The sequence below is a fragment of the Struthio camelus genome, chromosome 2 (genome assembly GCF_040807025.1).
Source record: "Struthio camelus isolate bStrCam1 chromosome 2, bStrCam1.hap1, whole genome shotgun sequence".
NCBI lineage: Eukaryota > Metazoa > Chordata > Aves > Struthioniformes > Struthionidae > Struthio > Struthio camelus.
In genome coordinates, this window is record NC_090943.1 from 84,615,235 (window position 1) to 84,903,592 (window position 288,358).

Sequence of the window (288,358 nt, forward strand, 5' to 3'; positions counted from 1 at the left end):
CTAGGCTCCCACAGGAGAATGCTGAAGGCTTTGCTTCAATGCATTCAAAGCTGTTGCTTAGGTACAGCATGCTACCTGCCTTGTCCTTAGGTCAGAACATCTTTATTTTGTTTCAGAAGGCTATCCTTAGCCCTGACCATTTCCTTGCCCATTCCACTCTCTGCTGTAAGCTAAATTACATCCTCCACATGCAATCAGGCCTTTAATTCATACATTTTCAGTGTTGCTATGTGAGTACCAGCTCCTCTCTAGTGAAAACATAACATCTATTTCTTTTTCTGTATGTTCCCTGGCAAATAAACTAATTTAAGTCTGAGTGCTCCTGCTTGTGTAAATTATTAGATTATATTTTTTCTCCTTCCAGCAACCTTAGTTTCATGAAATAAGGAAAGTACTCTTTACTTTCTATCTCATCTTTATCCCTGTGGTCAGTTCTCTAGAGAATCATGATACACTTTTTTGCCTAAAAGCATGTTGGAAGCTATCTCAGTACAAATGCCTGCTGCATGCTGCCTTTTTGCTTTAAGTGATGCTTGATCTTCTGTCAGTTATACTTTTTTCTTGTTGGAGGTCTCAGTAGACTGCTCTTTGCTATCTTACATGTTCTGGGCAAGGAAAGTACTCAGTCACATTAATTTTGAAAGCAATTTATACAGATGTTGCAAATTCAAATAGCATTCTAGCATGTGCATATACTGATGTAGGTACCTGCCCTAATCCCCTTGCAACATACGTGCTTACATTCTCTTCAGGTCACAAGAAGTACATGAATTATTGAAGATGCAAGGTTCAAGTCAAGGAAAAATAGAGCCAAAAGGTCAAAGCAGTGACAGTTCAGAGAATAACAGAGGAAGTTAAAGTGGAGAGGAAGTTTCTCATACTATAGCAGATAAATCTGAGAAAAACTGAGTGCCCTGAAAAGAAATCATATTTTACTGCACAAAGACCTGAGGTTGTATGTTACAAGCTTCATTCTGTTGGGAAATGGTTTGGCAGTTAATTGAAAGACACTAATATTTACGCTCTATTTAAATTCCTATTCAAACAGAAGTTGTGCTAGCACACTGAGCACTGCCTCCTTCCCAGGCTGGACCCCTGTAGCTCCTGACTGAGCTCTGGGGCAGGGTCCAGCTGTCTCCCATCTTCCTGCTCTGGGAACCTGCATGATGATTGGGTCTCCTTCCTGCAGGACGTAACTCTAGATCCTCTTCACCACCTGTTGGCACAGTTAGAGCAGACAAAGCAAGGAAGAGACTGAGGCAGGAGAGCCTGAGTCCTAGCAGGGCTGTGAATTACAGAATCACAGAATGGATTGGTTGAAAGGGACCTCTGGAGATCATCTAGTCCAACCTCCCTGCTCAAGCAGGGTCACCTAGAGCATATTGCCCAGGATCACATCCAGACGGCTTTTGAATATCTCCAGCGAAGGAGACTCCACTACCTGCTCTGGGCAACCTGTTCCAATGCTCTGTCACCCTCACAGTGAAGAAGTTTTTCCTCAGGTTCAGATGGAACTTCCTGTGCTTCAGTTTCTGCCCATTGCCTCTTGTCCTGTTGCTGGGCACCATGGAGAATAGTCTAGCCTCATCCTCTTGACTCCCTCCTTTCAGATACTTGTATGCATTGATCAGATCCCCTCTCAGTCTTCTCTTCTCTAGGCTGAACAGGCCCAGCTCTCGCAGCCTTTCTTCAGAGGGGAGATGCTCCAGTCCCCTCATCCTCTTTGTAGCCCTCCGCTGGACTCTCTCTCTCTCTTTGTAGCTCCCTGTCTCTCTTGTACTGGGGAGCCCAGAACTGGACACAGTACTCCAGGGGAGGCCTCCCCAGGGCTGAGGAGAGGGCGAGGATCACCTCCCTCCACCTGCTGGCAACACTCTGCCTCATGCACCCCAGGATCCCAGTGGCCTTCTTGGCCACAAGGGCACACTGCTGGCTCATGGTCAGCTTGTCCACCAGCAGTTCCAGGTCCTTCTCGGCAGAGCTGCTTTCCAGCAGGTCAGCCCCCAGCCTGTCCTGGTGCCTGGGGTTCTTCCTGCCTAGCTGCAGGACCCTGCACTTGCCTTTGTTGAACTTCAGGAGGTTCCTCTCCGCCCAGCTCTCCAGCCTGTCCAGGTCCCTCTGAAGGGCAGCACAGTCTTCTGGTGCGTCAGCCACTCCCACCAGCTTAGTATCATCAGCAAACTTGCTGAGGGTGCACTCTGTCCCTTCCTCCAGGTCATTGATGAATACATTGAACAAGGCTGGACCCAGGACTGACCCCTGGGGGACACTGCTAGCTACAGGCCTCCAACTTGACTCCGCACCACTGACCACAACCCTCTGAGCTTGGCCATCCAGCCAGTTCTCAAGCCACCTCACCGTCCACTCATCTACCCACACTTCCTGAGCTTACCTAGGAGGATGTGATGGGAGACAGTGTCAAAAGCCTTGCTGAAGTCCAGGTAGACAACATCCACTGCTCTGCCCTCATCTACCCAGCCAGTCATTCCGTCATAGAAGGCTATCAGATTGGTCAAGCATGATTTCCCTTTGGTGAATCCATGCTGACTACTCCTGATCACCTTCTTGTCCTCCAGGTGCTTAGTGAGGACCTCCAGGATGAGCTGTTCCATCACCTTTGCAGGGATGGAGGGGAGGCTGACAGGCCTGTAGCTTCCTGGCTCCTCCTTCTTGCCCTTTTGGAAGACTGGCGTGACATTGGCTTTCTGCCAGTCCTCAGGCATCTCTCCTGATCTCCAGGACCTTTCCAAGATGATGGAGAGTGGCCTAGCGATAACATCCGCCAGCTCCCTCAGCACTTGTGGATGTATCCCATCAGGGCCCATGGATTTATGGATGTCAAGTTTGGACAAAAGATCTCTAACCTGATCCTCCTTGACCAAGGGAGAGTCTTCCTTTCTCCAGCCTTCCTCTCTTGCCTCCAAGGTCTGCAATTCCTGAGGACTGGCCTTAGCGGTGAAGACTGAAGCAAAGGCAGCATTCAATAACTCTGCCTTCTCTAGATCCTTTGTCACCAGGGCACCCGCCCCATTCAGCAGCGGGCCCACGTTTTCCCTAGTCTTTCTTTTGCTATTGATGTATTTGAAGAAGGCCTTCTTGTTGTCCTTTACATCCCTTGCCAGATTTAATTCCAACTGGGCCTTAGCCTTCCTTGTTGCATCCCTGCACACTCTGACAACGTCTCTATATTCCTCCCAAGTGGCCTGTCCCCTTTTCCACATTCTGTGTACTTCCTTCTTCTGCTGGAGTTTTGCCAGCAGTTCCTTGCTCATCCATGCAGGTCTCCTGCCCCCTTTGCTCGACTTCCCTCTTACTCAGAGGGATGCACCGATCTTGAGCCTGGAGGAGGTGATGCTTGAATATTAACCAGCTTTCTTGGACCCCTCTTCCTCCTAGGGCCCTACCCCATGAGATTCCTCCAAGTAGGTCCCTGAAGAGGCCAAAGTCAGCTCTCCTGAAGTCCAGCGTTGCAATCCTACTCACTGCCCTGCTCCCTCCTCGTAGGACCCTGCAGTCCACCATCTCATGGTCCCTGCAGCCAAGGCTGCCTCCAACCTTCCCATCTCCAACTAGACCTTCTTTGTTTGTTAGTACAAGGTCTAGCACTGCACCTCTCCTCGTTGGCGTCTCCACCACCTGGGTCAAGAAATTATCCTCAATCCTCTGCAGGAACCTCTTGGACTGTTTGTGCCGAGCTGTGCTGTCTTCCCAGCAGATGTCAGGGTGGTTGAAGTCTCCCATGAGAACCAGGGCCTGTGATTGTGAGGCTACTTCCAGCTGTCTGTAGAAGGCCTCATCGATGACTTCCTCCTAATCAGGTGGCCTGTAGTAGACCCCCACAACAGTGTCACCCATGTTAGCCTGCCCTTGAATCCTTACGCATAGGCTCTCAACTTGCTCTTCATCCACCCCGAGGCAGAGCTCCATACATTCTAGTTGCTCCCTCCCATAAAGGGCAACTCCACCACCTCGCCTTCCTGGCCTGTCTTTCCTAAAAAGCACGTAGCCATCCATGACAGCGTTCCAGTCGTGTGAGCTATCCCACCATGTCTCTGTAACTGCAATGAGATCATGGCCCTGACACACAGATCTCTAACTCTTCCTGTTTATTCCCCATGCTGCATGCATTGGTATACAGGCATTTCAGAGAGCCAGTCAAGCATGCAAGCTTCCCAGGAGAGGTGCAAGAGGATCCTCCATAGCCATGTCCCATGCTGTCTCCCCTGGCTGAACAGTAGCTCCTAATGGCCCCAGGGCTGAGAGGCAAGGCAAGGAAGAAATATCGGGGAGGAATACATTCAAGAATAAATTTATATGTGTCTGAAATAATATTATTTGCAGCTTTGTCTATTGCCAGACCAAGGGATAATTTTGAGAGAGATTCCATTAAGCTAGTGGTGGTAAGAGCGTAGGTTATTAAATGAAAGAATAGAGCTTAAGGTAGCTATGTCCTCCTGTTCTTGCTGAGAATGAAATTGGATCATTTACTAAATGGAAGTCATAAAAAGGAAGTGTTTAAAAGAATGAAAGGTCCTCCTGTTTGTGGTGAAGTAAAAATCAAAATCCCCAAGAGCAGGTGTAACCCATGTGTCATCACTGACAAATCAGTATTGTCAGAGCTATGAGTGCATGACAATGTTTAAGTAAGGTAGATCCCAGTATATGTTTTATTAAGGAATAACTGAAGATACTCTATGTGAATGCTAACAATTTCTCCGTTAGTCATATATAGTTTGCTACCATGCATTTTCTCCGCAGATGAATTCAGGGCTTTTCAGCTGTATCACAGACCTTGTTCTGATGTCCAACAGAGTCTCTGCAGAGTGGAATTTGGCTGGCCAATTTGACTAAACATGGGACTGGCCAATTAAACTTGACTGCAGCTTAAAAAGCTCTTGTGCCCCTCACAAGTAAGTGAACTAGGCAGTTTTATTGTTTCACAGAGAGACACCAGTGTGGATGAGTGCTCACCTCCCTCTTTTCCTTAGGCAGTTATACTACGGGACAGGGCATGCTCTCCATAGCTTAGGGTCTGTTCTGCCTAGCATTTAGCTTCTATGTTGCAGTAGTACTGGATGCCTGATTGTGCTGACCGAGAGTCTTTGGGGAGGCTCTGCTGTTGCAGGGAGAGGTTTTAGCACATTTACAATCTGTTCATTGAGAAGCTTTCTAGGAAATATGTTTTTTCTGTATCATTTTGAAGATAACAGCACACCACATCTGTGATAGAACAGTTGGATTTTTCTTTATCTCCTAAGATTAAGTAACCACCTTGTCTCAGGCACTCTAAGTTAGTAGAACAGTGTTACATTTCTGTTATATTTGCAGCCTTTATAGGAAGGTTGTCTAGAACATGTACTCCAATGAATTTGCTACTTATTAGGAGGATATCTCCAGGTTGTGCAGCCTAAAAAGAAAAAAAAAACAGTTCCTTTTATAAGAAAAAGAATATCTGGGATTAGAGGTTATTTAGTATAACTGTGAATTCGTATTTGACCTAACTAGCGGTACATACAGTAAGCAGACACCATACAGGAAATACCATGCTCCTCAGTATCATCTAATAGAGAGAGATGAGCTTAGGACCTCACAATTAACTGTGCATGATTAATATGCATTCATTTCTTAATTGATCGTGTTTCATCTAAACAAATTACAGTGTTCACAAGAAAATTGTCTGCATGTGTTCAAACTTGGGTACACATTCCTAGGAAGGCGTAATCTCATGTTTGACAGTGAGACTGGTGTACAAACACAGATCAACTCATTTAAAGGACGGGTGGGTTTTTTTTTTTTGTTTTTTTCTTTTTTTTAAAGGACAGTTCAGAAATATTCTTACCACTTCTTAGTTTAAGCCTGTAGTTTGTTGTGTTAGCATATCTGGGGCACTGGTGCAGAGATAGGGTTTATACGTAGATAAATACTCAGTGTTGTAAAGTGGTCCTCGTAGAAATGGAGTGGTAACTCCATTAAGCATTTAGGATCACTCTTAAGCATTTAGGGCAGAGGTACATAAAGGCACCTGGTAAAGCCTAGAAATGTCTGCGGAGAAGGAGATTAAACATAACATCTGCTATGTAGAGGATGAAAAGGAATACGTGACACAGTTGACATCCTTAGGAGATAAATAATTTGTGAGTGAAAACAGCGAATCCAGAAGGTTAGTATGAAAAGCAATTAGTGTACCATTATGAGCAGGAAGTATAATCTACACTTCATTCGTATATTGTAGAGTATTTAGCTATAGTATGAAGCAGCTTTTCAGACTTGAAGGGCAAGATTTTGTACTTTGTAACTATATGTATACTACAGGTTGCTTAAATGCCTCTGAGTGGCAGTTTTTTTTTATATTTTGTAATGTATCTCCACTTCAAAGGATTTTTTCCAATTGAAAAGAATAAGCTATTTAGTCTCACTAATTAGATTTTAATTTGGAGTGTCCATTTCAGCTGAAGGAACAAATTTTCTTATGTGAATTATTTCGGAGAAAAAACAGTCAGGGCACTTCACTGTTCCTTCAACACTTTCGAGCGTGAAGTGAGTGAGTCTTTTGCAGTTTTAGATTAGGTAAAATCTGTATCTGCATATCCCTCTAAGAGAGAGTGTGGCCTAAACTTTCACGCTTCCTAAGCTGAGGAAGTCCGCATCTCAGATGACATCCTCCTTCTTCCTCTCTGTGCAGTCTTGCTGTATCTCTCTCCCCATGTACCCCAAATGCCGCAGGCAGCTAAGATCTTTGGCCTTGCACCACAGCTGAGGGAAGACTGCTTTAAGAATACCGGAGAAGCACAAGCAGAGTATTTGGCATAAAACCTATCTCCTTTTTAGGGCCTCACTCAGCATTAAATTCACTTGCAGTGGACGTTTTAAAATGTAGTTAAACATGTTTTGCAAGCTTCCTGTTCTAGGCTTACCACAGAGCTAATGCTTTCTAAATCACAAAGACAAAAAACAGAAGCACATTTATTTTGCTCACCCTTTCAAAGACCCTTTCTTCGGGTCATCAGGTCACATCTTTAGTTCCCATGCACCAGATTTCCCAGCCTATGAGTAATTACACTGTGCAGCCTCTTCCACAAGGAATCTCTGGCCATCTTCAATAATTGTTCAGCAAGTTTATTTCCAAATAAATGAACAGTCTGGGTTTTTTTACAATATTTTAAAAGCAGCTTTCTGAATTCAGGCCCCGTGGCATATCACAGCCCAACTGCCCAGCCTCTTGCCAGAAATGTTTTTCTGTATAGTTTTCCAAAGGTGGGGCTAGCAGTCAGCCAGTTCTACTTAAAAGGCCCTTAGCTATTATGCAACATTTCTTATTCCACACCACTATTAATTTGTCTAAAAGATGTAGATGTAGTTTTGTAGAACTCTGGTGTTTGTATTTTGTCTGTGTGATTATATTCTGTCAGGATGCCATCCTGAATTTGAGAGCTGTCACTGCTAGTTAGCAACTCTTCTGCTTTGAGGAAAAATTGGAATATACTGCAGAAAATTCTCTTTTTATCATTTCCATGGTTCTAAATCTAAGCATCATTAAATTCAAAGCTCTTATTCAATATACAGATGAATTAGTTTGAAACACTTAGTTTGATATGAACAAAGAAAGGAAGATTAAAAGAGAAAGATCCACAAGCAGGATTAAAGTTCACAAACAATTACAGAAAAAATCTGAGTACCAACACAGACAGATATCCCTGAAGAGAAACTAAATAGAATTACTTTTCTTAACTATTTTGGCAGAATTAGAACAGGTTGGTTAAAGTTCATCATGCTTTTTCTATCTTTCACTGCCTCCCTCTCTATCAAGTGATAACGTTGTAAGGTTCATAGTTCAAGCTAAAGTGAATATTTATTCATTTTGAGTTTACTTGTTTTGCTCAACGTTTTTCTTTCAGTGGAGAAGTGCATGATTGTGACAGAGGTTAATTTAGGTTACTAAACTATGGCTATTGTGCTAAGCGCCTGTCTTGTTCCAAATTTCATTAAACAAATTTCTTGCACTGACTTAACTCAGCAAAAACAACATATCAGCACACTAGGTAAAATAATTTTTTTTTCCACTAACACAGACACTGCTTTAGTCAAGCTCAGTTTGATATTTAAAATTTGGCCTGGAAATTAGAGGCATTCAAATTTCTCCTTGTTTTCTAACAAAGGTGAATTAGAGCACTAGTTGTGGTCTTTAAGGTACATACAGATAGATATCTGGCTAGGGAATATCGTACCTTTCTAGCATTACTCACTGTCTTCAGGTTCTGTGGCTGTACTTTGGAAGTCTTCAAGGAGATAGTATTTTCCTATTGTGAAATGCACCTCCTAACTTTACTGTTCAATGCCTTTACTGGAAATTATATTTGAGCCATTTGTTCATTTTTCTGTTAAGGGTAGCTATGGCCAGAGTTCTGCTATGTTAGGATACTTGTGTTTTTTAGCAGGGAGTAAGATCAGATCCCAGTAATTATGCTGTTTATGAACCTTCCCAGTTTATATATTTATATGTGTAAATACATAAATAAAGGCATACATAAATATAGGTAGCTATATTACCCATGTGAATCTTAATAGCTCGAGTGTAACAGCCTGTAGCTTTAGCAAGCTATGCACACTTTTCCATAACATGCTGTAGATGGAATGATGGTAATAAAATGCTATTTTTTGTCAGTATGTCTCACACCAGGACAAACTCTGAAATGTATGTATGTCACAATTTTGAGTTTTGGGGCAGTACTCCTAAAAGCACTGTAAAGGATTTCTTCGGGCTGACCCTGGATCCTAAATCCATCTATATTCTTAAACAAAACATTAAGGTATACTCCAAACACACTTCATATGACTGATGCACTTTAATAGATCACTGTCTCGGATGTGTATTTACATACTTAATTTGGCACACAGCTCCAGTTAAGAAAATGGGAATGTTCTTTCTACTTCAGAGTTTTAGCTCTTAGAGTTTTTGCTTACTTAATTTTATAACCCAAGTCTATTCTGCGAGGCAAGCTGCATAGAAAATGTCTTTCACTGTGCCAAGCGAAATGAAGGGATTTGGGCCAGAATACAGAAGTTGCTGAACAGAGATACATTCCTAGTTGATGTGCAAAGGTGGTCTCCTGCCTGAGCCAAGGAGGAACTCTACTTAGTAAGTCTTTCTACAAATCCCTGACACGTTTCTGGTCAGAAAAACAGTAGCTCTGTTGTGGAGCTGAATGCAATTTTCAGTACAAAAGCAATTCTGAGAAGAGAGGACCCTATGAGATTCAATATATATCAAAGACTATCTTGTGAACTTTGAGAGTTCAGTTCTGAGCATAAGAAATCATATTTGACATCAGTAAAGACAGGAATCTCTCCTGAAGTAATTGATATAATTTATTACAGACTGTCTTCATTTAAGTTGCATCACAGAAATAGGAGAGTTTGCTAACAAAAGGCATATCAAATTACTTCTAAACTATACTGCAGTTCCAGTTTCCTTGTAGTTAAAGGATATAGGTCTACATAAGTGGAGAATGATTCATGACTTAAAGTTTTAGTTTATATTCTTGAGGAAAAGAAAATGAACCTTCTCAGTTTTCAAATACTAACTATGGAAGAATTTTAAATAATCTATTAAATCAAAAACAAGCAGCTTTAAGACTTTAAAAGAATGTTAGGAAAGTAGTTTCATTGTCTTCATTGTCCAGCCTTCCTTATACTAGAATTATGTACTTGAGAATGTTGTACCCGTTTAGGTATTTCCAGGATCAATACCTAAATTTAAATTTTCCTTTTCATTTTGCTATATTGCGAGTCTTGCAAAACTGCACTAGTACAGGTATTTATAAGCTTACCTGTTGTAGTGTCTCAACCTGATTTAAAATTGCATTTAGAGTATTAAATATATTCAGAGTAGACTGTATTATAAAATTATCACAAATCACCAAATATTCTCATTATTGCACTGCTCATCTTTAAAAATTTAAGAATAGTGCTAAGGATTCTGGGTATTCAGATATTTGTAAACTGCTATTTATGTCAAGACTTCCTCCAGTAATAGCTGAATATCCTTTGAGGAATACAAATGTTGTCTAAAGAAATACGTGGATGCATTCTATGTGTTCATATACAACTCATATTAAACAACAGTAGATTTGTCATTATCAAATTTGTAAGCCATTTGCCCTATGTGGTAGTTTATTAAATGCAGAGAACGCTGTCTATATGACAATTTCTGCTTCCAACAATGATGCATTCTAAATGTGAAATTTAGACTATAATCTTTTTTGGTACAGGCAACACTACATTATTAATAAAACACAGGTATATGTTCTGTCTGCATCCCTACAGTCAGAGCAGTCCATCTTTGCCTAATGTAACTAAATCAAGCTTAAAGTCTTCTCAAGCAGTGGTGATACAAATAGCAAAAAGTTTCAAAAGTTTCAGTAGGACACAGTGCAGGCTGTTGTGCCTGCATCTGATTTCAGAATGCTTTGTATGTGTAGTTGCTATCTATGAGTTGTGCTCATGCAGGTGCACAAAACAGCAAGAAGATGCAGGCTACAAAACTTTTCAGAAGCAAAGCGTACGGTACAGAGGCTGGGAAGCAAATAGTTTTCAAAACTGGGCCATCCCATTACTGATACCTTTTGAAAAATATTTAGTAGAAGGACTTGTAATGTTTTGTAAGAGATGATTGAATTTAAGGGCTGGATATATATATTACAAGTTTTGGAAACCTATTAGATTTACCAGTTCATAATGAGGTGTAGCACATGGAAAAAATACCATTTTGTAAAGCTGAATACAAATGAATATTATCACCTAAGCCAGGCATGCAGTACATCAGGTATGCTGTTCTTTTTAACTAGGTTAAAAAGAAGTGCATGGACTGTTTCACCTATCCTCTTCTCATATTAACCATGGTAGCAATGGTTTCAGTAGCAATTGTATAGAATTTCTTCAAGTGTTGAAATATCTATCAAAAGGAATTGAAAGCTGTATTATCTGTCTTTCTTAGCATGTTAAGTCTTTTAGATGGTCCAGTTAATGCAACCTAATGTAGATGACAGAGTATGTGTGTAGCTCTGACTTCAGTTTTTAATTGTGGTAATTTTATATGCTGAGTGCACATCATACCCTTCTCACCAAGTGTTTCATTTGACTTCTTAAGAAATCTATTTCATCTGCTTTCCAGTTCTTAGCTGCGCTAGAAAATGTGTATTCTTAAGGAAAGACTTAAAAATAATGAATGTTGAATGGTGTTAGTGACAGGAAGCGAATGAAAATGCGTTAGTTGTAGTCTCTGTGTGCCATATAAAGAATTCAAAGGCTAGCTGTGTCCATCGATAATTCTGCCTCATGATGGTACCTTTACTATGCTATCCAAGTCCCTTATATAAAGGATTTATCTTCACATCACCCCATTTAATAGGTGGTCAGCTACAGCACAGAGACTGTTGGTAGAATAAAGTAGGAATCAAACTGAATTTGCTGTGTGGCAGCCTGTTCTCAGTAGCTCACCAAAGAGCCATAGAAGTTTCTACTATTTGGATCAAGAGGATGTTAACATTGTACATTGTAGTTAGAAAATTGGGTTTAAGAGTTAGTCCTGCTTGCATATAAGCACCAAGCCCTGAAAGTGCTGCTTACAGGCTTTTATATATTCTAGAAACTTCCATGTGTATGCCATGCGAGCTAGTTATGTTTGGACATTTATTTTTGATATAGGAGCTGTCTTAAGTTTTGCTTCATCTCTTAGCTTCCAGCTTGGAAAGCGTAAGAGGCAACTCCTTGGGAGGCATGAGAAGCAACTCACAGAAAGGATCACCTCCCAAGTAAGGTATGGGAAGGCTTATTCAGACAAGCAAACTAGATAAGCAAGTCACTCATTGCTGTTTGAAGAGAGTGATATACTTAGAGGCGTAAAAGTAACATTGAATTGTAGTCAAGAGCTTACTGTTGATTGGAGGAAGCTGATTTTATAGCTGAATATTTTTGCATACAACTGCAGGGAATTTTCAAAGCTCTCTAAATGTAGGTGTACTATTTTTATTTGTTTATTTTATGGAGTATTGAGATGAAAGGAAGCTGCATGATATCAGTACTGTAGAGAAAGAAGTTCTAATCTCAGCTTTCATTTTTTTATTTTATTTTTTTCAAGTGTAATATTAAAAAGTATTAAGTGCTCAAGTACTGAATGGTTCTTTTTAGTTGAGATCTTCCTGAGGTTTATTGGTAAACAGTAAATGTCTTTCCAGCTTGAACCCCCTGATTCATGGGATGGGGAAGAGAGGACAAGTATTCTACTTACAGTTCATTAGAAATTTAGGATTCAGAAAAACAGGAAGTACACTTATCCTGCCTTAAGTATTTGAAGCTGCCTAAGTTTCTGTTACAAATTGGCATGGAAGCAGAAAATATCTAGCTTCTCTTAGAAGTAGAGCAGAGCTGGCTTTTTATGAGGCTCAGCGTAGTATTGCTCTGGATTCACACATAAAATTTCAATGTAAGCATATGACAGATTTACTTATCCTAAATTTACACTTATACAAGCATTATATTTAGATGTTAAGGCCCATAGGGACTGTTAGATTCCTGATTCCTCTTAGGTGCTTATTCCTTCCTGCAATCAGTAAGAGTATGTCTATCATGCAAGCAGAGGAGGGCTCGCTCTGTCTATACTATAAGTTACTTAGAGGCAGAGTAATTGTGTTAGCACAGCAAAGAGCCCAACTTAATATATTCTGCCTACACAGTTCAGAGCTGATCCACATTTAGTTAAATACCGGCAAATGGAGCTTGCAGCTTACTCCAGAAAAATGTTGATGTATCCTGTGGCAAGCACTTAACAACCTCGGAGAGGTGGTTCCCAGATTTTGGTATGTGAACCATTAGCACAAAGGTTACTTCAAAGCAGTCAGCCCATATTTCCTGAGCAACAGAAATCCTTCTGCATATCACCTAGCCTGGAGCTGGAGGGAATTGCTGCTATTGCTGCTAGCATGGGAATCCTTACCTTTGAGAATGTGGATTCTCCTCAGCAGTAGTTTTGAGCTGCACATGGTACTTTTCTAGTGAAGGCATACCATGTGTTCAAGCCAAATCACCTTCATTAATGTAACAGAAAATTAAGGTATTGAAATAAACTTCTAAATCTTTAAGCCAGCTCCGTCAGTAACAGGTTTTGTAATTTGCTAATTTTGGGGGGGAACACCCAGAAACGGACAAATACCGTAATATAAGGCTGATGTATAATGTTGTATTAAACTGCACTGTCACAATTGAAAGCTGACAAATGCTTGATTTGTTATAGAACTGGGTTAATTGCGACTGAGGGTTTATGAAAGAAACTAGCAAAGACAGCTCAAGAAAAGCTTTTTTTTTTGTCTCGCATTTATTTTAGCATCAATTTGAAGCAAAAAATTCCCAAAGCTAAACTAAAATTAGACTTCTCTGCATACCATAAGCCGGTATGAATTTCAAAAGTGGCCTTAATTGTGAGTTCTGTAACAGGGTCTTAACGTAACTTGAGACTTTCTTATTTAAATTAAACATATTCCTGCTCTTTCTCACATCATAGCATTTGAAGTGAGATGTTACTATGAACTGAATGCAGGCAGAAAAGCCACGGAGAAATAGGTTTACAGCACAAGTTATTGTGGGTGCTCAGTATGCTTGTTAACTCTCCACTGTAAATTTATATCTTAGTCCTGTTAATGCAAGACTAACTGCTTTCTTGGCCCATATATGTAATTTAATTCTTTCCAATTACTGAATAATTCAGTTGTTCAGCAGTTACATTTGCTTCTGTTACACAAACTGGTCCCAAATCAAAAATGCTTCACCTACTATTATCTCATTTGAATCAACAATAATCTAGCAAATCTCTGCTTATTTCCATTAAATGGTCACCTGTAAAACAGGCAAGAAAGGAAAATAAATATTCTTAGCAAAAATAAAATGGATGATTCAGACCTTAGGCTTATATAGAGAAAATGCTATATGCATGCATTTGGTCTCAAATAAGTGCCATAATACCTTACAGTTGCTATGGCAACTACAGGGCAGCTGAAGATTGTTTTCTCTATATTTAGACCAAAAAAACATATATATCTAAACCAGTGAAATCTCAGTACCTCTGAGAAAATTTTCCCTAGAAAAGAGCTATCACTTAGGTGATAAAAGCCTCTGATTCACCCTTTTAGGGCCTGTCTATATGGGGGCACACAAGAACAAACCTGCAGACCTGACTGACAGCTTATAGAAGCTGTATAGCCCACACTGGAATCAGTGTTCTTCCTAAATTTTACAGCAGGTCTCCAGCTGAATGCCTGCGCAGCAGATGGCGCAGCTTTGAGCTGCGTAATAGTACCTGAGCCTATCACTAAGGAATTTTGGAAAACATGTTCTTTAGTTAAAAAAATCAGTTTTCACTATTCCCGCCTACCACTCCGTAAAAATCTCAAGTTCATTTAAAGCTCCACCATTTACCTACTTTTCTGACATACCTAAGCCATACTAAAACAGAACTAGTTTTTGCTATTCGCAGTGTGTTCTTCCAGATACAGAACTGGAAAGAAACAATAGAAATTGGATGGAATAACTCCTTCAATTGTAATTATAGTTACAGTGGGACTCAGGGTAGTGCTGAAATATGCAAATCTCATTCTCTGAAGGACAGGGATATTTTCTTCCCACATTTCAAACTCATGAACACTCTGTAAAATAAGAGGAAGTTAGAGTGAATGGGTAGCGTATGCGAATGAACTTGCAAACAAACGTGAACTTGCAAATAAACGTAGTACTAAGTTCTGTTGCAAGGTAGCCCAGTGGAGCTATCAATATTGTAATGCTTTTGCAACTTATTTTAGGGAGCTGCAAGATGTTTTCATGTATAGGGTCACCGAAACAAGCTGAAAGATTATCTGATATCAGGACGTTTCCATCACAGGTCAACGCTGAGTGTGTTCATAACATTTGTATGTTCATTGCTACTCTTTACTGTTTATAGTTGCTCTAGATGATGTGTGTGTCTGACAGCTTTCCCCTTTCGCAACAAGGCTAGTTTCTTGCATAATTATGTAAACTGATTGAGTATTTTAAGAAAATTTTTTATTATTCATTCTACAAGCACTGACCATTGTATTGGAATCAATGAACCATGTATTGATGTGGAAAGTTTCAGCGGTTTGTCAGTGATGACCATATGATACTAAAGAAATATTATATATTTTATTGTGTATGTGGAATTTTTTTATTTGGAATGAAGTTCAAGGACCTAGATGGGTTTCTGGAATAATATCTACCTACCTATGAAACTACAGACCAATGCAGCTTCCGTTTTGCTTATGAACATTCCCTGGCAAATTATGCTTTATACCCTGTGCCCTATAATCTAGTCTAGTTTTTAATAGATTCTTAGTGCAAGTTAAAGTTTTAGAAAAACCTTCCCTTCAAATAGCCTCGTAATTCTCTAGGTACTATAGTCCGAGATCTTGGTTTAAATAAGCCTGGAAAAAAAATTAAATGATGCCTCCAGCTTCAGATTTTGTTCTTTCCTTGTTTTAGCACTTGTCCAGAGTGTTTTCAGAATCTGTGTCCCCATGCTTTCAGTGTAGAGGGAAACTGAGTGGGTAGTGCAGTTGCAGCGGGTGAGAACCTTCATTCTGGTGAACTGTATGTGCCTGGTATTGCTTTACATGAACTCTATCTACATTTTTAAAAGGATTTATGTTGTTCCAGCAGGATGTGACTTGTTTCCTAAGCGTACAACAAATAAAGAAATATTGGAGGCGAGCGGTTTCCAGTGACTATCTCAGCATCTTTAGTCAGTTTGATGTTACGGGTGCCAGCAGTGTTAATCTGGGGCAGATGACAAATCTTTTCTGACCATGCTTCACTGTAAGTGTGGGCTAGAGCCTCTGTGGTAAACTGTATTCCCAAGCTGCGGTAGCCATGCTTCTAGTTGACACAAGTGATCTATACAGATCCTGTGTGCCAGCTACAGTGATCAGGAGATGCCAGTGTATCGGTTCGATCTTTTCAGTTTTTCACTTCCTTCAGTCTCTACCAGTGGTCTCGGTTTCACAGGGTTACCTAGGAAACTAGAAGACTGGGATAGTTTTCTGGTTCTAAGGAAGGAACAGATTTGGAAAGCACAGCTGCTTTCCCTCCATAGCTACTGAACCTGGCTTCTCTGGCTTATATCCTTTTAAATGGAAGCATTTCTCCACCTGCTGGCTCCAAGGACGTTATTGCAGTCTTCCAAGCAGAGAACTGGGCGTAGACAATGTGTATTACATAACGGATTACTAGTATGATCAGGTTGGTTTGGGACTGACAGCAGTTATATGCTGACACTCTAACACTGCTGTATTTTTTTTTGTAAGTAGTTTCTGAGTAGGGTAACCTATTTTTAATTCATTTGCTCTAGGCAACTGGATGTGTATTTCAACAGAAAACATTTCTGCACATATCTCTCTTAAAAGTGAGACAGTACTGTGAAGGCAACCTGTGCAGTTCATGATTACAAACAAAATATGACCGACTCTGTAGATCCTTCCAGTGGTTCAGCTGTCTACCTGCATTGATAACCAATCGTACAATAGGCAGAAACATTTATAGCCCGTAGAGTAATATGTGCCCTCTGATAGCTGGGATCACAGTGTAATGCCTACAGTGGTAAACTGGCTGTGCAGATCACTTGTAGTTCTAGTAGCTGCAAGCAGAAGATCAGGAGATGGAGGTGGCTGCTTACAGTCTTTCTGTGTCTCTGTGCTATTTATTTACATTTTCCAGTCTAAAAGTACCAGACAGAAAACATACTGTCTTGGCGTTGTTGACATGCACTGACTCAGCACTTGAACAAAATCCCTTATCAGTCAGTCTTGTATGATACAGTGCCATGTGATCAGATTACTTGGTCCAAAAATAATAGTGTATAGAAAAATCTAAGTAAAACCTGGATGGTTTTACTAGGTGGATGAGACTTCCTATAGAAGTGGATAGAGCCATGCAAATTCTGTTCTGTAACACAATGACCTGGCTTCTTCTGCTCGTCCTGACTGAACACCTCTCTGCAGTATGTGAAAAACATACTTTTAGAAAGTGCTGCTATCCCAGGAAAAGTGGCATATACTAAAAAATGCCTGTTTTTACATCCTGCACTGTACAGGTAACCAAAATCTACCCATTTTCCTGTTAGTACTTGATTTCTTAACTGGCTTTATGCAATTTCAGTTGTCTTCTGCTGAAAATGATACCTTTAGTGCATATTCCGGGCTAATGCTCATATGCTCTAGTCAGCCAAATCCATAACATGACCTGGCTTAAAACATATTGTGTGGGTGGGTGTTTTTCTTTTTTTTTTTTTCCTCATCGCTCTCTGCCTCTCTCATCATCCTCATATGGCTGGCTGCATGAGCTGGAGCAGCAGCTAAGACTGGCTTTTTGCAAATTAATCGTTCTTTGAAATTTGGTTTTCACAGAGCACATCTAAATGCAGATGTAATTCTTTGAAAACAGCTGTCCTACTTAACTGCCCTTCTTAAAGGGTTCTACTGTTTATACAAGCTGCTTTGCCTCCTTAATTGTGTCCTTCAGGAGGAACAGAGTGGGCAGAAGGTCTTCCGTATAACTATGTATGAAACAGATGAACGACTGAAATTTTATGGAGAATGCTTGTGTCCTTTCTCTACAGAGATATATGACTATCTCATTTCCAGATCTGAAGTAAAGGACCATTATGACCATTATGCCTGTCAGTAATTGATCCCAGATGATCTTACTAACTAGGACAATCTGTGGATTTTGCTAAGAATATAAAGCACCTCTCTTCAAGAAATAGGAAATAAAGTCTCCTTTTGTCCTGGCTCTTTTGAGTTTTTAAGTTGCTTCTGCTGTCTTATTTAATTAGTTTCTGCAAGCCTGAGGTCAAATGAGGTGCAGATCTGGCACATGAAGGGGGGGAAAAAATCCCACCAGGAGTCAATTTACATCATTAAGTCACTATCAAGCTCATCTGGAAAAAATGAAAGGTCCCCCCCCCCCCCCCCCCAGCAAATACTTTTGGGGAATAAGCATATGCTGAAGGGTGGAAATTTTCCTGGACTAGCAAGGGCATAGCTGCTCTAAGTAATGAGTGTGTTTCACGACAAAACACATTATATGTTAATTAAAAGATATAGTAAAAAATCTTTCAAGTATTTTTGTTCTGAGGTTAGGTCTTCTATTTTCGTTTGTTCAGGTATCTACACCTAAAGAAGAGCAGAAGTAGCTGTCTTTAGGGTGACAGTTTGTCATTTTTTCTAAGTGTATCTATCTTTCCCCAAACACAAGTTTGAGTTGTTTTCAATCGTTACCTGTTGCTGTAGCTTTTTAAAATAGGTTGTGCGGGGACCAAGAAGCCCACTCCAACAGTATCTTGTTTCTTTCTAAGTGTCAGTGAAAATGCTATTTGTTCATGTGGTGCCATCTCTAGTATGTATCAGCTATCCATGCTCACCTCATGATAGATGTTTTTGTAGCTTCAAATTCAAAAAAAATTGAGATTTGTCTGATATATCTGTAGGGGTCAACTTTGCTGCTTCAGTATGGCTTTGTTCATCCCCTGAAAAAATGAGTTACTTGATTTGGATTTTCTTACTTGTTTATATGTCTTGGTAAATTTACATGCAGTTACTGTAGGTACACTGTATACATTTGAAGATCATGCAAATTCATAATCCAGAGATTATGTGCAGGAAGATAAACTGTCTTCACATAATCTTTTGCAGTTGTAGCTAATTATGTGATGTGTGTGTATGTGTGAATGAATAAAGGTCCAGAGGAACAAGTAGCAGTAGCTTTAATATTTTTTTAGATTGCTTTATTGGGAGTAATCTATAATACTTATTTTTTGCCTTATTTGTCAGGATGAATCTGGATAAATGGCAGATCATTATCATGAGAAGTTTGGAATAAACTTGAAGGGAAAACTGATGTGCAGAGGATCAAATATTCTTTCTCTATCAGCAGGATTTTAATCTAAGATATGAGCACGGGTGTATTGTATCTCCCGTCAGCTTTAACATTTCTGTTATTTCAAGGTATCTGTTCCAAAAAGTTTTTCACTTTAGGTATTTTGTGGTATAATTTTAAATCATCTTTTCCATAACAGTATGCAAAAATAGGTATTTCCATCACTCTTAGATTAAAGAATATCAGGCAATTATGTGAAGTCCAGACGTGCTGAGGAAGAATTTACACTTTTTATTTTTAAACACTTAAATTACATACAGTATCATCAGACATCATTAGGGATAATTTGTGTGGTGGGAAATGCTGAAATGCTCAGTTAGTCTCATATGAAACTGGGATAGCTTCTGGAATGGTGTTCTGGACTATTCTCATCAAAAATAGCCCCGGACTCTGCTATCACAAGAGAGCCACCCATTGTTAATAGATTTTATGGGCTACTTGAACTACTTGTCATGGTCAAAACACGGAATTTCACTTAATTTATTGCTAGCTAACAGGAACCTTTAATTACAGATTCAGGTATTGAGAAACAAAGATGATATAAACAATTAAGCTAACACTTAGGTAAGCACCTTTCTTCCCTTTCCCCAGGCTCATCTTCAGTTCAAGGCCTCTCCTCCTCCCTCCTGTTCTGGGAAGTCCGAAGTGAATGTTACCATTTATTTATATAAAACTTCTCTGTAGCCATACAGCATTACAAAAATGTTAAAAGAACATTGAAAATACATGAGAAATAGCCCAAAGCCACCACTCTAAAGGCAGGATCTGCTGCTGCCTATGTTTTCCTATTCAGACCTTGAATGAGCATATGGCCAGTAATTTGAGGGAACTTGCACAGGAAAGTTAAGGAATTCACAGTGTTAAAATAATAGGCTTATTTTATTCCAGAAACCCTTTGATTAATTTTTTTTTTTTAATGGACAAATGCCAATGAAAGATTTTTTTTTTTTAACCATCTTCTGACACGTCATACTTTTTGACAAATGGAAACCAAAAACCAACTAAAATCTTGCAATTAATCCCTTCTGCAACAACTTCAATAACTATTGCTGTGTATGTTTTTAATTTAGTAGCCTTGGAAATTTTCCAAATTTTCAAAAAAATCTTCCTTGCACCATTGTTTTTCTTCCAAATTTAAAGATGTATGAAGATTTCTTGGAAAACTTGTTCTGTTGCTGGTGTATGAATTTTAATTGATTTTGAAAAATTAAAAAATGGAATATGGAACTCATTTGCAATACTTCAGTAAAATATTCATGAGCTGTTGCAGTTCTTTTTAGTAAATACTTCTTTCTCAATACTTGATGTAGGACTCTAACGCCTCCTACAGCGCTGAACTAAGTGTCTTTTTCATGTTACAGAAAGCACTTGAAGACAAATGTAGCTTCATCTACTGCATAATTATTTTGGGGTGCAAATATGAATAGCAACAAAAGCTGGTCAAACAACTTTCCATTTTGTAAAAAAAGTGGTGAGAAGAGGAATGAAGGATATTACTGAAAGTACTTACGGCAGTTTAAAACCTGGAAAATTTGAAATGTTTTTAGTATTGTGTTTAGACTCTGTTGTTCAGATTCTTCAACCTTGGAGTCCATTCTTTGCCATGTTTCCTGCCTGAGGTATATTCCAGTGATTCAATATGCTGCTTACTTTTATAAGGGCGAGCTCTGCATCATAAAAGTTATAGTACAGATTGAAGCCTGGCCTAGAGACAAAATGAGATGTTCGAGGCTAGGTATCTTCCATAAGTCACGGTTTAAACATTCTTTTGTGGATTTTGCTTTTCTGCAAAAAAAAAGTTGTATGTTTTTACAAAGTCATATATTACTTAGTTGATACTAGCTTTCTTCTAACAAATTTTAGAAAAGTACTGGTCAGACCTGATGCTATGTTAGATCCCAATACTGAATGTCATTTTTGTTGGTATACATGACTGCAGATGGTGTAATCAATCAGCCCAATTGTACTGATTTAAAAATGTTAAAGGCTTGTTACGATTCCTGTTGTTTTAGAGCCTAATTCTACAAAGATGACTAATTCCTGACTTCTCAGAGATAACACATGAAAAGATGCATGACTGTGTCCCACATTGTGCCTTCTTAGGTTATTACACGTCTGTTTGGCTACGGAAGAATGCCAAGTGCAAAAACCTTACTTCAGTTTGAATGCTGGTTTTGATTTTACAGTATAACTCTGTGCTATGCTAGGCTACCAAATTTACATGTATGCAGTAAATCTTGTTTGTTCAGCTGAGTAGCTAAGAGATCATTAAGCATGCTAAGACTAAGTACTAGTAGAAAGACTTGTAGGAAAATGTAGTATTTTCTTATCTATTTACACAGTTGGACTTGGGACAATGGGAGAACCCACTAGAATTAAACATGTTAATTGTAAACTGATATCAGGAAGGAAAGGATAACAGTTTATCTTTAATTGCAAAAAGGGGGATATTTAATGAGAAACGTGAATTTTGATTTACTGTTATTTCAACGTACAAGTAGATACCTCATTAACTCCAGTGAAAGGATAGAATAAAAAAAGGGTGTGTTCTTGACTCTGGAAAAGAACACTTCTTACAGTACAATCATCTGAGATGAAAGCATTAAACTAAGTAGAATTCAACAGGGACAAGTTCAGTAAACGAAACAGGAACAGATTCAGTTAACGAGAGCTACAGAATGATGAATGCATGCAAGTATTCAGAAGTATTTAAAGACAGCGTGGTACAGACTCCTGCCTATTAGAAGATGAGCACATAACCTTTTTTTGAATGTCAGTGTTTTGGCCACCTGAGCATACCTGGTAATATCCAAGTTCAGACTTAAACAGCGTATTTCTGTTACAAAACGTCAACAAATTCAAATCCTTTTTTTTTTTTAGCCATATACACTTAAGAATTTATTTTTCCTGTTTATGAAAGGTTCATGTGCCAAGCTTTTATGGAAGGAGAGAGATCATGTGCTGCCGTGCATTGATCAGACAGATAACTGGGGATTTAAGTTCCCGAATTGTCTTCTATGCTTCAAACACTGGAGCTGTGTATTCAGGTATATGTAGCTTGATATTCAGGAACTTAGGAAAGGATCTCTTAAAGGCAACAAAGCTATTCTAATGAACTAAAAACAGAATATGATCAGAAAGAGGGAAATAGTGGCTTTAGCACTTGACAGGTCACAAAAAAAATGAATTTCAAAAATATGAACATACACAGAGCAGTAAAAATTCCAAGATGAATCTGTTGTAGCCAACTTACAACATTTTATAAAGAACGCATATATAATTTTGGGGTAGTTGGAGTTCAAATGACGCAATGTTTGAAAATATTTGGCAGTGTGTGCAGACCTCGGGCTTAAAAGAATTAAATGTTTGTTTGGGGGAAAAACTTGCTTTTAAATTTACTATGTGGGGTAGATGCAAGGTAAAGCTAGGCAGCTTCAGTACTGAAGGTTTTAAGAAACAAGTTTTGCTAAAGAAAAATGGAACCATTCTTCCCATCGTGTAGGTATTTATTATTTTAATTCATCAAATAGATTGCAAAAAGAAGCAGAAAGGTTTTATTTTTCTTTATCATGAAACTGCAGACATTCTGAGGTTTCTGTAATTGGAGCAAGATTTTTGCTGAAATCAGATGTGTGTGTCTATAAATTATCCATTTTCTTCTGTTTCCATGCACTTCTGAGACCATAAACTTTAAGGACTAGGGCAGAGGGACATTAATAGCTCCTCCAGGTAACTATTTGCAATATATAAATGGAAAAATTGAGGTTTTTTTCCTTCCGCTGAAAAAAGAGGCATAGAGTTGCTGAGTTGGAGCTCTTTCATCATAGGCAGATACTAGACCAATAATGGAGGAATATTTAAGTGGATGGGTAAATATTAATGATGGGGCTGAATATCCAGAGCTGTTAATTCAAGTGTAGAGACTGAAAGGGCAAGTACTTTTCCTGAAACAAAAGCTTAAGCTGACCACATTTTATGTTAAGGGAATGTTTTGAAGAGAGATGCTAATTGAAAAGTAAATGTCAAGTGAAATTACATTTTGATGATTTACCTGTTTTTCTTATTCTTTTAGAGAATTTCCGAGCTAGGGCGCTCCGACACAGTCATGATAGCTCACTTTTTAATACCATAGGACAGAGGCTTCGATGTATCTGAGCTTTCAGGCTATTATTTCCTACGGATAGGTCTTTAGGCCATTGCATCCTTAGCAGACAAATCAACCAATTGCTGCAGTTCCTTAGGAAATGCTCTGTTTTGGAAACTTATGAGGACCTCCTCCACAGAGATTATGGATTTCCGGGTTTCCACAAAAATCTAACATTTTAAAGTTTTGCCCAAATTTCCTAATCAATGTGTATTTTAATGGAAATGCCTATAAAATGAAGTGAAATAACTGGTGATTCAAAAAATGTTTAAAGGTAAAAAGGCTGAAAGCCAACATTAGATCCCATTCCTTGTTCATCTTTAAGTAAACTATTCTGATTTCCCTGTCATGAAATATATGTAGTGCTATATTATTTTTAATGCTACTAATATCTTATATTTCAAAGTATAAATAGAGTATCTATATGTGTGTATATATGTACACACATAATATATGTAATCTATATTTTAAACAATAAACTAGTTGATTAATTGAAGTTCACCTGACAATAATGTGTGGATCCAGTAGATGGCTACAAGACGGTTAGAGGCCTCGAGCACGTAAGTTTTGAGGAGAGGCTGAGTGGGCTGGGCTTGCTTATGCTGGCAGAGGAGTTTGAGAGAGGGATCTAATAGCAGCCTACAACTACATGAAAGGGACTTGCAAAGATGATGGAACCAAACTCTCCATGGTAGTGTTGGACAACAGCCCCAAATTGTGACCTTAGACTGTTCAGACTGGACACCAGAAAAAATTCTTGAGTAGGGAGGATAGTGCAGCATGGGAACTGGTTTCCCAGTGAAATCTCCATTCTTGAAAGTTTTGAAGACTGATGAAGCTGCAACTGGCTTAATATGGTGTTGGCACTAGCCCTGCTTTGAGTGGGAGAGTTAGACTGTTAGATTGTTGCAGTCAAGGCTTTTCTGACTCTATAGCAGAATTCAAATGTGATTTATTTGCCTGTCACAAATAGCGAAAGTCAATTTAATGTAAATGGTTTGAAAGAAACATGCTTAAACGACAGTTGAGACTGTAGACTAAACTGGTTGCCATAGTAGTGTAAATTGTTTGTGCTTCTGGATTAGGGTAAATCTGGCAAGAAAGTCTTGCATGGTTTAATAGGTTCATATTATATGCCTAGGCTGTAGGCTACATGTGTTTGCTTACTGCCCTGTGCAGTGCAAATGGGAACTGAAAATTCTGCAGTCTGTTTTCTATTTAAAAATAGAGTTTCAGTTGATGCTATCATGAAAACCTGGTTTGTTAAAGATGAGTGTGTTAAGAACTTAACTCACAGTGCATTCTCCTAAGCGTACTTCAGCATATATTTTCAAAAAAAAGTCTAACATCTTCATTTTCCTTAATAAATGTCAATATTAAACAAAGAATTTATACATAATTTATCTGCAAAGGATTAATACTTTAATTAGAAGTTACTGGTGACTTTTTTAATTTGAACTGTTTCATGTATATTATACAGAGTGAAAGCTTTGACATTTTAAAAAATGCTTAATTTTATATTTTTTTCTCAGAGCTCAATAAAAGTCTTTTTAGAATAATAATAGCTGATATTGCCTACCTCTTGTAATGGGCTTTTCATCAGTAGATTTCAATATTCTGTTTGTGGCAAAGTTCGAGCAGGTATGTAGCCCACATTACTTTGAATTTCACTTCTGATGGGAGGACTTGGAATAACTTTTATATTTGCACCTGCGTATCTTTATCAGTTCGCACATTTATAGTCATATGTCCACATTTATGAGATAGGTTTTCTTTTTTAAAGACCTGCCTTGGAGGTTCCCTCCAAGGGAACCTATATAAGTTGACCTTCATCTTCCTCTCATTGTGGGATCACTGTCAAGTTACACGGGGAGGGATTATCCCTCCATTTCACAACACATTGCTTCTTTCCTCTTTGCTATTTATTTCTTCTTTCTCTCTCAGGTAGAGAAAGATCAAAAAGTTTAAATTGAATAATTCTGTATAGACAATGCACATCTATGTTTTATATGGTTACCTATCTAGCTTTTAAAATCTTGGTATAAGAGTCCCAGTATTTACTCAGTCTTATTCTAAATATTGAAAAATGACAAAAAAAAAACAGACTTGTTTTAAAAATGTAATTAAATTTTCATTTCTTCTTGTCTCCTTGCGATGCTGTGGACTTTTATGCTATGGCTTTCAAATGAGCTTACATATTTTTGAGAAAATACTGAGTTTATGTTCACTCTTAAATTTGACCAGACCCCATCTGGTAGTACATTATGGAATTTCCTGGTCTAACTGGATTGGAGTGGATTCTAGCTCCAAAACAATGAAATCTAGCCTCCACCTTGATTTCATGCTACCAGGCTCAAGTCCAGATGGGCTTTGGCTCTGCTAACACTAGGTGCTCAGGCAATGTCTCTATATTGCTCCCAGGTTACCTGATCCTGCTTCCACCTTGTGCTCTTCCTTTTTTCTTTGAGTTTAGTCAGAAGCTCATTATTCATCCGTGCAGGCCTCTTTGCTACCTTTGCTGGTTTTCTGCTCACTGGGATGTGCCCGTCTTGAGCTTGGAGGGGATGATCCTTGAATATCAGCAGTTCTTCTGGACCCCTCTGCCCTCTAGGGCTGTAATCAATGGAATCCTTCTAAGCAGGTCCCTGAACAGGCCAAAGCCTGCTCTCTACAGTTATAATCCTGCTTTTTGCCTTGTTCCCTCCTTGCAAGATCCAGAACTCCACCATCTCACAGTCACTGCGGCCAAGGCTGCCCACAACCCTAATGGAGGGTCTTCCATGTTTGCAAGCATCAGGTCCAGCAGAATGCCGCTCTTCATCAACTCCTCAGTCACCTACGTGAGGAAGTTATCATCAGTGTGCTCTAGAAACTTCCTGCATTGCTTGTGCTCCTGCACTGTGGTATCAGGGTGATTAAAGTGCCCCATGAAGACCAAGACCAGCCAATCTGAGGCTTCCTCCATTTGTCTGTAGAAGGCGTTATCTACCGCTACTTCTTGATTAGGTGGTGTCTAGCAGTCACCCATTGATGAGCTCTCTAATCTTGACCCATAAGCTCTCAGCTGGCTCATCTTCCATGCCTAGGCAGATTGCCACATATTCCTGCTGTTCTCATATAAGGGTGACTCCTCACCTCACCTCACCTTCCCAGCCGGTCTTTCTTATAGTGCCTGTATCCATCCATTGCAGCACTCCAGTTGTGTGAGCTATCCCACCATCCCATAACCTTGCAACTACACACAGTCCTCTAATTCTTCCTATTTCTTCCCCAAGTTGGGTGTATTAGTGTATGGGCATCTCAGAGAGTCCCATCCTACTGATTTCCAGGAAAAGTGTGAGAGCTGTCCCCCTACAGCTGTCCTGTAGGCACATATTTATGTGCGTACGCTTGAGGGTTGTCCGGCTTCAGCCCTGTTTTATTAATTACGAGGTCCCTCTTGTTCATATCAGTCTTCACACTTTGCTTGCCAACCCACTCCACCGCTTCCTTGCTTGATTGTGGGTTATCTCCCTCATCATCTCCCTCCCCTGTCGTTTCTAGTTTAAAGCTCTTCTCCTCAGCAGGCTGGCCAGCCTGTTGGCAAAGATGCTTTTGCCTCACTTCATCATGTGGATCCCACCTCTTCCAAACAGTCCTTGATCCTCAAAGAGGGTCTCATGGTCATAAAACTAAATCCTAGCTGCTGATACCAGCTGCATAGACAGTTGTTGACCTGCAGGGTCTATCCACTTCTCCTTGAGCCTTTCACCCTCACCAGCAGGACTGAGGAGAAGACCACTTGGGTGCCACTGCCTAGGGCCACGTAGTCTCTCTTGGCACATTCTAGGTCTCCCTGGCAGTATTGTTGGTGCCCATGTAGAAGAGTAGCAGGAGGTAATGGTCGGAGGACCAACCGAGCCTCAGCAATTTGTCCTGTGGCATTTGTCCACAGGCTTTGTCCTGTGATCCTGTGAACGTGAGGATTCATGAAGAGAACAGATGATTTCATAGCCCATGAAGCAGAAAACCACCATGGAGAAAAAGCTTATATTCATCGATATCTGTGCCAGCATTTGTGGTAGTAGGAAACCTGCTGAAATATTGTGGGGTGAAAAATTTGAGGTCCTGATGACTTTTTTGCAGAAGGCTGAATGCTCAAAGATGCAAGGTAAAAATAAATGTCACCTGTGTTTGGCATGTGTGGCAGGTAAATAGCAATCTCTCTCAAAATGGCCACTCAAAATTATTAGACCATAAACTGCTGTGGCCTAAAAATCCTGTCTTCAAATGAGATTATGCTGTTCCTTCACTTAGAATGTGTTGTAAAAATATATTAATGGTCAAAGTGTTCAAATGCTGTAACAATGGAGCAGTGAAAAGCCCTAGAGAAATTAAGAATTTAGAAGTTCTTCCTTAAAAAAGTGAAATATTATGTAGCAAATAAGACTTAGGAATGCACATTGAACAGCAGAATAAACTATTTAACAGCTGCTTGTTTAATGAGCAGTGTCCCTTTTGAAAACAAAAGAAAGTGGTAGTCCTCTGCAAGATGCATGCAAACATGTCATTAGAGTGAACTGCATGCACAAAAAGAAATCGGCAATGTTCTTTAATAAAATATTGTGTATGATTAACAAGGCTTTTTGAGGCAAGTAGTCCAGAACATGGAGAAACTGTCAGCTCTACTGATAGCAGCTTATATGAAACAGAATGGCATCCATGAATGGATGATACCAGCTTTGCCATAGGGTGTGAAATATTTGCTGAATAGCAAGATAAGCATTCATTTCAAGCTGAACTTTCCTCTTGTTTTTGATAAACCTGAAACTATTTGCACAGTTTTCCTTAGCCTGCACATTTCTTCACCATTCTTGTTTCTTCACTGCCATTTTATCATTCTCATCTGGCAAAAACTGATCTCTTCTTAGATTTATCTTTACAGCTGTAGTATGCAGAAAATCCTATTCCCACTTAAGGATGTTCCTTTGTCATCAGCCTTTTTGCCAGCCTTCATCTTACCGCCCTGGCTCTGTCATATTTACCTGCTTCTATTCTGTGCTTACTGTCCATGAGCTCCTATACCAAATTTCCTTTCCTAGTTCTTGAGGTCTTCTTTCCTCATTTCTTTTTCCATCTACTGTGATGTTCTCGTAATTTCCTCCAAACCTGCTAACTTGCACAAATCAATTTAGTTTTGTTCAATTATCTATTTCTTCTCACCCTCAAATACTTAGTTCCCTCATTTCCTCTATTTTCCTGCTTGGATCTATTCCTCCACAGCTAGGACTGTCCCATGATGCAGTCTCCTTTCCCACTCCGTAGGGAGCCTAGTCTGTCTGTTCAGAGCCCAGGTACAAGCCCGGCACTGCTCTTGAGGGACCACAGTTGCTGGAAAAAATTTCTGCCAGTGCAGGTCTGAAACATGTCCAGTAAGCATAGCCTCTTGGATAAAGCTTATTTAAAAAAAAAAAAAAAAAGAAAATATTATGATTTGATTAGGTTTAGGCAGGTTTTCATGCAGCCCAGAACTCCACCTGTTGTGTGCACACCCATCTTTCAGTTCTACCCTTCAATCCCTGCTGAGAAGTATGGGAACATCACAGCTTTTCAGTGAATCACTAATATTTTAATGTGGCTGGGAAGCAGCAAAAAGAAGACAATCTCCTTTAAATGCCTTTTCACATGTGTGAAATGTTCACCCTCATTCTATTAGAAAGAAGCTTGGAGTGACAGAAAGCCCATCCATTTAATGTCATGAAAAATAAATTAGACTTTCAGAGTTGCAAGTGCCTGAAAGTAGGCCTAGTAGGAAATGACAGGCAACATTCCAGTAACTAGAGATTACTATAACAAAAAAAAAGGATTATTTTGATATTCTTTTTAATTTTCTCCTTTAGTGGTCATCAGGTTGAAGAACACTGATACATGCATTAGTGTGCTTCCTCCCTATAACCTTCCTAAGATGTCTGGCTAAAAAGTTCTGGCTGTGCACTATAATATTGAATATTACATTCAGTACAGCACTAGCAATCCAAACTGAGAAAAAAAGTGCAAAAACATCAAATTTCTCAGCAATTCAAGATAATGTTCAGTTTCTATTGTTGCATTTAAGTATGTTAGATCACTTAGCTGGAGTACATTGCAATATATTCAACATGAAAGGTCAGGTACTAGAGTGGAGATCAAGTGAAATATTGTCACATAACATGGACAGAAATTCTGATCACATCAAAAAAATTATCATTTATTCTCTTTTTTAAAAAGATGCTTGCTTTCTTTCCTTTCAAACTTTTCACCACTGTTATAATAATTTTCAGAAGAATCTAGTTTGGGAAAGAGGAAGACAAATAACTAAGCCTGCTAAATAACTTAGCCTGCTAAGAAAAATTGTTCCAGAACTTTGGTCATATGCAAGTGAAACTTTGTATAACTTCTATTTTCAGGTTGTCATCCAGAGGAACGACCTCTGAGAAGACTGTAATGAGTATTGATATAAGAGCTGAGCATAATGAAAACTCTCATTATGATTATAAATATTTACTCTTGGAGCTAGTCAAATATCTGGTTTTTGTTCATGAATAATTAATTGTATTGATTAGAATAAATGTAAAATACATTATTCATAAACATATTCTAAATGTAAGCAGCTGATGATATTACGATTTTTTAGTGCTTCTTCTTGGTGAGCAAATTATTGATGAGGAGCAGAACAGCTTCCTTTGAAGAAGGATTGAATAGCATAGAAAATGTATGGCGAAGAACTTGAACTGATCCTTCCTCTGATTTCCTCTTTGATTTTATCTTCCCTTTGTCTCCTTCCCCTGCCATTCTAGCTATATATTCCATCCCAGTCTTGGCAGTCACGTGTATGCGGAAGCAATAAGCTAGATCCCGGATCTTACTTAGCTGAAAGCAGAGTCAGTCAGATAAATTAAATGATCTGAACCCTGTGGCAGGATAGGTCCAAATACTGACACAAAGAAGGCAGGGGACTGGCAGTAGCCCTGGCTGGCTTAGGTTGGTTTAAACTGTGGAACAGCAAGCTTAGTAAAATTAAAACAATAAGACACTGTCGAAGAATAGCAGGGCTAAATAATGTAAGCAGGGTAAGTACCGAGTAAGAAATAATGGCCAGCGTATTTTTCCTACAAAAATGGATTTGGATCACCTGAAATATTTATCAAATTGTCTTTTTTTGCTAAAACCACTTCCTTTGAAATTATTGCAATTTTAATGAATATTTTAGTTAAAATTAAACCAAAGATATTATACATTAAACCTCATACTCCATAAAACGTATTTAAAAAAATCTCAGTTAGTTATTTTTACCTGACAGTGACAAAGCAACTGTTTGCACAGAAGCACCTTAAAAGTCTACCATAAGCCAATCATAAGACCTTTCTAAGCGGGTTGTCCCTTATCTGCCTACTGTGAAGTTTTCTGTGTCACTTTAAAGTTTGTGAGAGTTTGAGAGTGGACACTATTTAAGATGGGATACTGGGTTTGATAATCTGGCAAAAATGGTTTAGTATGTGAAGGTCTGAGAACGTAAGCGTTTATATTCAGACAATCCAGGTAATAGAGCATTAAGTGAGGTGAACATTTAAAATGTGGTGAATTTCCTTTAGATAGCTTTACTGGAAAATTTTAAAGGCTCCTCTGGAAACTTGGCATCATATTCCTTTAGGTTTCTTCTAAATATCACTCCTGAAATCCAATGTGGTGGGTTTTTAATGTTGAACTGATGATACTCTTTGCATTCACCTTAAGAATTACAATAAGTTTTGGAAAAGTTATGCAAAATAATCAAAAGTAGCTTGCCTAACTTGCAGGGTTTTCATTTGCCTACGTCTCTGATTATTGGAACTGTTTGTACTGTCTATATTCGAAGAAACTGAAAATGGAGTATTTGTAGGCTGTATTGATAATAGTAAATCCAATAATACCCAGGAATGTTCCTGTGTATAGGAATTCAAACATTTGTATTGCCAAACTCTTAGAACAATACCTTATACGCTTTTGGTCTGTGCCAAGCACTGCTTCCTCAAGCTATCTCTGTGTGCGGTCTGCGAGATAGCATTTGTTTCTAGGAATCATTCCCAACCAGCAGTTTGTATGCGACCCTGCTTTGAAGGATAAGTGTATTCAACATTACGGATGCAGGCTGTTCAATGACAGCCGGCCTCAGCACTGGAGTATGGTCTCAGGCAGGTTTAATTTACTAACCTAAACACTGTCATAGCATAACAGACCTTGGTTAAATTAGCTTATTTATTTGATACTTAATTTCCTATGTCAGCTTCTAATGAGTATATTATTTTATAATATTATTCTGGATTCTCTAGCTTATATGTCTTCAAACTTCTGCATCAACAAAGGCAAGTATTTTTCTAAAAGTCAATATTATTCAGGTGCTCTTTGCTTATTTCTGTTTGTGCTACACAGCTCTACTGGAGCTGAATAATACCTGAGTCTACCTATATTTTAGAATACAGAAAAGAGAATAATCCTAACCACTTTTCACTTCCTATTAAATTGACCTAAGTGCAGAAGACCAAATTATATATGATATATCCAATTTTTTCACTGAAAATGTCTCATTGGCTTAATCTGCTGACTCATTCATCAGCATTGCAGAAGTTATTACTTCTGAAAAATGACTGAAATGAAGTCCAAGTCAATCTAAGTTTTTGCTGGGGTGGACATAAGCAGCTTGAACAATGATAAATAAGTATTTTTGCTCACATGTAGTCATAATAGTCATACATGCTGTATACTGAACACGTTTTCCAGTTGTGATTTGTTGGCTGCAGTGTTTGGTTCCTCAAAGGCCAAGGAATCCTCACAAGTAGCTTTCACAGGATGAATTGTGGCTGTTGCATAAAACCCTGGCCCTAAGCCTGTAGATACTGTTACGCCATGTCAAAAACAGGTGAGACTGCTGTAAACAATGCCTATTATCAGTTCTTTATGTCACTTTGGGAGACAAAGATGTAGTAAGTTAAGCAATGCGTTCAGCTGTTCAAATGGATGTTAGAGTCCCAGGCTAGAGGCTCATCTAATTCATTCTTCAGCCATAGGCAAGGTCAGCTAGACTAGGGTAACTCCTGATAGTATCTACCAGGATCATTTGTCTTTAAAAAAATGAAAAACAAAAAAAACCATCCACATGAAGAAAAAAGCATTTAGTCTATTAATGGTTTATATTTACATTTTATAAATTACTTACAATAAAAATAAAATATTGCAGCATTCCTCCTATTACAGGAGGAAATATAGCAGGAAACAGAGCATTGTCCGCATTAAGCCTAAGTATCAGTTTTTGGGCTAAGTAGTGTGGTTCTAGAGTAGCTAAAGAGATGGGTTTTTTGCTTCCTATCTTTGCAATAATTCTTTGAATAGTTTTGCAGTAAGATCTCAAAGCCTTTTACTTGTTTATATCCTCCTCAGTGACTATTCACAATTAACCCCTCTCTTCTCCTGTTTGCCCACTCCCCTAGCAGAACCAAGTTATGTGGTTCACAAGGACCAAAACTGCCAATATTAGGTTGTTTAATTCTGTCCCTAGCTGTAGCTCTGCTTTGCATCAACGCTTTTGAAGTCAGGTGGGCAAAATGGAAGTTCAGAACTTGGTTTTAATAGTGCATTCTTTCATCCATGTTTAGAGTAACACCAGCAACTTGGTAGCAGCATTTTTGTTTTAACTCAATATCGAAACAGTTGAAAGGAATTACATAAATCACAAAAAAAACATAGGTGTGGAAAATTCCAGGAGCTATCAACCTGCAGTAATTGTAAGCCTCTTAGAAAGCATTAATTCTAAAAATTCAGTTTCAAAGTTGAATTGTAACTTTTCCTAAAATGCTGCAAAAATAATCTAGAAGTTATTAACTCATACTTAGGTACTCCCTGATGACTGAAAAACACTGTTTTGATGCTAATCTGTAATATATGTTTTGAAATACCTAACCCTACCAAATGTAACCATGTGTGCAAATTTCATATACCTAGTCCTGATCTGCCCATTACCACCAGAACTGCTCTACTTGTTTACTTTTGTATAGAGCCAGTCACAACAGTCACAAATTAGATTATAATATCTTTTGAATGCTGTGCTTCTAATTTATTTTATGAAGATCTTATGAAGTCTGAGATGTGCTAGAGGCACAGAATTACCCAATATCAAATTACATAGTTTACAGCTTAGAGACACTGGGTGTGTAGAAATGAAGTATCCTGCCCCTATAGAGTGGCTGATTTACTTGCAGAGACTTAGGAAGGGTTTCAGTTTCTGGTGATATGATCAGCTCTACCTGTACTTTCAGTTACTTTTTCTTTCACTGAAAAGTAATACTTTTTCAAGCAGAACTGATTCTTGCATATATGTAAAAAATGTAAGTATGGTGAAACAACCTTTTGGGAGGAACATAACTGATCTGATTCACCTACAAAATATAAAGATTATAATTTTTTTTCCCCTATACAAAAATACTTTGCCATCTGGAGCTTTATAATTTCAAATTTAGTGGAGGTAAGACGGTATATAAAATCATTCAGAACCTAAATTTGGTTCCAAATTCCCTGTTCGAAGTAACCTCTGGATAATTAACTGTCTCTCTCTTTGTAGGGCAGCTCAAGTTCTAATCTCCTAAGGTGCCTTAATTAATGACTATGCTTAAAATGGAGAATTGGTATGATTCTCCATGGAGGTTTCTTAGTTTTCTTTTCTTGAAGCTGTAACGCTTGAAGCTTGCCTTCTCTCAGATTGTTTCATTGGTTTGGCTGGAAGAAGGGAATAATGAGTTTCTTACAGCTGGATAAATTAACTAATTTCTATCTGATAGTTGTGGGAAAAGAAATGATCACTGATAAGTGACATTTCCCAGTTTTGGTTTAGAATGCTCTTTTACTTTTCTTTTTCTTGACATACTCATTATCCTAAAAGCATCCTTACTGCATATATAAATAGGGTGAAGACTACATGTTTTAGTTATGGCACATTGAGAGTCTCTAAGATTCAAGACAATAAAACTTCTCTTTACCACCAGCCTTGTGCTAGTGCGTCTGTCTGGGTTTAGTATGTTGCGATAAAAAGATTCCCGAGATGATTATGAAGCACCAGTGGCTTGTCTAATATAGGCTAATGTCTGAATTTCAGTGCTGTAGAACATACTGAACAAATGATAAGATACAGGTGAAGTAATACTACCAAGGCAAATTTATTCTTGTGTTTGTGGAAATAAAAATATCATCATAACTCTTCTTGGAGGGACACAGTGAAAGGACAAGGAACAATGAATACCAGTTGCAGCATTGGGAATTCCAAGGTATTATGGGAAAAAAAATGTCAATGAGTGATCAAAACAGTGGAACAGGTGGTTTGTGAGAGGCTGAGGAATGTCCACCCTTGCATATATTCAGAACTGAATTGGATGTGGCCCTGAGCAACCTGCTCTAACTTTGAAGGTATGTCTGGCTGAGCAGGAAGTTGAACTACATGACATCCACAGGTCCTTTCCATCCTAAATTATTTTATGATTCCATCATGGAATTGTTGAGATGTCAAGCATGATCTGCTAATGTACAGGAAAGGCAAAAGTTGACTGGAGAACTCTGAGAACTGATTTTCTGAAATACATTTTATTTTCCATTAGGTGTAGAAGGAATTTCTTCACAACCGGAATTTGCATGATTCATTCAGGAAAAGGAGAAGATTAAGTATGCTTACATGGATTTTTATTCCTAATTCACCAAAGTTCTTCTAATTTAAAGTATACCTCACCTGTACTTGTATGTATTTGCTTTAAATGGCTCTCTACTTTTTTCCATCACTTCAGAAAATATATTTTATTATAGCTCTGGGTCAAATTCTTTGACTTAGTAGTCAGGCTAGTACTAGTAGGCTATCTAAAATGAGCGTTTGTAGTTGCTGGTTGATTCTAGCTGATATACCATCAATTTCTTGTGTAGCTCCACCTTTTAATAATGTGTTGCAGTCGAGACTCAACCAATCACCATTCAATTTTTATAGGTCATTCCCTTTTATGGGAATGGATGATTCATAGTCAGATCTTAGCAACTTAGGGATACAAAATATCTTGATGTTTCTTGCAAAAGTCCAAAAGAAGCTTGTTTGCATCAAAAAATGTTATGCAGGAGATGCACTTGATCACACAACCCTATGATAGTGCCAGAGTAGCATTCTCATTTAGCTATATGGAAGACACCGAATCATGTGGTAACCTAAAAAGTGAATTTCCTGGTGTAGAAGTCAGATTTTGCATTATGTTTCATTGATCTGAGTACACTAAACTCTCATTTTTCCAAATATGTAAGAAGCCAAGAGAAAGAAGGTGGAGAACTAGACTGGAAGTTCAAGATACGCTGGAAGTGTAAAGGGAGGCAATAAAATTGAAGATAGAATGCAGAGGTAGTCAGACTGTTTACAGCTCAAGTGGTAAGTTTCCTTTCCACTTTCCACGGAATTTAGTTGCTATATCTGGGCACAGTTCTGGCTGTCTGATGTAAGAGCCTTAGTGGAATTTAGCATAACATTGCACGGTTCTAGGATATTTTAGCTTATGCTGTTTCCTTCACTCCTCTGTAGCAGGCTATCAACCTACCAAGGTTACTAAGCACTTCTTGCATCTATATTTGTTCTTATACAGATGAACCACACCGGAGAAGGCAAGAAGCTAAATTGCTTTCTAAAAAAATTCTTATTCAACTGCATTGTTCAACTGGAAATTGCATGTCCTGTGTGGTTAATGTGACTATTCAGCATCTCTGTTTTCACTTTAACACCCATGAGTACCACTGATCACACCCTTCCATGTTCCTTTGGCCTGTTCTGAACTCGAGCGAAGTGTAAAGTTCTCAGACAAATAGTGACATTTTTGTATAACCTGAGTCTAGTACACAGAGACTTCATTTGTTTGAATGAAAATGCCATAGGAGTGATGTCAAAGCACTACCAGTTCCCCTCCAGGTGAACTTACACGTATAAGAACGGGAAACGCAAAAGAAGAGTGTGCAAGAATAAAAATAGAGAATTGCTAATGGAACAGCTCAGGAAATCAAGTCACTTTGTACTGCCAAGATAAGTGACAAAAAATAGGCAAAGCAAAAAAGCGGAAAAAAAAAAAAAGCCTATCTAGCTTGTTCAAGTAATACCCCTTATTTGTTTTAAGCCAATGCTGGCTGGGAAGAATAAATAGTAGAACAGGATTCTAAGTAAGGAGGAGGATAGGAAATAGAATTGAAAGAGAAGTTACTTATTCACAGCTGGAGGATTCAAAAAGGAAGTGTGCAGACAGACACACTACAGATCTTATTTACGAACTGTATGACTGTGTTTCAATGGTGTAGATGTTTTAGGAGATATATCACTCTGTTTTCACTCTGTTTAATATTCCTGTGTCCGTTACATTAAAAAGATGCTTTCATCATAGCAGCTCATGAGATGTCATCTTTTTTGAACTAAGTTTAAATTCCAATTAATATTTCTCCTCTTCTCTTGCTGTTCAGTGTGCATTTCCTGAGGGATTCTACATCATTATTTTAAAAGCAATGTTAGAGAAACATTGATAATTAAGGACAGTTATTCAAATGCCTTTGATAGATGATGTCAGCTGCAGCCTACTTGCAAAGCTGTCTGCTATTATTAACCTGACTGCAAAGCTAACATATACTTTTAAATTATTTTTCTAGGTACTTGTCAAAGGATGCATTTTAAGATAAAGGACTATTGTATCTGAATACCATTAAGAAATGGTTGGTGCAAGAGAGGCAAACCCTGGGTGGTCTACAACCAGTATAGAATTGTTTAAAGATAAAGGAAGAATGAATTTATACAAAAACTAAGTACTCATTTTATTACCAGGTTTGCTCTGTTATATTTTTGAAGGTGGGGAAATATCTGTCCAGAAAAGTCAGTAAGATTTTTGGAGTACAATCCTCTGTACATCCACAGCAAGATTTACTATTTCTGGTGTGGTCAATTTGAGTTACTTGGCCAATCCCCTACAAAAGTTTAAAAAGAATCTCTTAAACTGGAGCAGACTTGTGAAAATGCTAAGAGGACTAGAAAATGTCATAAGCTTCAGGAACCTAATCCATTTTGAGGAGTACTTTAGGTATAGCTATCAGTAATCTCAGGGGACTAAAACTTTGACTACATCTCTTGAACTTGTCAGAGAGATAAAAACAAGATTCAGTGGATGGAAACTGAAATTGGACAAATCCCAAAACATGGCCATACCTGTAAATACTTGTTAGCAGTAATAATCATAAACTCTGGAGAAAGCTAAGCAGAACCTGTTATGGATTCTCTGCCTGTAGAAACTTTGTGTTCAGTGTTGACATTCTTTCCACTAGATGCTACAGTTCAGTGAGAAATGAAATCTTGTAGCTGTGCTATATAGGAGTTCTGCCTGCTTTTATTATACAACAAACACCTGCAAATAGGTATTCACAAGTTGAAAGGTAATTGATTCCACATTTCACAAATCACAGACAAGCTTCCAGCTGCCTGCTGTATTATGCAGCATTAAGATATCATTTTGAATGTCCACAATGCAGTTGTAAAAGACAGATGATATCTTGTGAGGAATAAGTACTAGAATGTTATTTGAAATACTCAGAACATCCTCAAGCAATTTGAGATAAATACTGGCTAGACAATAAGCAATCAACAGAAACGTGGTAACACTTTGTGAACTGGGCCTTTAGATTCTTGACCCTTGATCAATCCCTGAATAGTATCAAAATCTCTAGAAAAATGAAATTACAATGAAGGCATTTTTCATTAACATTAGAGTTTATTGTTTTCCTCCACAATACCACTCAAAGTATTATATGGGATGAAGGCTGTGGATGTCTTTCTGGTATCTGACCTGTGTGGTGAAATCTACCTTTTTATGACATGCAAATGCCAAAAGTATCATGGCCATATTTAAAGCAATTTAATACTACCAGTTTTGATACAGCATGAAGTGAGCAGAGGCATGATAGTGAGTGAGATGATAAAGAAGGAATTTGAACCCAGGGGATGACAGCAAAGATAAAAAGTAGATGTTGGGAGTTATTCTTTTTCCCCCACTTACTGATTAATTATGTATTAGTCTGTTACTCATAAGGAGTCCTAGTCTATTTTCTTAAATCATAGTGTAACAACTGCAACTTACTGGACACTTAAAATTGGATTCCTTGGAACTAGCTCTAAGGAATAATACAAGCAAAGTTTGAGTTTTTCAGATTTAGCTAGTTCTGTATTAAGTTTTGGTATGTGGCTAATTGCCGAGAACAAAGACCAAACAACACAATCACTTTTTTTGAAACATCTTCATTAAAGAAGGAAAAGTCCTAATTCAGTTTAACTTAACATAACCAGAGTTTGGCACACTAAATTTCCTAGGTTAAACTACAACTCCAGGTTGAAATTAAGGCTTTAAGAAATCCATCTAAATTGGTTCCAAATCTTATAATTCAAAGCTTGACAACAAGTAGTACTGCTAGGTTTAGTGCTAGAAACAGGACTGAGAAACAGATCACTGCAGCAGCTGAAGAAGTTCCTGTTAAAACTCCCCTGGGACTCCTAACCAGGGCATAAGTAGCAAGCCCGGGTCACTGGTGGAAACCTGCCTGGGAAGAAGGGCCTTGGGCCTAAAGACAGACCCAAGCACTGCCGCGAAGCCAGGAGTGGGACAATAACATCTTGACTGAGTGCACAAAATGGACAGAGCCCTGGTGAGGCACAGGAGGGTTTAGCAGCAGATGGAAAGAGTGGCGTGGGGTCTGGCCTTGTGCTTGGGAATGGTGACAGCAGGAGAGGAGACTCGCTTTACATATATACACAGGAGCTTATTTAAAGAAACACTTGTATGAATCCAGGCAGAAGGTAGGCATCGCGTTCTGTGTGGTAAGTGTCATAGGTATGAACATCTTCCCTGTGTTTAAAGTAGAGAAGTTTTTTGCAAAGAAACAATCTTTATGACATCTGGGAAGCTTTTAAGAGTGGGGGAAACTTTAATAGTCAAATATCACAAATGAAAAGAAAATAAAAGTTGAAGTCCAGAAATTGTTTTAGGGATGAGTATATGCCATGGAATGACAGTTTTAAAGGAACTGGAGTTTCAGAAATGTCTGAGCACCTGATCTTTGGAAATCACATAATTTTATTTCTACCCTAGAAAGCCTCCCTTTGAAATAGCATAGGCCTGTGAAATATGACTATTCATGTGACTCAGACTACATATACTCATGAAACACTCTGAGAGCTTCATGTGTGATGTACAGTTGAAAGCATTAAGCTCTGCAAGCTTTAGAATTTTATTAAATGTTTAATTATGCTTCTTTCAGAGATACTATTAAAATGTATTGAAGCAATGTATTAACTCTCAATCTAGCAATAAAACTAAGCAGTTCATGTGTATTTTTATAAATTAAATACTTCTTTAGCTGGGTCATACACTTTGAGGGACACATTTTGAAATATTTTGTTCAAAGTAAATAGCACACAAATAGCACACTTTTCCTGGGTTTAGTTCAGCTCCTTGATTTTATTCCTTTGTATTCTTCCTGCCATTTTATATAAATTTATTTCTTATTAGCATCACTTGTTTAAGTTCTAAACAGTTCCTGTTCCTGACAACCAGTTCTTTCTTTCTTCGTATATAGCAATAGGAAGCATGAACATGAACAGTCCTCCATACAAAGGAACGTTTTTTTGGAGAAGGTCTCTATCATTTTTTTCCTCAGCGTTTGATGGCAAGTACATCTTTCTTCTCATTGAACCTTAGCACCTTTCTGTGATTTTTTTTTTCCTAATAAATTCCCTACACAAGTTTTTAAATGATTACTTATGTCATCTGCTATATTTGTGTTGGATTACTATTTCTGAGCAATTAACTGAACATTGTCTTATACAACTGTGTTTGCAGTCTTCTTATTGTCCTTTCAATATAAAAACAAATCCTCAATTGCGAATTTCTACTTTCTTTAAGCACACCTTTGCCTTTCGTTAAATTAATTCTTCTCTCCAATTAACACCTTTCTTTTAAGAAAGCTCTCTGTTTTTTTATGGGAAAAGTTGGGTTGGTGACATGAGCTGCACTATCTGGTTCATGTAGGTGAATTTCTTATAAGCATTCTAATCACGCATTTAAAGTAGCGCACATGGGAATTTCTTGTTTTGCCATTGGCACAAAAAAACCTGCAACAAGAAACAGTGGATATAGAGATACTCCAAGTGTTTCTTCAGAAAAGCTTGGGGTGTTAGCTGAAGTCACTGGGGGTGTTTTTACGTGGGTGTATGAGGATGACCTGAATTGCTCTTAGCAACCGACTACGAGGGAGCATAGTCTGCTCTGGAAGCTACTCAGTTAACTTTGCTGCGGTGCTGTGCCTCCCCTAACAAGGCCATCCTGTCAGCTGCTTCCCCATATTTCCTCTTTCTCTTCTCTGCTCCCCCCCTCACTATAGTGCTGTACTCAACTCCAGATACCATCAGTATCAGCTCAGTTATGTCTCTAACTTCTGCCACTTCACACAGATAAAGTTGTATTCCTGTACCGCCTGGCATGTTCACAGCTCTCCAGACTTTCATGGCAGGTCTTCATCCAATCCTGGCTAATCACGTGAATAAGCTTTGGAAAATACTTATGACTGCCTTGCATTAAGTAATTATGTGCATATTTCTTGGTGCACAGATTCTAAATTTTCAGTTGGCAGAATTTATCTGAAGTTGGCTGAGCCATCCAGCCATCCTTTTTGCTTTCCATATTCCAATTTCAGAATAAGTCCTCTCTCATCTTGCTTTCTCAAAGGTAATTGTATGGATTTTGCAGTATACTGAAGATTGCATTATATGAGGATTTATAGGAAGGGAATGCTAAAATCCTTACACATACTGTAACAGGAAAAATGGTGAACAGAAAGGTCAGAGAGATTATTTCAAAGTACACTATAAATATTACGTGCTTTAGAATAAGTGGCATTTAAGAAAAAGAATACTTTGGGATCTTTATTACAAATGACAAAAGATATAATTTGGGTGGATTTTTTTCTAAATTAGATAAGGAGATAGTAGCCCTTCAAATACACAGGCAATAAGCTGTTACCCAAGACTTCAGTCAGGGATGAGTATATGCTGTGGATCTTATACTTCTAAGTATTTTAGCTTTTTTGAAGGGTCTAAACGGAATGGTTTTTTTTTTTTTTTTTGGCCACAAGTATATCTTGCTCAAGATAACGGGTTTCAGTTTAATGTACAAAAGTGAGCTGATCACAGAGCTGAACCAATGTTCACCTAACCTTGTCTGATTATACTTAAGCTGAACTAGAAGATAATCCTGATGAGGATTATAAATCCTATAGTATTGTATAAATCAGAGAAATACTTTAAAATACTTAAACTGGAGAAGCAAAATGCTAGAACAGATGAAATTCTAGAGGTGATAGTTCCCTCACTGAAAAGGGATGCTATACCTGTCCAAGAAGTTAGGAAAAGTAGAAGTATTAAATACTCTTATAATGGGATATTTTTTTATTCCAGCTGGGGAGGAAGTTAGCTTTAAAACTTTCCGTTTATGACAAGACATGTTAAACTCGAGATCCCTAAGATAAAATTCAAACCATCAACGTTTATAAAAGTTTTAGAATACCTTAAAGATGCCTAGTATCCTGGGCAAGAGAGGGAGTGATGTGCTAATACTTAAATTATTACTATTTTTAGACAACTGAACTAGTAAAGTTGGTATTGATTTTAGATGAAAATCTTAAAGAATTGGATGCATGAAAGTCTCCCACTGAACTTTATATGTCAAGGAACTACCCAGCAATGGAAAACCACGATAATCTTTATTTGGATTTCATGGCTTAGGTTTGGCATTTTCCCAGCAGAAAGTTATATGAGATCAGAATCATGTCTTTTAGTACGTGAGCTGCTTGACCCTAAGAAGGTCAGAAATGCTGTGAGGAGAGAATTTATGAGGTTTAACAGGAATTATTCCTGCATTAGGCAGTTTATCATACTTTTGGTGGTTGTTGTTCTCTTGCAAGGAGTCCTGCCCTTCTGAGGCCCTAACAGAAGTCTTCCTAGGAAAGTGAGACCATGAAAAATGATGATGTAAATGTGATCTTTTCCTAGCATGCACTTTTCTGCTTAAAGAAATTAAGCAAAATATATCCAGAGAAAAAGAAGTTAGGAAGGATGGCTTAAATTAGTAGCAAGAAGGTAACTAAATATAAGTGAAACTGAAGTTATTAAAACCAGTTGAGCTACTCTGCGGCTTAGCTATACAGTTGAAAAATGGTGACACAAATATATGAAGAAAGTGGCACCTTACTAAAACGTCTGTGCAACAGATAGACACCCAAGTAAATCCTAAGTAGAACTAAACTTGCTACTATAAGCCTCTGTATTGACTTCTTGTGATGCTGTGAGTTTGTGTTCTTGGTTTTGTGAGATCAGGAATGCATGGACTTCGGACAGCTAAACATAGTTAAATGTGCAAACTAGCTGTTCTACCATATGTGGAAAAACACCTTCAAAAGGCAAATAATCAGTCAGTTACAGGTTTAGATGTGTACAGGACCTAATTAGATTATCACCCAAATATGCTTTTGAAATCATCGCCTGTTGCTATGAAGAAGGGTAACTGGAGACTCAGGAATGTCACTTGGAGATTTCTTGCACAATAAGTGTAGGTTTAGAAAGGGAGGGGAAAGGGGAAAATGTATTTGTTGTTTTAGATGTCTAATGAGCCAGAAGAAAAATGAAATGAGTGTTTTAATCCCTGTAGGGTGGATTTTTTGTTTATTTTTTCTATTTTTACCATGCTCTATTCCCAGGTAAGATCTGTGCTGTTGCGTAACAGGTGTTCAGTCATATCCCTTTACGAAAAAAGAGCCAGCTGAGACCAAGATAAAGGAAATAAACTTTACAGGGAAAAAGGGAAACATGAGAAAAAGCCCAAAGAAGTATGGTTTATATTAATGGCTCTTATTTCCTGTACATCTGTTCTGATTTGATCCCCAAGCCCCACAGACTCTAGACGTAACCTGTTAGTGTCTTTATGCTTTGAGGTAGACGTATGGGAAAAGACTAACTGGACATTCACATCTGAATAACAGATTTTTTTTTAAAAACAATAAGGGTTTTTTTCAGACAAAAAAAGTTTAATATTTTCTTTGAATTTGCCCAAAGTGTTGAATACGGAAAGCAAGCACTTTTTGTTTCATCTCACTTAAATGGGTTTATTGATTGCACCTCTGTAAAATAGAATAAATATTTTCTATTTAGAAAATAGAATAAATATTTTCTAAACAGGTAATTTTCTGTTGCCTACTTTCTTGATCTCCAAAAAGTTATATACTAACTGTTGCAAGTGATATTAAATATATTAAAAAAAGATAGCTGAGCAGCAAATATTTTTTCTGAAATTTTAAATGGTGATACTAATTATAATTCTCCTGAAAGAGGTTGGATTAGCGTTTTTATTCTGTATGCAGGCATGGTTCAGTATTGCCAGTATCTATTCTTCTTTCTGTAGTTTAGTTCTATTTGCCTTTCTAGTCTCCTGCTCTTTCAAATTTACTTGCACGCTGTTCTCATGTTTAGCACTGCTCCATCTTGCACTGATGACTTTTAATCTTAGTTTTCTTAGAACTAGAGCTTAAACTAGATAAAATAACTACATTTTCTGCTTAGCCAGTATTCCTCCAAACCACCAGTTAGTGTTGGCCCTGTAATCAACTTCTCTTGGAATGCAGGAACAGAAATTACTTTTCCTGTGCTGGATGGAGCCCAGTTTCATGTTAGCTGGGAGCATCTAACTCCTATTATCCACATTTTACCTTTATCTTAAGAGTAGTTAGATGCTGTACATTAATTTTAGAAGCTTTTTTATTCTCTACAAATATTTTTCCACAGCTAATAAAAGTGGAAAGTTTAGTTTGTAGGCTTTATTGGCATTATTGTACTTCTGAGGTAATGAGTTGTTGTTTGTTTGTTTGTTTGTTTTTTAAACACACCACTACTGTGAGTTCTGGAAAGTGATGTTATGGCTGAAGATTATTCCCCTGTAGGGAGCAAAATCCTTTGCAGACCACTACAGTGTTTGCTAATGAGGCTATAAATTCATATGACTTACTAAAATTTGCACTGTACCTTTGAGAAAATTTCTGCATGTTTGTGAAATTGTTTTGTCAGTTGACTGTTGCTTATTTGATCAGGAATTAGCTAGCAAAATCTGTACTCATGCTTGCTATATAAAAAATATTTCTGCTATAATTAATGTAATTTTTGAAATCAGTCTATTCTGATGTGAAAATATGTGGGAATATTCCATTCCATAGAGAGAAATGTCTTGATGACTGACACACATTTGACTGCCAGAATTCCCCTGAAAACTGTTGCATAGGCAGGCATCCCTGTAAAAAAGGGAAGGTACTATGTTTTAACAGTTTAAAGGATGGAATCAAATATAGGACCTGGTAAGAACTTTTATGTTATGTCATTTCTTCACATGTGATTCATGGTCCCTGAGCATAAGAGTTCTCAGATTGAAGACTGGGACTGAGAGATAATGGGGGTATCCCGATGAGTATACTACAAGGGCGAAAGCACGTACACCTGAGAAAGGGCTTGTTCTGGTTGGAAAGGTTTCTCTGCTGCTAGGTCATATGAGTGCTTTTTAAAAAAAAAAAAAAAGGCACAGATTCATTTTTAATTGTCACTGGAATGTAAGAGCTATTTAATAATAACGCGTTAAAGGTATTCTCTGCAAAGTAGCCCCTTATGTAAGAGTTCTGTACTTAAGCAGTTGTGTATGCAAAACCACTTCCTGCATGGACCTCTGCTTAAATTCATGGTCAGGTGAACATGGTTAGGAACAGGTGAGAGAACTAAATTCATATGCTATATGTCATAAAATAGTATGAGATAAAAGAGGAAGATGAGTTTGTTTTCCCTTTCTTCTAACTATACATAACATTTTAAAGACATATTTAATGACTTTAGGGAAATAATTTTCTTCAAATACAATTTCGGACAGCAGTCAGGATACACTGAGGTTTTCTTAGGCATTTAATATGTAGTTTAGTCTATTTGTTCTACTTCTTCACTTTCTTTGGATATTATTTTAATTTTTTTGGTTCTGCTTATAAGTTTTCATAGTATGGTACACAGAAATTAAGTTTCTAGTCTTCCTAATTAACAATACATTTTTGAGAACACGATTTTGAAGCTAGTTTGAGTACTTTCATTATTCTTCCATTTGTGTTTCCACAGATGACATTTGTTGTTGCATGGACACGTTTTCTGTTGTTCTCTGATTTCATGAGTCTTGGCACTGTTAATTGAAATACAGCTAGATTATTTTTCAGTTTAGTTGTAGCTATGATTTTTTTCACTAGCTTAAACAATTTTTTTTTTCCATAAAAGCCTGGGGGAAAGGTGGGACTGTGATGCCTGTGTTTGCTACCACACTTGAGTTAGTTTTTAAAAGGGGATTGCTGAAAAACGTAATTTCTCGAGAGCTTGAAGGGGGAGAGGTTGTTCTGGGTATTTTTGCTTAGTAGACGTTCTACAGAGCTCGAGAAGTTAAACCCCTTCAGCCATGTGAATAAATGTGCAATACCATCATGAGGACTTGCTATGTGATAGAAGTATCTGCACATTAGTTAAGGAGTATGAAAATAATAGGTAAAGTGTGAGTGTGACACTGCAGAAGTTCGCTGATGTCCATTACTATGTGCCTAAAGTCTGCGTATTGAAACCAGAGAGCCCAGTTAGCACTTATATAGTGAAAACTTGAGTACTGCCATTGGCAGCTTCAAAACTGTTGTGGCCTACGCTATAGAGTTCTTTTTTGGCCTTTGTCCTCGGAACACCTACCCATACACGCGTTGTTTAACTTGCTGCACTGGGACCATGAACGGAGTTTGTGATGAAAGTTTGGGTCATTTGTTCAAGGCTGAGATACAGCTACCTCCTCTGAATGGCCTAATCGTAATACTTCTCAGAATTCAAAAAATTTGTTTTTGGTGTGTCTCATGAAATTTCTGGTGCGCATTGCCTGCAGGGCAACTGCTTGAACGATAGCAAACAGCACTTCAGAAATGCCATTTTTAAAAGCTTTAGAATCTCTGCTTAGATAGCATCTGTGGGAGGAGATTTTTTTCCCCTCAGGTACTTTAAGGCTTATTAGTCAGAACACTGATTAGAGCTGATATTTTCCCATATTAAGAAAATGACAATAATTTGTCAAAACCAACCGCCTTTTGTGACTGGGTGTCTATTTTGATAGAAAAGACTGTCAGCCACCCTGGATTAGCCAACTGTAGACTGATGCATGGCATGTGCAAACTTTAAATGGCCTTCAGCCTGGTTAGTGCAGAGCCAGGTATTGAATAGTGTAGCACCTCAAAGGTAGTATCTTCTGCCTGCAATCAAATTCTGAGCTCAGAGAAAGCAGAAGCTCTTGCCTATTTCCTCATTATAGTGGTTGAGGAAGCTGGATTTGTTTAGCCTGAAGAGAAGGCTAAGGAGAGTCCTATTTGCTGTCTTCAAATATGTTAAAGGGGTTTATAGAATATGCTTAATCAGACTATTCTCATAAGCGTACTTGTGGAAGTATGTGAAGCAATGGTCACACGTTGCAGCAAGGAAAATTCTAAACGGATATAAAGAAAAATATTTTGCACTGGAACAGGTGGTGCAAAGACGCCAGGAATTGCTATCGCTTGAGATTTTCAGAATGCGAGTGGGCAAGACCTGGAACAATGTGATCTAACATTGAAGTTCTGCTTGAAGCTGGAGGTTGAACTAGATGACCCCCTATATGACTTCCATGCTTCCTTTCTATGATTGTCTTCTTTCTGAGTGCCTATGCCTTAAAACAACACTCTTTCAGAAATTTCTCAAGTGTAGGACACAAATTACATTATATGGTATTTTTTTAGTGATTTTCCAGCTTTGAAGCAGAAGTCAAGAGCAGTCTTAATTGTGGAGCTGTTACTACACTGTTATTGGGGCATAGTATGGACTGAACACGTTTCTTCAGTGATTCTCAAAATTTCTGTTAGCGTTATTACAGTGAGAGACTGGGTTTAATAACCACAGTGCTCTAAAATCCATATATTCAGTTTTATTTATAGTTTGGCAAACAATACAGACTCAGAAACAATGACACTTTTGTGCATTAACTTCTAAGTTCTGAAATATTTTTTACTCTATTGTATTTTTTACTCTTTGGCTGCATATATGAAAACAGGACCAAATGCGAATGAAGGCTCTGTAGGTAAAGAGATGTCCAACTAGGCAAAATACAAACATAACTTGAAAGATTCTGTGTTGAAGAGCTTAATAACAATATTGAAGATTTTTCTTATTTATTTTGATGTTGATTTTTGCTGTTAGAAGTGCAATGTGAAAAGTTTAGGATTAAATTTGGTGGTGAACACCAATAACTCCACTAGCTTCAGAACAGCTACTCTGAGATTGCAACATTACAAACAGAACTAGCCCATTTTGTTTTCCTGTAACATATGCTGTCTTAGGAAAGCTTGAGAATTTGAAATATTCCTAGCTTTGCTACCATATTTATAGAAGCATTTGTAACATTTCTACTACTCTAAGACAGCAGACAGTGATCAAAACCAAAAGTGTAACTTCTGATTAATTATCTTTTGACCACAAATAGTCAGACATCTGATTACATGTGTTAGCTGTGTACATTGTAGTGGAAATTCAAAAAAGTAATAAATTCTTAGCTGAAACTTACTACAATTATTTTTTTTATTTATTCTGGGAAAAAAATAGATGAGTGAAACAACGCATAAAGCACTGAATCATGTGCTCCCTTTCTAAACACGGATAGAATTCCGTGTTTAGAATATGGAATTGCCCAAGGTGAATGAGTTATCCAAGAAAAAAAACTAGCAGGATACAGGTAACAAAGTAAGCTAAAGGAAAAAGCATGAAATGAATTAAATCAAGCTCAAGAATATTTTTTGATTGTTATTGGTACTAACAATGTTTTGGCTGCTTTTCACAGGCACATGAAAATCTAGATATTCTTCTGACAAATTCACAATCTGAATTACCCTAATGAGACTTTAAAACGGTGGCCTACAGACTGAGTTCCAGACAATATGTTGCTAATGAAATACTTTGGTGTGGTTACAGAAAGACCCCCTACTGCTATGGTCAAGCTTGACAAGGAGACCAAAGTATCGCCATTGCCTTCAGCAATGTATTCGTTTAGTGTTGTTTAACATGGGTTGGAAATGTTGAGGATGGCTGTGTTAAGATGGTCAGGTGTAGTTTTATTTTAAGGAATTGCAGATTGTACAACTTCTCAATTAAACCACCATCAAGTATGAAAAATTAATGTTTTCCTTGTGAATAAGATGGGTTGGTGACAGCTGTGAAGTGACTACTATTGTTGCAGCATTAGAACTGGTAGCATTATCTTCGGAGACGCTATTATAATTTGCAAAATATAGCTTGTTTTGCAAAGTGTTTTTAACAAAGAATCCCCCAAAAAATAAAAAATCAAAAGTGATAGAACGGGAGAACAATAAAACCTGAATGGCAACTCTTTCCAATAACTGTGTGGTTGGCAAGATATTTCATTATGGCTTCAGACCTGCACTTAAAACTCCTAAAATTGTTCAACACTTATGGAAAGAGTTATTGCACGGGATTCTCAACCATTTCATTAAGGTGGAATATATACATCCTGTCAATTTTTTCTGGAAGCTCTAACTGATGGAGTAAGAAAGTAAGACTAACAGGTATGGAAGATGCATAAATGTATACTATTTTTTCCTATTTACATGTGTGGATCTACAGTCTTGACTGGACCTGAGATGTAAAAGAGAAAGCTTTTTGTCAGTGATGGTCTTAATATCTGGATTAGTTCTGGTGTCTGATGACATAGAGCTGCTAATCTCAGGCAATCATGCGTGCATTTACAGTCTGATGCATAATATTGGTCAAATTCATTGGTAATACTTAATGAAGTACTCCCCTTCACTCTCAGATTTCTCTCAAATAAAGCCAATACTATATGGATAAACTGCTGTAGCTGTGGAAAAATGTTGAGATTGCTGAAGATGCATAAAACAGAATGTGACATCCATCTTCAGCTTGTGATCTTACAAGGATTGGAGCAACCAAGTATGACATATACAGCTGTATAAACAATTTTTTTTTTGTCTAGCATATGTTCTTTTGAATATTGCATTATGTTACTTGAAAGAGTCTTGCAAGACTGCTAATTATAGAAAACTCTGAAAGTGTTTAAAAGACTATATTGCAGCGCAATAGAAGCTCCTGCGGATGCAGCAAACGTAATGCTCTGTATCCCCTCTGCTTGCTTTTGCAATACTACCTCATAAGCAATCTCTGAAAGTGTTGGCATGAAGAACGCAGTACGCTGGAGGGCAGGCTATAAGCTGTCATTGTATACTTGTAGTAAAGGTATCTCTCTCACTGTCTTGGCTCTTTGAGCTGGCAGTGTAGATGCAGTCACTCCGCTCTATTTAAAGTGGACAGAGAACAGACTTTGGAGTATGGCATGTTGCTTAATTATGCTTTCAGGAATAGCAGAATGGCTTTAGTCAGCCAATATAGTTGGGGTCATAATACAGTGCAGAAATATATCCTCGCTCTTATATACTAGTTAAGCTGTCTTCTTGCAAAACTACGAACCAAATAAGAACAATTATTTTTGTAATGTCAATGCACATATTCTTTTTTAAAAATGTTTCTATAACTACTTAATCCAAAACTTCTGGTGAAAGATTAGATCCACTTTTCTGTCAGGTCTTAGTCACATACGCTAAGACAGTACTCTGAAAAGTTTACAGTCCAGTCAGAGAAGAGCCAGCTAATAGATACAAGAAAGATGTAGCAACAGAGGAGGGGAAGATTGCCTAACTGGTGATAAGAATGTGGCTGCTTCAGGAAATGGAGCTATAGGGACAACTTCATGTTTTAAATCAATGAGTAACAACCATTAGCTTCACGCTTGTTTTGAGGAATCAGTAAAGGACTGACTGAACAAGGATATGAATATTATTTCTAGGATGATTTTTAGCTTTTGCTGGTAAGGTAATATTAAAGCTTTAAGAAAAATATTTCTTCAAAGCAGAAGCTTAAAATTGTTCTTCTGTCAGCAGCAGAGACAACAACTAGGGACTTGAAGGAACAACAAGGTACAGCAAAAGATTGTTCATCCAGGGTAATTATTATTAAGCTTATTTGTAAATTGGGAATGAGAATTTGTAATGCACATGGTTAAAAGACCCATCCTCGTAAGGCTAATTTTTATTAAGGAAGCATGAGGCTTAAGAAATACTGGGGGATTTCTAATCCGGGTAAGTGGAGTGGGTGCATGTGTACAGGAGGAGTGCAGGAGGCAACTAGGGAAGAAGAGTTGTAATATGATTTGCACATCATATGTATGACCTGGTTTGGGATACTAAACCTTTGATGAGATCATTTATGAATAAATTCTATATTTGGTAAGCTATTAATTCTCTATAGATTTTTTCGACCATAAGTTAAAGGCTACATGACAGTGAAAATAAGCTTTTCCTAGAAACTTTTTATAATGGAAATGCCTGTGAATACATGCAATTTTTCTGTGTACAAATTAGATTTCTTTCCAAGGAAACTAAACTAGAAGCTCCAGTGGGCACTAAATTTGCTTCAAATTCTAGTGGGACATAAAGGTTCAACCCAAAAGCTAGTCCTTCTGGCGGCTTTGAATCATGTTCTTCATGGTCTAGTGGAGCAGACTAAATCTGGTTGAAGGTGAAAACCTTCAAACCTCAAATAGTTAACATAGTGAAATCTCAGCATCAGGTGCTCTGATTTACTGATTAGCTATTACTGTGTCAAATTACCTGCTACTGTAGACATCTCTAGTACACAAAAGTCTTCTGCCTTGTTTTCCTGGACTGAAGAATGATAGGAGCTCTGTAGAGTCATGCTCCTTTTTTCTATTTTTGATATTTGATACCTTTTCTTAGAAAAGATGCATTAAATTTAATGACCTGGAGAGGATATTATAATGCTTCACAGGTAAAATATCTTTCTGGAGATCTAAAGGAACTCTGTAGATTTCCTCCTTAGTTTGTAGCCTTATTTTTCTTACTTTTGTGTTAATTTATTGCATAATTACTTGACATTGTCTATGGATCCCAAGCTACTGATGGCAATATACCTCCAGTGAGGTGCTTAGTTAATTCTTGGTAACATATTTATGGAGTATATTATTTGTTGAAAAGCAGACTTTTTTCACAGAGAAGGGAGCGTTAGTTTTACAAAACTGCTGGAAGAATAAGTGTTCCTACTGATTCCTATAACTCACTGCGTAAATCTTCTGTTTTGCATGTAGGAGACAGCATGTCAAGGGTCACTGCCTTAAGGAGATTTGAATCTACATCTTCTCTGTGCCCAGGAATTTATGATGTGGGAGGGTGTCCTGGGCTGGGGGAAGAGGGGCATGGAGAAAGGTAAAGGCTCCAAGATATTATTTGGTCTGTGTAAACCACCTGAACAGGAATTGGACAAAGGATTTAGCAGGTACCTCTATCTTCTGGGTGACTAAACTCTCTAAACCACGTGGTTAGGGCTTTTTTTGAATCATACTTTTCAATTGCCAAGCCAATTGTTCAAACTGTCCTACAGCTCAGAACCCTCAAGGTTTTTGGAGTACAGGTGTTGGGTCCTTATTCTTCAAAGGAAACCACATCTGACCAGTCACAATTACCTTTGACTACAACATTTCACCTCAGCCTTTTCAGTTGTCTTGTGGTTACCCAGTGAATGTGGTTAATAGTACTAGAGAATTTTTTTTTTTTAATATATGTATAAGTTTTTTTTCCCCTTCTTGTGCCATCCTGTAAATCGCTGTCATGAGGAACTGGATGTTCAGTGACATGACATCTACTAGGAACTGTTTGTCTATGCAGGTTTTGGTATACATCATTATTTTTATCTTTGCCACGTGATAAGATACAGCTGTACATGAAGATTAATAGAAGAACGAGGCAATGCTAGTAGGTTGAGGGAAGTTATTAGTGCTGTTTGCTTGTTGCTTGTCAAACTGCATCTGGAGTACTGTCTCCAGTTTTAGATCCCCCACTGTAAGAAAGTGGTTGATAAACTGGAGCAGGTTCACTGAAGGACTCTCAAACTGGATGGAAGCTGGAGCACTTGCCCTGTGAGGAGAAGCTGAGGGACTGGGGCTTGTTCAGCCTGGAGCTTGTTCAGGGGAGCTTAATAGCAGCCTGCCCATACTTGTGAGGGCATTATCGCAAAGGCAGAACTTGGCTTATGGAGGTTCATGGCGCGAGGACACGAGACAGTAGACATAAGGTGGTTGGGACAAAAGAGGTTCCAACTTGAGATAAGGAAAAGAAATAATTGCTATGAAGATAATTAAGCAGTGGAGCAAGTTGCCCAGATTTGCTGTAGAGTCTCATGTTTCAAGACCCAACTGAATAAAGCTCTGAGCAACCCAGTCTGAATTCAGTGCCAACACTGCTTTAAGCAGGAGTTTGGACTAGATGACATCTCAATGCCCCTTCCATACTGCATTAGTGGTGCTGGAAATGTAGCATAGCCATGTTTTTGTTTTCCTTCTGACTTCCTCAATCAGAATCAATTTGAAATATCTAGGCTTTCTGTTTTTAAACTTTTATGATGTGATCTTCAAGTATTTCATTAACCAGAACTTTTAGTTGACTTGGAGCAAGCCTTTTTCAGCTCTTTTTTTGTTGCTTCTGAGAGTTGACACAGTTTGTTAAAATTTTCAACTTTCCCATGCCAAGCTTTAGTTAAAGAAAAGAGAAGGAAGCAGTTTTTCGAGCTGAGATGGGTATTTTAGACTTTCTGTTCTGTGGTCTCTAGGCAGCACTATTAGTAATAGATGAAGATATTTGAAGGTCTAGTAAAGCGTACTGCAGACAACCTTCTGATGGCCTCATTAAACTGTTGAGTGCCTGTCCTGAACTGCCTTTCTGTGCAGTATCTTTTACCAAACTTCTTTAGAGACTGGCAAATTAAGGCACAGAAGTGATGAGATTTGGAGGCTAGAACTTCAACTTTGCCGAGGGTGTAACTTTTAAACCTGAGACTTGAGTTTTGGAGAAGAGCAATTATCTATAAAAGCAAGATAGGTGAAGTCTGTATAAATAAAATAGAGAAGTTCCCCAGGAGTCTGATTAAAAATCAACTGCTTCCATCTTGTTTCAAAATTAATGGTAGAAAAGAACAATTCTGGAGAGCACTAATTGGACGTGATAATGTTCTATTAGAATAATACCACATAAACCCCCATGTGTGAATTTCCTTAAATTACTTTGTTTTCTATTGGTTGTTCAAAGTGTCAATACGTCAATTTCCATTGTGTTGATAGACGAATTGAAATGCAGGAATTCTTCATGGGTGTTTTGTATATGATGAGACTAGAATAAAGCTTATGGATAAGCTAAGCACTTTCAGAAATCCTTGCATTTAATGTTGGGGCATTTCCTCATCCCTCCCCCCCGTACTTCTTATTGGACCAAATCAGTGGTAGGGTCATTTCTTTTCATTTCTTAGAACATGCACTGAGCTGCACATACAATACAGATCAAGCACAAAAACTGTCTCAAGCCACAGAATTTCTGATCTAAGATGGTACTGCCTCTGGCCGTTCATCAGCTGCAGCTATCTTGTCTTTCCTATGTTGTCTTTCAGTTGTTGAATCTGTGTTTCTTTCCTGCCTCAACTGATTATCTGCTTTCACATAGCTCTTGGAGGCAGTGATAACATCAATTGAATTTCTATCCTTGTTTTGAGCTTCAGTATTGGTGTTTTTCCTGTTTCTCAATTATTTTGCAAAATTATTTGAGCAAGTCATCCATAATACTAAGCAAATAGCAGAAAGTGCATCTTAACATCAAATGAACCAATATTCTAATCCAGAGTACTCAAAAATGGAGTAATGCCATGTCACTTCTCTTAATTCTAGCTGCAACATATGCTTCCAAATGTTAACTTTGTATGGCATAGTGCCCACCTTTGTGCATGTTTATTAAAAAAAAAACTACCAACCCTTTGTGTTTTCCTCATAACCATAAGTTTTCAAAACCACAACTGACTAGGTGCTCTGCTGATTTCTTTAAAGTACTGAAGAAGGACAGTCGTATTGGACCTGTTATTTACACTACGAGAGAAGCTAGACCCTCAGCACACACATTTTGTTTCAACTGAAGGCTGAATTATGCTGAAAGGGCCTTGCCCTTAAATGTCAGTCAGCTCACCCTTGGGAGAAAGCAATTTATATCCATCCAGTATCTTACTAGCCCAAGACAGCAATTTCAGAAAGTGGGAAGAGAGCTCAGGGCACTGAAGTCAGTCAAAGGAAACAGAACCAAAGAGGACTGATAGATGCTATTACTGAGCGCGCTAAAAAGATGCCCCTCAGCCTCCAGGGGTTTCTGCAGGGCTGAACGGGCTTAGTTAAAGATGTGATTAGGGACAATTGTCTCGATGTGATTGGCCTAAAAATCAGTCCTTTCTAGCATCCACAAGATGAAAAACTAGTCGTCGGGTCATGTGGGGAGGGTAATGATTGACCCAGAGTTGAAAGAACTGCTTTTGTTTTGTTTTGTTTTCCAAAATTGGAGATATGTAGTAGATAGGTACTTTAAAATACCTAAATTAAGTTAAATGATTACCTTAAGATCTAATTGCTGAGGAATCAAAACTTTCATCAGCCATAATTTGGCTTTTAAAGGGATTGATCTGGAAAGCTGTTTTTTATGGACAATTCCCAAGTGACTTCATTAAGAATTTGTTCTGGATTAGGGAATGAAGTGATTAGTGTGATCTTTTACTAAAGGTTCCTTTTTCTGCAAAACGAAAGTGGGGAAAGGTGTCCTAGTTTTCACAGGCTTTACCCTACAGAGATTACTAGTTGCATTAAACTTGAAAAGCTAATAATCTGTTTTGCTGCAGTTAGCAAATTATGAAGTCTGAAACCTATGCTTAGGTAATCAGAAAAAATACATAAATGCACTTCCATTTCATTCCAATGCTGATTTTTGCATTTCATTGTTAGTTTTTGTTAATTACAGATAAAGACTCTAAGATTTTGGTATTTCAGTGTACTAGCAACTTTTCTAATGTCATAAATAAGGAGTGTGTTAAACCTGCTCTCTATTGCTTTAATATGTCAGAAAGATAAATTTCTCCCAGAAAGAAAGGTTGCCCTTCCTAAATGGATCAATTTAGAAAAGTCATTTAACACCAAAGTAGGGTCATGAGTAAAACAAAAACCTTCACGGCTAAGGCTTGTGCATCACATGTTAACAGTATTAAAACCATATTTCAAGATCTGACAAAGTGAAACTTGGATACAATTTGGAAAAATTATTTCAGCAGAAGCAAAAAACAGTAGTATAGCTTGTAAACAAGTGTTTTAAAACAAAGAGAAGATTTTCCAAACCAGGAGCGTCTGGAATGTCCAAAAGCAAAACACCAGCAGACAGTGGATTCAGAGAACGTGCTGTTGTTCTGTTTTATACTTCTTCAGTGACTTTGAAGTTCAAATCAATCCTGGCTTAGCTTGGAGGTCAAATGTATCATGATCCAGACAACCACACTGTATTTGCTTTATGAAATGACAGATGAAGGCATGAACTAAAAAAATCAGCTGTATCCCCCTCTCTCTAATCTCCCAGAAATACAGCTACTTCTTATCTGTGTAATTTTCTGAGACAGCTGTTTCTGTAACCTTGCTCTTGGCTTCCACACATGTATTCCATGAAGTGTTTGCAGTTCTGTGGTCTGAAGGTTTCCCTCTTTTCCCATCTCAATAGGTGTAAGGTTCCTGTTCATTTTGCAACTGAGCAGTATAGTATAGGGCTCTGTGAAAACAGCCTTTCATTCCTCTAGGCTCTAAATCTGAGCGTTGAGACTTCTTGCCCTGAAATTCTTCTGTTGTATTTTAGAAATACAAACAACTCATAGCATATTCACCTATTAAGAAGGACACACATCCCACAATCCAGCCTGTCACCCTTTTGGTTTTGCTTTCTCCTGTTACTGAAATGGGCCCATTAAGGCAAGCTTGCTTGCTTTAATCCTGAAGTTTCCTACCAAACATGCTGTACCAGCATGACTTAACGTTGAAAGTTAATAATCAAAATTGGGATTTGATTAGTTTGCACCAAAAAAACAAATCTACTGTTGTTTCAGAAGTCTTGAAACTATTTTATCTAACTGTCTGGAGGCTTTGTTGGAAATAGCATTTTCATTCCCCTCAGTAATAATCAAGACTGAATCAGCTTGGGAACCTTTGGTAAATATCTTAGCAGATTGTAAGAAGGACAGTCCAAACATCACCATTTCTTTTGAAAGCTTTGTATTGTAGCCTGATGCTCACAATTGTCATCATCATGTTCCTACTAAATTTGAAATGGAACACTGTTCTGGAACACCCCTCTGCCCCCTCCAAAATACAAGGCTGGTAATAGTTTGGGTGGTTAGCTTTTTCTATGGGCTCTAGTGAGCATCTGATAGTTCACTTATTTTTAGTAAGTGTTAAAATTGTATTGATCTACAATAAAAACTGTGAGGGAGTGCCATCATAGGCCATAAATATCAGTACTTAAGCTGCTCTTTCAGCTGCTATAGATGTGTCCTCCTGCCTTGCTGTTCCCGTTGAAAATTGAATTTGTCCTACTGACAAATTCAGAATTGGCTTTTTCTGCTTCCTATGATTCTTTTGGTTTTCTTAGTGAATCTATTCTAGGCTCTTTTAGAGAGAGAAAAGAAAAAAAACAGAAGGAGAATCTGAATATCCTTGAGATTTTGGCCCCATCAACTTCTCAACAGATAGTTTTAATAACATTTTAATGACATTGCATAGGGGAAAATTCTCCAAATTCATCTCTAATTCTTTAGTGAGCTATATCAGAAATGACCACTGAACCTGGATTTAAGGGAAGATCCAGTTATGGTCTCTTGCAGATGTTTGGCTTCGAATTAAAAAAAAAAAAAAAAATCGGTACTTTCTTCATTTTTCAACTGAAGTGGTAAGTATCTGACTTCAAGTTGAGCATGATGTGGCTGAGTTACCTATAAATTTCAGGAGTTATAGAAATAAATATTGTGTTTATTGTTTATCTTATATTGAAAACTTTGACCCAAACTCCTCCTCAGAGCGACTTACCACACCTTTGAAAATGCAGTATTTTATTTTATTTTTACTTTTCCACTTTAAGGTGCTTTTGCCTGTAATATTAATTAAATGCAAGTAATACTCATGTTTGTACAATGCACGAATGTGACAGAATCACCTTACATAGAACAACATTGAAATGTTTGCTAAAGACTGCAGTCCAGATAGATGGTGATTGTGATAAATGTTTGTGAACTAGCTCTTGGAAAGTGCAGAATTATAAGTCCTTTTTAACCACAGCATCTCAATATGACTGAATGGCTAAGATTCTTATGTCACAGACCAGGTATAGACCATCAGCAATGCAAAAGTCCTTGTTTGTTCTCTGAAACTTAAATCATTGTTTTGCAGTAGTACTTAGAAATGCTTGAAAACCATTTGAATTTGAGTGTCCGGTGTTGGTAGATTTGAAACAAAATCTGGCAATATTCATCTTGATAATTGTTTGCATAACCTGAATACATGAAAAACCTGACTTGGCCATAAAAGTATAGAAGCTGAGAGATATTCTTTTTGAACAATGAATGATTTGCGTAGAACCCACAGTATAATATGATATGAAGAAACAAGAAAAATGTACATACAGCATTGTGGCTGAAGTCCATAGTAGTTACAGAACAAGATTCGTCAACAGACGCTCGTACCTGCTGATTTAGTCATCTGCATCTCAATGAACTAGAGTTTCAGAGCATTTCTGGGAGAAAACTATTCAGTCTCTTGCCATATGCTAGGCATAAATCATAATCACAGAATGGTCTATCGCCTTTGGCAAAGAAAAGAAACTTTTCTTAGTGCCATTTAGCTGGGAATGAACCAAAGGCTCAGAAAGCTAGCTTAGCTTTGAGAAATCACGAGTCACAATAGAAATCCAAATCTCAGGGATGTATGTTTATTTGGTTTTCGACCAAAAACCACTTTTAGCTGCTCATCTCCCTTTAGGGGGCTAGCTTAGGATACAGATGTAAGGAATTGCTGGACCTAGAGATTGACTCTAAATATTTAATTCAAGTGTATTTTAAAATCTCCCTACCACGTATAAAACTGAGTCATCTAGTGGTCAAAGCCCATGAAGAAGAAATTATCTACTCAACCTAGACAGAATTAACAACTGTTAGAATGAGTTACAGAACTGGAAGACGTATATGGAACTGGAAGACAGTCCTGTATAATTAGGTGCTTGATTTCATTAAGCCTTTGTGAACTTTTCCTGGATTCTTAAGATTGGAGATGCTTAGCAAAATTTAGCGTTGTGGAAACCTAAGTAGTTGATTGGTAAGGATAATCCATCATAGTTATTGTAATCACAAGAAACAATCAGGCCTAGGCCCAAATTATAAGAACGAATCTCCTGAAAGTAGAGAGTTTTATCCTGCTAAAATACAGGTGCCATTTGTAAGCTGTGCTGGCTTTTTGGACTTCTTGAAGTTAGTAATAATATCTGCATTTTCTTCATTTCCTTAGGAATATGTCATATTTTCATGATAAAAACTAAACAGAGATTTAAAGCTCCTATACTCTAATTTTATCTATGCATGAAAAGCTATTTCAGAGAAGTGGGCTAGGAAACTAAAAAGCAATGATGTCACCAAGGAGAGAGCCAAAATCCAAGATAGTCAGGGCAGTATTTTTAAGGCAAGACTACCATCTTGCGGCCTTCATGTACAACTACTAGCTGAAGGCATAGATTTTGCAAAAGGATACCCTCATGAGGAAAATAATGCTCACTTCTGCTTCTGTTTATTGTTAGCAGTATCAGTCATTGCACAGGCAAAGCTCATATATATTTCAGTAGAAGCTGTACTTTTGAATATAATGAAGACTGTTGATTTGACGTTATGTATAAGTGGCATAAAAGATGCAGAATAATCTACAAACCGCAATACAAATATTTTGTGGAAGTCCGTGCTGCTGGAGATGCGTCCACTAAAGGAGCATCACAATTTCACAGCCAGGATCAGATAAAATGTAGAAGGTACTGTATGAGTGTTAAGATTGCCCAGTCTTTAGAAGCTGCAATATACAGAACAGCTGAAAAGTTTATTTTTGTTTCTACGAATGGAAAAGATGAGTCAAATTAAGTGAGTGGCCCAAAGCTGCGCAGTGGTGAGAGAGCGCTAAGCCGGGAACTGACCTTTGATTTCCAGTTCCCAAGGTAGTGGACGAATTATAAGCCCTTGCTCCTCTTTATAGTGCACAAAACTGTGTGTGTGTGTGTGTGTATGTATATGTGTATATATATGTATGTATGCATATAAACATGCATATGTATTCAAAAACTATTGAAAATATGTTAAGAAAGGCAAGTATTGCTTGTGTTTGGTGGTAGCTGTATAGTAGCTGTGGGAATCAGAACTCAATGATGTTTTCAAGGCAAAGGCAAAATATGCCACTGTTAGGGAGGCAAACTAACTACTTTACCTATGTCTGAAGATGATGAACTGCACAGATCCAGCCCATTCAAAGCTGCTATATATGTAGTAGGTTGCTTATGCTGCTACAGCACAGTTTGGAGCACGTACAGAGGACACCAGCAACGTTGCAGAATGATAGCATCTCTGTATAGCAGCAGAAGCTGAAAGACCTGCTTCTTGAGGTTTTCTTCTGGTGCCTTTCTCATCCTCTACAAATCACTTGCTCTGCACCTTTTATCTGCCTCTAACTGCACCTAAGAACCTAGATCATCATGTTGGGACTGGCAGCAGGGGGATTTCTGTGCTTCAGGAGAGGACGAGGCAGGGTGATGGGGTCCACAGGAGGATGAGGAGGTTCTGAATTGTGACAGAACAGGCTGAGAGAGAGAACAGAAAATGCTGCCCACACTGTCCTGAAATCTTGGTGATCTTTCTTGATTTTTCTCTCCTACCTATAGCTCCCTCAGCCAGACCCAGAAAAATCTTTATCACTTTCGAACTACCCTTCTCAAGAAATATTTGTGTGATGTGGCACAAGCATATTTTTCTGATCAGTTTAACTCTTGCTCAGACTGTCGTCTTTTGTTCTGTGATTATTTTTCAGCCTGCTACGAGGGCAGCTATGATCAACAGAAACACACAACTCCAGAACTTCTTGATACTCCTTTTAGAGAGTACCTTTACTTGTGCATTTCCACTTACAGATTATCTCCATCTTCAGCTAGCTGGAAATTCTTCCTTTGGTGAGTGCCACTCACAAACGACCATTTCCTGCTTTGTATGTAACTATACAACATTGTGTTGACCCATTGTTTAGTTTTTACTTTCCCAATTGTGATTTTCTACTCGTACAATTCCTTTGGTAGTAACTTTATTACTAAAATAAATATGTGATAGTACTGTGTATTGTGCCTAGCTTCTTGATAGGAAACTTTTGAAATCATTAATTTTTAATGCTAATCCTGTTTACTGAAATTGAAATATAAATTAGAACCAATCTAACCAAGTATAGATAATAGGATTTGTCATGCTACTGTATGTGTCTTCAACCAAAATCCTAGACTTAGTATGTGCTCTGATGTTTGAGGTTTCCTATGATTTAAAATTTGATTTTGCATCTAGTTGCAAGAATTTATTTTCTTATTTATTATGAAAGAGCCTTTATGTCACATGTAGATATTTAAGTTGAAGTAGGAAGATTATGAAACCCCACTGAACACAGGAAGAAGCACACACACATATATATGGATATGTGTGGTTGACTGCAACAACCAAGGGGAGAATTGTATTTGCTTTTTTTGAACTGAATGAATAGTTCATTTCTAATAATAACTGGATTCTACTGTGTTAAAATCCAAAAGCCTCAGCCAGGTTTGGGATTGTATCATGCTACGAATATAAAGGATCACAAGGTCATTTGAATACCAAGAGTATCGCTCTTAATCATCATACTGTGAAAAGAAAAAGAGATCCTCCTCTTTTATTTTCATGTGTTTATTATATGTGCAAGTTGTCGTGGTCAGTATCAAGCAGTCTGCAAGTTTCTTAACTGAAATTAGTTTTTCTCTTATAGAATTTAGCTTCTATGTTAGCAGCATACTATTTACTACAAGTATTTTTCTTAAGTATTAGTTTTTCTTCATTTGCATTATATTTTGCAATTTGGTTATGGTATGACCTGACAGATTCCCGATTATTTTTTCAAATCTCATTGTAATACTGAGATGTCAGTTTCTATGCAGGCACCCAATTCCTTTACTCTTTAAAGGTAATGGAGTCACATAATGGTAAAGCAAGCTCTTAAAATGAACAGAGGAAGACAGAAGCATCTGCTTAGTGTTTAGGAGACTAAGCTAAAGAATCCTTCTAAATTTTTCTTTGGTTCTTCATCTGGTAGTGCAGTAAGGGAAGAAAAAACAGAGGTCTTTTTGATTACACCAAAGCCAAGACAAGGCAAGTTGCAACTGAAGTCTCCCCTTGATCTTTAACTACGTGAAATAATGTGTAGGGAAGAATTGTGCTCACCATCTGAGAACAAGCCAGTAATAGTGCATGACTCTGCATGCACTATTAGAAAATTTTCTAGACAACTGAAAACAGTGTCCAAAAGTTGTCTTAAGAGGGTTTTTACTAGGAGATAGAAAGGTGCATGCTCACTGTGTAATTTTGATGCAGCGTAATGCTGGTTTCCTCCAGAAAGATCCCAAAGATCATTAAGATTTCTAAAACCATTCCTGGGTTTTGATTTAAGTACTTAATATTAAGTAAACTTGAGAGTTCAATGTAAGGGGGTGGGAAAGCTTACAGTCCTCTACAGAGAAAGACGGATTGTGTCCGAAGTAAGATAATCAGTGAATTCTTGAAAAGATTGACTTATGGCTACAGGAACAAACACTTTTCTTCTTTCAAATGGAATGAAGCAAGCTATATAAAAGGAGAGAAAAGCGAGAAAATACTCCTCATTCTGCTGAATCTTAATGGAGAAGTGTGGGTGGATAGATTTTAGTAATGCAGCAAAATGGTCACTGAGGCCCACCTGAGTGTGGTGTCATGGTCACAGAAACAGAAACGAGAGATTTTCTTTTCAGCAAGATTGTGCTGCCGTCCCTCAATTTGATATGCATGAGATAACTTGGGTGCTGCTATTGTCTGGCAGCAATGCTGCTTGATATAAATAAGAAGCAGGGTTAACTCAGCTAGTTACCTTTGCCAGTGCTGAGCTTTGCCTGGGGTAGACATCTAGGAGTATCTCATGTAAATAGTTTAAATCAGCTACAGCTTGGCTTACTGCATTTAAGTGCACTTAATGTTGTAACGGGATATAGTTTTGATTTAAAGAGAATCTTCAGCCTATGGTATTTCGTCTCTACCAGCCTTGGCAGAACGGCCATCTTAGTACAAATGAGATCAAAATTTATTGTGAGTTTATGAAAGCAGGAATAGCTCCCTGAATCATACATAGAAAAATGCTTAAGGTTCACCCTTTACAAAGTGGCCGTCACTGCATCTAAGTAATTCATTTTCTGTTGCTTCCCACATTAACATTCACTAGAGACTTAAAAATTATATGTATACAACTGATTTAGTTGTACATCGGTATATAGCTCATTAGAAACAGATGCACGTTTTTAAATCTTGGCAACATAAGTGCTGCTCTACTCTCAAAGCCCCTACTGATCTCTCAGCAATGCCTATATGGGACAGTGAGACGCCTAGTAGATTTGCCAAAGCTATTTCTTGTACCCGAAGCAGTATCAGAATTGCTTCTTGTACTGACATAGAACTTGAGAAAGACCTGTAGAGGTTAGGGAGCCCCCAGAAAGACTGTCATGAGAGTGAATGCAGCACTCTTCCAGTACATCAATAAGAGCACTCTTGCATCTGATTCTTCTTTACTTTCTTCAAGACATGAATTAAACCAGTGGGGTAGGATGGAGGTCTATTAAACCAGGGTCAAGTCAGTAACCTTGCATGTACATTCTCTACTTTCCATTACTTTGAAATTTTAAAAGGTAAAAAGACATCCAGAAAAGCAGTATTAGAGGGTGAATCACTCCTCTTTGAAGGAAATTTGGAGCTTTACTTTCTCCACTGAATATAAATATCATAAGGAACAAAGAATCCTCTTCCAGCCTTATCATGATATGAAGAATTGGAGAGTGGGGGAGAGAGAAAAGAATAAATCCATAAATAAATGTGTTATTATCTGGTTTTTTTTTGCTATTACAGTTGGTGAAAATTAGGATGAGAATGATAACAAATATACAGTTGTGATAATTAAACAAAAAGGGAAAATAAATGCAAGTAAAGTTGCTGATATCTTTGTGTATACATAACATCAGATCTTCCAATCTGGAAATTTCTTTCAGAAAGATCTTACCTGTAGGTGTTTTCAAAGATTTTTCTGAGATCTATTGTAAAGACAGAGAACTGTAACGCCAGTTCTTCCTCATGTCATGGTAAGCAAGGATGATTTAAAGCTAAAAATGTAATAAAATCTGCCATTCTAAAGAAAATGTAGGCATTCCTGATCAGCTAAGAATTACAAGCCGAATAGCTAGTAAGCTGAATGACATGAAATGGTTTCAGAAGAACGATTTTGGAAAAAAAAAATTCACACTTGAAAAAGGCATTACTAAAGTTTGATGCTGTCAGATATGTAGTTCTCCAAATAGAAGCAAAGTATTAGATCAACTAACAAGCGCTGAAAACCAAACTCTTAAATGTAGGAAGTGATTCAGCATGACTTATAGCTCATCATAAATGCCATTTTTAAGTAAAAAGGATAAGCATTTGCTTTCACATACAGTTGAAACTCTACAGAATGCAGATAGCATAACTTCCGCTTTGAATGCGGTAACAGTCCTAAAAGAAATTTAGATTTCTTAACTGAACGGAATTAAGATTTCTGATCTTAGCATCCCTCAGTCATGCCTGTTAGAGGAACCTGTCTTGTGCATTCTCTTTGACAGAGAAGATGAACTTTGTAGTGTGTTACATTAAATGATTGAAAGCCTCAGGGGAGAAATATACTCTGTGATGATCAAAGTACTAAATTTTACTTTTGAACTACTGAATATGGCCCAATGCAAGTATTACAAATTTGTTGTCATTTTTATGTACTAAATGTATAGTCACCACTAGACATAGGTCCGAGCCTTGCTTTCTAAAATGAGACCTTGCAGACATTCCTTGACTGTTTACCTTGTTGCAGCTTATGTCTGCTACCTCTTGTCGTATTGCTGTGTGTGCCTGAAAAGCGTCTGGCTCCATCTCTGTACGCTTACCATGAAACAGCTGAAGAGAGCAGGATGCAACCTCTTTGGCCTTTTTTCTTCAGAGTGACCCATGCCAGCTGTGTCAGGCTGTCCTTGTAGGTCCTGTGCTCTGTCTGCCTGCACACCTTGGGGGCGGAGGGGGGAGCCTGCTGGGCACTCACTGTCACCTTGTTGATGCAGAGAGCCCTAAAGGGGACTTGGTCCTCCTGCTGTGGGCGAACAAGTGCTGAGGGGAAGAATGGCTTTCCCCACCTTGCTGGCTCCAGCCCGACCCATAGTCTGGAAGGTAGGAGTAGAGAGATGGGACCAGTTTGTGCAGCTGCCAGAGCACCAAGTGCCTTGAGGAAGGTGGGCCGAGGCTGTAAGGATCCATCAATAGCAATTGGAGACTGTGTCAAAGGTCTTGCTGAAATCTAGATAATGACTATCTGCTGCTTTCTCCTCATGAAATGATTCATTTTGTAGTAGAAAGCTGGCCAGGCAAGATTTTCCTTTACAGTTCTTGCAGACACACTTCACAGTACAACAGAAAACAAGAGTTGGTGGGTTTTAGGTGTAAAGCTATTACACTCAATCTGTATTCTTGTAAGAACAGAAACTATTCACCATTTGGCTGGTGTTTATGCTTTTTCTCTAGTTCTACTGGACCAGAGAAATGAGGGAGAACTGCCTGAAAATACTGATCACCAGGTTGTTGTAGAATTCTGTTCAGTCATGTCTTATTTAAGAACAGAATTATAGTCTTTGGTAAGACTGCATCTTTTCTGACCAAAGATTTTATTGCTGCTCAGTGCTTGATATGACTCATTTAGTAATTATTTATGGAGATCCTGATATATATTTCAGGTGGACGCTCATTATGACTTGGGGTGGGGGGGAATCTGCAATTTTATCAGCCAAAACCAATCCCTAAATTTTTCTCTAGCTTAAAAAATTCTTCACAGAGAACACAAGGGTAAGCAGTGTATGTTGATCAGTGTCAGCAGGGCATACAGGTTAATGAAATATGTAATTACAAAGCTAATAGTCATTCATTCTCCAAGGCAAATGATTTTGAGAGAGATTGTGTTTTTTTTTTTTTTTTAAATTAGCAAAACCGACTACTTACAATAGCTGCAAAACTGACCATCTGATTTTATAATATAGCACAATCTGAGATTTTGTATAGTTATCCATGGAGAACTATAATTACAAGAAACATTTGTTTCTATAAGTAAAATATGATTAGTCATTAGTCTTTTGTTAACTAAATGGCTCCATAGAACAATCATGGGTTTTTGAAATTTTATTCTATCTGGCAGATATTCTTCTCATGAGGATGCATTTTGATAGTTTTTAAGGCAAATCTTATTACTGCAAATATTTTTTTCAAAATGGGCTAAACTAAAAATTAAAGCTAGAATAATCCAAAGCAAAGCAAGCACCATATTTCTCCTTACACCTTGCATTACATTCTTTCCTGTGTGTTTTCTCTGTAGCTTTTGAACAATAGCTATTTTTCTCTGCTGAAATGTGGAGCTGCCCCTGTCCATGTTATTTCATGTTAAACTCAGTAGTACCTATTTAACTCAATTTCCTCTACAGAGACATAAAAAAATCTCCTGTGTTATCAGAAATGCATAACACTCTGGGCTTTTTTAGGGAGATACCATTTCAAAGTATTTAGCTATGTAAAGTAGATTTCAGCTTCTCTGAAGTGCTTTTGATTTTCCCCAGGGACTTTTGTGTCTTGCAGGAACAGTACTGAGCAATACCTTGAGAGTATCTTCTTAGCTCTGTGCCAAACAGATCTGATTAAAATAAATCAGTTACATGTGTTCGCCACTCTTCTGGGAGCATGAGCCCCAACTGAATACCAAAAAAATGCAGATTGAAAACTTATTTAGTACCTCTAGATATCCAGAAAAGCATCTATAAATAATTTCCTCTGAAAGTACAATTGTTGGAAGACACACATAGTTGACTTGATTATTGAATGGAATGTTTTTCAGGTACGCTTCCCAAAGCCAATAAGAAAATGTTACACACTTGGATGGAAATAAATGATGTGATGCAAGTCTTTCTTCAGACTAAAACATGAGCATGTCCACTGAAATTCTGTTTTGAGTCACAGAATCACAGAACAGTTGAGGTTGGAAGGGATCAGGAGAGATCATCTAGTTCAACCTTCTGCATCCCCCACTAGGAGCAACTCATTAGAGAAAAGATAGAGGGGTAGTAAGCAGAACACTTGCTTCACCTAAGGATGGTATAAAATAACATGCTATACAGGAGAGGAAAAAGCGTATGAAGATTTACAAGTACAAGGTCATACCTGAGGTGAGGTGGAAAGTCACAGTTTCTGAAAAACCCCACCTTGAAAGTGTTCAATAGTGAAAAAGTTCAATATTGTTTGCAATTCTTGTGAATTCTGTGATCTTTGTTTTTTTTTCTAATGTCCGTAACACATTGTGATTAAATGGAAATCAGCTTTCTTTTAGAGAAACAGAAATTGTTTGCTATTATATCTTCAAATACATGTGCAGTCAGAACTGAAAACACTTAAAATCCAGAAAGCAAGTAAAAAGTAAATAGAAGTTTATTCTGAATTTTGTATCTTTTAAAATTAATAAGAATAAAAAACCAGCTCCTGGATAGGGACTATATGTTGTCGGCGGGGGGGGGGGGACCAGGAAGGAGATGCACTGAAGTCTGCTTCAGGGTTCTGTCTGTGACGATGAGACTGCTTAACAGGTGTTAAGCACCTGCTCCATCTTGGAGTTACATGCTCCATCTCCATTGCATAGAATAGAAGCATTAGATCCTTGCTAGTTTTTAAAGAAGGCAACTGTTGCAGCCATTACTAATTTGTGCTAGAGCATGTGTTAATGAGTGAGCTCTGTATTATTCTGAATAACAGGACACACATGCCTTTGTTGACCAAGTTATTAACATAGACACAAAGTAAGTAGCATGCATTAATTTCTTCACTTCACCTTCACTCAAAGTGCCTTCATCTTGGCTTGCATTCAGTAAAAATAAACCTGTCATGTCCACAGGTAAGTCTATTGCAAGGGGGTTATTTATTGAGCTACTTTCCCTGTTTTTCCTCTCATCTTTTCTATGACCATTAAATTTTTTTTTCCTTCCCATTTTCTTTTACAAATCCTTGTCCACAGAGAATTAGAACTCTGTTTCTTGATATTGTAAGACTAATGAAATCTAAAACATGAAAAGTGAGCCAAAGGAATTTTATAAGAAAAATGTTAATTTTTTTTTCTTACAGAAGCCTTTTGATAGGTAACGGTCTTTTCTCCTGCACTTGCACTAATCACGTGCAAAGTGGTTATCAGTCCTCATAAAGTATTATACTGACTGTTCACAACTTGATGTTAACAAGAAATCCTCACTGGCTGCTTGTTGTCTAGAGTATTCATGAATCATCTTGCAACCAGCTCTGCTTCTCATCTTTTAATTAATAGTCTAATGACCTTTCTAGTTCTTCCAACTTATATCATACAAATGCATTGCATATGACTAAGTTTTACTCTGTTGATAAAATCTTCAGAGTTAAAATGTCATGTGTGTGGTTCCAGAAATAGCATCAGATCAAATCAGCTTATCAGTACTTGCATGTTATCATTGCCCTAGTCAATAGTGTGGATTATTTTTCTTTATTTGTACATTTTTTTGGTTTTGGAACTGGTCAATTGGAAAGGGAGTCTTGTGGAGTAGATCACGGCATTTCTAGCACCTGTAAGCATCTCTGTGTAAGTCAGTATTGCGCTTCCCTCTTTCAGGGCATGTTTGAGTTTCATGTTTTATGTTTGCTTTGATGTGCTGAAAATATATCTATCCCATAAAATAGCATCCAAGTAGCGTAATCCATTTAGACCAAAAAATAGAACCATATCTTCCTGAGTTGTAATTCATGGTTCTGCTTATCATCATTGAAGCAAGTATTGCAGACTGCAGAATTGCCAGTAAGGTGATGGAATTTTATCTACATGGATGATGTAAAGTTTTGTTGTTTCACAATATATTTTACTGAATCTTTTGCATCCTTACTCAACCTGTCCTTCGTATTAGTTTCTGTGCTCCATCCTGTAAAAAGTTGCACAATATGAGTGACTATTTATGATCAACTTAACATACAGATTTTCCACCAAAAGAAGATTGCTTCAGTGGGTGCCTTCTTTCCCCTGTTCTGCTTATTTCTCAGCTAGATGTACATGAAGTTCCTTTTCTATTGCAGGACTGAGCCTTTCTAGAACTGTTAGTAAAAAGTAGAGGTGGGAAACTACTGCCAAAACTGTTGAATTGACAGGTGAGCTGTTATTTATATTGCTGCCTGATTGATGTGCTCTGTGGTAAATGCTTTCCTTTTTTTGCATTATCATTTAATGCATCAGTTTGTTATTAGTACACTTTTATTTCCTAGTGAAAGCAGGATGAGTAGATGTAACTTCTGCTTTTCATTCCCTGGACTATTTTTTGAACTGTAGATGTCACTCTACAGCTGCCCAATTGTTGTGAGCTTCCTTCTTATCAAAGTAAATTATCAGGTGGAGGAGGAAGATGATCAAGATTTTGTTTACTCCTGAAATATTTATGTTTCTATAGCTTAGCTTGAACGTAGAGGAATTGCAATAAAATTTTCACACTGAATTACAGAGTTTACATCTTGGAAAAAAAACAGTTTTCCAGTATTTTAGCTGATTAAGTAACCTAAGTACTATTCAGGAAACATAGCTCCTGTGAATGCTAATTTTATTGCATTCTGGAGACCTCTGAATGGCAGAGAATTAGAGATTAAAACAGACGTTTTGAGCTAACAAGAGCACAAACTTTGGCTTAGACATTTAGGCACTAATTTTAAGACAGCTACTTTATGGGACATCTAGAAATTAAATGCCGTTTAGGTAACCCGTTAGGCTGGTTGTATCTCATGCTTTATCCACTCATTTTCTAATTCAGTAAGGTTTTTATACTGCATTTAAAAATGAGAGGTCCAAAGGAAATTAGGTTTGTTAAAATCCTGTTGTGGGCAGCACACCTTATATGCGGAGCCAGGAATTTACTGTTACCCTAATTAAAATCTTACTTTAATAGAACTACAACTAGCAGTTATTATTAGTCCAGTTACAATAATAGTACACACTCCAAAATAATACAGTTGGGCAGGTCCTGATCCCTGCGTTGTTAGGGTAATGCAGAGCCTGAGGCCTTTATATTAGCAATGGCAAAACCAGATTTACTGAGCTGTAGACTACATGTATAGAAAGTCATCCATGGAAGCAACAGCCAGTGTCATGCCAGGCACCTAACTGACAGTAATTTAGACAGTAATTTCTGTAGCAGCCTTTACTACATGGAGGAGGAGGTCGCGCTCCAGAAGAGATTTCAAAGCTCTAAATGGGGCTGCTGCTCTGAATCACCTGCTGGAAGAGCCTCTTTCTCAGCTTATTATACGAGCTATCATGTCCCCGGGGGCACCTACAGCCCTACTGGTCCCTGCCCAGCCCCAAGCCCCCATCTCATCACAGCCTGGGGCTATCAGTCCCTACCCTGCGGTGCTGCAATGATGCCAGCTCCAGCCCCACTGCAGCCCTGCCCCTGCCCAGCCTCAGGCCCTCATTTTTTAAATTATTAAAATTGCTGTCAGGGAGCTTCAGGTTGCATTTATTTTTATTCTGATTCTCTAAAATTTTGCCTAGGGAAGAATAATGTACACCAGTTTAAATACCTGTAGAGGATCTGTGTTCCTATAGGTACAATATTCTACACCCCTCCATACTGTTAACTTTCTCATTCCAATACCTATAATTGCTTTCTGAAATCTGCGATAAGTTCAGATGCACTGTTAAATGAATTTCAAGGCATTTGAGAAGATAAGAATTTGTAGACAGTTTTGAGTTCTAGTAAGAGGAAAACAGAATTTGAAGTTTCTCCTTACACTGAAGCAAATGAGAGTTATAAGGGGTAGGTTACATGAATTTAGGAAAAGAGTGTCATTTTTAACTCCATGTTTTTGAATAAGTGGGATCATGAAAGGACACAAAATGTTAGAACTCCATATACTTTTCTTTTGATACTATGTACTGCTTCCTTGGCGTACTTAATGATATCATCCTAGTGATTTGGATTAACCAGGGTAAAATTGAAGTAACTTCTGTGCAGCCAAGTGGATGACTTTTCTAAATGGAAAATTACATGTGATGTGAAGTATTATATTGAGTGAAGGTGCTCTCCCATCTGAGTACATGCATACCTTCAAGCAAATATTTATGGAGATTACGCATTTGAGACATCTAGACTGATTTATAGTGAGGCAGTTCAAAAAAGGGGCTTGACTGAGACTTGTCAGCCTACTTCATCTGCAAGTCTGACAAACAGCCTGACCAGTGCATGCTGAATTGCCATATCAATACAACAACATCATTCAGTTTTGCCTCTAAACCAGGGGATGTGATAGCACGTTGAAAGGTAGGATTTCATTTCTTTGAGAATACTTCTTAAATAAAATCAGTGTCTTCTTTTTAGTTATTTACCTCATATGACCTAAACTGTAGTGTAGTTTTTCTTCTGTTTCCTCCCATACTGGCCATTCTGTCTACATACAGCATGAACTCATTTCCTCTTAGTCCATCTTTAAATATAATCAGATTTTAAAACAATCCAATGAGCCCTTAAAAAACTGGTTCCATAACTCTATATGCTGAATAGTTGCTGCTCTAAAATCTTTTCTGTTTATTATACAAATTGCCCTGGTACTTTCTGAAAGTGAATGTTTTCATACCTGTTTTTCTTCAGTAGGAAAACTGGGGAAAAGGCAGTTGCAGAACAGTGTAATTCTCACTGTTTAGAGGTTGTGAATAGAAGCTCCTTATTCAAGGCCTGAAGTTCCTTCCTTGTTAGGACCCTGAGTGCATTCCCTGCCTTCCCCCACCTGGGTTTTGGCTGCCTGTGCTCCAGCTCAGCTCTGATTCAGTCTAGCTATGGGACCTCGGTTTAACTGGTGGAAAAAGACCTGTGAGAAGCAGGGAACTGGTTCCTCTTTACGTTTAAACTCAGACGTGCCCATTGGTCTTTCCTTGAGCTACATTTCAGCCATACCCATACCTAGCTATGGACCTTGCCATCCCCAGCCTGCTGCCCAGCCTGCCTTAGGACCTGCCTTGTTGCTGTCACCTTGCCAGGCAGTTGCTGACCCTGGCTCTGCTGGTCTGGCGGGCACCTACCACCCTGCTCCGGGCATTCTTAATGTTTTTTTTTTCAAAAAGGTTTTTTTCAATTGCATATAAAGTATTTTAGTTGTAAGAAAATTTTAAGTTAAAAAAAATTACTTTTTTCCCCTACTTGATATCCCAACTGTTTTTAGTTATATTCTACTTTAAATTGCTTTTCAATGGGACTTAAATATATCTCCAATTAAGACTTTTCTGACAGTCCATCAAATCAATGTGTTCAGTAGAATATTTCAGATGTGAATTTTGCAGTGTTACAGCTTGTTACTGTGTACAATGAAGCTCCACATTGACGTGATTCTTTCAGATATTATGCATATGTGCGTATGCATTATGAAACTATTAACAGAGGATGTTTAACTGCTGCTCATTATGTTGAGCTGACATGGCAATGTAAACTAGGAGGAGTCCTTATATCATTTTCCTCTTAAATAATATGTAGAGACTTCTGATTTTTCTGACTGCAGATAAATTAGAATGACATTTAAGTGCAGTGGTTTTCGGGACACAAATACATGATACCTGTGTCCTATAAGTAGTATCTATAAATAAAATAAGCTTAGTTTACCTTAAAGATAGAAACAAAGTATCTTAAAAATGTCAATATATTTTTATTGGAACTGAAAGATAATACCAGTTTATGATCTGCACAATAGGGGTGTTGAATATGCTAAGCAGTTACTTGACAATCAATATTTATTTATTCAACAACATTTTTAAAATCAAGACTAGTTGCTTTTGTGGACTAAGAAAGATGTATACTCTTTCCATGAAGCATTAGCTGATCGTATATGGAATACTGTTCTCAGACTTTTAAATGATGGAAGGTGGACGTCCCTGTTGTCCTCTGAATTTATTTGCAATGTGGTCACATGAGCATAATCTCATGTGAGTGCAAATGCCTCCTTGTGCTCACTCATAAGAATTCTAATTGAAATAAAAATCATGATTTACAGAACTGCAAAATCTAACTTTGCTTAGTGCAGAATTCTCCTTGCTTACTGACATCTTGCTTACTGATGGCTCAATGTGATGTGTGAAACTGTCCCCAAAATATGAGCCTTGAGTGTAAGAAGCTTTATGGCAGGATGCTATTTTAAACAAGCAGAGCAGGTAGAATTCCAACCAAGTGATCCTCATGGGTCTCAAGAACTACTCTGATAAAACAGAAGTAGAAAAGTTATTAATCAGGTTGGGATTTTTTTGAATGACTTTGAACAAACTTAACTAGGCTTTTTGAATAGAAGAATCCTGAAAATCTGAAGAAAATTTACTACTGTTCATAGAACACACTATAACTTTCTGAAGTAAATAGGATACTAGAAAGCAATATTGCTTTGAGGGGTAATAATTTGATGCAGTTTCAGTCTTCTTCCCTTGGAGTGACATTTAAGTCACTTAAACAGTGCTATGTTGTTTAGCTGGAAACAAAGTTGAAGATTTATTACTGTGAATAAACAAAATGAAGGCCTAGCATGCTTAATAGTCAATAATTTAGTGGATATGGTGTCAAGACCACAGTAAATAGAATTAACCTGTGGCATAGTGGCTGTGATAAACAAGCTAGAGTGATCAATAATGAAATTAATCAACTTCAGATAAATGAACAAACAAATATACCTCAGAATTCAAGTCAAGATCCAGTCCAGGGTTTCTTTATCCAGCTGATGGAAAAATGTGCAGGTGTTCAACCAAGTCCTGAATGAGTGACTGATCACACCACTCCATGTGTATTTTAAAACGGGTAGAGCATTCCTCAGGATGGAAAAACGCACCTCATATCTAACTTTGTTTTGCCAGAAGTATGAGATCAAGTCTTGAGCTTATGCCCAGTGCTGGTAAGTCGTATGGCTATAGAAGCCTCTGCAGTTACAGGGGAGAAAGCATTATCTTGTTTGTGTCGATTGTGTTACAGCTGTGCTTCCCTCTTCTCCACATACATCATGCATGGTGTATAGGAATTGGGAAGGCAGTGAAGAAGCCTTGGGCATTGCTTGTTGTCATATCTGTGTAGGCATAAAAATCAATGGGAGTGAAAAGGTAACACTCACCTAACAACTTTGAAATGGTATCTGTAGTGCTTGGGACAGTAGCTGCCCTGCTACCTTGCTGAAACTATCATGTCTATGCCTAGATATAATTTTTAGTAAACATATTTCTTTTCCCTCCCACCCCTTTCTCTTTCTCTAGGGTTGCAGGAGCTTTGGGGAATACTAGTGTGGTATGGGCCTTTGGGCTTGTTTTTGTACTGTGAACGTAGCATATTAGAATTGCTGTACAATTAATATCAGTGGGTTGTCTGTACATAAAGGTGTTTGTTTACTTTTCCAAGACAAAGGGTTTTCTAAATTTACCCTTATTGTTCTGAGAAAGCCACACAGAGGAGTTTTAAGGCCTTCCATCCTGAAGGTGGTAATATTTGTAGTAATGTTGCTTTGGTATTATGACTGAGTCTTAAAAATCTTTCCTGAAAAAAACATTCTCACCATTTATATGTATAGTTACATACAACTTTAGCTTTAAGTAATATTAAAAAAGAAAGCTGTAACCGTAAGTGATGACAACTCAAAACACACGGAAAAATAAACCCTCCTATTTTTTGTTCTCTTAGAAAAAGCTTTCAGAATTTTTCTGACTGCTCTTTTAAGGCTTAGTTGAAGTACTTTTTGAATGCTTTAGGGTAGCCTTGCACGGTAAGTTAGTTGACTGCCTGTTGTCTTCATAGAAAGCAGAATGTGGGCAGGACAAGCCGTTCAAGTGGCCTCGAGTTTGCAATTTGCATAATCACATTGAGGAAAATCATAGTCCTATCCAGTTAAATATTTGGAAAATACAGTCTATAATCATAATCTTGGATGTTACAGGGAATAGAGATGGTCATGAAGATGGATGCCAATGCAAATGCAAGCTTCCTATTTCAGTTAATGGGACTTGCAGATAGCAAATCAAGAAGACGACTAGCGCACAGGATACACTGGGTGTATCAGAATCTGAAAAGAGGGATTTGCTTCAGCTGCCAAATTTGAGCTGCTGTTCTTGATGTAGTTAGTGCAAGGCTTATGCCTCTAGTTCCTCTCAATTCGTGTTTCTGTGAGAAATAGCTGTGGTCTGATTCTGGGATAACATTTAATTCCTCCTTTGAGTAGAAATGCTGCCTCTAACACATCAGCTGAAAGTTTTCTAATAAGTCTTAAACTGATAATTATTTATTTTGTTAAACTATTTCTAAGCCATGAAAAACATGTTAAGATGTCTTGCATAAGTTTTTTGAAGCTCAGTATTTCTCAATAGATGTCAACCTCTGTATTGCGGATGTAGGATTATCTTAGAAAGTGACCTTCAAGAAGAATGCCTTATACTGAAGTTGCTCCATTTTTAGAATTGAGTAAATGGCTGCAGAGTACCAAATACATTTATATATGTATACATACACATAAAATATATAAATATATAAAATATATCATATAATGCATCATAGAATCCATACCCCTCCTTCACTGCTGAGTAGAAAATCTGGCTTCAGCGGGGCAGAATTTCTAGTGAGGGAAATGCTGCATTCCTGGCACAGCGCTCATGTATACAGTGCTGCCAGGAGTAGAGCAGAACTGACATAAGAACATAATGATTGTGCTGCCAGAGACCAAAGATCTGTCTAGCTTACCAGTCTCTGTGACAGTGCCAAAAGCACATGCCTAGACGAAAATGTAAGAACAGAGTAAGCATATGGTGATGCTTCGCCTGATTACTCTCCCAGCAATTTGCTTTTCAGGGACTGCAATAAAACAGAGTATGTATCCTTGTGCTTAGTACCCTTGTGGACAAATGCTTGGAAGAAAAATCCAATTACTTTTGCAACCCTTATAAGCTTTTAGTGTCTTTAGTCTCTTGTGGCTGTTTTCCAGACTACCTGTTCATCATGTGAAGCAAAAAAGCCTTTGTTGGTAACTGCCATCTTCTAGTTTCATTAGATGTCAGCTAATTCTTGTTTTGGAAGACAGAGTGAAAAATTGATTCTTACCTTTTTTTCCTTGTCAGTCGTGAGTGTGTAGGCCTCTCTCGTCTCCTTAGTCATCTGTTCCCCCATCTCCATTGTTCAGTACATGGAAGTTAGCCCAATTTGTTCTTGTCATCCTTTCTCTGTAACTCTTCAGAGACTCCTTCGAATTCTTTTGGGATGGAGGGGATGGGCACCCAGAACAGCGCACACTATTCAGGATGATACTGATCCTTGGATTCATAGAGTGGCTTACAACCACTTGTTTCGTGTTTCTTTTTCAATATTTTTTTAGCTTTCAATTGATTATTTTTGATCACGGCTGAGTTCTGAGCCAACATATTTTATCTATCATTTATTATAATTCCAAGTTTTCATCTAAGAGAGAGATCAGAGCTCGTCATTTCATGGGTAACTGTTGGATTGATTTCTGCCATCCAGCATACAGTATGTTACATTTACGTACACTGAGCTTCATCTGCCAGTCACTTCAGTATTAGAAAGTCTTTCTGCAGTTCTTCTCTTTGGTCCTCATTTACTTTCAGTAATTTTGTGTAAATAGCAGATCTTGTCACCTTATCATTCACTCCTTTTTGAAGATATGTTGAATCACATGAGTTCCCTCAAGATCTCTGAGGGATGCTCTTGGCAAACTCCCTCCACTGAGAAAGTAAATAATTTTCTCCTATCCTGTCTTTTCAATTTTTTGACTAATTATTTATCTATTCTATGCCATGACACTGCCTACAGAGACCTTCTTTACTGAATAGTGGTACTGTGGGCAAGAAAATTTCTACCGTATACAGAGTGGATTAAGTCATGTTATTGCTCTTGTCTTGGATGAGCTAAGAAAAGAGGTATTCCCTGATGCTTAGCAGAGTACAGAGAAAGTATTTTGATTTAAAGAATAGAAACCCATTTTGGCTAAACACTCTTTGGCCTATGCACTGACCGTGATCTGTTAACTACTTGCACTGTTCTATGCTTTCAGGCCTTTAGGAAAATGTTTTTATGTGTCACTAAAAGTATGGGTCTGTTAATCCTTCACTTCTGCAAAAGCAGAAAGGTTTAATGTATTTGGATTAGTGGTATGACTGTTTCTAGAAGATATGCTTTAAAATAAGCATAAGTAAGTTGCTGGAGTTCATGTATTATGTGTCATGACTGGGTGCTTAGGCACATATTAAAATTAATATTGGTACTATTGTACTTTTTCAACAATTTCTAATGTATATGAGGCATCCTTAGTAGCAAGCTAATGTTTCAGTCGTTTTTTAACATGAGAAGATCACTTTTCAATAGATTGCAAAGCACAGTTTGTGAGGGACATCAATACCTCTCTTGCAATGCAACTATATATGTTACAGGAAAAAAGTAAGAACAGGTGCTAGTCCTCTTACATGAAAAGTATATTTCATGTAGAACATGCTTCATGAGAAAGAAGTGAAAGCATATGTCATTATTAACAGAGATATAAATAGCTGTACCTTGGCCTTTTGTGTCACTTGCATTACGTTAAAATGTCAGGTCAAAGGTAATACGCAATCCAGTACTATATTTAAGTGTTGCAACAGCTAAAACGTTCTCCAGTTCAGTAAGCTGAAAGGCAAGACAAACCGGAATTTTCTGTTCTGAAAGTGTAGAACAATGTTGATAGCATTTGATGCTTAGTCCTGTGAGATGCCAACACATATAGGTGTTTGTGCTGGACCTGTAAGAATCTGAAATGGGTGAGTTCAAGCTGGTTGTTCAGTGCCTGGAATTTAACCAGAAATAAATTGTGGGCTAAAAAAAGTTTGTAAAGCAGTCATCTAGCACCATGTCATTGCAAGCAGTTGTCGTACGTGAGTAGCATAACCCTCTAGTGTTGTGCTTGAACATGCACTTTGTTCTTTGGCCCTAAAGAATAGAAGATATTTTATATTTAATTTTTATTAGAGCTATGCTATGTTAAAATGTAATTTCCGAATTTCAAGGTCAAAGTGGATCACTTTTGGATCAGTCTTTCCAAGTGAGTTAATTCTTTAACATAGGCTGTTTTGCATTGCAAGGAAGTGGAGGCACGTCTGGGGCGTGTGTATGGCTTAGGTATACCCTATCTAGAAACTTGCACTGTATTTAAAACAAAAACAAAACAAAACAAAACACTTAGGCAAAGGACATGAGTATTTTAAAGAGGGACTGTTGTGAAGTGGAGATGAAATCAGGAGTGGTATTTTTTCTTTACTTTTATTAAAAAGACATTAACCCTCTAACATCACCTTCTAAGCTTAGGAATCATCTCACCTAATTTTAGCTAGCTAAAATTTGGGCAATTATTCTAAAATTTAGGCATCATTTATTAGAATGCTGAAGGTAAAGGAAAAAACTTCTTCACTGTGAGGGTGACAGAGCATTGGAACAGGTTTCCCAGAGAGGTAGTGGAGTCTCCTTCCCTGGAGATATTCAGAACCCGTCTGGATGTGATCCTGGGCAATATGCTCTAGGTGACCCTGCTTGAGCAGGGAGGTTGGACTAGATGACCCCCAGAGGTCCCTTCCAACCTAAATGATTCTGTGATTCTGTGATTCTGTCTCACTTAATGGAGAGGGAACGGCAACTTCAGACAGAAAATGTTTCTACTTATCTGGGATGCCAACAAGGGATAGGATGAACTGATCTTGGGAAATGCTTGTGTTGGCCATAGAGGGGGGCCTGGAATTGCAAATGGGTTCCTAAATTTTAGATGATTATTCAGGAAAGGTGAAAGTTACTTGAGCTTTGCTGATTTCACAGGCCTAACCACAGTTTAAGTAGATGTGTATTAGAAACTATTTGGGATAGTTCAAAATTATGTTTGAAGAGAGCTAAGTAAAAGTACAGTTGACATATCCTGGGAACTGAATATGACTCTCACTTGAGAATGGCTTGTATTGCAACAGGGATCCTCTTTGCAAAGACGCATTGATTCTTCTTTTGAGGAAAAAAAATGGCAAATAAATAGGAGATTATGAATGTTTATAATCTAAAAGAGATTTCTTTGGGGTTTGTCTATGGTTCAGATAAATACCTTCCAGAGCACTTTTACTTGCTACTTTTTGCACAAGATTTGTGTGAATCTTTTCTACCACATGCTTCAGTGGTTGGACCTTTGGTAGACCCACAAAAATGAGAGCTGTCAGTAGGGAGGGTTCTATAATTAGAAAAGTGCTATTGAATGTTTTACAGACAGAGAAGTTGGATATAATTGAGTAACTGGGTCTTTCTTTGCTCCCCGATAACTAGTCATTTTTGCTGTAATGCTGCATTTTTTCTTCTCCAGTTTAGAAAGTACATATTAAGTCTTACCAAGATATTATTAAACAATTCATTTCACAGTACATCCTTTAATATATGCAGGGCCTTGTTAATTGAATAAGAAATTGTTTTAACATCTTTCTTTTTTTTTTAACTTTAAATGTCAAAACATTTTTATACAATGCTTTTATGTCAGTCATTTTTCTTACAGAGTCTATCAAAACATGAAATGCTGGTGTTTGAATTTAAATGGTTGATAATTTGAAAATTATAAAACTTATAGGTATTCAGTCATTGACTAGAACTGTTTTTAATAGAATTAGATTGTTAAATCTGCAGTCTGTAACGTTATTTTCACGTCCAGTGCTGTTACCTTTCAAATACTAGGTACATCTATTTAAGTATATTTCATCTAAAATTCTATAGCTTTAATTACCTGCCAGAGAGAAATATTTGAGATGAGTTAAAAGTTAATTGAGCAAGGTGTTTTTTAGGATATAGGATTTGTGAAAATATTGTGTTTTTTTCCTTCTTCTTCTGATGTCGTCATATTTATTTTAAAATTATCTCAGTGATACTGTTACTATCTTTCACCTCCAGTCAAAGACCCCTCCTATTCTCACAGTATTCATTGCAGGATTCAGTATATGGTTTGCTATGCTTATTTATTTTATCTAAAAAATAAGTCTTTATTAAAGACAACAGCACAAACATCTTTGAAAAGATTTAGTTTTCTTTTCTGGTCTCGTAAAAAGCATTGCTTAAAGCAGGTTTTCTTTCATTCTTTGTTACCAGTAGTTTAAAGCTGCTGGTTGCTCATGTTAAAATAAACCTATAAGAAGGTTCCTACAACAGAATTGCAGATAATAGAGTAATTATATGTTTACGTAGTTGTTTATCTTGTTGCTCCTGTAAAGCAATTAGTGAGAAATACAACTGCACTGGTTAACTTCGCTTGTGTAAGAATTAGTTGAAAAAGCAGAAGAATGTACTGTTACAGTAAATTGCAGAGTAAAAAGTAAAACTGTCTCATCTAATTAGTAATCTGGAAACTTTCCTAAATGATTTGTGTGTCCAGTTGAGGGAGCTAATTGGCTCAGTGTTTATTTCTTTTGCTGATGACAGGTGATACTGTAACGCGGCTCTGCTTTGTGCTGCGTGTTAAAAACACTACAGCCACCATATTCACATTCTTATGGGATATTCAGTCTTTTGGCATAGCTGAAGAAAGGGCAGTCTCCTGTTAGGAGTTTAATTTTAACACAGTGGGTACATAACATCTCTTCAAGAGCAGTCTGTTTGAAATACCTTCTGAATCTTGGTCTGTAATCACTCCGATCACATGGACGCTCCTATCAGATGTTTGCAGGTAGCCCTGATTGAGCAAGTTCCACATACTTTTTCTGTCTAAGTTAATTTTGTATTTGAGTGTCTGAGAATATATTTTTGAGAGAATCAAGGAATGTAAATATTTGGTATTTAACTTAAGAGGAAACAGCTGCAGGGTCTATTACTCTCTTCTTAGAGAAGCACCGTCAGAAGTGACTAAATCTTTTCCAAATGAGGCAACAAAACTTGGTTTTATTACTAATGGTGTAGTCATCATTTTACAAATTAGTCAATTGGTGCATCATGCTTAAATAACTGAAAGTGCAAAATATTTATACATGAATTGTATAAAGAAATCACCAATAATGCAGAATTTTGTATGTGCTTAAGCATACTAAAATGCCAATATTATGCTACATAGGGTTATAACTGGTGTTTATTAAACAAATAAGTGATCATATTAGAAATTCTCTTAATTTAACCTTGAGGCTACAACTTCTTGTTTGTCTTCTAGAATAACAGGGCATGGCATAACAAGTCAACTAAGAAGTCTGTGCTGTTAGGGAACTACCAAGGAAAAAATAATTTAAGGTGTGTAGAGTGAAAGATGAAGAGAAAAGTTGTGAAACATTGCAGTAGTATAACATTTAACATTTCCCTTCTGCTTAAGAAAATTTTCAATTAACAAACCCTTAAGCCAGAAAAAATAAATTAAAAATCTATCAATTTTCTAATGCTAGTTTTCTCAGTCAAAAATGAGGAAATACAGAACCAAATGGCGTAAAACATAACACTAATACAAAATATGTAAATTCAGATTTTTTTATAAGGTGCTTTCAAGGGTTTGTTACTATTTATTCTGAGAACCCTGTATATGCACTGGAAAATATTTTCAGCTTGTCGTATATCCAGAGATATCAGACTTTCCCCCAGAGCATCCTACTTTCATCAGAGCAAGGTTCAGCTGTTGTTCAGCTGTAAAAAGTTGATGTTATCATATGGCTTTCCACTGCTAAAAGCCTCAGTCTCCAAGTCCATTGCTGAAAGTTGATATTGACAAAACAGATCAAGCACAGGTAAAGCCACAGAATAGAATTACGTGAAGGTACATTTACTAAAGAAGGCAAAACTAGTCTTTAAGCGTACATTTTTTTTCTGCTTGCTGTTTAACATTTTTCTTATGTTTTAGAATTTAAGAATTTGCAGTTATTGCCTTAAAGAAGGGATTAACCAGAAGTTTCAGAGCCTGAAGTTATTTACATTTTCCCATTACAAAGTGATCCCCCATGAGCAGACATGGGTAGGAGAAGGGGGAGAACCAATCACAGTTTTCTGCAAGAGAAAAGTCAAGCTACATTTGTGGATAGGTTGATATGGTGACGCACGTTCTTAATATCAGCTACTGATGCTCTGAATGCCCACTCATATCCATGACAGAACATCCAGCAAAGGTTTCATACGACTTTTCTGTGGTTCAGGTATACCTGAAAGTTTCCCTTACCTGTTATTTATATTATAGAAGCACATAGAAACTCTGAATCTGGGAGGGTCACTGTGCCAGCCTATAGGAAGCTATAGCGATTACCTCGCAGAGGGAAATTCCAGGGGAAGAAGGGAAAAGGTGAGAGAAATGAAAAATCTGTATGCTAGTGGCAATGGTGCTACGACATCTCTGCTTGGTTTTGGCAAACAGAAACCCGGACTCCCTTATATTCTAGGCCTTTGCCCTAATCCTGTGACCATGTTACTATATACTGAAATAGTGCAGTATTCCTGATTTTTCTTCCGCATTAAGAACTATTTATCATTTTCCCCTGTCTAAAATATAACAACCATCAGTAATCTCTATAAATTAAGTCTAGGCTAGTCAGAATTGTTTTGGATTATTACTTGTCTGTAAGAAATGGGTGTTGGTTGTGATTTGGCTTCTAATTTCCCCGTGTTGTACCAGAAAAAAAAGCCGATGTTTAGTACTTGTAACTTTGAGACAAATATTTTTTAATTTCTTGATGCAAATGGAAAATGAATTCCATTAAAATATATTTAATTTCAGTTGTGTGTGATATATCTTTGTGTCTTGGAATGCATTATTGGATAAAATATGAAATGGGAAAATCATGTTTCTTAGAGAAATGTTTTACTCATAGCACTTTTATTTCTCTTTTCTGCATTACCCCATGTTGGTAGGCTGAATTTATGAACTTGCTTTAAAATAGGTTGAATTTTTTGATATTTACTGTACCCAAGAAGTCCAGCCTCAGCAGTTCAGCCATGAATCTTTCACGTTTTGTATAATTTAGTCATCAATGTCTCAATTACTTGATTGATTGTCCAGTATTCTATGATATGTTATATTAAGCTTATAAATGGGATCTTAGATCACTGTGCAGAGTATAATATAAGTTCTTCAATTTTGACTACAACAGTCAGAAAACGTTACGTAAATCATTTACTCAAAAGCTGCAAATCAAATGCTATTTTCCCTTTTGAACTGTAAACAAAAATCTATCGCTATATAAGAGCCACATTCTTTTAGTTACACTGGTGTAAACTGGAGCGTGTCCAAGAATTCTAGACTTTACCAACATTAGCTTATAACTCCATTACCTTATACTTTTTAGAGAAAAATAAAACAGAGAAAACAGTGTTTATGTCTGGAGAAATGATGGGTTTTTTTTCTTTGGTGTGGGAGTGGTATTCCAAATTTGAGAGCCTGGCATTTTTTATGATTTTAGGGGGGGAGAACTGGCTTGGAGAAAGGTTCATAACAAAAGTGTTAAATTTAACTGATTTTAATACATTTCTTGTTTTGTTGATGGACTTTGTAATGCTATTGTTAAGTGAAATTTGCTATTGAGTTCTCCTGAACAATGAATTTCACGTTTGATAGTTTATTATTATTATTATTTTTAGCTAGTTATCACTAAAAACATGTAATTTTAATTCTAGTATTTCTTTTCAGGGCAGAGCAAAAGTAAAGCTCCCAATATCTCTCCAGGTTGCAGTCTTCCCACTTGCACGAAACTTATTTCAGGTATCACCTTCAGTCAGTGCAAGAGCTGACCATATTGTAGGGGAACGTGCATTCTAAGTTGTTTAAGTCTAGGTAATACTTCCATTGAGCCATGGAAATATCATGATATTTATTCTATGGCTTGACTTTAACCATCTTCATTTCACTGAGGTGTTATTCTTTTATTTCATATGACAGCGAACACTTTGGCCACTGCAAAGCAGTTGTGGCTCAAAAGAACCTTGTTGGTATGCAAACACAGCTTAAGACGTGGTATATCACGGGCTAAAAAGGCCAAAACTGGACGACAGTGGAAGATGTGAGGAGCGCAAAGATTTCTCTAGTTGTTGAATGTGCTCTGCATCTATTGATAGCTTGATTTTACCCTGATACAAGGCAAATACGCAATGATAAAGGAAGGGAAGGAGATGATAATACTCTGGAAATAATATACATGTTTCATGGTTAAATAGTGTTCGCTAATATGACATGAAAAATCCCTAAGGGCATGGTAAACAGCAAGGCAGTCTACTACCTTCAGAAAGAAATAGTACCATACTACCTTCAGAAAGAAATAGTACCAATTAGGAGAAAAGAAATAGCCATATCATCTATCTGTTGACATATATCAGGAGATAATTGTATTTAACTCTGCTGTACAGTCAGCGCACTTGATATAGGCTTTTTCAGTGAAAAAGTAAAGCAGATATTTTTGAGTTTAGGCCTTATCAAAATGGACAAATAAATGTTCTTGTGTCAAAAAACGTTAAGAATTTATGTTGTATATCTGAAATATGATAGGCCTAAAGTTTTGCATCTTAAAATTTTGTTCTATATTTTTCCAACAACAAATTCAAAGCCCTTCCTCAGAGGATTATTGCTACTAAATTGGATAGAAACTTTTGTAAACGATTAGACACATAATGAATACAAAAGTCTGGCTAATCTTTGTACTCTGTTATCTGATAATCATTGAGCAAGGGCTGAGATCTGTGGCCTGCTGGGTGTACATCCCTCTCAGTAATTCTGCTTACCTACACAGGAATAAACTCGGCAGCAGCTTCCTGTAAATGGAGAAGTTTTGAAGACATCAGTTACGTGTATTTATGTATAAGTGTAGTAGTTCCTTTTCTTTTGTAAATCAAACTCAATTTCTTTTGATGTCTGCCACAAGTAATGCTTATGACATTTCAGAATGTAGTTCCGAGATCTCTGCAAGACTGAGGTTGTGAGAAGGAGAACTGGAAATTTTATTAGATGATTAAAGTACTAGGGACTATATTAATCTTGAAGTAAGTATATATATATATTTATATAATATAAACAATATATGTATGATATATTATACATATATGTATATGCACATATACACACACATACGTATTTAAAATTTGATATTAAACTTCGGGTTTGTGTTCATAGTTCACTTAGGTCCATGGCCTGTGATTGGCTGGGTGGGTCCTTGATTAGAAAATAAAAATAATAGAAAATCTGAGATAATTTACAAAAGGTAAGGGGCTTAAAATATTTAAATGAAATGTAGATTCATAGAGTAGGTTGGAAGGGAAACTTTGGAAGTCATCTGATCCCTCCTCTTCCTGAAAGCAGGGCTGATTTTGAAGGTGAATGCAACTGGATGTTCAAGCAAGTGGTTCAGGCTGGCTGGACTTTGAATACCTCCAATGCCACAACCTTTCTGGGCAATCTGTTCTCATGATTAACCTCTTGCATTGCGAATAATTTTTTCTTATATCTAATTAGAATTTCCTTTGCTATTCCTTGTGCTTGTTGGCTTTTGTCCTTCCATTTTGCACGTCTGAGAAGAGCCTGACTCTGAGCCTGACTCTGTGTGGGTTTTTTTTTTTTTGTAACTACCTATTAGATAGTTAAAGATAGGGATTACAAATCCCCCAAGCCTTCTCTTCTAAATGCTGAGCAAGCCGAGCTCTTTCAGCATCTCATATATCATTTTCTTCAGCCCCCAACCATTTGATGTCTATCTGCTGGACTTGTTCACTGTCTTTCATGTACTGAAAAGACCAAAACTGGGCATAGTACTCCATACACAGACTCATTTTTACTGAATAGAGGGCAGTATCACTTCCACTGATCTGTTGGCTGCACTCTTGCTAATACAGACCAGTATGGTATTAGGTTTGTTCTGTGCAAGGGCATGCTACTGATTCATGTTCAACTTTTTGTTTACCAGGATCCCAAAGTCCTTCCCTGAAAAACTACTTGGTAAGCTATTGTCATTCAGCTTGTCCTGTTGCATGGGAACTCATCCCAGATGCTGGACTTTACATTTGTTTTTGTTCAACTTTGAGGTTCCTGTCAGCCCATTTCTCCAGCCTACCCTCTGAACAGTATCCCTGCTGTCCAGAGTATTGACCCTTCTCCCCGCTCTGGTACTGCCCATGAACTTGCACATGCATCCTGTCTCGTTGTCCGACTGAAAATGGCAAGCATTATCAGTATTAAGTCCTGAGTAATGACACTTGGAACAGCCTCTAGTTGGACTTTCAACTGGTGTCGATTATTCTTTAAGCTAGGTGGTACAGTCAGTTTTCTCACTCGCTTTGAGTTCACCCATCCAGTCTGTATCTCTCCAGTCTAGTTACGAGGGTAGTGTGAGAGACTGTCAAAATCTTGCTAAAGTCCAAGTACATAATGTTCACTGCTTTCCATTCAGCTGTGAAGCTAGTTATTCCACCATAGAAGGAAATCAGACTTGTCAAACACAACTTGCCATTAGTAAATCTGCCCTAATTATTCCCTCTAGTCTTTTTGTCCTTTCTGTGCCTGGATGTGGTTTCCAAGATCATTTCATCTGTTACCTTCCCAACAGCTGAGGTTGGGCCAACTAACCTGTAGTTTCCCACATCGTCCTTCTTGGAGAGGCATGGCATTTGGCTTGTCCAAGTCCTCAGTGACCCCCTCCAGTCACTCTGAATTTTTGAAGGTGATAGAGCAAGGCCTCCTAATGATATCATCCAACTCCCACCCCAGCCACCTTAGATGCAGCCCATCTGGTCTCATAGACTTGTGCATGTCCAGTTTACTTAAGTGATCCCTGTTACATTCCTCCTGTACTGTGGATCATGTTTTCCTATGCTAGACTCTGCCTCGAGGCTCAAAGACCTGGGAGGCCTGAGGGCAGACCTTACCAGTAAAGACAGAGACACAGAAGCTATGAAGAACCTTTATTCTTTCTCTGTCCTTTGTCATAAAGTCCCCTAGCTGTAGGAATACATTTTCCTTTTCTTTGGTTGCCAGTGTGCATATAGAGGCCCTTCTTTTTGTCCTTCCCTTCCACCGGCAATTTTAACTCCAGCTGAGCTTTAGCTTTCCTGATTCCTTCCTTGCATGCTTGGTTGATGTTTCTATATCCTTCTTGATAGTGCAGCTCAATACAGAACTTACTGGTTTGAACACAACTCCTGCAGTAAGTTAACCAGTTTTAAACAAAATCTTTAAAACACAATATATTTTGGACCTGTCCTTGATAACCATTCTGTTGTTAAATATTGCAAACTGTTGATATTATTTCACAGTGTAATGAATCCAAACAAGAATCTCTTAATTGCGTCAGATAAAACTCAAAGTTTACATGTACAGCGATAGCTATGCTTTGTTAACAGAAAACAAACTGTAAATATACTCACATGTGTGTTTCCCTTCATTGCATCATTTCTCAATGATTTCGGAATTTTTAAGTGGATTTAAGCAGCATACTAATGTGCAACATAAATGAGATGAGTAGGGAGTGAAATAAAGTGTGCAAGGAAGGTTTAAGAGTAGGCAACAAGTAAAGATCAAATATATGCACTGAGATTGGATGTTTAGGATGCCAATATTGGACTTGATTCAGCAAATCTTACTTAAAGAAGTAATTGCACTCCTATTTCTGCCAGTGGGCCTGACTCTACATTCATTAGTGGCTTTTATTACTGTACTTTGCAGTTAGCCTCTCTTGAAGTCAAATCTGTGGAATTATTCACTGTGAGTAAAGGTAACGAATTTCTGTCCAGTGGGATTGTCTTAAGAGGAAATCCATAATTTGTTGATACATTGATATTGCTTACTTTCTTCCACCTGTATCTTAGTTTAACCAAGACTTTGTTTGTAAAGCTTTTACATGTCCCGCTCTGCTCATTTTCTGAAAATCAGAATCAAATGTGGTTGAGTCAAAGAAAAGGGATGACAACATATGAAAGAGGAAGGAGAGAGGAAGTATTTTCATTATGGAGACTTGATGATTACTAAATGTTTCCGTTTTCTTGAATAGTACTAGGAGAACTCATGTTTGTAATTCTTCTTAAAGCTTAGTTCATGAAAGACTGAGTTGAGGTAGCTCAATTTGAGTCTATAATTCTCTCTACACAAGAAAATACTTACCTCTTCAATCTGATAAGCAAAGCTAGTGATCTGCAATTAAATGTACTTAAAGTTCCAGCTGGAAACATATAGTTGGGAATGCAATGTGGATCAGCATATGTGTTTATTTTGGCCTTACCAGTTTTGAACCTACCATGAAGAATGCATTCCTTGTCCCCTATAACCTTCAAATTTTTCTGGATAATTGCTTTTCCTTTTACAAACATATCCCATTATAAAAAGAAATGTTTGTCTGTTAGATGGGTATTGAGGGAAGAGATAGAGGAGGAAGGGAACTGATAATTACAGTATTCTTACCTTTATGCAGCTTTCCTAGAACTGCTGATACCTTTCTAAGTTTTGGACAAACCTTCTCACAGAAAGTGCATCAAGGAAACTATGTTGTAGAAAAAGGTTGAGGTATATATATTCTTAATATAGTAACTATATAATTAGCTACTAAGACAGTAATTATATAATTTGCTACAGGTTGGTTGGCAAGTATGATTTAAAGCATGATTTTTATATACCTTTGGATATATACTTTATGGATGCATCCTAAACTTACAAAATTGTTGGGTTTTTTTAGTATAGGATGTGCTACTTCTTGGTTGTAGGAATGCATATAAATAATTCATATAATGTAAATAAAATATCTTTAAATAATGTTTGCTCAACTTTTGTTTTTTTTTTGTATCTGTGTATTTTTAAAAAATTCTAAACATTATAATAAATGGCAGTAGAGTATATTTTGTAGGATTTGTTCTCCATTGAGAGGTTGAGTGCACATTTTATTAGATGCCTGCTGTGCAAAATACCATGAAAAATATATTTTTTATTTAAAGGTAGGAAAGTCCTGCAATTACACATTTTGAAAGCAAAGTGAACATGAAAATCCGAAAACCTTGCATCAGAAAATATAAATGTTGTCTTTAAAGAGTTTTCTGTGTCACACATTGTTAAAGTTGCTTTTCACCCATGCTCTTGCAGAAGATGCCATTCTCTGTGGAGCAAGATAATCCTACAGGGCCTGGCTTCTCAAATAGCAAACGGTAGGTGTAAACTCATGCATCTAGCCCTTCCCTAGAGATGGCCACCCATGGCTGGGTTTGTCTCCCTCAGCTGTATTTGTGGTAGGTATCAAAGCTGGAAATCAGCTTGGTCACTGCTAATTTGTCTACTGCCAGGACCACAATGAGAAAGTAGAAGATAGCAGAATCTTCTTCTAATGATGTAATGTAATGGGGTGGAGGCACGCTTCCTACTTTTGCACAGTGTAACAGGTTTGCTAAAGTTGCCCCTAATTTCACAGAATTATTCGAGAACAATGCTCATACTTTTTTCCCCTCATTTTTAATAAATAAGAAAAAAACTTTGTAGGAGTGCATTATCGCTACTTTCTCTCCAGCTTGTACCTATTTGGAGAAAAAATACAGCAGTTCTCATCTCTAAAGAATACAATATAGCACTTCAAAAATTATTGAACTCATTATGGGGAAGCAAGCAAAGACTAATGAAACTAATGAACATTTTAATTAATGAAAACAAACTGTTAGGCTACTTTAAGGATCCTGCACTTTGATTTTTTCTTCTATGTGAGTGAGTTTTCGTGTAATTTAATACATTTCTATGTTTCAATTAAGGAGTTTGGAGACAATGCCAGTATGCAATGTTATTTAATTTGAAAATCTGAATAATTGCTGACAGCTGTGGTGTTCAAAAAGGAATCCAATTTGAAATGGATGATGTAATTTTGAGTGCAAAATGAAGCAGTTGTGCCATGGGCAAAAATATAGCAGAGATACATAAACCAAATTGATTGCTAACATATATTGCAGTTCTGTGAAATTTGTGCTCTTGAGACAATTTCAAATGAAAGTAATGTTATGTTAGAGACAAGTACAAAACAGCGGCAATAATACATAGATGGTTATGGACTACTGTAGAAATGAAGTGGGATATGGGAAGACATTACATTGGCATTGACCTGTTGCATCATTTCCTTAAAAAATCCATATAAATTTTAAAAAGTCCAGGATTTCTAATGGGGTGTCAAAAAAAAGTAACAATACAAGTAATTATTCTATCTTTCACTTTTCTCGCTTTTCTGGTGTCTATGTTGCTATCCTTGCTAAGTTAGATGGTAAATAGATAGGAGAGGGTACTGTGGGTTTCACTGAACATAAGAATCAAAAATACCTCTAACCAGTATTAAGTTTAGAAATAATATTCAACTTCAGGTTCAAAGCTTGGCATCACCTTTAATATAGTTACCTGGCTTAAATATGCATGTTGTTAGGGTGACATTCCTGTATACCTATTTCAAGTTCATTTGGTAGGAATGATGTGAAAATAAATAATTTATATGAATCTTTTCCATTGTTGTTGGCCTTAGCAGGATCCTGCCATCCCTCTTTTTGGCAATATGCTTTTATTAATGTCTGTAGAAAAGATGTGACTAATTTCAATGTAAGGTTTGTGAAAACAAAATGCATAAATAGTGGTTAAATGCATTATTGTTATGGCACTGTGGTCATACTTCAAAAAAATACATGGTCAGATTTTCATTCCTCCTAAGGAAACAATTGGTGAAAAGCATATGGGAGAGCACTTTCTTATTCTCATATTTGCATGTATGTTTATCTGTTTACAATGCTATCTAGTGGTTATATACTGTGCCCCATTTAAAATACAGTAGCTAGAGAAAAAGTACTGCACTTTTTTAGCGCTAAACTTCTAGATTTAGCTTCCTTTTGGGCATGAAAATTTGGGTCATGCAAATTTACACCCTTTATATTTGCATGCAAATTATTCCTTTAGTTTTATAATCCGTATTTCTAGTTATAGTTGGTTAAATGAATCACTTCATAGTTTCTACATGATCTGTTTGTTTGTTTCATTACATGAGGTATATGTCACAAAAATACAAAGTCAAAAGAGCTGAGTCCTGCCTGGAACCTGTCACAGTCTAGACAGAGCCTCTGCTTCCTATTATCCTAAAAGGCTTTTTCCCATTTCTTAGCTGACATGTAATGGCAGTTGCAGAATGACAGGTGATTTCTCATTTATGATAACAAAATGTATATATTAGTTTTGATGACTTGGTTCATATTATACTAATTAGAGCTGTTTCAGAACTAGTAGACTTTTCCTAAAAATTGTATTAATACTAGTGTTTCCTCCCTTTGCTAGCCTGTATGGGAAGCCTAATGGACATGAGCAACACCCAGCCAAGTAGTACAATTTAAATAGTTCTAATGCCTCATTCAGCTTTATGATTTATGAGTTTATGGCTTTTATGTACTTGTTCATGGGGCAGGTTGTTGGTGTTTGCTTCCTATGTTAGACATGCAAACTTCCTAGAGCGCAGTCATACTCCCAACACGAGAGTGTTCAGTGAAAGAATGGGGAGAAGCAGAGGCTGCCTTCCTCTCTGTTCTCTGTCTTCATAGAGGTCCCTGTGATGAACAGCTGGGGACTTCTAATGTCATTGAGATTAAGAATTTGGGAGTATAAATTGTGGAGATACGGTTTTTCTCAACGGTACTGACGTAAGGCTCCAAAATGAGGCCTAAAGCTTTCCAGGCTGCAGACTCTTTTCCAGCCAGTAGCCACTTTTCTGCACCTCTCCATGGGTTAAATAAAACGCATTTAATGCAGGATTAAAGGGTATTACTTTGGTCTTGGTGGAATGGATTTGATCTCTTATTTGAAGTTGTCTTTGCAGTAATCTTTACAAGATATTTTTCTATTTCATTTCCTCCCTTGAGTGGATACAAACTTTAAAGTCTGCTTTCAGCCTTTTCTATTAGTCTGTTTCTAGAAGTTCATTTTCCCAAAGAAGTAGAACCAGCTGTAGATAAGCGCATGGACTTTCTTCTGCGTTTTCTCTTTTAGGAAAATAAATTTTTCACAGAATTGATCACATTAAAATATTTCTAATTCAATCTGAATTCACTTTGCTCATTTTTAGTGAGTTGGCCATGGAGAAAGATGTTCCGGTAAGGTTAACCTTAACTATCTGCTTGTACTGGTGGGCTGCTTTGGGAAATAGCACTTAAGGTGTCACATATTCCTGTTCCGTCTGTATATGCCAGAAACATATGGTTGAACAAAGTATCTTAAATGCATCATGGGAATCCCCTGGCCAGAGTGAATCATGATCTGAATAGCACTGCAAAAGGAGATAAATGCTAATTAATGTTCAAATGACCTGAAATAAAAATGTTAATTTTGGGTGAATTTACAGAACATTAAAAACTCTACTAAACAACTTTTCAGTGGAAAAAAAAAATAGGCTTAGTATAAATAATACTTTCTATAAAATTTTTGAAGGAAACCTCGTAGCTTGTTCTAATTATCATATGTAGTTACCTTACCCACTTACTTCTCTGAAACACTGTATTTTCAGAATAATAAAAATAAAATGGCTTTTATGTCCCAATACAAAATGGGAATCAGTGCTTGAGTTAGTATGTAATTTATTAAATAATATGCATTTTTTCACATAAAAGTAAGAGTGATTTTTCCAATAATATTTTACCTGAGATAAAAAACTTCTGTTGTTCTGAGAAAGAAAAAATTCAATGATATAATAGGGTCGTGTTTGGAGAGGGTACAAGTCATCACTGAAATGTTAAGGGAAGGTAATTCATGCTGTAATCTTATAGTATGTTGGAATAATTCATTGTTGCATTAATTTCTGCCAAGTCTTAATTATGTTGTCTTCACAATATGTATTCTCTCAAAAACATGATGAGTTGTAAAGCCCCATCTGCCAATCTTGGCTTTATTATTTCAGAGGGATGCTCTCAGTTCACTTTTCTGGGTCGTGTTCTAATTGCATTGCACGCTGAACTGTCAGTTCCCATCTGAAACTGTGAAGAAAAGTAAACCTATGGGCAGCTTGTGAGAGCTGATAATGTCATCATTTCGTGTTTATGAAGGAGCAAGGCAGTCTGATTTTTTTTCAACTGAGACGAAAGTATGTAGGGTGACTATTTGGTTGATGCTGGCCTGAATAACTGATTTGGGTATTGCCAGACACGAAGGACAGATCTTTCAAGTACTTCTGGAGCATTACAGTAAGAAATCCAGCCCAACGGCCCAACAGGTCTGCACATTTATTCAACATTTCAAAGACCTCAGTTTCACTTCAGCTTCCCTGGCACTTATCCATTTTTATTTACTTATTCTCGCTGACAAATTTTCTGGGAAGAGACTGACTTTCTGTATGGAATACAGGTGTGGTCCAGTCTTGGATATGGGCTTTTAAAGCAGTTTTGAAGGAAAAATATTTGCTCTGCAATGTTTAAATATTCTATTTTTTACTGTGATAAAATATATCTATATATATAGATATAATATATCTCTCTCTATATATATATAAAATATATATCTAATTTTAAGTCTTAAGCTTTGTGCAGGTGAAATTTGCTGATTTGTTAGGAGTTTATTAGTTTCAGCTGGGCAGATCAGTCTTTCAGAGTTTTTATTCCCTAGCTCTGTGAGTGTTTGAATACACAAGACACAAGTACTGCAGTTGTAAAGCTTGCTGTTCTTTTTAAGATTCCATATGCAACTCTGATATGAATTTCTATGAACCTTTGTAGAAGTATCTGTTAGCACTGATACTTTCAGAAAGAAAAAGTGATAAACTTCTAAAATCAATAATTTTAAATTTAAATGAATATCCACCATAATTTGTGTTATTTGCCTAATTCTTAAAATTTCTTTCTATTATTTTGAAAATGCAGCCTTCCTTTTTATGGGTGGGTTTTGGCTGCCAAAAAAAAAAAAAAAGGAAAGAAAAAAAATCGTGAACACTCAAAAAATAAATGAACAGAACTCTGCCAAAAATAAGTAGATTAAATTAGTCTGGTTCACAGTTCACATGACTCTGAGAAACAGACTATGCTAATGGAACAAAATAATAATCCTTGTGTATTTTACTTTTAAAGCCTGTGCCTCTGTTATAGCAATGTGTGGAACTGCGGATGGGTAGATACATCAACAGCTGGTATGCAGTAGCATTCAATAGACACATCTAAGAGACAAAGCTAAAAAATTCTGATTCTATTTTAGCAAAAGATTGGATGACAATCAAAGCAAGTATTACAGAAGGGCAAAGTGTAAGGAAAGCAATCAGCAGGTGAGCAGATAAATGGTGGTGGAACAGTATCACATATCAGATGAGGCTGTGAATTAATGATCAAACAAGGCTAGAGAAAGATAGAACAGATGTGGAGAATGCTTCTGTCGCCAACTCCCCAAAATAACTTGTAGTACTCAATAAAAATCTCCAGAAGAAAAGCAATTTTACTGTGTTGTTAGTGACGTTTGCCACTAACAAAGCTTCAGAAACGTATTATGTTACATTGCAATACACAGTGTCCCTTTTGCCAAAATTGTCTTCGTTAGGTGAACATAACATGTTACTTGAACTATTTGTTAAAGTCTTAGAGGTATGTAATGCCTTACATGGTACATATCATTAGTATGAAGAGAGCATCCCACTCAGAAGAAGCAGTTTTACAAATTTTAAATAAATTGAAAGATAACCTCAGATAGCTTGAATATATTTAAAAATTTATATTGTTTGCTTAGTGAAGTATTTACTGATATCAGATGATTTTGTGATGCCAAGGGAATCATGAATTATTACTACAGATTTATTTTTTACAGTTTGCTACACTCTGCAGTAATGAATGGCTTGAATTTGATTTCTCTTACAGGGATATAAATCCAGAATAATTCCAGTGATTTTTGTTGACTGACTGAATGCAGTGAATAGACAATGAAATGTCACTTATATTTTTCCAAATTAAGGCAAGCAAACAAACTATAATACAATATTCCACTGTTTTTCACATTCTTTTGAATATATCATGCTTTATTTTCTCACTTAAAACAATAGGTTTAAAAATCAGACCTATTGTTCAGTTATTTTCTTATTTCACTGGGAACGTATGGCTGCAATTCTTACAATAGAAGTCCACACGTGGAGTTTTGTACTGAAGTATGTTTCTTCTATTTTGTATATGCATAATACAGTGGTGAGTCTGTGGATACTGTGTGTGTCATAAGGGCGCTCGAAAGAGATATGAACAAAGGCATCAGGCATATAAAGAAATATTTGTTGCAAAAATACACAACTTCACTTCAGCTTCAGGTTGCAAAGTGACAGGTTAGTAACCATTATTTACAGCTTAGATTCTTCAAGAAATTTATGTAGATCATGGTAAGGACTATGTAGTCACAATTCTCAGCGTAACTCAAAATTCCATTTTTCGAGTCAGAGATTTGTAAGAAAAGATTTAGAAAAGTCTTGGAATAAAATTCATTATCCTTGTATTCATTCATTCAGTGCTTAAAGCAGTTATCCAGAATATGAAGAAAGCTGTGTATTTCCCATCTAAGTGGAGAATCTAAATGCACATACTCAGTATGTTGGCAACCATGATGTGGAACATTCTGGGAATAGGAGCTCTGTTAGGAGATATTTTGGAATGCTTAACTACTCAAAAGCTGTCGTAACAGGTCTAATGGAGTAACCCCATAAAAAGTAGTAGAGCCTGAGCCAGATCCCATCTTCCAGTCCGTGAATGGTACTTTTGAACTGCAGTATTGTAACCAAAAGCTGAACAAGATCTTTTTTCCAAATGGTGTCTGAAATTAAAGCGTGACAAAGGAAGGAGAGTCAGTTTGTGGTAAATTAAAAGAAAAGAGAAATCAAAATGAATGAGTGAATCCAACAATATATCTTTTTACAACTTAGAATGTAATACATTGTTTAACACTTTACCTGCATAACTTTCTGGACTATGGGGTCATAGGTTTCAGAAAGATCTACTCTACAAGATTTAAACAAAGGTGTTAATGATAACTTCCCCTAATAGATTTTCATCCTTTGACTGTATAACTCATGCATGCATCCTTTGATAGACCAAGTCATTACAAGCTGCTTTGATTATGATGTAGAAAGTATTTAGTCTTGTTTAAGAACAGGAGACATAAAAGACTCTGGTTTGTGCTGTGGCAACACTGTACTGGTTTGTGGTGAAGCCACATATCTTTGGGAACATTCAGATTGTGAGGCGAACTTGAAAGTGTTGTTCAGCTTAACAGTGCTGTTCAGTGCTGTGTTTAAGTTGTGATCTGAGCTGTGATGTCCTGGCTGTTCATTATCTGGCTCATCCCATCTTGAGCAGATAGTGCTTTGACTCAAAATGAATATTACATTTTTTTTCCTAGTAACGCACCATAAAACTTCAGATAAAAGACTTTTTAAAATAGAAACTTAGTTCTGTTGTTGTTAGCATTTCTTTTGCTGAAATGAATGTGTCAGAGTTGATAGCAATTCCTGTTTAAGAAATGCATATATGTTAGATTTAGTTAACTGCGCTAATAAAATCTTAATGTGTTCTGGTCACAAATTCTGTCTTTGAACTCACAACAAGAAAAACATGAGTATTTAAGACCAAGAACCAAAGAGCAGAAACAGAAAGGGTTGGAACTGAAGGCTAAGAAATTTAGCTTGGGACAAATCCCAATTCATTTATTGTCTTGCACAGCAACTGGGCATGATAGATATTTGGATCAAGTTGATCATAAATACTCAGTGAATTTTCTGGCAATATTATGTTTGGGTTGTTTTCCTTGCTAAGGTCCTTTTGCTTTTCTTTCCTCTTCTTTGGAGTTTTCTACTTATAACAATTTTATATCACGTACACACAAAAAGGAAAAATGTAGATTCCACTCAGCCTGCTTTTTCAGACAGCAGTTATGTCCTTTCAGTAGAGCTCTGTAGCAGTAAGTCTGTACTAGAAGACTAAAAGTTTTTGTACTAAAAGTCAAGTCCTGTGGAAAAAATGGACAAAATCTAGAGCAAATTCTATAAATTCTAGTTTTGCGAAAGATGTGGAAGGATTTGTGCACCATTTATGCAGTGAGTGCAGTTGATATACACAGCAAATGCAATAACTTGCTATGGTTTCTCCTGGTGAGTCCTTCCGTTTACAATGTAGTCACTGTTACTTGTTTTTATTGCACTGGTCATATTAAATGCATTGCAAGGCTGGAAATGATACCTGTAAAGGTTAGATTTTCAAGGTACTTCCTTACAGCCATTAAGCTGTGCTAAGTAACTATTGTTCAGAACAAAGAGATCAGAAGGAATAGGTTAATAGTGTCAGCATGTGCAGCTTGTTAGCAATTAATTAACCCTATTGTTTCCTTGGTGGTGGAACTATTTCGGGAAGAAATATAACACCTGAGCATCTTATTCAAAAGAACACCGATTCAAGTAAAAATATATACGATCTTTTACCTTGTTTAGATTGAGGCTAACTCTATAACTGTTTAATGTCTTGATTCAGCAGAATTCTTTCAGTATAGTGATTTCTATCATTAAGGTTTTGCTCATGTTTTCTGGAATAAAATCCAAGTCCATGAAATTTACCTAACTTCCATCTCAAATCAATCAGGAGTCATCATCTTGATACCCTGAAAAAAAATGCTACTATAGTGGAAATAGGAAAGGATAAAGAGATAGATCAACAGAACTGTTTAGTCATCCAGCACCCTATAAAACTTGATATTTCCTTTACTACTTTATTTCCATCCCTCTTTCCCATTCTAAGAATGTACAGCAGCAGATTTCTTTTAGTTGGAGGTAAATTATAATGTTACTTGTTACGCTCACTTTGATTCTGTTTGTATTTTATATAATGTAATTTTCTGATGGCTTTTCTGGTTCCCTGTTTTGAAACATTCATTCCTTACATTGACAGTCTTATTCCAAGCTTCCCAGAATTTCCCTAGTAACTTTATTTTTGCTTTCATCGTTCTCAATTTTTTGTCTTGTTCATTACGTCTCCTATATTTTTTGCAGATGAGGCTAGATAAGATAGGCTAGATAGGATGTTCAATCCTGTGTTTGTAATACATTAGTCAAAACCATTTTTTTTAGTTCCCTTTGGCATTGGGGAGGTATGATTTTTATTCTTATAGTCCCTCTTAGTTTACCTGCCATAGGCAGATGTAAAACTGTCAGTGAGGATCTTTCTGAGCTTGATGATAAGCTGTGTTTTATGCTGTCCTTTCAAACTCTGTGTCACCTTCCTCAGTACTACTATTCACATATCTTCCACTTTCTTTCTTTCCTTATCCTAGTTAAGTTCTAAGATCAGGAACCCAGTCTTAAGATATGGACTTGTCATTTTGATGTTCATGATCATAGCTGTATGATCATCCATTATTTCTTCCATTTCATTTTTGTTATCCTGATCCTTGACATTTAAGTCTCTGTTTAATAGTCAGACATCTTGCTTGGCAATTTTTTCAGTTTGTGGGTAATTATAGAATGGATCTTTGCTCTCGAACTTCATAGTTGCTTGAGGTGTAACGTTGCACAATTGTCTTACCTATTGTATATCTTGCAATATTAAGTCATAGACATTTGTAAACTCATGACTGATGTTATTTCTCCTGAGTGGTAGTTAACATGTCTATAGAAAAAATGCCTTTCTCGCTTAAACCTGTCTCAATCAGTTTCTCGGTGATAAAATTCATTTCAAAGACCTTAAGATTTATTCATTTGTCGTCACGGGTGCAATTTTTTTTTTCAGTATTGGAATATTTTCTTAATAATCAAGAAACCAACTTCATTTATTTTTCTTTAATAAAAATATTGGTTATACTGCAACAAAATACACTTTATATTATAGTTGAATGTGTTCTGTCAATGAATTACAAAGGAAACAGATACCTTGAACTGTCTGTTGGCAGGAACATATTCATGTTTCCCATACACCTTTGTTTTGAGTTTTCTGCTAGAGAAAGCATCTGGAGTTTCCACAATGTAGAGACTATTTCTGAGCGCGTGCCAAGATAGCTTGCAAATAATGCTGCCCCAGGGGAAAGGACAATATTTTCATCTCTCCTTGCATCTCTCACTGAGGTGATTTTGCCACCAGCCTCCAGATCTACCATCTCTCTCTCATGTCAGACTTTCTGTGAGAGAGAACTAGAGATGTTTATGTGATTTTTAGCCCCCATCTTCTCAACATTCTGAGCAGTGGAAAACGTGGTTTTGAAATTGCTTTCAGCATGCTGTGTGCGTTTGAGTTCTTGGAAGCAAGTTCTCATTTCCTGTTGCATGGGAAAGAATTATCTGTATATTGCAGAAGGTTGACCTTTGAAAACTTCAAATGTATATTACTGTGGTAACGTCCATTGGAGTATTTTAAATAAGTTTCTGTTATTTCTGTTCTATTGTCTCTGAATTTCCTTGTAGAGGCCTGGTGCTTTCTGTAGAAAATAGATGAGACTGGCAGCACTTGTAGTGTTCAGAAAAAATGCACAAGCTGTTCAAGGATGTGTAAAAAATGCAGACTGACATGAGTCAATATTGTGGAAATCATTCATGCAAAACAATCAGTAATGCCATGATAAACAATAGAGTGAACATGGGGGAATGTCTGTTTTATTGACAGTGAGTCACATCACCCTTTTAGCTATTTTAGTGTTAGTGTATACTTTATTAAACATGGGAAGCTTAGACATAATTTTAAAAGGAAAACCAAAGCAAATCAAAAATTAAAACCAAACTTTGTCACTCAGATTGAATGGCTTGAAGTATGACATGGTAGTTACATTATTTTGACCAGTAGAGGAACAGAAATTGATGTGAAGGATCCCAGAACGTCTGATGGTTGATACTGTTTCTCAGGTAGAAAGGAGACAGCCATGAATATAGAGGATAAGAATAGGAGCCCTAATCACAAAATTTACAGCTGATCAAATCTAAGGTATTTCTCAGAAATGTCTTCCTTTGCTGTCTAGCTATTTGAAGTTCTCTAAATGACTTTGTGTTTCTCAGCACTGAATTTTGTTGCTGTTTTTATCTCTGAGTGACTTCTATGGACCCTTTGTGGGCCTCATGGTGCTGTGCTTGCTTCCAGGCTCTTACTAGCCCCTTATACTTCCCACCTGTTCACAATAGTCTAGTGTTTTTCAGTGTTTCTGAAAACAATTTTGAGTGGACTAGTTGTACGCCTGTGTCAGAATCAACGTGATCTTTGTCTAATTTAAAGAGAGCAATATTTTTCTGTCAGTATTCTGATGGAAGTAAGAAAGTCATTTTTTTTTTCTTAGTCTGTATTTTATTCCTTTGTTGCCACCAGTGGGCTCAGTGTCTTCCTGAGTGGTGCTGGTAGCACCCAATAACTCTTCTCAGTCAGTTTAGTTTAGACTGTCTTGAGTAAACCTTGCATTATCAGCACATTTTATTACTTTGCTGTTCTCTCCCTTTTCCATATCACTTCTATACTGAACAACATGCTCTGTTGACATTTCAGTGGCATCAATATTTAACTATACTCTGCTGCAAAACCTGACTTTATTACTGACACTTTATTACAACTATTTCTTATCTTTTAGGTCCTCTTTCAAAGACTCTCTCCTCCTTTGTCATGTTGATTTAGCTTCCTAAGAGTATTTAGTAAAGGATTCTATTAAAATTTCACTTTCTACTCAGCCATTGACCTGATCTTCTGTGATGAAATAACTGAAATAGTTTCTCATTAGTTGGGTCTTTGTATTTTCTACTAGGGGTTTAATAACTTAAGCTACTGATAAATGTCCAGGTTATCAAATAAAATATTGTGATGGAGCCTAGGTTTGTATGGTTAAGTAGGTTTGATTTTTATGGTTATAGTCAAATGATAATTAATGAGAATGACAACATGTTGTTTCCAAGGACTTGGTGTGTTTTCATCACATGAAAAGCCTGTAATCACACTTGACAGCTTCTGATGAGTCGTCAGTAGCCTTTCAGTGTTGAGCTGCCTCCTACCTAAAGTTACCCAGTTAATTTACACACATATTGCATGGGTAAAAATCACTACAAGACAATGATGAATGAGACCTGCATGTCTGATTTGAAATTCCTTCACTTTAGCTGGATCTCAACTTCTATATAATCTCAGTGGACTTTCAAACAAGTTGCATGCTATCCTATATTAGATTTCACACCAGTTAAAAAAAAAAAAAAAGGTAAAATAGGAAGAGAATAGAGGAGATTATTAATCGTAGCTTACAAATGGGAAAACTTAAGTACAAAGATTACCCAGTCCAATGTTGGTAACCGGAGCTATGGCAAATCGAGTACTAGAACTTAGAATTCAACTTCTCAGAGCCCAGTTTTGGCCATTGTATAAATATTGCTTACATCAGTTAGCTCAAAGATGCCAGGTTTATATACCACAGCACATTTCAAAAGTATAATAAGAACAGAAATATTTGTACCACTGATAAAATATTAATGCTGAACTCAGATACTCAGGAAATCATAAAAAAGTAGAGTTACCCTGGAAAACCAGCCCAGCCACATTCCACGTCCTCTCTGTGTTACTGGTTACATTAATAACACATCATCTTTTGCATGAAGCTTTACATTTAACAAAGAGCAGTGGAAATATTACCTCCTTTACAGAATGGCCAAGGCAGTGATGTGAGAGGAGCATTAAATGAGAGAACTTCCTGAATTTCCTGAGTGCCTCCTGCCTCAACTGCGCAATAAAACAGTGTATCTTGCCCTTTGCATACCCAATTAAATGCCTCTCTTTCCTGTGCTGGTAAGAAGGTAAAAGATATTAAAAGTTGAAAAAAATCTCAGCCTATATCAGACTGTTTTGCTTGAGGGGACATACTGTGTGTGACGAGAGGAGCTGGCTTATCTCTTCCTCCTCCCTGTGCTTCTAAACACATATATGGAGGCCTCATATTCGAAGACCACAGAAAGCTCCTAAAAAGAATCAATAATCAGAGAGAGAGTTTCTTATACCTGATCCCTGTAGCTGAAACGGATAGCTGACTGTTCAATGCGTCTTAACGTTAGATTCTGTTTAGTCCTGTTCCTAGAATCCCGTATTTGACTTTCATTGCATAGTTTCACCCATTGATTGAAGTCATTTGTATACAGAATTATGAAATAACCTTAAAATGGCCTTTCAGAGGATATTTAGTATGCCGGTAATGCACATAGCAGTCATCTGTCTTTACAGATGTTATGAAAAATATAGCAGGACGTCAGGCACACACACTCATCAGGTTTAAATTATGTGAAGCAAACAAGTCAGCCATAATTGATCTATAAGCAAATATCAAACTTACTGAGCATGAATTGCCTAAACCATACCAAAAGATGGTGTGTTAGCATCTTTTAACCTTTGCACTGAGAAATCCTGCTGTAGCCCTGCTTCCCTTTATTCTCTATGTAAACCACTGTTTATGTATATGTAGCATCAGACCCATGACAAGAAGACGTTACAGGAAAGCCTGTATATAAAAATGCTGTCATTCATAGCTGTAAAAGATAGCTGGAGCAATCGTGTATTCAGAACAAGTATCTCTATACTCCAGTGTGCAACGTAACAACTGAAGTTAACATTCAGATATATAAAGTTGTAGGTCTTATGATGCTGGGTCAAACTCAAAGTACATTTGTCTAATTTCCTACTGGTAATAAACTTTCCTATGGAAGTAGAAAAGCCTACTGGCAGTCGCAGTGTTTGCTCCAATGCGGCTACACAAGAACAGAATACTTCCTGTTCTGGTTATGTTGTAGCTTGATGCTAGCATGTACACCATCTGCACTTACTGCAGAGGGGAAGTAAGACTCAGAAAGATTTTACAGAGACTTATGAAGTTTTGGTATGACTGGTCCCCACTATCCTCAAGGTAAAAGCTACCCCAAGGCTAACAGAAGTGAGATATTCTCTGTGCTCTGTTTTATCTGTCTTCATTTTATTTCACAACTAGCCATGTTTTTAATTTAAAAGCAGGAATATCTCTTTGTTATTTTTACTGTAACAATTTTGATAGCAATAACTTTTTTAGCTTGTGTCTAGGCTCTGGAGTGTCTTGCTGTCTATGTAAATGCCGTTCTTTACATCACGGCCATTGTACAGCAGAGTTTCCTGGGGTATGTGTAAAAATAATTATCAATTTTAAAATCAAAAAAAGTTCGTGCTATGTATAATAATAATCTAACACATAATTATAATTTAAAAATTATTAAAGTATGTGGGAATGTCCTATATTTGCTTTCATGAATTTTCCTGCTACTGAGCCAATTAATGATCACACACTTTGTGTTTGGTAACAGAAATCATCATAAGAGTGGAATTTGAAGAAATAGAGTACACTGGTACTGACTCATCAGCAGACCAAGGCAGAAGAAAATCTGCCTTTCAGATTCCATACTTGCCTACTTGCCTCCTACTCCTCATATGCACCTCTTGTTTCTCCCCTGCGCTTCACTCAGCCTACCTCGGTGCACCCTTGCACGTCCTCTAGCTGCTCCCAATGTACAGTAGAGGAGTCCTCACTTCCTTCCAGCATCACTTCAATGCAAACTCTCATGTTCTGTATTGCAAATCAATGATTTGCAAAATGATATTTTAAATCAGGTGATTCCGAAATGACTAAATGCTATAGGCTGTTACAAGAGTTAGATTTCTTGGATGCCTGCTTGGGATCAATGCTGTGGGTTAGTCATACCATTTTTTCAGCTTTTTGGGAGCATCAGAATGTGATCCTTGATGAGAGAAATCTGTTCTTTCTCTCCCCTCCCCATTTTTAATATTCTTTAGAAGCAGAAGATGCGTTTCGCAGGGCTTTTTTTTGAATTTTACTTCCTATCATCCTTTCATTGTCTTATTACTTTTATGGATAGTTTTAGTAGCTACTTCAGTTCAAACATTCTAATGCAACAGTTTAAGGATGTATCTCTTAAGGATATAAAAATGGTCAAAACAAAGGCCCATCTAGACCAATATCTTGTCTCATGCCAATAGCAGTCACTTAGGGAAAAATAAGAAAAGTACTTTGTAATACTCTGCCCACCCTCCTTTGCAACTCAAGAATATGTATTGTCTTGGATATTTTTATTCTTGTAAAGGGTACTGGCACAACATCAAGCTCATTTTTAAAGATAATTATTTTTATGAAGCCATAAATTGTTTCAGTTTTCCCATGTGTACAAGAATATGAGAAAGTCTTACAGTGTATCAAAGGCACAGGTTTTAAAGCCCTCTAAAGCTTGCACAGACCTTAAAGTTGTTAACTTAGTCGTCTAAGCAGTTATTTGTTAGACATTTTGGAGAAATGATTCTTGTCTTCATGGAATTGTAGGGAAATTACTGAAATACTATCAAGTTACCTATTAAATTATATATATATTACTATTCATAATGTTTTCTTATGTTACTAAAAAGCCATGATGTTAATGCCTATGTTGTATTTTGGAATAGAATGTCTTTGTGTTTTTAAAAATAGATCTAAGCAGTTAGCAGAAAAGGCTATTTTGATTCTTCTTTTGCTCCATTTAACTTAAAATAGTAGTTTCAAATAAATTTAACCCATCTTTGTTTCAGGCATTTGTTTTATGGCCAGCAATTCACTACTAGTTCTGCTTTCCTTAAAGTTGCATTAAAGATTGGGATTTGGACCAGAAGAATTCTGGAGGGGAATAATAGTGGAGTTCTTTAAGTCCAAACTGAAGTTCTTAATTTTAAGAACAAGAACATCAGGAAATTAGGAACTGAAGAGGTTAGCAATTCAAAAATGCTTGGCTTGACAAATCTCTTTCCGTGTGCCACTTTCATCTTTGAGGTATGTCAGAGAGAAGGGTTTTGGAAAGTAGTGTCCTGTGTGAGGATGTGAAGAGAAATATTAACTAAATACCCTGGAATACTATCTATAATAACTTCTCCCTACTGCTTTTAAACGCCTACCATGTGTACTATATAAAAGAAGAGTAAGAGTAATAATAAAAGTCAGATATCTTTCCCTCTCAGAAACTATATAAGGCATAATGAAAACTATATATTAGCAAATTGCAATCTCTGGAAGTAATATATTCATGCTTATAGGAAAAGAAGGACTATTTTCCTAGGCACTGTTTATACCCATTGCCTGACTCAGAAAGCAGATATTTACCAAGTCTTAATTTGCACCTCATTTGCAAAATGATTGCAGTGTGGAAATGGATTTTCTGTTTTATTAAACATGAAGGAATACTTTCCTCTTTTCCTATTAGCAATAAATTATTGTTATTGTTTATTAATTTAGAAGTGGTTATAAACTAATCGGCTAATTAGACTTAGAAAATACTGCGTTGCCAACATATTTAAATGGCTTGAGAGGAAAAAGCAACGTGCGTGGACTGCTGTCAACACTCAAAATAGCATAAGAGCACTAAAATAGTTTCCACTCCCTGTATCATAAATATTCAGTTCGTATAGATAGATATGCTATGTTTGAGTGCCAAAGAACATGAACACTGTGTCATTAATATGTGGTTCCTATACTTAGGTGCCCTGTAGCTGAGAGTGCGAAAGAATACAAATACCCATTTAACAAGGCAGATCAAAAATTACTATTGCAAATAAAATATTCTTGTTTTGCTACTCAGTCGTTAATCAGTGCTAATCAGTAATTGGTTCATCTGGTGATTGTTGCATGCATACCCCCAATTCTTTGACTACTTTGACTACTGCTAAAACAAGATTTTGTCAAAAAAAAAAAAAAAACTTGAAGCTTTGCCAGTAAAATTGTACATATCGGTCTAAGAGCTTTTTTCTCATCATTCTTTGTAAAAGTGTCCAATAGTGGACGTTCAGCTCGCTCCTCACCCACCCCTCCATGTATTCCTACTTCTCTCTCACATGCACAACCACAGCCCCTTCTTGTCTTCCCAGCCTGTCCTTCATAAAGAGCCTTTATCCATCAACCACAGCACTCCAGTCATGTGAGCTATCCCACCACGTCTCCATGGTTCCAGTGAAATTGTAGCCCTGTAACCGCACATAGACCTCTAATTGCTCCCGTTTGTTCCCCATGCTGTGTGCATTAGTGTGCAGGCACTTCAGAGCGGCACCCAGCCGTGCTGATTTCCCGGTGAGGGCAGGAGAGCTTTCCCCATAATGTGCTCCTATAGGCAGCTCTTTATTTTCCTTTATATATGCTGGGGGTGACGCCACTTCAGCCCTGGTTTGTTGATTACTATGTCCCTTCTGTTCATATCACCCCAGATCCTTTGCTTGCCAGCCTCATCCATGAAGGTATCAATATTGTAATTGCATGTGCAGCTTTGGCTTAAACTCCTTGCATCTGAAGTACATCATTCTTATTGTTTGTCTGCTCCTTAAATATACTCTCATGTAGTCTGCATGGGCGCTGATGTTTTCCCAAAATTCTGTCCTTGTATTAATGTATATGCAATACTTTTTCTCAATTTTTCAATTAGGTATGAAACTAGTTGTCTTTAAATGATCATTTTCCTCCTGCCTTGGTGTATTGCCACTGAAAAACTTGCTGCTATTTATGTGTCTGGCCTTGCAACAAGCCTTAGTTATCTGGTGATCTTTTGTTCTGGCCTGATCTTGTGTAGGTGGAGTTCAGGGACGTATGCAGGGAAAATACTTAAATGATTAAAAAAATCTATTAGTTCCGTTGTGGTTATACAAAGAGGGCGATAGTATGCCATTTTATGAAAGTTCAGTGGCAGTTTTCTGTTGCACTTGAACTGCAGATAAACTAAAATACGAGCGTCCCACAGTTTCTCATATGCTACATTGGGTATCTACTCATTAATCAGACTTAGTTATAAAGCTTAATACATTAAGAAACATGGTATATATATAAGGAAGCGGAGTCTGGTTGTTGATTTGGAGTTCTGGTAGAATGACTTATTTTCATTTCATTACGAGGAATTCCCAAGGCTGCTGTAATTTGCTGCATTTCAACAAAGCAGAAGCCACTCAGGTCCAGCTCTTGTTATGACACTAACTTGTTCTGTGTTTCAGGGCAGTGACTTTGAGGGTTCTGGGATGATTGCGTTTCATGAGAGGGTATGCGCTAATAAAACTGCAGACCATGCAAGGAAGGGTAAATAATATTTTGACTGACCAACTGTACTAGCAAATGAGGAAATAAACTATATAAAACAACTGTGGCTTTAGAAAGTAAGTATGAGGAAATCAAGATGGCTGACCTTTACCCGCACAGTGTCTGGGAAAATGTTTTGACTTGATGTAAATTAGATGAAATTATGGTCACACCAACATTGAAGAAAGAGGGATTTTACTTATTCCCCTGATCTTTTTGCTACCTGTCCTGCCTTAAGGAAGGCTTCCTCCCTCTGCTTTCTCAGAGGGTTCCTTTCGCTCCTGAAACATCAGACTTCTACACTGTTTTTGTAAAAAGGCTTCAATGGGCAGCCTATTACTAAGCAATGTGGCTCATACCTTGCAATTGCTGAGTGAAACAACAATTGTTTTTGTTTCCTCAGAAGTAAAGGCTAAATTATAAAACTTCTGAGAGGAACTTCACTGTGATGTTGTTTACCCTGTTCTCTTTCTAGTTTGGTACATTTAGTAGATTTTTAAATAAATGATTATAAAGATGGTACAATTCAGGAAAGTAATCTTCACAGTGCTTTGCATAGCTTACAAAATTATACGGTTTAGTCAGCTGTATAGCCAAGGTGTAGTATAAAGTGAAATGTGCCCCCCCCCCCCCAAAAAAAAAAAAATCAGAAACAGGTGTGAGGAGAAAAACATTGCAGCTTCTGGGCTCTATAGCCCTTTATGCAGTCACCAATGCATAGTAAGGAAGCCAATTTTTACACCTAATCAATATATTCTTGTAAAAAGATCTGTGTTCACTGCAAGATCAAAGCAAATACCACTTTTATAATTTCTAGTCTATACCTTCCTTTTCATGTCACTGAATTTAATTGCACACAGGGTGGCAGCTATTGGTTGCGGTAGTGAGAGGGAAATGCACCAATTTGGCATGAAAAATTGGTATGGAGAAGGTTACAAGCTTTATCTGATCCTTTACATCCACTATGAGAGATCATCATTGATATTTAATATAAAGACGCTTGAAAATTATCATCATCTTGCTGCTGTGGCTCTTTCTTGTTCTGTAATTTCTGCTCCATGGCACCAAATCAATGGTCTTCTGATAAGGAAGCTCTATGACATGTTTTATTGTAATATTATCTAGTCTGGAAGGGAATGAAGACTCAACCATGGCTCTTTCTCCCTACGGATATTGTTCAGCTTTGAGGAAGGAGCAGAGAAAAATATAATTATATCATTAAAATTCTGTGACGATATTTTAAAAAGCAAACGGCTATCAATGTTTCACAAATCTTTGAGTTTCACTGTCCAAACATTGCATTTGTCCATAACTGATTCCAGTAGAAAGTCTGTGATTTCGTGAAAAGAACTTAACTCATTTATGGGCTTGGGTCGGTTTTCAAACTGTTTCATTTCTGTTATTCAATACAGCTTGTACATTGCAGACTGATAATTCATTTTTAAAAAGCTTCATCTCAACAGAACAGAACATAGTCTTCTCTGAACCTTTGATACCAGCTTAAGCTTTAAAACATCCAATCATTAAATTGTCTGCTCTAAATGAATGAACTGCTTGCAAACATTGCCTAGTTTGAATAATAGGCAGTAGAATTAAATATCAATTTCAAACAGTGTTTCTATGTGTTACATGGCTAACTTGCATTTTTAGATTAGACTGTCAGTAAAGAGTATGGTTGTTACTGACTTCTACCACAAGTTAACTAGCCCTCAAGACAGTGACATTTAACAAGCTTTATTTTTCAGAATGGTGGTTTGACCTCTGAGTTAGCAGAGGATCTTTAAAGTATCTTTATTTCACTCTGGAAAAGAATCAGATTGCTTCTAATTTTGCTTCTTAAATTAAGTAAGTAGATTATAAACTTGATAGCTTAATTAGAGGGGTCAGATACAGCTTTTAGAGAACTTTGCAATGAAGTGGTTTCAATGCAAAATTTTTGAGCAACTAATTATATGCTAATAAGCATTTAAAATAACTCTAAACGTTGGCTCAAAATAACTGCAAACGCTGCCTCCAAGTATCTATGCATTTTTTAAAGCTTACTAAATTTGCATCCAGAAAACAATTTACTGCAAAGAGATTATACCCAAAATCCTAAGATCTGCATTTCCCTGGAAAATCAAATAACTATTTGAATTATGAAATTTGGAGCTATGAAAAAATGCTAGGTTTTCTGTACAGCAACCAGTACTCTTTGAAGGCTCATTCTTCATCTCCATTCATCTCCACCAGTGGAACTCAGGTGGTTCAGATACACAAATAGCTTTACAAATCTGAGGTACTATAAAGCGGTTCAGACTTTGCTATCTGCACATATACGGAACTTGCTGCTACACAGGAACAAAATCAAACTTCAACTTGCTCTAAAGCAAGAAGTAAGAAAGAATTTCTGGTCTCCTACTTTTTTTTTTTTTTTTTTTTTTTACCTGCAAGCTATTTGTAACGATATATTATTTTATGAAATATGTCTGCTGTTAGAAGGATGACATAACATTATTTATTTTTGAGGAAATTCCTACCGAAGCATCATGGAAAGGGCAAATAGTTTTCTCCTTCCCTTCCCTTCCCTCCACCCTTTCTTCCTTCCGTCCTTTCTTCCTCTGTGAGAAAGTTCATATTCTCAGCTCATAGGTAATTCACACATGGTTTTTAAGGCTTGAGGTTTAGTAGTTTAATGTTTTCTGCAGTTAACTTGTTTTAGATTTAAAGAAAACGAGAAATCTTCAGGGAAGCTTATCTCAACACTATCATGTTCCACATTTGGAATCTAGACTATGGAAAAGCAGTCCTCAGAGCTTAGCAATCCTGCAACAATTCACTAATTCAAGTAATTAAAAATAATAAAAAAATTTCATTTTTTTCATTAATTCTGCAGACTTGGAATTGTAATAATTTTACATCTTCTACTTGTAATATTTCCTTTGAAAATGCCAGTGTAGTTTGAAATATTTCTTAAATTCCAAATCTTGATCAAAGGATTGTAGAATTTGTAAAACAGGTGAGATTCCTAGATTAAACTTTTTAGTTGTTGCTTGAAAAATTTGATTTTAAATATACTTACTCTAAAAGTGTATGTTCAGTTTGATTTATTTATTGTGATGAGATAAATATTTATATACATGTACAAAAGAAAAAAAAGCTGGCTTAATATGTCAATTACTAATAAAGAATTTATAAAAAAAATACTATAAATATACTGATAACGTATACAGCTTTAACATGACTGTTAAGAGCTACCTCTGGGTAATAGCAGAAAAGTCTTGATTTTCAGACCTTAGATTGTTGAAGATGTTTGAATTACGAAATGATTCAGAAATGAAGCTATACATAAAATATTTTCCCCCTTAATTCATCTCATTCAACAGTTTTTCAGAGTTCTAGTACAGCAGATTGTTGTTACAGAATGTAATTCCCTTCACTGTTGCTCAGGCTGGCAATTTTACAACAATTAGCAGGCCTTGGGTAAGTTATATTTATTCAGACTCAGTTCCAGCTGGTGCTAGGGTGGACACTTTCCACTGATAGATCTATGAACTTTGTGCACATTTCTTAAAAAAGACTAAATGGAATAAAACACTGACAGAAATGTATTTCTGCTATTCTAGTTTCTCAATAGAGTATTTTTGTGTGTGTAGTACTTAATGAATTAAAATAGAGAGACTATAGGTGATACACCGTAGCATAAATTTTAGCTAGCCTAATTAATATAAAATCGAAGTTCTTATATTAATCTCTCAATTCATGGTACTCACTTTTTATTTAAGCATTTTTCTAAACTCTTAATGTCACCTTGGGAGGCAGGAGAGTAGATAAAATTACATTTTCTAGTGTTTCATTTTTTCCTATACCTTCCGTTAGACAACTTTTGTGTAATAAATTCCAGTGAGACATAGAATATAGACACTATGTCTTGATAAAATTCTGATAAAAATTTACAAATTGCAAAAATTTAAATCAATACAATTTTATAATTATGAACTACTTTTAAGTTTTCCTGCTAATATTCATAATTACACTTTAAGAACTAAGCTAGTTCAGTAGGCATGAAACAGGATTTCTTATGAATGCTTGCGAACTTTACTCCTTTTTCCCTTGAGCAGTCACAAACAAAAAAGTATTCAGAGAATTAAATTTTATGCTCAAAAAACAGAACAAAGAAATAGCCAGTCAGAGTGCCTTAATATCAAATAACTGTAGGACGTTACCATCATAATATTGTACTTTTTTTCTGGAAAAAAAATGGATGCATAATTTCAAGGAATAAACGTAACGGAGGAAATATGCCACTTGCAATGGACAACTCATGGAAAGGAAAAAGGGAGAATTTAAAGTAAATTATTACAGTCTATTAAAATAAGATGACTTGTGTTTCAAGACACTGTGTAAGCAGAATGACTGGTGTGAAAATACCTGAATTTCTCTTAATGTAATGTATGTTGATCTCTAACTTCACGTGACCTTGGGTATACTGCAATGAGATTGAGTGGATGTGTATGAATCAAGATATTAAAAATATTATCAGCTGCTTTTCTCATTTTCAAAGCTTTATGTAATTGTTGCTGTCCTTTATATGTGTTAACTATGACTTCTTTCCCCTCCAATTCATGTAGAATTAACAACCGGTAAGTTAAGTTTAATGTCTTTTTTTTATGTACAGTAAACAGCGTGAAATTGACGTTTTGAACAGCAAAGTCCTCTTAGTGCGTGAGAGAAGCAGGTACTGCGAATTCAAAGTCCTGGCTATTTATGAGGCTAGAATGCAACATGATGGGATGGGTACATATTAGATGCATTTCACGAGGGAGGGTAATCTCTACTCAGTCCACAATGACAAATGCCAAAGAAAGTCCACTAGAACAGGCTCTAGGGAAGAGTTATTCATCAATGAGGACTTCAACTAAAACCCAGTTGAATTCCCAGCCTCCCAAGGACACCATACTCTGACAGGAGAATAATTAGGACAATAATAAAAAATGATAGCATGGCTAAGAAAGCACTCTCATTGTGACAGGTGATTTCTATCCTAAAGATGTGACAATTAAGGTCCAGAAAAACAAATGGGAAAATATTCATTTTATAGTGCTGGATGACAAGTCTAGTTCTTGCAGGTACTGTAGCTTAAGGAAGAGTCACACATAAAAAACAGAATCTTGCCATCATGAAAAAATCATTCCACTTACATGAACAAAAGATTTAAGACATCTACTCAAGATCTGAGGACAAGTTTATGGGAAAAAGAAGGTGATAAAACACAAATGACAACAGTAGAGTAATAGGCAGTGGAAAAAAAAAAATCTGACCTGTTGAGCAGATGGGACTTCTGGTTTGTGAACTATTCCATTAGTACACCTGTAAAAATTGTTGGCTTGGCTTACTGAGAAAAAGTAGAATTAAGTATATTCCTTCCCATTGGAATGCATCAAATAAACTCAGTGCTCTGAGGAAAAAGAAAAGTTTATTTAGAATATGTAAAGGCTAGGGAAAGCATGTAATTTGAGCTATAATGAAGATAAACTAAGCTGTAGAAGTGAATCAACTGTACTTCAGTCAAAATGTAGTACTTTTATAGTATGTCTTTATGGTTATCACACTATAAAGTTGCTTCATTTTAGAGGTCGGTGAGATTTACTGAGGAACATGTGATGATCCTATGGTAGATTGTGAAAGAAAAGGTGAGGATTAAACCAAAGTTATAATGGAAGACTCTAACATTTTACCCCTTGATAACCCAGAAATTTGAGTATTAACAGTAAAAATACATATGTGAAGTACATTATACTTGCTTGGCATTGTAACTATCAGATGACCTGGTAGAAAAATAATTAACCTGACTAACCTGATATTATTCACTAGATCTACTCATTGCATGAAGAAATACTGTTTATTAGCAAAAACAAGAAAAAAATTAGGCATCATGACTAGTTCTGAGAACCTCTGATCTTTTTAATAGTGCTGTACCAAATTCAGAGTTGAAAAATGTGAATTATCACACAAGTTTTTTTGTAACATGTAAAAATACATTTTAGCTTTTGCAGTCATTTTGTTCACAAACATGGCTATGGGGTAAATAAGTAAAATTTAGTATAAGTGAACACATTGCCATTTATTAAATGACAGTGATTCCTCATTAGAACATGGTAGTTTGGTAGCAGCAGTACCCAGAGCGTAAAGCCGGTACTTAAAGAAATATATTTTGCTTCTCTGTGTTCTTGACTTCCTTTCCTATTGTTTCATTCTCTGTTCTGCTGCTTGGGTACAAATCTTTACCAAATTCAGTAAACAAATAAAGTTTTTGAAACCACTTCAAAATCACTAATAATTTAATCTGTAGTCTAAGATCTTTGCTTCAGTGGATCCATTGTGTCAATCAGCGCTAAAGCAATTATTTAATTTGCAGTTATACATGAGATTACATAATATTTACATAATTAGCATTCATAGGCAAGAAAAGATAACTTCATGACAGAAATACTATGATTCTGGCAGTGAAAAGGAGTACAAATACCTTCTTTTGTAAAATACCAAGTATATGAAAGTAGAACCCTTACAGGCATGGAGGTGGAAGGGCTACCTCAGCCTAACTTACTTACCATGGATGCAATCAATACTTTAATTGAATAAAATTAGATAAAATTATGTTAATGTATGATCTTTTCCATGTCTGCCTTCTCTTCTAGCAGTTAATGATGTAATGGCAAGTTAGAATATATATGATGACTATAAAGAACTTTGAGTAGGAATAGTAAGGGCACGAAATATGATTTAAATTCATCCTTACTCTGCTAGTGCAGTTTCATTTGAATTTACTGCAGAGTATTTTAGTACCTAGCAAATGATTTCTAGTGATGGATCCTTAAGGGTGAATATTCAGAACAGCTTCATTTCTATCTTTGTGTGCTTGCAATTTTGCATTCACAAATAGCCTTGAACATGCATATTAAGTTGCTCAGCAGCTCATAGAGCACGCCTATCATATCATATTGATGATCCTTCATTTTCTATGGTTCAATGACTCACTAATAATTCACCCTGTATCAGTTTGTACCCAGGTTCTTTTTTGGAGCTGTGAGAACCTCAGTATCAGGCTTGGGTTCCTGCCCCATATAGAGTTCGACTGCAGACTGGACCTGATCTGATCCCTTAAGCCTCCTCCAAGGCTGCTGTGGGGCTGCACAGGTCAGCAGGACTGACTCCAGTGCCTTTCCATTTCCTTTACATTTGTGCACAACTACCAGCTGCTGTCACAGCACCTGTTGAGAGTTGTTCTTCAAGCAGCGCTCCACAGACACAATCTGGTAAGGAACTGGTCTGGCCTAGGATCCCTGTGTAAGACTTGCCATGAGGATGCATGTGGTTGTGGAGGCTGGGTTTGGGTAGCTGTGCACTGTCATGTAATTCTGCACCATGTACCAGTGCTTGATAGGCTTATTATCTTTGCTCAAGAGATAATTCAGATGAGAAGTATCTGCTGCTGCAAAACCTCCATCAGTGTCTAAGCTAGAATTATCTAATGACAGGCAGTCCAGCCATGGTCTGTACAGGGAATTAGGGAGGAGTTTAGCATGAGCAGCCCAGAGGGCATCGCCTACAGACTGGATTTTCTGCAGGAGCAGGTTGACACATGACTTTTGGAAATGGTTCTGTAGTTCGTGTAGGAGGAGCTTGGAATTAGTCTCTAGCTCTTTGATTTCTTAGTTCCTGTAGTGGCTGTCCCCTTTTCTCTCCTTCTCATATTGCCTCATAAAGTCAGGAAATGGAGCTGGGCAAGAGTCACAGGTGAAAAAAGGAGCAGAAATTCAAAGCTTTGTGTTGTGTGGACCAGCATTGGCAGGACAGTAGGTAGCACACCTACTTGCACAGGGGAAAGGTGGCATGGGAGCACAATGTAAGGACATTTTTTTTCCAATTACAGCATTTAAATCTTCCTGAAGCACTATAAGCCTTTTACCTGGATCTTTATTAAAGTTTCCACAACCTGAGTAGTACAATTTGAGGTTTCATTTAGACCATTTTGGTTTTCAGTTTTCACATATATTAAATACATATTTATTTACTGACTTAAGGGTGGTTGCCCTCTTACCTCTCCCTAGATTTCTAGATGCTTGCTTCTTCCTACCAGGCTCTAGCTGTGTTTAGAGAAAGACAAATACTGTTTGTTTTTGGACAAACAGCGTGCAGATTACACAACGGTATTAGGCAACCAGCTGTGAGAAGAAGCCACCACCTGTGTATGCTGTCATGAAAGGAAAACTGCTTGCAGAGTAGAAAATGCTGTATGCTAAGCACAAAAAAATAGAATAAAATATATGTTATGTATGTTGAAGCTGAAAGGGACAGTGGGGACTGCTGAAATCACTTTGATTTCAGGTTGTGTTCCAAAAGGCCAGAAAGTGTGGATAGCGTGGACCTGTTCACGCTATTCAGCTTGTGACAATGAGGTGTCCTTGGTGTGCATAACAAGCACAGTGTAAATGTGTCCTCAGTGTCTCTTGTTGGATCTCCTTCACTTTAAAAGTAACTATTTGTTATAGTCTCATGTAGACAGAGAAAGGCAAAATAGATGGAGTGATATGATATTCATTCATTCTTGCATATGACTGTTCAAGCCCTCCCCAGTTTAAGTAAGTCCTTCCTCAAGACCTTCCTGATATGAGACATCTTAGTCCACATTTATTGTAAATGTACACACATTCATATAAATGGTGATACTTGCCACTATGGCAAAGTACAACATAGGTCCCTGAAAGTTGACTTAGCTTAGACAATTTGAGATACCGGTCTGTTTTTCAGTGAGCAGCTTTAGAGTAGGAATTCTTTCTGATGCTGCACTATGGAATGACACAGTACTACACAAGGTCTGAACTGACTTACTTTTAATGGGTTTTATTCCATTTGATAGCAGAATTGCCACCCCGCTCAGACAATTGTTTACCTATTAAATATTTTCTTAATTACTATTTTGTAGCCAACCTTGTATTACTATGGAAAAAGTGAAGCATAGAATTACCAGCTACTCACCCTGTGAAATTAGAGTGGGAAATCAGGACAACGCACAACAGTGGCAGAAGATGGCAAAGTCTCAGACAGATAATCCTTGGAACATTTCTTCATGTTATTTGACTGTTGCCCAGTTAATTAAGAAGTGATACGTTGTCTCCAGCTAAGGTATACTGATATCTGTAATTATGTTTTGGCAGATGCTTTAAAGAAGTCAGCAGCTCAGCGTTTCCTGGAGCAGGCTAGATCTCTGATCTGTTGCATTGCTTGCCATGCCAGGTGTATACTCAGAGCACATAGACCACTTGGCAGTTCAAGAGGTACACCAAGCTCATGCCAACATGCTAATCTTTTTCTTACTCAGTGTTTAATAGCAAGTCTTAAGCGTCTAATCTTCAGCAGCTAGTTTAGTAGCTAGCCTTAAGCAGCTCATTGAGGTGGTAGCTCACCGTTATGGGCATGTCTTGTTTCAATGCCAAGTGGACACAGAGCAGCCCTTGTCAGATGCCTAAGATTTCGTGCCTGATAGCAACCTACTGCAGCTGGGAATAGCTGGAGTACAGCAAGAGTGTGAAAATTATTGCATCACTAGCCTGTTGTCTGCTAGTTGCTTGTCTCCTTTATCTGTGCAGGCAGTTCTCCAGCATATTCTCAAAATATATCATTTGCTGAGATACTTGGAAGCCTGGGACTCCGTGTGCTAACCTTGCATGCACATCCAGGTGCAAGCCCATGCTTCATTGTACTGCTGTGCCCTGCAACCAGGTAGTTACAGTTTGAATCACTCTTGCTGTCGCAGCTGTAGCATGCATCGCTTCAATGTACTTTTAATTCTCCCAAATCTTTTTTAATAAACAGTTTATATTTTATTGCTACAAACTCATAAGGATCAGGGATCTAATAGCCAGATGTCTGCTGCTCTGAAAGATTATTACTGAAACAGGCAAATGTTAGAAATAAGTCTCTTTTAATAATGAATTTTGAAGGCCTCATCTATGAATTTATTTTTAAGTTTCAGTAGAAAAATATTAAAAAAAAAAAATTCTGCAGTTCAATACTGAGCAAACACTGGTGCTTAGATATGTGCTATAAATAGAACGTATCCAGTATTTGCCTGTGTATTGAGAACATGTCCAGTAAACTATGTCAGCACTATTAGCACCGCAGCCTCTTAACCTTTTTGTAACTGGAGTGTCATAAGTGACAGACCTGTTATCCCATCATGTGTATTGCTGAGGGACGTCTGCCTTTCTGTGATGTATATTTGTCAAGTATGTCGCTAAAATTTCTTTCTGATTTGTCTGTTTAGGTAGTAGGCTTTTATTAGAAATAAAGTTTTAATTTACTGTCAGCGTATTCAGCTTTCTTTTCAGTACTTTGATTATTTGTAGGACATAAGTTGTTGCTTAGGCCTGTGCAGTTCACAGAATAAGATGTATGGTTCCTCTTCTGAAGAATATGTGGTCTTTTCACCTGAAGAGGTCTTACTCATAACAGGAGATTCAGTAGATTAATATGGATAAACTTTTGAATTGTTGAGAATTTAGTCAGAAAATGGAATGCTTAGTCAATATATAATTTTCATGATAATCTGAACTTCTTAATTAAACAACAACGTTATGACACTTCATGGCCCTCCAAAAAGCATTGAAGATACTCTTTAAGTGCAAACTGATTTTGCTATATGAGTTCTACAGAAGTTTTCTGAGTCCATGTAAGAAATTTCAAGAAAGGATAGAGGCCAGAAAATTAGACTTCTGAGGAGGGACTGACAAAAGTAATACCATCCATTGTAAACAAGTTATGGCACAAAGATGTAAGTGTGGCTATTACCAAGGTGTGAAATGTCCTACTTTAAAGCAAATTAAAACTCTGAAATAAAGTGAAACTTTCATTTCAGTAGTGACTGAAATGTTCTATACTAACACTGGAATCATAATAGCTTGGTTTATGTTTTCTTACAGAATTGCTTTCTCTGCTATCATGCTGTGCCTTTTACGTTGAAAGGTCAGTTCATCTTTTGCTCGTACTGGCTTATTTTTCTTCTCTACTCTATAATGCATTTTTAACCAACATTTGAGTGTTTTTGGATGCAAGCACATGTTCTGAAATGTCACATATCTGAACCATATGCATTGTAGATACTATCTTCAGTAAACGTACATAAGACCTACCAAAGATATGCTTTCTTTTAAGTTTAGAGAGCTGATCTTATAAACAATCTTTTAAATTATTTGAAGTCACCATTTTATATGCTGAGAAAGTAGGGCCAAGGAGTCGTATTACGTGTATGACCGACAATCAGTGGAGAGAAACAGTATCTCCTGATTTTCTTGCCTTACTACCGCTACTATCCTACTGCCTTACAATCCTTCCACCATCCTTCCACAAAATACATTGCCTGCATTTTAGTGATAGAGCTATTACGGCATTACAGCATTTGGGATTAGTGTTTTTTTTTCAGTATTGCTGAAACCACTATTGAATAGTGGTTTTAAAACCTTAGATAAAAATATGATGACATTTAGTTCAACTTTTGGAAGGGAAGGTGATTTATTTGATCATATGAACAAATAAGAGAATGTATAAGTCCAAGGAAATACTATTTAAATGGAATTATTTAAAGCAATTAATGAACTTAATTTTAATTAAAAAGAGGAAAAATAATTTAATAACGTTTTTACTCTTATTTTGCGTTTTTATTTTTTGAAAGAAGGTCGCATACTCATTGTTTACCACGCAAATAATTGCAAATTGTAATTGTAATTGCTAACATACATCTGACAGAAAAAAATGATACTTTTCAGGAAATGTAGTGATCTTGAGAGTGCTATTCTTCTGTGAAATCGGTTGATACTGTTTCAGCAGGGTTCAATATTTATTAGAAGGAGAAACATAGTAAGCCAGACACATACAAGGAAAAGAAGTCTATTAACCTAGCCAGTCAAACATAAAAATAAGGATTGCAACACATAAAGCTTCCATGTAATGTTCTGAAATATGCTTGAGAAATCAATTACTTTTTTCCTTATAGAAGCCAATGAGAGTTTTAATTTTTAACAAAAGAAAAAATAACCAATATTGGACATATATTCTAATTCATCCACCAAGTCTAATAGTTTAATCTTTTCTGAGGTCAATGGGAACAGCCAAATAATAAGTGTATTCTTGTTAACAAATGTCACTGTCTCTTTTATGGCATTTCCCTCAAACTTTAATTAGCAAAAATGTAACTGAACTCCAACAATTATTGCCACATTAATCTGAGTTAATTTCTAAACTGAAATAGCTGTCTGGAGTCTTGTATCAGATTTTGTGCTCTAGTAGTAATCTGCAATACATTTTCTCATGAACAGGCAGCCAGCCAAGACATTAAAAAAAAGGAAAAAAAAGCTCTTACTGCCATGTGAATGTTAAATTCAATATATTGTTCCTATTCAAGCCAGAGTATTTATTTTATTTCCTAAGCTGAATGTTTTTATCATTCCATACCTAATGAAAACTTTTAAGGAGGATTCAATAATCTTTAAGAAACTGGAAATATTAGTCAGTGGTCATTTCTAGGCTGGCAACACAATAAGTAATACATTTCAGATTAAAGTCAAACACGTGTGCACCCTGAAGTGCATATTTATGTTATTTCAAAAGAGATTAAGAAATATTTTCTTTAATGTTTTCTTTAGAAGAAAGAAGTTTTCTTTAGAAGAAAAATAAAGAGTAGTAAAAGAATATTGAGAAGAATTTTATGGACTCCAAACCTGGTTTAAGTGCATTAGAAAAGGAAAATTCTAGTAACTGAGATTATGCCAATAGATAAAAAAGTAACAGTGTTTAAGAAAAGGGACAGGAAGGCAAAAAAGAAAATTAATGAAGACAACAGTATTCATGGAGTGATAAAATAACTAAGATATTTGTGTACTACTGCAAACTTCCTACACAGCATAAACAAAGTGTTTGGACGCATACTAATACACATTCTAGTATATGGAAAGAGAAAGCATATATTACATCGATGGCAAAAGTGTGCTGGAATAGGAATCCTGACTAAAACTGAGGTATGGTTCGTATCCACAGCCCAGAGAGGTTGAAAAAAGAAAGAAAGGTCAAGATGATGGGGTGACATTACACATGAGCAGAGTGATGGAATAGAGAGAAATAAGAGATAATCTGGATAAAGTAGAATCTGGTTTTACCAAGTTTATTTTGGGTCTATATAATTCTACTTACATAGATTCTGGAGTCTTGTGTGGACCTCCATGGTTGTATTAGGATATCATCAGAGGTCTCCGCAGAAAAGTTAGCTTAGCAACCAAAAGGATTGTAAAAGCAAAGAAAAAGACTAATCAGCACAGAGGACTTTTTCTTAGAAACCTACAAATAAGAATTACCAAAAGTCAAGGTGTAAGACCTAGCAAAAAACACATTAAAACAAATACACATAAATAAAATGAGAACATGGAAAGAAGCAAGGCTGTGTTAGTAAAGTTAGAGGAGAGAGAAAACATACAAGTGTGGCTCTAGCATGACATTAACACTTTCCCTCAGTTTTTGTTAAATATAATGTGAAAGGTTAAATAACTTGGAAGGCAAAGCGACATGGCTGATGGAAATGAGCCTGTGGAAAACACAGAACTATAAAAAGAGGAAAAATTCAATAGTCCAGTACCTTCCAGTCAAGGGAGAAAATAAGGGTGAGATACTAAATGAGCTTTTTCTCAGAATTCTATGACAATAAAAAGTTTAGTAGCAAGTCTTGGTGGTACCACAAGACCGGAGAATAATACACATAATAAGTACATTTAAGAAAGAAGTAAAAAAGTCCAAGCCCTTCCCCCAAAGACCCTTTTGCCTACCTCAGTAGTATGCAGGTACTTAGATCACGTTTTGAGTGAGAAAAAGTGTAACTACAGAAATAGATTTGGTCTGGTGCTACAATTTAAATGATAAGTTTAAAAATAAAAAGTGAAAACAGTACAATAACTATAAAAATGATCACATGGCTTGAAATGAAGACAATGTGGCCTGTTAAAAGAGAAAGTACTGGGAAGAGTGGAGATTACTAATGGAGTTCCTAAAAAATTTGTCTTGTAAGTGGATTCTAGCATTCTTTAATGAGTGGAGAGAGCGCTTCCAACCACGGGTAGAAAAAGCAGCCGAAAGAAAGACAACATGAATTCCTGAAATGCCCAGTATTTATTTTCAACCTTTACTCTGTGTGTGTGTGTGTGTGTGCGCGCGCACGCATGTGTGTGCTTGTTTTTTTTTTCTGTGACTACTTATGATCAAGAAAAAAGCAAATTGTGAAATCAGGGACGACAGAAGCAGTTAGGTAACATTGCTAGGTCTGGATTCTCAACAGATTTGTATAGTAGGAGAACCCCCACCATACTTTTTCTCATAGTAGTAATGATAGTAGTCAAGTTTCTATACAGCTTGAGTGCTACTCAACTTAAGCTTGAGTAAGTTAAGTGGTCTGGTTTCCTACACCTAATTTCTACATGCCTTTAGCTTCCTAGATCCATAACCTACTAGCACTTACAGCTGGATCTACAGGGAGAAGATTGGTCCTTTCCTTTTTGGGAAAGGGAAGATTGTGTCCTGACAGTGCCCATCTCTCTTCATCGGTTTCTGAGGGAAGTTAGGCAGCTAGTTTCAAGGAGGTGTCTTGTTAGAAGCGAGCCTATTCTAATTGTTAGGGATGTAATGAGCGATTGTGAGCAGAACCTAGTAACAGGCCAGTGAAACAGGGAAACAGTGGCTGGGCCACATAGGAAAAGTAAATTGTGAGGAAGATGTTACTGAGCCCCTGGTAGAACAAAAATCTTCTCTTGGGCTTTGTACTTAAACCACCTCGCCATTCCTCCCATTAATGCTTTGCTATAAAGCAGATTCTGATTCTGTTTGATGGGCTGATTTATTTTTCTGGCTTCCTGATGTAGCCTTTTTACAAAGAATTTGTCTTAGAATATTTCATATTTGAAACATGCTGTGGATGTTAACAAAGTGTGGTGCTTTAATATGAACCCACATGTCAAATAATCTTTTACACATAGTAAAGAGTATAAGCAGTATCACCAACTATTTTTGACAATGTATGTGTGCAAGAAATTATAAACACTGTTTGCTTTAATCATTGCAGAAAATTTCTATGATAGAACTTGAAAAAAATGACTTTTTGCAGTTTTCATATTACCACCAAAAACTTGCTTTGCTTGAAAAAAATGACTTTTTGCAGTTTTCATATTACCACCAATCCCAAAGAATTTTAGAATCCTATTTTCTCTAGAAATTTCTGTGCATATTGCCTTACTATTATATTTTCCAGTAACTTGGTGTCTGTCCACACAAGTCAATACAGACAGTCACATATCTCCTCTGTCCACTTTCCAACTTAGACTGATGTTCACAGTTTGAACAACTTAAGAAATTGGGCTCTGTGCCATGTTAAGACAACTCCACGTTCCACGCTGTGGTATTGGCAGTGCCGATACATAGATGTCTGATCTTGTTCATTTAATGTGCGCTTTAAGAGCTGCAGAATTGACTTAAAACCTTTGTGGCAGCTAAGTGTGGCAAGCAAATTAGTAACTGCCAGGGAGGAATCTATAGAAAAATTTTCCTCTGTGATTCTGGCAACCGTTATGTGAAGGATTATCATTGCTGAGATGGTGCTTACTCTCAGAACTCAGGCTTGCTATATGGATCATGTTGACAACTTTCTGCAAGGTTGAATCACTGGCTGAATCATTTTCCTTCCGCCTTTCTGTCTTGCCGGCGTATTTTCAGGCTCAGCTTGCAAAAATAGACCATTGTCATATCCGCAGAAATATTTCATTGCTTGAGAAATTATTTTTCATTTCTGCTAATGATCTGAGTTTGCATTGATCTCCTGGAAAGAAAAATGCAGCATGCCCAGTGAGGAAAAGAGAAGTTAGACAATGAAAGACAGCTGAGTACCAGCCAGGTTGCAAATCTCTCTTTTCTTTCACTTACTCAGACTTACTTTGTCATCAGCAGTAACTGCCCCAGGAAGTTTTGTGTGCTGCAGATGACAGCATTGCCCTTTTGTTCCGAAGTTGTTGTCTAATTATGCTCTAGAATCAAACAGTTCAGACTGGTTATGCAAATACCTATTTGCCCAAATGATAAGGCGAACAATATTTGTCATGTGAGCTTAAACAATTTGTCCTTGTTCTGCTAGACCTCCTTCTTGCGAACATCAGAGCTGCATGCTCATTTGCCAGGCAGCCATGCAGAATGGAGCTAATTTTTCTGGCACGAAACAAAAAATAAAAAGAGGAAGTCTTTGTCCAAACAGATGTCTAAAGTTAAAATTGCCCTTACCAGTTATCTAAAAGGAGGCTGAGCAGTGAAAGTACCAACAATCCCAGTACCTCCTGTTGGATCTAAGTACAATTCAAAGTCTCCCAAGTGTCAAATCCTCACCAGCCAAAACTGAAGCTCTCTCTCCACCATTGCTACACTAGTTTAAAGGTTTACAGGCAATATTGGAAATAGGAGGACAGAATAAAATAATTAATTTATTTATTACAATTATTTTTGTAATACCAGTTGACATCCAGAACCCACTGAATTAGCATCTAAACTTAGAATTAAAAGTAAATGCAATGTACTTACTACCAAAAGGCGTGAGCTAGGATTGTCAAAAACTTAGGGATCTTTTTCATGCTTAACTAGAACATCTCAATTGTTATTGCAGTCATGGCTACAAAATAATGCCTTATTTCGCCACTAGATTATTGAAGGTGTTCAGATGTGACGTTGAAGTCTAAATGCAAAGTGACATTATCTCAGCCTCTGGGTTTTTTGAAGCCTCAGTAACAGGTCTTTCTTCTGGAGCTGAAAGAGCTTTTGAGGAGCAGTTTTTAACATTTGTTTCTCATAAAATAATGGAAAACGTACCTTATTTTCTTCATGTAAGGTCTTCATAAGCCTTCAAAATAAAGAATCATTTCCTATTTTACAAACTGGGGTACACAAAAAAATCAAGTGACTTGTCAAACTAAAACTAGGCCAGAGATGAGAGTTAGAGCTCATATTTCCTGACTTTAGTGTAGTGTTTTTTCAGTGGAATCTTCCCACCTCCCAGCTTTTTAAATAATTACACTAAAGATACTAGAATTAAGGGATTGGGGGGGGTCACCATGAGGGTATATGGAGCTAGAGGCTGATGTTTTATCTCAGGAATTTGTTGTGGTTTTTTTTGGTCTTATGTACCTCATTGATCAATGGATAACAGAGCACAGTCAGAGTTCATCTGATGATCAGTGGATAACAGAGCATAATCAGAGTTCATCTGAAACAAACTACTTAAGTGCAGTCTGATTGTATATTGAGTAGTGGCAACTTTTTAATGAGGTATGGTCCAAAGAAAGCAGTGAGAGAGTAATGATGTCCAAATTTTTTTGGCAATTAGATATATATATATGTAAATAAACAAATTAGTGATATGACTTAAGAAAGTATGTATGTGTTCTTTCCTGCCACAAGTGAATCAAGTCTAAAATATTTCATATACAGTATGAAGTGTAGCATGATGTATTTCATTTCATATGTAGTATGAAGTGAAATAAAATGTTAGATCAGCCTGTACTGCCTTACAATTATTTCAAGCAAAGAAAAAACCCTTTAGCTAGATGAAAGTGTGAAAAGAAAGTGTCTATTTTGCCATTTCTTGAATGAAAATATTATTTGCATGAATTTGTTAAAAAAACCTCTGCATAAGTATCATCAGCATGGAGTAACATGGAAACAAACATTTTGAAAGGTTTTACCTTGTCACTTAGGCATTTTCTAAAATATTTTAGTTGAATAGGATAAATATCAGATTATATTTCATAATTATGTTATTTCTCACAAAATACTAGAAAGATACATGAAAAACAATGCATATATTGTTTGATGAAACCTATTTCATTTCAGAAACTCTACTTTCTGTTGCTCCACATTTATGAAATAATACTCACTTCGGGCCTTTAGTTGGAAAAATACACTCTTTAAGAACCTATCAAAAAGACATACATGCATACAGGCCAATTTCTTCTGTAACTATATCTTTCATACTGGCTCCGTAGCCTGAGCTTTAGAATAAATCAATAGGGCTTCAAATCCACTGAGAATCTAGGTAAATATTCTGTCTACTTCAAACAGACCACCAGTAATGTCCTAGCTAGTTACAATGCAAACACAGGTAGGCTTCCATAAGCCACAGTCACTGAAGCATCACATTTCTCCATTACAACGGGCTTTCTTTGTGCCTTCTTTGCCTACTGTGTTTTCACTGAAGATTGTAACTAGAAACACACAGGCAGATGGACGTTGGAGAACACTAATCAAGCCTTATTCTTGCGGATCAGAAAATCTCTGCCTTAAGTGCCTATAATTCTACACTTCCCTTATAAGGGAAGCAAAAATGGAGACAACGTTAGTCTGCATGACAGAAACAGTTACAGCATGCTGGCAATCTAACCCCAGTTAAGTGTATGCTCTGTGGCAAAAGGGATCTTTAAGGAGTGTCTTGAAGATAATGTGGTAACTTTATCAACGCTTTTGAGGAGCTCCTGCCAAATGTAACGGACAGCATGGGAAATATTTGTTTTAAAGGTTGACAATGAACAGATTGTGGTTGTCTTCATGAGCTGAAAGTCTCCAAGAGGGAGATAGAAATAACTTTGGAGGATAGCAGTTCTTTGCATCCACAGGCCTACAGAGTCCACTAAATAACTGAGCAACTGGTCAGTGGCGCAGAGTCTAGTTGGAGGTCTGTAGCTAGTGTGTCCCCCAGGGGTCAGTCCTGGGTCCAGCCTTGTTCAATATATTCATCAATGACCTGGAGGAAGGGACAGAGTGCACCCTCAACAAGTTTGCTGATGATACTAAACTGGGAGGAGAGGCTAACACACCAGAAGACTGTGCTGCCATTCAGAGGGACCTGCACAGGCTGGAGAGCTGGGCGGAGAGGAACCTCATGAAGTTCAACAAAGGCAAGCGCAAGGTCCTGCACCTAGGGAGAAATAATCCCATGCACCAGTACAGGCTGGGGGTTGACCTACTGAAAAGCAGCTCTGCCGAAAAGGACCTGGGACTGCTGGTGGACAAGAAGTTAAGCATGAGCCAGCAGTGTGCCCTTGTGGCCAAGAAGGCCACTGGTCTCCTGGGGTGCATTAGGCAGAGTGTTGCCAGCAGGTGGAGGGAGGTGATCCTGCCCCTCTCCTCAGCCCTGGGGAGGCCTCACCTGGAGTGCTGTGTCCAGTTCTGGGCTCCCCAGTACAAGAGAGACATGGCACTGCTGGAGAGAGTCCAGCGGAGGGCTACAAAGAGGATGAGGGGACTGGAGCATCTCCCCTCTGAAGAAAGGCTGCGAGAGCTGGGCCTGTTCAGCCTAGAGAAGAGAAGACTGAGAGGGGATCTGATCAATGCATACAAGTATCTGAAAGGAGGGTGTCAAGAGATGAGGCTAGACTATTCTCCATGGTGCCCAGCAACAGGACAAGAGGCAATGGGCAGAAACTGAACCACAGGAAGTTCCATCTGAACCTGAGGAAAAACTTCTTCACTGTGAGGGTGACAGAGCATTGGAACAGGTTGCCCAGAGCAGGTAGTGGAGTCTCCTTCCCTGGAGATATTCAAAACCCGCCTGGATGTGATCCTGGGCAATATGCTCTAGGTGACCCTGCTGGAGCAGAGAGGTTGGACTAGATGATCTCCAGAGGTCCCTTCTAACCTTGGCCATTCTGTGATTCAGTGATTCTGTGAAGTTGTGACCTTCAGGGATCCTAACATCGGAGCAGGACTGGTACAGTTGATCTGCTTCTACAGCTCTCAGATAGATCCTGAAATTTACATTTAACTTAATTTGTTTCCACCTTAATTAGTTTCCACTTTGTCTTCCAGTTTCTAGATAGGAGAATAGCGTATGAATCTAGTGGTTCAAAAGCAATGCTGTAATGCAACAAGGTTAGGATTAGGCCAGATGGAGTAGCCAATTGTCAATACAGTGTAGTTCATTATTCTAGTAAAAATTATGTTATATTTAAGAGTTATGTTTAAAAAAGAAATTTTTTCCTTGTCTATGTGGATGTGCTTGTAAGAATTTATGCTTGGGCTTAATCCTCGTAGGGAGCATGTATGCCGGGTTTGTTTTTAAGCTTTTCTTTGCATCTAATATACAGAAAGATAAGCCCTAAAGTCACCTACATCTATACTGATTTCCTTCTAGTTTATTAGCTTGAGAGGTAAGCGAATCATAATTCTTTCAAGTATTATGTTGTAGCTGATTACTGCTGCATGCGGAGAGATAACAAATTAATACTGTGAAGCTGTTACTTATCTTTCTCATCTTTCCTGATCAGAGTTTAGTGCAAAAGAAGCTCTACAGTCTAGTATAATTCATGGATTTTTTTTTTTGCTTTTCTATTCTTAAGGACTAGACCCCAATTGTATTTAGCCCAGACTTACACTCCTCTTCTGAGGGTTAAGCTATAAAAATATGTCAATAAAAATATAAACCTGAGCTGATTTTCTTCTCCCCCTTTCCCCCTCAAAACTGCATGGTTCTTAAATCTGATTCAGAATAAAATACTACCTCTATGTTGCTGTTAAAGCGCAACTGGTACTGACCAGTTTCAAGGTCAAATTAGCCACCTGTCATAGCATTGTTTGCTGCAGTGCACTTGGGGACAGTTCAGGGACACATAGGTGCAGCCTATGTGTGAACTGACATAATAGCATGAAGCCCCTGCTTCAAAGGTGCTGAAAAATTCACGCAGCCTCCAGCTTTCCCCTCTGCCCTTGCCATGATGGTGTTGTGCAGAGGAGATAACTTAAGACACTTTCTGAAAGTGCTGTTTTTGACACCGGCTCTTGCAGAGGCATAAGAAATTTGTGAGGAAGCAGCACACAAGATTAACTCAAGTTGCCAGCAAAGGACACTATGGATGCCACGCACGGTGTCTCAGGGACTGGCTGGACAGTGGAGTGCTTCCTGAACTCTCTCCATCTGCCATGTTAAAGATGCAGATAGCAAACCCTGGGTGATTCAAAGAGCCAGTCAAACCTCTGCAGTTTCAAATGTTTTTAAACATCCCTGCCCCCTCCCCCCCCAAGTTATATTATCAAACATAAGAAGGATCTCATATCATAGACCTTCACATTCACATACGTTCTGTTTCAGCAAAATCTATTAAAAAACCGTTTTCCCCTACTCTGTGTTATGAGTACTGCTGCAAAGTTTTTTCATCAGTTGTACATAAAGCGATGTTAAAACCCTTCCACATGTATAGATATTGCACTTACTTTTATGGATGAAATGGATATTTTTGCAGAAAATATCCATTACGTGATAAATGATATTTTATAAAATATACAAATATGTGTTTATAGAATATGTATATTTTATATACAGCTCTAAATGAACTAAGTAAATAAACACAATTAAAATACTTATGCCTTTCTTAATTTAATTTAAAGCTCATAAAGTAGCACAAAAATGCAGAATATATTTGGATGATATTCAGTGGAGCTGAACGTTGAATTTGAAGGGCTTGTTCAGATTACTGATAAAATGTAATAACCTGTGTTTGTGTTTATAGAGTAACATACCATAGAAATCATGATTTATATCCTTGAAAATGTGCAGAAATAAACAGACTTAAATTGTGCTCCACAGATAGCAGTGTGACACATGCTGTCATGACGCATGAAGATCATGACAGATGTAACCGTTCTTCCTGAGCAGAATGAAACTAGGTCTGTACAAGCGCTGCTGCTGCCCACGATGGGAAGCATGGGTCTTCATAGCATCTGTGAACCTACTGAGTTGTAGAACTCCTTGTCTGCTTCCCCTAAAATCCCAGATTTGCCTAAATTCCCCACTTAAGCTGCAGATGTACACCCTTGCTGAAATAATTTCAACACAAACAGCATTACAGGACATGCAGGACACTCATACTCAGAATTTGCAATGAGTCTAAATTTTTACCAGATTTTTCCTGGATCAGTTATAATTTATTTTGCAAACTAGTTCCCCTACTTCTAAATATAAAATATTTAAATATAAGAATGTGACAATTGAATGCTATGGTCTTATCTTCCTCCAGATGTCTGTTACTTTCCTTCCGCTTTGATTACAATCACATATGCTTATGTAACTACCAGTCAGCACAGGAGGCAATTCCAATTCACTATACATTAGTAGTTATGGCTGCAAGTTCATTCACCTATTTGCATGTTTATACATCTTCAGTGAAGACTCTTAGTTTCATTCACGTCAGGGAGTCTTATTTCATATTGAATGCGGGTAGGAGTTTGACAGTACGATGACAACGTTTAGTTCTGTTTGTGACCTAAATTCATAGGCAAAATATTTTCTTTTGAGGAATTTTTAGGAAGTGTTTTGTCCATTTTAAGGCAAAACTGGATACACAAGGGCAAAAAAACTAACTGAACACTCAGTAACAACTGATATTCCTGGAACGTGATGGAATTTTTGCATTTATTCTTTTGGATGTTAACATTTGGGACTCGGAGTAGCATCTTCTGAAATAACACAGGAATATCCATAAAGTATGTGACAGCTACACACAGCCTCTCCACGTCTCTTATGGTTGTCCGTCAGTTCCAAGTTGAACCCATGCGACTGTGTCTGTGGCTGAGGGGGAAGACAGAGAGCTTAGGGTTAGTACTGCGTAATGGTCTAGGGTTCACAGCTGACTTGTGTCTGGTCAGCTGAGAAACCATGTGGGACAAATCAGTCTGTTCACAAAAGGGGATGTGGAAGTTCCTTAGAAATTTCTCTGAGATATTTGTAACAAGTTGTCGCATCAATCATTGTGTGCTGTATTTATTTAAGTACTTAGGTTAAATTATCTGTAAGTTTTGAATTACTCGTATTTGTTTCAAGGACTAAACTAATATTTTCTAAATGTTTCTGATAGATAATATAACTATGTTCAACCTAGATGTCTCCTTGAACAGAAAACCTTTGAGAATGTGAAATGGAGAGACTCTGAACTGAGAAAGGAGCTTCTTTAATTTTCTTACCATAATAGTACTAAATATTTTTTAAAAGTTAAGAAAAAATTTTCTTCTTGCCATAGAGTATTACTCCCCTGAACCTGCTTAACACAGTTCAGTTTATCTATAAGGAGATTATATAGTATTTCTATTTAATATATTTAACTGCAAAATGTAGGTTGCTTTGCTAACAGTAAATAGCATTATTTAAGCAATAAGAAAGTAGGTCAAATTATCCTTCTAAGAGATAATTACGTATTTACAAAATACACTTCAAGATATTAAATTAAAATCTCTCTCTGCTTTGAGCAGAGCATTTGTGTTAGACCAGATGACCTCCACTGGTCCCTTCCAATCTATATTTTTCTATGATTCTGTAATCACTTAGTTAAAGTGCAGACTAAAGCATAATTTTTTAATCTTTTCCTCGAAGCTTGTTGGGTCAGCTTTGTGCCTTTTGCTTTCAATAATGAGGAATAAGAAATGGTTACAGTAGGTGTAGAGAGCAGAACCTATAAAAATACCTTATATTAACAATGATAATATTGACTCTACAAATTAAAATGAGGCTGCTCTGAGGCTGGAACTGAAATCTGAAGTACCTGGTTGCTGTAGCTTTTGGACTATCCTAACACAAAAAGCGGGAGACTACCATGGTGCTGCTGCTCCTTCACACCAGTTCAATCCCAAACTGGAGCTTGAAGACTGGTGATGAAGACTGCAGTCCTTTGTTTTCACTGTTTTCCAAATAGCTCTCTAGTCCTTTGTGGTAGATTATGTGCTTCTGCTAACTGCCTGCAAGAAAACACGACCAGAATACCTTTCCTTTGTCTCAGGGTAAAATAGAAGGGTTATCTACAGAAATATCCACTAGGTGCTGGGAAAGTAAAACACTACAGTGACATGCTACTAAATGAAGCAAAGATGTTGAAAAATATTTATTGAGATACAGATAGGCATTCTCTGAGAAAGTCTTAATGAAACAAGAGCAGAAGCAGAAAAATATCAATTACTTTTAAAGGCTGATATCTCTTAAATTCACAAAAGGAGGAAGACATGGAACAATATTTTTCTTACAGTTGAAGGTACCATTTTTAGGTCAACTCAGGTTGTCCTGACAGACAGAGCAGCTGGCAAATAATGATTTCTCTTAATATAGCTCAGTTAGCTGCTCAGAAGGGCACCTGTGGCAAAAGGGGGATTCATTTGGCTTCAGTAAGGGTAAAGTGCAGTGTTTTTTGAGTTGCCCGGCTTCTGCAAAATGAGGTAATTATTTTTCTACGTATCCAATTATTTTTATATTTACAAAGAAAGCCTTATTACCAAAATGCTTTTTTTTCTTTTGTGGTATAATTTCAAGAAGGTGATGGTTGGTGGGGAAAGGGGGAATATCGTACACTGAAGTATTAGGAGAAAATTTATTTGAATTACAGGACAGGGCTCTGCATTGCAGCACCGGGTGTTTTCTGCATTTAAGATGCTTTAACGGAACCCAAGTCACAAGATTTTGTCATATATTTCATATTTTTTCAGTGAAAACAAAGGTAAAACTCAGATATTGCAAACTCAGCATCAAAAATTTGTTTTACTGAGGTACCAAATTTCAGCACCAAAATATCAAATTAAAACTCATTGCTAAGAGGTTTCTTTTGAGTGACTGTGTGTATGTGTGTGTACACTCATATCATTACCAGTGTTCATTCACATGTTTACTTTGTAAAAGCAAGGTGCTTGCAAAAGTCATGTTATTTTGAGGGGCCTCTAAAAAGGGCAGCTAGTGGTACGGCTGTAGATAGAAAGAGGAGTCTGCACAGAATCTCTGGAGAAGTGATGATATTCCTGGAAGCACATGGGCTATCTAAGCATGTATCTTAAGGCTGCAAAGCAAAAGAGTCAGCTTCTGCTCTGTAGAAGTGGTTCCATGAAGATCTGATTGTTAAAGTTTCATGGAATTCAATATAATATGAAGGAAAACTCTACTTTTCTGCCAAGGCTTTATTAAATTGTCAATTAGTAATTTTTTATTATTGCTGCATTTTCACTCTGTTCATTTGTGCAGTAGTAAAGATTGAAATCCAAATCAAAATATTTGAGAGAGATACATGTATTCCTTCTTTGGAGGAAGAGGATCTCTCATTTTTCCAAATTCCATCTTATCCATTTTCTAAGAACCTGACTTTCTAGTGTGCTTTCAACCTGTTTAAATAAAATTGATTAAAACTATCCTCAGCAGCTATCTCCTCAGCAGCTTTGGCGGAGGATAATAATGCTTTAAGCAACAAACCATGCTTAATCATGCTACTTGCTGAATTGGAGAGTCAATATTATCATTACAGAAAAATCACATTAATACTTAGGGCCAATGTATTTATTCACTGTACACATCAGTAAAAAATGGAATTTTGATTGTTTTTATCTTTGTATTAGCAATGTTATAGGTTACAGAGAGAGAGAAGGAGAGAGAGGGAAATGTCCCTTCAAGTATAATTGCTCATTCACACCATATCATTGTGTCTATGTATAGGATGAACTGCTTTAGTCATTGCCATACCCAACCATGGAGAGGTGAGAATGTTGTGTTTATTTTTCACTAATATTTTATGTGCTTTATCTGTGTAATATCCTGCCCAGCTGCCTAGAGTTAAATCAAAAGGAGTTGGAAAACCAACAAAATGACAGCAATTAAGCCTTAAAGAGAGTGCAGAGACCAATGAATTGGTGAATGATTGAGGTTTATTCATCATAGAACTGAACCTAGAATTAATCTAAAATCATAAAGATCTAGGACTAGGCGGGAAGGCAGCTGAGTGGACTGTCAGCATCAGTCTAGTTCAGAGGTATGCACACAACTGTGCATCAGCTTTGTCAGTCAGGATGTTTCCCATAGAAGGATGCCTGGGACTGAGTGGAATTAATCCAACGTTTGTGTGGAAAATGTATATATGCATATAAGGACAAGGCATTGTTAGGTTATGCGATGAAAGGCTCATCTCCACGCACAGGAGCACAGAGGCCCAGTGGCAGGCAGGGCAACCCCAGTCACCCAGACGGAGACACCAGCCCTGGCCACAGCCCTCGGGAGGCCATCGCAGGATCCACTAGCCCTATGGGCTGGTGGGGCACCCATCACCACGAGTCAATGGGAGTGGCTCTCTGCAGCACCTTATAGACCGAGGCAGGTACTGCCAAGGGGTGTGGGACGCAGGGGAATAGCATTTTGGGATTGCACAAGACTTACTATGGGATGTCTAGGGGAGGTGTCAAAATCCATTTTAGTCTTCTTCTTTGCTGACTAAGTGCCTTTAGGTAAATAAATGATACTTTTCTAAAAAAAATACACCTTTGGGCAACATAATCCGAGAAGAGGAGGATGCTGCCTAAGTAGAGTCCTTTCTGCTCATTTAGTGAGCAAGCTGGGTGTTCAGCTCACTTCAGGTTAGAAGCTGCAGGTCTGCATTTGCATCATGCTGTGACCACAGGTATGTGCTCTCTTAGGAGGCTACCGTCCTATTGCAGCCACCAGCTGCCTAGAACGGGAGGAAGCTCACATGAGGCATGTCTGGATTTGGACAGGCTGTAGTTTCTCTGTATGTGCCTTTGTAGACATACTTACAGAGTTGTTCTAATTAGCTGCCTTTGCAGAAACCTGGAAGGGAAGATCTTGCTGGTACAAAATACAACGTGAACACAGTTGGTGAACAAATAACTTAACTTAAGAGAAATATTCTTGGGTCAGAGGAAGGAAATCAAGGCTGTGCTTGCTTGTGTGTGCTATTGAGAAGTGCTGAAAAAGGCCTAAATTAGCACATAACAATACAGTGAGATCTTCTTTAATCACAACTTTGAGAGTCCTTTTGATATTTTGTCATTGGATGTTGCCTATAAGTTGTCCATCTGATCATGCATCTTCATAATGAAAAGTGTGCGAAAGCATTCCATCTCCCACTAAGCTCATCAGTCTAGGGCTTATCACCCAACACTTCACTTATAGTTTTCAGTCATCTATTATTTCTGCTGCAGATTAATGGCTTTACTTATTATATTCTTGTTGAAAAGATCAGTTGAACCAGTAATGAAAAAGCACCTTATCTTTGATTGGAATTGGGATGCAAGTTCCCCAGAGATTTATGATTTTGCTGGTTAACTGGTAACACATGGATAGTAGTCTAACACAAGGAGGTAGTTCATTATTGTATTATACCTGCAAAACACTTTTATAAACTGAACAAATCTGAAGCTATCAGTCAAATAAATTCAGCACTCTGATGTGTTTTGCACTTCATTCCTGTGCTGTGAATGATGAAGTAGCTGAATGATGACCTTTCTTGCAAGAAGGCTCACGTGAGGATTCCATGGATAATCTGTGTTTGTTAGTGCCACTTTACATTTTACTGTTGGTTTACAGTAGTGCCGCTTCTCTGCGAGGTTGAACTTAATGCAATAGGCTTTAGTAGGCAAGACGGAGGTTAAAGGATGATTCTCTTGCCATAACAAAACACTTGGAGAGATCTGTTCTTCCTGTGTCATTATGATGTATTGTCACTTAATTTGGCTGAACTTAATGTTTAGTGTAATAGAGGAACTGGTGGCTTTACTCTGAAGGTCTGCTGAGTAGCTTACCTTCCCAGAGCACGCAGTGTTGACTAGTCTTGTACACAACATGTGCGACAACATGGAAGGGAAAGATTCTTCCAAAGTAACCATTATTTTCTGAATGTAAGATATTGATTCTACAGCATGACCCCAAACCTTTATCCTCGCTGATAAAGAGATGGTATCAGAGGCTGCAAATTGCAAGGTCCTCAGAAGTTTACGTTTTTCAGCTGCCATCATAATGTAGTGTTTCTTCTGCTTCACTTTAGGGCCAAGTTCAAAATAATGTGTGAACTGTAGCTCTGAACTTCAGTGTAAGAGCTATGTGTGTGGTAGTTTATCTGGGGTCAGAAGAAGGACTGTGACTGAAGATCAGTGCAATTAGCTTCTATGCAAGAAGTAACTAAGGGTAGAACTCTTCAGCCTGGAAAATAAATAAATAGAAAATAGAAGGAGAAAAGAAATAAGGTCTCTATATATCATGAGAGATGAGGAGAAAAGTGTATAAGGATTCATTGCTTCTTAGGCTTACCCTTGAAGGATCAGGGAGCATTAAATGAAGTTAGCCAGTAGCAAGTTCAAAACAAACTAAAAGAGGTCGTTCCTCCCATGGCTTTTAATTAAGCAAAGAAAGTCCTTGATGCAGGATGTTACCAATGTTGAAAGTTTGCCTGGAGTTTAAAAGGAGCCTGAATAGGTTTGTGAACAAGAAGTCTATTCAGAGTTACTCAATGCTTAGAAGCCATCTCTGTCTTAGGAAGTCTGAGGGGGATGAAGAGCTAGCAGATGGGACAGAACTGGGGAGAAATATCATATATATTCTTATATTCCTTGCTAGGCATATGCTCTTAGTTACAGTCTTTGCCTGATGCACTAAAGATTCTGTTATATTCGTATGTTTTTTTTGACTTATGTGTTCCCACAACGTTTTTGCCTGAAAAATTGGTGTCATACTCTGACAGGGCATGTCTGCCTATTCTCTTAGCTATCAGAGGATAGGGAGAACAAAAGAGATGTTCTCTCCTTCTTTCAGAAGCATCAGTTATGGACTCCTTTTTATATCTAATGGATACAGCTTAGAGCACAATCCAGGCTAGCCATATATTCTTGACAGGAATCACTTATGGAAGCGTTTGAAGGCAGGATTGGACCACAGAGTTCCAACCCTTGTGGACAAGCATAGCTTACAATTCTCTTAATAAGAAAGGTGCCTAAGCAACAGAGTTCTACAGCAGTTCTGCTATATGAGTAATGGAGGCAGAAAGAGCTGTCTAGTGTTAACAGGGTATAATGATTAGGTTATTAAGGTCCTAAATTTATTAAGAGAATTGTTTATTAAGAGTTGCATCTCTTCTTTCTAATGATGGTACTGTTCTTGAGTTTGAATAGTTCACTTCCTTTCTAGGAGTTACCATCTCCTGTGTCTAGGCAGGGAAGTATTCCCTCTTCGCTTTACTATGAATAAAAATGCATCAGTGCTGCACATCTCTATGTGCATGGCCTGGTACCTTTCTCTTAAATGTCATCCTGTCACACTAGCTTTCTCCTTGCTCTATCCAATTCCACCCTCTCTGTTGATGATTCCTCCAACTGTTCTACTGTTTGTTCTCTTCATCAAGTTATGAACACCACAAAATATGCATATAAAGTTAGTTCAAATGTTGTTATGTAAACCTTTTATCATTGGTTTAATTCCTTCCCTATAATGCACTGTATGGACATTGCATAGCTCTTAGTGAATCGAGCAGGGATCCATTCAGCAGTCACTTTGCAGTAGGTAAGGTGAAACGTGTGTGTGTGTGTGTGTAGATACACGTATTCCAGCTTACTGGATCAGGACGCTCCTCCTGTTGAGGGCATACCAATTCATCTCAGTAGAGCTGCATATGATGAAATCTACTCCTGCTGTTTAAGTAAAATCTTTGAAAAGCACTTGACAAACAATATGCTTACAGCAGGATATTATTTGACAATCAAGAGTTTGACAAAATCTTGCTCTGTATAAACAAGCTTTAAAGACTAAAAGTAGAAACAAACATCTTATTCTTTGCAAAAATAGAATGTAGTCATGCAGTGAATCTGGAAAACTCCCATTACTGAGAGTAAATTAATAGCATCTACATTGCTGCTAAAGAATTGTTTAATTTGTTTGAGTTTTTATATTGCTTTTTTCACTTGCCACGTGAAGTAGTAGAAGGGAATGTTGTTTGAGCAAAATTGAATTTCTATTTGCATTGGAAAGAGTTTGGATATGAAAAGAACACACATAATGGAACTAGACATGAAAATATATGTATCTTTCTCTCTAGGGAATACTATTCTGAGTTTTACATAATTGCTTCTAGCTGCTTTTCCTTATTTACTTATATTTCTGTCTAGCTAAGAAAAGGTAGTTTTGCAATCTCAAATGATAGAATATCATGTTATTTTACATCATGTATACTCATAACTCCTTTCGCTTGCTGTAATATAGTAAGACAAAGGAGGAAATAAGATTAATTTTCCACTGTATATGGCTATTCTCAGTGTAAGTTCCAATAACAAATATAAGATCCAGCTGCAATTCCATATCTCCAAATACTATCCAATATAGTTAAGCAATGTTGAGTTGTAGATGGAATTCCTTTGTTGAGGGCAATTGAATTATGTTCCAGATTTTTTTTTAACTCTCTCTCATGCATAACTATGTTATTTTATGTGTTTAATACTAAGAACCTATAATTATAGAAATCATAGCTTTATAGCGTTATAGAAATCATGCTTTACTCTGACTTACTCCAGCAAGACTTGAACATTCTGAAATATTGATCTGTTAGTGCTTTCAAGGTAACAGAATGTGCGTTTGCAATGAGTTTTTTTTTTTTTCCAAACAGATGTTGGACTACACTTTCGTCCGTCTTAAAGAAATTTTAAGCTCAAGTTCCTGTCCTTGTCCTTCCAGCTCCAGTCTCCTCTGCCTAAATGGCAAGAAATCCTAGGAATTTCATCAATCAAATGTCATAATCCATTTCTTCTGGCATGTGAACGTTGTGTTTCAACAGCCATGATTACACAAGAACTGTTCCCTTTGTTGTTTTGGAGGCTATTCACTATGGCTCCAAATGCCTTTTTCCTTACATTGTAGAGATAAGCTATATTACTGTGAACTGTTGCAAAATACCTTTTTAAACTTAAATGGTTTCATATTTACCAGAATCAAAGTTCATAATGGAGTTTTTGAATGCACAAAAATATACTTGAATGTACTAATCAGCTTGTAGTTTTACTAGATGTTTATTACTTAATCATAAGAGAAAAAGAAAGTTACATAATCCACAAAACTAGCAAATTTATGCCTCTTGCTAACCCTTGTTTCGTTTTATGTAGCTAGTTCCTTGTTTAATATGAAGTGGACCAGAAGATAAATATTGCCTGAAGAATAACTTTTTATAAATATAGAAGCTCTCCTAAAATTTTATATCTTTTTCACAGAATGCCCTCTCAAGAAAAAATATGTTTAAAAATGTAAATACAAAGTTCAGGCAAGTTTCATCTATTAGATCATCCAGATCTCACCTTGAAGGTATGCAGCATGGGCAATAAGATAGCCTAACTGGAAAAGATAAAAAGAGAAACTTCCTTCAAAGCCAGTGTAAACTTTTTCTGGAGAATGAGAAAGACTCTAGGTTAAAACGCCAAAGACTTTGGCCATTAAAAAAAAGAAAAGATGACTGCAACAACAAAACTCACTGTAAAAGGTTCACACGTTGTGAGTAATCCTAAAGTAAATGCTTAACCAAACAGATACAGATTTTAAGCCATAGCAGTTCCCAAGGTCTTTTATGAGATTTATTTACTCAAGCTTTATCACGACTTCAAAACTTAAGTTTTCTGGAATATAAAAATTACTCAGTTTTATGGTGGCTTTGTATCTAACAGTGTACTGCTGCCTAACTTCAGGTTTTTAAGGGGATGAAGAGCTTCAGGCTGATGATAAAAAGTAAATGTAGAAGAAAATCCTTATCCACCAGTCGAAAAACAAGGCAGCAAGACTATGATGAGATGCTGAACTTGGATTCTGTATCTGCTTAAGTCAAGAAAATATTCTTGTATTTTAATTGTCAATAGTGTTTACATGAACATTTAAAAATTTAGTTCAGCCCTAGGAAAATGATGCTTTTGACCATATTGGCTGTGGCTCATGTTGCAGTAATCAAAAAGATCTTATCCGCCCGCCATGATATTAACAGGAAATTTAACTTCAAAAAACAAAACAAAAAAACAGAACCAAAAAAACTGATTATAAATTTTACAGTTTCAGTACTGATATTATTTCTTTTTTCCCTATCAGATATTATTTAAGTAGAGCACAATAGTTTAACGTAGTGTACTTAAATACATGCTTTTTACTTTTCTGTGAACAACTCTAATTTTTAATATGAGGTTCCTGTTTCTACCTCTCTACCGATCATGGGAAAAACACCTGTGCAAACACAGCTACAATGAAAATATTGAGAAGTAGATTTGTAGCAGCTATGCTATTGATTCAGTTTTTTGAAATCCTAATCCTGTCCTGCTTGTTATCTAGACCTTCCTGTCTAAAATGTGTAACCGAACTTGTCCAATTATCTTCTTTTAAATATAACTCTGACTGCCAAAGTAATGAAAATCTGTTTCCTTCCAGAATGTCATATTCTGACCCCTTTTTTTTGTTAGAAACATAAAAGTATTATTAGCAGGTATTCTGTTATTTGTTTTTCTGTTCCTGTGGAAAGATAAAATAAAAGCCAGAGGTTGATATTTAGTTCCCACTGCATTTTAATCCTACTCTTTTTCCTCTATGCTTATTTTATATCATTGACAATCAAAAGAATTATTTTTTTTTTATTCTTTTCATCATAGAATCTTCTTTTTTTAAGATACTTTTCAGGATTAATACCAAATAAGAAAAATCCATCCTGATAGGAATCAAATTTCTTTGAGGAATATATGACAAAAAAGAGGACATGTTATTTAAAAAAGTAAACCAGGATACAAAAATATAATGTATATTAAAGAGAAGCCATGAGATCTTTTTAGTAAGAAGATTGGTCTTTATGACATGTAAACACAGAAAAATTAATTTTCTATTATTTTTAATTGTAATGGTACATTATAAGAGGAACAGTATAAATGGGAACTGTATTTAAGGTTGCTGTGACTCTTCTGCTTTCAGCCACCTATTTAATTTGAATGAATGACTCCTGATAATACTATTTGGGCCTAAAAATTTTTGTGTTTAGTTTCAGCCTTTAAATTAATTTAATTTGAACTGTATGTGTTCCCTCAAAATGCATTTACCATTTCTTGAATTTTCAAGGTATCAAAAAAATCATTTATCCACCCTTCTTCCTCCAAGAAAAAATCTTTTTTGAATTCCTTTCTATGTTGAAATATTTTGAAATGTGACTTTGAATAAATTATATGAAAATCATTCACCCTATTCTGAATTCAGAGACATTTGAGCCATTGGCTTTGAAAATTGGCACTGTAGGACAATTGTGGCAGGAAGCCGAGTTGTAGATTTGGCCACATTTGTCAATGTAAAATGCGAGTGATTTATATCTAGCATGAGTAGCAGCCAGGATTAATATCCATTTACATTTGGAAGTAATTCCCAGCTCGTGCTGGTGCTAGATATGCTATAGTTAGAATGGGAGTTATTCAAGTTAGTGGATTATATTTAAATAATCAGGTTTCAAAGTAGAAGGTTATCCTGAACTTGATAAGGTTGATACTAAGCCAAGTTTTAATTCTAGTGGGTCTGAGAGGAGCAACTCTGAACCAATTTTTCTTCTAATGAATTAAAAAGGATATGATTAAGCAGTGTCTGATTGACATAGGCTACTTGGATTTCTGAAAGTCTTTTGATGAGGTCCATCATCAAAGATTTTTAAGGAAGCTGTGAAGTAAAAGCGAAAGCCCCTGCATAAATAAATAAGATGTTAAAAGAGAGAAAATAGAGAGGAGAAGTAAATAGTGAGTTTTTACAGGGTGAAAAGAAATGACCAGCAAAATCCTGAAGTGATCTGCAGTGGGAGCAATGCTATTAATCTATTCAGACACAACATGAAAAAGAGGTTAAGAATGAGATGACAAAGTCTGCTAAGAGTGCTAAATTACTTTGTTCAATAAAGACAGAGGTCAGCAAAAACAACTGCAGAAGGATCTTGCAAGATGGGATGACTAGCTATTGGAGTGATATGAAATTGAATATATAGAAATATAATGTGATACGCTACAATCTATCCTAACTACACCCCGAATGATGTGCTGATCGTTATCTGTCAGTGACATCTGGGGGTTATGATAACTTCATGAAAATATCAGGTCAGTGTTCACTAGCCATCAGGAAAAAGCAACTCACGTTAGCAGTTACTTGGGTGGATTTAAAATTTGGAGAACAACTTCTTGCTATTCTGTCTTCCTAAAGATAATAAGTACAATCAAAGGTTTGAAGAGCTTTCACATAATGACTAAGTAAACAAGGATTCTTCAGCCTGAAAAAGAGATGCCAGATGGAAGCTATAATAAAAATTTGTAAAAAATAGGAGTAGCCTATGAGGGCCAATTGGTCGTTACTGTTCACTGCATGAATTAGGGGCATCAAATCAGGCTGCTTGGAGGCAGGTTCACAACAATCCAGAGGAATATGGTTCTTCTGGCCGAAGGTTTTGGAGCTGTGGCGCTCTTCCCAGCAGATTGATGTGGATGCCTGCGGGCGCCCAGGCAGCTTTATGGAAAAGAAATCTGCAGAGGGCTATGACATACAGAAATAACCTTCTCTTGCCCAGATAATTTCTCAGGTGAAAATTGCTGGAGGATAGGAAAGTTCCCAAAGCCTTTTTCTTTCTCTTCTGTACATATCTGCTTCTGAACGTTGTCAGTGACAAATTACTAAGCTAGTACCTTTATTTCTTACGTCTGAGCAGGCCTGTATCTATTCACTTTGCAAGACTATTGCTTTCCCAGACTTACAGGAGTCTAGTGATAGTGAGTGTTTGGAGCAGGATGAGAATAAGAAGTTTTTCCTCCTTTGAATAAATGCATTATTTGAATTATGTTTCTGAAACTAAGGAAATAGGTTCACTTTGTGAAGTTTAATTTATTTTTGAAACGTGAAATTGTTTGCCATGGGACTAAAATAATTATTTTAAATCCAAGTAATAAATTACAAAAGCGGAATACAGAAAGAGCATAAGTGGAGAGAATCTATGGCAGGAATATATCTACATATGGTGGCGAGATTCCTGTTTGTGTTGGATTAATTGACTGTGGGAGCTGTCCTTCAGCTTATCTGTCTCTCAGGTAACGGTGTTGCTTCTTCTTCATTATTAATGACTTTTTCAGAATGAGTTTGTGGGTTAGAGAAGTGTTCAGTGAATTATTATTCTGAATTAATATGAAGGTAGTCCATTGCCCTTAAGCTGTTTTAATTCCAAGCTGAATATCAGTCTGCTGGCATCATGAAGTGCTTGCATAATTACAAATACATTTATTGGTATGCACTGTGGTACCCTAACTGCTTCATCTTTAACGTATGCTGAAAACACTTTATGCTGAGAACACCAATAATTCAGCACCAGAAAAACAAAATTTTCATAAGGGGGACAAAAATTCTGTTGTATGCAGTAGTATCCACAGAATAATGTTTACATCTTTTGACTTACATCCAGTCAAATTAGAAAGACAATAAGGATTAAAAGACATATGAAGGCAAAGAGAAAGGATAGTTACACACTGAAAAGCCTGTCAAATTTTCATGCCTGATTGCAGTGTTTATCACCTCATTTTAGGCACCGTGGATCCCATGCTGACGGAGAAAGTGCCCTTGAAAACTTTTACAGGAAAATCTTTTCAAAGGACATAATTAAATGAAGCAGAGATGGGTTGCCAGAAATCAAAGCTAAAACTCAGTTAAGTCATAATCACTAACTTTGCATATAATGGATGAATAACGAAGAATAATCACAAAGATACAAATTTTGCTGGTCAGCTTAGAGAAGAAAACAGGAGATAATATTTTAAGTGGAAAACACTCAATGTGTTATAAGAACACATTGGAGAAGATTAATTTTAATAGATAATTTGGTACTACACAAGTTGTTAATTGAATATATTGGGCCAATGTGAATGTAAAGAAACATTCACTTTTTTGAAAATCTTTTTTTTTATGTGCTCACTCTTTATATCTGATGCAATCTTCAGATGTGAAGGCATAAGTCAGGCAAATCAGATTCTGAGCAAAGTCGAGAATCTTTTAAAACAATTTAAAACTTAATAGATTTGATAGTTTTTTAGATAAAGATCCTTCTGTACTTCAAATACGTTTGCCTAAGAGGCTAATTACGAAACTATTTTCCCTTAGTCTTTCTTGAGAAACACTGTTAAGATCCAATCTCTCCTAGAACTGGAATTAATATTTGTAACGAAACTAGGCAAATAGAATTTTGTAAGTAGGTTTGCTTTTATACAGTTTTATGTTAGTAGACTCTAAAGCAAATTTTCCAAATCACCATTTCTCCCTCCATACAGCTATTCTGTGTTATGTCCCTGCAGGGTGGTGAACACAGTCAAGAAAAGAGATAAAGCAATTTTTGGAGTACTATGGTGATCACTAATATTCCTATTGATCATCATGATGATCATTTGCTATCTCTGTTTAAATACTCTGCCTTGTACTTGGCATATTTCCCTTCAAAAACTGAGCTGCTTGTCATGGAGCATAGCTAAATGCCTGACTCCATTTTCACTGTTCCTCCCTGTTTAACAATCACATCTTTAACTTCTGCTACTAAAATTTTTGATGCCTACTTCAAAATGAAAACATGTTTTCATTGAAGATGGTGGCTTTTCCCAGCATAAAATATGATGTGATTAGTGATATATTTAGAAGAAAATAAGGAAAAGTTAAAATAAACCAAAGCTAGATATATTGCTAAATGTATCTATTTTGTTTTTCTGTTTAGTCTTCATCAGCCATTAATAAAACTTCCACATGTGAACAGTATGTCCATCTAATTCTGACCTGTGAATAACACATTGGATTAATTGAGATGGGGTATTCAGAGCCATAGAGGAGTTACTGTTGGACAGGGGCAGAAATATTCAATTCAGTTCAATTAAGTATTGTTTTCATGGTCTCCTTTACACTGGATGCTGGAATTTATAAATGTAGATTATAGTAAACTATCTGATTCCAAGCAGATTTTCTCAGAGGGACTTCTCCGTTCTGATGTCCCTTGTGAAGTCTTGCTTCACGTTAAGCAAAGCTTAGCCTTGCTATACCGTCAAAATCCAACTCCAAAAATGTGTTTGTCAAGCATTAAGTATTCACCTCATACAGACAGATGTAGGCGAAAAAATTAACAGTTCACATGTATATTTTTATTTTGTGCATCCAGTTGTCTATTCCTGCCCGTTCATCTGTTTGGTTTTGGTGGCTTCCGTACCGTATATCCTGTGTCCTTTACCCGTGTAAGTAGAGATGAGGACCGGGGACTGTCTCAACTAAATGCGTCCCTGGGGGCTTTTGCTGTCAGAACTGTTAAAAAATGACTGCTATAATGTTGGGGGTAGGAATTAAAAAAGTCTGAGCTGCTAAATTGTGTCTTTCCTATCATTTGCACTACAGGTTAGCACAGAGGAGTTGAGTTTAAAATCAGTTTCAAAGAAAAGTAAAAAACAAATCACTTTAATAGCATCTAGTCTTTGAAGTGCTATATTCTGTTTTAAAAATAAAATAGCCATTGAAGTAAAATGTCTATATCCTGAAAGTATCTGTCTGTTTATGGCCAGGCTTAAACTGTCTGTCTTCAAACTATATTTCATTTTCATGTCAATGCACGCTCTCAATCAAATCTCTCCTGCCTTTTTAATCTCCCACTTGTTACCATTGTATTTTCTCTTTCTCTGATACCTATGGCATGATAAAAGATATGAGAGAGAAAATTCCCACATTTCTATGAAGATGGCACTCCTTAAAAGAGAGAAAGAAACTAGCAGTCAGCTAATTCATGTAGGGAAAGCAGCTGAGGATCAGAGAAATCATAAGGAAGATGAGTTTGACCAAAATGTTATGGTTTCAATTTAAATTGCTATTTTTTCTGGAAGACATAAAAGATAAGATAATAGTAAATCTTATATATGTTTTAGACAAGAGCTCATTCCCTAAGATAAGAGAGAATGCCAAAGATGTAAGGTAACACCAGTAAGAATTCTTCTTGTCTAGGGAAAGGCGTGATCCTATTATTTTTCTCGCTGACAAATATTTAAAGAACACACCTCTGGATAAGTCTGAGAATAAAACTTTTTGTGAACACGGTTGAAGCAAGCAGACAGGATTGCAATAAAAGTTGATCTAACTGATACAGCTCTAACTAGTGCAGCTTAGTTTATTAGCATTACGTTGTTCCTTTTAATTTGAGTTTTATATCACTGTAAGACTCCAGTGAATTTCATTTCGATAATATACAAAGTCATAAAACCCCCTTCCTCCAGAATCTTTGTCTCTAAGTGAGATTTCTGTATATTAAATTTTCAGTCAGTGTTTGTTAATGCATAATCAAATTAAGCCTATAGAGATAATGTAATTTTTGCATACTTAAGCATTTGTTCCCAATTCTTTTCCTCCAACAGCACATTTAGAAGTATGAATCCATTTTTTCTGAATCCAGGTGATCTTGCATTTAGTATCCCAGCTGAGGGCAGAGATCACCCACCTTTCTCCCACACCAAGTAGCTTAACATCAGATGTTTTTATCAGAACTGGTAAAAAATCTGGATGATATCCAACACTTCCTTTTCAGAAAAAAAAAAAAAAAAAAGTAGTCCAGGAATATGCAGTTACCTTGCCAGAGGAGGGGTCTTCTATACCTTGTAGATAATCTATGACAATTCCAGAGGTTATTTCAAGATAAAAGATATTTTGTATTTAGGTTCCAAGTTCTGGCTGCACTAAGCCCTCTGGCGTTTCTAAGAATATAGAAAGCAATTAATAGAAATTGTTGAAGAAACCATCAGTATCAATTTTAAGGTTTTTTTCCTTCCTAATAAAATTTAAAAAAAAGCAATTATGACTTTTTTTTTTTAGGATTTTGAGTCTTTAACTATCTGCAATAGAAGGAAGAAAGAAATTAAAACAAGCTAACACAAACTGAATTTCCCCCAACTGAAAATGTATTATTAGTAGCATTAGTATTTTTAACCAGAATTAATGTCCAGGTCGTTGTATCTGAATCACCTATTCGGCTTCCTAGATTTAAGACTTATCTGGGACAATAAGGTCACCCTGTCAGTAGCAGAGGATGTATCTCTCTCTCCCTTTTCTTTTTCGATACTGCTACTTTTATGAAGGTTTCTGTTTGTACTTGATTCATCTGACAGTGATTTAATGAGGCCACAGATACCATTTTGTGGCTTGCTGAGGTTCATTCCTGAGTGCAAGACTGAAGCAAAACTTCCCGTCCCGTCCTTTCTAGAAGAAGCAGATGTTTTCCTGTGGGTTTTTTTACTGGTATGTTCATGAGCACTTTGCCATGTTGATGGTAGTTCACCTATCAAGTGAGAAATCTGGTCTCCTCAGATTACATTCCTCCTGGTCAAAAGGTTATAACAGTTTAAGACCAAATGACAGAGTGGAGGCTAAATGGGCTCAGATACCAAAACCGTTTAATCACCGATACTCGCATGGTTTACTGGACTTCCCTGCTCCTCAGGGGGATGGCACGGGCCAGCGGAGAGTCGGGCACGCCGGTGTGACGGTTCGTGCAGGTGAGGGCACCAGTGTTGCCAATGTTGTGTTTCTGTTGTTTGTCTTGTGGACGTGTGTACTTTCCTATATTGGGATCATTCAGACATTTTGATCTTATTACAGGGAAAGGTCCAGGAAGGAAAGCTGAAATGGATTGTTTTAGAAGAGCGTTGTACACGTTTGGTTATTCTTTCAGCAGCTCAGCTGATGAATTGCCCCAGTTACGTGAAATCCTTGTTTCTCGTTCACCTCCCCACTTTATCACCTCCACGGAAGACGATCATTTCTGTTTTATCCCTCTTATCTTTAAAACAAATATTTAATGTTACCTCTGATACACTTAGATTTTTATTTAATATAGTCTTCTGATTATGGTGATGCAAATTCATGGCCTATTTCCAGGCTTAACAAATAGGTTTATTTTTTGCTGGAAATTCTATTTTATTTGTCATGAATTTACTATAGAAAAATAATCCCTCTGTCTTGCTTTTCAGTGTATTTTTGTATTTAATTTTTATTTCAGAGAGGAAGGTGTAGATGAAAAATGATTTTTTCCTTTGTGTGCGTTTCACTTCTTGAAAATCCAGACAAAGCAGCTTCTCTCACCTGTTTAATTACCCATGTCTTGTTTTTCTCTACATAGTAGAGTCTTATCAACAAAAGCCAATTATGAGTCCCAAGTTTGACTGTCAGGCGAGCATTAAGAATTATGAAACAGTGCTGCAGGATGACTGCTTTTTTTGTGACTTACTAATTTTCTTTGTATGGTTTAAAGTACCTTTCTCCCACTTCAAATGGTGATATTTGTAAAAGTTCAATTCACATGTGAATATGAATGTAATGTAAAAGAAATACTAAAATGATTTTATTGTTTAAACTGAAGTGAATTCAATATTAAATTGACTCAGAAATTTACAATGGAAATGTATTCAGAATCAGCTATGAATTCATTTCAACTCAAAGTGACAGATTTGTTTTAGCCTTCAAAAACAATTTATATTGGAAAACCTTTTGAAACCAAAAGCGTGCAACTCTAGATTTAAGATTTCTGCATCCCAAAATATGAGGGCATCAGAGAGCACATTTATAGTACCTACCTTTCTGCATTATAGCTGTTAAAATAATGATTTTAAATGGAAATACAGCAGTGCAGTACACTATCTGTATCAAAGGTTCCCTAAATGATGATTAAACCTACACTTAGCTACATCTCATTGATTACATCCTAGCAATTAATTTGGGTAATTTTAATGCTTACTGTCTTTGTGCTCCTCCTCTCCCCCAAAATTACGGTAGCCCCACAAAATACAGAACAAAACTATCCTTGAACTCCACTCCACACACCTGCAAAAGACAGATATGTAGTGTAAAGGTGACTCTTACGTCCAGTAAGTCTTTGCAGGTGGTGAAGAAGGGGAATAACTAACAAGTAGAGCATTCCTTGCCACGGACTCGGTCTCATCCCCTTTATTTAAATCATTCTATGTGCAGCAGAGAGAATTTAGTATCTCATATTAGTTGATTAATACTATTATTATTTTTATGCCACTGATATTCTGTAGCGTTGTCAATTTTCCCGCTCTTTTGTTTTGTCAGTTCTTTGATCTGACTCCATCTGACATCAAAAAGAAAGAGAGACAAAGTGTTTTAAAGATCAAAGGAATAGGTGAGCATAGAAGGAGACAGGAGTATTTTTTCTTGAAACTTCATTAGTAAGCTTTGTAATCTGAATGTGTGACACAGCAAATTCAATAAAAAGTCAGAGGAATGTGTTAGAAATGAAATGGCAGATATTCTTGTTTCATTCTCTGTTACCAAGGGTACTTAGGATTGTAACATTATGCATTGTATTCAGTACCTTTGCAGACCCTTAGGCGTTGCATTGTCACCATTTTAGTAGAGTAGTTCTACTTGTGCCTTCAGAAGAATTTTGCGATCCAGTAAAATGGTATTTCTAATTATATAAGTTCATACATCACATTTTCTTATATTTTTCTAGAGACTTTGAGATACAAGAAGATATTCACCACTAAAGTTCAAGAATTGAGTATAATGGTATTACAAAATTTCTCTTCAATTTCATCTTTTTTAGATTACCAGAAATGACTGGACAAGACCCTGAGGAACATGATCTAGTTGGCTCTGCTTTGAGCAGGAAATTGAACTAGATGACCTTCAGAGGTCCCTTGCAACCTAAATTAATCTGTGATTCTGTTATTTTTCTCCCATCTTCTAAGGCTCTATTTTAAATAAATACATATGCTAGAAAGTTATAAACTGGAATATTTATATGTAAACATGTTAATGCATATTGTGTTTTGAAAAAAAATCTAAATATCTATACGGCCCTTTCATATTGAATACCTCAGAAATATTGGTGAAAGTATTCCATAAGTGGCAGAAGTATTATTGTCTTCACCTTATAGATGCAATTTTAGGTAAACAATGAATGTTTATTCTTAATTTCCCACAACACTAGAACTAGGCAACACCGCAAAAAGGTCAGGAAACAAAAACCCAGTGAACCCTCAAGTATGTTAGGTCAAAAAAAAAAGTTTCAGAACGAAATGAGGCAAGTTTGGAGAATATAGCTTGCTTAGTAGTCATTAGACACAATCACGTAGCTGAGCTCAGAAAGTTCATAAACTTGTGATTGCCGAAAGCTGAACTGGGTATACCAGGAGAGCAGGTACAAAGAACATACATATATACTCTCTGCTTGCTTAGTTGCTCATGCTGTTTTTTCTGATTTATCTGCTATTAACAGATCTAGGTGGACTTCTAATTTGACACAATATGGATATTCTGCTTTTATACTCTTAAAATGGCTTTATGGAAAAAAAAATTGAAAGATTCAAAGAAGAACTTAGATACTTAAAGTAAGGTTTAGGTAAATGTGTGTTTCTGTCTTGAAAGGCTCAAGCATCTTGATACTAGTCTTGAGCCTGAGGTCTGCTAAGTTGGTTAGCAAAGTGTTTTTCTCACTAATCCTCTGTTGGGCTCAGCTCAATAAGCAATCTTAGAGTGGCGGTTCCTACTTTCCTTTACAGAAATAGCAGGAGATGCCTCATTTCTCTTCTTTTCCCTCTGTAGAAAGAAATTCAGGTGCACAGTTTTAAGATCTCAGATGTGCCCTATCCAGAAATCTGTGGGTTATTTATGGACAGGACACGTCACCCTTCCAGTTAAAGCTGTTTCAAAATGCCAAAAAGAGCTAAAGGCTAATTAGTCTGGTTAAAAAGACTGAGGAGGAGCATTACTGTGTAGCTTATCATTTACAGCCGGATAAATTCTGAGTCCACACCAAGCGTTACTTATGCCTTTTGCAGAGGGCATAAGCATCTTGAAAAAGGGACTGGAATTTAGGTCTCCTTGCCTGCAGGTGAAAGTAAAGAAGATTCAATCTAAATATCCTCAATATATTTCCTATTAACAAGCTCTAGCTGCCTTTCTTCTCCATGTATTGCTTCCAGCTGATTCTCTGTGACTGTCCTCAGTATACTGCCTCTTCTGACACCCTTAGTTAGATGTCTTGTGCTTCCTGTCTCCCATAGGAAGCCCTGGCACCCGACCTCAGATTCTGGGAACCCTCTCCTGGGTATTATCTCAGATTTACTCTGGGTGTCTGCCCATTTCAGCAGCTAGGTTAGAGCAGCTTTAGGCACCGAATACACAGATCCCAGGTTCCTCTGCCATATCATATTCTCCCAACCATCCTTCTTTTAAAATGATGCAAAAATACATGAAGGCAGCAAAATTACCTTGGCATCTTCTTATTCAAAAGGAGCAAACAGATCTGCTAAAACCTTCATAAATTTTAGGAACAAACCAGGACATAGCTGCCTACTTTGGATATCTGATTACAAGCAAGAGGCTTGCCTTAAGGTATCAGCAGCGCTTTCCAGCTGGTCACCTCATGCTGCTTTCAGAGGCTCCCACCTCTGTTACAGGCATAGCTTAGCTGCTGAACCATCACATAGTCCGTAGACCATAGTCCAGGATACTAAATATGTTATTGTTCTGGGTTATCAGAACCCAAACTGTTACCAGAGCCTAAATGCTTGGGCTGTGTAAACTGTGGCAGTTCAACAGCCACTCTAAGGGCAGTAACAACAGCAATCCAACCAACCTTCCCACAACCACAGCCATAATTTTACTTCTTTCTGAATCAGGCCCTTGGTTATTCTTTCATACTGTAGAAACTTAATTGACTTATTTGGGACTTAGTTTTCCAAAGCCTTTGCCTAACCCCTTCAAAATGTTCAGACAAATGATTAATTTTAACTTGTTAAAATTTGCCTTGTAGATTCAGAATCAAAATTTTAACACCTGGCTGGAAATAACTCAGGGTTTCTGGTAAGGCTTGTTAATTGTTTTTTGCAATTTCTGAAAGCGTTCTATCTTAGCAAATGTATGTAATCACTTGTCTTTCCATCTTTCCTTACTTCCTGTGTCTAGTGGCTTCTAAAAAATACAATCTTCCAATTTGTTTTCAGCTCACAATTGCTAGCTTTCTAATGCTATTATTCATGTAACCATTTAGGGAGAAAAAACAGGTTTTGCTTCTTTTCCCCAAGCTTTTCAAGTGAACTGTACCAAAACGGCTAGAAAATGTGCAAGTCCCCAGATTAATTATATGTGATATTAAACAATTAACAGAAACCAACCATTTGCATTTTAATAACATTGTAACCATCTGGTAAATGAATCCATTAATCTTGATTAGCTGGGTATCAGACACTGGCTTGTGAAGTTCATTGATGTGTATACAGTTAAAGAAGATTTTTAAGTCATGTTTGGAATATTGTCTTCAGCAAAAGACTGCAAAAAGTAAGTCAGGCTCGGCTAGTATGATGCAAGATACTGATCTGTAGTCATAATAAGAAAAAAGGCAAAAGCTACTAAGTTTAAATAATACAGCAGCTGTGACACAAAACAAGTAGATAGGTCTTCAAAATGAAACTGATACTTTCCTTCTGCCCTGAGATTTTATGATGAAAAAAATACTCTGCAAATTAAAGAGGAAAATCTGGTGGTTTTGAACGTCTTAGTGTTATCAGGGTTGAATCCAGGTAGAAATAATCACCGACAGGCAAGCTTGGGAAGGTCATAGAATTAGAATTTGGCTCTTCTCAGGAAAAAGGTCAGCTGCTATTGATCTCTCATACAGAATAAATCAGGGCTCCACAGATGAAGAGTTTGAAGTTAACTTATGAGTGCGAGAAGATGTATTATTGTTATTACTTTCTCCTACAAGCCTTGTTGCTGGTTTTCCACTCACTTTTATATATTATAGCCACAACTGCACAATAAGAAGTTACTCTTTGTATAGCTTATGCTTAGCCATAGGTCATCTTTGTTGCTGGAGAAGGTAGGTCTTGATGGTTCCTTAATGCTGTGACTTGACTGTGTTTGTGACTGTGCAATGTTTGCATCTATGCTCATTATTCCTTTGTTGCTGCTTGCTTCTCCAGTTGTTACTTCTTAGAGGAGTTGCAGGAGCCTCAGAGTGTTTTCAGCCTCTGTGCTATCCCAACCACATCTCTAACTAGGGAGAGCAATTCACTTTAGTCCCCTTTGCTTCACAGATACGGAAGAGAAAACTGAATTGGGAGAAAACACCATACCCACCCAGAGAAATAGCTTTTTCCCTGAAGATGTAATGAGAGGAGAAAAGCAGAAGGAAGTCAGGAAATGAGTCAGTAACAGGAAAAATGGTTAAGTCAACGTAACATGAAACAGAGGATGCCGGCATTAGATCAAGAGATTTTCATCAGTTTCCTTCTCTTCCTCAGTCTCTCCTTTTATCCCTACCAATTTAAACTGTCTTACTCAGCATGCAATTCTAAGTTATATTTTCTCCAACAGTAAATTTGATTTTAAAAGGCCCTGCCCCCATGTTTCAACTAGCTAGCAAAACTGCAAGTGTGGTGAACTGTTGCAGGAGAGAGGAAAGGAGCAGATATTTCTTAAGCCAGCTGTTGTCATCAGAAAAATACAGAAAATTCAAGTTACATTTTAAAGTGGAATCATTATTTTTCACTTCTGTGTGACCATCCCCCCCTGCCGCAGCTTCCTTTTTTCTCTCCTATCATCCTTTATTTGCAGAATAGTTGCAGTGGTTGCATGTGCTGTTTGGATAGTTGTGTGCTGATTACAGTAATTCATAATCCCTTGTTTGAGTTTAATACCCTAAAGTATACACGATAAATAAAATTTGTATTTTGATTTAACATTTAATTCATTTTCTGCTTACAACTGTGACGTGTAGGATTTCTATAGCATATGGAGCCTTTTATTTAAAAAAAATCTTCATAATTATTTCTGCAAGATAGATAATACAGTAATCTTTCATGAATAGTGTGAAGCACAAGAATGCTGACTGATTTCCTGAAAGTTATACACAACGTCTGTAGTAAATTATGATTTGAACCTTTATTTGCCAAATCTTAGGTCTTTGAACTGCCCTTCCTCTCCTCTTGTGTATTCCGTACTTTCTTTGTACAGAATGACAAAGTTGCATTTGATGTTAATAAGCAAGCACCTAAAGACATCTTTTCATTAGTAACATATTTAGGAATTTGCATGAATGGAATAGAACAAATCTCAGTACTGATATTGTCAATATTTAACCCTCATTTTGTGAAAGGATAATCATATTTTTTTATTAATAGGTGACTTAAAGTTTTTGAAAATATCTCCAAAATCACTGGATACTAAGGAGATAGATGAGAGAAATACAAAAATATATGCTGATTGCCTCCATCAATTTTTGATGCACAGACTGCAGGTTTATCTTTCATGAACATGTCAAAGTTGCCTTTGAAACTTATTATATTCATAACATTCCTCCCCAAGGCTCCCCACAACATAATTGCCCATTGCCTAAAGACTCACCTCCTTTTGCTGGTTTTGAGCCTGGTTCCTACCAGCTTCCTTTTGGTTTCATTTTTCCCTTGTTCTTTCATTGGAAGAGATGGTGAACAATTGATCCTCATGTAGCTTGTCCATGTTCCAGACCTCTCATATATCCTCCTTTAGTCATATCTTTCCAGACTGAAGGGTACTATTTTGTCATTGTGTACGCAGAAGCCTTTCCATATTTTTGGTCAACCTTGCCACACATTTTTTGAGTTCTTTCTAAACCTATTCCTTTTGAGATGAGGAGATCAGAACTGCCTTCACGATACAGATGAACCATAGACTTGCATGGTGACATCATGAAGTTCTCTGGTTTGTTTTCTTTCTCTTGTAAATCCTGGCATTGAATTTGCTTTATGGATTGCTACTGTGTATCAATTTGACACTTCCATGGATCCAACAACTAATGTAATTCCCAGCTATCCTGAGTGGTAATGGATTGCTCACAGTATATTATATGTGAACTTAAGATTTTTTTTTTCCACCATGTGCATCACTATACAACTATTTTGAATTTAATCTGCTATTGCGTTGCCTGTCATACCTCTTGTAAGGTCTTCCTGCAGTTTTTCACACCTGGCTCTCATTTTTGGTACCCTGAATAACTTAGTATCAGCAATACATTTTTTCATCTCGCTAATCACCCCTTTTTTAAGGTCATCTGAAAATTAGTTGATATGAAGAACAGCACAAATCACGGCATGTATCTCTGGGAGTGCCTGTAGTGACATCCTTCCACTGAAAGAACTGATTTACTTTTCCTAGTCTCTGGTTCCCATCTTTTTACAATTATTTTCCCATGCAAGGACCTCTGTTTTTTGCTATGATTGCTTATTGTCCTTAAATTAAAGCTTATGCAATCTTCAGTCAAAACTCTCTTAAAATTCATTAGATAATTTCTTATTACAAAAATGGACTAAATAATGAGCTTTAAAACTATTAGGTCTGACTTTAAAACGGTTAAGCTATTGCCCATCTGTATGTATATAGTAGCATATAAGAAGAGAATAAATCATAGAATACATTACTTTCTTGCAGTTTTAGCACACTTATTTTTTAACAAAAGGAAATGATCTTTTTTACCAAAAGGAAAAGAATGGGAAAGTTAGAGCTCCCTTTACTTTAACTTTTCTTCTTTATTTTGGTTATTATTATACTTAGGAAATATTAACTGCTAAAGTTTTTAGTTTTTTTTTTCCTTAAGATTTTTTTCCTTTGCACCCAAAAGTCATGGTACTGTGAAGTACATGATGCAGAACACTATGCCCTGACTTGAAAGACTGGAGACAAGGATGAATTCTGGCAAGTTCTATAACTGGAAAAATAGAGGCATTGGAAAATGTAATTTCCCTGAAGTTTTGGAAATGAGACAAAATTTGAAGATACTTCACTTTGTATACGCTCACCCAATCACTGTCTTGTCATTCATGTTTTCTTTCATATATAGATGAGTATTCTAACTATGTCAGGTGATTTGATATTGGCTCTCATTTCAGTTTTGTAATTCAGAGGATAATCATAAATAGAGAAACAGAGAAAGTGAAAAGTGTCATTTTCTCTGTCATCAAATCATAACATCAGGTAATATACATACTCTGCTATGGGCAAACTACTTTGAATCCATCATTTTCAAAGAAAATACAATGCCTGGCAGCATGAAAACTATTGTGAGATCTGGAGTGAAGCTGAAACACTTCAGTTTGCCCATTTCCTACTGTTCACAGCTTAAGCACAATACAGTTTGTGCTTAAGCACAAAACAGGAGTTTTCTGTTCGGGTGAAAATTTAATTTTATTCAGTGCATGCCATTCTCCAGTGTCTTTTTTCACAGACTATTTCAAAAGTTCATATTGTATTTGTTGACACTCACGACACAATATCTTCTTGGCTAATTTTATGCCACCATTAATGGGAGGTCAGCAGGAATGATTCTGCTGTTCTTTTTTTAGGCTATGAAAGTAGTAGGATTCATACCAGCCTGTGACTGAATCACACAGTGGTTTTTGTGGATTTTTTTCTCTTTTTTTTTTTTGATTCATCAGTCCTGTTATGCCTTTTCCCCAGTTTGTTTCTTTTCTCCTAGTTTCCTGTTTCTGTTCTCAGTAATGCTTAGTTTCTTCCCCTATTCCTCAGCAACTTACCGATTTCCCCCATCCATCAGTCTTGAGCACGTCCAAATGTGAAGTGTTAAATAAATGGCAGACTATGACAGAAGCACAATTTCCAGAAAGGCTGACCTTCCCAAACATAGTTAGGGTTGTTCAGAAAATGCTTGAGCAGATATGACAGTAGTCTAAAATGTTGCTTTCCTTTCCAAAGCATTTTGTTCTTGTAATTGCTTCAAAAGTACTTAAAATTCAAGGAGATAATGAGATGGGGTTCTGTCTTTCTCCAGTTGTGAACTGCATGCAAAAGAGCCTTTCCTCACTGAGAAGCAGTTTAATACATTATGTATGAGAAAATGTAGCAAAGTGGAAATTAGTGTATATTGTAGGAACATCTGAAAACTAAAACACCTGGGCTTTTTAATGAATGAGATTTTACATAGCTGAACTGAGAAAAGATCTATTAATTAGAGTATATTTTAAGAAGGAATGAATAAATGCATTTGCTATAGAAGGAACACGTGATGATGCACCTGTAACTGTTTTCTTGGTGGAATACCATATGATCACGTGGCTCCGTAGACAATATTGTGTCCGCTCATGAGGTAAGCACTACTTTTTGAAGAGAAGAGGAAGTCCTGTGCTTAGTGGAAAGAGAAATATGTCGTAAGTAATATTTCTGTGGGTTTTTGAAACTTTTGAGAAATTTTTATACTGAAATAAGTTAGTACTTCAATACACTGTAGAGGTAATGGAAGGGTTTTAGCAAGTCAGAAAGATAAAATACGTTTAATTTATCATGGCTCTACAGTTTATCACAGGAATTATTTATCAAGTTTTGTACCATTTTAAAGCCAAAGTTAGATGCAAAAGTATAAAACCATGGTTTCCACGCTTCTTCATAAGGCTTTTAATACGTATGGCCAAAAAGCAAATAGGGAAAGGCAAATTTTCAAGAAACATATAGAAATGTTTGCTTCAAGCACAGTTATAAAGAAAGGTCATTCCAAAAACTGAGCACCTTGTAACTGTCAGTCAAAAAGCCTCCATCTGCATCTTCCCCCATGGAATTTCTGTAGCTGCACTGCCAATAGCGTGCAAAGGGCTGTGTACCAGTTCCATACAACTATGTATTTATTTTTGAAATGCAATTAGTGGTCATAAATTTCAGTTTTGGCATAAAAAGCTATGCTAGTTTTGTCAGATCTTTTCCACTCTTCCTCTGAATTTACTGGTTGTGTGGAATTGTCCATAGTAATATAAGCATTATAGTAAGATGTACAGAAATCAAATCATTGCTCAATATTTTTGGCTTTGATTACAAATAAGGAGTTATTTAGTTTAGGAAATTTGTCTAGTTTCTGAAAAGACATTAGGAAATAGCTATAAAATGTTACAAATAGAAAAAAAAATTTAGAGGTTTAAAATATTGCTTCCTTTCAGGGTTCATAAGCATACGCAGAAGAGATTTCATTGCCCTTTGTTAGAGTAGGCAATGTAAGACCTGTTGAAGCAAAGGCTGTTGACCTTTTAAGCATGCGCCTTTGTTCTGTAGAAACACTTTGAAGCTTAATACTTCTCAATTGTTTCTTTTCACAGCTACTTCTGCAAAATATATTCCTTCGGTAGTGTTCTGCAAAATTCCATGGGCAGGTAGCCCAGGCATTGTCTATCTCACTCCTTGTTGTCCAGTTGTTAAAGTAGCAGTCTGAATTTAACTGCTGACTGAAAGGGTGACAAAGTGCACAGATGCACAACGCATAGTATTTTACCAGTCAGCAGAAGCTGGCCTGATTCTTTTCTACGTTCCCTTAGGAAGCTCTGGGGTTAGAAACAAATCTGTTTATCTAACTATTCCTATAAGCCTTATGAGAAGAAGAAAAAAATCATATAATTTTTGTATCAGTTTGATTGCACTGACTAAAATATTGATCAGAACTCTTGTATGAAAAAAAATACTTTCTCCCTTTCTTCCACGCGCCCAAAGCACTCAGAAACAGCCACACTGATTTTGTTTGCACCTTTAAATGTCTTTGGGCAGAGATAAAGTATAGCGAGTATCAGCTGAAAGGAATTCAAATGAAAATACAGCAGCAGCTGAAAGAGTGTGATTAGAATTGAAGTTGAAATTTATCCATATTATGTTCCTATTGCAAGGCACTACCAATATCATGCCATAGAATATTCCTTAGAACTGATATGCACGTGCTAAATGTTGCATTCATTACAAAGTACTTACTGCCAATTAATTTGAGAGAGGAATGATCCCAGTTGTGATACAAGTGATGTCTACAACTGTGAATAAAGTTTAAACAGAACTACCTCCATTACAATTCATAGTAAAGAGGTGGGTTAGTAGTTCACATTTTCATTATATTGTTTTCCTATTTGCTATTAATTATTGTTAGACTTGTTGAGAAAGCTGTACAGTAAATGGCTGAAAACAACTCTAGAATTTCCCAAGTTAAGGTGCTTACTGAGATACTGCAAAATGACTTATTTCATTGGGTTTTTTTTTGCTTTTAAGATAGTAAATCCAGTGCAGCTCCAGAGTTTCTTTAAGTTTCTCAAAGTATAGGTGATGTTTATCAGTCCACTAATTGTTGCTGGATATATGTATATTGCTCTCATGCACTGTTCCTACAAAGTTCAGATGATTTTCACCCTTTGTAAGAGTGATTCATTCTATCTGCAATGGTGGCTGTCTTATCCATTTTGATTTGGAGTGATATTCGTTTCAACATTGGTCATCTGTTTAATCATGGACTGATTCATCCAGCAGTTCCTGAGGGCAGAGTACATCAAGAGTAGGTGACAGCATCCCTATGTGCTAGAGGAATTTCTCTAAGTATTTCTTCTCAAAAGAAGAGAAGATCCTGTTATGGTTAAGGTCTCAGTTCTTCTCGCATAAGGAAAATATGTCTTGGGTCAGTTTTATTCAAGCCAGCTGTGGTATTTTGCTTTTAGCCATTCCAGTGACATGGTTCACTTTCCTTCTCCCATTCATTCACCATGATAAACTACGTAAACTGCTAGGGCTCAGATCACTACCTCTATGTCTATCATGATAAACTGACTGTGGCCAGGATTGTTCTCTTGCACTGATGCCAGCTGGCATGGAGTGGCCTTCATCCCTGCTATTAAATTCTCTAAGCCTTCAGACTATCTGTTGGGAATGGTGCCTGGCTTATACTAACTCTTGATGCACAACCAGGAATGGTTTGAGGGAGAGCCAGCTTGTGCAGGCCAAAATCATGATACGGACTGCTGTAATATTTGGGGGGCGGGGAGGGGGAGGGAGTGATCTTGTATCAGCACCCAGAAAAATTCCCTGGCTCTGTTTAATTTACCGGTATAGCCAAATAGACTTGATGCTTCATTTACTGACTTTGATTGTCTCTGAATCCCAGACTGGACCCTGCAGCCAGGTGCCAGGCGCAGACCTCTCCATCAAAGAGAGGAAAGTCAAATATTTAAGAAGGGAGCTCACATCAGCCAGGTCACTGGGTGGTAGATGCACTGAATAAGAATTACTGAACAGAGATGCATCTAGTCCTGAGGAGACGAGTATAGTTGCTCTCTGGGCAGGTACCTTTGCTTCATTGGTTTGTCCTACAGCTAGACGTCATTGTTATCTTTTGAAGACTATTCTTTCCATTTAAAAAATGTGGGAAGAGCAAAAGAGACAATGACCTGCTTTTACACCTTTATATCTTCTGCTTTTTACTACAGCAGGAAATGTGACTTCAGTGCCCCATCTTAACTTAGGAAGGCCAAACCCACATCTCCACCTCTTAATTAAGTACAGCAGACACCAGATTCTAGAATATGTAAAGATACAGGCACTCTACACTGTTCTTGCTAAAGCTGTGCAGAAAATAATCCAAAATTAACTGAGCCAGAAATATAACTCCATCATAACTAACTAAGTCAGAAAGAGAAGCCCCTTATGATTATGGCATTCATCTGCAGGGAGGAGGGAGTCCTGGGAGACTTTATACGTGTTTATTTACTGAAAAAGGCATGGGAATAGAACATTTTAAACACTGTAAAACTTTGAAGCACTGGAAGCAAGACAAAGGTTTTCCAAAAATCCTTCATTTAATAGGATTCGATAATTTTTGCTTTTGCTATAAATCTAGACATAGAATGGTGTACTAGAACTGCAAAAAGATTATATTGATTTCAATGTTCATCGTCTACTAACATGAGTTAAAGATATTCAGTGTGGGATGTTATTATTTTAAGTGTTGTTAAGTTTCTACTCCTCATGTGAGTTAAGACTTCTCTTTACCCAGAATAGCTTTCACCTGAGGCTCCTTCCCCCATGAGGGAAAGGAAAGAGAAGTCATACCTGGGACAGTCATGCCACTTACCTGGGCCAGACAAAATCCTTACTTGGCCACCAGTTCTACTCTCAGTTAAGTCATTTCAATCCTCGCTGCTTTGCTTATATTTGGGGATTATTTTATTATACTATGCTATATTAGGGCTTAACCACAATGTAGTGGCGTATTAAATTGGAATTATTGGTATGTTAAAGGCTCACCTTTATCTCTGTCCTAGAGAAAAGAGCAAGAGAGCACAATGGATTCACAACATCTGAATAGACTGTCTTCAGGGTATCCTACTTGGGCTTCCAGCCTATTTATAAGGTGGGTAATAACATGCCTCTCTAAAGTTAAGTTTTTGAGACTATGAAGAACTTTGACCCTTGACAGACCCTTCCAGGTCTGTCCTTAGTGCTGTATGTGTAGGCTAACTTTATGTTAAAATTAGGGACACTGTAAACCGGTAAAGTGAGGCTTCACAATGGCTATGTGGCTATATACCTTAGGACAAAACACTTTGCAAAGAATGTGTAATAAAGTAATTATTAATGTCCATACCTCCTAGCTTGCCATGGTATTACACATCAACTGCATAGAGAATTAGCTGATGCAAAAGAAGAGTTACCACTGCTATGTTCTAGTTGTTTTGTCTGTCCCTCAAGGCAGCTTCTTTAAACCCTTTTCCTTTCTTTTATTTTCTTGGCCTCTTGAGCCAGAACAAACAGGCTTATGAATTTGGTATGTACACAGTCCAATCCATTTCTCCATAGTTGTTTGTATTATTTAGATGAAGTGAGCCAAGTCTCCAGAACTGCATCTCACTTCCAGTATTGACAGAGGTTGTCTCAAATTAAACATTTCTTACGCACACTATCGCATCTCAGCCAAAGTCTTCACACTTTGCATGCTTCCAAGGTTTAACGTCTATTACAGTTACTGAAATGATTTGTACAAAGCATTTTCAGTAAGCTACTTGGGAATATACAGCAGTTCAGCAGCTCTTATAAGGTATATGGATGAATGCTTAGGAAGCACATTGAAAATGTACTTTGCCTGTTGGAAGGTCCTGCTTTAATTTCTGACTCCATCTTTAGATTTAGTGATAGAGTATGAAAGATTAGCCTCAGAAAGTTTTATTGAGAACATACAATTCTGAGCGAAAAGTAAGCTACTGGAACCAAAACTCAAAAGCTTAGAACTACAATAGAAAATGAAGAACATTTAAAATAATGAAAATTGTTTGCTACACTGAAAGCAAAGATTCCTGAATTAGACCCTTAAATCAGTTAGAAAATTTATCCACAGTAGAATATATCTAGAGATTAAGAGGGTACTGCTGTCTTCATGGAGTCTGAATGTCTGTAACTACAGAAGGGTAATGCCTGACTTGTACAAAGAGGATAACTCTTTCCTAACAACTGGAGAACAATATTGAATTCAATAACTGATGGCCATGGAACCTCATGTCCTAATGCAATATAAATCATTGTAATTCTGGCAACGTTATTTCATATGGTTTTTTAATGTACGATACTTGACAAGGGAAGATGTTTTTGTGTCTTATGACTCAAGCTGTTACAGGTGCAAAAAATGTATTACAGTAATGTATTAACTCAGTTAAAACTTTAGTCAGTCAAATGGCTTTGAAATTTCTACAGATAATGGAGGCTAGAGTTTGCATATGCTAGATAACTTTCTCATTTAATGTTAAGGTCTGAGAATATCAAGAAACATTTTACACAACCATATGCAATAATTGATGTTTTCATCAGAAACTAGACTGCTGTCGTTGCTATATAAAAATATAAAATTGTATGATAAGGTTTTTACTCTTCTGCTACCAGGTTCTGTAAATACGAAATAAGCTATTGTTAAGGTGATTCTTTAGAGGACAAATTAAAATGCTGTTCTCACCAAGAGATTATTCTACATTTCATCTTGTAGGTATTTTTTAATAAATTACTGTCAGTTCAGTAAAACACTTCTGTTGTTTGATCTCCACTAATGGACCCATAAATACCTCATCCTCAGAACTATGTGAGTAGCATAAATAGTCATGTGCAAATGAGATGAAGAAAGTGGTACAATGAATTGCTAAAAGATCAATTTTTTTTACTAATTTTTAAGAATATGCCTATTAAATATGGTACCGTAAGAACTAACTTCGTTCCACAAATATAAGTCTTTTAAGGGGCCATATAGTAATACTTCCCCCTTTTACAGTTAGACTTATAAAGAAAATTTAAGTGCTTGTCCCCAAACTTGAATCAATAACTTAGCCCATGTTATAAAGATCTATACTTTATTCGGATGGGACAAAATGAGGCAAACTGATTTATATTCAGAGACTAACAAAACTGCTGTATGCAACTGAAACAGCAGGGAGGAAGGAGTTATGCACTATGACCAGAAGAAACTCCAAGGACAATGCTATTATTCTTACTAAGAACTTGTCTGCAGTAAGATTTCAGGGTAGACTACACGCCGTACATCAATACTGTAAATATATTGTGTACTAGCTACCATGTACCAATTCCCTGTATACTCTTGGTTAACTACTTCTGACGGGCACAAAATGTGTACTATCATTTTATAGATAACTGAACCCACTAAGAACATATTTACAGCTCAGACTGCGGTGTAAAGTAGAGATACTCAGTCTAGCTTGAAATGAGCCATCCTAATTACAGGAAGCATTCGAGCCAGAGAGACATGAGCAGATTGCACTGTTTCCCAGGCAGGGAAAATCAGCGCTCTGTGGACGCCATGCTGGCAGGTAAGTATGTGTTTATAAGGATGGGGCAGGTGTTTTCTATGCTCACTAAAAGAGTGTACAGAGAGTCCTTGAGAGCAATAGTAAACTAACTGTAAATTCACACCTTGTTTCACCGTTTCCTAACTGTCTGTATGGGTAAACCCTAAAATTACAGGTGAGGAAGAGGCCTGCTATTAAAAGTTGGAAGTCCAAGGTGCGTATCTGGATTCAATGGCTTGTTGTTCTTAATTTCCGGTTCTCAGAGAAACCGGAAAACAGAAATTGAACTAGAAACTGAATAGGCATTGCTGAAGGCACAGTTCTTGCTTTTCCATAGAGTTACTTTGTAAGAGACATGGTGACAGGTTAGGAAAATGGTATTTGGAGAAAAGACATGGCAGAAGTTTCCGGAGGAAAAGGCTAAAGTATGATAAATCTGTTTAGTGGCACAGAGTAAGTGGTATGACTCTTACCAAAAGGAGTAAAATGGGGATACCATCAATCAAGCTAAAAACTAATGCATCCTCACAGCTTTCCCCCATCTTTGTTGTAAGATGCTGAGAGGGAACCCTTTATCCGTGCATCCTAGTATAGATACAACATCTGTTCTATGCCATTAATAGCTGCGCTACTGGCCCTACTCTTCTGGGATTATCTCTTTAGTCAGTTTGAGGTTGATGCATGCTTCAAAATAATGAAATAATTTTCCAACTAAACTTAGCTAAGATTCCTCGTTTGGATAAAGAACATTTCAACCTAGACAGACTGAGCTTAGATCAGTAATTTGTTAGAGGCCAGTAATAGCGTGAGAAGGTTTTATTATCGTAGCTTTAACTGGGTGTCTTTTCAGCTGGAATCTCTATGGTTTTATATTTTTTGTGATATTTCTGTTAAACGTAGGAGATGTAACTTTTAAAAAGCTTTATTTTTTAATATGTCTTTAATATATTCTGGCAGTCTCCTGCTGTCGGGGAGCAATGAGAGGAGGTTGCTCTGCAAGGGCAGGTGAACTGGAGCCACAAGACAAAGCAAGGCAGTCAGTGGCAGCAGTGTCACCGACAGGGAGCCAGGAAGCTGAGGCAGTAACTGGGGGTCAGGGTCAGGTACAGTGACAGTAATTAGTTCAGCCAAGAGCCCAGCCAGTGCCCAGCAGGTCCACAGTGATGAGGCAGGTCCGAGGTCAAACCAGAAAGCCAAGTCAGCAGGTCAGGGCCAGCGTCAGGAGCAGAGAGGTATGAGATGGGGTGCCGACACTGTGGCAGCGCAGCCCCAGGGTAGCTCAGGTGGAGGCCAAGCACCAGAGCCCCAGCTCCATCACTGACCCTAAGCAAGGGTAGGGGAAGCCTCTGCTCAGACTTCTTACAGCTTTTTCCCAAAGAGCTTCAAAGTTGGCCAACACGCTTCACATTGAGCCTTCTTGCTGGGCGACCAGCCATGAATGCAGCCTATTAAACTCCTGGAAGGGAAGGAATGGGCTCAGGACCCTGACACATGTCCTTTTTCCCTCACTGTTCATCTGACTCACATTTCACCGAAAGACAGTTGCCAGACTTCTGAGTGGTATTATTTAAGTCTAATAGGTGGTTTTCAGTCTTCTGAAGGGACACTTTCATAAGAATAGTGCTCCCTAGTATTAGGTGAGGGTCTTTGGATCTAATTCAGAAGAAAGAGAATCTTTAACATATATCCCATAATTCCTCTATATTTTGAAGAGATGTCCAAACCTGCAAGCTGGTCCATGCTTTTTCGCATTGGACTGTGTGATAGCATCAGGTCTGTTTCTTATTTCTTAGCACTTAGTCGTTTTCCTTACAGAGCTGGAAAGTCTCAGTAGGCTTCATTTACTCCTGAATTTCTTTGAGAGTCTTTTCATCTCTTCTAATTAATTTATATCTGCAAATCGTAATTTTGGTTTTATTATTGACATTTGATCTTGGAGAACAGCTTTTTCCCATTCCTTTTCCACCCTTTCCTTTTGATGATTTATAATTCCAGGGATACCTGCTGCTGATTATATAAAATTCTCTTTTAATTTCCAGCTGCTACATGGCATCAAGTTTGCTGCAAATATTTACATATTTTCATAATATTACTTTTTGATTCCTGCTGTTGTGGATTAAAGTTTGCATGACTGCAAAAGGGAGGTTAAGCAAGCTGTGAACTAAAATATGGATCTTGTTAGAAAAAAGTGCAAGAAACACTGCAGGCATGTGTTATAAAGTAATTTTGAAAATATTTACCAGTGATATTGCTGTAACAAGTAGATATTAATTACGAATAGATTCTGGAGCATTTTGTCTGTATCTGTATGTTTCTCTATGTATGTGTGTCTTCTAATGGATCGGTGTTTTAGTGGTGTAAACTATTAATGATCCTCCTTTGTGACTAAGTTTTGCTAATAAGGCATTGCTTTTATCAGGTTATCAGGTGACCACAAACAGAAGCCATTTGAAGAATGGGGGATTGTAACTGAGGCCCTCAAAAGTACAAGTGCCAGATGACAGCACAAGCTGTAAAAGTGAAAGCAAAGGGTGATAACTGAGTCTTCCAGGCTATAAACACAAATCACATAGTCAAGTACTTGCCATTAAAAGAACAGAACCTTGAGAGCTGGATAAACCCAGTTTAAGGATGGGAAAAAAAAAGAAGAGGAAAGTACTCAAAGTCTCCAGTATAGCAGAACGTATCGTAAATACTAAATATAGGCTTAATGTGAACTTGTGAGCCAACAAAGAAAGAGCAAATAAGCAGACTATGTTAACAAACATATTAAAATGATTCCAAGCAGACAGAAAGATACCCATCATCAACATCCTATTACCACCTGGTGAAGAACTCCTGGTGTATCCAGCTCAGCATAACCTCTCCTCCCTCCTTTTTCGTGATGCTGTCATTGACTTTAGGACCCATAGGGGCCAGGCAGAAGTGAGCAGAACATGGGAAGAAGGGGCAAATACTACAAAGTTTGGGTATACCGTTTAATTGAATATGAGATGTAATCATTGAATAATTTGAACTATAAACAATATTTTTAAATGGGCTGATAATTCTATAATTAGGTCTCTTAGAGCTGAATTAGAACAACTATAAATTCCTGGCTTCCCATGTAACCTATATTTCTTTAGTCCACATAAGTTGCACAGAATATTTGTGTCAAACCTCTGAGCGCACAGAGGTGCACCCTGAAACCTCTCCCTGGCCCCAGGGCTTGGTGCCATCTGCTTCAGCCCAGCCTTGACCTAGCACAACGGCAGAGAAAAGCCAGGAGATGCCTTGGTGGAGGTACTCACACACTGCTTTGCTCCAGAACTGCATTTAATATCGCGTTGTTCCAACCGAATATATGTCTGTGTGTGTGTATATATATGTATGTATATACTTATACGTCAGTTAGGGAATTAGAGATCATTGTGATGGGCATATAAAAGACTGACAAATTGGGCCAGGTCCAGACTTCAAAACAACAATTTACTGGATTGATATTCATCAGCAATACGCACGTTGTGTAGTTCTTACCATCCATCGTTATCCCTTCATGTTCGAACAATTAATCCTAGCAAATTTACCCTAAATTAGTTGTGAGTGTACATCACCATCCCACCACCAGGGAGTGGATGCTGTACAGTTGGCAGCGATGGGTACAGACCTCGGCTGTTGAGGCTGAGGTGGTTGTGCTTCAGAGCTCATCGATGAGGGAAGCTGAAGGGAGTGTTTTCTCACTTCCTCAACTTTATTCATCTATTGTCAGGTTTTTATGCTGTTAGCCACCTCCCCCAAAAATCAAAGGGGAGGATCTCATCTGTTTCTCACTGTTATTTTTGGGACCAGGACGTGCTGTGGTTTTGTCTGGTATCTTTTTTGGTTCCTCTGCAGGCTTATTTTGGTTTTATGAGACATCTCTCCTGCCCGTTCTACATCCTCAGCTTTTATATTGCAGATTTTACTACTTGCAAATGTTTTCCTGCAGCTATGCCTTTTGTTCACTTCTTTATGGTAACATGTTATTTTATGCTTAGCAGTGATAAGTTTTTTTTCCCCGTTGTGCCATTAGTAGTGTCACAATACACTTATATGCTGTTGCCAGGATATAGTTTTTTTGTATGAAGTCTTTCCCCAGCATATCTGTGTCTTTCCCTTTCAGCTTTACCCTGGATATAAATTTAGCAATGGTCAAAAGTGGAGTGCAGCAAAGGCTTAAGAAGCTGAAATCGGATCACAAAGTGTCCTGAAAAAAATAGGGAAGATGGTGCCTGTATTAAAGAGGTAAGACTAACACTTAAATGCCTAATCTTGCACAGGCATAGGAAAGTGAGGCTCTCCATGTTGGTTGAAAGCTGCTTCTGTCACATGAAAATCATTTTCTTTTCAAATTCTCTGCATAACACTATTAAACGTTCTTTGTTTAAACTTCTCTTGTAGTTTCTATGGAGAACCAGTACAGCTTTGGACACTGGGGTATTGTTTTTCTTCTGTATAACACTAGGTCTAGATTTTACAGTCAGATCTGTGTGGGTGATCAGTGAGCAGACACAACTGTACAAAAGAGTTTGGAGTCTGACAATAATTATATTTCATGGCAAGGGATAATGACAGGAGGAGTTTTCAAATGGCAAGTCCATGTTATCTTTGATCGGGTAAGATAACAACTTTCATCAGTGTTATCATGATAACCAAAACCAGTTGATGTGCATTTGTAAGTCCATCAACCTCACTGCTGTGCAGTGACCAGGAAAACGGAGATCAAAGTGGTCTTTGGAAAGCTAGGCTTAGGGACAGGAAGGTGAGAACTTTTCTGAGAGGTGAGGTGGAGACAACTTTCCTCTGTATCAGTCAATGACTCGCACACTTGTGTCAGTTCAAACATTCCTTTGTGAAACTGTTAAGGTAACATCACCTCAGTAGGATGATAAACTAAGATACAAAAGACTTACCTATGAGGTAGGGCGAATACTGTCAGGGAGACTTACCTGGATAGTTCAGAGCAGTACGCAGGTTAACCAGGGAACTGTCGGAGGGGGGATAGATCTTCAAAGAAGTGATGAATTTTGTTTTCCGTAACTACACAAAAAGATGTTCCCACACAGCTCTGTAAGATATTCAAGTGAGTTTCCATGGGTAAAGTATTTTGTACCATATGCTCTCTTTTCAACCTTGTCTTTAAGAATATGGCTGGACTACTTCATCCAGGCAATCCACTGTCCCACTTTACAGAAAGATGTTAAAGGGTCACTTTCTGAACTCTAATTTTCCATTCATGACCTTAGGTGAAGAATGGACAGAAGTGTCCTCTGACAGTGTCCTGCAGGTAGCTGCAATGACCAAATACGGGAGAGAAGCCTAAAAACAAAGGCAGAGACTATGCTTGGTGGGGGGGAGGACAACTGTCACTTGTATAAACAAAATTACAGAGTCACAAGCTTACTTTCAAAAAGGTAGTAAACATGTCAAAACAGTGGGACAGGAGCTCAGCAGAATTTCAAGGCCTAGCTGGGCATGGTGGCTTTTCTTGATGATGCTTCAATGACAAGATCTGGCCGCAGACCATCACCTCCAGCTTTGTCCCCCTCCCTTCCTATGTGCTCCTGTAAGCAGAGGGAAATGGGGATGCGCAGCCCGTGAGGGAGCCAAAGTGTGCTCTAGCAGGTGTGCCAGTCTGGAGCATGGAGCAGCTCCCTGCATGGTTTGCACATGAAAACAAGCAGAATGGTGGAAGGACTCCAGAAGGACATTGAGTTCATGTTCCTGTCCAAGAGAGGAAAAAGGATACATTTCTTTCCTCTCACAGCGTGCCTTAGAGAAGGGCTGTGCATTCAAAAGTGCATCTGTTTTTCTCCCACTTCATTAGTCATTATTTTACCTTAGATGATGTTCAGGCTGTGGCCCTCTGGAATACAAGGATTCTTTTCATCTTCTCCATTCTGTATTTGCACACTTAATTGCTCCTGTTTGAGTGTTGTTATACTTATTCCTCCCTCAGTTCCATTAGCAATACCTCCACATATGGCCTTGTTATCTTTATGTTATTCATTCAGTGTTGAAAGATTTCTTTTTTTTGTTTGTTTGTTTTTTTAGCATTCATGTTAATGGAGGACTTAGCTGCCTCCTATTTGCGAATCGATATACCAGCTAATATATAATTAGGAGACAGTCTCCCCTGTGATCCACAGATCCTGAAAGATCTGTATATTTTCTCCCTGTGATTGATGGTACTTTTAGCATATGACAAACATCTCATTTTCATCTTTAAAAAAAATTAATGTATTTTTTCCTACTATATGTTCAGTTTCATATCTTTTTGAATTCTAATCGTCCTTTGATGGAGTTGCAGCCCTTTGGGGCTGCTGTTGCTTGCAACTATAACAGTCATTCTCCGAATGATGTAGTATATTATTTGACCGATGCTTTTTGATTAAATAATTCAGTTGCAACATTAGGAAAAAAATTAAAAAAAAAAACAAACCCTTAGCCACGTAGTCTTAACATCTGTGCTGTGCTGTATTAAAAGGATCATAGCTAGTAGATCAAGGGAAGTTTTTAGTTCCCTTTTTCAGCACTTTTTTGACCACTTCTGCAATATTTTGTCTGGTTTCAGGCACCCCAGAATAAGAAGGTTGTTAATAAACTGGAGTGAGTTCAGCACAGTGCCCCCAGGATGGTTGGGGAGGAGCGCTTGACCTCTGAGAAAAGGTTGAGGGACCAGAGCTTGTTCAGCCTGGAGAAGAGACAGTTTTAGAGAGGGACCTAATACTTAAGAGGAAGTTGTTCAAAGGACAAAGCCAGGCTCTTTGGTTAAAGGCAAGAGAGGAGAAAGGCAGGAAAGAGAGACACAGAAGTCATAAACTGGAAGAAGTAGGTGCCCTGAGGAGAGTAGGAAGCCCTGAGCAACCTGATCTGGACTCAGCGCTGACCCTGCTTTGAGCAGGAAGTTGGACTAGAGAACTCTTGAGGTCCTTCGAGCCTGAAATATTCTATGATCATATGATTTCACCATTAGATTTTTCTGTGGAATTATCTATATTTCTTTTTACTTGAGAAGAAGATAAATCTGCAACATGAAAGATTTGGATTAAACATTGATAGAATAATATCTTCCTTACAAATTGAGCGCTACACGGTTCCTTTGTCTCTCTGAGACTATTTATTCATATGCAATCATTATAATTCAGACCTTTACTTGAATTTTCTCATAAATCAGATTGTTATTATTATTATTCAGCTGGCTGGAGTTGTTTAATACATTTGTTTAGACAATGGGTACTAGCAGTATTTGTTGGATATATTTTGAAAAAAATACATTAGCAGCCTTTTTAACTATGCACGCAGTACGTACGTACGCAGAGGTGTACGTACTTTCTTTACATGACACATTTTTAGATCTCTGATTTCTAAAATTCAAGGTACAGTCCTGAGGTGTTAGAATGTTTCTTAGCCGTTCCGGAGGACAGAGGCTTAGAACATCTTCCAGCAGAAAAACATCTGAGGGAAACTTGCCAGTATGTGGCAGACTGTGTTTAACACCAAGCAGGTTGACTAGTACAGGACAGGAAGTGCTATCAGTTAACTGACCCAAATGCATGCATTTGAAAAATATCAAAATGGAATACAATTTATATCACTATGACCCAACATTCTTTTCTGTTGGGCTGTTTCTAATATTCAAGATTTGATCCGATCTACTAAATTTTAGAATAGTTACCTCCCTTGGAGGCTTGGGGTTGGCCCTTATTCATTCCTATAATCCTCTATGCAAAACAGATTTCCCTCTGAATAAGCTCCATGTGCTACATTATGAAAGAGAGGGCATCAAGTATAATGAAGAATATGCGATGACATGCTAAAAAATGAGAATGAAGTTTGAACTATTTGTATGTTGCAATGTTGGTTTGACTTGAAACAAAGTCTTTGGTGTTGCATCAGCAAAAAAAAAGACATTTCAACTTCAGTAATGTGAAAATACCTCAGTTTGATTGAAAATATCATAAGCAAATATTCTACCATTACCATTTAACTTATTTTTTGTTGTTCCAGAATATTTTCAAGTTTCAATTTGCAGTCCCTAATTGGTCTAAAAACATAGCAATACCAGTTTCTTCCTAAGTAGAACTTATGTCTTTTCACTTAGCTCTGGTAACCTTGTATGCTTATAGATTCCATTCCTAGAGAGTGCTCAGTACACTTATTAACAGGTAATTACCAACAAGCCATTACCTGGTATTACCAAAAGTAAGTGAATGTAAAGGAAACAATGATTAGCTAGCTGCAAGGATTGCCTTTGATATCATTGCTATCATGCGACATACCTGCTCTAAGTCCACAAGCGATCTACAACAATAAGTTATTTGATCTTTAGGCACTTTGACTAATCTACATAGAATTCTAACTGCAGAAGCTTCATGAACCAATGATTATTGAATTCAGGATAGAATTAATGAGAACACGTGAAGAAAAGTAAGATTCCCTACTCCCCCATCCCCTTTTAATAAGAAAACTCTATTGAGGCTTTAAATACTGATTCTGTTGGCATCAATGTAGGTGAATCATTTGACTTGTAATAATTTTTATTATAAATCAAATCTATGTATTTCATCTATTTTTATCATAGTCCTTGACTATCCATCACTGACTAGATGTAATTCATCTGAATTACATCTGAACTGAACCGAAGTTGCAGGGCTTAAAAACTTTTTATGGAATCTCTACATTTTACCTCCCTTACTTTCCACTCCTTACAGTCACTTCCTACTCTCTTTTCTGATCACCTTCCAGACTGTGCTTGATGCATGTAGGTGAGGTCTCTTACCTAAACTTTCAATGATTCTGGAAAGCTTAACAAGATCTTCCTTTCACAGCTTCTATTTTGTGTATTTGTCTGTGTCAGGGCCTTGAGTGCACTAATGGATCTTAATTGTCCTTATCAGCCTCATCTGTGGCCTCCACCCACACACTTGCAACCCGCTGGCACCAAGCTCAGCATAAGAGCAGGCCCTTGCCTGGGGTGCCTGTTTGCCCTGTTGTGTCTGCTTGTTTTCTTGAGTGTTTGGATGGACTATTGTAGGGCTTGGATGATGCTGTCCTTCATCTCTTTTTTTTCCTTCAGAGATGCTCTTATGTGATCCTACCTGTGTGTTCTCTGAACAAGCTGCAGTCTGCTCGCCTGATATCCAAGGTCTGTAACTCTGTGACCCTTCTTCCTCACTCTCCTCAGGATATTCACTGCTACTCTTTCATGGTTGTTACAGGTAAGGCTGCCCTGGATTACCATTTGCTAAACCATATCATTATTCAGCATGTAGTTGAAGCTCCTCAGTGCTGATATCTTTGTGCCCTTAACATTTGGATTCAAAAGGGAAGGAGTGACCTGGAGAGTTTCACTTGCGAAACTTAGTATTAGTATTCCTTTTGTAGAATAGTATTTCTTTTACAGTTGTAGAATAGAGGACAAAATAAAATGTTGGCTGTCTGGATTTGAACTTGTTTGCGTTTTTTTCTGTTGTGAGGTTGAGGAAAAACGTGGAATGAATCTTTCTGGTAACTACTGCATATCCAGTCTCTGTGCTAGCTTTCAAAGCAAAGCAGTGGGGAACACTCAGAACTGCATTTCCTCTCACATGCTGGGAGCTTTGGCTTCTAAGGTCCTGTATTATCCTTAGCCTCTCTTTGAATTATGTGACCTGGTTCCAAAATAAATTGGAGTATGTGAATTGTACGGCATGCGTGATGTTATTATTCATAATGCATGGGATGAGCATCTGAAAGGACGAGCAACAACTTTTAAATAGGCTCTTAAATGGATCAGCTTCATCCCTTGTTCCAATTTTATTGCCTTCTTTGTTAAAGAAGCAAACCATCTCCAACATAGTAATGACTTAGACGCTCATTATGAACCTCTCTTCTTCAAGATAAGAAAATGTAACCATAAAATGACCAAAGTGGAAAGGATTGGGAAATCATTCTGCTGTTGAGTATAATGAGATCTGAGAATTGTGTGGAATTACACCAGTTTTGTGACAACAAGAAGACTGAAAAGTAATTTCTTTCTTGCATGAAAGCATTATTTCAAAAGCTGGCCTAATAAACACTTGAGCTTTCTCCTGTGTTTATCATTGCCCATCCTTGTCTTAAATAAGACTTTTATTCAAATAGTCTTGTTCCATCTTGATTGCTTTTTTCCATTAGTGAATAGAAATCTTTGAAAATAGTTATTTTTTAAGTCTCATGAAGGTAGACAACTTGGCTTTGCTACCCTCGATCATATGATTTCTATATTCAGCCTCCTTACAGTTGCTATATATTGTTCCTTCCAGTCTCCATGACAGATCAATGTGTAAGGAAACCTCTGGCTATGATGTCATTTGTTTTTGAACATTGTCTCTAAGTTAATTAAAGAGCTACTTTTGCAGATGTGTGCAAAGAAACCTGAAATTTTACCGCTTTCATGAGTCATCTCTTATCCTGGAGGCCATATAGCCACACTACTAGGGAGCTGTGCCTGCTTTTTGTACATCTTGAAGGTAACTTTTCCATTTGGAAAACTATTTTAAGCAATATAAAGTAGCATTCTTATTGATATAAGCAGTGTTTCCATGAGGTGGATTTCCCATCATAATTTTGTTTGTGTGTGTTTGGACATGTGCGATCTAGAAAACTGATAAGCGTAAAGAAAAAGAATCTTTTCTCCAAGAAAAGAGTGAACTCCACAAAAGAAAATGTTGAATTATTCAATTCCTTCGCACTTGTAGGTGGTTTCTTGACACCCTGCGGTTCCATTCTTGCCCTCGTCTTTCTTATTTTTCTATCGGGGAGATGAGAAAGAAATAATCTTGTGAAATTGAACTAGTTCAAAAATGTAAACAAATTGAGGGGAAAGTTAAATGTCTTTCTGCAATGTTAGCTTATAGCTGAGGCATAACTGGTTCTTTATTAAATATTGAAGATTACTCTTGTAAGTTGGAGAACTTGTAAAACATTATTTTTTCCTACAAAAGAGACTCAAGGCAACTTGTGCTATCTTGTGGCAGATTTCTATGAGAAAGTGGCACTGGATATCCAGCTGACTTAGGTTCTTTTATGGTACCAAAAATATCTGAGCAGCACACATTCCTGATAGTAGTTAATCCTTCAAAACTCTTAAAATAAATCAGAACCATTCTCATTTTACAAGAGCAGATCTGAGTGACAGAGAAGTAAAGGGACTTGCCACAGCTTATATTAACAGGCCATGGCTGAGCAAGCAGCTGAATCCAGTTTTCTAAGGGATGTCAGTGCTTAACAGAGGAAAGAGAACTACAGTTCTTTGAACCATGAAAGAGTCCTATGCAATAAGATGGCATGCGATACTTGATCCATCCTGTTGGAGCAGGGCTGATGAGCAGTCATTTACTGGTGGAAAATAGCTAGGCTGTTATTGTAGTCCATGTGCTGTGCTGCCTGCAGAGGCTCAAAGATCATACTGCGATCTACACTTCCTATTTCTACTCTAAACGGGGTGGAGTTGTGTTATGAAAGGAAAATCCAGTCTCCTGAGGAAGTGAACCTTTCAGGTCACTGTCCAACAATTCCTTTCATTTAAATAAAGAAGCCTGTGGCTTCCTTTAAGAATAGTACCCAGGATGCTGTTCAAAGGATAATTCGGCAGAGCAAACAGCCCTCAAAACAGGAGGAAGCAGATTTTTCTTTCAATCTTAGAATTTTGATTTTTCTTATTTTTCTACTTGACTGTATCTTGTAGCTGCAAAACATTATAAGCTCTGTTCTAGCCACGTTGATTGTTTTATTTATTTGCAGCAAATATCTTCCTCACACTCAAATTCTGTAGCATAACAATGCTTTCATTATCCTAGCTCCCTTAAAACCATTGTATAATAGTTAATGGTTATTGGTATCTAGGGCAGAATTATAACAGGAGCAGAACTGCAACAAGGAACTGGAATTCCCCAAGGCCTGTGCTTTCCTGTCTGTGCTTTCCTACTTCCCGACTGCAGAGATAACTCTGCATTTAATCTAAGTCATAGGTTAGAACAAATATTTTCCAAGTACCATGGCCTAGATTTTCTGCCTTTTTTCCAAGGGGGACTACTTGTTGTGAGGTTGTGAGGTTCTGCTACTGCACACGCCTAGCTGTTCGACTGAAAATTTGCCTAGTATAGTAGTGCTGTTGGCTAGCATAAACAAATTGTGGTGTTTTAAGTCTTAATGTCCCCTATAACCAAATGCTGGGGCACAAAGGAATATAATTTCTTTTGTGACAATGTTCTCCCCGTCATCCATCCTGCCATGAATGCACTTCTGCAGAATATAATGTGGACCAGCATAATTAAATTATTCCCTGAGAGCAATGTATATTAAAATATTCTGTGCAAATTGACTTATCCAGTGTTGACTCATTTGTGAACAGATGCTAAGTAACTCATCTGTGGACTACATTTTTTTTTTTTTCCTCTGGGGTATTTCCTGATAGTTTAATCATATTTGCCAAGACAATGACACCTACTTTCCTTGTGTCGTGAGGGTGCACGTGAGTACACAAACCCCTTACTTTCTCCTCCACTCCACATAGACTAATTATGCCTTGAATATTTAGTATTGTTTTTGTATCTATGACATTCATAGATACAACAGATGCTCCTAAGAAAAGGAGCTTGATGTTTATGAAAGGATTCCTGGAAATGAGTTTGAAATGTGTGCAATTTAAGCACGTGACTCTGGGGTTTGCCTCTCTATGGCTGAAGATAGTAAATGCAAGTAATATTCAACTGTTTTCACCTCATAGAATTAATGGGAATAGAGCAGACAATCTCATAAGTTCCCAAGTCCTTTGCACTTATTTTTCATAGCGGTACAGGATGTGAAAGTGTGCATAAGAATGAGTTAGGTCAAGTATAATGACAGTTGGTTGTTAGAGGTGGGGATGGGGTTTGGTTTTGGTGTGTGGCTTTTTTGGTGGTAGTAGGAAACAACGGTTTCTGGAAGACAGTATGAGTGCCAGTTAAGAATCAGGTGCTAACAATATATGTTAGGCAAGAATATAGGTATACTTCCATTGATGATACCTTTATGGTTTCATTCTGATACTAGAAAGTTATATGATTTTGCTGAGTTGTATTTTCCCCTTCTATCATCCGGGTAGCTGTTGCTCATTCAAAAGTCAGGTGGCTAAAGCGTGCCTTGGTTTTGCTGCTTTCATCACAGTTTAATATTTAGAAATAAAAGATGCAATTTTAAGTTCATTGCATACCCTTAATGGAATAAAGGAACAAGAAATGGAATACCAGATACTTGAGAATGTAGGGTGATTTGATATGGGTTGATGCCAGCTCAAGCCCGTTGCTCTCTCCAAAATTCCTTTGTTAGTTGTTGAGGTTTTATACTTTTTACTGGGCTTAGCCATGTATACGCTTCCCCCATACTGATCTGGCTGTTCTCAGGGAGACCTTTGCATTCTTTTGAACGGCTCATAAGCAACATTTACGTCAGGTCTAACTACTTGACTGGCCATTTATTTAGCATAAAGGTCACCCTCCAGCCTCCTTTGTGTTCAAATAAAGTCAGTTCTCTGTGCAACAGCAAGGATTAGCGAGCTGTATCCTACACTTCCCTTGAGCTCCAAAGGGGCACCTCTGTCTGAGTCTTCTCTCATGAATAGGGGCTATTGATTGGTCACAGAATGACTATATAATGATAGAGTTCTCCATATTGCTCTATTATATTTTCTTTTTTTAATTGTAACTTTGGGGAGGATGGGAAGCAAAATCAGAAGGAAAGGTATGAAAGTGGGCCTGTAAATCAACACATAGTAAAAACAATCAACCTTTGCTATGTCAGAGGGAACACAGAAGTTTCTTCTGCCTCTATTTTATGTCTCTTGTGGTTTGCCTACATGGTTTAGTCAAACAAATGTGGTGTCAGTTAGTCACTTGTTAAAAGAAGTGTTTCTCATCTCTGTTTCTGTGCAGTGTTATGCCTTTTTAATGTTATAATAGTATAAAAATACCTTGTTGATAATAGTAATGTCTGTGGCTACATTAAAAGCTGTTGCCTTTATCTGGGAAAAACACTCCCTTTGCAAATATTTCTCAGCAAAGGGTGGGAATCCAAACACAAGTTGAAAGATTCTCACTGTTTTTCTATTATCTGTCACTGGACTGGGTCCTTGCTCTCTTAGTCAACTGATCAACCAACCATATTAGGACACCATCTATAGAAGCTGCTCCCCTCATCTGTGAACCTTAACAAGCAAGAAGTTTTAAAAGCTATTCCCGAGGCCTAACCATTTTTTTTTAATGGGGACTTTTTGAATTTCAGTTGTTTCCTCCATGTTGTTCATGAGAATTTAACTATGGAAACAGTTTCTGGCAGAGAGCCTAAGACTAGAAGGCAGGACTCCTGGATCTTTTTTCCTTATTTCTTCTCTTACTCATTTATTTCATCAAGCAGCTTATTCCTCCTCTACCTCTTCATCACCTATTTTTCCTGTTCAAGTCCCTTAGAACTGTATGCTCTGAAACTTCTAAAAATTCAATATGTAGTATTTTACCCATCCTTAAGAGGAGCACAATACTTAACAAAGGAAGTTTAGATACTGGCTGAGTATTTTTGAAGTCCCACGTTGCCCTACAATTGTACATAATAGAAGTTTATATCACTGACTCGTATCTCGCTAGGTGGTGAGTTTACTGCTGAAGTTTGCTAGACGTCAAAAGTGGCGGACAAGAACGTGGTGTCAGTAGAACTTACCTTCAAAGGAAAACTGGCAACTGAAATAAACTGTGATGGACAAACTAGTCAACATCCCCTACCCTTATTCACTTAAGTCAAGATTAAGGCCCTGAACAAATACATATCCTCCTTTTTGCTGATGCTTTCAAAGCAGAATATTTCCCCTCCTCTTGTGAATTTAGCGTCACTGAAAAGTGAGAAAGCAAAGCACAGGAAACTGTTTTTTCCCTTAGCTTTTACTGTTATGTTGTATTGCTTCTTTTTTACCACACAGTATTAAAGAATCATGGATTTAGGGTATCTTTAATTCTTGTCTCTTCAGCTGGTGATGAAACGACATATCTGAAGAGGGATGTCTGAAATGGGGAAGTAGCTGAAGATGTCTGCTTCTATTTTTTAACAATTGGAACCATGAGATCTGACAGAGAGAAAAAAGGTTTGAAGGCTCCTTTGTTTGCTTCATTTAACAGGAAGGTCTGTATCCCTTTTCTACCAGGCCTAATTTGTTTTTCACCCTCAGGAAAAAATAATTTAAAAAGCTGGAGACTTGAAAGTTCTACTAAAATATATTTACGTGGTGACTTTGGTAAATGTATTCAAATTATTCCCTCCTTATTTAACACTCTACTGTGTTTATCTTGTTTTTAACTAAAACTTAATGTACAATTTTGTTGTCTAAAAGTATTCTGCATTTTGTGGAAGAGAGGTAAGTTAAGAAACATGATTGCTTTTTATAATTTAATATTGTCTAAGCAGTAAGCTAATTAGATATTAGTGCTTAATCCATTCATAAACGTAAGAACATCTACTGTTGATTAACTGCATCTCATAAACATTCAGTTGTTGCATATTTGGGTTAAAATGTCAGAGAACACATTAAATACTTCTGAATTTCCTTTTTTGAACACATATATACCCTCCTTCTATAGCAGCAGCCAGAAGTCCAAAATAAAGATTACGTGAAAAATGTTCAGAAATCAGATATTCTCCTACTTGCATCCTTGTTAGTGAGCATATCAAAAGAATCTTCTACCTTTGAAACATGTTCTGACTGTGTGATCTGCAAATAGCTGGCTAAAGCTATGCTCATTGTTATATTTCAGTGAAGTTTTAGTGTGGGAGAGGTAGCAGACTGCCATGTATATGTCCCCTTTCACTTTTGGCTAACATATAAACGTAAAAATTGCACAGACAGACTTCTTCAGTGTGCTGGTGTGTATTTGACCCTTTGTGAATGCCTCCAGGGGTGACAGAATAGTGGTTTACCTATTCATCCAGTTCTTGGACAAAGTGTGTCCCATAGTAATAGATTTTAGTGCATGAATAACATAACCTCAGAATTTAGCTGAGACTCAAAGTTCATTGATCAGTGGGCATAAGAAATACATGAATTACTTTTATTGTTTATTAACAGAGACTACTCAAGAAACCTGACTGCTTGGAGGAAAAAATTTTCCCTTCCTGCATTAGCATGCAGTATTTCTAAGCTTTTTAGCTCAATACCTTTTTAATTGAATATCTGCTAATCAAAGTATAAGGTTTATCTCCTAGCTGTAAATGATGACTAGCTCTCCACCACTCTTAATCTTGTTTATTCTGATGAAAAATACCATACTTCTGATTTTATTACACGTGAACTAGCAATAATTCAGTGATATGGCAGTTTCGATGAGGGTCCATCTCTGATCGTGCTTTCTTTTCACATAGTCTCAGAATTTTTGTGTAAGGATTTTATAGATACTGTAGTCTGATATGCTGAGAAAGAATACAGAAGCTGTAACAGTCCTCCTTATGTCAGAATAGAAAAATATGTGAAATGTAATGGTTAAAGGTGTGATTCCTTATTTAAGGTAATGCTTTATTCCACTAGATATTTTTGTTTTTAACTCTTAAATAATATCTGCTTTACAATCTGATCACTTTTAGAGATTAGAATTTCAGGAGAAAAAAGCAAATTCATTGGAGAACTAAAGTTGAACTTACAAAACCAGTAAGCTTAAGTATCTTACAGTATGCATTTGCTTGAAAGCAGGTACGAGCAGCGGTTGAGATTTACACTGATTTGTATGTATGCATGCAATAAAGTTTGCAAGAGAATTGCACATTAAGCCAAACTGATTTTTCTTTATTTGCTAAATAATTCAATGTTTTATATTGGCATGCAAAACCAATTGTCTGAATGTATGGTGGTTTTATTAAAAAAAATCTGTTTCAGATACTCTTTTGCTATTAAGATACTGATTTACTTTTTATGCATTAGATTTGCTCCTAAAACCAGAATAAAATTACTATAGCTCTAAATGAGAAGGAATGTTTACTATTCATATGGATGAAGTTTCCTGAAAAAAGGAGATCTGGAATGAACCATCTTATTAGAGCAGATGTCAAAATGTCTGACTTACTATAATGCTCTTTTGGAGGACAAGAGATACAATGGGGGTAAAGCATATGTCTCTAGTCAGTCTGAAGTCCAGGGCATGATCTCCAGCCCGGAGACCTCACACCTGTGCTTGCAGTTGTACTGCCAGGACTCCAAAGAAGGTGGGATACACCTCCCTAGAAAGGGAGGCAAATATTGTCTAGCTTTTTCCACTGCTACGATCATTGACAACAGGAGCTCAACAAAGTCACTTCTGACAGTGTTTACCTACAAGCCAGAATTTTGCTCATCTGTTTGCTCGTTGTGTTTAATAATGTGTTGTATGAGCAGAAAAACAAATATTTGTGGAAGAAATAGTGTTTTAATAGGTTTTTAATTGGAACAGTAAGTATAATGCGGACAAGAGAGAAGGCGCATGCCTTGAGGGAGAAGGATGCATCTGGTCAGAATACATTAACCATGGAAAGCTTTTGATGGGTAGTGCAGACAAATACTTTTAAGTTGTAAACCATAAGTGTAAAATAGTTCATGCTGTGGCAGCATTTATTTTCCAAGTGGCTAAAATGAAAAATGAATAGTGAATAAAAATATCTTGGCTGAGATTCAGATCTCAATATGGATGCTCAAAGAATGTGCAAGAATGAAAATTTGTTCATTGAAACCTCTACAAACAGAGAATGGGACTGATGGGAGTAAATCTACTTGAGAAAAATCCTCATTAAAATTGACTTCGTTCTACTTGGAAGCTGCAGAGTTACTTTGACTTTTCAGTTGCAGAATGGCATAAGGAATATTGCAAAACTCTTAGTACTTGGGAAAAGTATGACTTTTCTTGATAGTGCTGCTCTTTCTTAAATATATTATTACGTTAAGAATTTTATGCAGTTAAACACTGTTTCCTGTAGGCCTGAGTTATAGAGTTTAAATCTGGAACTGCACATGAATAAATTGCCTTGAAGACTGCAAAGACCTTACTGGTGTTGAGATCTAATCAGATCAAAAACAGATGGGGCAGAGGAGTATGAGATGCATAATTTGTTCCTGGTTTGCTGTACAAGGTGTTGTCCCTTTAGAAGGATGTGGACTGGTAGCAAAGAGAAACATGAGTGTCAGCGTCATCCTTGTTTCTGCATGGCAGAACATCTGGGAAAGGCATCTGTGTCTTTCCCTGGGCTTAATGGAGAAGGCTGAGCTGGGAGGACACAGGGGCTGTGGGAGGGACATGGAGCTGGCAGGGAGGGATATGACTGGTTTTACAGCAGCCAGCATGATTCTTGTGGTACCAGAGTCAGCATGCCGCTAGCTATGGGACTGGATAAAGGACCTACCCCACAAGGACACAGCATTCAAGGGGTAGCCTTGATTTCCAAGTTTCTTATCCAGTCTGTCTTGCTCTTTCACAAACACTAGAACTTTGGTTTCGGTCCTTGAGTTCAATGACCTACCATGGTAAAGTATCTTATCCTCCGAAAAAGTACCTGTAGAGAGGTGAAATGGAAGCTTATGGTGTGATGCTTCAAAGAAAAGCTAGGGCAGCTTCACCTCAGGCCAGGGGTCTGGGGCTCTGTACCGTTACGAGCTTCCCTAGCCAAATCTGCAGCCCTTATTCAGCATGGTTTGGATCCTAGCTCTTTAAACTGGTGGAGGAGTATTTTCACTTGTTTGCAGACTTACTTGTCCACTGTTTATCACTTCAACAACAACAAGGACTTTAGAACTGAAGAGGACGCTATCCTTCCTTCTTCTGAGAGAATCAGGGAGCAAATGCGGAGAGAAAGAAAACTTTTCGTTGAGTCCTCATAAAGGAAGAGGAACTCCAGGTTTTTCTCTGCTAGTTTTTCTCAATATTTCCATATACCCGGTGCTTCTGTTTGGTTAACTGATTTGCTTACTCTGCTTTCAATTGAAGAATTAGTATTTTTTGATTTGTTTTCTTTCCGTTTTCGTCATGTGGAGTTCTGGAGCTTTGCTATACTTTGTGGCTAATTCTTAAATTTGTGGTATTGATGAAAAGAGTTGGACCATAATTTGCTGCTTGTATGCAGTAATGTTGAAAAATATTGTTTATCCTTAGTTGTTTAAAAAGATGTTATACTTAAAAACAAGTGTTGAATTATTGAAAATAACACAAAAGTTGGTAAAGAAATAGTATTGAACTCTAGTGTGTTTATTTTGAAACTGGTCCACAAGTCTCAATTAGAATTTTTTTTGTCGTTTAGGTCTAAATTTGGGAAAAGTGACAGTAGTTTCCTGTCATACTTTTCGTTTGCTAGAGGCGATGGTAAGCCCTTGCAAATGGGGCGCCTCTGTCTTACCATCTGGAACAGCAGGACTTCATATTCTGGCTTCATGTTGCCCTTGGTTTCCTGGCTTAGTAGTATAATTTTTTTCTTGAAGGTGTTGTATATAGGAAACGCATATGCTCTTCAAATAGTTTATCTTTGCTCTGCTGCTCTTCTGTACAATAAGCCAAGGACATCTAGTGGGCTTTCTTTGTCCAAATATTACATTGGTCATTGCAGATTAGATAGATGCTCTTAAGGGCTGGTTGAAGCCATCAAGAGGATGTAGACTCTTTGCAGCGCTTGAGCATCTTGCTGGTGGGCTTTTTGAGCTTATGTAGGCTTTTAGTCATCACTCATGTCAATGTTGTTCCTCGTGTCTGCTAACAGAGCAGCTGAATGCTAGGTAAAACTGATTAAAGGGCACCTAAGAGTGACAGGTAGGTTTAACCCTGTTTTAGGGTTCCTTTTGTGACATAAATTGCCCTTTAAAGACATATTTACCATAAACAGTTTAAAAAGAGCCACGTAAGTGGCTTAAAGTTTGATCAGCTTGTTTGGATTTTGAACTTTGCAATGAATAATATAAGCTCAAAAGAATATAATTCATTATATAACATCATCACCAGTTAAAGCTCAGAAATGTCTAGTTAAGTAGTACTTGAGATTTTTCTGATGGTGACAGTTAAAGTTCAGCCATGATGAAAAGAATATAGCAAGAAATACCAATGACAGTTTGATTCATTAGCACAGAATGAGTTAATGTTTGGATTTTGAAGAAATTTATACTGTTCTTCATTATATTCAGTATAAAAGATACTTTATAAGGTATCTTTCTATCACTTTTGACTTAGATGTTAGCAAGATTCATTTTTATCTGTAATCTTGTCTGTATGTGTTTGCAAGGTGTGATTTTTTTTTTGCTCTATTATATTAGACCTTGTCTACATACAATTTTAGAATTACTATAATGTTGTAGTTTGAGCTTTAGCTCTGTAGTGTGTCTGCAGTTTTATTGATGTTCATTTCATGGATGGAAATACTAGCAGGAAAATAAAACAGGTGTATCATTTAGAGGCTATCTGTGCTCTTGGACTAATGTGAGGTATGCATAAAGACTGTGTATAAACCAACTACTTTGTATACAGTTCTTTATTTTTATGTATCAGTAAAACGCAGGTTTTCCATTTTGTCCTTACTCACGCAATTTTCTAATGCCTTACAAATCTGCTGGTTTACTAATTGGCATTTTCAAGATATGTGGAGTACAGTAAAGCCTTAATAAATGGGTTAGAAAGGAGTCTGCATTTTCCAACCTGCACATAATAATCTATGCAAAGAGTTGGGGATCTCTTTAGTATTCAGTAACACTTTAATAGTATGAACTTAAAGGTTATAAAGCTACCCTGATTCTCATACCTCACCCAGCTTACTTAGTTTGGTTATTTCTCTGTGGGGACATGTTATTGGCCAGAGTCTTGTGTTCAAATTTCATCGAAAAAATAGTGCAACTCCTAGTAGGTAACCAGTGCAAGATGGTTTGTCAAAAGAAAGCAGTTAAAACAAATTTAATAAAAAGTTTCATTGTTTTATTGTTATCATGTAAGGCTCAGTCTTGTTCCTGTTCATGTCTGTCCCACTTAAGTTTTACTGCTTCTTTCAGTGTAAATTGAATGGGACCCTGTACAGTGTGTCATTTAATAAAACTTTCCTGCTATTTCTTGAACTGGACTGAGAAATACAATAGTTTTTTCTCAGCTGTACTTCTCATCTGCTGACTGATCTGCAACATTTTACTTTCTGCTCCCTGTCTGTTTTTAAAAGACATTTTATTCCTTTATAAAAATGTTCTGTCAACCCTAACGAAAACTGCTTAAAGAAAGTGTGAAGTGTGAATATTGGTCCATAAAAATCAGAGGATAATTTTATTTTAATTTGTATTTTGGGGCTGGAGATGCATACTCAAGCTTTAAGAGTTGTAAGGTCAGGCATGGGTTTTGTCTCTGTTTAGATGAAGAATTGGAAAGAATGTGGAACCTGTTTTCACTTTAGGCCACTAAGAAATTGTAAAGGCTCTGATTGAGTTAATGCCTATTACCTTTCTAGAGGGAAAGAAAGAACCCACTTAATTTGCATACTGATTAAATATCTTTCATGCCTTTCTAAATTATTCTTAATTACAAAAACTGTTTCCATAGTAACAATTATATCTTCATTACATAGTATATTTCTTCCCCACTTATTCAGCTCATTCCATTTATCTACCTTATTTGTTACTTGAACTGCACATAAACTTCAGGGGAGCTTATCTCTTACAGCTTTTGGGAAGGAAAAAATGTATTGAGGGAGATAGGTAAGTGTTTAGTATGCAGCCAGTTCAATTACCAGGAAATATCATTTAGACTTCTCCCTTTAGCAGAGATGCAGGCCTTTGAGAAGAACATATAAGAAAATAAGTCACAGAATCAATTAGATTCTCCTACAATTCAGTAAAATACAATAAACACCATTTAAAATGTGTAATAATTTTTAACTAACAGCCATAATCTTAACTAGATGCATGAAATGCAGATAAGTCAGAGGCATTTAAAACACTTCAGAACAATTTCAGTGCCTAAAGTCCATTAATATTTTAATTAAAGTTTCAAAATATTGTTCACTTCTCTTTTCTTTATTATGCTTATTTCTTCAGAGGGCTGACTTTATGGCTGTTACTTTGTTCTATATATCACTTTAGATCCATTTCACGCTTCAGTGGTATAATGAAGTCACTTGTGCTAGTCTTCTCCTCCCTGAAATACTCAAATATGCTTATCTTGGTTTACTTTGCTGCTTTGTAGCAGAGATGATCTAATCTACTTTTCAAAATTGTTGAATAAATTATGTGAAGGATATTCTGCTCTTTGGAATTCGATACACACTTGCACCTGTTATAGTGTGTGTGATGGATGTTTTGTCACATGCTTTCGGAAACGCCCTTGAGTTCTTTCCATTAAGTGATCATCTTTAGGATTAGTACTTAAAAACCAAACATACCCTCTTCAGACCTCTCATTTGAAAATATTTCCCTTTCAACATAAAAATACTCCTTCCTTTTTTCCCCTGGACTGTACTATGAGATAAGTAATATATAATCCTAGACAAAAGTTATGCTAACGCTGTGCATATACATAACTATATGTACATATCATATAAGTATAAAAGTTATGCTAATGCTCTACATAAAAATATATACATTTTTCTTGGTAAAAGCAATAGATGTTAGTTCATAAGGAGTCCAGTGCCACACCAGCGTTTCTTTCAGCACCCATAAATAGGCTTTTCCCTTGATCAAATGAGGGTTAAGGCACCCAGGTGCTTTGGATATGCCCTGCCCATAACACAGGAACCTTTCTAAGCCCTGTCTCTTTCTTCCAGCTTAACACTTTAATGTCTTTGAGAGAGTCACTTGTATCAGTAATGGAAGTGTTACTGCTCTGTTTTGGGTGTTATGTTCTCAGTCCGTTAGATCTATAAATAAGGGATGAGAATTTTCTTTCCTGTAACATTATAGGGTAAAACTCTAATGCTGTGACATCAGCAAGACCACCTTGGTTAGTATTCTCATATGTCTAGTGCAAAAGAGATATCCCTACTTAGGGTGTGCTGATATGAGTTTAAACTATTCACGTGCAATAGCTTCAGCATGACTACGACAGATCAGATTTACCATGCAGGTATAAATCAGTTGGTGTGTTTGCAGACTTCAAAGTACGTGGGGGCTGCTATGAATACACAGAGCAACAGCCTACATACACTAGATTTGATGCATCCTTTGAATACTTGCATGTACAGCATCTGGGACATGTTTGCACTTTTATGTGTAGGTTTTGTGTGTGTGGTAAATTTATCATGGACATGTTAGACCTATGGAAAAAAAACTACTAAAATAAAAGCCACAACTGGCAAATTAACAGAAAAAACTAGATTGCGTAGGGTGGTGACCTTGTTTAATTAGTTCTAGAAGTTTATAGAATTTTCCCCATTCCTCTAGCATACACACAGTTGGTTTTGTATTACTAAGCCTGACTTCTGGAAGACTGCTGTGGAAAACTGTTCTAGTATAGTGGGAAAGGAATCCTAGTAGAATTTTATAGTAACATTTGTAAAATAAGATCTCTAGAAAAAAGGAGGCATCTTTCAAATTCTTTAGGAAGTCCTGAAGTGTGAAGTTGCTATTGATAATTATCAGGAATGACCTGACAGCTCACTTGTGAATAACATTTATTCTAAGGTTTTGTGTAAAATCTTTACAGCCTGCCTCGTCCTCCCTATGACATGGTCCTTGCAAACCAGCTTTAAGGTTATTTATTTGCTGAATCTATGTATACATTAAACTCAGCTATTGCACATTCCTGTTTGTTGTTCAATGGCGCAATGATGTTTAAGAATGCTGAAAAACACTGTCGTTAAAATTCTAACAGAGCTTGGTTGTTCTTGAGCTATAATTGATGACCATTCTCATATTTGATTAAAAATATGCTTTAAAACAATCAGACTCCTTCCATTATTGTAGTTTTAAAATGGGACTGTTAACAGTTCTTTTAGTCTCCTGAACATCAAAAACAATTGGGGCTACCCTTTTATGTATCAGTGGCTTAGTTACTAGTGTTGAGATGAGTTATCCTCCAGTGTATCTGCAGAATAGTAGTCAGGACTCTGGTTACACAGGTTAAGGTATAAATTCCACGTTTACCCCCTTACTGCTCTGCTGTTTACTGGGATATTCCTATACATTGAGACTTATTCCTTGGGTGAGATTTAGACTTGAGGTCACCAAGTGACCTCAGTGAGGTTCACTGAGGTTACCAAACTGGTGAAATTGTGTAGTTCCAGGGGCTGGATCAATATAGCCCTTAGCTAGACTGTGTTCAGGCTGGAGCTAGAAATAAGCTAGATTTTTTTTTTTTTTTTCCCCTATGGCTTGAGATGACTGCCTGAAGTCAATAGTTTCATTGCATGCTGTAAACACAGCCATTATGCTGTTGTCTGAACTGTTTCAGTTTCCAGCCTAGCAACAGTATTTATGGGCTTCTGTCTGCCTTTTCCTTTCTATTCAGACAGTCTTGTTCTGCCACATTTTGGGACTCTTTCCCTCTTTTCAGTATTTCGAGTTTGCTTTAGGATATATTAATTTCAAAAAGTAAAGCAGTCTGATCTCTACACTGCTTTCCAGCCAGCCAGGAGTAAAAGGAACATGATCAGTTTTATTCAAGGCTGGCCAAAGGTAATGAATAAAAATAGCAGTGTATGCATTGTTGTCAGAGCATCTGTGGCATTTTCAGTATTGCATGTTTGCTAACATATTATAATTTTGTCAATTGTGAGAAGTGTAATCTGAAATCCTTTGAAGACAAAGGAGGAATTCTCATTACAATGGTCTTTAAATTGCCTGCATTTCCAGGTGTGCTTGTGATTGTGAGGAAAAAGTCCATCTCCCTATTCCTGAGCCCTGAAATGGTAAGTGAAGTACCTTTCTCTAAGGTATAAAACTATTTAGAACTTTCTATATGGTAGAAAGGAAAGCCAAAATAGATTACTTTCCAGAGAATGCTTTGCAGCTGACATCTTTCTCCTTGTCGGAGCTTCCTATCGCTCTTCGTAGCATATAATCTCATATAAATACAGCTGAGGTTAAATTTTTGTCTCTTCCTCCTTGAGCTTTTATTCTAGATTCATTTTCTTTCTATATTGACAGGATTTGGAAGACGTTATACTGAATAGACCATGGCATGAAGTCTATGCAACGCACCATACTCTTTCTCCCTTGTAAATTTAGATGACTTTGCATAATATAGTGGCACACTAAATCGTCCGACTTTGCATTTCTTCTGTTTGTGAAATGCCCTTTTCCTCTTTATGGGTTAGTATAAGAAATAGTGATATACTGGCAACAGAGTATACCAGTTGGTCACAGCCCATTTATTTTGCCTAAGTCATGACTGAATATTCTTTTTACTAGCTTGTGATGGGGCTCTTTGACAAAATGCAAGTTATATGACCCAGAGTTTGTAGGCTCCTTAAATTAAGATAACCAGGGAAGGAGAATTCATCAAATACTCCTTGTTTTAAATTCTCCAGGATTTGACTGTTTTCCTTTTGATCTTAATGTCATCTGAGAAATAAGATTAAAAGTAATATTTTTCAGTTGATTCCAATGTTTTGGGGAACCTTAGGTTTAATATTGATTTCCATGTAGTGCTTTTGCACACTTATGAATTATGAATCTTTCAATGTTTTTCCTGCTGATTCAGAGTCAAAAACTTAAAATTTTCACATACCAAACACATTAATAAATGTAGGCTCTAACATCTTGAAATGTTTAAATTGGAAAGCCAGGTTTATAAATCCAACTTCCTTTATATTACTGTTTTTACATAAGTGTAGAACTTCTGAAAATTTATTTGGTATTAAAACTAAAGAAAGTAGACTGGAAAATATAGCATTAATATTTTCTAAATGTAAGAGACTGTATATGATACTTAGTATAAATAATTTTTTTGTGTAATAAGAATACATTGGAGTATTTAATGACTTCCAAATGAAACACTTCCTTAACCAAGCAAAACCTTCCAAAAGGACCTACCAAAGACGCTTGAAAAATGACTTTTCTATTAAGAAATGGGGACATTTACTGTCTCATACCATGTATTATTATAGCTAAAAAAGCTATAAAAAAGCATTTCTATTGTGAAACAAAGGTTCAATAAATAAGCTGTAATGCGAGTCTAGTTGCCATCTCACAGAACATGCTATGTGTCTAAATGGTGTTGAACTATAATTATACTTCTACAGTTAAACAAAAACTTTTACTTAGTAGATAGTGAAGGGAAAAAAATTAAATCTTTTTTCTCAGTTTAAGTAAGGTGTTAATAGAATTATGGGTTACTTGCTGCTGAGTTCAGAGCAGGATTTTTTTTACTAGATTTTTTTACATTTAGTATTTTCATCACTTGATATAAGGTATCTTTTAAAAATTTTTCTCCTTCTGCAGTTAGTGGTTGATTTATATTAGGAAGAAGATTAAATGTTTGTATAGCACTTGTGAAAATCTCAACTTGAAAGCCTGTTCCAAGTCTCTCCAAAGGCAATGGCTGTTTTTCCAATGACTTTACCAAACTTTGGTTTAGATTTCTCCTAGAGAGTCATGAAAATAGATTATCTGTCCTTGAGGAAAGTTTCATCAACCTGCTTTGACGTATACCTCATCTCTTTGGGAGAGGTTGCTTCTCTTCCCTCTCTTGGTTCTCTCTCAAAAAACACCTTGAACTTTGTCCTCCGTCTTCTGCCACTTACCATCACGCTTCCTGACCTGTTTCCCTCCAGGCTCGCAGACAGCCTCCTTGGTAGTCCTGGCTTCTGTCCCATCTGCCTCTGTAGTTTACAAATTCCAGGTCTTATTTCCCAAGTCCATTGAATTAGATTCCTCTCAAATAGCCTCAGTTTTGATTTATGAACATGAAATCAAAGGCAAGCCTGCCTCCTGGGTCTCAGTTCTGATGTTCAACTCCACTATGACCAATGACAGCCATTTCAAAAGTCCAGCAAGGCTGCTCTTCCTCATTGCCCTGGCCTGGAGTGCATGGGGCTATGTGGGTTCATAGATTTAGCCTCTACTGTTAGCTCTGAAAGTTCATGACATGTTCAGCAAAGAGACAGATTTTCAATAATTTTTAGTTTCTCAACTTTAGCAAGTCCCTACAGTTTCTAAATAAAAATTTTTAATATACATGCTGGACTTTATTCAAGGTGAGCTCAAGTTGAAAGGCTATTCTGCAGTCCCTATATGTCCTTAATGCATTGCATGTAGTAATTATGAAGTCTTCTCTATTCCAGTAGAATATAGATTAAGGACCAAACATGAGTCTTTGCCTCAAAGCAGCTATAAAGTTCACTTCAAGGAAGCAAACTTTCTGTTATCTGCCTAAGAGTAATGGTGGTAGCCTTCATTGCATTTAACTGCAGGTCTTTCAAATTCAGTTGACAAAACTGATGTGAAATTGAAAAAGAGATACTTCATCTATTTTGAGATGGAAGTCATCTTTTTTCCTTGGTCTTATAGGAAAGACGTTCATGCTAAATAGTCTCATAAATTCACTTTGGTCCTATTCATCTTTTGCTATAAGATTTTAAAGGCAGTGACATTTAAGGAGTCATATCTTATCTGCCAGCAAAGATAAATTAGTTCAGAATGTGCATTGTGCAGTTCATTTATAAAGGACTGGGTGTCTTACTGAAGAAAGTTAACTGTACTCAATTAGTATAAACTAACATATGAAGTGTCTCATTCTTAGCACATGAAGTTTCAGGTATCATGCGACACAGTTCTATTTCAATAGAGTTACAAGGACGTGTATAGGCCTTCAAGGATTAGCTATTGATCTTAGGTGCACAATGTATAGAAGAATGATGGGAAAGTATAGCTTGACTTTGGTTTTCGCTTGAGTCACTTGTGGTATTAGAGGAAATGATGCTGTGCCAGGAGCTGTGTCTGAGTCAGAAAGAGCAGTAAGAACAAGCATGGACTTTGCATGTGTACATAGGAAGGTCTGCAGCACGAAGTGCAGAGTAAGTGTGATCTTTTACTCGTATGACCTTTACTGCAGTTTTTGTGCTATTTGGTTCCTTAAACCCTGGAAACTGAAGTGAATTGAGGTTGTGCCTGAAGTTTTGCAAATCTTTCTTCTTTAATATAGGTGAGAGTTAAAGTACAATGTTTTCTATGTTTCAATAGCGGAACTGACTAAAGTAGCCATGTTAGTCTTAAAGTGTTTTATGAATCTTTAAAATACAGTGTGATAGTTACTTGTCATGATTCATTTAAATTACTTTGGCTTACATGTCAAAACTGAACTGTGATTATGTCTGTATATGGTTCCCTTCTCAAAATAAAACATGTTTATCTGAAACATCAAGACTCAGCTGACTAGTGCCAACTCATTAAAATCCCTGGAACCTAATCCTATGGGAATATAGTGGTGAAACATCTTTTACTGGTGGGGAGGAGGGGAGGGTTGTCTGTGGGTTTTAATCTTCATTTGTGACTTCCTTGTCCTTACAAGAAAAAGAAACCTATGGACATCGATCTATGTGGTCAGTAGAACTCATCTTGGTATTGCCAAGAACTTCACACTATGGTTACTTGTGCTGTTACTTACCAACAGTATAGCTGAACACCCTTGCCATAAACCCAGTGACAGAAATACTGGCTTTCGGGAAATCTCTGACATGTGTTAGTTTTCAAGGTATAACTGCCATGTGGGAGATTATTTTAGTGTTTTTACTTGAGTTGTTTAAGTTCAAGGGTTAGATACTCTCCGGTGTAGAGTATTTGTTTCATGCTGGCTGCCTTGAAGAGTGTTTATCTGGCATGCTAGGGCAAAACAGGCAAGTAGCTAGTCTATGATAATTGCAAGGCATTTTTATTAAGTGGTGAAGTCTAACTCCTTTCTGGTGTGTTTTGTCTTTGTGATCTTCATTGTCTTATTGGCTGCAATTATTTCTCTCCACTTCCCACTCACGCAGTTGGTCTTATTAAGGGTTTGCTTACAACCTGCAGTTACTAAAAGTCAGAGTATTTAACTGTAGACTGAGCAGCATGCCTAATTTTTTCACTACAAAAGATACAAAATCATTTAATGACTGATACTATATTTTTTTCCACCTAACTATTCTACTTTCCATGCAGAAAAACATGGTCATTGCCTTCTGTAACTGAATACAATTCATTATTGGCCGACAGGCCAGCCACAGAGCTCTTTTTTGCCGAAGTATTTAATGATAAAATCACTTTTTGCAGGATTACATTATGTGATGCAGAAGGACTGTACCAAGTAGTCTATATTAGTTTAGCAGATAGGCAGCATATACTCTTTGAATACCCAGTAGAAGCAATATTATTGGGTCTCTGAATAAATAAAACCTAGTAAGCTAACCTAATCAAAGAACTTCAATATTGACTTTTGGTGTTATAATAGTAAGAGCTGATGTGTTTGAGAATGTTGGTCACTTACAAAGGCCCTATGAGGGGAGATAAATTTTTCAGTGTAGATTACCATCTTGTTTCAGACTTGATTTGCTGTGGAAACACCTGTCAATGTTAAGGCATCAATGCCAATCTGAGTACACATTGAGTGAATGTGTTCTGAGGTCCATTTTGTTGTTAAGGAATTCTCACGCTGTTTGCAGTGTAGCATTTGAGGTGCTTCTAACTTCAAGGAAGCCAGCTCAGGAATGAGAATCACTGCTGTAGCTCCGGTGCAGAGAATCTGTGGATAAATTAGCCAGGGTGCGTGTTTGTACAGCCATGGCTAAACTGCTTCCAGTGTTCAAGCCAGGTGGCTCACAGCAAAATCTGGTATCTCTGTGCTACAATTAAAATTGCCATATGAGGCCGTTTAAGCTATGACAAGCTGATCATTAAGACAGTAATTTGCAGCTACGACTGAATTTCCATGACTTTTTTGCATAATGCCACTTGAAACCATACCTTTTTCCCCACTCCTTACGGCTGAAAACAAAACCCAAGCTATGTGAAATTGTAAGGCAAAAATGAAAACAAAGCTGTCATGTTTCATGCAAGTCTAGATGTATTCATGATTGCTACTGATAAATTATCTTATTTTTTCAGGTCTTCTGAGAGATTTAAAAACATGCATTGAAATTTGATTGACTATATCAGTGTTATTTCATTGAGTCCTTTCCAATTTCCATTACTTGACAGTGTCTCCTTTGCTGCAGAGCATATATATATATATGCATATTTTTGGGGAGTACTCTGTACCCATATTGATGAAAAACTGCATTCTATACTTTTTTAAAGGGGCATAAAGATTAGTTTTAGACTAGATCCTTAAAGATAAGATGAGGGCTGACTTTCATGTTGGCTGAAAGCAAACGGAGATATACTGCTTATGACATGGTCCCTATTTACTATATCCTTTTTTACTGTAGTATTCTGTATTTGCAGGTGTTCTATGTATTTGTTGGATAAATTTTCCTCTGTTGAGTTGCTACTTTTTAACTATATTTGCCTTAAGAAAATAAATATATGAATGCTTTGAAGATAATTATAAACTTTAAAACTGTGAAAGCTGAATGAAATGACTGAAGGTCATTCTGAATGTTAGAGCCCTGATGCTACATACAGCTTTTCAGTATTAGTAGCGATTCTGCTGATGTTAATGATGTTTTATTTTGGAACTATCTCGTCATATTATATTTGAACCTAATGTGCTTAAAAGCATTTCTACATGTTTGCAGAGGAATTTTCATTTTTCATTATACTTAGGAGATGGCTTTGGCTTATCTTGGTGTGCAAACAACTCAGTATACCACCTTTTCGTAGGTCGTTAACAGCTCTTCTGCTTGATGTGTGAATAACCAGGCTGATTCAGCTGATGACCACCACAGTCTGTCTTGTGGTAGGTTTGTTATTTTGTTGTGTTGATGTCCCTATCTAGAAAGCTTAAAGATTTCTTTAAATGGATCTAAGATATCATTTTGACAGTATCTATTGCTGCAGTTCTGCTATTGATTTTTGATAAGGGAATGACTTATTTATTCTCCCCCATGTTTCTGGTTTCTTCTCTTAAGCTGTAAACACCTGCTTCTAAGTAAGATATTATAAACTGAGGGAAAGATTTCTGTTGTAAGAAATGTAAGAAATTGTCTGTTAAATTATGTTGCATGAAATCTCTTCCACAGGTCCAGAGATTTTTTTTTATGGGAGTGAGAATTATTGGTTTGCATGTCTGTAGCAGATAGTTCAGACTTGCAGCTGCCCAGCCAAGTAAGCTGATGAAAGGCAAAGGTCTGTCCTAAGCTATTCCTTGGTTTATTTGCCAGCTGCATGTTCAGATTAACATTTTGCATTTGATCACTTAAGTGTTTTTTCCATATAGATATTACTTGGAAGTGCTTCTTTAGCCTATGCCCCTATGCTCTAGAAAGGGGTGCATTAAATATTGGCAGTGGCATTAGGATGCATTTAAGTAACCAATGTGAGAAGTGATTAAACTATGGTATAAAAATGTCTGTCCTATCCTTACTGTCTTTCTAGGCTGAAGCGTCCTTTATGATTTCTTTGCTGCTTGTATGGCAACTATTCCATACATTTTGCCATCTTTATTGCCTTTCTGTAAAACTTTTCCTTTCTGCTACATGCTTTTAGAGGTGGAGAAGATAGTATCAGAACTGTACAGTGTTTTAGGTTGGGGTCACCAAAGACTTATAAAAGTCCAGAATGATGTTCTGTCTTTTACAGACTGGTCTTCCCTAATTAGTCCTAAAATCTGTTTTGCATCTTAGATTACTCCCAGGCCCTGAACTGATGTTTATTTAGCTATTGTAACCCTAAAGTCTTTACCCTGAATAGCAGGGGTTAGCTCAGGGACATAATTTTTTATGTCAGGGTAGCGTGGAGCATGGTGGGTTCCCTGCCCCTCTAGCACTGTGAGCATCCTTTTACATTCATCTTTGTTACATTTCATCTTTTACCAAAGCCAATGGAAGTCTATCACTCTTCACAGGTGGCTTTATTTTTGCTATTCTGTATTACTTTGCATTATCAGCAAATGTTGTAGTCTCCCTCTCCTCCTTTCTCAGTTCTGTTAATCTCTTCCACAGCACTGGTCCTAGCACGGATCCCTCTGTAAGCCTACTGGTGACCAGCCCCACTGTGCAAACAGATCATGCACTCCTACCTTCTGTCTCTTCAGCAATTATTTTTCCATGCCAGTTCCTTTGCTCTTATGCCCTGGAAGCTTTATTTTCTACAGAGTCTTTGGTGAAAGTCTTCAATAAAAGCCTTTTAGAAATCCAGACTGCCTCTACTATTTTGGTACACTTTATTCAAATGCTTGCTGATGTTTTCAGGGAAATCTAGTGGATCTACGAGACATTATTTCAATTTTTAGAAAAAATGCTGCCTCTTCTCCAATATATCATATTTAGCTAGGTGTTCAGACTTCCGTTCTTTCATTCTGGGAAAATTACAGTAGAAAGTATGAATGTCAGGCTTATAAACCTATAGTTACTTGAATTTTTTTATTTTTGAATCCTGTAAAATAGTTTCAGGCAAGAGGTTAATAGTTCAGCTATTTCATTTTTTCAGTTCTTTAGGTGATTACCACCTGGCCTTGGCAGTTTGTTTCCTTTCATTTTATTTGTTCCATAAGCTCTCCTGCTAGCACTTCGACTCCTATTCTGCCCCATGCACATAAGGAAGAGAACCACTTCAAGCTCAACAAGAGTGAATATAGAAAACTCACTTCATCTTTCTGATTGTCTTCTCCCTGACGGCAGCCTTTATACTGGCTCATTTACTGTTTCTACAGACTTTCTGGCATGTTTCCCCTTGGAAAGTGTCTTCTGACTTTAATAACTTTCCTTGCCCTCAGTTTAGATTTTAATCTTAAGTTTGCAATGTTAGTTGTGTTTGCTCTCTTGCGACTACATCTGCAATATTGTGTGCTTAAATAGTTTACGTTTCACCACTGAAGTTTTAAGTAACTTAGGTGTATTTTTTGGCTTGTTAATGAGCATTCTCATTCGTATGTAGTTCCTCTTTCTGAAGCTGAGCACACTGGTGACTAACTTTTTTGCTCCTGCAAAAAAGCTATAATCTGTTACTGGCTGTGGTTTAGTACTGTAATTTAAACTGTATAAAGACTGCACAGCATGACTGTGCAACTGGTAAGTATTTCTTCTCTTGTGGGCTCTTAGGTAGCCATGCTATCAAAAGTCCTTCCTTATGTCTATGAATTTACTGTCACATCCTGATGTGACTTTTTTCAAGCACACATGGGGGGTTAGCTGAAGTCTCCTATTACTGTAGCTTTTCTAGGGCTTGAAACTTCTTTGATCTCCTCTGTGTACTGCAGTTGGTGTGCTCTGTGGTCAGATGGCTGCAGACAAGCCCAACACTCCCCTTCCTCTGTCATAATCTCTATGGGTTGCAACTACATGATAGTGGAATTGAGGTACTTGCTTTGTTAATCCCACTCCAAGCTTTAGAAGGCTTCACCACCACCAAGGCCTACTGTGTTTCTCCAGAATACTTTGGGTTCTTAGTATTATGGGGTCTCACTAGGTTGTTTCTACTAGCGTGTTTCTGCTCCACCTATTGTAGTGATGCCTTCCTTCATGGGCGGGTGCTCTAGTTATCCTGTTTTGCTGCTTCCACTCTTAGGAGTGGTGTAGAGGCAGTATACCATGTGAAATCAGGATGTGTCGTATTTGAACACCAAAGAAAATACTGATAGTTTTACAAATAAGACATCATTAATGTTATCTGGAAAGAAGAAAATGTATGAGCCTGTCCAATAGTAGAGGAAACTTTTAAAGACCTCTGATATTTCGGCCTGGGAGAATAAGCACCCAGTAAAGTCTCCACCCGTAGCACATTCCTTTAACGTTCCATGATGTCATAGTTTGTTTAGCCTTACTGGTTTAAGGGAGAGAAATAAGATACTGTAGAGAGGGAAAATAAGAAATTTTTGCATGTCACGACTCATACTGAAAAATTTAAAGTGATGTGTTGACTGCTAGGAAGATATTATATTTAGGAAAAAATTTGCCATTTTACTGAAGAGATGAAGACCAAGCTTATAACATGAAATGGATCAGGAAGGATATCATGCAGGTTGCATGCTATCAGGTGCTACTTATTAAAAAAAGTTTCTGTCAAGGCCTGATCTACCCGATAATTCATATATAAAATTATTTTCAGGTGAGAAAAGGATCTCGCTCTCTTTTTTCCTTGGCTTAAGAGCCTATATGGCATGCAAACTAGCAGTCATAAATACCATCTACCCTGAGGCCCTGTGGGTAGTGTTAAGGGTTAGTGCTAGTTTGTAACAAGTATGTGCTTAGAACACTAACTTGTTCTTCCTGAGTTATATGACTTGGAGTATGTATAAGATTGTTCGACACAGCATATTTAAGTTTTAAAAAAAAGTGTAAGAGACTAACATATGACAGCACTAAATAACAAAGATTTTTCATCCTTACCAGATGATGATTACCCCTGGCTGCTCTTCCGTCTGGGCACCAGTGATATTGACAGAAGAGACCTGGAGCATATTAAGAGTGATGACATGGCCCTACTCAGAGGGTGAAGGCCAATGGGGCTCAGGTATTGTCTCTTCAGTCCTGCCAGTGCAGGGGAAATGCTTGAGAAAAGCAGATGGATCCTTCAGGCCAATGGCTAATCGTAAAGTTGGTGTCAGCAGCAAGGATTTGTGTGTTTTTTTGGGTTTTGGTTTTGTTTTACCATGGCATACTCTTTGAGGATTGAGGACTGCTGGGAAATGATAGGGTCCACATGAAATGGGGCAAAAACATCTTTTCAAACAAGCTAGCCAACCTATTGAGAACACTTTTAAACTAAGAATGACAGGAGGTGGTAGGGGAGAAGGAGGAGGTATGAATCACAATCAAGTGAAGTAGTGGTGGAATGGGTTGGCAAGCAATGTGAAGGCTGTGGACAAGAGAGACCTCATAATCAGCAAAACAAGGCTGAAGGGAACATGCCTCAAGAATATGGATGCAAATAAGGAAGGGCCTACAGGACGGCATTATAGGGAAAGCTCTCATGCCCTCTCTGAGAAATTAACACTGCTAGGTGCCTATTTGAGGTGCCTGTACATTAATTCACATAGCATGGGGAACAAACAGGAGGAATTACACGTCTGTGTGCAGTTACAGGGCTATGATCTCATTGAGATCAAGGAGAAGTGGGGTAGCTCACACAACTGGAGTGCTGCAGTGGATGGATACAGGCCCTTTAGGAAGGACAGGCTAGGAGGGTGAGGAGTCACCCTTCATGCAAGAGCAGCAGGAATGCGTGGCTCTGCCTAGGGATGGTTGGTAAGCGAGCTTAGAGAGTATGGGTCAGCACTAGCAGGCAGACCAATGTTGGCAATATTGTGGTTGGTGTCTGCTAAAGACTGTCTGATTAAGAATGGATGAGTCTTTTTTCAAATAACTGAAGGAAGCCTCACGTTGATTTTTCCTGGTCCTTATAGGGAACTTTAACCACCTTGATATCTGCTGGAAGGGCAATATAGCAGGGCACAAGAAATCCAGGAGGAGTGTATTAATGACAACTTCCTGACAAGTGTTTGAGGAATAAATGAGGAAAAGACTCTGCTGCACCTGATACTTTCAAACATGGAAGAAATGATCAGGGATGTGAAGGTCTGAAGCAGCTGTGACAAGGTTCCCCACCTGTGAGGAAGGACTAAGGAAAAAGCAGAGTCACAGCCCTGGACTTCAGGATAACAGGCTTTGGCCTATTTGGGGATCTGCTTGGGAGAAACCTGAGGGACAAAGTCCAGGCATCCAGAGGTGATTCTCAAGGATCACCTCTTCCAGGCTGAGGAATGATCCAGCCCAATGAACAGAAAATCAAGGAAAGGTGTTAAGAGGCCTGCATGGATGAACAATGAGTTCCTAACTAATCTCAAACATAAAAAGGAAGGGTACAACAGGTGGAAGAAGGGACAGGTGATCCAGGAGGAATATAGATGCGCTGTTTACACACGCAGCATTGGGCAAGCCAAAGAGCATCTAGAATTAAATCTGAGGTACATGAAAGGCAATGAGAGGCTTCTACAAGTCTATTAGCAGCAAAAAAAAAAAAAAAAAAAAAAAAAAACTAGGGTAATGTGGGAATGCTGCTAAATAGGGCAGAGGACCTGGTAAAAAGGGACAGATTCTTCTCCGATTCATGATAGCTATTTCTGTTTCATTACATGTGGCGGGTGAACAACTGGCTGAAGACATCTAATTTTTTTGGTTATAAATGGACCTCAGAAAAATTATACTTATGTTATGCTGCTGATCTCTCTGGCATTAGGTCTTCTACCATAGTGGTGGTTTCCACTGAGCTATATTAAGATAGCCAAAGTTGCTTTACTTTTTCAGATAAGACAACACACACCTTGAGACCTCTGATGGGATAATGATTAAGTTCTATGTTGTTATAACAGTGTAACACTTTCTGGTTAATTAAAATATATGAAGGAAAACAATATGGGACACCTATGCTTTAAACCATGTAACAAAATGATGATCCTACTTCAAGAAGGGCAACAGAACAGTGGAGTCGTGTGAATGACGTGAAAGGAAGGAAAGAGGGAGTGCAGCAGGGAGTTTCCCCTTGGCACAGGAATCAAGTGAGAGCCTTTTATTCAGGGGAATGCTTCCTGTATATGGAGACAAACACCCTCCTCCCTGCCACCCCCAAAAAGCTCTGGTGAAGAGCAAAAACCCATACCTGACAAGTGGTCACGACTTCTTTATGGCAACCTATTTTTTGATTCCTTAAAGTCAGTATGTTCGGATGGACAGGGCATCAGCTTAGCTGATAGAGTTTAGGACCAATAGATTTTTAGACTTAAAGTAGCAATAAAAGATTTTTGTTGTCATTTAGACAACAGGTTTGTCATTTTGCTTCTATTTTATTTTAGCAAGAATATTTCATTACAATATCAATCCTGAACTGAGTTTTATTTTAATGTTTGAGTTGAACACCCTTGCGATGGTCTGTAAAGGCTTTTACAAGGTTCTAAAAGTGAAACTGGCAAAATTGTTCTGGACAAAGTAAGGAAAAACAAAGAATAGACACAAAGAACAAAAAAGAAAACAACGTACTTATTCTGAAAGGTTTTCAGAGTTAAAAGTTTAAACTATTGAATGTTGTCATAACGGAGCATATATCTTCCTATGATAGTGCAGAGGCTTTGCATTTGCAGAAGCATGTGCAAAATCAACAGTACTTTGCACATAAAAGAACTGGAGTTTCAATGTTGTTGTTTTCAGGCTTAATATTGTTTTAAAATCAAATCCTCAAAGTATACTTAGTATAATTGATATAAATGGGAAGGCTATTGGGAGGGGGGAACACCGCAACAGAGTAGGTAGGTGGTTCCTCTCAGTTAAGTTTCCTTGCCAAATATAGTCTGTTCCAAGTATTGTCCATCAGTGTCTGAACAAAATGCAAAACACAGGCTTTGGGAATTTCTATAGTTACATTTTTATTCTCATTTCTGACAAATTAATATAAGACTGTTAAAAGTTTCGGTTAGCAGCACTATCTGGGGATTTTTTCCAGTTTTTCTTATTGGGATTAATGCTTCACATATTTGTACATCTTAGCTTTCTAAACGGGAGTGGTAATTCTGTCAGCATTTCTGTAAACCTATGTAATACTCAAAAAATCATCATAGAAAGAGGGAAAAGTTAAGGCAATTAAAAGGTATTTGAAAAGTATCTTAAAATATTGTCTTTAAAACTTTCAGGATTTAATGATTGTCATGATATCTTACATATTTTAAACACTAATAAACCCTTAACAGATAGGTATATACTTAGTCCTCCTCTCTGAACTGTTAAATGGTATGGGTTCATGCTGAACATAAATACCAAATAAAATCAAAATAGAAGCTGATAGAACATATTGCTTGGATTTTTAATTCCAGTTGTTTGAAATAGCATCAGACTAAAAAGTGAGAAACAAACCTTTTTCTTTCTGAACTGCAGATGCTTGCAAATTCAGGTATATTATGTGTGACCTTCAATGCATAGACCATTTTCCTTAACACAGTTTTCCCTTTTGTGTCCAAGCAACAAGCTACTACTAAGTATCTTCCAGTTCCATTTGTTTTAGGAGATTTTTGTAGAGTGGTGATATTCACGATACAGTTTTGATTCCTTACAAATAATGTGCACATAATTCTATTGGCCTAAATTCAGTGAACAGGAATGTCTTTAGAAATATAGCTCTTTTTTGAGAGAGAGGAGGGAAGGACAAGTAAGGGACGTACAGGATCAGCAAAGAAAATATGAAAAAATAACATCTTGTGGCACAACAGTGGCTGTACCTAGGTCCCAGTTTTAAGGCAACTTGCTCCCACTGTCTGCATCCCCCTCTGTAGTCTTTATTTGTTGTATACTGCAGTGGATCAGGGAGCTGGAAAATGGCTGAAACTGGTATAACATCTTCATACGTCAGCTGGACCGGTTCTCTTACTATCTCTCTTGCATGATGGTTATGGCTAAACCAGCTGTTTCAGAATAAGGGTTGTTTCAGGAAGTGATTAACAGGGTAATAACATTCACCTTGGAAGAAACACCCACTTTTTATATTGAAGAAAATACGCTCTTTCTCACTGCTGTCAGATATTGCGTCCCCTAGGTGAATTCATGTTCTTGTTGGCCTATAAAAAGATCATTCACTTCTGCATTCCTCAAAAGCAGGAATTCCCTTGCTGAAAGATGGCAACAGTTTTGGTAGAGAAGCAAATGGCTTGGCGGCAGAAGTAACCTGAGCTGGCCCAGTAAGTGAAATAGAGCAGCATAGCCAACCCTTTGCATTTGGTGCGCAGGTGGGTTTTTTTTTTAATCCAGGAATGATAGCTGAAGAATTTGAGTTCTTTAGATAAAATTTATGAAAACAAGATTGAAAATGTTGTCTTAATTCAATCTTTAAGAGTTAATCTGGTGTGTTTACTAAAAAGATTGAGTTTAGGTCTGTCAGTACCTCCATGAAAAAGGTTCATGTGAGCGCTCTTCATTCTACCAAGCAGAAGTATAAAATAGCTAGTAACAGGATGCTAAAACTAGTTAAAATATAATACCAATATACCATGCAAAACTTTTAAGATGAGAGAAATGTAGAGAACAATATTTAATCAGAGACATGTTCTTCTGAATAGCAGCTGGTTTGGGGGATAGTACTAAATAGAGATTGCTGCACTGTAATGCTGGTCCACTAAATCTGAAATATTGGAAACTTACCCTAATTCCTTAGGAAAATAGTTGTTTCTAGAGCAATCCAAAACTGCTAGCACAGCTAAATGGTATAGAGAAGGAGCTAAAGCACAACAGATAACAATACCAAAATAGCCAGTTTAATGATCATTCTGATCCTGTTTTTCAATAAATTCTTGTTCGTTAGTGCCAAAAAGAAAAGTTAATGGTTTCAGGTACCACATTCCAAAGGGATTTTTAAAATTATAGTTGTAGTAACATAGACAAAATAAACTAGTAGCTGAGGGATCATAGCTTATTTCCAAAGATAATCTTTCCTAATTTAAAATGTAATTTTACATTAATAATTAAGTCAAAATCTATTAAAGCTAATGAGCACTTCCACACAGATTTTAGTTTATAGTTAGATCAGGGTCCTATGGAAACTGCTGCTGTAGCAAGAAATAGTTTCAAAGGTACTAATAATGTTGCAATAGTTTTTCAAACTTGTTTCATTTACATATTTCCTAGTAGCAGACAAATGTGAAGTGTCTTTTTGCAGGACTGCAACCAAAAACATATAGCTGGTTACTTCCTAATGTCTTCATGTAAACAAATGCATGTGCGGAGATTAGTCGTGCCTATGACATTTTCTATTGTTTAATACCCAGACTTTTGCATGAACACTTGAGCTTCAGGCAGTGAAAAGGAATATGGTGTACCTGAGTTACCATTTAAAACCTATGTTTCCTGATGCAGGTTGTCGTCTTCAGGAGCGGTTTTCCTCAAGACTTCTAGTCCGTAGTAATCTCTCAAGTGTGTGATGTGTTGACAGGTTGTAACGTTGAAGCTTTTCAGTATGTAACAATACTACAAAAGGCCCTACAAAGTCATAGTCGCTGGTAGGAGTGGGTATGAGGTGTCTTAACTGTGTGATCATGACAACTTGTTGGGATGCGTGCAGAAGATAGTAGAGACATGACAATTTGTTGGGATGTGTGAAAAAGTAGAGAGCTCAGACTACTGCATCATCCCATAAACCCTCAGCAAAGGAATGCTCTCAGTATTGAGCTGTGGGCTCCTAATAACAACAGAAGTTAACAGAAGGTCAAAATCTTGGCAATTAAGAGCTTTCCATACAAAGGAAGAACTGACAGGCGTTAATCAATTAGTTCAGAAAAAACAATAAAAAGATTGCATAACACCCCTGCAAAAGAAAGCCTCGTGAGTAAGACGTCTCATGCCTGGGATGACTTGCTGTACCTGGGCAAAGGATTTGGGGCTTATAAAGCCAGAAAGAACAATGCTGGTGATCTGATTTTTCCCTCCCACATAGCATCTGCTATAGGATTTGCATGTATTAGTTCCAATTTGAGCAGAAGCATATCTGAAGAGAGGTCCACTCTTATTTTGAAAGTTGTCAGCAATTTTGCTGACAGGAAAGTGCGTGACAGCCACTGCTGAATTCAGGGCTGTGTTGGAAGAGGTCAGCATGACTATTTAAACCTCCTGTCAGTGCTCCTTGATTTGTGTGGTAGACCTCTCTGTTGGAAACAGGCCTCCTTGGCTTGCATCTGAAGCTCGTACTGGCAAGCAGCTTTTCTTGGCCTCCTTTTCTATGTGGGCTCAGACAGAAAATGGATGATTTTGATTCTCTGTTGGTCAGTAAAAATACACCTGTTCTACATAGCTAATACTGTATACAATTTTTGTGTTGTTTGATAATATGGGTATAGCAACTTGTCTATCTGTTAATATGGGAAATCAAGTTTAACAGTCAAATGAACCATTTGCTCTTTACTAATTAAAAAATTTCTAGAGAACTGCTAACAAACAACTTAAGTGTAGCTTTGTTTACATGGAATTAAAGAATTGCACCAAATATTATTTGAAAGTATTTCTACTTTGGAGTCTAATGGCTTCTAGAGAAGGGCTTTTAGAGCAAAGTGCCACAAGTATCAAAATATTGCAAACGTATACCTTTTATTTCTTTCAAATAATACATCAGGTGGATCTAAACATAATTGTTAGAAATTAAAAAAGAAAAAAAAACAGTTGTTTTAAAAATGCCAATGTTTTAGTATCCTCTTAATTTATTAAACATAGTAAGTATCTGAAAGTTTTCAAGGGCAAGGTGTGTCTTTAATTATAAAGCTTTCAGAGTGAGAACTTACTTATACTATTTTGTGAAGTATTTATTGCAGCCATTCAAACCCCTACTAGCTATAAGGAAGCAGCATAAAATTAATAGTTGAGTATGCACTTTAACTGTAAGAAATTGGTATAAAAAAATCAATAGTAAGAATATCACAAACAGATGAGGGGGAAAATACTTTCTTTTGGTAGTCTTACAAAGGATGTATTTTAAGTGATTGGTGGTCCTAAGACTACATATTCAATTCAGAAGGTGCATTCAGCTTAAGATTAGAGTAAATCTTTTGAAATCTCTTGCGAAGAACTGGAATATCTTACACCTTTTAGACTCTTCTTTAGAAAGGAAATATAGATTAATGCTAATTTATTGTGCTTCACTGACATAACTATGTCAAAGAAGTTGAAGGAAGATCCCTAACGTTATTCAGCTCCTGATTTTTTTTTTTTTTTTTAAGGTAAAATTTTGAAATCCATATAAGCAGTGTGCTATGAACAAAATGGAAAAAAATTTCTCCTTTCCCTGACTTACAAGGAGAAGCTGTGAAGCTGTTCCTGCAGCCTTCTGTAGAGTATTTTGCAGTATTTTCTACCGCAACTACTTAGCGGACGTTTTACTTCTAAATTTCTGTGCAGTTGGGTTCCCTATCATTAGACATTAGGCAAATGTTTAAAATGCTGCCTTCTGTAGTTCAGAATAGTTTGACTTCCTTTATCATCTTAAGTTATTCAGTCTCTGTGTCTTTGTATAGCATCTATAGAAGTGTTTGATTGTTTTATTCTACTCTTATTGACAGTCCAGAATACGGATTATAAAATCATAGGAAGTGGGAGGGATCTTCTGATCCTAGTTCCAAACAGTACATTATGTATCCCACTTTCTAAACACAGCAAGCTCTAAAAAAGCACTGCAGTTTGTTGTATTTCTTCCTACCTTTCTATAACATGTTTCAGAATGTTATTGCCCTAGTAGATAGGAGCATTCTCATTTCCAGCCTAAAATCCCTTATGGACAGCTGCGAACTCATTCATCCTAGTGCCAGTCTGGTCTTTGCGTATACAAAGTTCTTACCTCTTCCATGTTTAGACCTTCTGCTGATATATTTCTATGTAGCAGTTGTCCCTTTTCACCCTTGTTTTTTCCTGGTAGAACAAATCTTTTCTTCTAGTCTCCTCTTAGAAGATAAGTTTTCCATCCTCTATAGCATCCTAGTACTGCCAGTTACTGTTATAATGTCTTTGACTATGCATACCCAGAATGGCATTCAGTATTCCAAGTAAAGCTTAGTGAGAGCACCAACAGTTATATTAAAGTTTCCCTATCTCTGCTATCCTAATGTTAGGATTGTACATCATCTTCACAACTGCATCATATTGCCAGTTCAGTCCTCCTATGGCTAGTTACTAAATTCAATAATTCTGTCATTTGTAACTCAGGATCTTATAGTTGAAGTTTTGTTGTGAATCACAAAGTGAATTTAAATTTACTGTAGACGCTCTTTCTTCAGTCCTCAGCAGAGCCACAGCACATCTTGGTGCTTGGCATGTTTCCTAACATAGGCTCAAGCAAAGCTAAGAATGCCTTAAAATAAAAAGTTAAAAAAAAAAAAAAAAAAGGTTACTACTGAAGTAACATGCAGTTTAGGAGTTTTACAGGTGTGTGGTTACATGCTAGACTAACAAGCAGGGTTGGCTTTAGTCCTTAAGGACTAAAGGTTTACTTGATAACTGTGTATGGTTAGGGTGAAAGGTGTATAGACTGAAAAATACCCAGATATATTTACACATATGTAATATTAAATGATATGGGTATGCTCAAGACTGCAACTGGATTGCTTGCTTGGCACATGAATAGAGCGAGTAACAAGTAGGAGAGTAGAGTACAAGGGCCTGCTTAAATGTGTACATTGGGAATTGTAGCTTAGATTCAAGCTGCTGGGTAGACTTATCTGTGCCCTTTAATCACTGGCAGTGTTGTGCTCTAGATCTGCCACAGTGCCCTGAATAAAAGAAGCTGAGTGACAAATCCATTGTCAAATTTAGATACGTGGTGGGTAAGGCTGGACAAATCTGATCCTTGAAAGAGTTAAAAGGAGACACTGAAGCAGTGAATGGCATCCACTGGGTGAGCAGCTTCAACCTGTTATGCTTGGTGACTCAGTAGTGACAGGATTATTGGAATGGACCGGAGTCCGCAGTCCTTAGCTGGTTCACACACTGCCAAAAACTCTTCTCTCTACCTTGGGCAATTCTAGCTGCTTCCATCATCTTTTCCTTGCTCAGGCTCTGTGGATTTGCAGCCTATTTTTTTATGTGTAGCGAAGATGTGACAATGCTTGTTTGTCATCGTTTCAAACTTTTTTTTTTTTTTTTTTTTTTTTTTTACAATTTTACGACTTTCTCTTTTTCTGTCATCAGGGTTCTTCAGTTCTGTGTGTTCATCCTCTTCCTATCATGTGCTGGTGATGCCTCTCAGTATCTGACACGTTCTTGGTCCTTTCTTTTTAATTCTTATTAATTCTTACACAGGCTTTTTATTTTTTTGAATGTTTATAAATGACAATCCATCCATAGAAATTCCTTAATATACTGTTAGATACTTCTTAAAATGAGCTAGCAGTCTTTGGAAGGACAGCAGTCATTTTTTTTTAGAAAATAGAAGGTACTGATGACTGTAGAGCTGTTGCCTTCAGTATGCAATTCCTAAAGCCAGATGTGTGTTCTTTCTCAAATGTAACCGCATGAAGCATTTATTTTGCATTGCGCAGTGTCCCAAGGACTAAAGCTAGTGTTTTGTATATGGTAAGATTTTTAAATCTAGGAAAAGGCACCTACTGAAACTTGTACTGTTTGATCAGATATAATAGTGGAATAAACAAGTCATCAGTGTCAACTCAGAAAGGCATTCTGGGACAAGGAGATAACTATATTTCTGTTGTAATGTATGTAATTTTTCATGGAAAAAGCAGGATTCTTATCATAATCTGCCAATAGTGACTTTTTCCCCCTCTTTTAATAAACATCAAAGTGCACGCCGTAATTTGTTATGGCTGATATCACCTCACATAATTTGTATGAAATCTGGGAGGTGATCTTTCTGTGTAATAAAATATTTCTGAAAAAGTAATGAGTTCTCTGCAAATTGCTTCATATGTTTTGAGTTTTTTCCTTATGCAGTTTATTGCTGATAAATGAAGTTAACAAATTGCTTACTGGCATATTTGATATCTTATTAGCTTGGTTTATTTGCTTGTTGCTAGTCTAAACTGTTTATAAATCAGTCTTTTATTGTTCTATATTGCAGCAAACAGTAAAGCTCAAATCTTTCAGTTATTTCAAAATACTATCTAAGTTAATGTTGTTCATCTTAAAGGGTATTTTTCAATTCTACGTGGAATTACTCAGCAATATTTTAGTGACATTTTCAATCTGAGTTGGCTGAATTTGCAGTGATTTTGTAAAGTAATACCTCTAAAGTAGAAAAATATATGGATAAAAAACTGATTCTTATTCTGTATACATGAGTATTGTGTACATTTTTTCTTTTGAAATGATTATTACAGTTATACTACAGTTTCACTACTATGTGTAGTGACATCCCCTCACTATTGATAATGCAATAAGTTTTATGAACTCAGAGTGTGTTTTTAGGTCTTTGTTTTCTAAAATGACTATCTGCCAGCTGTTCTCTGGCTTGCTGAGAAATGAGGATAGTTCAAACTTCGTTCAGTATGTAGAACAATTGTCTTTGCAAAAACACTGTGGTTTAAGGGGGAGTCTACTTGTTTCAGAACTAGTAATCTGGATTCACACAGAAGCAATAGGTTCTGTTAATACTGCAAGTCTGTTAGTGTAAATTCCCAGTTTAGAGTATTGAGATATGTATTGGACTTTTGTGAAGAACTTTCTATGCATTTTAAATTATATCACAGTAAAGTAGAGGGATAGTGTAAATTTGCATGCGCTGTTACAGCATGGATAAAAAGTTCAGGGTTATACTAAACTTTTTTTTAACAGTGATTCAGTCTCATAGCCTTACTGTCTTAAACTGTTATGATCTGTTGAAATTCCTTTCAAATCTTTAGGATCACTCAAGAAGCAGGATGCACATATCTTCAAGACAAATCATAATGATAGGTGGAAAAGAAAGGTAAGGAAATTAAGGTGCAGGTAATTGAAAGAAGTAAGCATGGTGACACTGAATCTCCCCTAGTAAAATGAAAGAAAGGGAGAGAGTTAGCTAAAGATCCAGCCCCTATCCTCTCCTTCCTTATTCCTCAGCTTGCTTTAAATGGCCATTGCTGTGGCAGCAGCTGGATGCTGTCAGCAATGAAGTAGTTTTCAGCAGGAAAGGACTTGGTCCCTAAGCAATCTTCCTACTCTGCGTGGCATCCTTCTTCCTTCCGCAGTGCTGCTGCTGTTGTTCAAAACCAGAGGCAGAGATACCTCCCTTTCTGTACCCCGGGCTGTGTTGTCCTGCCTGTATTCTGACACCATTACAATTACCTGAATATTGAGCAAAATACCATTTCTAGTTTTGCTGCAAGACTCTGGCAGGCTTCCAAACCCATAGCAACTCAGTGGAAAAGTTCTAACAAACACTGCTGTGTTCCACTACAGGCAAAACACAGCTGCAAAGATACTGTATTTGTTTAGATCTAAGATTAACATTAACAGAACAATTTAACAGCTATTCATAAGAACCTTGAATGAGAGCTTTTCAGCAAAAAACACTGCTGTTCCTTTTATTTTGTTTGTCTTGAGGATCATCCCTTATAGCATATTATTGCTGCACTTTTTAAGGTGTATTGAGGAAGCAAGAAAGCCTCACAAGGCTGTCTGGTTTTTGTGGGGGGGTTCTCTAACCTTTTGTGTTTAATGACTGAAACCCCAGAGAGAAAGTCAAATCTATTAGAGGGGTAATAGGAATAAGTTCCACATTAAGCAGCTTGCTCTTTCCTGAAGGTTTAAAAGAGCATCTATCCAGAAACGGTTGCTTGAAAATGGCTTCCCATATCATACTCCTGTTAATGGTAACCATTCCAGCCTTAATAACTCAGTCATTCCCTGTGGCTTTTACATCATTTACTGGCTAATATGACTGTTCATAATTCTCTTAGTTTTGAAGAACTCCAGGGAATCCTAATGTCTTTATAATTTGAAAGAAAAAGATGAATTCATGAAATGAGTCAGACTCGCTCTATGTGCTTATATCACTTTGTGCAAAAGTAGTTAGATATATGCTTGTATTACGCTTTGGAAACCCATAGGTTTAGCTAATCTGTGATTTACACAATTTCTGTATATTTGATTCCTTTAAAAGAAAGAGGGCTCCTGATATTTCATATAAGATGGTTTCCTGTTTGATAATTGTCATATACGCTAAAATATTAAAATATCGGAACTAGAGGGTGTTAATAGGCCCACACCTAATCCATTACTTAGCAATTTAGAGGTGTATTCCGATAGCCTTCTCCTGAATGATAGGTGCTATCCTGTCATTAAAATTACCCTTAATCTAATTTTGATTCAAGTGGTATCTGACAAAAATAAGATTTGTGGCATATGCAAGGCCTCTGGTGTACCATTGTAAGCTGCAACACTGATTCAGTACAGCCAGGTCTCTATCTGGTCTCTCTGAACAAAGCTTTAAACTTTCCTCTCTATTCATCTTCGTACCTGCTTTATTTTATCTCTTTGATTTTTTTTTTTTTTTGGCGTTTGCTCTTGCACTTTCTATTTCTTTAAGTTATTCTGCTAAAGGCAGGAACTATGTAGTGGCAGCCTAATTTGGCCATGTTTGTGCTGAGTAGTGCCTTGCCCAGAGTAATTTGCTCTGAGTTCAAATAAATATAAGCAAGGAAAGTTAATGCTAAGGAAAAAGTATGTTTGCAAGAGTGCTTTCTCCTCTAGATTTTAATATTCATGGAGTAATTCTAAAGGGATACTTTTAGACTTAAGCTATTTTGCGAGTGTTATATTAGCACATTAAAATTTTGAAATTTTGATTATATTGTTTAAGTAAAAATCTAGATTTTTTTTTAGGGGAGGGGGGAGTTAAAATTATAAATCCTGAAGAGAAAAAAAAACTAACAACCTGTCCTTGTGAGTCAAGAGAAGAGAGTTAGAAAATGAATCAGTCTTGCCTGTTTGAGGTTTATGGACTCCTTCACTTTTACATTTAAGCGTTATGCTGTCTAAGTTTGAAAAGCAAGGCTTACACCACTGGAGAGGGCTGGTAGCATGCAAGCCAAAATTGTTGGCTGAAACAAATCTGCGCTATTTGCAGAGAAAATGCGAAAACAAGATGATTTGGGGCCTGTGGCTCTACTGCATATCTATGGTTGTTTCTACCATTGCAGAAGTTGTGAAACAATCCTGTTCTAATTAGCTCACCTATTGCTTTGTGCTGCAGTCAGGAACTGATGATCCTCCACTGCTTGCTACATATGAAGTAGATATATCATAGTGTTTTGCAAGAAGGGCAATCAATAGACCTCCTGAAACATGGGAACTTGCATTTTTCTGGGGCTCTTGCAGAAGAAATTCAGATTCAGAGGGTATGAAAGGTCCATTATAGGGTTTTGCTTTGTTTTTGGCCTCATTGTTGAAAGAAACAATGTGAATCTGGCCTAAATGTAAATCTCAACTGGAGAAAAGAGGAGTCCCCCTCTCAATCCCTCTCCCTCAGGTGTATCCATGGATTTTATTCAGCTACTGCTGAATTTGTTAGCATCTTAGTCTTTTTCAGATGCCTACTGGTGCATGTATGAATGTATATGGACATGTAAACATACTTTATTTCAGGATGATTATTCTTGTTGCTTTAGCAACTTCACAAAAGCGAGGAAGCTTTCAGAATGTTTCACAGCTAAGGAGAGCTGTTAGGATGCTCACCCACTGGGAACTAAGCCAGTAATTAAACCTGGGCTTTAAATATTCAAGTACTCATTGTGATGTGGACAAGATGTGTATAAAAACAAAACTTAATTATTTTCCTTCTTGACATATAGGATGAGGTAGTGACTTTGCTTCTTTTTGGTTGTAGCTGGGTAGTAATAAATGTATTAAGAACTGCTAGTCTGTTATACAGTTTCTGCTGAGAAGGGTGACAAGTTCAGAGAGACAGCAAGAGAGCACAAGCGCTATCTAGGTTAAAGCTTCTTCCTTGTTAAGTAAATAGAAGTCTCAGACATAGTCTGTATAACTTCAGATAGCTGAGGCTCTCTAGATGTCGCATTCAGGAAATGCTAAACTTTGTTTTTGGCAATCCAGTTAATCCAATTTCTCTTACAATTGGACTTCTGGGAATTATCTCAGATGAACCTGCTGCTGCTAATAGCACTTTTTTGAGTTATCAGAAACAAGGATAGTTGGCTTGTTGATAATTTTATGTTCCTTACTATTGGAATACATTCTCTTTCTATAATTGTCAACAGTATAAAAGGATTAGTTTTTATTCATTATCTTATAACTTTATAATATGATTATAAATACTGCTGTTATAAATTGTCTCATTTTGGCTATACCATTACAAATATATTACACAAGTTTATCAAATCTAGTTTCACATCTTTTCAAAACATAATTAGATTTTTTTCTTGGCCATATTAAAAATTATTCCTGCCACCTCTGGGACTAATTCTGATTCTGGCTAGGAAAACTCTATTTTTCATGATAAAATGTTTTTCAAAGTGTGCACTGTTTTTTCAGAAGCACTTTCTCAGATTGAGTATTTTTAAACAAATCCCCAGAAATTCTGGCATTGTAGAAGGCTTTAATAGTTGTCAAACCTTATTAAATTGAGCTGCTTCTATAGCTGATGCAAATGTGAGCTTGCTCCTACACACAAAAAAGTCGTTGTTACTGTAGAGCCTTATTACACAAGATCTGTTCTATTGTAAAATACTTGGGAAGAAAAAAATACACATATATGTATATATAGAAAAGTCTGAATCTGGCATGTTTGCTGTGGGGTTCCTCTGCATGCCCATAGCTGCTTGCAGAGCCTGTGAGCCGAAGAGAACCAATTCAGAAGTCCCAGGGTTTTACTCTGTATCACTCTGTGGATAAGATGTGGGGGGGGGGCCTCTGTGTGAAATCTAGCTGGTTCAGTGAGGTGCATAAAATTCGGTGATATGGAACACGTGGTACGTAAAGGTGAAAGTGCAATTAAACCATGATAGTCACCACAATGGATCCTATTATGGGATGTCATAGGTAGCAGCTACCGTATTCTCAGGATACCTGAACAACATGATATTGTTTCTGCTACTGTTCAGTTTAACAAGTGAAAAATTCTAATAAATATATTTCATAGCGTATGCAATGAACATTAGCAAGTGTTTAATATAGCAAGAAAAATATATAGGTCACTAATATGATTGAGTTTGAAGATAATTGAAACTTTTAGATGTTCATGAATAGTTTTCAAAATATTCAGCCAGAGCTCCTTGGGTTTTTTTTGCTCTGCATTGTATTCATGTTTTTAAGTTTCCTCCCACCAAAATGAAGAACTCATTTTAAAATATTACACATATATAGGAAATTAATGTTAAATAAACAGTATTTTCCTGCAAGAAGGTATTAATATTAGTTTGCAGTAGTGGATTTTCAGCTATTCCTGCAGGAATCTTATTTACATGGCACAAAACAGAGCTCCAGTTTTCTTGCCTGTTCTGATTGCTTGTCAGAGCCAACACTGGCTGAGTTTTGCTGTATTTGCACTGGCTCCTAGGATAAATGTCTTCTGATCTGCAGACAGTGCTGAAGAAACCTACTGTGTGTTCATTGCTTTCAGTTCTTCATTTTAGCCTAAAGCTTTGTCTTATTACTGAAAAGTGTATTGGTCTGGCAGCGATGGTGAAAATAGACATTGGTGTATCAGCACTGTGAATGCATAGGCTCTCTCTTCAGCTCCAAAGTGATTCCTAACGCTTTTGCTGTCATTTTAAATTGTGCTGTTGAAGCAACCTGGGTAGAGGCCAAATTGTTTACACCTCATGGGCAGGGTGTGCAGAAACATAGGGGATTCCCTGAACTTAAAGCGTTCAGTAGGGGAGGCAGAAGAAAAGGAGTTGAGACGAAATGCTGCCCTGACCCCAGTGACCAAGCCAAGTGCAGCAGAACTAACACAATAATTTGGGCTGTTAGAGGTCAATAGCAAAGTTACTACCCACCCAGAGCGAAAGAGAATCTGACAGGAAATTTCAGAGAGACAGTTCCTCCCCTGCATTGCTTTTAGGACAGCAGAGCTTTGTGCAGCCAGTCTGTGGTGTCACAGCCTTGACATACCTGTGTCAGAAGAAGGGAGTGGGGGGAAGCACTTTCCTTAAGAAACAAGTCATCAAATTAAAATGTGGAGAAAAACATTAATAAGTTAACTGTTTTTTGTTGTACTCGATCCTCACTGAGCAACCTGAATAACCCAGGAATGTAATGGGTAAGTTGTCCAAGGGACAGCTGTCTTCTCGTCTTTGTTACAGTTTTCACTTTGCTTCAGTTTGTTTTTTTTTTTTTTTTTTTACCCCCCCTCTGATTCTGCTGTAATAAATGTGATCAGATTATTCCTTTGCAGTATTTAATGACATCTGGATGCAATATAGGAATAATCTGGGTCCTTTAGATTAAAAATTTTTCATTTTTAATTTGAAAACTAAGTTCACCTATTTCTCTCCCTTTCCTTTTCTTTCCCTTCCTCCCTATATATCCTTTGATAGGGCATGCACAGAATAATAAAATCTTTTCACTTAACAGGTCAGTATTAGAAAATTACCTTTTTCATGCTCTTATTAAAAAAATAGATTTCTTTTTCCTCACAAAATATTCTGGGATGGAGTAGATGAGCACTCTGAATGCCATACCAAAATTTTGATGCAAACAAGAGTTGTGAGACAAACATTATACCTTGAGGGGAAAAGAGGAGGTTAAATTTTGCAGTGGAGCTAAATTCTAGGGTGACTTAGCAAAGAAGGCCAGGGCAGCCCTTGAATTTGACTTGCTCACTTATAACGCTACAGTAGCACAGACCCATCACTGGGCACATGGAAGAGCACTAGTGTGGAAACTGTGCTTGATCTACTTGTAAGTTTTAGCTCCTCTATAGAGTATTAACTTTGGTTTTATTTGTCTTTTTTCTCGCTGTTCAATCTGAGCGGACACTTACTGCCTACCTGGATAGGGTGAGAAGGTCGGTCAGTCTGTCTCCTTTTTTCTTGTGCTAAACATAGATTTTTAACTGTTAGGTAGTTTTTCTTGTTTGCCATCTGTGCAAATATGGTGCACAGATATGTGATCAATGAGGTCACAACCAGAAGATCTTATCTGAATTGAGAAAGTCAGTGTCTGCACTTTATAAAGTTATGACTTCAAAGAAAATATGCCCTTGGGGAAACTAACTACAGTCTAGAATTTCCCCTTTTTCTTTGACTCTTAACGAATATTTCTTTTCCCTTAGTTGATATTTTTGGACAAATGAATGTTATTTAAAATATATATTAAAACATCAAACAGAATATCCTTAGGCTACAGTTCCTTAACTTCAAGTTTTGCCATTCCCACATATGCATCAAGATGTACAGTATTCAGCTTTTTCTTCCTTTACTTCTGATTCTTTCATGTTTCATTTTACGGTACTGTGAAAATAACTTAATGTGATACTCCTCCCCACCTTTTTAAAGGTGAGTCTTTCTCATCACTGAAACATGGCTGGTCTAGTAAACTGCTAATTACAATGGCATGCCAAGGAGAAATTTTTGCTTATTCCTACAGGAAAAAGTTTTGAGAGCACTGAACTAGAACTATTTTTCTCATTTCCATGCCTCTTTGTAATAACCAGATGTTAACCCATAGGTGAAACAACCCATATACAAATGCACCATATTAACCTGCGCGTAACAATACTGCTTGTCTTGTCTCTTGGGCATCATATGGTGAGATGAGAACTTCCTTTGAGATACATTCTTTTTGACTTCCATTAGCAATGGAAATTTGTAATCACTTCTGAATCAGATAAGTGTCCTCCATGCTTTTCTAGAGCTTCTGTCACTCTGTTAGCCTACTACATTTTTCCTGTTTGAACTGTATGTTGCAGAGCGGCAGATGCTTTCAGCACTTGGAATTACAGTAATGTACTACAGTGCTATACTGTAAACATGCTGTATTGTGCAAAAATGCCACCTTTGGGTGCATTTGGTTGAAATAAACATTAGTTCAATATCTTTGACCTATGGATTGTATGCAGGATAAAAGCTGCCCTGTTATTCTTGATTAGTGAAACAAAAAAACATATACACACAGGTATATATGTGCACCTGAATGCATTTTGAACTTGATGGCTGTTTGCAAAACATTCTGGTGTTGCAGTCTAAGACATGGCTTGTTCCTAGACAGTTGTTTATTTGCTATTAGGGTAATTTCAGTATTATAATTGACATTTTCCTGTATTTGTCTTGTTTTAAGGAATGAAAAGTAGTCCCCTTTGTAATAAGATTGAAAAATTCCATGTTGTTTTAAATACAGTGATAATTTGGAGAAGCTTGTCATATATTCATCGTAGGTTGCTCCCTTCAGTTGAAGCAGTGGTGGTATTTAACCTCCCAGCATAGAAGAGTTGGAATATGTCCAAGTTTCTTAACATTGTAATATAACATTCATAACAAGTATCTGGCAAAGGGTTTAAAAGTTTTTTCAGAGGAGAGCATAAGATTTTGAGAAAGGAGCAAAGATTTTAAATAAAGGTGGGAAAAACTACTCTAGAAGCATTTCAAGTGGTTGATTACAGCAGGACTTGTTGCTGGAGGTGTATATGCTGGAGATGTTGAAGTATAATTCCATTGGAAGGGACCTAAGTATAACTGATCCTGGCTTGGGCTAGGAGATGGCTAGTACTCTGTTTCAGAAGCTGTTATGTTTAAGCCATGCAGAGGAACACAGTGAAGAGATTTCTGACCGTGCAGAAGCCAGACTGTGCAACACAGTGCTGTGATAACTGAACTGTGGTGTTTTTTGTTTTGTTTTTTGTTTTGTTTTGTTTAGCAGAATAGCTATTCTACCTAATCTTATTTACTAGCTTCGACGCAATCCTTCAGAATACCTTACTTCTGAAGCAGATTTGAACAGGTCAGTAATCTGTAGACCAATATTACTTAAGTTAACTCTTTTGGAAACTTACTTGCTTATTCAGATAATTAAAAGAGAATTGAGCAATTTTAAGAAGTGGAAATTCCCAAGTGGAAAGTGTTAAAACCTTCTGAAGGGACTGAGTGGAAGGATACGTTTTTGTCAATGTATTTTGCAGTGAGATTCCCTTTTCTGAGTCCTTAATGAGTTAAATACTTTTTATTGTTTTCTTTAGCACTGCTGTTACAAGTTATATTGAATCTCCCAATTTAACAAAGATGGGTAGGGCATCATCCAAAAGAAAGGAAAATAGTGAAAATTTGTAAGGCTAACTACCTTGTACTTCAAACATGATAATAAGTGTATGCAGTGCTCAGTAGCACATACTTTTTAGGCAGACCTTTACATTGTGTGTGAAATGTCTGAGGAAATTTGGTAGGGATCTCTAAATATTAAGAAGGAATAAAGGAATTAGAGTTATGAGCAGTTTATAAGTATCTTTCACTGCATTCATGAACTTGAAACTATTCTTGAAACCTGGAAAACTTTTAACGCCCAAAATTTTTGCAGCTGAGTTTTATGGCTCTTCCACTTGTTGCCTGAAGAATGACCTCCTTTTAGTTCTTTTAAATCTGAATCTTACTGGGTTGATGCAACTTCTAATAGAAGAGAAGAGGTAAAAGTCAATTATCTACTATCTATTTATGATTGCCAGTCACTCTACTTCCACCTCTTTTTCAGGCTGAAGAGTACAACTCACTTAGTCATTCCCTATAGGAAACTGTTCCATAACTTATTTCATCTTTATTGCCCTGAAGATCTCTGAAACTTTCAGTTCTATTGCAGAATTTTTGAGATGGGACTAAATTGTGCAAAATGACAGGTGAATGAGAGAGTTATCTGAAAGCATAATGATGTTGTGTAATGTTTCTCTGCCCTTGCTAGCATTTGATTTGCTTTTTGATTGATACTGAACACTGAGTTGTCGTTTGCATGGAGCTGTGTTATAACCACAAAATTCCATTTCCAAGATGAGATCAAAGTTGTTTTTGGACTGAGTTGTCTTTTTCTGTATGAAGTAAGGACTTTTTTCTCGTATATGGACATCACTTTATGTGATAACTCTTGGGGTAAGAATCGCAGAACAGCTGAAGCTGCAAGGGACCTTCAGAGATCTAGTCCAACATCTCCCCCCACTCCGCTCAAGAAGGGTCACCTAGAGCAGATTTCCTAGGACCCTGTCCAGATGGCTTTTAAATATCTACAAGGATGGAGACTGCACAACCTCTCTAGGCAACCTATTCCAGTGCTCAGTCACTCTCACAGTAAATACAGCCCTTTTCAGGTGGCAGTAACAAACATTTGATATTGTCCTATTCCCACCTAAACTTAGAATTTCAGTCCACATGTCCATTTTCAGTCCGTATTCTGTTGCTTGAGAGGGATTAGTCTTTGATTCTAACTTCTGTTTTCACACTTAATAAACATTTCTAGTATTTCTAACCTTTATTTAGGCATATAATGTTAACCCACGTGAGATTATGATTTTGCAGTTTAAAATTGCTTCTTGAATGTAGATTTGTGTTCAGGTAGGAATCTGTATTCAGACTACCTGGGGGAAGATGGGACCTCAGCAAATGAAGAAGAAAATGGTAATAGTGGTGATTGCTGCTACCTACCTTATTATATAATTATCCAGTGTTTATCATGTATGTCCAAAAAAGTGATAAGAATGTTTACGTATTTCTCAACCTGAAGAAAGTTCAACTCCTCTTCTTCCTTCTTTCCTAATAGCACCTATCTCCAAGCTAAAATCAAGTCGTGAAGCAAAGGTGGATCTGTCTTCAGTGCTGAAGCTGTGCTATTGAGAATGAGATTGACACATCAAAAAGAAAATATTTGTCGTCTTGATGCCTTCGCAGGGCATTTTCCTAGGAAAAAGTCCTGAATTCCAGTGCTTGGCTCAAATATGAGCTTACATATCTTGTGTTTTATCCAGTGACTGATAAAAAATGTGTAAGTGCTCCTGAGAGCAGATAAATTTTCCCTCTCATAGCAAAGATGTCATCAGTAGGCTGCAGAGTCATGCTTTCTGTTGCTTGTTTATTTTCCTCTGCTATGCTTGGAAATGACTGGGCTGCTTTCCTTATCCTCGGTGCTGAGATCAGTGCTGTCTGCATGCATTAATTATGCTTCGACTATGTTTACTAAATAGGGCCTCATGGGAAACAGATAAATGGAAGCCTGCTTTGTGCATCTTGAGTGGTTTTATTTCTAGCTAATACGCTCAGATCAGCCAAAGGAACATTGCTTTGGGTATATGCAGTAGTTTTAGTGCTTATGTAATTAATAAAAATAAAGGCAGTAATGGCTTTTAAAGCACCTAAGTTGTCAGGTGGGGATTATGATTCCCCTTCCCCTTCCCTTTTTGGACTTTGTCTAAACTCCACACTAACATCTGTTGGAACTTGTGCCAGTTCATCATGAATTTAATGCAAAGTTAGCCTCCAGTTCCACTATGTTCTTTCGGAAATCTAATTTTTTCTGTGCTTTGCTTCTCCGTCTAGAAGTTGAATGTATTATACTAATGCTCAGACCCTTTGCATCTCATTTATTGCCAGGATATAATGAAAATAATAACACTTTTTGTTGTTTTCACCCAATGCAACAATGATTTACCTAGTGATGAAAGCCTGTGCCAGTTGGGCCTCTGCACAAAGATGAGATTAAAAAAAAAAAAAAGGAAAGAAAAAAGGGGGGTAGGGTGAACTTCAGAGATATACCCTGCTCCTTCCAAACTGAAGGTGGGTTTGGATTCAGGTGCTGTCTTGCTTTGGCTCTGTCTTGCATTTAATGAAATCCTATTCGACTGATTGCTTGCCTTTAATTTGAAGCTCAGTTTTTTTCCCTCTGAATGGCAAGTAAAATACTGTGATCTCCTAGGGGCAAACTTTCTCCTCCAAATATTTACAAAGGCATACATACCTAGATGTGCATATTCCTTTGCTTTCCATTTTTAGTAGTTAAATTTTGTGCACTTCAAAATCTAGATTAATTGTCAGAGAGGATTTATATTAATACTTGACTAGAATAAATACACTGGCAAATCAAAACCCTGGAATACCTCAAATTATTACGTACACGCGCCTGCATGATTGTAGCCATGTCAGAATGGAACAGAAACCTTCCTTTCTATTTCTTGTCATCTTCTAGGGCTTCCTTAATGGATGAGCAGCTTCATTCTTCCAGATGTTTTTCAAAATGTTTCAGCTTTTGTTTTTGAAAGATGCAACTTTGTGCCTTTCAATACCCACTCAACTATTGTATTCCCTTTTGAAGTTCCTGAGTTTCAGGGATTTTTAAGACTGTTTTCTGTGTTTTCTTATACAGTGTAGCATTTTAAGCAAATAAATATGATTTCAACATACTGTGCTAAAACACAGAAAATAGATTCTCCAAGAGTGTGAGTGAATGTCATTACTGTTAATAACATTGTAGTCGGATTCAATCAGGAGTATATTACTATGAATGCCATGAAGAATTCCTTATTGCTGGTTATTTTTCAAGAGATTTTCTTTTATGTATTTGGGGAGAAGAAGGTAAAACTACAGGATTCTTTTCAGTGATTTTCTATGTTCATTCAAGAAATCAAATAGAAAAGGGATTTAAGCCTATACTTTAATGTTTTGCTAATTCTGTACCAAAACTGGGGTGCACACTATACATGTAATCCACCTTTCTTTGCTCCCAGGTGATAACAAATATACAGAGAAACAAAAGAATTTTCTTCCAGATCTTTTAGCCTAAGAATAAAAGGAATTTTCAAAGTCTTGTCTTAACATCAGTAGGACCTCAGGTTAGCACCATTTCAAGATCTGGGTAGGGCTTGACATTTCTTAAGTTAGATGAAATTGTGCCTAGTCTTGAACATGAAAGGGAAAACCTTCCTTCCTTCTTTCGTTATTTCTCAATGGTTTTGTTTACTGAACATAGACTTAAGTCTTTTTTCTACGTGCTGAGCTGAATTGGAGATGTTGCCACTTAACTCATAGCATTTAGAAGTAGCAAGAGAGCACCCCTGATCATTTGTTTCATTTTCTGTTTTCTGTGTTAGAGCTTAGAATACTTTTGAAGTGATAAAGTGATCAAGATCCTTAGCTCTGCAAATTGTGTAGTGTGTTGTTTATTCTCATTGTTGAGTGCTAAGCAGTTCCTGCATTTCTCTGACGGTTTTTTTTTCTTTATGGTAACTAGTTAAGATTGAAACATTGTCTCCCAGAGTGTCTCAGAATTTCTCTTTTTATCTAAAGTAAGATGGGTCACCATTATTTCTTAAAATTGAGTAATCTGTTGTATTACTTTTTCATAAGAAAATTATCGGGACATTCTCACATCTCTCGTCTCTGATCATAGTTGCATGCAAAAATAAATACAGCCCAAACTATTTACATAGGTACTTGCAGCTTTTAACCTCTGCTTTTACAGCACTTAATTATGGGCAACTCTGTGCAATTTATGTAAACTATAGAGTAATCGTAACTTTTTTAGGAATACTTTCCTAACAGGTAACAAAAATTCGCAATCCAAGGCATGAAAACAAAGAGTGATGGTAGCCTTAAGGATAAAAAGAAAGGCAGTGTCAATTTGCAGGAAAAGAGAAGGCAGCAACTCAAAAAGGTAATCAGCCTGAATGTATAGATAAGAATTGTGGATTGATAAGCGGGTCAGAATGATGAGAGGAACAAATTATGAACACAGTTAAGGTTGCTTTAAGTTCTTAACTTTCTTGCTAGCCATTTTACAAAGCTGTTAACTTTGTTTTGAATGTTCTTGAAAAAACTTCTAATACTGCCATTCGCTACTTGAGTGAGATGAATGTTTTTCGACAATAGCGGAGGAGAGTTAGGATTTTTCAAGAAACTTTCATTTTTGAGAAAGCCATATGTAATCATAACAAGAATGATGAAATGCTTTCTCTTTCAACAATATTTTAGAAAGTTCAACATGCAGCTGTTATAATTAAACATTTAAAAATCAGCAGGTAAAGACAGTTTCTATCCACTGTTCTGTAAAGAGCTGTGCAAGGGGGTCTGTAAATCATTGAGATTACTTTTTTTAAAAACTTCAGAAACACTAAGTAGATTCAAACGTGATGTTCTTTATTCCCGATAGATGTTGTCAATAATGATATACAACCATACAGTCCAGTTCTAATGTTCACAGTTCAAATAGGATATGCTGAATTTTAAAAAGATTTAAACAGGAGCCACAAGAATATTTGAAATAGAGGAAAACATGCCATACAATGAAGAGGTCCAGAAGTTCAGTTGTCTTACTCAAACCAAATGATAGCTTTCTTAGTAAGACTGAAGAGCTAGGTTTTGATGGTAGGCTGATCAAGCTAGGAGATGGAGAGCTTGAGTGGTCCTTAGGTTTAAAAAAATATCATTTGGAGATCAGGGATAGAAATAAGGTGTGGCTTTTCAACAATGAAATAATTTAACCTTTATCATAATGTTAAGAGTGTATTCTCCATCACTGGCAGCTTGCAAACACGTTCAACTGTTTTTGTAAAGAATTATTTTGGTTCAAAGAGGAATCATGTATTACAAAGAAAGAATGGATAGTGTTTATGGTGTAAAAGTGTTTTACCATTTGAAATTCAGTTTCTCCACTTCTATATTCCTTTTTTAATCTATTTTTATTTTAGACTGTTTTCCAAAGGAAATGAGGTTTATGCTGCTAGGCTGTCTGTGTGAACATGTCTAACTTCCTCCTGAGTTCTTGGAATTGTCACTTATGGCCAATTTTTGCAGAAGGGTAGAGTTGTTAGAGATGCTAAAATTCAAATTCATACTTTTCATTAATATAGGCAGCAAGGAGAGACCCTACTGTGGCATTTGTGGAGGAAAGGGTTTTAAGGTGCTCTTACTAGAGATCAAAGAATTCACATGGAGCTATCAGGGTGTTTTAGTTGCACTTTTTAAAAAAAAAAAAAAAAGAAAAGAGAGAAAGAAGTGATGTATTTCAATCTCTGTTTGTAATTCTGTACCTTGGTCTTTTATGATCTAATTGGCTTTCCTGCTTACCTTCTTTAGACTTTAATACCTAATCATGCTTTCTCAAATATCCTAGTGGAATGACCTCTCTCAAATTCTGATTGACAGTAACATTTGAAATTCAAGACACTGTCAACAGTCTTAAGAAAACAGAGATGATCTGTTGAAACCTCAGCCAAATTCTCAGTCAGGTAGTAGTTTTGAAGTCTCTGTAACTTCTGTCCTCCTTGTATTATTCAGTAGGCTCTCTATGAGAAAGTATTGCATTTATGTAGCAGAGCAACTGTGATCACTACCCAAGACACTACTGAGAGAATTAATGTAACAAGCTACCACAAGCTGTTGCTCATAATAGTCAAGCTAAAGGAGCATAGCTAACTTTAAATCGGCTCTTTACCAGTTATCTGCCGGCTGTAATAAATTTGGTTAGTAAACAGTATGGCTGCACTAGGTAGAGAACTACTCTTGTGAAATGCTGTGGAGAGAAGGATTTGAAAAAGGCAATAGATCAACCCATGTCAGACCTTTTAAGATATAATGTAGCTATTTACTTTGTTTTAACTGCCTTGTCCTGATGAGGAGTTTTAATCACATCTCTCTTACTCTTTATCTCTAACTGGGGAAATTTTGAGACTCCTTGTTTTACAGCTTGACTAGGTGGTTTTGTTTTTCTTTGAATTTCCATGATTCATTTTCAGCTTGGAATTTTTTGGACGGGGGGGGAGGGGAAGGTTAAGAATAGAAAAAAATGACAGATAGGAAGGAGCAGACACTGGGATTTTTAAGCCCTTTTACATAGTTATGTTTTTTCTTTTACTTAATATTTTATTATTTTATTATGGATCAATATTTAAAATCTCATACCAAAACAAAATTAAGTGATTTCTGTCCTCTGCCTAATCCATTGTCTTAAAATATTGTAGGTCTTATTGTGGAACTAATTTCACTCCTGCAAAATCTTTTGAATTTTAAACCGTTTTGTACCAGGAAAAAAAAATCAAAAGTGTTTTTGTCAAGGTTTTGAAGGCTTTTCTTTTTCAAGGTCTGAACCCTTTTTTTTCATGGAGTTGTAAAGGTATGGTGCCACCAGTGTTTATCTTAGGGTGAATCAGCAAAACTATATATCTGTAATTTTTAAAAGGGGAAAACTGCTAAGGCTGAGATCCAAAACCTATGTATTTCTTGGCATTTTATTTCATTTTCTTCTGTTCCTTTGTTAGACCAGAATGAAAATATTAGCACTTAAAAAACCATGGTTTTTGTGGGGGGATACTGATGTTTCAGATTATAAATCTTTCTCATTGACGTTCTCAAAAGTAGTTTTTTACTTAGAAAATTTGTTTCCAAATTAAAAGAATTTAAAATATATTTTGAAATGTGTTTTCTTGTGGACTCTTCTCCTCCCTCCCAATACAAATGATGAGTTTGTAAAACTTCAGCCCTTTGAAGGGAGGGGGGTGTATATTGCTATAGCAAGTGTCCTATGAGACTTTCAGTACAGCCACAGCATGTTCTTCTTTGTGCCTCCTCTGTCCCGCTCCCCCTCTCCCTGCACCTTGGTGCCATATGTGTGGCTGTAGTTTGCTGGTGGGCCATATTTTGTTTCTTAAGACTATGCAGTGTAATGACCTGGACCCAAATTTTTAGCACATGTAACTTTAATCAAGCTCCACTGATTTCAGTGCCATTTAAGCATAGATATTTTCTTCCTTCTGTCTGTTTGTTCCTTGTTGTTGTTCTTTACTTTTTTATTTTCATCTTAAATGTAGTGGAAGAATCAAGAGGGTGCCAGCTAGCGAAAAAAAAAATTGATGCAAAAGTAATACTAACAGTAATTCTATAACTGTATCACAACCATCCTGGTTTATGTTATATTTTGTTCTCAGAAGAGTTCTCACCCGTTCTCAGAGTCAGAAAACGCACATGCTGAAGTCCAGTCTCTCTCCATTATGCTTTTCCCTGGTCTGGTCTCCGTAACTAGCTAGTTTACTTTTCCCACCATTCACTAAAGTAGAACAGTTAAGCTTGGCTCTTAAGATGGTCTCCTGAATCTCTTGCTCTTTCATGCTTAAAATGAGTGCTTTCATTCTTCCCATAACTTGAAGGTTTAATATGACGCGTGATTCCAGCTTCCAGTCAATCTTTCAGCGGTTTAGGCTATGTATCTAGACGTCAGGTGCTGCTGCGTTAAGGCTTTCCTTTTACGCTAAAGGAAGATGAATGAAAGGTTAAACCCTAGGATGCTGTACAAGTGCTTACCTCTGCTTAGGAAAAGAGGTAAGTGAGCCAGTGAGGTTTTTCTCCATCAGCTACTTTTGTACAGCCTTTAAAAATCCAACAGTCACTGTTGTCTATTAGCTGTTAGTTACTGCCATGGTGTTTCTTCCGCAGCAGCTGCAGACAACTCAAGTTTTTAATTTCTATTTCTGTGCTTCCATCTCTCTTCTAACAGCAGAGCCCATTTCATGCTCTGGCCTATCTTAAATAGTGTAACTCTCTAGCCTTGCTTAACTTAGACTTTCTTTAAGTTCTATTCTGATTCTCTTTTGTTTTTAATCCTTTTTTTTTTCTTTTGACATTTATATGATCTAAGTCTTATTTCCAAGTGTGTAAAGAATATGTGGGGCAGGTACATATGTAACTGCTAGACTGAAAAAAATGGCATGTTTAACTACATGTTAACTGAGTCTGAGCACAACAAATTTCCATTAATTTAGGAATAAGGTTTTTTACATGTTAGCTCACATACCAGTAGCAGTCCTGCTGTACCTCCAACATAGCATGGTTATTAACCTATACCAAAAAATTCATGAAAATAAGTCTAGTCTAGCTTGACTTGTATTGAGCTCAGATTTAGCTTGATTGATACTAATATGTAAGTACATTAAAGTTAGCTTTCATATTAACAATTCATACCAATACAAGCTAGGGAGTATAGTGCAAACATTGTGATTTGGTCCAGATAGTTTAGAGAGACAGGTTAAAACTGAAGATTTATTCTGAATTTGACTCACTTGTGTGATGTTGGAAGCTGCTTTCAGCGTGTTTAGAACTACAGGAATAATTAAGGCATCAATCATTTCTTTGATGCTGACTTTCTCTAGCATTCTTTTCAGATCGATTCTTAAGCTTCTAAGAAAAAAAAGCTTAACTGTTGATATGTGGGAGAAAAATGAATCATGAATGCACTGCAGCTAAAGTGAATTCAGTAAGAAATGGTCACAAAAGGGAGGGAAAATTATCCTGAGATATCAAAACAAAAAAAACTTTTAGACTCTGTAAGAATCATTTTCTGGTTTGGGGACTTCTTCCTTGAACTCAGCTTTAGAGCAAGTGAAACATTTTCCTATGGAATGATCTTACAAAATGGTAGTGGTTGTGAGGATACGAACAAAAAAATTCATATTTTATTCTGAGAGATAAAGGTCAAGCTCCCTGTAATTAGGTTAACTTGGTCTCCATCATAAGAATGCTAGAGATGAGTATTGGAATCAGAGGAAGAGGGTAGTTTCATTTATTCATTCTTGTAATTACTGTAGCTTAAATTGTATTGTCAAACTACAGAGTCTGAATATTCTCTGCCATAATTTCTGAGTTGAAGAAAGATTTTTTTATTATGCTGTTACTCTAATTGCCCTATATATCTTGTTTTATATGTAACTAATTGACTTGTTTCACTGCTAGGAAGGTCAACTGCTATACATTGACTATTGCTTAGAACATAAGTTTTGCTTTTTGCTTTAATATAGAGTAAATTTTTGTTATTTCTGTATAATTTGACTACTAGAATATCTTATGATATTCTGTGCTAATAAGGTTTGTCTTTCCTGTCAAACAGGAAGCGAACTCAAAATACAGTAGGGAATGAGGGCTAGTAAATGTGAATCTGAAGGACACTAACAGCAAAAGAAAAATAGACAAGTATGCTGGCAATGGTTTTGGTTGAAAGTTAGACGTTTCTAGCTATCAGAGCAGCGATGGTCTGAAGCAACTTTCCAATGGGAAGAATAATGGCAAGAAACCTGGATAGTTCTAAAATTTGATCTAAACAGAGAGTTAGCCAGTTTCCCAAAGTGATTTTATAAGTCAGTGTTGCTGGGACAGATTTCAAAGACCCAGGAGTCCCAGAATACTAAACCCTGATCTTCTAAACCAACTATCTAGCTAATTACTCATTTTTCGATTAGAGAATTTTTATTAGGACAGTGCCAATATCAGAAATATACAGCCCCACAAGAAGGTAAATACTACTTAAAACTTCGGGAGGTAAAAAATGAAACCATGGAGTAACGTTATTTTGTAATCTCAGTTCAGCCTCTTACATTATTTAAATTTTGTTAATGCTGTGTTCAGTGACCCCTTTGGTGGTTTGGCTTTAGTTAATAACCATGACGGGCAGTTTTAACAAAAAAGGTGGAGCTATCTATATTTAATGAGATGGAACTTTTTCCATCTCTAGAGGTGGTGCAGGGTGCCTCTGCTAGGAAGACACTGGAGGCTACGCAGAGATCCTCTGAGGGTACCTCCCAGATGCCTCAGTGGCATGACAACCCACACAGCCAGGAGGAGGAGAATGGCGGCACTTGGGAGGGCCTGGTCGGCCCTGGCCGGGGCGGGGGGGGGGCATGGGGGGGGCAGGAGGGCTTGGGGGAGCCTGCAGCCCCGCCCCCCATTGTTGGGTGGGGCCCTGCGCACAATAGGAGGCGGCTGGGCACCCTCCGGCGGATGTCCCTGGTGGTGGCGGTGGCCGAGCAGGAGCTGGGTCTGTCGGTCTGTCGGGCGCGCGTCGCGACAGCAGCATCAGCTTGGAGCCACACGCTGTAAGAGCCGCTTCCTTCCCTCCTCGGCCCCACAGGCGCGCACAGAGGCTGCAGGGAGCCCGGCTCGGGGCTGCTGGGCTGCAGCGCCGCCCCGGAGGCGGGCTGGCCCGAGGGGCTTGGCAGGGGACGAGGAGCCAGCCAGGGGCTCCCACTTGCACGTGCCGCCTCTTCTCCTCCGCGTGTGGGCACCTTCTCCGGCAGCTCCCTCTTCCCCTCGGCCGGTCCTCGTGCTTCAGGGCAGCGGGGCAAAGTCTTCCCGCCTGAAAGGAGCAGAGCAGCCCTGCTTGGGAGATGCAGAAGAGCTGCCCTTTCTCAGGCTGAGGAGAAATCTCCGCTGGAGAGGCCAGGGGATGTGCGCGAGGGTGCTGGGCAAGCCAAGGAGAGGGCGGCAAGTGTTTTCTTCCCAGGTGGAGGGCAGGGCTTAGGGAAGCCTTTGCGTGCCATACTTGACACGTGATCCCCTTCCTGGCTTGCTTTGGCGAGACTAGGGGAGGTGGAAAGACGCGGGCGGACAGAAAGCCCCCTTCCCCCTGCCCCCGGATACAGCGCCATCGGCTCCTTCTCCATGGCCTCGTGCGGAAATGCCCTGGCAGAAGGGCTTGGGGTGGCGCGTGCCCTGGCGCCTGTCTCCTCCTTGAGTTCCTGTTGACCTAGACGGGCCCAGGGTGCTGCCGAGGTTCCTTACGCATGGACCGCGCGCGCCCTGCGCCTGAAACGTCCCCAGTTTGTTCTTCCTCGGCATGTTTGGGAGGTGCTGGGAGCTGAGCGAGTGCCTCCAGAGCCCCGGCAGGGGGAAGCGGGGCAGCAGCGTGGGTGCGGGAGGGAGCGGAGGGAAGCTTGTGAGCTGGCGCCAACGCTCTCTTTCTTGGTGTCGGCGGTTCGTGGGCTTGCAGGTGGTGGACAGCCGAGGGCGGGAGCGTGAAGGCAGGAGCCTTTGCAGAGCTCTCGCCTCTGGAGCGTGGAGCTGCGTCCCCTTGTGGGCAGGTGAGAGCTTTGCTGGGGCTGGGGGGATGCTGGGCTGCTGCCGAGCGAGCGCTGGGTGGGGAAAGCCCGGGGGCAGGTGGCAGAAGCCATTTCTGCCCCTGTCCTCGCTGGCGATGCTGAGAGCAGGGGCACCGCTCCTCAATCGTCTTGCCGCCTTCATGCCTCCTGCCTTCTCCTTTGCACAGTTTGTGTGTATCGTCCCCCAACCCGCCGTGCCTGTGGGCAGTGGAGGAGAGAGGGACTGCGGCGGAGCAGCTGTGCCACCCAGCAGGTAGCGCCTGGGGAGGAGGGGAGGGCACAAGTGTCCCCCCAGCATGCCCGCGCAGCTGCCTGGCTCGCGCCAGTGCCTATAGCTGGCTCTGCAGGAGCCTGGCTGGCGGTGGGCAGGCAGAGAGGGCTCTTCTGCAGCTGCGCCTCCTTCCCCTGGCACGCGTGGCTCTGTCTCTGTGTGTGAGTGAGTGAGTGTGAGTGAGTGAGTGTGAGTGTGTGTGTGTGTGCGTGTATGTGAGTGTGTGTAGAGCAGGTGCTGGTGTCTGGGCATGGCCGGGGAGTGCAGGGACAGGCTTTAGGGAGAGGCGGCCCTGAGCCCACCCTCACCCCTGCTCCGCTCACTTGCAGCATGGAGAGGCTGAGGCGGAGGCTGCGGAGGAGCACAGCCAAGGCGTCCCCATGGCCAGGGGCGGAGGCTGTGCAGCCCGCTGCTGCTGGGGAAGGCCAGGCTGAGGAGGGCAGCGTGGAGAGAGCAGCTGCCGCAGAGGGCACGTCCTCCTGGCAGCCCACAGGGCCGTGCCCCGCGATCCACCCGAGGAAGCAGCAGCACGCTGAGGCTCGGAGCTGGTGGCAGGTGTTGTGGGGCTGCTTTGGCTGCGGCCAGAGGTGCCAGGAGGCCGTCGGCACCCTCAGCCCACCTCCGACACCTGCCCTGGCAAGAGGGCCAAGGGCTGCCACCACCGCAGGGCAGCACGACGAGCAGCCCCCCACGGGCCCCGGCAGCACCTCCACCCTGCTGTCTGCTGCCTGCCCAGGAGAGGAGAGCAGCTGCGTGGTCGATGATGAACGCGAGGTTGCACTGGGTACCTTCAGCCCTGCGTTTCACCCAGGCAGTGAGACAAGCTCCCTGGGCAGCTGGGACAGCAACCGTTGTGTTGCGGACTGCAACTCCCTGGCCTCAGAGGGTGCAGAGGAGCAGGGTGATAGCTGCGACTCCAGCTACGTCCTGGAAGTGCAAAGCATTAACACCTTTGCGTTGTGCAGTGAGGTAAGTTCCCTGCGCAGCTGGGGTAGTGTCAGCTGTGCTGTCAACTGCAGCTCCCTGGCCTTGGATGATGCAGAGGGGCAGAGTAAAAGCTGTGACTCTCGCTGTTCCCTGGATGTGCAAAGCATGAGCACCTTTGGGTCTTTTGACACAAAGGACCCTGCCGGGACCCATGCCTAAACCTCAAGCCCATATCCTGGCATGATGTGAAGCAAGAGCTGCACTGCTGGCCTGCCTGAAGACACTGGCAGTGAGTGAAGATATCTGTGCTGGGAGCAGCATGCAGACGAAGAGCAGAGACCCACACCTCTAGCCCTACTAGCAGTTTTGGTGGAGAGTGGAGATGCCTGCCCCGCGTGGAAACCAACCGCCTGATGGTCGTCTGCAACTCCCACTCCGCCTTTGACCCGGGCAGGGAGAAAAGGTGCCTGGGCAGCTGGGCGTAGCGAGAGCAGCGTCGGGGACTGCGGCTCCGTCTTGCCAGTGGCCGGCAGGCGTTGCAGGGAGTTACAGCAGAGCAGTCAGGGCCACCTTTGGCTGCAGCGCCCGCGAGATGCTGGAGTTGGGCACGCTACGAGGGGAGAGCAAGGCAAAGAGCAGCATTGCAAGGCTGGCCTTGAGGAGAGCAGGCTTCAGCCCGTTCAGGGACCTGCTGGCAAGACTCCCGTGGCATCCTCTGCCCTGCAAGGAAGAGGGGTGCAAGAGAGCTGGCTGATGGTCAAGGGTCACGCCCTCCACGCTCCAGAAGGGCCCATCCCAACAAGCAGCCAATCCAGCAAGGAGGCCTGCATGCGGGAGCAAGCAGCTCCTGCCTCAGCTCCAACACAAACAGAAAGGCTACAGGAGGTGGCAGCAGGCACAGGTGACCCAGCCGAGTGACCCCCGCCAACACTTTCTCCGAGCGTGCAGGGAGGCGCTTAGAAGAGCTAAAGCCACTTGCAGTTGAACCTGGCAAGGGCCGTGAAGGGCAACAAGGAAGGCCGCTCGAAGAACGTTTGCAGCAAAAGGCAGGCTAGGGAAAAGGTGGGCCCGCTCCGGCACCGAATGCTGCCTTCTTCACCTCCGTCTCGACTAGTAAAAGTGGCCCTCAGCAATCCCAGGCCACGGAGACCAGCAGCAAAGCCTGCAGCTGCAAAGACTTACTCTTGGTGCAGGCGCATCTGCTTCAGGAGCATTTCAACCAACTGGACAGACACGAGTCCGCGGGCCCCAACGGGATGCCCCCACGAGCGCTGCGGGAGCTGGCCAGCGTCAGTGCAAAGCCCCTCTCGATTGTCTTTGAAAGGCCATGGCGATCGGGAGAGGCTTCCGAGAACCGGAAGAGAGCCAGTGTTACCCCTCTCGCCTCCAAGGAGGGCAGGAAGGAGGATGCGGCCAAGGACGGGCTGGTCAGCCTCCCCTCAGTGCCTGGGAAGGTGATGGAGCAACTCCTGCCAGGCACCCTTTCCACACACATGGCGGACCAGAAGGTGACTGGCACGCGCCAGCCTTCGACAATGAGAGCGCTGGCCTGCCGGCTGAGGGCGGAGCACTGCATGTTGTTTCCTGAGACGTCAGGCAAGGCTTTGGACGCTCTCTCCCATGACATCCTCCTAGAGCGGCTGAGGAAGCACAAGCTAGGCAAGTGGTCAGGGAGGTGGACTGGAGCCGGCCTGAAGAGACGGGCTCTGAGGGTTGTGATCAGCGGCACCGAGCCCAGCTGGAGGCCAGTCACTGGCGGTGCCGCCGCAGGGGGCCAGCGCTGCTCAACATCTTCCTTAATGGCCCGGAGGACGGAAGCAAATGCCCCCGCAGCAAGGGCGCAGGCCATACCAAAGGCGGAGCAGTGGCTGATACGCACCAGACGGCTGCGCTGCTCTTCGGAGGCACCTTGCCAGGCTGCAGAAAGCGGCAGGGAGGGACCTCCTCAAGTTCCACCAAGGGAAGAGCCAAGTCCTGCACCTGAGGAGGATGCAGGCCTCGCATCAGGACGGGCTGGGGGCTCTGCTCCGCGGAGCAGCTTTGCCGAGCAGGACCTGGGCGTCGTGGTGGACAAGAAGTTGCCCGTGGGCGCCAGAGGCGCCCTCGCGGCAAAGCAGCCCAACAGCATGGTGGGCTGCGCCAGCAAGAGTGTTGCCAGCGGGTGGAAGGAGGCCATCTTTCCGCTCTCGTCAGCACTGGTGAGGCCCCACCTGCAGGGCTCTGTCCAGCGCTGGGCTCCCCAGTGCAAGAGCGAGGCGGCTGTCCTGGAGCGAGCCCAGTGAAGAGTGGCACAGATGCTTGAGGGGCTGAAGCCGGTGTCCTTCCAGCAGAGGCACAGAGAGCTGGGACTGTTTCGCCCGGAGAAGAGAAGGCTCAGGGCAGCTCCTGGCGGTGTGCCTAACTCCCCGACAGCAGGGCCTCCGCCAGACAGACTCTGCTCCCTGCCAGAAGGCAGCTGGGCGTGGTCCTGCGCAAGCTGCTCTAGCTGAGCCTGCTTGAGCAGAAGGCTTGGGCCAGATGGTCTGCAGCGCTCCCTTCCAACGGCAGCGGTGCTCTGAGGTGTGGAGGGCAGCATTAACACCGACTCCAGTTGGGGAAATGAAAGGCCAAGGGAAGAAGAGAAGGACTCTTCCTCCATGGCGGGAGCGGAGGCCGCTTGGTTGTTTTTTCCTTGGGGCGGGGAGCTGAAGGGCGTCTATTTTTCGCCGTTTTCAGCCCGCCCATCTCTGTGGCCACTACTGCTTGTCACCAAGCCAATAAACCAGTAAACCAGCCATGAACGGCCAGGTCCTTCAGGCCTCGCGAGCCAGCTTGCGTTCCCATCGCTCGAGAATCCCAAGAGGAAATAAAGCAACAGCCACACGCCAAGCAGGGTGCTGGCCCTGGCTGTCCCCACAGACTGGGCGCTTGCTTTCCTCACCATGAGTGAGGACAACAAGCCCAGCCCCACTACGGAGACCGGAGGGTCTTCCGTTTCACCTCCCTGATCCGTCGGACAAACCCCCTTTCCCCGCACGGAGCCATGGGCTTGCCATGGCCTCCTCAAGTAGCCCTACAGACAAGTGACCAGGACTCCAAGGAGCGCAGCCCCTGGCCTTGCCACGGTCGCCTTTATACTGCTGCTTCCCCAGGCCCATTCCCCCTCCAGGTGCCGCCACTGCACCACTGCAGGCCTGCTTTGGCTTTGGACTCATTGCTCGGGCAAGTCTTTGAGTAGCCACGTGTAGGGGCAGTGGAACACTGCTCTTTTTCCCCGGCCTGCTTCTCTTTCCTGCTCTCCACACCCTTCTGGCATCCTCGCCGAGCCTGGAAAGGAAGCAGAAGCCCATGCCTCAGCCTGCACTGGGGCTCCGCTTAGGGCCTGCGGCCAGAGGCATCTTGGCCAAGGCCGCGTGCGGCCTGAAGCACCCAGGAAACACACACAGCCTGCGCGTGGTCCTCGAGGACGGGCACAGGCCAAGCGGGCCACGGCCGATCTCGGAGGAGCCATCCGTGCCCCATACCGTGGTGGGACGGGGGGACACCTGAACTCGGAGCACCTCTGAGCAGAGGGCTGCGGTGAGGCTTGACCTCAGGGGAGTGCTTTGCAGAAAGCGAGCTCCAGCTCTGATCTCAGCAGATGCTGGAGCCAAGGGCTGAGGGCCGAGCTGAGCTCAGAGAAGTGCTCCGTGCACCTGAGCAGGGACGGCACGCTCAGAAGAGCAAGGGGGAACGAAAGAGAGCTTGTGATCAGCCTTGGGTGACTCCGGAGAGGCAAGCGGTTGCTGGGGGTGGCCGCGGGCCCCCCACTTGGGGCTCTCTGGACCCTGAGGGGGTGGCAAAGTTGGGAGGGGCACACAGCTGCCCTGTGAGCCCCCAGCTGGGCACTCCTGTGGCCCAAGGGAAGTAAGGAGCAGAGGGCAGAGAGGAGGAGCTGCCTGCAGCTGAGCCCTCGGGAGCACAGGGGCCCGGCGGACCTCAGCGCACCCTCAGCTCCCGCAGCGGGGCACGCCTGGTGCCAGAGAGCAGCGCAGGGGCAGGCCCAGCAGCAGCCAGGGCCCCCAGGCCTGCAGCGCAGGGCAGATGGCCTTGGAGCCCCCCCTCCCCGGGGCACCCTCTGGGCTCCACAACCCTGATGCTGGGAAGCGTGCTCGTGTCAGACCGCCAAGGGCCCCAGCGGCACGTCCTGGCTGCAGAGCCTGCCTCCTTGAAGGGCAGCTGAGGAGGTGGGCGGGGGGGCAAGCCAGCAGGGGCTGCTACCCTCGGGGATGACGGTGTCAGGAGGCTCGAGCTAGCAGATGGCCGAGCGCGGCCCAGACACTGCTGCCCAAACTGCGCGGGGACCCTCCGGCGGGACCTCCTGGCTGTCCGAGCGGCCTGACACCCCACAGGGCCGGGAGGAAGAGCAGCAGGAGGAGGAGGAGGGCAGCCACTGGGAGGGCCTGGTCGGCCCTGGCCGGGGCGGGGGGGGGCCTGGGGGGGGCAGGAGGGCTTGGGGGAGCCTGCAGCCCCGCCCCCCATTGTTGGGTGGGGCCCTGCGCACAATAGGAGGCGGCTGGGCACCCTCCGGCGGATGTCCCTGGTGGTGGCGGTGGCCGAGCAGGAGCTGGGTCTGTCGGTCTGTCGGGCGCGCGTCGCGACAGCAGCATCAGCTTGGAGCCACACGCTGTAAGAGCCGCTTCCTTCCCTCCTCGGCCCCACAGGCGCGCACAGAGGCTGCAGGGAGCCCGGCTCGGGGCTGCCGGGCTGCAGCGCCGCCCCGGAGGCGGGCTGGCCCGAGGGGCTTGGCAGGGGACGAGGAGCCAGCCAGGGGCTCGGCTCTGCTCCCCGAGCCAGCCGGGGGCTCCCACTTGCACGTGCCGCCTCTTCTCCTCCGCGTGTGGGCACCTTCTCCGGCAGCTCCCTCTTCCCCTCGGCCGGTCCTCGTGCTTCAGGGCAGCGGGGCAAAGTCTTCCCGCCTGAAAGGAGCAGAGCAGCCCTGCTTGGGAGATGCAGAAGAGCTGCCCTTTCTCAGGCTGAGGAGAAATCTCCGCTGGAGAGGCCAGGGGATGTGCGCGAGGGTGCTGGGCAAGCCAAGGAGAGGGCGGCAAGTGTTTTCTTCCCAGGTGGAGGGCAGGGCTTAGGGAAGCCTTTGCGTGCCATACTTGACACGTGATCCCCTTCCTGGCTTGCTTTGGAGAGACTAGGGGAGGTGGAAAGACGCGGGCGGACAGAAAGCCCCCTTCCCTCCGCCCCCGGATACAGCGCCATCGGCTCCTTCTCCATGGCCTCGTGCGGAAATGCCCTGGCAGAAGGGCTTGGGGTGGCGCGTGCCCTGGCGCCTGTCTCCTCCTTGAGTTCCTGTTGATCTCGATGGGCCCAGGGTGCTGCCGAGGCTCCTTACGCATGGACCGCGCGCGCCCTGCGCCTGAAACGTCCCCAGTTTGTTCTTCCTCGGCATGTTTGGGAGGTGCTGGGAGCTGAGCGAGTGCCTCCAGAGCCCCGGCAGGGGGAAGCGGGGCAGCAGCGTGGGTGTGGGAGGGAGCGGAGGGAAGCTTGTGAGCTGGCGCCAACGCTCTCTTTCTTGGTGTCGGCGGTTCGTGGGCTTGCAGGTGGTGGACAGCCGAGGGCGGGAGCGTGAAGGCAGGAGCCTTTGCAGAGCTCTCGCCTCTGGAGCGTGGAGCTGCGTCCCCTTGTGGGCAGGTGAGAGCTTTGCTGGGGCTGGGGGGATGCTGGGCTGCTGCCGAGCGAGCGCTGGGTGGGGAAAGCCCGGGGGCAGGTGGCAGAAGCCATTTCTGCCCCTGTCCTCGCTGGCGATGCTGAGAGCAGGGGCACCGCTCCTCAATCGTCTTGCTGCCTTCATGCCTCCTGCCTTCTCCTTTGCACAGTTTGTGTGTATCGTCCCCCAACCCGCCGTGCCTGTGGGCAGTGGAGGAGAGAGGGACTGCGGCGGAGCAGCTGTGCCACCCAGCAGGTAGCGCCTGGGGAGGAGGGGAGGGCACAAGTGTCCCCCCAGCATGCCCGCGCAGCTGCCTGGCTCGCGCCAGTGCCTATAGCTGGCTCTGCAGGAGCCTGGCTGGCGGTGGGCAGGCAGAGAGGGCTCTTCTGCAGCTGCGCCTCCTTCCCCTGGCACGCGTGGCTCTGTCTCTGTGTGTGAGTGAGTGAGTGTGAGTGAGTGAGTGTGAGTGTGTGTGTGTGTGTGTGCGTGTATGTGAGTGTGTGTAGAGCAGGTGCTGGTGTCTGGGCATGGCCGGGGAGTGCAGGGACAGGCTTTAGGGAGAGGCGGCCCTGAGCCCACCCTCACCCCTGCTCCGCTCACTTGCAGCATGGAGAGGCTGAGGCGGAGGCTGCGGAGGAGCACAGCCAAGGTGTCCCCATGGCCAGGGGCGGAGGCTGTGCAGCCCGCTGCTGCTGGGGAAGGCCAGGCTGAGGAGGGCAGCGTGGAGAGAGCAGCTGCCGCAGAGGGCACGTCCTCCTGGCAGCCCACAGGGCCGTGCCCCGCGATCCACCCGAGGAAGCAGCAGCGCGCTGAGGCTCGGAGCTGGTGGCAGGTGTTGTGGGGCTGCTTTGGCTGCGGCCAGAGGTGCCAGGAGGCCGCCGGCACCCTCAGCCCACCTCCGACACCTGCCCTGGCAAGAGGGCCAAGGGCTGCCACCACCGCAGGGCAGCACGACGAGCAGCCCCCCACGGGCCCCGGCAGCACCTCCACCCTGCTGTCTGCTGCCTGCCCAGGAGAGGAGAGCAGCTGCGTGGTCGATGATGAACGCGAGGTTGCACTGGGTACCTTCAGCCCTGCGTTTCACCCAGGCAGTGAGACAAGCTCCCTGGGCAGCTGGGACAGCAACCGTTGTGTTGCGGACTGCAACTCCCTGGCCTCAGAGGGTGCAGAGGAGCAGGGTGATAGCTGCGACTCCAGCTACGTCCTGGAAGTGCAAAGCGTTAACACCTTTGCGTTGTGCAGTGAGGTAAGTTCCCTGCGCAGCTGGGGTAGTGTCAGCTGTGCTGTCAACTGCAGCTCCCTGGCCTTGGATGATGCAGAGGGGCAGAGTAAAAGCTGTGACTCTCGCTGTTCCCTGGATGTGCAAAGCATGAGCACCTTTGGGTCTTTTGACACAAAGGACCCTGCCGGGACCCATGCCTAAACCTCAAGCCCATATCCTGGCATGATGTGAAGCAAGAGCTGCACTGCTGGCCTGCCTGAAGACACTGGCAGTGAGTGAAGATATCTGTGCTGGGAGCAGCATGCAGACGAAGAGCAGAGACCCACACCTCTAGCCCTACTAGCAGTTTTGGTGGAGAGTGGAGATGCCTGCCCCGCGTGGAAACCAACCGCCTGATGGTCGTCTGCAACTCCCACTCCGCCTTTGACCCGGGCAGGGAGAAAAGGTGCCTGGGCAGCTGGGCGTAGCGAGAGCAGCGTCGGGGACTGCGGCTCCGTCTTGCCAGTGGCCGGCAGGCGTTGCAGGGAGTTACAGCAGAGCAGTCAGGGCCACCTTTGGCTGCAGCGCCCGCGAGATGCTGGAGTTGGGCACGCTACGAGGGGAGAGCAAGGCAAAGAGCAGCATTGCAAGGCTGGCCTTGAGGAGAGCAGGCTTCAGCCCGTTCAGGGACCTGCTGGCAAGACTCCCGTGGCATCCTCTGCCCTGCAAGGAAGAGGGGTGCAAGAGAGCTGGCTGATGGTCAAGGGTCACGCCCTCCACGCTCCAGAAGGGCCCATCCCAACAAGCAGCCAATCCAGCAAGGAGGCCTGCATGCGGGAGCAAGCAGCTCCTGCCTCAGCTCCAACACAAACAGAAAGGCTACAGGAGGTGGCAGCAGGCACAGGTGACCCAGCCGAGTGACCCCCGCCAACACTTTCTCCGAGCGTGCAGGGAGGCGCTTAGAAGAGCTAAAGCCACTTGCAGTTGAACCTGGCAAGGGCCGTGAAGGGCAACAAGGAAGGCCGCTCGAAGAACGTTTGCAGCAAAAGGCAGGCTAGGGAAAAGGTGGGCCCGCTCCGGCACCGAATGCTGCCTTCTTCACCTCCGTCTCGACTAGTAAAAGTGGCCCTCAGCAATCCCAGGCCACGGAGACCAGCAGCAAAGCCTGCAGCTGCAAAGACTTACTCTTGGTGCAGGCGCATCTGCTTCAGGAGCATTTCAACCAACTGGACAGACACGAGTCCGCGGGCCCCAACGGGATGCCCCCACGAGCGCTGCGGGAGCTGGCCAGCGTCAGTGCAAAGCCCCTCTCGATTGTCTTTGAAAGGCCATGGCGATCGGGAGAGGCTTCCGAGAACCGGAAGAGAGCCAGTGTTACCCCTCTCGCCTCCAAGGAGGGCAGGAAGGAGGATGCGGCCAAGGACGGGCTGGTCAGCCTCCCCTCAGTGCCTGGGAAGGTGATGGAGCAACTCCTGCCAGGCACCCTTTCCACACACATGGCGGACCAGAAGGTGACTGGCACGCGCCAGCCTTCGACAATGAGAGCGCTGGCCTGCCGGCTGAGGGCGGAGCACTGCATGTTGTTTCCTGAGACGTCAGGCAAGGCTTTGGACGCTCTCTCCCATGACATCCTCCTAGAGCGGCTGAGGAAGCACAAGCTAGGCAAGTGGTCAGGGAGGTGGACTGGAGCCGGCCTGAAGAGACGGGCTCTGAGGGTTGTGATCAGCGGCACCGAGCCCAGCTGGAGGCCAGTCACTGGCGGTGCCGCCGCAGGGGGCCAGCGCTGCTCAACATCTTCCTTAATGGCCCGGAGGACGGAAGCAAATGCCCCCGCAGCAAGGGCGCAGGCCATACCAAAGGCGGAGCAGTGGCTGATACGCACCAGACGGCTGCGCTGCTCTTCGGAGGCACCTTGCCAGGCTGCAGAAAGCGGCAGGGAGGGACCTCCTCAAGTTCCACCAAGGGAAGAGCCAAGTCCTGCACCTGAGGAGGATGCAGGCCTCGCATCAGGACGGGCTGGGGGCTCTGCTCCGCGGAGCAGCTTTGCCGAGCAGGACCTGGGCGTCGTGGTGGACAAGAAGTTGCCCGTGGGCGCCAGAGGCGCCCTCGCGGCAAAGCAGCCCAACAGCATGGTGGGCTGCGCCAGCAAGAGTGTTGCCAGCGGGTGGAAGGAGGCCATCTTTCCGCTCTCGTCAGCACTGGTGAGGCCCCACCTGCAGGGCTCTGTCCAGCGCTGGGCTCCCCAGTGCAAGAGCGAGGCGGCTGTCCTGGAGCGAGCCCAGTGAAGAGTGGCACAGATGCTTGAGGGGCTGAAGCCGGTGTCCTTCCAGCAGAGGCACAGAGAGCTGGGACTGTTTCGCCCGGAGAAGAGAAGGCTCAGGGCAGCTCCTGGCGGTGTGCCTAACTCCCCGACAGCAGGGCCTCCGCCAGACAGACTCTGCTCCCTGCCAGAAGGCAGCTGGGCGTGGTCCTGCGCAAGCTGCTCTAGCTGAGCCTGCTTGAGCAGAAGGCTTGGGCCAGATGGTCTGCAGCGCTCCCTTCCAACGGCAGCGGTGCTCTGAGGTGTGGAGGGCAGCATTAACACCGACTCCAGTTGGGGAAATGAAAGGCCAAGGGAAGAAGAGAAGGACTCTTCCTCCATGGCGGGAGCGGAGGCCGCTTGGTTGTTTTTTCCTTGGGGCGGGGAGCTGAAGGGCGTCTATTTTTCGCCGTTTTCAGCCCGCCCATCTCTGTGGCCACTACTGCTTGTCACCAAGCCAATAAACCAGTAAACCAGCCATGAACGGCCAGGTCCTTCAGGCCTCGCGAGCCAGCTTGCGTTCCCATCGCTCGAGAATCCCAAGAGGAAATAAAGCAACAGCCACACGCCAAGCAGGGTGCTGGCCCTGGCTGTCCCCACAGACTGGGCGCTTGCTTTCCTCACCATGAGTGAGGACAACAAGCCCAGCCCCACTACGGAGACCGGAGGGTCTTCCGTTTCACCTCCCTGATCCGTCGGACAAACCCCCTTTCCCCGCACGGAGCCATGGGCTTGCCATGGCCTCCTCAAGTAGCCCTACAGACAAGTGACCAGGACTCCAAGGAGCGCAGCCCCTGGCCTTGCCACGGTCGCCTTTATACTGCTGCTTCCCCAGGCCCATTCCCCCTCCAGGTGCCGCCACTGCACCACTGCAGGCCTGCTTTGGCTTTGGACTCATTGCTCGGGCAAGTCTTTGAGTGGCCACGTGTAGGGGCAGTGGAACACTGCTCTTTTTCCCCGGCCTGCTTCTCTTTCCTGCTCTCTACGCCCTTCTGGCATCCTCGCCGAGCCTGGAAAGGAAGCAGAAGCCCATGCCACAGCCTGCACTGGGGCTCCGCTTAGGGCCTGCGGCCAAACGCATCTTGGCTAAGGCCACGTGCGGCCTGAAGCACCCAGGAAACACACACAGCCTGCGCGTGGTCCTCGAGGACGGGCACAGGCCAAGCGGGCCACGGCCGATCTCGGAGGAGCCATCCGTGCCCCATACCGTGGTGGGACGGGGGGACACCTGAACTCAGAGCACCTCTGAGCAGAGGGCTGCGGTGAGGCTTGACCTCAGGGGAGTGCTTTGCAGAAAGCGAGCTCCAGCTCTGATCTCAGCAGATGCTGGAGCCAAGGGCTGAGGGCCGAGCTGAGCTCAGAGAAGTGCTCCGTGCACCTGAGCAGGGACGGCACGCTCAGAAGAGCAAGGGGGAACGAAAGAGAGCTTGTGATCAGCCTTGGGTGACTCCGGAGAGGCAAGCGGTTGCTGGGGGTGGCCGCGGGCCCCCCACTTGGGGCTCTCTGGACCCTGAGGGGGTGGCAAAGTTGGGAGGGGCACACAGCTGCCCTGTGAGCCCCCAGCTGGGCACTCCTGTGGCCCAAGGGAAGTAAGGAGCAGAGGGCAGAGAGGAGGAGCTGCCTGCAGCTGAGCCCTCGGGAGCACAGGGGCCCGGCGGACCTCAGCGCACCCTCAGCTCCCGCAGCGGGGCACGCCTGGTGCCAGAGAGCAGCGCAGGGGCAGGCCCAGCAGCAGCCAGGGCCCCCAGGCCTGCAGCGCAGGGCAGATGGCCTTGGAGCCCCCCCTCCCCGGGGCACCCTCTGGGCTCCACAACCCTGATGCTGGGAAGCGTGCTCGTGTCAGACCGCCAAGGGCCCCAGCGGCACGTCCTGGCTGCAGAGCCTGCCTCCTTGAAGGGCAGCTGAGGAGGTGGGCGGGGGGCAAGCCAGCGGGGGCTGCTACCCTCCGGGATGACGGTGTCAGGAGGCTCGAGCTAGCAGATGGCCGAGCGCGGCCCAGACACTGCTGCCCAAACTGCGCGGGGACCCTCCGGCGGGACCTCCTGGCTGTCCGAGCGGCCTGACACCCCACAGGGCCGGGAGGAAGAGCAGCAGGAGGAGGAGGAGGGCAGCCACTGGGAGGGCCTGGTCGGCCCTGGCCGGGGCGGGGGGGGGCCTGGGGGGGGCAGGAGGGCTTGGGGGAGCCTGCAGCCCCGCCCCCCATTGTTGGGTGGGGCCCTGCGCACAATAGGAGGCGGCTGGGCACCCTCCGGCGGATGTCCCTGGTGGTGGCGGTGGCCGAGCAGGAGCTGGGTCTGTCGGTCTGTCGGGCGCGCGTCGCGACAGCAGCATCAGCTTGGAGCCACACGCTGTAAGAGCCGCTTCCTTCCCTCCTCGGCCCCACAGGCGCGCACAGAGGCTGCAGGGAGCCCGGCTCGGGGCTGCCGGGCTGCAGCGCCGCCCCGGAGGCGGGCTGGCCCGAGGGGCTTGGCAGGGGACGAGGAGCCAGCCAGGGGCTCGGCTCTGCTCCCCGAGCCAGCCGGGGGCTCCCACTTGCACGTGCCGCCTCTTCTCCTCCGCGTGTGGGCACCTTCTCCGGCAGCTCCCTCTTCCCCTCGGCCGGTCCTCGTGCTTCAGGGCAGCGGGGCAAAGTCTTCCCGCCTGAAAGGAGCAGAGCAGCCCTGCTTGGGAGATGCAGAAGAGCTGCCCTTTCTCAGGCTGAGGAGAAATCTCCGCTGGAGAGGCCAGGGGATGTGCGCGAGGGTGCTGGGCAAGCCAAGGAGAGGGCGGCAAGTGCTTTCTTCCCAGGTGGAGGGCAGGGCTTAGGGAAGCCTTTGCGTGCCATACTTGACACGTGATCCCCTTCCTGGCTTGCTTTGGAGAGACTAGGGGAGGTGGAAAGACGCGGGCGGACAGAAAGCCCCCTTCCCTCCGCCCCCGGATACAGCGCCATCGGCTCCTTCTCCATGGCCTCGTGCGGAAATGCCCTGGCAGAAGGGCTTGGGGTGGCGCGTGCCCTGGCGCCTGTCTCCTCCTTGAGTTCCTGTTGATCTCGATGGGCCCAGGGTGCTGCCGAGGTTCCTTACGCATGGACCGCGCGCGCCCTGTGCCTGAAACGTCCCCAGTTTGTTCTTCCTCGGCATGTTTGGGAGGTGCTGGGAGCTGAGCGAGTGCCTCCAGAGCCCCGGCAGGGGGAAGCGGGGCAGCAGCGTGGGTGCGGGAGGGAGCGGAGGGAAGCTGGTGAGCTGGCGCCAACGCTCTCTTTCTTGCTGTCGGCGGTTCGTGGGCTTGCAGGTGGTGGACAGCCGAGGGCGGGAGCGTGAAGGCAGGAGCCTTTGCAGAGCTCTCGCCTCTGGAGCGTGGAGCTGCGTCCCCTTGTGGGCAGGTGAGAGCTTTGCTGGGGCTGGGGGGATGCTGGGCTGCTGCCGAGCGAGCGCTGGGTGGGGAAAGCCCGGGGGCAGGTGGCAGAAGCCATTTCTGCCCCTGTCCTCGCTGGCGATGCTGAGAGCAGGGGCACCGCTCCTCAATCGTCTTGCCGCCTTCATGCCTCCTGCCTTCTCCTTTGCACAGTTTGTGTGTATCGTCCCCCAACCCGCCGTGCCTGTGGGCAGTGGAGGAGAGAGGGACTGCGGCGGAGCAGCTGTGCCACTCAGCAGGTAGCGCCTGGGGAGGAGGGGAGGGCACAAGAGTCCCCCCAGCATGCCCGCGCAGCTGCCTGGCTCGCGCCAGTGCCTATAGCTGGCTCTGCAGGAGCCTGGCTGGCGGTGGGCAGGCAGAGAGGGCTCTTCTGCAGCTGCGCCTCCTTCCCCTGGCACGCGTGGCTCTGTCTCTGTGTGTGAGTGAGTGAGTGTGAGTGAGTGAGTGTGAGTGTGTGTGTGTGTGTGTGCGTGTATGTGAGTGTGTGTAGAGCAGGTGCTGGTGTCTGGGCATGGCCGGGGAGTGCAGGGACAGGCTTTAGGGAGAGGTGGCCCTGAGCCCACCCTCACCCCTGCTCCGCTCACTTGCAGCATGGAGAGGCTGAGGCGGAGGCTGCGGAGGAGCACAGCCAAGGCGTCCCCATGGCCAGGGGCGGAGGCTGTGCAGCCTGCTGCTGCTGGGGAAGGCCAGGCTGAGGAGGGCAGCGTGGAGAGAGCAGCTGCCGCAGAGGGCACGTCCTCCTGGCAGCCCACAGGGCCGTGCCCCGCGATCCACCCGAGGAAGCAGCAGCGCGCTGAGGCTCGGAGCTGGTGGCAGGTGTTGTGGGGCTGCTTTGGCTGCGGCCAGAGGTGCCAGGAGGCCGCCGGCACCCTCAGCCCACCTCCGACACCTGCCCTGGCAAGAGGGCCAAGGGCTGCCACCACCGCAGGGCAGCACGACGAGCAGCCCCCCACGGGCCCCGGCAGCACCTCCACCCTGCTGTCTGCTGCCTGCCCAGGAGAGGAGAGCAGCTGCCTGGCCGGCGAGGAACCAGAGCTCTCCCTGGCCACCTCCGTCCTCAGCCTCGCCTTGCAGCCGGGCAGCGAGACAAGCTCCCTGGGCAGCTCCCTGGGCACCTGGGACAGCGAGGGCTATGCCGCGGACTGCAGCTCCCTGGCCTCGGAGGATGAGGACGAAAGCTGTGACTCCAGCTGCGTCCTGGAGGTGGTGAGCACGAGCAGCTTTGGGTCCTTTATTGACATGAGGGACCCCGCCAGGACCCACGCCTACACCTCAGGCCCACCCATTGGCGGGGAGAGAAGCCTGAGCTGCAGCACCAGCCCCGCTGAAGAAGACACCGGCAGCGAGTGAAGATCCCTGCGCTGGGGGCAGCATGCAGGTGAAGAGCGGAGACCCACACCTGCAGCAGCGGTGGCGGGGAGCAAAGATGCCTGCCCGGCGTGGAAACCAACTGCCTGATGGTCGTCTGCAACTCCCACTCCGCCTTTGACCCGGGCAGGGAGAAAAGGTGCCTGGGCAGCTGGGCGTAGCGAGAGCAGCGTCGGGGACTGCGGCTCCGTCTTGCCAGTGGCCGGCAGGCGTTGCAGGGAGTTACAGCAGAGCAGTCAGGGCCACCTTTGGCTGCAGCGCCCGCGAGATGCTGGAGTTGGGCACGCTACGAGGGGAGAGCAAGGCAAAGAGCAGCATTGCAAGGCTGGCCTTGAGGAGAGCAGGCTTCAGCCCGTTCAGGGACCTGCTGGCAAGACTCCCGTGGCATCCTCTGCCCTGCAAGGAAGAGGGGTGCAAGAGAGCTGGCTGATGGTCAAGGGTCACGCCCTCCACGCTCCAGAAGGGCCCATCCCAACAAGCAGCCAATCCAGCAAGGAGGCCTGCATGCGGGAGCAAGCAGCTCCTGCCTCAGCTCCAACACAAACAGAAAGGCTACAGGAGGTGGCAGCAGGCACAGGTGACCCAGCCGAGTGACCCCCGCCAACACTTTCTCCGAGCGTGCAGGGAGGCGCTTAGAAGAGCTAAAGCCACTTGCAGTTGAACCTGGCAAGGGCCGTGAAGGGCAACAAGGAAGGCCGCTCGAAGAACGTTTGCAGCAAAAGGCAGGCTAGGGAAAAGGTGGGCCCGCTCCGGCACCGAATGCTGCCTTCTTCACCTCCGTCTCGACTAGTAAAAGTGGCCCTCAGCAATCCCAGGCCACGGAGACCAGCAGCAAAGCCTGCAGCTGCAAAGACTTACTCTTGGTGCAGGCGCATCTGCTTCAGGAGCATTTCAACCAACTGGACAGACACGAGTCCGCGGGCCCCAACGGGATGCCCCCACGAGCGCTGCGGGAGCTGGCCAGCGTCAGTGCAAAGCCCCTCTCGATTGTCTTTGAAAGGCCATGGCGATCGGGAGAGGCTTCCGAGAACCGGAAGAGAGCCAGTGTTACCCCTCTCGCCTCCAAGGAGGGCAGGAAGGAGGATGCGGCCAAGGACGGGCTGGTCAGCCTCCCCTCAGTGCCTGGGAAGGTGATGGAGCAACTCCTGCCAGGCACCCTTTCCACACACATGGCGGACCAGAAGGTGACTGGCACGCGCCAGCCTTCGACAATGAGAGCGCTGGCCTGCCGGCTGAGGGCGGAGCACTGCATGTTGTTTCCTGAGACGTCAGGCAAGGCTTTGGACGCTCTCTCCCATGACATCCTCCTAGAGCGGCTGAGGAAGCACAAGCTAGGCAAGTGGTCAGGGAGGTGGACTGGAGCCGGCCTGAAGAGACGGGCTCTGAGGGTTGTGATCAGCGGCACCGAGCCCAGCTGGAGGCCAGTCACTGGCGGTGCCACCGCAGGGGGCCAGCGCTGCTCAACATCTTCCTTAATGGCCCGGAGGACGGAAGCAAATGCCCCCGCAGCAAGGGCGCAGGCCATACCAAAGGCGGAGCAGTGGCTGATACGCACCAGACGGCTGCGCTGCTCTTCGGAGGCACCTTGCCAGGCTGCAGAAAGCGGCAGGGAGGGACCTCCTCAAGTTCCACCAAGGGAAGAGCCAAGTCCTGCACCTGAGGAGGATGCAGGCCTCGCATCAGGACGGGCTGGGGGCTCTGCTCCGCGGAGCAGCTTTGCCGAGCAGGACCTGGGCGTCGTGGTGGACAAGAAGTTGCCCGTGGGCGCCAGAGGCGCCCTCGCGGCAAAGCAGCCCAACAGCATGGTGGGCTGCGCCAGCAAGAGTGTTGCCAGCGGGTGGAAGGAGGCCATCTTTCCGCTCTCGTCAGCACTGGTGAGGCCCCACCTGCAGGGCTCTGTCCAGCGCTGGGCTCCCCAGTGCAAGAGCGAGGCGGCTGTCCTGGAGCGAGCCCAGTGAAGAGTGGCACAGATGCTTGAGGGGCTGAAGCCGGTGTCCTTCCAGCAGAGGCACAGAGAGCTGGGACTGTTTCGCCCGGAGAAGAGAAGGCTCAGGGCAGCTCCTGGCGGTGTGCCTAACTCCCCGACAGCAGGGCCTCCGCCAGACAGACTCTGCTCCCTGCCAGAAGGCAGCTGGGCGTGGTCCTGCGCAAGCTGCTCTAGCTGAGCCTGCTTGAGCAGAAGGCTTGGGCCAGATGGTCTGCAGCGCTCCCTTCCAACGGCAGCGGTGCTCTGAGGTGTGGAGGGCAGCATTAACACCGACTCCAGTTGGGGAAATGAAAGGCCAAGGGAAGAAGAGAAGGACTCTTCCTCCATGGCGGGAGCGGAGGCCGCTTGGTTGTTTTTTCCTTGGGGCGGGGAGCTGAAGGGCGTCTATTTTTCGCCGTTTTCAGCCCGCCCATCTCTGTGGCCACTACTGCTTGTCACCAAGCCAATAAACCAGTAAACCAGCCATGAACGGCCAGGTCCTTCAGGCCTCGTGAGCCAGCTTGCGTTCCCATCGCTCGAGAATCCCAAGAGGAAATAAAGCAACAGCCACACGCCAAGCAGGGTGCTGGCCCTGGCTGTCCCCACAGACTGGGCGCTTGCTTTCCTCACCATGAGTGAGGACAACAAGCCCAGCCCCACTACGGAGACCGGAGGGTCTTCCGTTTCACCTCCCTGATCCGTCGGACAAACCCCCTTTCCCCGCACGGAGCCATGGGCTTGCCATGGCCTCCTCAAGTAGCCCTACAGACAAGTGACCAGGACTCCAAGGAGCGCAGCCCCTGGCCTTGCCACGGTCGCCTTTATACTGCTGCTTCCCCAGGCCCATTCCCCCTCCAGGTGCCGCCACTGCACCACTGCAGGCCTGCTTTGGCTTTGGACTCATTGCTCGGGCAAGTCTTTGAGTAGCCACGTGTAGGGGCAGTGGAACACTGCTCTTTTTCCCCGGCCTGCTTCTCTTTCCTGCTCTCTACGCCCTTCTGGCATCCTCGCCGAGCCTGGAAAGGAAGCAGAAGCCCATGCCACAGCCTGCACTGGGGCTCCGCTTAGGGCCTGCGGCCAAACGCATCTTGGCTAAGGCCACGTGCGGCCTGAAGCACCCAGGAAACACACACAGCCTGCGCGTGGTCCTCGAGGACGGGCACAGGCCAAGCGGGCCACGGCCGATCTCGGAGGAGCCATCCGTGCCCCATACCGTGGTGGGACGGGGGGACACCTGAACTCGGAGCACCTCTGAGCAGAGGGCTGCGGTGAGGCTTGACCTCAGGGGAGTGCTTTGCAGAAAGCGAGCTCCAGCTCTGATCTCAGCAGATGCTGGAGCCAAGGGCTGAGGGCCGAGCTGAGCTCAGAGAAGTGCTCCGTGCACCTGAGCAGGGACGGCACGCTCAGAAGAGCAAGGGGGAACGAAAGAGAGCTTGTGATCAGCCTTGGGTGACTCCGGAGAGGCAAGCGGTTGCTGGGGGTGGCCGCGGGCCCCCCACTTGGGGCTCTCTGGACCCTGAGGGGGTGGCAAAGTTGGGAGGGGCACACAGCTGCCCTGTGAGCCCCCAGCTGGGCACTCCTGTGGCCCAAGGGAAGTAAGGAGCAGAGGGCAGAGAGGAGGAGCTGCCTGCAGCTGAGCCCTCGGGAGCACAGGGGCCCGGCGGACCTCAGCGCACCCTCAGCTCCCGCAGCGGGGCACGCCTGGTGCCAGAGAGCAGCGCAGGGGCAGGCCCAGCAGCAGCCAGGGCCCCCAGGCCTGCAGCGCAGGGCAGATGGCCTTGGAGCCCCCCCTCCCCGGGGCACCCTCTGGGCTCCACAACCCTGATGCTGGGAAGCGTGCTCGTGTCAGACCGCCAAGGGCCCCAGCGGCACGTCCTGGCTGCAGAGCCTGCCTCCTTGAAGGGCAGCTGAGGAGGTGGGCGGGGGGGCAAGCCAGCGGGGGCTGCTACCCTCCGGGATGACAGTGTCAGGAGGCTCGAGCTAGCAGATGGCCGAGCGCGGCCCAGACACTGCTGCCCAAACTGCGCGGGGACCCTCCGGCGGGACCTCCTGGCTGTCCGAGCGGCCTGACACCCCACAGGGCCGGGAGGAAGAGCAGCAGGAGGAGGAGGAGGGCAGCCACTGGGAGGGCCTGGTCGGCCCTGGCCGGGGCGGGGGGGGGCCTGGGGGGGGCAGGAGGGCTTGGGGGAGCCTGCAGCCCCGCCCCCCATTGTTGGGTGGGGCCCTGCGCACAATAGGAGGCGGCTGGGCACCCTCCGGCGGATGTCCCTGGTGGTGGCGGTGGCCGAGCAGGAGCTGGGTCTGTCGGTCTGTCGGGCGCGCGTCGCGACAGCAGCATCAGCTTGGAGCCACACGCTGTAAGAGCCGCTTCCTTCCCTCCTCGGCCCCACAGGCGCGCACAGAGGCTGCAGGGAGCCCGGCTCGGGGCTGCCGGGCTGCAGCGCCGCCCCGGAGGCAGGCTGGCCCGAGGGGCTTGGCAGGGGACGAGGAGCCAGCCAGGGGCTCGGCTCTGCTCCCCGAGCCAGCCGGGGGCTCCCACTTGCACGTGCCGCCTCTTCTCCTCCGCGTGTGGGCACCTTCTCCGGCAGCTCCCTCTTCCCCTCGGCCGGTCCTCGTGCTTCAGGGCAGCGGGGCAAAGTCTTCCCGCCTGAAAGGAGCAGAGCAGCCCTGCTTGGGAGATGCAGAAGAGCTGCCCTTTCTCAGGCTGAGGAGAAATCTCCGCTGGAGAGGCCAGGGGATGTGCGCGAGGGTGCTGGGCAAGCCAAGGAGAGGGCGGCAAGTGTTTTCTTCCCAGGTGGAGGGCAGGGCTTAGGGAAGCCTTTGCGTGCCATACTTGACACGTGATCCCCTTCCTGGCTTGCTTTGGAGAGACTAGGGGAGGTGGAAAGACGCGGGCGGACAGAAAGCCCCCTTCCCTCCGCCCCCGGATACAGCGCCATCGGCTCCTTCTCCATGGCCTCGTGCGGAAATGCCCTGGCAGAAGGGCTTGGGGTGGCGCGTGCCCTGGCGCCTGTCTCCTCCTTGAGTTCCTGTTGATCTCGATGGGCCCAGGGTGCTGCCGAGGTTCCTTACGCATGGACCGCGCACGCCCTGCGCCTGAAACGTCCCCAGTTTGTTCTTCCTCGGCATGTTTGGGAGGTGCTGGGAGCTGAGCGAGTGCCTCCAGAGCCCCGGCAGGGGGAAGCGGGGCAGCAGCGTGGGTGCGGGAGGGAGCGGAGGGAAGCTGGTGAGCTGGCGCCAACGCTCTCTTTCTTGCTGTCGGCGGTTCGTGGGCTTGCAGGTGGTGGACAGCCGAGGGCGGGAGCGTGAAGGCAGGAGCCTTTGCAGAGCTCTCGCCTCTGGAGCGTGGAGCTGCGTCCCCTTGTGGGCAGGTGAGAGCTTTGCTGGGGCTGGGGGGATGCTGGGCTGCTGCCGAGCGAGCACTGGGTGGGGAAAGCCCGGGGGCAGGTGGCAGAAGCCATTTCTGCCCCTGTCCTCGCTGGCGATGCTGAGAGCAGGGGCACCGCTCCTCAATCATCTTGCCGCCTTCATGCCTCCTGCCTTCTCCTTTGCACAGTTTGTGTGTATCGTCCCCCAACCCGCCGTGCCTGTGGGCAGTGGAGGAGAGAGGGACTGCGGCGGAGCAGCTGTGCCACTCAGCAGGTAGCGCCTGGGGAGGAGGGGAGGGCACAAGAGTCCCCCCAGCATGCCCGCGCAGCTGCCTGGCTCGCGCCAGTGCCTATAGCTGGCTCTGCAGGAGCCTGGCTGGCGGTGGGCAGGCAGAGAGGGCTCTTCTGCAGCTGCGCCTCCTTCCCCTGGCACGCGTGGCTCTGTCTCTGTGTGTGAGTGAGTGAGTGTGAGTGAGTGAGTGTGAGTGTGTGTGTGTGTGTGTGCGTGTATGTGAGTGTGTGTAGAGCAGGTGCTGGTGTCTGGGCATGGCCGGGGAGTGCAGGGACAGGCTTTAGGGAGAGGTGGCCCTGAGCCCACCCTCACCCCTGCTCCGCTCACTTGCAGCATGGAGAGGCTGAGGCGGAGGCTGCGGAGGAGCACAGCCAAGGCGTCCCCATGGCCAGGGGCGGAGGCTGTGCAGCCTGCTGCTGCTGGGGAAGGCCAGGCTGAGGAGGGCAGCGTGGAGAGAGCAGCTGCCGCAGAGGGCACGTCCTCCTGGCAGCCCACAGGGCCGTGCCCCGCGATCCACCCGAGGAAGCAGCAGCGCGCTGAGGCTCGGAGCTGGTGGCAGGTGTTGTGGGGCTGCTTTGGCTGCGGCCAGAGGTGCCAGGAGGCCGCCGGCACCCTCAGCCCACCTCCGACACCTGCCCTGGCAAGAGGGCCAAGGGCTGCCACCACCGCAGGGCAGCACGACGAGCAGCCCCCCACGGGCCCCGGCAGCACCTCCACCCTGCTGTCTGCTGCCTGCCCAGGAGAGGAGAGCAGCTGCCTGGCCGGCGAGGAACCAGAGCTCTCCCTGGCCACCTCCGTCCTCAGCCTCGCCTTGCAGCCGGGCAGCGAGACAAGCTCCCTGGGCAGCTCCCTGGGCACCTGGGACAGCGAGGGCTATGCCGCGGACTGCAGCTCCCTGGCCTCGGAGGATGAGGACGAAAGCTGTGACTCCAGCTGCGTCCTGGAGGTGGTGAGCACGAGCAGCTTTGGGTCCTTTATTGACATGAGGGACCCCGCCAGGACCCACGCCTACACCTCAGGCCCACCCATTGGCGGGGAGAGAAGCCTGAGCTGCAGCACCAGCCCCGCTGAAGAAGACACCGGCAGCGAGTGAAGATCCCTGCGCTGGGGGCAGCATGCAGGTGAAGAGCGGAGACCCACACCTGCAGCAGCGGTGGCGGGGAGCAAAGATGCCTGCCCGGCGTGGAAACCAACTGCCTGATGGTCGTCTGCAACTCCCACTCCGCCTTTGACCCGGGCAGGGAGAAAAGGTGCCTGGGCAGCTGGGCGTAGCGAGAGCAGCGTCGGGGACCGCGGCTCCGTCTTGCCAGTGGCCGGCAGGCGTTGCAGGGAGTTACAGCAGAGCAGTCAGGGCCACCTTTGGCTGCAGCGCCCGCGAGATGCTGGAGTTGGGCACGCTACGAGGGGAGAGCAAGGCAAAGAGCAGCATTGCAAGGCTGGCCTTGAGGAGAGCAGGCTTCAGCCCGTTCAGGGACCTGCTGGCAAGACTCCCGTGGCATCCTCTGCCCTGCAAGGAAGAGGGGTGCAAGAGAGCTGGCTGATGGTCAAGGGTCACGCCCTCCACGCTCCAGAAGGGCCCATCCCAACAAGCAGCCAATCCAGCAAGGAGGCCTGCATGCGGGAGCAAGCAGCTCCTGCCTCAGCTCCAACACAAACAGAAAGGCTACAGGAGGTGGCAGCAGGCACAGGTGACCCAGCCGAGTGACCCCCGCCAACACTTTCTCCGAGCGTGCAGGGAGGCGCTTAGAAGAGCTAAAGCCACTTGCAGTTGAACCTGGCAAGGGCCGTGAAGGGCAACAAGGAAGGCCGCTCGAAGAACGTTTGCAGCAAAAGGCAGGCTAGGGAAAAGGTGGGCCCGCTCCGGCACCGAATGCTGCCTTCTTCACCTCCGTCTCGACTAGTAAAAGTGGCCCTCAGCAATCCCAGGCCACGGAGACCAGCAGCAAAGCCTGCAGCTGCAAAGACTTACTCTTGGTGCAGGCGCATCTGCTTCAGGAGCATTTCAACCAACTGGACAGACACGAGTCCGCGGGCCCCAACGGGATGCCCCCACGAGCGCTGCGGGAGCTGGCCAGCGTCAGTGCAAAGCCCCTCTCGATTGTCTTTGAAAGGCCATGGCGATCGGGAGAGGCTTCCGAGAACCGGAAGAGAGCCAGTGTTACCCCTCTCGCCTCCAAGGAGGGCAGGAAGGAGGATGCGGCCAAGGACGGGCTGGTCAGCCTCCCCTCAGTGCCTGGGAAGGTGATGGAGCAACTCCTGCCAGGCACCCTTTCCACACACATGGCGGACCAGAAGGTGACTGGCACGCGCCAGCCTTCGACAATGAGAGCGCTGGCCTGCCGGCTGAGGGCGGAGCACTGCATGTTGTTTCCTGAGACGTCAGGCAAGGCTTTGGACGCTCTCTCCCATGACATCCTCCTAGAGCGGCTGAGGAAGCACAAGCTAGGCAAGTGGTCAGGGAGGTGGACTGGAGCCGGCCTGAAGAGACGGGCTCTGAGGGTTGTGATCAGCGGCACCGAGCCCAGCTGGAGGCCAGTCACTGGCGGTGCCGCCGCAGGGGGCCAGCGCTGCTCAACATCTTCCTTAATGGCCCGGAGGACGGAAGCAAATGCCCCCGCAGCAAGGGCGCAGGCCATACCAAAGGCGGAGCAGTGGCTGATACGCACCAGACGGCTGCGCTGCTCTTCGGAGGCACCTTGCCAGGCTGCAGAAAGCGGCAGGGAGGGACCTCCTCAAGTTCCACCAAGGGAAGAGCCAAGTCCTGCACCTGAGGAGGATGCAGGCCTCGCATCAGGACGGGCTGGGGGCTCTGCTCCGCGGAGCAGCTTTGCCGAGCAGGACCTGGGCGTCGTGGTGGACAAGAAGTTGCCCGTGGGCGCCAGAGGCGCCCTCGCGGCAAAGCAGCCCAACAGCATGGTGGGCTGCGCCAGCAAGAGTGTTGCCAGCGGGTGGAAGGAGGCCATCTTTCCGCTCTCGTCAGCACTGGTGAGGCCCCACCTGCAGGGCTCTGTCCAGCGCTGGGCTCCCCAGTGCAAGAGCGAGGCGGCTGTCCTGGAGCGAGCCCAGTGAAGAGTGGCACAGATGCTTGAGGGGCTGAAGCCGGTGTCCTTCCAGCAGAGGCACAGAGAGCTGGGACTGTTTCGCCCGGAGAAGAGAAGGCTCAGGGCAGCTCCTGGCGGTGTGCCTAACTCCCCGACAGCAGGGCCTCCGCCAGACAGACTCTGCTCCCTGCCAGAAGGCAGCTGGGCGTGGTCCTGCGCAAGCTGCTCTAGCTGAGCCTGCTTGAGCAGAAGGCTTGGGCCAGATGGTCTGCAGCGCTCCCTTCCAACGGCAGCGGTGCTCTGAGGTGTGGAGGGCAGCATTAACACCGACTCCAGTTGGGGAAATGAAAGGCCAAGGGAAGAAGAGAAGGACTCTTCCTCCATGGCGGGAGCGGAGGCCGCTTGGTTGTTTTTTCCTTGGGGCGGGGAGCTGAAGGGCGTCTATTTTTCGCCGTTTTCAGCCCGCCCATCTCTGTGGCCACTACTGCTTGTCACCAAGCCAATAAACCAGTAAACCAGCCATGAACGGCCAGGTCCTTCAGGCCTCGTGAGCCAGCTTGCGTTCCCATCGCTCGAGAATCCCAAGAGGAAATAAAGCAACAGCCACACGCCAAGCAGGGTGCTGGCCCTGGCTGTCCCCACAGACTGGGCGCTTGCTTTCCTCACCATGAGTGAGGACAACAAGCCCAGCCCCACTACGGAGACCGGAGGGTCTTCCGTTTCACCTCCCTGATCTGTCGGACAAACCCCCTTTCCCCGCACGGAGCCATGGGCTTGCCATGGCCTCCTCAAGTAGCCCTACAGACAAGTGACCAGGACTCCAAGGAGCGCAGCCCCTGGCCTTGCCACGGTCGCCTTTATACTGCTGCTTCCCCAGGCCCATTCCCCCTCCAGGTGCCGCCACTGCACCATTGCAGGCCTGCTTTGGCTTTGGACTCATTGCTCGGGCAAGTCTTTGAGTGACCACGTGTAGGGGCAGTGGAACACTGCTCTTTTTCCCCGGCCTGCTTCTCTTTCCTGCTCTCTACGCCCTTCTGGCATCCTCGCCGAGCCTGGAAAGGAAGCAGAAGCCCATGCCACAGCCTGCACTGGGGCTCCGCTTAGGGCCTGCGGCCAAACGCATCTTGGCTAAGGCCACGTGCGGCCTGAAGCACCCAGGAAACACACACAGCCTGCGCGTGGTCCTCGAGGACGGGCACAGGCCAAGCGGGCCACGGCCGATCTCGGAGGAGCCATCCGTGCCCCATACCGTGGTGGGACGGGGGGACACCTGAACTCGGAGCACCTCTGAGCAGAGGGCTGCGGTGAGGCTTGACCTCAGGGGAGTGCTTTGCAGAAAGCGAGCTCCAGCTCTGATCTCAGCAGATGCTGGAGCCAAGGGCTGAGGGCCGAGCTGAGCTCAGAGAAGTGCTCCGTGCACCTGAGCAGGGACGGCACGCTCAGAAGAGCAAGGGGGAACGAAAGAGAGCTTGTGATCAGCCTTGGGTGACTCCGGAGAGGCAAGCGGTTGCTGGGGGTGGCCGCGGGCCCCCCACTTGGGGCTCTCTGGACCCTGAGGGGGTGGCAAAGTTGGGAGGGGCACACAGCTGCCCTGTGAGCCCCCAGCTGGGCACTCCTGTGGCCCAAGGGAAGTAAGGAGCAGAGGGCAGAGAGGAGGAGCTGCCTGCAGCTGAGCCCTCGGGAGCACAGGGGCCCGGCGGACCTCAGCGCACCCTCAGCTCCCGCAGCGGGGCACGCCTGGTGCCAGAGAGCAGCGCAGGGGCAGGCCCAGCAGCAGCCAGGGCCCCCAGGCCTGCAGCGCAGGGCAGATGGCCTTGGAGCCCCCCCTCCCCGGGGCACCCTCTGGGCTCCACAACCCTGATGCTGGGAAGCGTGCTCGTGTCAGACCGCCAAGGGCCCCAGCGGCACGTCCTGGCTGCAGAGCCTGCCTCCTTGAAGGGCAGCTGAGGAGGTGGGCGGGGGGGCAAGCCAGCGGGGGCTGCTACCCTCCGGGATGACAGTGTCAGGAGGCTCGAGCTAGCAGATGGCCGAGCGCGGCCCAGACACTGCTGCCCAAACTGCGCGGGGACCCTCCGGCGGGACCTCCTGGCTGTCCGAGCGGCCTGACACCCCACAGGGCCGGGAGGAAGAGCAGCAGGAGGAGGAGGAGGGCAGCCACTGGGAGGGCCTGGTCGGCCCTGGCCGGGGCGGGGGGGGGCCTGGGGGGGGCAGGAGGGCTTGGGGGAGCCTGCAGCCCCGCCCCCCATTGTTGGGTGGGGCCCTGCGCACAATAGGAGGCGGCTGGGCACCCTCCGGCGGATGTCCCTGGTGGTGGCGGTGGCCGAGCAGGAGCTGGGTCTGTCGGTCTGTCGGGCGCGCGTCGCGACAGCAGCATCAGCTTGGAGCCACACGCTGTAAGAGCCGCTTCCTTCCCTCCTCGGCCCCACAGGCGCGCACAGAGGCTGCAGGGAGCCCGGCTCGGGGCTGCCGGGCTGCAGCGCCGCCCCGGAGGCAGGCTGGCCCGAGGGGCTTGGCAGGGGACGAGGAGCCAGCCAGGGGCTCGGCTCTGCTCCCCGAGCCAGCCGGGGGCTCCCACTTGCACGTGCCGCCTCTTCTCCTCCGCGTGTGGGCACCTTCTCCGGCAGCTCCCTCTTCCCCTCGGCCGGTCCTCGTGCTTCAGGGCAGCGGGGCAAAGTCTTCCCGCCTGAAAGGAGCAGAGCAGCCCTGCTTGGGAGATGCAGAAGAGCTGCCCTTTCTCAGGCTGAGGAGAAATCTCCGCTGGAGAGGCCAGGGGATGTGCGCGAGGGTGCTGGGCAAGCCAAGGAGAGGGCGGCAAGTGTTTTCTTCCCAGGTGGAGGGCAGGGCTTAGGGAAGCCTTTGCGTGCCATACTTGACACGTGATCCCCTTCCTGGCTTGCTTTGGAGAGACTAGGGGAGGTGGAAAGACGCGGGCGGACAGAAAGCCCCCTTCCCTCCGCCCCCGGATACAGCGCCATCGGCTCCTTCTCCATGGCCTCGTGCGGAAATGCCCTGGCAGAAGGGCTTGGGGTGGCGCGTGCCCTGGCGCCTGTCTCCTCCTTGAGTTCCTGTTGATCTCGATGGGCCCAGGGTGCTGCCGAGGTTCCTTACGCATGGACCGCGCACGCCCTGCGCCTGAAACGTCCCCAGTTTGTTCTTCCTCGGCATGTTTGGGAGGTGCTGGGAGCTGAGCGAGTGCCTCCAGAGCCCCGGCAGGGGGAAGCGGGGCAGCAGCGTGGGTGCGGGAGGGAGCGGAGGGAAGCTGGTGAGCTGGCGCCAACGCTCTCTTTCTTGCTGTCGGCGGTTCGTGGGCTTGCAGGTGGTGGACAGCCGAGGGCGGGAGCGTGAAGGCAGGAGCCTTTGCAGAGCTCTCGCCTCTGGAGCGTGGAGCTGCGTCCCCTTGTGGGCAGGTGAGAGCTTTGCTGGGGCTGGGGGGATGCTGGGCTGCTGCCGAGCGAGCACTGGGTGGGGAAAGCCCGGGGGCAGGTGGCAGAAGCCATTTCTGCCCCTGTCCTCGCTGGCGATGCTGAGAGCAGGGGCACCGCTCCTCAATCGTCTTGCCGCCTTCATGCCTCCTGCCTTCTCCTTTGCACAGTTTGTGTGTATCGTCCCCCAACCCGCCGTGCCTGTGGGCAGTGGAGGAGAGAGGGACTGCGGCGGAGCAGCTGTGCCACTCAGCAGGTAGCGCCTGGGGAGGAGGGGAGGGCACAAGAGTCCCCCCAGCATGCCCGCGCAGCTGCCTGGCTCGCGCCAGTGCCTATAGCTGGCTCTGCAGGAGCCTGGCTGGCGGTGGGCAGGCAGAGAGGGCTCTTCTGCAGCTGCGCCTCCTTCCCCTGGCACGCGTGGCTCTGTCTCTGTGTGTGAGTGAGTGAGTGTGAGTGAGTGAGTGTGAGTGTGTGTGTGTGTGTGTGCGTGTATGTGAGTGTGTGTAGAGCAGGTGCTGGTGTCTGGGCATGGCCGGGGAGTGCAGGGACAGGCTTTAGGGAGAGGTGGCCCTGAGCCCACCCTCACCCCTGCTCCGCTCACTTGCAGCATGGAGAGGCTGAGGCGGAGGCTGCGGAGGAGCACAGCCAAGGCGTCCCCATGGCCAGGGGCGGAGGCTGTGCAGCCTGCTGCTGCTGGGGAAGGCCAGGCTGAGGAGGGCAGCGTGGAGAGAGCAGCTGCCGCAGAGGGCACGTCCTCCTGGCAGCCCACAGGGCCGTGCCCCGCGATCCACCCGAGGAAGCAGCAGCGCGCTGAGGCTCGGAGCTGGTGGCAGGTGTTGTGGGGCTGCTTTGGCTGCGGCCAGAGGTGCCAGGAGGCCGCCGGCACCCTCAGCCCACCTCCGACACCTGCCCTGGCAAGAGGGCCAAGGGCTGCCACCACCGCAGGGCAGCACGACGAGCAGCCCCCCACGGGCCCCGGCAGCACCTCCACCCTGCTGTCTGCTGCCTGCCCAGGAGAGGAGAGCAGCTGCCTGGCCGGCGAGGAACCAGAGCTCTCCCTGGCCACCTCCGTCCTCAGCCTCGCCTTGCAGCCGGGCAGCGAGACAAGCTCCCTGGGCAGCTCCCTGGGCACCTGGGACAGCGAGGGCTATGCCGCGGACTGCAGCTCCCTGGCCTCGGAGGATGAGGACGAAAGCTGTGACTCCAGCTGCGTCCTGGAGGTGGTGAGCACGAGCAGCTTTGGGTCCTTTATTGACATGAGGGACCCCGCCAGGACCCACGCCTACACCTCAGGCCCACCCATTGGCGGGGAGAGAAGCCTGAGCTGCAGCACCAGCCCCGCTGAAGAAGACACCGGCAGCGAGTGAAGATCCCTGCGCTGGGGGCAGCATGCAGGTGAAGAGCGGAGACCCACACCTGCAGCAGCGGTGGCGGGGAGCAAAGATGCCTGCCCGGCGTGGAAACCAACTGCCTGATGGTCGTCTGCAACTCCCACTCCGCCTTTGACCCGGGCAGGGAGAAAAGGTGCCTGGGCAGCTGGGCGTAGCGAGAGCAGCGTCGGGGACTGCGGCTCCGTCTTGCCAGTGGCCGGCAGGCGTTGCAGGGAGTTACAGCAGAGCAGTCAGGGCCACCTTTGGCTGCAGCGCCCGCGAGATGCTGGAGTTGGGCACGCTACGAGGGGAGAGCAAGGCAAAGAGCAGCATTGCAAGGCTGGCCTTGAGGAGAGCAGGCTTCAGCCCGTTCAGGGACCTGCTGGCAAGACTCCCGTGGCATCCTCTGCCCTGCAAGGAAGAGGGGTGCAAGAGAGCTGGCTGATGGTCAAGGGTCACGCCCTCCACGCTCCAGAAGGGCCCATCCCAACAAGCAGCCAATCCAGCAAGGAGGCCTGCATGCGGGAGCAAGCAGCTCCTGCCTCAGCTCCAACACAAACAGAAAGGCTACAGGAGGTGGCAGCAGGCACAGGTGACCCAGCCGAGTGACCCCCGCCAACACTTTCTCCGAGCGTGCAGGGAGGCGCTTAGAAGAGCTAAAGCCACTTGCAGTTGAACCTGGCAAGGGCCGTGAAGGGCAACAAGGAAGGCCGCTCGAAGAACGTTTGCAGCAAAAGGCAGGCTAGGGAAAAGGTGGGCCCGCTCCGGCACCGAATGCTGCCTTCTTCACCTCCGTCTCGACTAGTAAAAGTGGCCCTCAGCAATCCCAGGCCACGGAGACCAGCAGCAAAGCCTGCAGCTGCAAAGACTTACTCTTGGTGCAGGCGCATCTGCTTCAGGAGCATTTCAACCAACTGGACAGACACGAGTCCGCGGGCCCCAACGGGATGCCCCCACGAGCGCTGCGGGAGCTGGCCAGCGTCAGTGCAAAGCCCCTCTCGATTGTCTTTGAAAGGCCATGGCGATCGGGAGAGGCTTCCGAGAACCGGAAGAGAGCCAGTGTTACCCCTCTCGCCTCCAAGGAGGGCAGGAAGGAGGATGCGGCCAAGGACGGGCTGGTCAGCCTCCCCTCAGTGCCTGGGAAGGTGATGGAGCAACTCCTGCCAGGCACCCTTTCCACACACATGGCGGACCAGAAGGTGACTGGCACGCGCCAGCCTTCGACAATGAGAGCGCTGGCCTGCCGGCTGAGGGCGGAGCACTGCATGTTGTTTCCTGAGACGTCAGGCAAGGCTTTGGACGCTCTCTCCCATGACATCCTCCTAGAGCGGCTGAGGAAGCACAAGCTAGGCAAGTGGTCAGGGAGGTGGACTGGAGCCGGCCTGAAGAGACGGGCTCTGAGGGTTGTGATCAGCGGCACCGAGCCCAGCTGGAGGCCAGTCACTGGCGGTGCCGCCGCAGGGGGCCAGCGCTGCTCAACATCTTCCTTAATGGCCCGGAGGACGGAAGCAAATGCCCCCGCAGCAAGGGCGCAGGCCATACCAAAGGCGGAGCAGTGGCTGATACGCACCAGACGGCTGCGCTGCTCTTCGGAGGCACCTTGCCAGGCTGCAGAAAGCGGCAGGGAGGGACCTCCTCAAGTTCCACCAAGGGAAGAGCCAAGTCCTGCACCTGAGGAGGATGCAGGCCTCGCATCAGGACGGGCTGGGGGCTCTGCTCCGCGGAGCAGCTTTGCCGAGCAGGACCTGGGCGTCGTGGTGGACAAGAAGTTGCCCGTGGGCGCCAGAGGCGCCCTCGCGGCAAAGCAGCCCAACAGCATGGTGGGCTGCGCCAGCAAGAGTGTTGCCAGCGGGTGGAAGGAGGCCATCTTTCCGCTCTCGTCAGCACTGGTGAGGCCCCACCTGCAGGGCTCTGTCCAGCGCTGGGCTCCCCAGTGCAAGAGCGAGGCGGCTGTCCTGGAGCGAGCCCAGTGAAGAGTGGCACAGATGCTTGAGGGGCTGAAGCCGGTGTCCTTCCAGCAGAGGCACAGAGAGCTGGGACTGTTTCGCCCGGAGAAGAGAAGGCTCAGGGCAGCTCCTGGCGGTGTGCCTAACTCCCCGACAGCAGGGCCTCCGCCAGACAGACTCTGCTCCCTGCCAGAAGGCAGCTGGGCGTGGTCCTGCGCAAGCTGCTCTAGCTGAGCCTGCTTGAGCAGAAGGCTTGGGCCAGATGGTCTGCAGCGCTCCCTTCCAACGGCAGCGGTGCTCTGAGGTGTGGAGGGCAGCATTAACACCGACTCCAGTTGGGGAAATGAAAGGCCAAGGGAAGAAGAGAAGGACTCTTCCTCCATGGCGGGAGCGGAGGCCGCTTGGTTGTTTTTTCCTTGGGGCGGGGAGCTGAAGGGCGTCTATTTTTCGCCGTTTTCAGCCCGCCCATCTCTGTGGCCACTACTGCTTGTCACCAAGCCAATAAACCAGTAAACCAGCCATGAACGGCCAGGTCCTTCAGGCCTCGTGAGCCAGCTTGCGTTCCCATCGCTCGAGAATCCCAAGAGGAAATAAAGCAACAGCCACACGCCAAGCAGGGTGCTGGCCCTGGCTGTCCCCACAGACTGGGCGCTTGCTTTCCTCACCATGAGTGAGGACAACAAGCCCAGCCCCACTACGGAGACCGGAGGGTCTTCCGTTTCACCTCCCTGATCCGTCGGACAAACCCCCTTTCCCCGCACGGAGCCATGGGCTTGCCATGGCCTCCTCAAGTAGCCCTACAGACAAGTGACCAGGACTCCAAGGAGCGCAGCCCCTGGCCTTGCCACGGTCGCCTTTATACTGCTGCTTCCCCAGGCCCATTCCCCCTCCAGGTGCCGCCACTGCACCACTGCAGGCCTGCTTTGGCTTTGGACTCATTGCTCGGGCAAGTCTTTGAGTGACCACGTGTAGGGGCAGTGGAACACTGCTCTTTTTCCCCGGCCTGCTTCTCTTTCCTGCTCTCTACGCCCTTCTGGCATCCTCGCCGAGCCTGGAAAGGAAGCAGAAGCCCATGCCACAGCCTGCACTGGGGCTCCGCTTAGGGCCTGCGGCCAAACGCATCTTGGCTAAGGCCACGTGCGGCCTGAAGCACCCAGGAAACACACACAGCCTGCGCGTGGTCCTCGAGGACGGGCACAGGCCAAGCGGGCCACGGCCGATCTCGGAGGAGCCATCCGTGCCCCATACCGTGGTGGGACGGGGGGACACCTGAACTCGGAGCACCTCTGAGCAGAGGGCTGCGGTGAGGCTTGACCTCAGGGGAGTGCTTTGCAGAAAGCGAGCTCCAGCTCTGATCTCAGCAGATGCTGGAGCCAAGGGCTGAGGGCCGAGCTGAGCTCAGAGAAGTGCTCCGTGCACCTGAGCAGGGACGGCACGCTCAGAAGAGCAAGGGGGAACGAAAGAGAGCTTGTGATCAGCCTTGGGTGACTCCGGAGAGGCAAGCGGTTGCTGGGGGTGGCCGCGGGCCCCCCACTTGGGGCTCTCTGGACCCTGAGGGGGTGGCAAAGTTGGGAGGGGCACACAGCTGCCCTGTGAGCCCCCAGCTGGGCACTCCTGTGGCCCAAGGGAAGTAAGGAGCAGAGGGCAGAGAGGAGGAGCTGCCTGCAGCTGAGCCCTCGGGAGCACAGGGGCCCGGCGGACCTCAGCGCACCCTCAGCTCCCGCAGCGGGGCACGCCTGGTGCCAGAGAGCAGCGCAGGGGCAGGCCCAGCAGCAGCCAGGGCCCCCAGGCCTGCAGCGCAGGGCAGATGGCCTTGGAGCCCCCCCTCCCCGGGGCACCCTCTGGGCTCCACAACCCTGATGCTGGGAAGCGTGCTTGTGTCAGACCGCCAAGGGCCCCAGCGGCACGTCCTGGCTGCAGAGCCTGCCTCCTTGAAGGGCAGCTGAGGAGGTGGGCAGGGGGGCAAGCCAGCGGGGGCTGCTACCCTCCGGGATGACGGTGTCAGGAGGCTCGAGCTAGCAGATGGCCGAGCGCGGCCCAGACACTGCTGCCCAAACTGCGCGGGGACCCTCCGGCGGGACCTCCTGGCTGTCCGAGCGGCCTGACACCCCACAGGGCCGGGAGGAAGAGCAGCAGGAGGAGGAGGAGGGCAGCCACTGGGAGGGCCTGGTCGGCCCTGGCCGGGGCGGGGGGGGGCCTGGGGGGGGCAGGAGGGCTTGGGGGAGCCTGCAGCCCCGCCCCCCATTGTTGGGTGGGGCCCTGCGCACAATAGGAGGCGGCTGGGCACCCTCCGGCGGATGTCCCTGGTGGTGGCGGTGGCCGAGCAGGAGCTGGGTCTGTCGGTCTGTCGGGCGCGCGTCGCGACAGCAGCATCAGCTTGGAGCCACACGCTGTAAGAGCCGCTTCCTTCCCTCCTCGGCCCCACAGGCGCGCACAGAGGCTGCAGGGAGCCCGGCTCGGGGCTGCCGGGCTGCAGCGCCGCCCCGGAGGCGGGCTGGCCCGAGGGGCTTGGCAGGGGACGAGGAGCCAGCCAGGGGCTCGGCTCTGCTCCCCGAGCCAGCCGGGGGCTCCCACTTGCACGTGCCGCCTCTTCTCCTCCGCGTGTGGGCACCTTCTCCGGCAGCTCCCTCTTCCCCTCGGCCGGTCCTCGTGCTTCAGGGCAGCGGGGCAAAGTCTTCCCGCCTGAAAGGAGCAGAGCAGCCCTGCTTGGGAGATGCAGAAGAGCTGCCCTTTCTCAGGCTGAGGAGAAATCTCCGCTGGAGAGGCCAGGGGATGTGCGCGAGGGTGCTGGGCAAGCCAAGGAGAGGGCGGCAAGTGTTTTCTTCCCAGGTGGAGGGCAGGGCTTAGGGAAGCCTTTGCGTGCCATACTTGACACGTGATCCCCTTCCTGGCTTGCTTTGGAGAGACTAGGGGAGGTGGAAAGACGCGGGCGGACAGAAAGCCCCCTTCCCTCCGCCCCCGGATACAGCGCCATCGGCTCCTTCTCCATGGCCTCGTGCGGAAATGCCCTGGCAGAAGGGCTTGGGGTGGCGCGTGCCCTGGCGCCTGTCTCCTCCTTGAGTTCCTGTTGATCTCGATGGGCCCAGGGTGCTGCCGAGGTTCCTTACGCATGGACCGCGCGCGCCCTGCGCCTGAAACGTCCCCAGTTTGTTCTTCCTCGGCATGTTTGGGAGGTGCTGGGAGCTGAGCGAGTGCCTCCAGAGCCCCGGCAGGGGGAAGCGGGGCAGCAGCGTGGGTGCGGGAGGGAGCGGAGGGAAGCTGGTGAGCTGGCGCCAACGCTCTCTTTCTTGCTGTTGGCGGTTCGTGGGCTTGCAGGTGGTGGACAGCCGAGGGCGGGAGCGTGAAGGCAGGAGCCTTTGCAGAGCTCTCGCCTCTGGAGCGTGGAGCTGCGTCCCCTTGTGGGCAGGTGAGAGCTTTGCTGGGGCTGGGGGGATGCTGGGCTGCTGCCGAGCGAGCGCTGGGTGGGGAAAGCCCGGGGGCAGGTGGCAGAAGCCATTTCTGCCCCTGTCCTCGCTGGCGATGCTGAGAGCAGGGGCACCGCTCCTCAATCGTCTTGCCGCCTTCATGCCTCCTGCCTTCTCCTTTGCACAGTTTGTGTGTATCGTCCCCCAACCCGCCGTGCCTGTGGGCAGTGGAGGAGAGAGGGACTGCGGCGGAGCAGCTGTGCCACTCAGCAGGTAGCGCCTGGGGAGGAGGGGAGGGCACAAGAGTCCCCCCAGCATGCCCGCGCAGCTGCCTGGCTCGCGCCAGTGCCTATAGCTGGCTCTGCAGGAGCCTGGCTGGCGGTGGGCAGGCAGAGAGGGCTCTTCTGCAGCTGCGCCTCCTTCCCCTGGCACGCGTGGCTCTGTCTCTGTGTGTGAGTGAGTGAGTGTGAGTGAGTGAGTGTGAGTGTGTGTGTGTGTGTGCGTGTATGTGAGTGTGTGTAGAGCAGGTGCTGGTGTCTGGGCATGGCCGGGGAGTGCAGGGACAGGCTTTAGGGAGAGGTGGCCCTGAGCCCACCCTCACCCCTGCTCCGCTCACTTGCAGCATGGAGAGGCTGAGGCGGAGGCTGCGGAGGAGCACAGCCAAGGCGTCCCCATGGCCAGGGGCGGAGGCTGTGCAGCCTGCTGCTGCTGGGGAAGGCCAGGCTGAGGAGGGCAGCGTGGAGAGAGCAGCTGCCGCAGAGGGCACGTCCTCCTGGCAGCCCACAGGGCCGTGCCCCGCGATCCACCCGAGGAAGCAGCAGCGCGCTGAGGCTCGGAGCTGGTGGCAGGTGTTGTGGGGCTGCTTTGGCTGCGGCCAGAGGTGCCAGGAGGCCGCCGGCACCCTCAGCCCACCTCCGACACCTGCCCTGGCAAGAGGGCCAAGGGCTGCCGCCACCGCAGGGCAGCACGACGAGCAGCCCCCCACGGGCCCCGGCAGCACCTCCACCCTGCTGTCTGCTGCCTGCCCAGGAGAGGAGAGCAGCTGCCTGGCCGGCGAGGAACCAGAGCTCTCCCTGGCCACCTCCGTCCTCAGCCTCGCCTTGCAGCCGGGCAGCGAGACAAGCTCCCTGGGCAGCTCCCTGGGCACCTGGGACAGCGAGGGCTATGCCGCGGACTGCAGCTCCCTGGCCTCGGAGGATGAGGACGAAAGCTGTGACTCCAGCTGCGTCCTGGAGGTGGTGAGCACGAGCAGCTTTGGGTCCTTTATTGACATGAGGGACCCCGCCAGGACCCACGCCTACACCTCAGGCCCACCCATTGGCGGGGAGAGAAGCCTGAGCTGCAGCACCAGCCCCGCTGAAGAAGACACCGGCAGCGAGTGAAGATCCCTGCGCTGGGGGCAGCATGCAGGTGAAGAGCGGAGACCCACACCTGCAGCAGCGGTGGCGGGGAGCAAAGATGCCTGCCCGGCGTGGAAACCAACTGCCTGATGGTCGTCTGCAACTCCCACTCCGCCTTTGACCCGGGCAGGGAGAAAAGGTGCCTGGGCAGCTGGGCGTAGCGAGAGCAGCGTCGGGGACTGCGGCTCCGTCTTGCCAGTGGCCGGCAGGCGTTGCAGGGAGTTACAGCAGAGCAGTCAGGGCCACCTTTGGCTGCAGCGCCCGCGAGATGCTGGAGTTGGGCACGCTACGAGGGGAGAGCAAGGCAAAGAGCAGCATTGCAAGGCTGGCCTTGAGGAGAGCAGGCTTCAGCCCGTTCAGGGACCTGCTGGCAAGACTCCCGTGGCATCCTCTGCCCTGCAAGGAAGAGGGGTGCAAGAGAGCTGGCTGATGGTCAAGGGTCACGCCCTCCACGCTCCAGAAGGGCCCATCCCAACAAGCAGCAAATCCAGCAAGGAGGCCTGCATGCGGGAGCAAGCAGCTCCTGCCTCAGCTCCAACACAAACAGAAAGGCTACAGGAGGTGGCAGCAGGCACAGGTGACCCAGCCGAGTGACCCCCGCCAACACTTTCTCCGAGCGTGCAGGGAGGCGCTTAGAAGAGCTAAAGCCACTTGCAGTTGAACCTGGCAAGGGCCGTGAAGGGCAACAAGGAAGGCCGCTCGAAGAACGTTTGCAGCAAAAGGCAGGCTAGGGAAAAGGTGGGCCCGCTCCGGCACCGAATGCTGCCTTCTTCACCTCCGTCTCGACTAGTAAAAGTGGCCCTCAGCAATCCCAGGCCACGGAGACCAGCAGCAAAGCCTGCAGCTGCAAAGACTTACTCTTGGTGCAGGCGCATCTGCTTCAGGAGCATTTCAACCAACTGGACAGACACGAGTCCGCGGGCCCCAACGGGATGCCCCCACGAGCGCTGCGGGAGCTGGCCAGCGTCAGTGCAAAGCCCCTCTCGATTGTCTTTGAAAGGCCATGGCGATCGGGAGAGGCTTCCGAGAACCGGAAGAGAGCCAGTGTTACCCCTCTCGCCTCCAAGGAGGGCAGGAAGGAGGATGCGGCCAAGGACGGGCTGGTCAGCCTCCCCTCAGTGCCTGGGAAGGTGATGGAGCAACTCCTGCCAGGCACCCTTTCCACACACATGGCGGACCAGAAGGTGACTGGCACGCGCCAGCCTTCGACAATGAGAGCGCTGGCCTGCCGGCTGAGGGCGGAGCACTGCATGTTGTTTCCTGAGACGTCAGGCAAGGCTTTGGACGCTCTCTCCCATGACATCCTCCTAGAGCGGCTGAGGAAGCACAAGCTAGGCAAGTGGTCAGGGAGGTGGACTGGAGCCGGCCTGAAGAGATGGGCTCTGAGGGTTGTGATCAGCGGCACCGAGCCCAGCTGGAGGCCAGTCACTGGCGGTGCCGCCGCAGGGGGCCAGCGCTGCTCAACATCTTCCTTAATGGCCCGGAGGACGGAAGCAAATGCCCCCGCAGCAAGGGCGCAGGCCATACCAAAGGCGGAGCAGTGGCTGATACGCACCAGACGGCTGCGCTGCTCTTCAGAGGCACCTTGCCAGGCTGCAGAAAGCGGCAGGGAGGGACCTCCTCAAGTTCCACCAAGGGAAGAGCCAAGTCCTGCACCTGAGGAGGATGCAGGCCTCGCATCAGGACGGGCTGGGGGCTCTGCTCCGCGGAGCAGCTTTGCCGAGCAGGACCTGGGCGTCGTGGTGGACAAGAAGTTGCCCGTGGGCGCCAGAGGCGCCCTCGCGGCAAAGCAGCCCAACAGCATGGTGGGCTGCGCCAGCAAGAGTGTTGCCAGCGGGTGGAAGGAGGCCATCTTTCCGCTCTCGTCAGCACTGGTGAGGCCCCACCTGCAGGGCTCTGTCCAGCGCTGGGCTCCCCAGTGCAAGAGCGAGGCGGCTGTCCTGGAGCGAGCCCAGTGAAGAGTGGCACAGATGCTTGAGGGGCTGAAGCCGGTGTCCTTCCAGCAGAGGCACAGAGAGCTGGGACTGTTTCGCCCGGAGAAGAGAAGGCTCAGGGCAGCTCCTGGCGGTGTGCCTAACTCCCCGACAGCAGGGCCTCCGCCAGACAGACTCTGCTCCCTGCCAGAAGGCAGCTGGGCGTGGTCCTGCGCAAGCTGCTCTAGCTGAGCCTGCTTGAGCAGAAGGCTTGGGCCAGATGGTCTGCAGCGCTCCCTTCCAACGGCAGCGGTGCTCTGAGGTGTGGAGGGCAGCATTAACACCGACTCCAGTTGGGGAAATGAAAGGCCAAGGGAAGAAGAGAAGGACTCTTCCTCCATGGCGGGAGCGGAGGCCGCTTGGTTGTTTTTTCCTTGGGGCGGGGAGCTGAAGGGCGTCTATTTTTCGCCGTTTTCAGCCCGCCCATCTCTGTGGCCACTACTGCTTGTCACCAAGCCAATAAACCAGTAAACCAGCCATGAACGGCCAGGTCCTTCAGGCCTCGTGAGCCAGCTTGCGTTCCCATCGCTCGAGAATCCCAAGAGGAAATAAAGCAACAGCCACACGCCAAGCAGGGTGCTGGCCCTGGCTGTCCCCACAGACTGGGCGCTTGCTTTCCTCACCATGAGTGAGGAGAACAAGCCCAGCCCCACTACGGAGACCGGAGGGTCTTCCGTTTCACCTCCCTGATCCGTCGGACAAACCCCCTTTCCCCGCACGGAGCCATGGGCTTGCCATGGCCTCCTCAAGTAGCCCTACAGACAAGTGACCAGGACTCCAAGGAGCGCAGCCCCTGGCCTTGCCACGGTCGCCTTTATACTGCTGCTTCCCCAGGCCCATTCCCCCTCCAGGTGCCGCCACTGCACCACTGCAGGCCTGCTTTGGCTTTGGACTCGTTGCTCGGGCAAGTCTTTGAGTGGCCACGTGTAGGGGCAGTGGAACACTGCTCTTTTTCCCCGGCCTGCTTCTCTTTCCTGCTCTCTACGCCCTTCTGGCATCCTCGCCGAGCCTGGAAAGGAAGCAGAAGCCCATGCCGCAGCCTGCACTGGGGCTCCGCTTAGGGCCTGCGGCCAAACGCATCTTGGCTAAGGCCACGTGCGGCCTGAAGCACCCAGGAAACACACACAGCCTGCGCGTGGTCCTCGAGGACGGGCACAGGCCAAGCGGGCCACGGCCGATCTCGGAGGAGCCATCCATGCCCCATACCGTGGTGGGACGGGGGGACACCTGAACTCGGAGCACCTCTGAGCAGAGGGCTGCGGCGAGGCTTGACCTCAGGGGAGTGCTTTGCAGAAAGCGAGCTCCAGCTCTGATCTCAGCAGATGCTGGAGCCAAGGGCTGAGGGCCGAGCTGAGCTCAGAGAAGTGCTCCGCGCACCTGAGCAGGGACGGCACGCTCAGAAGAGCAAGGGGGAATGAAAGAGAGCTTGTGATCAGCCTTGGGTGACTCGGAGAGGCAAGCGGTTGCTGGGGGTGGCCGCGGGCCCCCCACTTGGGGCTCTCTGGACCCTGAGGGGGTGGCAAAGTTGGGAGGGGCACACAGCTGCCCTGTGAGCCCCCAGCTGGGCACTCCTGTGGCCCAAGGGAAGTAAGGAGCAGAGGGCAGAGAGGAGGAGCTGCCTGCAGCTGAGCCCTCGGGAGCACAGGGGCCCGGTGGACCTCAGCGCACCCTCAGCTCCCGCAGCGGGGCACGCCTGGTGCCAGAGAGCAGCGCAGGGGCAGGCCCAGCAGCAGCCAGGGCCCCCAGGCCTGCAGCGCAGGGCAGATGGCCTTGGAGCCCCCCCTCCCCGGGGCACCCTCTGGGCTCCACAACCCTGATGCTGGGAAGCGTGCTCGTGTCAGACCGCCAAGGGCCCCAGCGGCACGTCCTGGCTGCAGAGCCTGCTTCCTTGAAGGGCAGCTGAGGAGGTGGGCGGGGGGGCAAGCCAGCGGGGGCTGCTACCCTCCGGGATGACGGTGTCAGGAGGCTCGAGCTAGCAGATGGCCGAGCGCGGCCCAGACACTGCTGCCCAAACTGCGCGGGGACCCTCCGGCGGGACCTCCTGGCTGTCCGAGCGGCCTGACACCCCACAGGGCCGGGAGGAAGAGCAGCAGGAGGAGGAGGAGGGCAGCCACGGGGAGGGCCTGGTCGGCCCTGGCTGGGGCGGGGGGGGGCCTGGGGGGGGCAGGAGGGCTTGGGGGAGCCTGCAGCCCCGCCCCCCATTGTTGGGTGGGGCCCTGCGCACAATAGGAGGCGGCTGGGCACCCTCCGGCGGATGTCCCTGGTGGTGGCGGTGGCCGAGCAGGAGCTGGGTCTGTCGGTCTGTCGGGCGCGCGTCGCGACAGCAGCATCAGCTTGGAGCCACACGCTGTAAGAGCCGCTTCCTTCCCTCCTCGGCCCCACAGGCGCGCACAGAGGCTGCAGGGAGCCCGGCTCGGGGCTGCCGGGCTGCAGCGCCGCCCCGGAGGCGGGCTGGCCCGAGGGGCTTGGCAGGGGACGAGGAGCCAGCCAGGGGCTCGGCTCTGCTCCCCGAGCCAGCCGGGGGCTCCCACTTGCACGTGCCGCCTCTTCTCCTCCGCGTGTGGGCACCTTCTCCGGCAGCTCCCTCTTCCCCTCGGCCGGTCCTCGTGCTTCAGGGCAGCGGGGCAAAGTCTTCCCGCCTGAAAGGAGCAGAGCAGCCCTGCTTGGGAGATGCAGAAGAGCTGCCCTTTCTCAGGCTGAGGAGAAATCTCCGCTGGAGAGGCCAGGGGATGTGCGCGAGGGTGCTGGGCAAGCCAAGGAGAGGGCGGCAAGTGTTTTCTTCCCAGGTGGAGGGCAGGGCTTAGGGAAGCCTTTGCGTGCCATACTTGACACGTGATCCCCTTCCTGGCTTGCTTTGGAGAGACTAGGGGAGGTGGAAAGACGCGGGCGGACAGAAAGCCCCCTTCCCTCCGCCCCCGGATACAGCGCCATCGGCTCCTTCTCCATGGCCTCGTGCGGAAATGCCCTGGCAGAAGGGCTTGGGGTGGCGCGTGCCCTGGCGCCTGTCTCCTCCTTGAGTTCCTGTTGATCTCGATGGGCCCAGGGTGCTGCCGAGGTTCCTTACGCATGGACCGCGCGCGCCCTGCGCCTGAAACGTCCCCAGTTTGTTCTTCCTCGGCATGTTTGGGAGGTGCTGGGAGCTGAGCGAGTGCCTCCAGAGCCCCGGCAGGGGGAAGCGGGGCAGCAGCGTGGGTGCGGGAGGGAGCGGAGGGAAGCTGGTGAGCTGGCGCCAACGCTCTCTTTCTTGCTGTTGGCGGTTCGTGGGCTTGCAGGTGGTGGACAGCCGAGGGCGGGAGCGTGAAGGCAGGAGCCTTTGCAGAGCTCTCGCCTCTGGAGCGTGGAGCTGCGTCCCCTTGTGGGCAGGTGAGAGCTTTGCTGGGGCTGGGGGGATGCTGGGCTGCTGCCGAGCGAGCGCTGGGTGGGGAAAGCCCGGGGGCAGGTGGCAGAAGCCATTTCTGCCCCTGTCCTCGCTGGCGATGCTGAGAGCAGGGGCACCGCTCCTCAATCGTCTTGCCACCTTCATGCCTCCTGCCTTCTCCTTTGCACAGTTTGTGTGTATCGTCCCCCAACCCGCCGTGCCTGCGGGCAGTGGAGGAGAGAGGGACTGCGGCGGAGCAGCTGTGCCACTCAGCAGGTAGCGCCTGGGGAGGAGGGGAGGGCACAAGAGTCCCCCCAGCATGCCCGCGCAGCTGCCTGGCTCGCGCCAGTGCCTATAGCTGGCTCTGCAGGAGCCTGGCTGGCGGTGGGCAGGCAGAGAGGGCTCTTCTGCAGCTGCGCCTCCTTCCCCTGGCACGCGTGGCTCTGTCTCTGTGTGTGAGTGAGTGAGTGTGAGTGAGTGAGTGTGAGTGTGTGTGTGTGTGTGCGTGTATGTGAGTGTGTGTAGAGCAGGTGCTGGTGTCTGGGCATGGCCGGGGAGTGCAGGGACAGGCTTTAGGGAGAGGCGGCCCTGAGCCCACCCTCACCCCTGCTCCGCTCACTTGCAGCATGGAGAGGCTGAGGCGGAGGCTGCGGAGGAGCACAGCCAAGGCGTCCCCATGGCCAGGGGCGGAGGCTGTGCAGCCCGCTGCTGCTGGGGAAGGCCAGGCTGAGGAGGGCAGCGTGGAGAGAGCAGCTGCCGCAGAGGGCACGTCCTCCTGGCAGCCCACAGGGCCGTGCCCCGCGATCCACCCGAGGAAGCAGCAGCGCGCTGAGGCTCGGAGCTGGTGGCAGGTGTTGTGGGGCTGCTTTGGCTGCGGCCAGAGGTGCCAGGAGGCCGCCGGCACCCTCAGCCCACCTCCGACACCTGCCCTGGCAAGAGGGCCAAGGGCTGCCACCACCGCAGGGCAGCACGACGAGCAGCCCCCCACGGGCCCCGGCAGCACCTCCACCCTGCTGTCTGCTGCCTGCCCAGGAGAGGAGAGCAGCTACCTGGCCGGCGAGGAACCAGAGCTCTCCCTGGCCACCTCCGTCCTCAGCCTCGCCTTGCAGCCGGGCAGCGAGACAAGCTCCCTGGGCAGCTCCCTGGGCACCTGGGACAGCGAGGGCTATGCCGCGGACTGCAGCTCCCTGGCCTCGGAGGATGAGGACGAAAGCTGTGACTCCAGCTGCGTCCTGGAGGTGGTGAGCACGAGCAGCTTTGGGTCCTTTATTGACATGAGGGACCCCGCCAGGACCCACGCCTACACCTCAGGCCCACCCATTGGCGGGGAAAGAAGCCTGAGCTGCAGCACCAGCCCCGCTGAAGAAGACACCGGCAGTGAGTGAAGATCCCTGCGCTGGGGGCAGCATGCAGGTGAAGAGCGGAGACCCACACCTGCAGCAGCGGTGGCGGGGAGCAAAGATGCCTGCCCGGCGTGGAAACCAACCGCCTGATGGTCGTCTGCGACTCCCACTCCGCCTTTGACCCGGGCAGGGAGAAAAGGTGCCTGGGCAGCTGGGCGCAGCGAGAGCAGCGTCGGGGACTGCGGCTCCGTCTTGCCAGTGGCCGGCAGGCGTTGCAGGGAGTTACAGCAGAGCAGTCAGGGCCACCTTTGGCTGCAGCGCCCGCGAGATGCTGGAGTTGGGCACGCTACGAGGGGAGAGCAAGGCAAAGAGCAGCATTGCAAGGCTGGCCTTGAGGAGAGCAGGCTTCAGCCCGTTCAGGGACCTGCTGGCAAGACTCCCGTGGCATCCTCTGCCCTGCAAGGAAGAGGGGTGCAAGAGAGCTGGCTGATGGTCAAGGGTCACGCCCTCCACGCTCCAGAAGGGCCCATCCCAACAAGCAGCAAATCCAGCAAGGAGGCCTGCATGCGGGAGCAAGCAGCTCCTGCCTCAGCTCCAACACAAACAGAAAGGCTACAGGAGGTGGCAGCAGGCACAGGTGACCCAGCCGAGTGACCCCCGCCAACACTTTCTCCGAGCGTGCAGGGAGGCGCTTAGAAGAGCTAAAGCCACTTGCAGTTGAACCTGGCAAGGGCCGTGAAGGGCAACAAGGAAGGCCGCTCGAAGAACGTTTGCAGCAAAAGGCAGGCTAGGGAAAAGGTGGGCCCGCTCCGGCACCGAATGCTGCCTTCTTCACCTCCGTCTCGACTAGTAAAAGTGGCCCTCAGCAATCCCAGGCCACGGAGACCAGCAGCAAAGCCTGCAGCTGCAAAGACTTACTCTTGGTGCAGGCGCATCTGCTTCAGGAGCATTTCAACCAACTGGACAGACACGAGTCCGCGGGCCCCAACGGGATGCCCCCACGAGCGCTGCGGGAGCTGGCCAGCGTCAGTGCAAAGCCCCTCTCGATTGTCTTTGAAAGGCCATGGCGATCGGGAGAGGCTTCCGAGAACCGGAAGAGAGCCAGTGTTACCCCTCTCGCCTCCAAGGAGGGCAGGAAGGAGGATGCGGCCAAGGACGGGCTGGTCAGCCTCCCCTCAGTGCCTGGGAAGGTGATGGAGCAACTCCTGCCAGGCACCCTTTCCACACACATGGCGGACCAGAAGGTGACTGGCACGCGCCAGCCTTCGACAATGAGAGCGCTGGCCTGCCGGCTGAGGGCGGAGCACTGCATGTTGTTTCCTGAGACGTCAGGCAAGGCTTTGGACGCTCTCTCCCATGACATCCTCCTAGAGCGGCTGAGGAAGCACAAGCTAGGCAAGTGGTCAGGGAGGTGGACTGGAGCCGGCCTGAAGAGACGGGCTCTGAGGGTTGTGATCAGCGGCACCGAGCCCAGCTGGAGGCCAGTCACTGGCGGTGCCGCCGCAGGGGGCCAGCGCTGCTCAACATCTTCCTTAATGGCCCGGAGGACGGAAGCAAATGCCCCCGCAGCAAGGGCGCAGGCCATACCAAAGGCGGAGCAGTGGCTGATACGCACCAGACGGCTGCGCTGCTCTTCGGAGGCACCTTGCCAGGCTGCAGAAAGCGGCAGGGAGGGACCTCCTCAAGTTCCACCAAGGGAAGAGCCAAGTCCTGCACCTGAGGAGGATGCAGGCCTCGCATCAGGACGGGCTGGGGGCTCTGCTCCGCGGAGCAGCTTTGCCGAGCAGGACCTGGGCGTCGTGGTGGACAAGAAGTTGCCCGTGGGCGCCAGAGGCGCCCTCGCGGCAAAGCAGCCCAACAGCATGGTGGGCTGCGCCAGCAAGAGTGTTGCCAGCGGGTGGAAGGAGGCCATCTTTCCGCTCTCGTCAGCACTGGTGAGGCCCCACCTGCAGGGCTCTGTCCAGCGCTGGGCTCCCCAGTGCAAGAGCGAGGCGGCTGTCCTGGAGCGAGCCCAGTGAAGAGTGGCACAGATGCTTGAGGGGCTGAAGCCGGTGTCCTTCCAGCAGAGGCACAGAGAGCTGGGACTGTTTCGCCCGGAGAAGAGAAGGCTCAGGGCAGCTCCTGGCGGTGTGCCTAACTCCCCGACAGCAGGGCCTCCGCCAGACAGACTCTGCTCCCTGCCAGAAGGCAGCTGGGCGTGGTCCTGCGCAAGCTGCTCTAGCTGAGCCTGCTTGAGCAGAAGGCTTGGGCCAGATGGTCTGCAGCGCTCCCTTCCAACGGCAGCGGTGCTCTGAGGTGTGGAGGGCAGCATTAACACCGACTCCAGTTGGGGAAATGAAAGGCCAAGGGAAGAAGAGAAGGACTCTTCCTCCATGGCGGGAGCGGAGGCCGCTTGGTTGTTTTTTCCTTGGGGCGGGGAGCTGAAGGGCGTCTATTTTTCGCCGTTTTCAGCCCGCCCATCTCTGTGGCCACTACTGCTTGTCACCAAGCCAATAAACCAGTAAACCAGCCATGAACGGCCAGGTCCTTCAGGCCTCGCGAGCCAGCTTGCGTTCCCATCGCTCGAGAATCCCAAGAGGAAATAAAGCAACAGCCACACGCCAAGCAGGGTGCTGGCCCTGGCTGTCCCCACAGACTGGGCGCTTGCTTTCCTCACCATGAGTGAGGACAACAAGCCCAGCCCCACTACGGAGACCGGAGGGTCTTCCGTTTCACCTCCCTGATCCGTCGGACAAACCCCCTTTCCCCGCACGGAGCCATGGGCTTGCCATGGCCTCCTCAAGTAGCCCTACAGACAAGTGACCAGGACTCCAAGGAGCGCAGCCCCTGGCCTTGCCAGGGTCGCCTTTATACTGCTGCTTCCCCAGGCCCATTCCCCCTCCAGGTGCCGCCACTGCACCACTGCAGGCCTGCTTTGGCTTTGGACTCGTTGCTCGGGCAAGTCTTTGAGTGGCCACGTGTAGGGGCAGTGGAACACTGCTCTTTTTCCCCGGCCTGCTTCTCTTTCCTGCTCTCTACGCCCTTCTGGCATCCTCGCCGAGCCTGGAAAGGAAGCAGAAGCCCATGCCGCAGCCTGCACTGGGGCTCCGCTTAGGGCCTGCGGCCAGAGGCATCTTGGCCAAGGCCGCGTGCAGGCCTGAAGCACCCAGGAAACACACACAGCCTGCGCGTGGTCCTCGAGGACGGGCACAGGCCAAGCGGCCTGATCGGCTGATCTCGGAGGAGCCATCCGTGCCTCATACCGTGGTGGGACGGGGGGACACCTGAACTCGGAGCACCTCTGAGCAGAGGGCTGCGGCGAGGCTTGACCTCAGGGGAGTGCTTTGCAGAAAGCGAGCTCCAGCTCTGATCTCAGCAGATGCTGGAGCCAAGGGCTGAGGGCCGAGCTGAGCTCAGAGAAGTGCTCCGTGCACCTGAGCAGGGACGGCACGCTCAGAAGAGCAAGGGGGAACGAAAGAGAGCTTGTGATCAGCCTTGGGTGACTCCGGAGAGGCAAGCGGTTGCTGGGGGTGGCCGCGGGCCCCCCACTTGGGGCTCTCTGGACCCTGAGGGGGTGGCAAAGTTGGGAGGGGCACACAGCTGCCCTGTGAGCCCCCAGCTGGGCACTCCTGTGGCCCAAGGGAAGTAAGGAGCAGAGGGCAGAGAGGAGGAGCTGCCTGCAGCTGAGCCCTCGGGAGCACAGGGGCCCGGCGGACCTCAGCGCACCCTCAGCTCCCGCAGCGGGGCACGCCTGGTGCCAGAGAGCAGCGCAGGGGCAGGCCCAGCAGCAGCCAGGGCCCCCAGGCCTGCAGCGCAGGGCAGATGGCCTTGGAGCCCCCCCTCCCCGGGGCACCCTCTGGGCTCCACAACCCTGATGCTGGGAAGCGTGCTCGTGTCAGACCGCCAAGGGCCCCAGCGGCACGTCCTGGCTGCAGAGCCTGCCTCCTTGAAGGGCAGCTGAGGAGGTGGGCGGGGGGGCAAGCCAGCAGGGGCTGCTACCCTCCGGGATGACGGTGTCAGGAGGCTCGAGCTAGCAGATGGCCGAGCGCGGCCCAGACACTGCTGCCCAAACTGCGCGGGGACCCTCCGGCGGGACCTCCTGGCTGTCCGAGCGGCCTGACACCCCACAGGGCTGGGAGGAAGAGCAGCAGGAGGAGGAGGAGGGCAGCCACGGGGAGGGCCTGGTCGGCCCTGGCCGGGGCGGGGGGGGGCCTGGGGGGGGCAGGAGGGCTTGGGGGAGCCTGCAGCCCCGCCCCCCATTGTTGGGTGGGGCCCTGCGCACAATAGGAGGCGGCTGGGCACCCTCCGGCGGATGTCCCTGGTGGTGGCGGTGGCCGAGCAGGAGCTGGGTCTGTCGGTCTGTCGGGCGCGCGTCGCGACAGCAGCATCAGCTTGGAGCCACACGCTGTAAGAGCCGCTTCCTTCCCTCCTCGGCCCCACAGGCGCGCACAGAGGCTGCAGGGAGCCCGGCTCGGGGCTGCCGGGCTGCAGCGCCGCCCCGGAGGCGGGCTGGCCCAAGGGGCTTGGCAGGGGACGAGGAGCCAGCCAGGGGCTCGGCTCTGCTCCCCGAGCCAGCCGGGGGCTCCCACTTGCACGTGCCGCCTCTTCTCCTCCGCGTGTGGGCACCTTCTCCGGCAGCTCCCTCTTCCCCTCGGCCGGTCCTCGTGCTTCAGGGCAGCGGGGCAAAGTCTTCCCGCCTGAAAGGAGCAGAGCAGCCCTGCTTGGGAGATGCAGAAGAGCTGCCCTTTCTCAGGCTGAGGAGAAATCTCCGCTGGAGAGGCCAGGGGATGTGCGCGAGGGTGCTGGGCAAGCCAAGGAGAGGGCGGCAAGTGTTTTCTTCCCAGGTGGAGGGCAGGGCTTAGGGAAGCCTTTGCGTGCCATACTTGACACGTGATCCCCTTCCTGGCTTGCTTTGGAGAGACTAGGGGAGGTGGAAAGACGCGGGCGGACAGAAAGCCCCCTTCCCTCCGCCCCCGGATACAGCGCCATCGGCTCCTTCTCCATGGCCTCGTGCGGAAATGCCCTGGCAGAAGGGCTTGGGGTGGCGCGTGCCCTGGCGCCTGTCTCCTCCTTGAGTTCCTGTTGATCTCGATGGGCCCAGGGTGCTGCCGAGGTTCCTTACGCATGGACCGCGCGCGCCCTGCGCCTGAAACGTCCCCAGTTTGTTCTTCCTCGGCATGTTTGGGAGGTGCTGGGAGCTGAGCGAGTGCCTCCAGAGCCCCGGCAGGGGGAAGCGGGGCAGCAGCGTGGGTGCGGGAGGGAGCGGAGGGAAGCTGGTGAGCTGGCGCCAACGCTCTCTTTCTTGGTGTCGGCGGTTCGTGGGCTTGCAGGTGGTGGACAGCCGAGGGCGGGAGCGTGAAGGCAGGAGCCTTTGCAGAGCTCTCGCCTCTGGAGCGTGGAGCTGCGTCCCCTTGTGGGCAGGTGAGAGCTTTGCTGGGGCTGGGGGGATGCTGGGCTGCTGCTGAGCGAGCGCTGGGTGGGGAAAGCCCGGGGGCAGGTGGCAGAAGCCATTTCTGCCCCTGTCCTCGCTGGCGATGCTGAGAGCAGGGGCACCGCTCCTCAATCGTCTTGCCGCCTTCATGCCTCCTGCCTTCTCCTTTGCACAGTTTGTGTGTATCGTCCCCCAACCCGCCGTGCCTGCGGGCAGTGGAGGAGAGAGGGACTGCGGCGGAGCAGCTGTGCCACTCAGCAGGTAGCGCCTGGGGAGGAGGGGAGGGCACAAGAGTCCCCCCAGCATGCCCGCGCAGCTGCCTGGCTCGCGCCAGTGCCTATAGCTGGCTCTGCAGGAGCCTGGCTGGCGGTGGGCAGGCAGAGAGGGCTCTTCTGCAGCTGCGCCTCCTTCCCCTGGCACGCGTGGCTCTGTCTCTGTGTGTGAGTGAGTGAGTGTGAGTGAGTGAGTGTGAGTGTGTGTGTGTGTGCGTGTATGTGAGTGTGTGTAGAGCAGGTGCTGGTGTCTGGGCATGGCCGGGGAGTGCAGGGACAGGCTTTAGGGAGAGGCGGCCCTGAGCCCACCCTCACCCCTGCTCCCCTCACTTGCAGCATGGAGAGGCTGAGGCGGAGGCTGCGGAGGAGCACAGCCAAGGTGTCCCCATGGCCAGGGGCGGAGGCTGTGCAGCCCGCTGCTGCTGGGGAAGGCCAGGCTGAGGAGGGCAGCGTGGAGAGAGCAGCTGCCGCAGAGGGCACGTCCTCCTGGCAGCCCACAGGGCCGTGCCCCGCGATCCACCCGAGGAAGCAGCAGCGCGCTGAGGCTCGGAGCTGGTGGCAGGTGTTGTGGGGCTGCTTTGACTGCGGCCAGAGGTGCCAGGAGGCCGCCGGCACCCTCAGCCCACCTCCGACACCTGCCCTGGCAAGAGGGCCAAGGGCTGCCGCCACCGCAGGGCAGCACGACGAGCAGCCCCCCACGGGCCCCGGCAGCACCTCCACCCTGCTGTCTGCTGCCTGCCCAGGAGAGGAGAGCAGCTGCGTGGTCGATGATGAACGCGAGGTTGCACTGGGTACCTTCAGCCCTGCGTTTCACCCAGGCAGTGAGACAAGCTCCCTGGGCAGCTGGGACAGCAACCGTTGTGTTGCGGACTGCAACTCCCTGGCCTCAGAGGGTGCAGAGGAGCAGGGTGATAGCTGCGACTCCAGCTACATCCTGGAAGTGCAAAGTGTTAACACCTTTGCGTTGTGCAGTGAGGTAAGTTCCCTGCGCAGCTGGGGTAGTGTCAGCTGTGCTGTCAACTGCAGCTCCCTGGCCTTGGATGATGCAGAGGGGCAGAGTAAAAGCTGTGACTCTCGCTGTTCCCTGGATGTGCAAAGCATGAGCACCTTTGGGTCTTTTGACACAAAGGACACTACCGGGACCCATGCCTAAACCTCAAGCCCATATCCTGGCATGATGTGAAGCAAGAGCTGCACTGCTGGCCTGCCTGAAGACACTGGCAGTGAGTGAAGATATCTGTGCTGGGAGCAGCATGCAGACGAAGAGCAGAGACCCACACCTCTAGCCCTACTAGCAGTTTTGGTGGAGAGTGGAGATGCCTGCCCCGCGTGGAAACCAACCGCCTGATGGTCGTCTGCGACTCCCACTCCGCCTTTGACCCGGGCAGGGAGAAAAGGTGCCTGGGCAGCTGGGCGTAGCGAGAGCAGCGTCGGGGACTGCGGCTCCGTCTTGCCAGTGGCCGGCAGGCGTTGCAGGGAGTTACAGCAGAGCAGTCAGGGCCACCTTTGGCTGCAGCGCCCGCGAGATGCTGGAGTTGGGCACGCTACGAGGGGAGAGCAAGGCAAAGAGCAGCATTGCAAGGCTGGCCTTGAGGAGAGCAGGCTTCAGCCCGTTCAGGGACCTGCTGGCAAGACTCCCGTGGCATCCTCTGCCCTGCAAGGAAGAGGGGTGCAAGAGAGCTGGCTGATGGTCAAGGGTCACGCCCTCCACGCTCCAGAAGGGCCCATCCCAACAAGCAGCAAATCCAGCAAGGAGGCCTGCATGCGGGAGCAAGCAGCTCCTGCCTCAGCTCCAACACAAACAGAAAGGCTACAGGAGGTGGCAGCAGGCACAGGTGACCCAGCCGAGTGACCCCCGCCAACACTTTCTCCGAGCGTGCAGGGAGGCGCTTAGAAGAGCTAAAGCCACTTGCAGTTGAACCTGGCAAGGGCCGTGAAGGGCAACAAGGAAGGCCGCTCGAAGAACGTTTGCAGCAAAAGGCAGGCTAGGGAAAAGGTGGGCCCGCTCCGGCACCGAATGCTGCCTTCTTCACCTCCGTCTCGACTAGTAAAAGTGGCCCTCAGCAATCCCAGGCCACGGAGACCAGCAGCAAAGCCTGCAGCCGCAAAGACTTACTCTTGGTGCAGGCGCATCTGCTTCAGGAGCATTTCAACCAACTGGACAGACACGAGTCCGCGGGCCCCAACGGGATGCCCCCACGAGCGCTGCGGGAGCTGGCCAGCGTCAGTGCAAAGCCCCTCTCGATTGTCTTTGAAAGGCCATGGCGATCGGGAGAGGCTTCCGAGAACCGGAAGAGAGCCAGTGTTACCCCTCTCGCCTCCAAGGAGGGCAGGAAGGAGGATGCGGCCAAGGACGGGCTGGTCAGCCTCCCCTCAGTGCCTGGGAAGGTGATGGAGCAACTCCTGCCAGGCACCCTTTCCACACACATGGCGGACCAGAAGGTGACTGGCACGCGCCAGCCTTCGACAATGAGAGCGCTGGCCTGCCGGCTGAGGGCGGAGCACTGCATGTTGTTTCCTGAGACGTCAGGCAAGGCTTTGGACGCTCTCTCCCATGACATCCTCCTAGAGCGGCTGAGGAAGCACAAGCTAGGCAAGTGGTCAGGGAGGTGGACTGGAGCCGGCCTGAAGAGACGGGCTCTGAGGGTTGTGATCAGCGGCACCGAGCCCAGCTGGAGGCCAGTCACTGGCGGTGCCGCCGCAGGGGGCCAGCGCTGCTCAACATCTTCCTTAATGGCCCGGAGGACGGAAGCAAATGCCCCCGCAGCAAGGGCGCAGGCCATACCAAAGGCGGAGCAGTGGCTGATACGCACCAGATGGCTGCGCTGCTCTTCAGAGGCACCTTGCCAGGCTGCAGAAAGCGGCAGGGAGGGACCTCCTCAAGTTCCACCAAGGGAAGAGCCAAGTCCTGCACCTGAGGAGGATGCAGGCCTCGCATCAGGACGGGCTGGGGGCTCTGCTCCGCGGAGCAGCTTTGCCGAGCAGGACCTGGGCGTCGTGGTGGACAAGAAGTTGCCCGTGGGCGCCAGAGGCGCCCTCGCGGCAAAGCAGCCCAACAGCATGGTGGGCTGCGCCAGCAAGAGTGTTGCCAGCGGGTGGAAGGAGGCCATCTTTCCGCTCTCGTCAGCACTGGTGAGGCCCCACCTGCAGGGCTCTGTCCAGCGCTGGGCTCCCCAGTGCAAGAGCGAGGCGGCTGTCCTGGAGCGAGCCCAGTGAAGAGTGGCACAGATGCTTGAGGGGCTGAAGCCGGTGTCCTTCCAGCAGAGGCACAGAGAGCTGGGACTGTTTCGCCCGGAGAAGAGAAGGCTCAGGGCAGCTCCTGGCGGTGTGCCTAACTCCCCGACAGCAGGGCCTCCGCCAGACAGACTCTGCTCCCTGCCAGAAGGCAGCTGGGCGTGGTCCTGCGCAAGCTGCTCTAGCTGAGCCTGCTTGAGCAGAAGGCTTGGGCCAGATGGTCTGCAGCGCTCCCTTCCAACGGCAGCGGTGCTCTGAGGTGTGGAGGGCAGCATTAACACCGACTCCAGTTGGGGAAATGAAAGGCCAAGGGAAGAAGAGAAGGACTCTTCCTCCATGGCGGGAGCGGAGGCCGCTTGGTTGTTTTTTCCTTGGGGCGGGGAGCTGAAGGGCGTCTATTTTTCGCCGTTTTCAGCCCGCCCATCTCTGTGGCCACTACTGCTTGTCACCAAGCCAATAAACCAGTAAACCAGCCATGAACGGCCAGGTCCTTCAGGCCTCGCGAGCCAGCTTGCGTTCCCATCGCTCGAGAATCCCAAGAGGAAATAAAGCAACAGCCACACGCCAAGCAGGGTGCTGGCCCTGGCTGTCCCCACAGACTGGGCGCTTGCTTTCCTCACCATGAGTGAGGACAACAAGCCCAGCCCCACTACGGAGACCGGAGGGTCTTCCGTTTCACCTCCCTGATCCGTCGGACAAACCCCCTTTCCCCGCACGGAGCCATGGGCTTGCCATGGCCTCCTCAAGTAGCCCTACAGACAAGTGACCAGGACTCCAAGGAGCGCAGCCCCTGGCCTTGCCACGGTCGCCTTTATACTGCTGCTTCCCCAGGCCCATTCCCCCTCCAGGTGCCGCCACTGCACCACTGCAGGCCTGCTTTGGCTTTGGACTCGTTGCTCGGGCAAGTCTTTGAGTGGCCACGTGTAGGGGCAGAGGAACACTGCTCTTTTTCCCCGGCCTGCTTCTCTTTCCTGCTCTCTACGCCCTTCTGGCATCCTCGCCGAGCCTGGAAAGGAAGCAGAAGCCCATGCCGCAGCCTGCACTGGGGCTCCGCTTAGGGCCTGCGGCCAGAGGCATCTTGGCCAAGGCCGCGTGCAGGCCTGAAGCACCCAGGAAACACACACAGCCTGCGCGTGGTCCTCGAGGACGGGCACAGGCCAAGCGGGCCACGGCTGATCTCGGAGGAGCCATCCGTGCCTCATACCGTGGTGGGACGGGGGGACACCTGAACTCGGAGCACCTCTGAGCAGAGGGCTGCGGTGAGGCTTGACCTCAGGGGAGTGCTTTGCAGAAAGCGAGCTCCAGCTCTGATCTCAGCAGATGCTGGAGCCAAGGGCTGAGGGCCGAGCTGAGCTCAGAGAAGTGCTCCGTGCACCTGAGCAGGGACGGCACGCTCAGAAGAGCAAGGGGGAACGAAAGAGAGCTTGTGATCAGCCTTGGGTGACTCCGGAGAGGCAAGCGGTTGCTGGGGGTGGCCGCGGGCCCCCCACTTGGGGCTCTCTGGACCCTGAGGGGGTGGCAAAGTTGGGAGGGGCACACAGCTGCCCTGTGAGCCCCCAGCTGGGCACTCCTGTGGCCCAAGGGAAGTAAGGAGCAGAGGGCAGAGAGGAGGAGCTGCCTGCAGCTGAGCCCTCGGGAGCACAGGGGCCCGGCGGACCTCAGCGCACCCTCAGCTCCCGCAGCGGGGCACGCCTGGTGCCAGAGAGCAGCGCAGGGGCAGGCCCAGCAGCAGCCAGGGCCCCCAGGCCTGCAGCGCAGGGCAGATGGCCTTGGAGCCCCCCCTCCCCGGGGCACCCTCTGGGCTCCACAACCCTGATGCTGGGAAGCGTGCTTGTGTCAGACCGCCAAGGGCCCCAGCGGCACGTCCTGGCTGCAGAGCCTGCCTCCTTGAAGGGCAGCTGAGGAGGTGGGCGGGGGGGCAAGCCAGCAGGGGCTGCTACCCTCCGGGATGACGGTGTCAGGAGGCTCGAGCTAGCAGATGGCCGAGCGCGGCCCAGACACTGCTGCCCAAACTGCGCGGGGACCCTCCGGCGGGACCTCCTGGCTGTCCGAGCGGCCTGACACCCCACAGGGCCGGGAGGAAGAGCAGCAGGAGGAGGAGGAGGGCAGCCACTGGGAGGGCCTGGTCGGCCCTGGCCGGGGCGGGGGGGGGCCTGGGGGGGGCAGGAGGGCTTGGGGGAGCCTGCAGCCCCGCCCCCCATTGTTGGGTGGGGCCCTGCGCACAATAGGAGGCGGCTGGGCACCCTCCGGCGGATGTCCCTGGTGGTGGCGGTGGCCGAGCAGGAGCTGGGTCTGTCGGTCTGTCGGGCGCGCGTCGCGACAGCAGCATCAGCTTGGAGCCACACGCTGTAAGAGCCGCTTCCTTCCCTCCTCGGCCCCACAGGCGCGCACAGAGGCTGCAGGGAGCCCGGCTCGGGGCTGCCAGGCTGCAGCGCCGCCCCGGAGGCGGGCTGGCCCGAGGGGCTTGGCAGGGGACGAGGAGCCAGCCAGGGGCTCGGCTCTGCTCCCCGAGCCAGCCGGGGGCTCCCACTTGCACGTGCCGCCTCTTCTCCTCCGCGTGTGGGCACCTTCTCCGGCAGCTCCCTCTTCCCCTCGGCCGGTCCTCGTGCTTCAGGGCAGCGGGGCAAAGTCTTCCCGCCTGAAAGGAGCAGAGCAGCCCTGCTTGGGAGATGCAGAAGAGCTGCCCATTCTCAGGCTGAGGAGAAATCTCCGCTGGAGAGGCCAGGGGATGTGCGCGAGGGTGCTGGGCAAGCCAAGGAGAGGGCGGCAAGTGTTTTCTTCCCAGGTGGAGGGCAGGGCTTAGGGAAGCCTTTGCGTGCCATACTTGACACGTGATCCCCTTCCTGGCTTGCTTTGGAGAGACTAGGGGAGGTGGAAAGACGCGGGCGGACAGAAAGCCCCCTTCCCTCCGCCCCCGGATACAGCGCCATCGGCTCCTTCTCCATGGCCTCGTGCGGAAATGCCCTGGCAGAAGGGCTTGGGGTGGCGCGTGCCCTGGCGCCTGTCTCCTCCTTGAGTTCCTGTTGATCTCGATGGGCCCAGGGTGCTGCCGAGGTTCCTTATGCATGGACCGCGCGCGCCCTGCGCCTGAAACGTCCCCAGTTTGTTCTTCCTCGGCATGTTTGGGAGGTGCTGGGAGCTGAGCGAGTGCCTCCAGAGCCCCGGCAGGGGGAAGCGGGGCAGCAGCGTGGGTGCGGGAGGGAGCGGAGGGAAGCTGGTGAGCTGGCGCCAACGCTCTCTTTCTTGGTGTCGGCGGTTCGTGGGCTTGCAGGTGGTGGACAGCCGAGGGCGGGAGCGTGAAGGCAGGAGCCTTTGCAGAGCTCTCGCCTCTGGAGCGTGGAGCTGCGTCCCCTTGAGGGCAGGTGAGAGCTTTGCTGGGGCTGGGGGGATGCTGGGCTGCTGCTGAGCGAGCGCTGGGTGGGGAAAGCCCGGGGGCAGGTGGCAGAAGCCATTTCTGCCCCTGTCCTCGCTGGCGATGCTGAGAGCAGGGGCACCGCTCCTCAATCGTCTTGCCGCCTTCATGCCTCCTGCCTTCTCCTTTGCAGTTTGTGTGTATCGTCCCCCAACCCACCGTGCCTGCGGGCAGTGGAGGAGAGAGGGACTGCGGCGGAGCAGCTGTGCCACTCAGCAGGTAGCGCCTGGGGAGGAGGGGAGGGCACAAGAGTCCCCCCAGCATGCCCGCGCAGCTGCCTGGCTCGCGCCAGTGCCTATAGCTGGCTCTGCAGGAGCCTGGCTGGCGGTGGGCAGGCAGAGAGGGCTCTTCTGCAGCTGCGCCTCCTTCCCCTGGCACGCGTGGCTCTGTCTCTGTGTGTGAGTGAGTGAGTGTGAGTGAGTGAGTGTGAGTGTGTGTGTGTGTGCGTGTATGTGAGTGTGTGTAGAGCAGGTGCTGGTGTCTGGGCATGGCCGGGGAGTGCAGGGACAGGCTTTAGGGAGAGGCGGCCCTGAGCCCACCCTCACCCCTGCTCCGCTCACTTGCAGCATGGAGAGGCTGAGGCGGAGGCTGCGGAGGAGCACAGCCAAGGCGTCCCCATGGCCAGGGGCGGAGGCTGTGCAGCCCGCTGCTGCTGGGGAAGGCCAGGCTGAGGAGGGCAGCGTGGAGAGAGCAGCTGCCGCAGAGGGCACGTCCTCCTGGCAGCCCACAGGGCCGTGCCCCGCGATCCACCCGAGGAAGCAGCAGCGCGCTGAGGCTCGGAGCTGGTGGCAGGTGTTGTGGGGCTGCTTTGGCTGCGGCCAGAGGTGCCAGGAGGCCGCCGGCACCCTCAGCCCACCTCCGACACCTGCCCTGGCAAGAGGGCCAAGGGCTGCCGCCACCGCAGGGCAGCACGACGAGCAGCCCCCCACGGGCCCCGGCAGCACCTCCACCCTGCTGTCTGCTGCCTGCCCAGGAGAGGAGAGCAGCTGCCTGGCCGGCGAGGAACCAGAGCTCTCCCTGGCCACCTCCGTCCTCAGCCTCGCCTTGCAGCCGGGCAGCGAGACAAGCTCCCTGGGCAGCTCCCTGGGCACCTGGGACAGCGAGGGCTATGCCGCGGACTGCAGCTCCCTGGCCTCGGAGGATGAGGACGAAAGCTGTGACTCCAGCTGCGTCCTGGAGGTGGTGAGCACGAGCAGCTTTGGGTCCTTTATTGACATGAGGGACCCCGCCAGGACCCACGCCTACACCTCAGGCCCACCCATTGGCGGGGAGAGAAGCCTGAGCTGCACCACCAGCCCCGCTGAAGAAGACACCGGCAGCGAGTGAAGATCCCTGCGCTGGGGGCAGCATGCAGGTGAAGAGCGGAGACCCACACCTGCAGCAGCGGTGGCGGGGAGCAAAGATGCCTGCCCGGCGTGGAAACCAACCGCCTGATGGTCGTCTGCGACTCCCACTCCGCCTTTGACCCGGGCAGGGAGAAAAGGTGCCTGGGCAGCTGGGCGCAGCGAGAGCAGCGTCGGGGACCGCGGCTCCGTCTTGCCAGTGGCCGGCAGGCGTTGCAGGGAGTTACAGCAGAGCAGTCAGGGCCACCTTTGGCTGCAGCGCCCGCGAGATGCTGGAGTTGGGCACGCTACGAGGGGAGAGCAAGGCAAAGAGCAGCATTGCAAGGCTGGCCTTGAGGAGAGCAGGCTTCAGCCCGTTCAGGGACCTGCTGGCAAGACTCCCGTGGCATCCTCTGCCCTGCAAGGAAGAGGGGTGCAAGAGAGCTGGCTGATGGTCAAGGGTCACGCCCTCCACGCTCCAGAAGGGCCCATCCCAACAAGCAGCAAATCCAGCAAGGAGGCCTGCATGCGGGAGCAAGCAGCTCCTGCCTCAGCTCCAACACAAACAGAAAGGCTACAGGAGGTGGCAGCAGGCACAGGTGACCCAGCCGAGTGACCCCCGCCAACACTTTCTCCGAGCGTGCAGGGAGGCGCTTAGAAGAGCTAAAGCCACTTGCAGTTGAACCTGGCAAGGGCCGTGAAGGGCAACAAGGAAGGCCGCTCGAAGAACGTTTGCAGCAAAAGGCAGGCTAGGGAAAAGGTGGGCCCGCTCCGGCACCGAATGCTGCCTTCTTCACCTCCGTCTCGACTAGTAAAAGCGGCCCTCAGCAATCCCAGGCCACGGAGACCAGCAGCAAAGCCTGCAGCTGCAAAGACTTACTCTTGGTGCAGGCGCATCTGCTTCAGGAGCATTTCAACCAACTGGACAGACACGAGTCCGCGGGCCCCAACGGGATGCCCCCACGAGCGCTGCGGGAGCTGGCCAGCGTCAGTGCAAAGCCCCTCTCGATTGTCTTTGAAAGGCCATGGCGATCGGGAGAGGCTTCCGAGAACCGGAAGAGAGCCAGTGTTACCCCTCTCGCCTCCAAGGAGGGCAGGAAGGAGGATGCGGCCAAGGACGGGCTGGTCAGCCTCCCCTCAGTGCCTGGGAAGGTGATGGAGCAACTCCTGCCAGGCACCCTTTCCACACACATGGCGGACCAGAAGGTGACTGGCACGCGCCAGCCTTCGACAATGAGAGCGCTGGCCTGCCGGCTGAGGGCGGAGCACTGCATGTTGTTTCCTGAGACGTCAGGCAAGGCTTTGGACGCTCTCTCCCATGACATCCTCCTAGAGCGGCTGAGGAAGCACAAGCTAGGCAAGTGGTCAGGGAGGTGGAGGGACTGGAGCCGGCCTGAAGAGACGGGCTCTGAGGGTTGTGATCAGCGGCACCGAGCCCAGCTGGAGGCCAGTCACTGGCGGTGCCGCCGCAGGGGGCCAGCGCTGCTCAACATCTTCCTTAATGGCCCGGAGGACGGAAGCAAATGCCCCCGCAGCAAGGGCGCAGGCCATACCAAAGGCGGAGCAGTGGCTGATACGCACCAGACGGCTGCGCTGCTCTTCGGAGGCACCTTGCCAGGCTGCAGAAAGCGGCAGGGAGGGACCTCCTCAAGTTCCACCAAGGGAAGAGCCAAGTCCTGCACCTGAGGAGGATGCAGGCCTCGCATCAGGACGGGCTGGGGGCTCTGCTCCGCGGAGCAGCTTTGCCGAGCAGGACCTGGGCGTCGTGGTGGACAAGAAGTTGCCCGTGGGCGCCAGAGGCGCCCTCGCGGCAAAGCAGCCCAACAGCATGGTGGGCTGCGCCAGCAAGAGTGTTGCCAGCGGGTGGAAGGAGGCCATCTTTCCGCTCTCGTCAGCACTGGTGAGGCCCCACCTGCAGGGCTCTGTCCAGCGCTGGGCTCCCCAGTGCAAGAGCGAGGCGGCTGTCCTGGAGCGAGCCCAGTGAAGAGTGGCACAGATGCTTGAGGGGCTGAAGCCGGTGTCCTTCCAGCAGAGGCACAGAGAGCTGGGACTGTTTCGCCCGGAGAAGAGAAGGCTCAGGGCAGCTCCTGGCGGTGTGCCTAACTCCCCGACAGCAGGGCCTCCGCCAGACAGACTCTGCTCCCTGCCAGAAGGCAGCTGGGCGTGGTCCTGCGCAAGCTGCTCTAGCTGAGCCTGCTTGAGCAGAAGGCTTGGGCCAGATGGTCTGCAGCGCTCCCTTCCAACGGCAGCGGTGCTCTGAGGTGTGGAGGGCAGCATTAACACCGACTCCAGTTGGGGAAATGAAAGGCCAAGGGAAGAAGAGAAGGACTCTTCCTCCATGGCGGGAGCGGAGGCCGCTTGGTTGTTTTTTCCTTGGGGCGGGGAGCTGAAGGGCGTCTATTTTTCGCTGTTTTCAGCCCGCCCATCTCTGTGGCCACTACTGCTTGTCACCAAGCCAATAAACCAGTAAACCAGCCATGAACGGCCAGGTCCTTCAGGCCTCGCGAGCCAGCTTGCGTTCCCATCGCTCGAGAATCCCAAGAGGAAATAAAGCAACAGCCACACGCCAAGCAGGGTGCTGGCCCTGGCTGTCCCCACAGACTGGGCGCTTGCTTTCCTCACCATGAGTGAGGACAACAAGCCCAGCCCCACTACGGAGACCGGAGGGTCTTCCGTTTCACCTCCCTGATCCGTCGGACAAACCCCCTTTCCCCGCACGGAGCCATGGGCTTGCCATGGCCTCCTCAAGTAGCCCTACAGACAAGTGACCAGGACTCCAAGGAGCGCAGCCCCTGGCCTTGCCACGGTCGCCTTTATACTGCTGCTTCCCCAGGCCCATTCCCCCTCCAGGTGCCGCCACTGCACCACTGCAGGCCTGCTTTGGCTTTGGACTCGTTGCTCGGGCAAGTCTTTGAGTGGCCACGTGTAGGGGCAGTGGAACACTGCTCTTTTTCCCCGGCCTGCTTCTCGCCCTCCTTGCATCCCTGCAGAGCCTGGAAAGGAAGCAGAAGCCCATGCCACAGCCTGCACTGGGGCTCCGCTTAGGGCCTGCGGCCAAACGCATCTTGGCTAAGGCCACGTGCGGCCTGAAGCACCCAGGAAACACACACAGCCTGCGCGTGGTCCTCGAGGACGGGCACAGGCCAAGCGGGCCACGGCCAATCTCGGAGGAGCCATCCGTGCCCCATACCGTGGTGGGACGGGGGGACACCTGAACTCGGAGCACCTCTGAGCAGAGGGCTGCGGTGAGGCTTGACCTCAGGGGAGTGCTTTGCAGAAAGCGAGCTCCAGCTCTGATCTCAGCAGATGCTGGAGCCAAGGGCTGAGGGCCGAGCTGAGCTCAGAGAAGTGCTCCGTGCACCTGAGCAGGGACGGCACGCTCAGAAGAGCAAGGGGGAACGAAAGAGAGCTTGTGATCAGCCTTGGGTGACTCCGGAGAGGCAAGCGGTTGCTGGGGGTGGCCGCGGGCCCCCCACTTGGGGCTCTCTGGACCCTGAGGGGGTGGCAAAGTTGGGAGGGGCACACAGCTGCCCTGTGAGCCCCCAGCTGGGCACTCCTGTGGCCCAAGGGAAGTAAGGAGCAGAGGGCAGAGAGGAGGAGCTGCCTGCAGCTGAGCCCTCGGGAGCACAGGGGCCCGGCGGACCTCAGCGCACCCTCAGCTCCCGCAGCGGGGCACGCCTGGTGCCAGAGAGCAGCGCAGGGGCAGGCCCAGCAGCAGCCAGGGCCCCCAGGCCTGCAGCGCAGGGCAGATGGCCTTGGAGCCCCCCCTCCCCGGGGCACCCTCTGGGCTCCACAACCCTGATGCTGGGAAGCGTGCTTGTGTCAGACCGCCAAGGGCCCCAGCGGCACGTCCTGGCTGCAGAGCCTGCCTCCTTGAAGGGCAGCTGAGGAGGTGGGCGGGGGGGCAAGCCAGCAGGGGCTGCTACCCTCCGGGATGACGGTGTCAGGAGGCTCGAGCTAGCAGATGGCCGAGCGCGGCCCAGACACTGCTGCCCAAACTGCGCGGGGACCCTCCGGCGGGACCTCCTGGCTGTCCGAGCGGCCTGACACCCCACAGGGCCGGGAGGAAGAGCAGCAGGAGGAGGAGGAGGGCAGCCACTGGGAGGGCCTGGTCGGCCCTGGCCGGGGCGGGGGGGGGCCTGGGGGGGGCAGGAGGGCTTGGGGGAGCCTGCAGCCCCGCCCCCCATTGTTGGGTGGGGCCCTGCGCACAATAGGAGGCGGCTGGGCACCCTCCGGCGGATGTCCCTGGTGGTGGCGGTGGCCGAGCAGGAGCTGGGTCTGTCGGTCTGTCGGGCGCGCGTCGCGACAGCAGCATCAGCTTGGAGCCACACGCTGTAAGAGCCGCTTCCTTCCCTCCTCGGCCCCACAGGCGCGCACAGAGGCTGCAGGGAGCCCGGCTCGGGGCTGCCGGGCTGCAGCGCCGCCCCGGAGGCGGGCTGGCCCGAGGGGCTTGGCAGGGGACGAGGAGCCAGCCAGGGGCTCGGCTCTGCTCCCCGAGCCAGCCGGGGGCTCCCACTTGCACGTGCCGCCTCTTCTCCTCCGCGTGTGGGCACCTTCTCCGGCAGCTCCCTCTTCCCCTCGGCCGGTCCTCGTGCTTCAGGGCAGCGGGGCAAAGTCTTCCCGCCTGAAAGGAGCAGAGCAGCCCTGCTTGGGAGATGCAGAAGAGCTGCCCATTCTCAGGCTGAGGAGAAATCTCCGCTGGAGAGGCCAGGGGATGTGCGCGAGGGTGCTGGGCAAGCCAAGGAGAGGGCGGCAAGTGTTTTCTTCCCAGGTGGAGGGCAGGGCTTAGGGAGGCCTTTGCGTGCCATACTTGACACGTGATCCCCTTCCTGGCTTGCTTTGGAGAGACTAGGGGAGGTGGAAAGACGCGGGCGGACAGAAAGCCCCCTTCCCTCCGCCCCCGGATACAGCGCCATCGGCTCCTTCTCCATGGCCTCGTGCGGAAATGCCCTGGCAGAAGGGCTTGGGGTGGCGCGTGCCCTGGCGCCTGTCTCCTCCTTGAGTTCCTGTTGATCTCGATGGGCCCAGGGTGCTGCCGAGGTTCCTTATGCATGGACCGCGCGCGCCCTGCGCCTGAAACGTCCCCAGTTTGTTCTTCCTCGGCATGTTTGGGAGGTGCTGGGAGCTGAG